This window comes from Hemitrygon akajei, chromosome 7, assembly GCF_048418815.1.
Source record: "Hemitrygon akajei chromosome 7, sHemAka1.3, whole genome shotgun sequence".
Lineage (NCBI taxonomy): Eukaryota > Metazoa > Chordata > Chondrichthyes > Myliobatiformes > Dasyatidae > Hemitrygon > Hemitrygon akajei.
In genome coordinates, this window is record NC_133130.1 from 91,528,014 (window position 1) to 91,816,371 (window position 288,358).

At 45.7% G+C, this 288,358-nt stretch overlaps 5 protein-coding genes across 13 annotated transcripts in view; 4 read left to right on the top strand and 1 right to left on the bottom strand.

Annotated features, from left to right (window-relative positions):
- Window positions 1-34,738: 34,738 nt before the first annotated feature.
- Window positions 34,739-126,901, top strand: LOC140730666 (serine/threonine-protein phosphatase 2A 65 kDa regulatory subunit A beta isoform-like). The gene is made up of 22 exons (XM_073051416.1): window positions 34,739-34,932; window positions 37,737-37,847; window positions 58,944-59,058; window positions 59,497-59,660; window positions 64,608-64,726; window positions 65,381-65,439; window positions 68,254-68,327; window positions 68,858-68,948; window positions 69,040-69,140; window positions 74,674-74,906; window positions 76,642-76,789; window positions 81,863-82,018; window positions 86,769-86,883; window positions 90,422-90,492; window positions 91,570-91,704; window positions 96,277-96,450; window positions 108,915-108,975; window positions 111,035-111,189; window positions 119,346-119,488; window positions 121,707-121,798; window positions 123,207-123,267; window positions 125,884-126,901. Exons 1-21 carry the CDS (start codon window positions 34,843-34,845, stop codon window positions 123,221-123,223), a joined length of 2,424 nt encoding a protein of 807 aa, XP_072907517.1. The 5' UTR covers window positions 34,739-34,842; the 3' UTR covers window positions 123,224-123,267; window positions 125,884-126,901.
- A 257-nt stretch (window positions 126,902-127,158) lies between these two features.
- Window positions 127,159-149,410, top strand: bud23 (BUD23 rRNA methyltransferase and ribosome maturation factor). 3 transcript variants are annotated; one of them, XM_073051417.1, is made up of 12 exons: window positions 127,159-127,341; window positions 127,943-127,980; window positions 131,117-131,212; window positions 133,156-133,238; window positions 136,449-136,545; window positions 137,283-137,379; window positions 137,899-137,949; window positions 139,553-139,638; window positions 140,173-140,218; window positions 143,224-143,282; window positions 147,972-148,061; window positions 148,815-149,410. In XM_073051417.1, exons 1-12 carry the CDS (start codon window positions 127,294-127,296, stop codon window positions 148,867-148,869), a joined length of 846 nt encoding a protein of 281 aa, XP_072907518.1. In that variant the 5' UTR covers window positions 127,159-127,293; the 3' UTR covers window positions 148,870-149,410. The 3 variants fall into 3 exon arrangements, with proteins under 3 accessions (XP_072907518.1, XP_072907520.1, XP_072907519.1); XM_073051418.1 differs by lacking the exon at window positions 127,159-127,341 and adding an exon at window positions 127,424-127,475; XM_073051419.1 differs by lacking the exon at window positions 131,117-131,212.
- Window positions 149,411-151,103: 1,693 nt separating this feature from the next.
- rnaset2 (ribonuclease T2) lies at window positions 151,104-185,813 on the bottom strand. Of its 7 annotated transcripts, none has more exons than XM_073051424.1 (12): window positions 185,689-185,803; window positions 181,709-181,955; window positions 180,667-180,841; window positions 173,111-173,218; window positions 167,711-167,771; window positions 162,081-162,142; window positions 160,307-160,364; window positions 157,309-157,373; window positions 154,696-154,809; window positions 153,776-153,821; window positions 153,604-153,678; window positions 151,104-152,754 (listed from the first exon to the last, which is right to left on the bottom strand). In XM_073051424.1, exons 4-12 carry the CDS (start codon window positions 173,200-173,202, stop codon window positions 152,566-152,568), a joined length of 762 nt encoding a protein of 253 aa, XP_072907525.1. In that variant the 5' UTR covers window positions 173,203-173,218; window positions 180,667-180,841; window positions 181,709-181,955; window positions 185,689-185,803; the 3' UTR covers window positions 151,104-152,565. The 7 variants fall into 7 exon arrangements, with proteins under 7 accessions (XP_072907525.1, XP_072907521.1, XP_072907522.1 ...); XM_073051420.1 differs by having other exon boundaries at window positions 180,626-180,841; XM_073051421.1 differs by lacking the exon at window positions 185,689-185,803 and adding an exon at window positions 182,872-182,975 and having other exon boundaries at window positions 180,626-180,841.
- Window positions 185,814-185,847: 34 nt separating this feature from the next.
- Window positions 185,848-199,182, top strand: LOC140730670 (cytochrome c oxidase subunit 7A2, mitochondrial-like). The gene is made up of 4 exons (XM_073051427.1): window positions 185,848-186,002; window positions 191,273-191,362; window positions 198,042-198,126; window positions 198,973-199,182. Exons 1-4 carry the CDS (start codon window positions 185,973-185,975, stop codon window positions 199,026-199,028), a joined length of 261 nt encoding a protein of 86 aa, XP_072907528.1. The 5' UTR covers window positions 185,848-185,972; the 3' UTR covers window positions 199,029-199,182.
- Window positions 199,183-230,902: 31,720 nt separating this feature from the next.
- Window positions 230,903-288,358, top strand: part of LOC140730671 (nesprin-1-like) — a 626,730-nt gene continuing 569,274 nt past the window's right edge. Inside the window, 1 exon segment of the mRNA XM_073051428.1 lies at window positions 230,903-231,043. Within this exon segment, the coding sequence (XP_072907529.1) occupies window positions 230,977-231,043 (67 nt within the window). The 5' untranslated portion in view covers window positions 230,903-230,976.

Sequence of the window (288,358 nt, forward strand, 5' to 3'; positions counted from 1 at the left end):
TTCTTCCTCCTGACATCCAGCGCCCTCTCACCCACTTCGCAATACACTATCCACTTCCTCCTCCTGACATCCACCTCTCTCTTCCACTTCCCAGTACACTGTTCACTTCTTCCTCCTAACATCCACCTCTCTCTTCCACTTCCCAATACACTGTCCACTTCTTCCTCCTGACATCCACCTCCCTCTCTTCCACTTCCCAATACACTATCCACTTCTTCCTCCTGACATCCACCTCCCTCTATTCCATTTCCCAATACACTATACACTTCTTCCTCCTGACATCCACCTCCCTCTCTTCCACTTCCCAATACACTATCCACTTCTTCCTCCTGACTTCCACGTCCCTCCATTCCACTTCCCAATACACTATCCACTTCTTCCTCCGGACATCCACCTCTCTCTCTGCCACTTCCCTATACACTGTCCACTTCTTCATCCTGACATCCACCTCCCTCTCTCCCACTTCCCAATACACTATCCACTTCTTCCTCCTGACATCCACCTCCATCTCTTCCACTTCATACTACACTATCCACTTCTTCCTCCTCACATCCACCTCCCTCTATCCCACTTCCCAATACACTGTCCAGTTCTTCCTCCTGACATCCACCTCCCTGTCTCCCAATTCCCAATACACTATCCACTTCTTCCTCCTGACATCCACCTCCCTGTCTTCCACTTCCAATACACTGTCCACTTCTTCCTCCTGACATCCACCTTCCTCTCTCCCACTTCCCAATACACTATCCACTTCTTCCTCCTGACATCCACCTCTCTCTCTGCCACTTCCCAATACACTGTCCACTTCTTCGTCCTGACATCCACCTCTCTCTCTCCCACTTCCCAATACACTATCCACTTCTTTCTCCTGACATCCACCTCCCTCTCTTCCACTTCCCAATACACTATCCACTTCTTTCTTCTGACATCCACCTCCCTCTCTTCCACTTCCCAATACTCTGTCCACTTCTTCCTCCTGACATCCACCTCCCTCTCTCCCACTTCCCAATACACTATCCACTTCTACCTCCTGACATCCACCTCCCTCTCTCCCACTTCCCAATACACTGTGCACTTCTTCCTCCTGACATCCACCTCCCTCTCTCGCACTTCCCAATACACTATCCACTCCTTTCTGCTGACATCCACCTCCCTCTATTCCACTTCCCAATACACTATCCACTTCTTCCTCCTGACATCCACCTCCCTCTCTTCCACTTCCGAATACACTATCCACTTCTTCCTACTGACATCCACCTCACTCTCTCGCACTTCCCAATACACTATCCACTTCTTCCTCCTGACATCCACCTCCCTCTCTCCCTCTTCCAATACACTTTCCACTTCTTCCACCTGACATCCACCTTCCTCTCTCCCACTTCCCAATACACTATCCACTTCTTCCTCCTGACATCCACCTCTCTCTCTACCACTTCCCAATACACTGTCCACTTCTTCCTCCTGACATCCACCTCCCACTCTTCCACTTCCCACTACTCTGTCGACTTCTTCCTCCTGACATCCACCTCCCTCTCTCCCACTTCCTAATACACTATTCACTTTTCCTCCTTACATCCACCTCCCTCTATCCCACTTCCCAATACACTGTCCACTTTTTCCTCCTGGCATCCACCTCCCTCTCTCCCACTTCCTAATTCACGATTCACTTCTTCCTCCTGACATCCACCTTCCTCTCTCCCACTTCCCAATACACTGTCCACTTCTTTCTCCTGACATCCACCTCTCTCTTCCACTTCCCAATACACTGTCCACTTCTTCCTCCTGACATCCACCTCTCTCTCTTCCACTTCCCAATACACTGTCCACTTCTTCCTCCTGACATCCACCTCTCTCTCTGCCACTTCCCAATACACTGTCCACTTCTTCCTCCTGACATCCACCTCCCTCTGACCCACTTCCCAATACACTATCCACTTCCACCTCCTGACATCCACCTCGCTCTCTCCCACTCCTCAAAACACTATCCACTTCTTTTTCCTGACATCCACCTCCCTCTCTCCCACTTCCAATACACTTTCCACTTCTTCCTCCTGACATCCACCTCCCTCTCTCCCTCTTCCAATACACTGTCCACTTCTTCCTCCTGACATCCACCTCTCTTTCTGCCACTTCCCAATACACTATCCACTTCCTCCTCCAGATATCCACCTCCCTCTCTCCCACTTCCCAATACACTATCCACTTCTTTCTCCTGACATCCATCTCCCTCTCTTTCACTTCCCAATACACTATCCACTTGTTTCTTCTGACATCCACCTCCCTCTCTTCCACTTCCCAAAACACTGTCCACTTCTTCCTCCTGACATGTACCTCTCTCTCTGCCACTTCCCAATACACTGTCCACTTCTTCCTCCTGACATCCACCTCCCTCTCACCCACTTCCCAATACACTATCCACTTCCACCTCCTGACATCCACCTCCCTCTCTCCCACTTCCAATACACTATCCACTTCCTCCTCCTGACATCCACCTCCCTCTCTCCCACTTCCAATACACTTTCCACTTCTTCCTCCTGACATCCACCTCCCTCTCTCCCACTTCCAATACACTGTCCACTTCTTCCTCCTGACATCCACCTCTCTCTCTGCCACTTCCCAATACACTATCCACTTCCTCCTCCTGATATCCACCTCCCTCTCTCCCACTTCCCAAAACACTGTCCACTTCTTCCTCCTGACATCCACCTCTCTCTCTGCCACTTCCCAATAAACTGTCCACTTCTTCCTCCTGACATCCAGCGCCCTCTCACCCACTTCGCAATACACTATCCACTTCCTCCTCCTGACATCCACCTCTCTCTTCCACTTCCCAGTACACTGTTCACTTCTTCCTCCTAACATCCACCTCTCTCTTCCACTTCCCAATACACTGTCCACTTCTTCCTCCTGACATCCACCTCCCTCTCTTCCACTTCCCAATACACTATCCACTTCTTCCTCCTGACATCCACCTCCCTCTATTCCATTTCCCAATACACTATACACTTCTTCCTCCTGACATCCACCTCCCTCTCTTCCACTTCCCAATACACTATCCACTTCTTCCTCCTGACTTCCACGTCCCTCTCTTCCACTTCCCAATACACTATCCACTTCTTCCTCCGGACATCCACCTCTCTCTCTGCCACTTCCCTATACACTGTCCACTTCTTCATCCTGACATCCACCTCCCTCTCTCCCACTTCCCAATACACTATCCACTTCTTCCTCCTGACATCCACCTCCATCTCTTCCACTTCATACTACACTATCCACTTCTTCCTCCTCACATCCACCTCCCTCTATCCCACTTCCCAATACACTGTCCAGTTCTTCCTCCTGACATCCACCTCCCTGTCTCCCAATTCCCAATACACTATCCACTTCTTCCTCCTGACATCCACCTCCCTGTCTTCCACTTCCAATACACTGTCCACTTCTTCCTCCTGACATCCACCTTCCTCTCTCCCACTTCCCAATACACTATCCACTTCTTCCTCCTGACATCCACCTCTCTCTCTGCCACTTCCCAATACACTGTCCACTTCTTCGTCCTGACATCCACCTCTCTCTCTCCCACTTCCCAATACACTATCCACTTCTTTCTCCTGACATCCACCTCCCTCTCTTCCACTTCCCAATACACTATCCACTTCTTTCTTCTGACATCCACCTCCCTCTCTTCCACTTCCCAATACTCTGTCCACTTCTTCCTCCTGACATCCACCTCCCTCTCTCCCACTTCCCAATACACTATCCACTTCTACCTCCTGACATCCACCTCCCTCTCTCCCACTTCCCAATACACTGTGCACTTCTTCCTCCTGCCATCCGCCTCCCTCTCTCCCACTTCCCAATACACTATCCACTTCTTCCTCCTGACATCCACCTCCCTCTCTCGCACTTCCCAATACACTATCCACTCCTTTCTGCTGACATCCACCTCCCTCTATTCCACTTCCCAATACACTATCCACTTCTTCCTCCTGACATCCACCTCCCTCTCTTCCACTTCCGAATACACTATCCACTTCTTCCTACTGACATCCACCTCACTCTCTCGCACTTCCCAATACACTATCCACTTCTTCCTCCTGACATCCACCTCCCTCTCTCCCTCTTCCAATACACTTTCCACTTCTTCCACCTGACATCCACCTTCCTCTCTCCCACTTCCCAATACACTATCCACTTCTTCCTCCTGACATCCACCTCTCTCTCTACCACTTCCCAATACACTGTCCACTTCTTCCTCCTGACATCCACCTCCCACTCTTCCACTTCCCACTACTCTGTCGACTTCTTCCTCCTGACATCCACCTCCCTCTCTCCCACTTCCTAATACACTATTCACTTTTCCTCCTTACATCCACCTCCCTCTATCCCACTTCCCAATACACTGTCCACTTTTTCCTCCTGGCATCCACCTCCCTCTCTCCCACTTCCTAATTCACGATTCACTTCTTCCTCCTGACATCCACCTTCCTCTCTCCCACTTCCCAATACACTGTCCACTTCTTTCTCCTGACATCCACCTCTCTCTTCCACTTCCCAATACACTGTCCACTTCTTCCTCCTGACATCCACCTCCCTCTCTTCCACTTCCCAATACACTATCCACTTCTTCCTCCTGACATCCACCTCCCTCTATCCCACTTCCCAATACACTGTCCTGTTCTTCCTCCTGACATCCACCTCTCTCTCTTCCACTTCCCAATACACTGTCCACTTCTTCCTCCTGACATCCACCTCCCTCTCTTCCACTTCCCAATACACTATCCACTTCTTCCTCCTGACATCCACCTCCCTCTCTTCCACTTCCCAATTCACTATCCATTTCTTCCTCCTGACATCCACCTCCCTCTCTTCCACTTCCCAATACACTGTCCACTTCTTCCTCCTGACATCCACCTCCCTCTGACCCACTTCCCAATACACTATCCACTTCCACCTCCTGACATCCACCTCGCTCTCTCCCACTCCTCAAAACACTATCCACTTCTTTTTCCTGACATCCACCTCCCTCTCTCCCACTTCCAATACACTTTCCACTTCTTCCTCCTGACATCCACCTCCCTCTCTCCCTCTTCCAATACACTGTCCACTTCTTCCTCCTGACATCCACCTCTCTTTCTGCCACTTCCCAATACACTATCCACTTCCTCCTCCTGATATCCACCTCCCTCTCTCCCACTTCCCAATACACTATCCACTTCTTTCTCCTGACATCCATCTCCCTCACTTTCACTTCCCAATACACTATCTACTTGTTTCTTCTGACATCCACCTCCCTCTCTTCCACTTCCCAAAACACTGTCCACTTCTTCCTCCTGACATGTACCTCTCTCTCTGCCACTTCCCAATACACTGTCCACTTCTTCCTCCTGACATCCACCTCCCTCTCACCCACTTCCCAATACACTATCCACTTCCACCTCCTGACATCCACCTCCCTCTCTCCCACTTCCAATACACTATCCACTTCTTTCTCCTGACATCCACCTCCCTCTCTCCCACTTCCAATACACTGTCCACTTCTTCCTCCTGACATCCACCTCTCTCTCTGCCACTTCCCAATACACTATCCACTTCCTCCTCCTGATATCCACCTCCCTCTCTCCCACTTCCCAATACACTATCCACTTCTTTCTCCTGACATCCATCTCCCTCTCTTTCACTTCCCAATACACTATCCACTTGTTTCTTCTGACATCCACCTCCCTCTCTTCCACTTCCCAAAACACTGTCCACTTCTTCCTCCTGACAACCATCTCTCTCTCTGCCACTTCACAATATACTGTCCACTTCTTCCTCCTGCCATCCACCTCCCTCTCTCCCACTTCCCAATACTCTGTCCACTTCTTCCTCCTGACATCCACCTCCCTCTGTCCCACTTCCCAATACACTATCCACTTCCTCGTCCTGACATCCACCTCTCTCTTCCACTTCCCAGTACACTGTCCACTTCTTCCTCCTAACATCCACCTCTCTCTTCCACTTCCCAATACACTGTCCACTTCTTCCTCCTGACATCCACCTCCCTCTCTTCCACTTCCCAATACACTATCCACTTCTTCCTCCTGACATCCACCTCCCTCTATTCCATTTCCCAATACACTATACACTTCTTCCTCCTGACATCCACCTCCCTCTCTTCCACTTCCCAATACACTATCCACTTCTTCCTCCTGACTTCCACGTCCCTCTCTTCCACTTCCCAATACACTATCCACTTCTTCCTCCGGACATCCACCTCTCTCTCTGCCACTTCCCTATACACTGTCCACTTCTTCATCCTGACATCCACCTCCCTCTCTCCCACTTCCCAATACACTATCCACTTCTTCCTCCTGACATCCACCTCCATCTCTTCCACTTCATACTACACTATCCACTTCTTCCTCCTCACATCCACCTCCCTCTATCCCACTTCCCAATACACTATCCACTTCTTCCTCCTGACATCCACCTCCCTGTCTTCCACTTCCAATACACTGTCCACTTCTTCCTCCTGACATCCACCTTCCTCTCTCCCACTTCCCAATACACTATCCACTTCTTCCTCCTGACATCCACCTCTCTCTCTGCCACTTCCCAATACACTGTCCACTTCTTCCTCCTGACATCCACCTCTCTCTCTCCCACTTCCCAATACACTATCCACTTCTTTCTCCTGACATCCACCTCCCTCGCTTCCACTTCCCAATACACTATCCACTTCTTTCTTCTGACATCCACCTCCCTCTCTTCCACTTCCCAATACTCTGTCCACTTCTTCCTCCTGACATCCACCTCCCTCTCTCCCACTTCCCAATACACTATCCACTTCTACCTCCTGACATCCACCTCCCTCTCTCCCACTTCCCAATACACTGTGCACTTCTTCCTCCTGCCATCCGCCTCCCTCTCTCCCACTTCCCAATACACTATCCACTTCTTCCTCCTGACATCCACCTCCCTCTCTCGCACTTCCCAATACACTATCCACTCCTTTCTGCTGACATCCACCTCCCTCTATTCCACTTCCCAATACACTATCCACTTCTTCCTCCTGACATCCACCTCCCTCTCTTCCACTTCCGAATACACTATCCACTTCTTCCTACTGACATCCACCTCACTCTCTCGCACTTCCCAATACACTATCCACTTCTTCCTCCTGACATCCACCTCCCTCTCTCCCTCTTCCAATACACTTTCCACTTCTTCCACCTGACATCCACCTTCCTCTCTCCCACTTCCCAATACACTATCCACTTCTTCCTCCTGACATCCACCTCTCTCTCTACCACTTCCCAATACACTGTCCACTTCTTCCTCCTGACATCCACCTCCCACTCTTCCACTTCCCACTACTCTGTCGACTTCTTCCTCCTGACATCCACCTCCCTCTCTCCCACTTCCTAATACACTATTCACTTTTCCTCCTTACATCCACCTCCCTCTATCCCACTTCCCAATACACTGTCCAGTTCTTCCTCCTGACATCCACCTCTCTCTCTTCCACTTCCCAATACACTGTCCACTTCTTCCTCCTGACATCCACCTCCCTCTCTTCCACTTCCCAATGCACTATCCACTTCTTCCTCCTGACATCCACCTCCCTCTCTTCCACTTCCCAATTCACTATCCATTTCTTCCTCCTGACATCCACCTCCCTCTCTTCCACTTCCCAATACACTGTCCACTTCTTCCTCCTGACATCCAACTCCCTCTCCTCCACTTCCCAATCAACTATGCACTTCTTTCTCCTGACATCCACCTCCCACTCTTCCACTTCCCACTACTCTTTCGACTTCTTCCTCCTGACATCCACCTCCCTCTCTCCCACTTCCTAATACACTATTCACTTTTCCTCCTTACATCCACCTCCCTCTATCCCACTTCCCAATACACTGTCCACTTTTTCCTCCTGGCATCCAACTCCCTCTCTCCCACTTCCTAATACACGATCCACTTCTTCCTCCTGACATCCACCTTCCTCTCTCCCACTTCCCAATACACTGTCCACTTCTTTCTCCTGACATCCACCTCTCTCTTCCACTTCCGAATACACTGTCCACTTCTTCCTCCTGACATCCACCTCCCTCTCTCCCACTTCCCAATACGCTATCCACTTCTTGCTCCTGACAACCACCTGCCTCTCTTCCACTTCCCAATACACTATCCACTTCTTCCTCCTGACATCCACCTCCCTCTCTTCCACTTCCCAATACACTATCCACTTCTTCCTCCTGACATCCACCTCCCTCTCTTCCACTTCCCAATACACTATCCACTTCTTCCTCCTGACATCCACCTCCCTCTCTTCCACTTCCCAATACACTATCCACTTCTTCCTCCTGACATCCACCTCCCTCTCTCCCACTTCCAATACACTGTCCACTTCTTCTTCCTGACATCCACCTTCCTCTCTCCCACTTCCCAATACACTATCCTCTTCCTCCTCCTGACATCCACCTCCCTCTCTCCCACTTCCCAATACACTATCCACTTCTTTCTTCTGACATCCACCTCCCTCTCTTCCACTTCCGAATACACTATCCACTTCTTCCTACTGACATCCACCTCACTCTCTCGCACTTCCCAATACACTATCCACTTCTTCCTCCTGACATCCACCTCCCTCTCTCCCTCTTCCAATACACTTTCCACTTCTTCCACCTGACATCCACCTTCCTCTCTCCCACTTCCCAATACACTATCCACTTCTTCCTCCTGACATCCACCTCTCTCTCTACCACTTCCCAATACACTGTCCACTTCTTCCTCCTGACATCCACCTCCCACTCTTCCACTTCCCACTACTCTGTCGACTTCTTCCTCCTGACATCCACCTCCCTCTCTCCCACTTCCTAATACACTATTCACTTTTCCTCCTTACATCCACCTCCCTCTATCCCACTTCCCAATACACTGTCCAGTTCTTCCTCCTGACATCCACCTCTCTCTCTTCCACTTCCCAATACACTGTCCACCTCTTCCTCCTGACATCCACCTCCCTCTCTTCCACTTCCCAATACACTATCCACTTCTTCCTCCTGACATCCACCTCCCTCTCTTCCACTTCCCAATTCACTATCCATTTCTTCCTCCTGACATCCACCTCCCTCTCTTCCACTTCCCAATACACTGTCCACTTCTTCCTCCTGACATCCAACTCCCTCTCCTCCACTTCCCAATCAACTATGCACTTCTTTCTCCTGACATCCACCTCCCACTCTTCCACTTCCCACTACTCTTTCGACTTCTTCCTCCTGACATCCACCTCCCTCTCTCCCACTTCCTAATACACTATTCACTTTTCCTCCTTACATCCACCTCCCTCTATCCCACTTCCCAATACACTGTCCACTTTTTCCTCCTGGCATCCACCTCCCTCTCTCCCACTTCCTAATACACGATCCACTTCTTCCTCCTGACATCCACCTCTCTCTTCCACTTCCGAATACACTGTCCACTTCTTCCTCCTGACATCCACCTCCCTCTCTCCCACTTCCCAATACGCTATCCACTTCTTGCTCCTGACAACCACCTGCCTCTCTTCCACTTCCCAATACACTATCCACTTCTTCCTCCTGACATCCACCTCCCTCTCTTCCACTTCCCAATACACTATCCACTTCTTCCTCCTGACATCCACCTCCCTCTCTTCCACTTCCCAATACACTATCCACTTCTTCCTCCTGACATCCACCTCCCTCTCTTCCACTTCCCAATACACTATCCACTTCTTCCTCCTGACATCCACCTCCCTCTCTCCCACTTCCAATACACTGTCCACTTCTTCTTCCTGACATCCACCTTCCTCTCTCCCACTTCCCAATACACTATCCTCTTCCTCCTCCTGACATCCACCTCCCTCTCTCCCACTTCCCAATACACTATCCACTTCTTTCTTCTGACATCCACCTCCCTCTCTTCCACTTCCCAATACACTGTCCACTTCTTCCTCCTGACATCCACCTCCCTCTCTTCCACTTCCCAATACACTATCCACTTCTTCCTCCTGACATCCACCTCCCTCTATCCCACTTCCCAATACACTGTCCAGTTCTTCCTCCTGGCATCCACCTCCCTCTCTCCCACTTCCCAATACACTATCCACTTCTTCCTCCTGACATCCACCTCCCTCTCTTCCACTTCCCAATACACTATCCACTTCTTCCTCCTGACATCCACCTGTCTCTCTTCCACTTCCCAATACACTGTCCACTTCTTCCTCCTGACATCCACCTCCCTCTCTTCCACTTCCCAATACACTATCCACTTCTTCCTCCTGACATCCACCTCCCTCTGTTCCACTTCCCAATACACTGTCCACTTCTTCCTCCAGACATCCAACTCCCTCCCTCACACTTCCCAATACACTGTCCACTTCTTCCTCCTGACGTCCACCTCCCTCTGTTCTACTTCCCAATACACGATCCACTTCTTCCTCCTGACATCCACCTCTCTCTCTTCCACTTCCCAATACACTATAAACCTCTTCCTCCAGACATCCACCTCCCTCTCCTCCACTTCCCAATCAACTATGCACTTCTTCCTCCTGACATCCACCTCCCTCTCTTCCACTTCCCACTACTCTGTCGACTTCTTCCTCCTGACATCCACCTCCCTCTCTTCCACTTCCCAATACACTATTCACTTCTTCCTCCTTACATCCACCTCCCTCTATCCCACTTCCCAATACACTGTCCACTTTTTCCTCCTGGCATCCACCTCCCTCTCTCCCACTTCCTAATACACGATCCACTTCTTCCTCCTGACATCCACCTTCCTCTCTCCCACTTCCCAATACACTGTCCACTTCTTTCTCCTGACATCCACCTCTCTCTTCCACTTCACAATACACTGTCCACTTCTTCCTCCTGACATCCACCTCCCTCTCTCCCACTTCCCAATACGCTATCCACTTCTTGCTCCTGACATCCACCTCCCTCTCTTCCACTTCCCAATACACTATCCACTTCTTCCTCCTGACATCCACCTCCCTCTCTTCCACTTCCCAATACACTATCCACTTCTTCCTCCTGACATCCACCTCCCTCTCTTCCATTTCCCAATACACTATCCACTTCATCCTCCTGACATCCACCTCCCTCTCTTCCACTTCCCAATACACTATCCACTTCTTCCTCCTGACATCCACCTCTCTCTCTGCCACTTCCCAATACACTGTCCACTTCTTCCTCCTGACATCCACCTCTCTCTCTACCACTTCCCAATACACTATCCACTTATTTCTCCTGACATCCACCTCCCTCTCTTCCACTTCCCAATACACTATCCACTTCTTCCTCCTGACATCCACATCCCTCGATCCCACTTCCCAATACACTCTCCACTTCTTCCTCCTGACATCCACCTTCCTCTCTCCCACTTCCCAATACACTATCCACTTCTTCCTCCTGACATCCACCTCCCTCTCTCCCACTTCCAATACACTGTCCACTTCTTCCTCCAGACATCCAAATCCCTCCCTCACACTTCCCAATACACTGTCCACTTCTTCCTCCTGACGTCCACCTCCCTCTGTTCTACTTCCCAATACACGATCCACTTCTTGCTCCTGACATCCACCTCCCTCTCTTCCACTTCCCAATACACTATCCACTTCTTCCTCCTGACATCCACCTCCCTCTCTTCCACTTCCCAATACACTATCCACTTCTTCCTCCTGACATCCACCTCCCTCTCTTCCATTTCCCAATACACTATCCACTTCATCCTCCTGACATCCACCTCCCTCTCTTCCACTTCCCAATACACTATCCACTTCTTCCTCCTGACATCCACCTCCCTCTATCCCACTTCCCAATACACTGTCCAGTTCTTCCTCCTGGCATCCACCTCACTCTATCCCACTTCCCAATACACTATCCACTTCTTCCTCCTGACATCCACCTCCCTCTCTTCCACTTCCCAATACACTATCCACTTCTTCCTCCTGACATCCACCTGTCTCTCTTCCACTTCCCAATATACTGTCCACTTCTTCCTCCTGGCATCCACCTCCCTCTCTCCCACTTCCCAATACACTATCCACTTCTTCCTCCTGACATCCACCTCCCTCTCTTCCACTTCCCAATACACTATCCACTTCTTCCTCCTGACATCCACCTGTCTCTCTTCCACTTCCCAATACACTGTCCACTTCTTCCTCCTGACATCCACCTCCCTCTCTTCCACTTCCCAATACACTATCCACTTCTTCCTCCTGACATCCTCCTCCCTCTGTTCCACTTCCCAATACACTGTCCACTTCTTCCTCCAGACATCCAACTCCCTCCCTCACACTTCCCAATACACTGTCCACTTCTTCCTCCTGACGTCCACCTCCCTCTGTTCTACTTCCCAATACACGATCCACTTCTTGCTCCTGACATCCACCTCCCTCTCTTCCACTTCCCAATACACTATCCACTTCTTCCTCCTGACATCCACCTCCCTCTCTTCCACTTCCTAATACACTATCCACTTCTTCCTCCTGACATCCACCTCCCTCTCTTCCATTTCCCAATACACTATCCACTTCATCCTCCTGACATCCACCTCCCTCTCTTCCACTTCCCAATACACTATCCACTTCTTCCTCCTGACATCCACCTCCCTCTATCCCACTTCCCAATACACTGTCCAGTTCTTCCTCCTGGCATCCACCTCCCTCTCTCCCACTTCCCAATACACTATCCACTTCTTCCTCCTGACATCCACCTCCCTCTCTTCCACTTCCCAATACACTATCCACTTCTTCCTCCTGACATCCACCTGTCTCTCTTCCACTTCCCAATACACTGTCCACTTCTTCCTCCTGACATCCACCTCCCTCTCTTCCACTTCCCAATACACTATCCACTTCTTCCTCCTGACATCCACCTCCCTCTGTTCCACTTCCCAATACACTGTCCACTTCTTCCTCCAGACATCCAACTCCCTCCCTCACACTTCCCAATACACTGTCCACTTCTTCCTCCTGACGTCCACCTCCCTCTGTTCTACTTCCCAATACACGATCCACTTCTTCCTCCTGACATCCACCTCTCTCTCTTCCACTTCCCAATACACTATAAACCTCTTCCTCCAGACATCCACCTCCCTCTCCTCCACTTCCCAATCAACTATGCACTTCTTCCTCCTGACATCCACCTCCCTCTCTTCCACTTCCCACTACTCTGTCGACTTCTTCCTCCTGACATCCACCTCCCTCTCTTCCACTTCCCAATACACTATTCACTTCTTCCTCCTTACATCCACCTCCCTCTATCCCACTTCCCAATACACTGTCCACTTTTTCCTCCTGGCATCCACCTCCCTCTCTCCCACTTCCTAATCCACGATCCACTTCTTCCTTCTGACATCCACCTTCCTCTCTCCCACTTCCCAATACACTGTCCACTTCTTTCTCCTGACATCCACCTCTCTCTTCCACTTCACAATACACTGTCCACTTCTTCCTCCTGACATCCACCTCCCTCTCTCCCACTTCCCAATACGCTATCCACTTCTTGCTCCTGACATCCACCTCCCTCTCTTCCACTTCCCAATACACTATCCACTTCTTCCTCCTGACATCCACCTCCCTCTCTTCCACTTCCCAATACACTATCCACTTCTTCCTCCTGACATCCACCTCCCTCTCTTCCATTTCCCAATACACTATCCACTTCATCCTCCTGACATCCACCTCCCTCTCTTCCACTTCCCAATACACTATCCACTTCTTCCTCCTGACATCCACCTCTCTCTCTGCCACTTCCCAATACACTGTCCACTTCTTCCTCCTGACATCCACCTCTCTCTCTACCACTTCCCAATACACTATCCACTTATTTCTCCTGACATCCACCTCCCTCTCTTCCACTTCCCAATACACTATCCACTTCTTCCTCCTGACATCCACATCCCTCTATCCCACTTCCCAATACACTCTCCACTTCTTCCTCCTGACATCCACCTTCCTCTCTCCCACTTCCCAATACACTATCCACTTCTTCCTCCTGACATCCACCTCCCTCTGTTCCACTTCCCAATACACTGTCCACTTCTTCCTCCAGACATCCAACTCCCTCCCTCACACTTCCCAATACACTGTCCACTTCTTCCTCCTGACGTCCACCTCCCTCTGTTCTACTTCCCAATACACGATCCACTTCTTCCTCCTGACATCCACCTCTCTCTCTTCCACTTCCCAATACACTATAAACCTCTTCCTCCAGACATCCACCTCCCTCTCCTCCACTTCCCAATCAACTATGCACTTCTTCCTCCTGACATCCACCTCCCTCTCTTCCACTTCCCAATACACTATTCACTTCTTCCTCCTTACATCCACCTCCCTCTATCCCACTTCCCAATACACTGTCCACTTTTTCCTCCTGGCATCCACCTCCCTCTCTCCCACTTCCTAATACACGATCCACTTCTTCCTCCTGACATCCACCTTCCTCTCTCCCACTTCCCAATACACTGTCCACTTCTTTCTCCTGACATCCACCTCTCTCTTCCACTTCACAATACACTGTCCACTTCTTCCTCCTGACATCCACCTCCCTCTCTCCCACTTCCCAATACGCTATCCACTTCTTGCTCCTGACATCCACCTCCCTCTCTTCCACTTCCCAATACACTATCCACTTCTTCCTCCTGACATCCACCTCCCTCTCTTCCACTTCCCAATACACTATCCACTTCTTCCTCCTGACATCCACCTCCCTCTCTTCCATTTCCCAATACACTATCCACTTCATCCTCCTGACATCCACCTCCCTCTCTTCCACTTCCCAATACACTATCCACTTCTTCCTCCTGACATCCACCTCTCTCTCTGCCACTTCCCAATACACTGTCCACTTCTTCCTCCTGACATCCACCTCTCTCTCTACCACTTCCCAATACACTATCCACTTATTTCTCCTGACATCCACCTCCCTCTCTTCCACTTCCCAATACACTATCCACTTCTTCCTCCTGACATCCACATCCCTCTATCCCACTTCCCAATACACTCTCCACTTCTTCCTCCTGACATCCACCTCCCTCTCTCCCACTTCCAATACACTGTCCACTTCTTCTTCCTGACATCCACATCCCTCTATCCCACTTCCCAATACACTATCCACTTCTTCCTCCTGACATCCACCTCCCTCTCTTCCACTTCCCAATACACTATCCACTTCTTCCTCCTGACATCCACCTCTCTCTCTTCCACTTCACAATACACTCTCCACTTCTTCCTCCTGACATCCACCATCCTCTCTCCCACTTCCCAATACACTATCCACTTCTTCCTCCTGACATCCACCTCCCTCTCTCCCACTTCCAATACACTGTCCACTTCTTCTTCCTGACATCTACCTTCCTCTCTCCCACTTCCCAATACACTATCCACTTCTTCCTCCTGACATCCACCTCCCTCTCTTCCACTTCCCAATACACTATCCACTTCTTCCTCCTGACATCCACCTCTCTCTCTTCCACTTCCCAATACACTGTCCACTTCTTCCTCCTGACATCCACCTCCCTCTCTTCCACTTCCCAATACACTATCCACTTCTTCCTCCTGACATCCACCTCCCTCTCTTCCACTTCCCAATTCACTATCCATTTCTTCCTCCTGACATCCACCTCCCTCTCTTCCACTTCCGAATACACTATCCACTTCTTCCTCCTGACATCCACCTCCCTCTCTTCCACTTCCCAATACACTGTCCACTTCTTCCTCCTGACATCCAACTCCCTCCCTCCCACTTCCCAATACACTGTCCACTTCTTCCTCCTGACATCCACCTCCCTCTGTTCTACTTCCCAATACGCTATCCACTTCTTCCTCCTGACATCCACCTCCCTCTCTTCCACTTCCCAATACACTATCCACTTCTTCCTCCTGACATCCACCTCCCTATCTTCCACTTCCCAATACACTATCCACTTCTTCCTCCTGACATCCACCTCCCTCTCTTCCATTTCCCAATACACTATCCACTTCATCCTCCTGACATCCACCTCCCTCTCTTCCACTTCCCAATACACTGTCCACTTCTTCCTCCTGACATCCACCTCTCTCTCTGCCACTTCCCAATACACTGTCCACTTCTTCCTCCTGACATCCACCTCTCTCTCTACCACTTCCCAATACACTATCCACTTATTTCTCCTGACATCCACCTCCCTCTCTTCCACTTCCCAATACACTATCCACTTCTTCCTCCTGACATCCACATCCCTCTATCCCACTTCCCAATACACTCTCCACTTCTTCCTCCTGACATCCACCTTCATCTCTCCCACTTCCCAATACACTATCCACTTCTTCCTCCTGACATCCACCTCCCTCTCTCCCACTTCCAATACACTGTCCACTTCTTCTTCCTGACATCCACCTTCCTCTCTCCCACTTCCCAATACACTATCCACTTCTTCCTCCTGACATCCACCTCCCTCTCTTCCACTTCCCAATACACTATCCACTTCTTCCTCCTGACATCCACCTCTCTCTCTTCCACTTCCCAATACACTATCCACTTCTTCCTCCTGACATCCACCTCCCTCTCTTCCACTTCCCAATTCACTATCCATTTCTTCCTCCTGACATCCACCTCCCTCTCTTCCACTTCCGAATACACTATCCACTTCTTCCTCCTGACATCCACCTCCCTCTCTTCCACTTCCCAATACACTGTCCACTTCTTCCTCCTGACATCCAACTCCCTCCCTCCCACTTCCCAATACACTGTCCACTTCTTCCTCCTGACATCCACCTCCCTCTCTTCCACTTCCCAATACACTATAAACCTCTTCCTCCATACATCCACCTCCCTCTCCTCCACTTCCCAATCAACTATGCACTTCTTTCTCCTGACATCCACCTCCCTCTCTTCCACTTCCCACTACTCTGTCGACTTCTTCCTCCTGACATCCACCTCCCTCTCTCCCACTTCCCAATACACTATTCACTTCTTCCTCCTTACATCCACCTCCCTCTATCCCACTTCCCAATACACTGTCCACTTTTTCCTCCTGGCATCCACCTCCCTCTCTCCCACTTCCTAATACACGATCCACTTCTTCCTCCTGACATCCACCTTCCTCTCTCCCACTTCCCAATACACTGTCCACTTCTTCCTCCTGACATCCACCTGTCTCTCTTCCACTTCCCAATACACTGTCCACTTCTTCCTCCTGACATCCACCTCCCTCTCTTCCACTTCCCAATACACTATCCACTTCTTCCTCCTGACATCCACCTCCCTCTCTTCCACTTCCCAATTCACTATCCATTTCTTCCTCCTGACATCCACCTCCCTCTCTTCCACTTCCTAATACACGATCCACTTCTTCCTCCTGACATCCACCTCCCTCTCTCCTACTTCCTAATACACGATCCACTTATTCCTCCTGACATCCACCTCCCTCTATCCCACTTCCCAATACACTATCCACTTATTTCTCCTGACATCCACCTCCCTCTCTTCCACTTCCCAATACACTATCCACTTCTTCCTCCTGACATCCACATCCCTCTATCCCACTTCCCAATACACTCTCCACTTCTTCCTCCTGACATCCACCTTCCTCTCTCCCACTTCCCAATACACTATCCACTTCCTCCTCCTTACATCCACCTCCCTCTCTCCCACTTCCAATACACTGTCCACTTCTTCTTCCTGACATCCACCTTCCTCTCTCCCACTTCCCAATACACTATCCACTTCTTCCTCCTGACATCCACCTCCCTCTCTTCCACTTCCCAATACAATATCCACTTCTTCCTCCTGACATCCACCTCTCTCTCTTCCACTTCCCAATACACTGTCCACTTCTTGCTCCTGACATCCACCTCCCTCTCTTCCACTTCCCAATACACTATCCACTTCTTCCTCCTGACATCCACCTCCCTCTCTTCCACTTCCCAATTCACTATCCATTTCTTCCTCCTGACATCCACCTCCCTCTCTTCCACTTCCCAATACACTATCCACTTCTTCCTCCTGACATCCACCTCCCTCTCCTCCACTTCCCAATACACTGTCCACTTCTTCCTCCTGACATCCAACTCCCTCCCTCCCACTTCCCAATACACTGTCCACTTCTTCCTCCTGACATCCACCTCCCTCTGTTCTACTTCCCAATACACGATCCACTTCTTCCTCCTGACATCCACCTCTCTCTCTTCCACTTCCCAATACACTATCCACTTCTTCCTCCTGACATCCACCTCCCTCTATCCCACTTCCCAATACACTGTCCAGTTCTTCCTCCTGACATCCACCTCCCTCTCTCCCACTTCCCAATACACTATCCACTTCTTCCTCCTGACATCCACCTCCCTCTCTTCCACTTCCCAATACACTATCCACTTCTTCCTCCTGACATCCACCTCCCTCTGTTCCACTTCCCAATACACTGTCCACTTCTTCCTCCAGACATCCAACTCCCTCCCTCACACTTCCCAATACACTGTCCACTTCTTCCTCCTGACGTCCACCTCCCTCTGTTCTACTTCCCAATACACGATCCACTTCTTCCTCCTGACATCCACCTCTCTCTCTTCCACTTCCCAATACACTATAAACCTCTTCCTCCAGACATCCACCTCCCTCTCCTCCACTTCCCAATCAACTATGCACTTCTTCCTCCTGACATCCACCTCCCTCTCTTCCACTTCCCACTACTCTGTCGACTTCTTCCTCCTGACATCCACCTCCCTCTCTTCCACTTCCCAATACACTATTCACTTCTTCCTCCTTACATCCACCTCCCTCTATCCCACTTCCCAATACACTGTCCACTTTTTCCTCCTGGCATCCACCTCCCTCTCTCCCACTTCCTAATACACGATCCACTTCTTCCTCCTGACATCCACCTTCCTCTCTCCCACTTCCCAATACACTGTCCACTTCTTTCTCCTGACATCCACCTCTCTCTTCCACTTCACAATACACTGTCCACTTCTTCCTCCTGACATCCACCTCCCTCTCTCCCACTTCCCAATACACTATCCACTTCTTCCTCCTGACATCCACCTCCCTCTCTTCCATTTCCCAATACACTATCCACTTCATCCTCCTGACATCCACCTCCCTCTCTTCCACTTCCCAATACACTATCCACTTCTTCCTCCTGACATCCACCTCTCTCTCTGCCACTTCCCAATACACTGTCCACTTCTTCCTCCTGACATCCACCTCTCTCTCTACCACTTCCCAATACACTATCCACTTATTTCTCCTGACATCCACCTCCCTCTCTTCCACTTCCCAATACACTATCCACTTCTTCCTCCTGACATCCACATCCCTCTATCCCACTTCCCAATACACTCTCCACTTCTTCCTCCTGACATCCACCTTCCTCTCTCCCACTTCCCAATTCACTATCCACTTCTTCCTCCTGACATCCACCTCCCTCTGTTCCACTTCCCAATACACTGTCCACTTCTTCCTCCAGACATCCAACTCCCTCCCTCACACTTCCCAATACACTGTCCACTTCTTCCTCCTGACTTCCACCTCCCTCTGTTCTACTTCCCAATACACGATCCACTTCTTCCTCCTGACATCCACCTCTCTCTCTTCCACTTCCCAATACACTATAAACCTCTTCCTCCAGACATCCACCTCCCTCTCCTCCACTTCCCAATCAACTATGCACTTCTTCCTCCTGACATCCACCTCCCTCTCTTCCACTTCCCACTACTCTGTCGACTTCTTCCTCCTGACATCCACCTCCCTCTCTTCCACTTCCCAATACACTATTCACTTCTTCCTCCTTACATCCACCTCCCTCTATCCCACTTCCCAATACACTGTCCACTTTTTCCTCCTGGCATCCACCTCCCTCTCTCCCACTTCCTAATACACGATCCACTTCTTCCTCCTGACATCCACCTTCCTCTCTCCCACTTCCCAATACACTGTCCACTTCTTTCTCCTGACATCCACCTCTCTCTTCCACTTCACAATACACTGTCCACTTCTTCCTCCTGACATCCACCTCCCTCTCTCCCACTTCCCAATACGCTATCCACTTCTTGCTCCTGACATCCACCTCCCTCTCTTCCACTTCCCAATACACTATCCACTTCTTCCTCCTGACATCCACCTCCCTCTCTTCCACTTCCCAATACACTATCCACTTCTTCCTCCTGACATCCACCTCCCTCTCTTCCATTTCCCAATACACTATCCACTTCATCCTCCTGACATCCACCTCCCTCTCTTCCACTTCCCAATACACTATCCACTTCTTCCTCCTGACATCCACCTCTCTCTCTGCCACTTCCCAATACACTGTCCACTTCTTCCTCCTGACATCCACCTCTCTCTCTACCACTTCCCAATACACTATCCACTTATTTCTCCTGACATCCACCTCCCTCTCTTCCACTTCCCAATACACTATCCACTTCTTCCTCCTGACATCCACATCCCTCTATCCCACTTCCCAATACACTCTCCACTTCTTCCTCCTGACATCCACCTTCCTCTCTCCCACTTCCCAATACACTATCCACTTCTTCCTCCTGACATCCACCTCCCTCTCTCCCACTTCCAATACACTGTCCACTTCTTCTTCCTGACATCCACCTTCCTCTCTCCCACTTCCCAATACACTATCCACTTCTTCCTCCTGACATCCACCTCCCTCTCTTCCACTTCCCAATACACTATCCACTTCTTCCTCCTGACATCCACCTCTCTCTCTTCCACTTCACAATACACTCTCCACTTCTTCCTCCTGACATCCACCATCCTCTCTCCCACTTCCCAATACACTATCCACTTCTTCCTCCTGACATCCACCTCCCTCTCTCCCACTTCCAATACACTGTCCACTTCTTCTTCCTGACATCTACCTTCCTCTCTCCCACTTCCCAATACACTATCCACTTCTTCCTCCTGACATCCACCTCCCTCTCTTCCACTTCCCAATACACTATCCACTTCTTCCTCCTGACATCCACCTCTCTCTCTTCCACTTCCCAATACACTGTCCACTTCTTCCTCCTGACATCCACCTCCCTCTCTTCCACTTCCCAATACACTATCCACTTCTTCCTCCTGACATCCACCTCCCTCTCTTCCACTTCCCAATTCACTATCCATTTCTTCCTCCTGACATCCACCTCCCTCTCTTCCACTTCCGAATACACTATCCACTTCTTCCTCCTGACATCCACCTCCCTCTCTTCCACTTCCCAATACACTGTCCACTTCTTCCTCCTGACATCCAACTCCCTCCCTCCCACTTCCCAATACACTGTCCACTTCTTCCTCCTGACATCCACCTCCCTCTGTTCTACTTCCCAATACACGATCCACTTCTTCCTCCTGACATCCACCTCTCTCTCTTCCACTTCCCAATACACTATAAACCTCTTCCTCCAGACATCCACCTCCCTCTCCTCCACTTCCCAATCAACTATGCACTTCTTCCTCCTGACATCCACCTCCCTCTCTTCCACTTCCCACTACTCTGTCGACTTCTTCCTCCTGACATCCACCTCCCTCTCTTCCACTTCCCAATACACTATTCACTTCTTCCTCCTTACATCCACCTCCCTCTATCCCACTTCCCAATACACTGTCCACTTTTTCCTCCTGGCATCCACCTCCCTCTCTCCCACTTCCTAATACACGATCCACTTCTTCCTCCTGACATCCACCTTCCTCTCTCCCACTTCCCAATACACTGTCCACTTCTTTCTCCTGACATCCACCTCTCTCTTCCACTTCACAATACACTGTCCACTTCTTCCTCCTGACATCCACCTCCCTCTCTCCCACTTCCCAATACGCTATCCACTTCTTGCTCCTGACATCCACCTCCCTCTCTTACACTTCCCAATACACTATCCACTTCTTCCTCCTGACATCCACCTCCCTCTCTTCCACTTCCCAATACACTATCCACTTCTTCCTCCTGACATCCACCTCCCTCTCTTCCATTTCCCAATACACTATCCACTTCATCCTCCTGACATCCACCTCCCTCTCTTCCACTTCCCAATACACTATCCACTTCTTCCTCCTGACATCCACCTCTCTCTCTGCCACTTCCCAATACACTGTCCACTTCTTCCTCCTGACATCCACCTCTCTCTCTACCACTTCCCAATACACTATCCACTTATTTCTCCTGACATCCACCTCCCTCTCTTCCACTTCCCAATACACTATCCACTTCTTCCTCCTGACATCCACATCCCTCTATCCCACTTCCCAATACACTCTCCACTTCTTCCTCCTGACATCCACCTTCCTCTCTCCCACTTCCCAATACACTATCCACTTCTTCCTCCTGACATCCACCTCCCTCTCTCCCACTTCCAATACACTGTCCACTTCTTCTTCCTGACATCCACCTTCCTCTCTCCCACTTCCCAATACACTATCCACTTCTTCCTCCTGACATCCACCTCCCTCTCTTCCACTTCCCAATACACTATCCACTTCTTCCTCCTGACATCCACCTCTCTCTCTTCCACTTCACAATACACTCTCCACTTCTTCCTCCTGACATCCACCATCCTCTCTCCCACTTCCCAATACACTATCCACTTCTTCCTCCTGACATCCACCTCCCTCTCTCCCACTTCCAATACACTGTCCACTTCTTCTTCCTGACATCTACCTTCCTCTCTCCCACTTCCCAATACACTATCCACTTCTTCCTCCTGACATCCACCTCCCTCTCTTCCACTTCCCAATACACTATCCACTTCTTCCTCCTGACATCCACCTCTCTCTCTTCCACTTCCCAATACACTGTCCACTTCTTCCTCCTGACATCCACCTCCCTCTCTTCCACTTCCCAATACACTATCCACTTCTTCCTCCTGACATCCACCTCCCTCTCTTCCACTTCCCAATTCACTATCCATTTCTTCCTCCTGACATCCACCTCCCTCTCTTCCACTTCCGAATACACTATCCACTTCTTCCTCCTGACATCCACCTCCCTCTCTTCCACTTCCCAATACACTGTCCACTTCTTCCTCCTGACATCCAACTCCCTCCCTCCCACTTCCCAATACACTGTCCACTTCTTCCTCCTGACATCCACCTCCCTCTGTTCTACTTCCCAATACACGATCCACTTCTTCCTCCTGACATCCACCTCTCTCTCTTCCACTTCCCAATACACTATAAACCTCTTCCTCCAGACATCCACCTCCCTCTCCTCCACTTCCCAATCAACTATGCACTTCTTTCTCCTGACATCCACCTCCCTCTCTTCCACTTCCCACTACTCTGTCGACTTCTTCCTCCTGACATCCACCTCCCTCTCTCCCACTTCCCAATACACTATTCACTTCTTCCTCCTTACATCCACCTCCCTCTATCCCACTTCCCAATACACTGTCCACTTTTTCCTCCTGGCATCCTCCTCCCTCTCTCCCACTTCCCAATACACAGTCCACTTCTTTCTCCTGACATCCACCTCTCTCTTCCACTTCCCAATACACTGTCCACTTCTTCCTCCTGACATCCACCTCCCTCTCTCCCACTTCCCAATACGCTATCCACTTCTTCCTCCTGACATCCACCTCCCTCTCTTCCACTTCCCAATACACTATCCACTTCTTCCTCCTGACATCCACCTCCCTATCTTCCACTTCCCAATACACTATCCACTTCTTCCTCCTGACATCCACCTCCCTCTCTTCCATTTCCCAATACACTATCCACTTCATCCTCCTGACATCCACCTCCCTCTCTTCCACTTCCCAATACACTGTCCACTTCTTCCTCCTGACATCCACCTCTCTCTCTGCCACTTCCCAATACACTGTCCACTTCTTCCTCCTGACATCCACCTCTCTCTCTACCACTTCCCAATACACTATCCACTTATTTCTCCTGACATCCACCTCCCTCTCTTCCACTTCCCAATACACTATCCACGTCTTCCTCCTGACATCCACATCCCTCTATCCCACTTCCCAATACACTCTCCACTTCTTCCTCCTGACATCCACCTTCATCTCTCCCACTTCCCAATACACTATCCACTTCTTCCTCCTGACATCCACCTCCCTCTCTCCCACTTCCAATACACTGTCCACTTCTTCTTCCTGACATCCACCTTCCTCTCTCCCACTTCCCAATACACTATCCACTTCTTCCTCCTGACATCCACCTCCCTCTCTTCCACTTCCCAATACACTATCCACTTCTTCCTCCTGACATCCACCTCTCTCTCTTCCACTTCCCAATACACTATCCACTTCTTCCTCCTGACATCCACCTCCCTCTCTTCCACTTCCCAATTCACTATCCATTTCTTCCTCCTGACATCCACCTCCCTCTCTTCCACTTCCGAATACACTATCCACTTCTTCCTCCTGACATCCACCTCCCTCTCTTCCACTTCCCAATACACTGTCCACTTCTTCCTCCTGACATCCAACTCCCTCCCTCCCACTTCCCAATACACTGTCCACTTCTTCCTCCTGACATCCACCTCCCTCTCTTCCACTTCCCAATACACTATAAACCTCTTCCTCCATACATCCACCTCCCTCTCCTCCACTTCCCAATCAACTATGCACTTCTTTCTCCTGACATCCACCTCCCTCTCTTCCACTTCCCAATACACTATCCACTTCTTCCTCCTGACATCCACCTCCCTCTCTTCCACTTCCCAATTCACTATCCATTTCTTCCTCCTGACATCCACCTCCCTCTCTTCCACTTCCTAATACACGATCCACTTCTTCCTCCTGACATCCACCTCCCTCTCTCCTACTTCCTAATACACGATCCACTTATTCCTCCTGACATCCACCTCCCTCTATCCCACTTCCCAATACACTATCCACTTATTTCTCCTGACATCCACCTCCCTCTCTTCCACTTCCCAATACACTATCCACTTCTTCCTCCTGACATCCACATCCCTCTATCCCACTTCCCAATACACTCTCCACTTCTTCCTCCTGACATCCACCTTCCTCTCTCCCACTTCCCAATACACTATCCACTTCTTCCTCCTTACATCCACCTCCCTCTCTCCCACTTCCAATACACTGTCCACTTCTTCTTCCTGACATCCACCTTCCTCTCTCCCACTTCCCAATACACTATCCACTTCTTCCTCCTGACATCCACCTCCCTCACTTCCACTTCCCAATACAATATCCACTTCTTCCTCCTGACATCCACCTCTCTCTCTTCCACTTCCCAATACACTGTCCACTTCTTGCTCCTGACATCCACCTCCCTCTCTTCCACTTCCCAATACACTATCCACTTCTTCCTCCTGACATCCACCTCCCTCTCTTCCACTTCCCAATTCACTATCCATTTCTTCCTCCTGACATCCACCTCCCTCTCTTCCACTTCCCAATACACTATCCACTTCTTCCTCCTGACATCCACCTCCCTCTCTTCCACTTCCCAATACACTGTCCACTTCTTCCTCCTGACATCCAACTCCCTCCCTCCCACTTCCCAATACACTGTCCACTTCTTCCTCCTGACATCCACCTCCCTCTGTTCTACTTCCCAATACACGATCCACTTCTTCCTCCTGACATCCACCTCTCTCTCTTCCACTTCCCAATGCACTATCCACTTCTTCCTCCTGACATCCACCTCCCTCTATCCCACTTCCCAATACACTGTCCAGTTCTTCCTCCTGACATCCACCTCCCTCTCTCCCACTTCCCAATACACTATCCACTTCTTCCTCCTGACATCCACCTCCCTCTCTTCCACTTCCCAATACACTATCCACTTCTTCCTCCTGACATCCACCTCTCTCTCTTCCACTTCCCAATACACTGTCCACTTCTTCCTCCTGACATCCACCTCCCTCTCTTCCACTTCCCAATACACTATCCACTTCTTCCTCCTGACATCCACCTCCCTCTCTTCCACTTCCCAATACACTGTCCACTTCTTTCTCCTGACATCCACCTCCCTCTGTTCTACTTCCCAATACACTATCCACTTCTTCCTCCTGACATCCACCTCCCTCTCTTCCACTTCCCAATACACTATCCACTTCTTCCTCCTGACATCCACCTCTCTCTCTTCCACTTCCCAATACACTGTCCACTTCTTCCTCCTGACATCCACCTCCCTCTCTTCCACTTCCCAATACACTATCCACTTCTTCCTCCTGACATCCACCTCCCTCTCTTCCACTTCCCAATACACTGTCCACTTCTTTCTCCTGACATCCACCTCCCTCTGTTCTACTTCCCAATACACGATCCACTTCTTCCTCCTGACATCCACCTCTCTCTCTTCCACTTCCCAATACACTATAAACCTCTTCCTCCAGACATCCACCTCCCTCTCCTCCACTTCCCAATCAACTATGCACTTCTTCCTCCTGACATCCACCTCCCTCTCTTCCACTTCCCACTACTCTGTCGACTTCTTCCTCCTGACATCCACCTCCCTCTCTCCCACTTCCCAATACACTATCCACTTCTTCCTCCTGACATCCACCTCCCTCTCTCCCACTTCCAATACACTGTCCACTTCTTCCTCCTGACATCCACCTCCCTCTCTCCCACTTCCCAATACACTATCCACTTCTTCCTCCTGACAACCACCTCCCTCTCTCCCACTTCCCAATACACTATCCACTTCTTCCTCCTGACATCCACCTCCCTCTCTCCCACTTCCCAATACACTATCCACTTCTTCCTCCTTACATCCACCTCCCTCTATCCCACTTCCCAATACACTGTCCACTTTTTCCTCCTGGCATCCACCTCCCTCTCTCCCACTTCCTAATACACTATCCACTTCTTCCTCCTGACATCCACCATCCTCTCTCCCACTTCCCAATACACTGTCCACTTCTTTCTCCTGACATCCACCTCTCTCTTCCACTTCCCAATACACTGTCCACTTCTTCCTCCTGACATCCACCTCCCTCTCTCCCACTTCCCAATACGCTATCCACTTCTTGCTCCTGACATCCACCTCCCTCTCTTCCACTTCCCAATACACTATCCACTTCGTCCTCCTGACATCCACCTCCCTCTCTTCCACTTCCGAATACACTATCCACTTCTTCCTCCTGACATCCACCTCCCTCTCTTCCACTTCCCAATACACTATCCACTTCTTCCTCCTGACATCCACCTCCCTCTCTTCCACTTCCCAATACACTGTCCACTTCTTCCTCCTGACATCCACCTCCCTCTCTTCCACTTCCCAATGCACTATCCAATTCTTCCTCCTGACATCCACCTCCCTCTCTTCCAGTTCCCAATACACTATCCACTTCATCCTCCTGACATCCACCTCCCTCTCTGCCACTTCCCAATACACTGTCCACTTATTCCTCCTGACATCCACCTCTCTCTCTACCACTTCCCAATACACTATCCACTTCTTTCTCCTGACATCCACCTCCCTCTCTTCCACTTCCCAATACACTGTCCACTTCTTCCTCCTGACATCCACCTCCCTGTCTCCCACTTCCCAATACACTGTCCACTTCTTCCTCCTGACATCCACCTCCTACTCTTCCACTTCCCAATACACTATCCACTTCTTCCTGCTGACATCCACCTCCCTCTCTTCCACCTCCTAATACACTATCCACTTCTTCCTCCTGACATCCACCTCTCTCTGTTCCACTTCTGAATGCACTATCTGCATCTTCCTCCTGACATCCACCTCCCTCTGTTCCATTTCCCAATGCGCTATCCACTTCTTCCTCCTGACATCCACCTCCCTCTCTTCCACTTCCCAATAAACTATCCACTTCTTCCTCCTGACATCCACCTCCCTCTCTTCCACTTCCCAATACACTATCCCCTTCTTCCTTCCCTGACGGTTCTCATGTGGGCAAGGAAGATTAGTGTTAATGGCCAAAAAGGTGTGTCATGCACTTGGTGGACCAAAGAGCTCGTCTCCGTGCTACACAACTCCATGAGCTCGTTCTGCAAACCATTTCATCTGTGTATCAGAGAAACCAGGGGATTCCACACCACCCCAGCTCTCCTGGAAACTGCGCCCAGAACAAACCTGAATAATTGGTTTATTCTTTATGAACTGTCTCATTGTAACACTTTTATTTTAAAATATGCTCACCCTGCTTTCCCTTCACAATCTGCCTTCCCTTTCTCTCCTGGCGACCTTGACTCTTTGGTTGCAATTGACTCCTGATGTAAGTTCAGTCACTGTGTTATTATGGCATGGGACCAGGCCCATCGGCCCATCAAACCCCCATATACACTCGTACATTTGTTACTATTCACACATAGTCCCAGTAATCCTTCCATTATTACCTATTTAGAGAAGCTGCACTGTAACGTCCTTTTGAGCCGAATGAGCCCGTGCCATGCGACCAATTAACCTACTGACCCACGCGTCTCTGGAACGTGGGTGGAAACCCAGATGGTCAAAGGGAGAACGTAGAAACTCCTCACAGACAGCACCATAATTGAACTTGCTTTGCCCCTCTCTCCACTCACCTAGGTAAGATCCCGGGAACTTGCACAGTGACCTCTGAGATATTGCAGAAGGCACAGTAACCTAAGGAAAAGGCCTGATGGAAATCTGTGTGGTCACAGGACAACGTGCAAACTCCACACCTGACTGAACCAGGGTCACAGGTGTTCTGGGGCACCAGCTCTATTACCTGTGCCACTGTGCCAGCTCCAGGTAAGTTCGGTCCAAATGTACCATGATACCTTTGACCCACCCGCTACCTGAGACAGTACTCATCAGATAAAAGACTGGAGCGTAAACTCAAGCCCAGTCCACCCACTCCACCACCATCTTTATAAGCCAAAGGCACCCTCACTAAGACCATAAGACCAAAAGAAACAGGTGCAGAATTAGACAATCGGACCATCAAGTCTCCTATGCTGTTCCGTCTTGGTCAGCACTAGTCACCAGCAGCCAGTCAGAAAGGCTCCCTTTATTCCCACTCTTTGCCTCCACCCAGTCAGTCAATCTTCTATCCGTGCTAGTAACTTTCCTGTAATACCATGGGCTCTTTATTTTGTTAAGGAACCCCACGTGCTGCACCTTCTCAAAGGTCTTCAGAAAATCCAAGTAAACGACATCCACTGGTTCTCCCTCGTCTCTCTTATCTGTTGGTTCCTCAAAGAACTCCAACAGATTTGTCAGGCAAGGTTTTCCCCTCAGGAAACCATGCTGACTTTGGGCCTATTTTATCATGTGCCTCTAAGTACGCCAAAACCTCATCTTTAATAATGGACTCCAACATCTTCCCATCCACTGAAGTCAGGCTAACTGTGATTTCTTTGCTGCTGCCTCCCTCCCTTCTTGAAGAGTGGAGTGACATTTGCAATTTTCCTGTCCTGTGGAACCATTGCAAAATCTAGTGATCCTTGAAATATCATTACTGATGCCTCCAGCAACCTCTTTCAGAACCCTGGGGTGTAGCCCACCCGGTCCAGGTGACTTATCTACCTTCAGACCTTTCAGCTTCCCAAGCACCTTCTCCTTAATGATAGCAACTACACTCACTTCTGCTCCCTGACACTCTTGGATTTCTGGCATTACCGCTGGTGTCTTCCAAAGTAAAGACTGACGCAAAATACGCCTAATTAGCCAGCGTGGCTATGTGTGTGGCAGGTTGTGCCTTATCAACTTCATTCAGTTTTTTGACAAGGTGACAAGAGAGATTGATGAGGGTAGAGCAGTAGATGTCGTCCACATGGATTTTAGTAAGGTGTTTGACAAAGGTCCTCACAGGAAGCTAATCCAGAAGATTAAGATTAAGATGCATGGGATCTGTGGGAAATTGGCTGTTTGGATTCAGAACTGGATTGCACATAGAAGACAGAGGGTAGTGGTAGAAGGGACTTAATTGAGTTGATGGTTAGCGTAGTTCTGCAGGGAACTGTGCTGGGACCTCTGATATCTGTAATGTATATAAATGACCTGGATGAAAATGTAGATAGGTGGCTTAGTAAAGTTGCGGATGATAGCAAGATCGGTGGAGCTGTGGATCATGTAGAAGACCGGCAAGGAATACTGCACAATGTGTCAGACAATGTTGCAGACATGGGCTGAGAAATGGCAGGAGGAGTTTAACCCAGATAAATGTGAGGTGTTGCACCTTGGTAGGGAAAATGTAAAGAGACAGAACACCGTTAAGGTCAAGGTCCTTAACAGTACTGATGAGCAGAGAGTACTGACAGGAGGGGCAGTGGACAGTGGGAGACAGGTAAGGAGGAGGAGCATGAGCAGGAGGTGAGGAGAAGAGAAGGAGTAAGAGGGAAACCAGAATGCAGATAAAGAGTTAACGTTCTAGGCAGAGAGTCAAGAGTGCAGTAAAGTACCTTCAGAATGTAGACCTGGCAGATCCTGTCCTCCCCAGGCTGAATATCTCTGATGTTCTGGGTCAAAAAGATGCCTCGCCCCTGACATTCAGAATCTGGCTTGCAGATGAAGGTCTTGGGTTTCCTGGCTCTACAGTAGGGCACAAAATCATGATATCTGCAGCGAGAAGCACTCACTAGTACTGAGAGAAGAACCTATACAGAAGGTCTTTAAGTTCAAGGTTGAGCCCAAGTTTAATTCTCTTCGGGCCGTACACATGTATGCGGCTAAATGAAACAGCATTTCCCTGGGGCCAAAGTTGCAAAGCACAAGCACACAGAGACACACATAGTACATATAGTTACGATAGGACATACAGTCACCAAAAATTATAGCACAGGCCTGAAGTTTGATGAGGTGCTTGGAATGTTGGCCTGGAGCCATGTTTCCACAGGAACAAGTACGCAGCGGTTCCTCAACTTGCCCCGGTTCAGCAGACGAGGGCAAATCAGCTTGTTTCGTGCTGCGTCCACCGCAAGCAATCAAGCTTGTATTCCACAGAGTGGACACTAGAGGGCAGCACCGACAGGAGCAACCAGCCACCCCAGACTAGCACGCCTGCTGCACCCCTGTTCTCTTCCACACAGCCTTTGGCATCTCATCACCTGGCTGGCTGTAGCAGGCAACCCCACGGCACGAGGCCCGGTCCGCACAACAACCAAGGCCACGCAGACCCTCTCCAATGAGCCCAACTTGCAGTAGTTGAAATCACCAATGTCCAACGGGGTCTTGCGATCACAAGAAAAATGTCTAAGGTGCACATTTGCACTGTTTGTTGGACCAAACGCACCCGCCATCTTATCGGAGGGATGCATGTCTGTGGTGTCTTTCACAAGCACGGAGTATCCAACAACACCTCACAGCTGTTGAAGTCCTCCTGACAGACCGTAACTATGGTCGTATAGGATACGAAGCATTTGGTACAAGAACACCAAGATCCCAGTTGATGCTCTGTTCCCAGTCACAAATGGCTTGTCGTGGAGCAGACTTGATGAGCCGAATGACCTAGACCTGCCTGTATGTCCTACGGTCTCAGGATCATCACCTTGTCCTGCTGGAGAGGCTGGTGTCTTCCTGAGATCCCGAGAGCCATGTTGCCTGGTGCTTAGCTCCTGGTAGGGCCGCACATGGTGGGGGAAGGGGGGGCGTTTCTGGACCAAGAGTGACCCAACCAAGACCTTAGCGCTGAAGTTGCTGGAAGATGGTGACGCATTTCAACCGCGGCGAAGGCGGAAGGAGGCTGCCCCGACCCCGACCTCTCACAGTGGCTTTAGCCACGGATCAACCCCACCCCCCATGTTAAATGAAATCACGCACAGACATTCTCCATTAGGGGAATAAACCCTTGGGAGAACATCGTACTCAACTTGAGCGATCGCTACTGTCCACTGTGGTTTATGTTTCTGTAAACTCTCCGTCAAGCAGACTTGCTGATTTCACCAGTGCAAGTTCAGATTCATAGAAATGTCACAGGTACAACCTATCCTCGTTATATGCAGGGGATACGTTCCTCGCAGTCGACGAATAATGTGAATAATTATTTACATGGAGAAAATAGGGATGCGTTCCAGAGGGCTTCCTAAATATGTTTTATCTGTAATTTATTCACATTTTCATACCAATACAACACAAAAGCAGTACCACGAGGCAACATTCGTATTATTTTTCATCAGTTTAAGATAATATTCCATGTAATAAATCATAGAAAGTTAACATACTAGGTTATACAGTACACACCAACAGTGGCAGGTGTGTTGGCTCCGGGAGATGAGTGGTTGTTGTGGTGTAGGTCAGCTTTACATGGATAAGGTGGATGGTTGTGGTCGTCAGGATCATATCAAGCACAGCAAGGGGCGAAGGAAGAGTTACAGAACTCTCAGAACTGCCGGCAGCAGGAGATGACACTGGTTTGAAGAAAGTGGTGAGGGTTGTTTGCTTGGCAGCATTTTGTTTTTCAGCATAAATTTGCTCGTAGGGAAGAAGGGTTGACAGCAGGGAATGACTGAAATGCTGACTCCGTTCTAAACTTGGGTCCATGTCCATCGCCATTTGTGCCTTGTGTTCCAACTTCCACTATTCCCTCACTGCTGGTAAACTCCCGGGATTTTCAAAATCGTCTGTTGCTTGCAGCATCCGAGAGAGTTTGCCGTAAAAAATATGCCCTGAAGGTGGGTCACACCTTGATCAAGTGGTTGAATCAGCGATGTTGTGTCAGGCGGCAGGAAACGCACTGTTACGTTAGGAGGAATGCTGTCCAAATGTTTCGGATGGGCTAGCGCATTGTCAAGCAACAAAAGAACTTTAAAGGCAAGATTCTGTTCCCTGCAGTAGTGTCCCAGAACTGTGTTACCTTAAGCGGATGCCACGCTGTTTATAATTTCCAACTTTTTTTCAAGTGTTAACGCGCTCGGCTGATGGCCAAGGACCATGACATCGGACGCTTAGGAGGAATAGTTAAATATTTCAAGCACAAAATCACTGCGCCGTAGGTAAAACCAACAAAAGTTTAAGAGTGCAAAATCACGCATCCATAGCTTGCCAAAACCAATGCGAGACTTGCGGGAGTGAGACTGTGAGGCGTGCACACGTGACTTGTATTGGCGGGAAAGCGGTGCTCCTCACATAACTGTGAGTTTTGGACGCATATAAGGAGACGTTGGTAGAAATAGGTTCCTCACCTGTGAATCCGCATTGTCTGAAGACACATATAACGAGGATAGGGTGTACTTCAAAACATACAGTGAAATGTGTCATTCGCGTTGGCAAAACTAAGGATGTGCAGGGACAAGTATTGACACGCATTCTGGCAAAAATGGGTGAGATTTGACAGGTTAAACTCTGCTTTAAGATCATCTTGAAACAAACTGGCTTTGGGGCATAAAATGATGATAAACATCACACCAACTCTATGCATTTAATTATAAAACCTTATTTTTTCACAGACCACAATTCAGATCAGATCAGGTTCATTTATTTATCGGAGGTGCACCGAAATATACAGTGAAATATGCCACTTGTGTTAACAGACAACAATCACCTAAATGTGCTGGGGGGGGGGGTGGGGGGCAGCACGTTCCGGTGCCAACGTAGTGTACCCATGATGTTCAGCAGAGCAACACAAGCAACAAAACATGGCAAATTTGGAGCATTCTGTGCAGTTTTGGTCGCCTACAAACATACATGAAAGTCGTAAGGAAGGTGGAAAGACTACAGAGAAAATTTACAATGATGCTGCCGGGTCCGGAAAAAGATTGGAGGAGTTACCAGGAACGGTTCAATAGGCCAGGAAGATTGAGATCAGATTTGATAGAGGTACACAAAATTATGAGGGGTAGAGAGAGGGTAAAAGCAAGCAGGCTAGGTGGGAGTACAACTGGAGGTCACAGGTTAAAGGTGAAAGCTTAAATATTTAAGTGGAACCTGAGGGGAAACTTCTTCACTCGGAGTGGTGAGAGTGTGGAACGAGCTGCCAGCGCAAGTGGTGCTTGCGAGTTCCATTTCAATGCTTAAGAGAAGTTTGGATAGGCACATGGATGGTAGGGGTATGGAGGGCTAAGGTCTGGGTGCAGCCTAGTCCCATCGGTTTGGCATGGACTAGATGGGCCAAAGGGCCTTTTTCTATGTTGTACTTCTCTTTGACTCTCTCACTCACCCATCCACTCACATTCAGACAGGCCTCCAGTCCTTGGCCCCAGACTCTCAGACCCGCAGTCATCAGTAACTTGGCCCTGAAGTGGGATTTCACAATATTCTGCACATGTTCTTTACACTACACAGAACACACCAGAAGAACAAGCCCATCCGCCCACAATGTGTGTGCTAGATCTCTTTTGCCTCTACATTTCCTGGCTATTCATGAGCCTGTCTTAAAGTCTATCCTGTCTGCTTCCGACACTACGCCTGGCAGCCCTGTCCAACGCTCCTCACACTCCTTGTAAAAACTTTGTCCTGGACATTCCCTTTAAACTTTCCCCTCCTCTGGTATTTTGCGTTTCTACCTAGTTCTGACTGTGTACCTATCTCTGCCTCTCTAAATTTCATAAACTTTCCTGAGCCTCCTGCACTCCAGATAAAATAACCCAATCTTGTCCGACGTTTATAAACTTCCCTCGGACTCCTTTACCCCAGATAAAATAACCCAATCTTGTCTAACGTTGATAAACATCCCTTGGCTTCCTGCATTCCCGGGGGTAAAAAATCCCAATCTTGTCCGACGTTTATAAACTTCCCTCAGCCTCCTGCAACCCAGATAAAATAAGCCAATCTTGGCCGACGTTTATAAACTTCCCTCGGACTCCTTTACCCCAGATAAAATATCCCAATCTTGTCCGATGTTTATAAACTTCCCTCGGACTCCAGCACTCCCAGAAAAAAGCCCAAACTTGTCCAACCTCAATGTAGAGACTAAAGGGATTTATACTCTCTCAGTTAGGCAGCATCCTAGCCAACCTTTTCTGCATCCTCTCTCAAGTGAGTTTCAGTCCAGAGGGCGCAGCCTCAGAATAGAGGGATGTCCATTTTCAACAGATATGAGAAGGAATTTCTTCAGCTAGTCTCACAGGGATTCCCATCCTGCGGTCCACGGATCCCTTGGTTAACGGTAGGGGTCAATGGCATAAAACAGGTTGGTAACTCCTGAACGGGAGAGTGGTGAATCAGTGGAGTTCATTGTCACAGACAGCTGTGGAGGCCACGCCTGTGTCTTATGGTCTAGTTACCCATCCTCAAAATCCAACCAGATGCTCCACGCCTGTGTAAGTACGTCCCTGGACCACCTCCTCCAATATAGGAACAGCTAGTCTAGAAGCGTAGGATGCAAAGATCAGCCTGGGCTCCAAAGACTTACAATGTGGCCGGGAAGGGAGTGAAGAATGGACTTTGGAGAACTAAAAGGGCCACGAGAAGGACTTGGCGAGTTGAATTCAGAGAAAAAAACTTGAAGAACAGGAGGATGGCCAGAGTGAGGGTCTGGGCCGGCCAGAGCTAAATGAGGCAACATGTTTGGAGTCGGGGGACTTTGGGGGAGATCCGCAATGAATACTTTGCTTCAGTAACCACCTGTGAGAGGGACCTTGATGTTTGTGAGGGCAGTGATATGCTACAACGTCAACACTGAGAAAGAGGATGTTCTGGAACTTTTGAAAAGCACTAGGATAGATAAGTCCCTGGGGCCAGCTGGGATATATCCCAAGGTTATTTACGGGAAGCATGGGAAGAGATTGCTGCACCTTCAATGACGATCTGGGCATCTTCGCTGGCCAGTCCTCACCAGAGGAAGTACCAGATGATTGGAAGGGGACAAATGTTATTTCCTTGCTCGAGAGAGAGAAGGGATGACCCTGGGAATTATAGACCAGTGAGTTTTACTTCACCAGTGGGCAAATTGTAGGAGAAGATTCTTACAGACAGGATTTACAAGAAGCATAGTCTGATTCGGGAGAGTCAGCATGGCTCTGTGAGGGGCTTGTCGTGCCTTGAGCCTGACCCAATCCTTTGAGGATGTGCAAAGCACGATGAAGGAATTTTGGTAAGGCACCTGGTAGGATCACTCAGCATCATGGAAACACCTGGACAAGGAAGACGACATGGACAACTGTGAAGGACTTTCATTCAACAAAAGTAACGATTCATCAAGGCTATACTCACCGCGATCCACCAGCCACGTCATGCACAAGGAGTTCAAGTTGTCAACAAAGAAGTCCACTCCCTAAACAGGTTTTGACAAAAAATGTTGATAAATAACCCCTCAAATTTCTAGCATTGTTACAGTATTCCTGCTATGTTAGCCTGTTTTCGAATTGCCATAACAAGTGGCTCAATGGCCAGAATAAACAGGAGGTCTTGTTCCCCGTTGGAGTTTAAAAGGCGCCGAAAAAAGCCCATTAGTTAAAATTTCAGCCTGTGGGTTAGAATAAAGAAGCTGTATCCACCTTAGAAAATTTCCCCCTATTCCAGATCTTTCTAAAACTTTAGATACTGCCACTCCACTCTGTCAAAGGCTTTCTCGGCATCCAGTGACAGAATAGCACTATCAGAGCTTCCAGATTTTTCATAAAGTATATTAAGCACTCTTCGAATGTTGTGGAAGCCCTGCCTTCCCTTACCAAATCCATTTTGGTCAGGGTGGACCATTTTTGGCAAGAGTGGCTCCAGCCTCCTAGCTCATACCTTACAGAGAATTTTGAGATCATTGTTCAGAAGTGAGATTGGTCTATAAGATCCACATGGGGACAGTGGTTTTCCAGGCTTTAACAGTAGTGTAATTGCTGCCATATTAAGGGGGGGGGGGAAGGGATCCAGTGTCAAATGACTCCTGATACACATCAAGCAGAGGTGGTATTAGTTTAGTCTTAAAGATTTTATATATTTCTATCGGAATCCCATCGGGCCCGGGAGTTTTCCCTCCCTTCATGTAAGTTATAGCTTCAGACAATTCCTTCACCTCTAAGTTCAACTCCAGCGAGGTCAAGGACATTTCATCCAGGGGTATAAATTCTAATAAGTCGAGAAATTCCTTTTGTACTTGTGGAGCTGAATCTGAATACTCTGAGCTATACAGATTTTGGTAAAATCTCAAAAAGATATTGTTTATTTCATTTGGGTCAGCAGTTGTCACCCCCTCATCTGATTATATGGAGCTTATTGCCCTTTCTATTTGTATCTGTTTGATGTGCCAGGCCGAAGGTTCACGTATTATCAAAGCAAGTATCCATGTACAACTCTGAAATTTGTCTCCCCAGATAGCCACGAAACAAAGAAAGAACATGAAAGTCATTCAGACAGAAACGTGAAACCTACACCACCCCCACATCCTGATCATCAGATCCCCCAAAACCACCCTTCCCTCCACACAGAAAATGGAACAGCAACATCGACTCCGCCAACCCACCTCCTGTCCCTCTCCCTGCCCCCTTCCCACTCTCAGTCCACATCAGAGACCCATATCAGAATCAGGTTTATCATCACTCACAGCTGTCATGAAATATGATTTTTTTTGGTGGCAGCAGCACAGTGCAATATATAAGAATTACAGCAGGACCGTGCAAACCTCAGACACCCGAGCTATATTCACGAGCCTAAGACTTTTGCGCAGTACCGTACATTATGGTCACACCAGCACTATGCCAGAAATTTGAGTGTCAGTTAGCAAAAGTGCTTTTATTAAGGAGAAGGTGCTGGGGAAGCTGAGAGCTTTGAAGGTAGTCAAGTCACTGGACCAGATGGGCCACACCGTAGGGTTCTGAAAGATGCAGCTGTAGAGATTGGGGATTCCTCAGCCTTGGACGGCAGCCTGCCTAGGAGAAGGAAAACCCTGATTTTAAACCTCTGCTGCCTTGCAGCTATGCCCACCCATGGGAAAGGCTTTGGGAGTAAACCCCTAAGGCAGTTTGATGTTGTTTACAGCTTCACTGTGGCAACCTCCACGGAACCGGCGGGGGATCACGCGGCTGGACAGCGTCAGCATTGTGCAGAGCAGCTTCCAGCGTGTCGGCCGTCTCGATCGCCGAGCGTAAGGTAAGATCGGCATTTTCCAGCAGCCGCTGGCGCACGAACACTGACCTGATCCCTGTAACAAAGACGTCTCGTACGAGGAGTTCCGCATGCTGTTCCGCCGTGAGAGATTTGCAGTCGCAAGTTCGCACGAGTGTCTGTAGGGCTCGGAGAAACTCGGCGCTCAACTCTCCAGCCCGCTATCATCGCGTAACTAAGCGATGTCTTGCGTAGACGGTGTCCAGTGCCCCTTGGTAGGTCGGCAGGTCCCTGATAAGTGAGTAAACTTTCGGGGTGACCCTCGAGAGGAGAATTCTGTGCATAACAGCGGGTTCAGTTGCACTAACCTCCTCCAAGTATGAGTGGAAGCATGCAAGCCAGAGTTCAAAGGCAAGAGCTGCTTCAGGGTCTTGGGGGTCCAAATCCAATTTTTCCGGATGTAAAATACTTTCCATGTTTTAAAACTTCCAGTCAATAAAATTGATGCACCATCAATAACTCTCTGAGACGTGAGGCAAGATATCGGCTTTTATTGACTGGAAGAAAGAACAAGCAGTAGTTGACCACCATACTACACCCTGGAGACTGAGGGCCGGGCTCAGGCCTCAATCGCCTTTGTACCGGGGTCTGTGGGAGGAGCCACAGTCAGTGGGAGGGACCACAGGAGCAGTCAGCAGGGGCGTGTCCAGACAGGTACATGTAGTTCACCACACTGGTGCCAAGCTGTATTGGCACTCGCCCTTCCCTTCGACCACATCAGTGACGTGGAGAGGGGGAGCCTGCTGCACGGGCAAGAGCGAGTCCTTCAAACCTCCCTGCCCAGGAGAGGACACAGTCCACCAGAGACACAAACCTATCATCTCCTGGGATCAAAGGGTGCCCACTACCAGAAATGTACGGCCATGCACTTTGGTAGCGGGAATAAAGGCATATACTGTACTGTTTTCCAAATGGGGAGAAAATTCAGAAGTCAGAGGTGCAAAGGCACTTGGGAGACCTCGTGCAGAGTTCACTAAACGTTATCTTGCAGGCTAAGTTGGCGGTAAGGAAGGGAAGTGGAATGTTGGCATTCATTTTGAGAGGACTAGAAAAAATATAAGGGTAATGCTGAGGCTCTGTAAGCATTGGTCAGAACGCAGTTGGGGGTATAGTGAGCAGTTTTGAGCCCTTTATCTAAGATGTGCCGCTATTCGAGAGGGTTCACGAGAATGATCCTGGGAATGAAACATACAAGAGGAGTGCTTGATGGCTCCGGGTCTGTCCTCAATGGAGTTCAGAAGGGAAGGAAGAGGGGTGAATTTCATTGAAACTTACTCGAATATTAAAAGGTCTGGAACAGAGAGGATGTTTCCTATGACCAGAGGGTGCAGCCTCGGAATAGAGGGACGTCCATTTAGAACAGAGCTGAGAAGAAATTTCTTCAGCAAGAGGCCGGTGGATCTGTGGAATCCATTACCGCTGATGGCTGTGGAGGACGAGTCATTGGGTATATTTAACGTGAAGGCTGACAGGTTCTTGATTGGTCGGGGTGTTAAAGGTTACAGGGGAGAAGGCAGGAGCATGGGGCCGAGAGGGTAATAAACCAGCCATGATGGAAAGGCGAAGCAGACATGATGGGCTGAGTGGCCTAATTCTGTTCCTCAGTCTTAATTGTCCGTTCACTCTGCCTGAGTGCTGGCCAGCTCCTCGGGAGGGCCATGGAAGGAAACAACGGCCATTTTGCGAAAAGCTGCATTTCACAAAAAAAAACTTAAATTTCTGCGTTTGAGAAATCTTTCTGCACCTTTGGCACAAATACAGGAAAAAATACTAATGACTATTAAATTATCCAACAGTTCAAATCATCATTCGGCAGGCTTTTTCCTTGATTTCATTTCAAACTAACAAATAATTCAAGGCTTGAATTAACAGCCGACAATTTGAAGATGTACACTTGGAATCTGCCATTTGTGCCTGGAAAATCGAGGCATTTCCGACATTCGGGGAATCTTTTGAGGTGTAGCACATGAAGGGAATGATTTTAATTATAAACACGAGCAAGTCTGCAGACGCTGGAAATCCACAGCAACTTACACAAAACGCTGGAGGAACTCAGCAGCTCAGGCAGTGTCTATGGGAATGAATAAACAGTCGGTTTTTCAGGCCGAGGCCTTTTATCGGGACTGTAAAGGGAGGGGAAGACGCCAGAATAAAAAGGTGAGGAGAGGGGAAGGAGGCCAGATGGAAGGTGATAGGTGAAGACAGGTGGGTGGGAAAGGCCAAGGGCTAGAGGAGAAAGAATCTGAGAGAGGAGAGGAGAGTGGACCACAGGAGAGATGGAAGAAGGTGGGGACCCAGGGAGAAGTAATAGGCAGGTGAGAAGTAAAAGGGGAGGGGGGAGATTTTTTTAATTTTTAAAAATAATTTTAATTCTGTAAAAATAGTGAAAGAATGCAAATTTCTATATTAATTAAAAAATCCAAAATTTGCACATGCAACATTTTTGTTTAAGTTCATACCAAAATAAATAAGGAACTTGATAGATGGAAAAATAACAGTTCCATCACACCATTAAGCAATTCACCTTTCATCCAATATGCACGAAGATTACAAACTAGCTCACATCACTGCTTCTGAAGAATGCACTGCACATTTGCTCTTATCTAAAGCTCTCAAACTAAAAGAACAGTTAGAGAGACTCCAGTGGAAGAAGCAGGTGTTATTCCGTTCATGATTCATAAGAACATAAGAAATAGGAGCAGGAGTAGGCCATTTGGCCCATCGAGCCTGCCTCGCCATTCAATAAGATCATGGCTGATCTGTCCGTAAACTCAGCTCCATCTACCTGCCTTTTCCCCAGAACCTTTAATTCCCCTACTATGTAAAAGACTATCTACCTGTATCTTAAATATATTTAGTGAAGAGGCCTCAACTGCTTCCCTGGGCAGAGAATTCCACAGATTCACCACTCTCTGGGAAAAACAGTTTCTCCTCACTTTTTACATTTTGTGTCAGGGATTTTGATGATGGAATCGATGGCTTCGAGGCTAAGATAGTGAACGATGTGAAGATCGGTGGAGGGGCAGGTAGTATTGAGGAAGCAGAGAGGTGCAGAAGAATTTAGAGTTTAGGAGGTGGCAGATGGAAAACAGTGTTGGGAAGTGTATGGTCATGCACTTTGGTAGAAAGCTTAAAAGCATAGACAATTTTATGACTGGAGAGAAAACTCAAAAAACGCTGGAGACAGGAGCTAAGTTTCATGGTTCTTTAGTAGTGGAAAACGAACGCAGAACACACATACATATCAATACGCGCCTAATAGCGCATGCAATGACGTGTTACTACAACATAAAGTAATCCCCATTTTATAAAGTAGGCTATACTTCTTCTTCGTCTTCCTCCTCCTTCTTGAGTTTTTACGACAGTTGGCATCCACACTGTTGCATTACTGCCATCTTCAGGATTTATTGTCCCTCATTGTCCATTCACTTGACTGCCTAAATCCATCTTTTCAGTCCCGTCGCCCTTAAAAAAACTAAACAACCATTTCCTCCCCGATCACTCTCCCCACATTCCAATAAACCTTTAACACTGTTCTCTACCAGTCCTATTTTGCGTAATTGTTGTAGCATTTCTTGTCTTTCCTGTGCAAATTTCCTGCATTTGAAATAAGGATATGCTCTACTGTTTCAGTCTCCTGACATAGATCGCAAAAACCTGTCGGATGTTTATTTATGATGGCCAGAGTACCATTAAGGTTGCTGTGCCCAATTCTCAGTCTACTTATAATTACTTGCTCCTTCCACTTTACTCCCCTACTCCTTCCCATATCTACTCTGTTCTGAATTGAATGTTCCTTCTTCCTTTTATTGCTCTATCCCAATGCTGCTGCCACTGTTGATTTATCCTTCCCCACACTATGCTCTTCCTCTCTAATTTTGATAGTTTAATATTGACCTCTACAGATCCTTTTTTGTCTGCTGCTTTTGCCAGCTTATCTGCTGTCTCATTTCCCATAATACCCGAATGTGCTGGAACCCACATGAATGCGATAATTTTGCTTTGTCTAGCCAGTCTTGAATTTGCAAACAGGATTTCATACAATAGATCCTGGTGTCCTCTAGCTGTACCCACCTTAATGCTTGCAAGGGCCAATACAGAATCGCTACATTTTACAATGTTATTTGTTACTGCAGTCACATTTCCATCCACCAGAACTGGTTACCTCCACTCTCTCCTGTCCCCTCCCATCCTTTTTATCATCCCCCACACCTCTCCTACTTGGGTTGTGTTTCCAATTGAATCACAATACTTCTTCCAGTGTGTCCTTTTAGCATGTCTTATTGTCCTCCTTACTACTGCCTGAGCTTGTTTGTACTGAATCATGTTGGAAGTTATGAGTTCTCTTAACCAATTTAAAAGCCTTATTTCTATTTCTCACTGCTTCCTTACAATTATCATCCCACCATGTTATTACTCTCCTCTTTGTCCCTCCTTTACTTATAGGAATGGATTCTAATGCAGCTGATGTTATACCTTGTTTTAATATGCTGTCAAGTGTTTCTATGTCCATCTCATCATTGACCCGACTTAGATATCTATCACTTTTTTCCAGAAACTTCTCCCAATTGGCTTTCTCAATGTGGTGAACTACATATACCTGTCTGGACACGCCCCCCTGCTGACTGCTCCTGTGGCCCCTCCCACTGACCGTGGCTCCTCCCACAGACCCCGGTATAAAGGTGATTGGGGCCTGAGCCCTGCCCTCAGTCTCCAGGATGTAGTATGATGGTCAATTGCTGCTTGTTCTTTCTTCCAGTCAATAAAAGCCGATATCTCGCCTCACGTCTCAGAGAGTTATTGATGGTGCATCACTCAAGGATCCATTTCCCACCTATATTCTCTGTGACTCATGAGGCAGAAATATTTATCTTGCACCAGATTGGGTAATGATCATTCCCTACAGTTCCTTCTTGGTACACTAACCACTCACATACTGATGCAATAGAGTTTGATACTAATGTAAGATCAAGCACAGATTCTTTACCTGTATTAACATCAATTCTAGTACTACTGCCATCATTTGGGCAGACGAAATACTTCTCATCTAGCAACTCCTCTATTACTTGACCATTGATGTCTGTTCTGTCACTCACCCATAATACATTATGTCCAGTAAAATCACCACACCAAACAATGTCACTACTATTCTGCCCTTCTATCTCCTCAAGCTTGTTTAACTCCAGTCTTTTGCATGGATTATAATAATTCACAATCACAAACTCTTTCCTTTCAGCACATACTTTCACTACCACATACTCTTGTTCACTTCGTATACCCAGTATTCTATAAGGAATACCTAGCTTTACATAAGTTGCACATCCTCCTCCTCCCCCCTTACTGCCTCATAACCATATAAGACAAATTCTAAATTAGGTTTTAACCAGGTCTCCTGGATACACACAACATCTGGCTTTTCTCTCCTACTAGCTATAAACTGCTTGAAATCTTGTCCATTACCAATCAGGCTTCTTGCATTCCATTGAAGAAGTAACATTATTAGTAATGTCAACCCACACATACTGTCTCTTGACTTGACTGTACCCTCAGTTCATCATTTACCTCTTCCCAGTTTAATCCTATCATACTGTCACATACCCTGTGACTGGGTTACCAAACCAACAGAAATGGAATGATACGTTGGAGTCTGGTGGTGCTGTAACTAAGAGTGTTTGTTAGTAAACTAAATAATACAGGAGAATAAAATGCAAATATACATTTAAAACAGGTTAGCAATGATATATATAGAAGTGTGGAAATATAAATCAAAACCAAGCTCTATCGAAGTCTAGGGGTAAATGAATAGTCTTAAGATGATGCAGAGTTCAGTTCAGTTTAGTTTAAGTTGAGGTAGTTGCTGTGGTACCATATGTGTGTGTGTGTGTGTGTGTGTGTGTGTGTGTGTGTGTGAGAGAGAGAGAGAGAGAGAGAGAGAGATATATATATGAACAGTTGCAGCAGGCAAACCTTCCATTATCTTCTTGTCCTGTTGTGCTGTTGTGGTCACCGACTGTGACCCCTCCTTTCCCGGCCAGATCATTCTTCAGTGATGAGCCTGTCACCCAGGCGAGGGTGGACACACACACAAGCCCCCACCGGTCTGCCTTCACACACTGTGAGCCTCTGATCGATTCCTCCGAATTGATCCACCAAACCCCCATCTTCCTGTGAGTGCACAATGCTCTTTCAGTGTCCCTTGGTGTGTCTGCCTGTGTCTAAGCAGACCTGCTTTTTATCTCCCCTGACAGGGTACCAGCCATCCATCAACTGTCCATCACCTGGCATCGCTTTGCTGTCTCAGCAGGAATGCTCACAAGCAGGCAAAGTGTCCTTGGAGCAAAAGTAAATAATCATCCATGGAGCCATAACTTTAAATCTTTGTCTCTCTCTCTCTCTCACATCTGCTCTGGATGCAGCCCCCTTCTTCTTCTCTCTCTTTCATTAGCTGCACAAACAGTGTCCAAAAGCCAGACTCATTCTCCCAACATTTTAAAGTGGTTGTCTACAGAAAATACGAACCCTAGGGGTACATAACAATACCCAAATGGTGCTCTGCAGCTTTCACAATAATCTGAATCCTTTCAGTTTTAGATTTGATCTCATAAGTTGCATTTATCACTCCTGCTATAAAGATCACCAATTTCTTCTTCTCTATCCATGCATTCTTATCTTGCCTTTCTTTAGCTGCCACTTGCTCTTTGCTACATCCTCCCTCATTCATTTTCTTCTGTCCTGCCAATTTGACTGCCTCAGCATATGAGACTTTTTCCTTCACCCTTCTCTGCTGCACCTCCACCTCTTTTTTCACCACTTCACATCCCCAGTACGCTACACTATGGTTACCTCCACAATTACAGCACTGTGGTCCCACTCCCTCTCCACATTTTCCGTATTCACGTTCCCCACCACACCTTGCACATCTTCTCTTTCCTTTGTACACTTTGGCCACATGCCCAAACTCCTGGCAGAAATGCCTCATAGGTTTTGGTATATATTCTCTTGCATTGTATCTCAGAAATCCAAAGTATAACTCCTTTGGAGGCACCTTATCCTCAAATCCTACCAGAACAGTTTCAGTCTCCCTTTTCCCTGCTCCCCTTGTCATTCTTTTCACACTCTTCACTGAACTATTCCTCACCCTTAAGTTCTCCACTAGCTCCTTCATATTAACACTGAGGGAACCCTGGAGATCACCCCCTTGCAACCATTGATCCTTTGTGCTCCAACTCTTACAACCCTGGACACTTTGACTTTCCCAACATTGGTCACCTTCATTGCCTTCTCCATCTTCTCCCCACCTCTTCCCACTCAAACTCCGTGCTGCTTCTGTCACCATCAGTCTCCCTCCCTGCCATCCTATCAGGGTTTGCAAGGAACCATGCACGAATATCGTTCTGGGCCAATACAGGCCGTCGGTTGATATTCACACAGGATGTCCCCCACAACACCCCAGCTCCCACCTTTCCCAGCAGTTCCAACGCCCACCAGCGAGGCTCCTGGATCGGAATTCTCTAAGTGGTACAGTAAATAAGCCAAAGAAGCCACTAAAATGCTGACTAAGAGCAGTGCCGTCGGCCGCCTGGCTGGGCTCCAACAAAGTAGGCTATACGGTACAAAGAGAGAGTGGAAGAAGGTTTTCAAAGACGTCAGCGGCAGATCTCGTTGCAAGTATGGAGAGCAGTTTCTTCACTCCTTTCTATGATAAGGCAAGCACTAGATAAGAAGGAAAACGTGCAGATTAGATATTAAAAGGAGACAAAACGTGAACGCTTCTGAAGGTAATCAGAACGTGCATCTAGCTGTAAGCTATGACAACAACTTGTGGGAATTCTAGTGATGGAGTATGTCATTTCTAAAATATTGCCAGTGAATTCATATAATTACCAACTGTTGCTTTAAGACCTATTTGGGCAGATGGGACTCGTCATCTCATCTAGAAGGAAAACTCTGATCTCAAACCTCCGCTGCCTTGCGGCTGTACCCACTCACAGGGAAGGCTTCAGGAGTAAACCCGGAGCTGGAGCCTCTAAGGCAGTCCTATGTTGAGTTCAACGCTGACTGACAACTCCTGCGGCGCTCCTGGTACCAAACTGTATCTGCCATTCCTTTGGATGCGTGGGGAGGGGGAGTTTGCTACATGGGGCAACAGCTTGCTCTCCGTATCGTACTGTCCAGGCTTGCGTATCTAGACAGCTAGGACGCAACGTACATGGTCAACTCTGACCAGCGGAGGCCTCAGTCACTTTAAGACCTACCAGGTTCTGCTAGCTGCTTGATTTTGAAGTAGGAAACATCTTACCTGCACTTCTCTGTACTGACACACTGAATATTGAATAGAGTGGAAACATTATCCACAAGCCCAATACAGAAACACAGGGAGCAGCAGGAGGCCATCGAGCCTGTATTGACTACAGCAATCACAAAAGTCTTGCTCTTGCCTCGTAACCCTTGCTGTCCCATGGTAGATTCTGCTTTCACCACTCCCACTCTCCTCACATCGCCCTTGTCATTTTCAGCCAAAATGTTAACATCCGTGCCCTTGGACCTTAAACCACTCAATAATGCAGCTCATTTCTCACCCAACAATTAATTTAGCAGAAACCGTGAACCAGATTTTCTGTGTTACTTAAGACACAACACCTCAAAATCATTCAACTGAAAACTGACCACATACTCTCATTCCTTCAGTGATTTTTTACATCAAGTTTTCTAAAACGCTACATACCAAATGAATTCATTTAATTGTAATAATGGGAGGAGTAACTGAGGCCTCCATCCTACAGAGTCAACCATGGATGTTGTGTCCTAGCTGTCTAGATATGCAAACCTGAGCAGTACGATATGGAGAGCAAGCTATTGCCCTTGCAGCAGGCTCCCCTCTCCACGCAGCTGATGAATCCAAAGAGACCAATACAGTTTGGCACCAGCAGCATCACAGCAGTTGCCAGTCAATGTTGAACTTAATGTAGGACTGCCTTAGGGACTCCAGCTCTGGATTTTCCTTCACGAGTGGGTATAGCTGCAAGGCAGCGGATGTTTGAGATCAGACTTTTCCTTCTCCTAGATGAGCTGCCAACTACAGCCGATGAGCCCCATCTGACTGAGGGCGACTTAGAACAAAGGCATCAGCTACCCCTGGTGGTTAGGACGTGAGGTTGAGGGACAAACTTTGACCACAATAGCAGTGAGCTCCCAGAGGATCACAAGCTTGTCATAGGGTTTGGAGGCTTGCCTGCCTCAATGACCCAGAAAACTATGCTGGTCGGACAGGATTGGGTTTTATCTGGAGTGCATGAGGCTCAGGGCTTTATGCTTTGGCCCTTGGTAGGGTCACCCATGCCAAACAGGTCAAAGAGTAGAGGGCAAACTAAAGGTGGTCCACTGGTCCTCCAGGTTCAGGGGCTCAGCTCAGGGCTAACAACCCTGACTGGTCAAACAAAACGGTTCCGGAAACATCAATGAAGAATCTTTCTACCTCTGAGTGCAACGGTATTCCTGGGCTCCACCCAGGATTTGCGTGATTGACAGGAGTGAAAACTGAGGAAGCTCCTGACAAGATGAGGGGGGCCCTGAACACTGCCAGAGATGGAGGGGCTTCATTACTGCCCTAAACACCAGCGGGGCAACAGGATGTACAGACAATGGTAGAGAATTATTGAACGGTAGCACTAGATTTTAACACCCATTCTTAAACCCTAAAAATCACCTAATAGAAACACAGAACTCTTTACTGAGGATTCTACTCAAAACTCTGGATTGGTTCTTAAAATATTCAGCCTACAGAAACAGGAGGGCAAGTAAGAGACATAGAGCTGAGCATGAAATTCTCAGCTCTATATCAGGGTTTATAATTCTGAACAATTAGCAAATCCCTCTAACTGGAAACAGTTACAAATATCACAGCACTGTTCCAGCTCTTCGAATAATCCTCTTGCTGGCTCCCAGTTGTACTTTCAGAGTTTTGAATCCATAATTTGTCTTTTATCCCCTTTACTGAACCTGCTGAGGACCGCATGTTTTCCCCCTGACCCTCACTAGTTACACGTGCAGATTACAAGGCACACATCTTTCGTTTAAAGAGCCTTTTCCACCATCAGTGCACCTACAGCAGGAACCCAGCAGACACCCCTCTTGTCTTGTGCTCATCTTCAGAGACCCAGCGACAAACTCTGGGACAATGCAGGCCAGACTGCTTGAAGGGAGAATGCTTATGCTCATACCGAGCCGGGTGCAAAGCTGCAACTTACCAGTCATGGCTTCCTGCGCAAAGTATTTTACATCCATATCTTGGTCCTGACTCAATTTCCCCAATATTGGTTTGACCTCATTCTGTAAAGTGCTGTGATTTAAAAGCAACTTTTAGTACCTGTGACCTTCAAAACAAGACAGCAACACATTCACTTAAATCCAAAACTACACTGGGTATTACCCAGATTAAAATCTCCTGTTTCTGCCTCTCACGCAGGCTCCCACTACCACAACTGATCGTTTACTGGCCAGATATGGGTAAGAGCTCAACCAGCAGACTACGGTCAGAAACTGCAGCTCAGCTCATTTGGGTTAGTGGATGGAAAAGGAGAATAATTTGGATGCCCCATGTTTACGCCGTTGAAGAGAGGGGCACTGAATGCATAAACTTCCTTTTAATGCAACCCATCTGCCTGACTTGCCGAGTTCCTCCAGCATTTTGTGTGAGTGTTGAAGTATTTAAGACACTGTTAGACAGGAAATGAATGTGTGGAGAATGGAGGATATCGGCCATGTGCGGGCAAAAGGTGATGGTTTAATTATAAAGTCTGCAGATGTTGGAAATCCAGAGCAACATGTACCAAATGCTGGAGGACCTCAGCAGGTCAGGTAGCACCTATGGAAGTGAATAAACGGTTGATGCTTTGGGCCCAGACCCCTCGTCGGGACTGAAAAGGAAGATTTAGTTTGGCACAACATTGTGTTCTACAGGTTCAATGAGCGAGACATAGGGGTGTGGAGTTAGTGTGGCTAAGTGGGTTTACTATAGCAAGGAGTGATTGTCAGTATAGATGCAGTGGACAAGAGGGCATGTTTCTATACAGTACAACTGACTATTTCCAGAACCCAAGCTTTGCTTGAAACACCCTCCACCTCCCTCAGCCAACTTTTAATCCACGTTGCCAGAAGTTTTAACAATAAGGACCAGCCTCCCGTGCAGGATGTATTAGGGAAGATCGGAGGAGTAAACTTTTCATGCAGGAGTTGGTATCTGGAATGAGCTGCCAAAGGAGGTGGTGGTGGTGCAGGCAGCAACAAAAACCTAGACAGTCACTTGATAAACCTCTGGTTAGGTCACATTTGGAGTACTGAATTCAGATCTGGTCAACCTTTAAAGAGTGTGGAGGCTTTGGAGAAGATACAGAAGACATTTACCAGGATGTTTCCTGTGATAGCTCTCTGGTTGTTCACATTTGGAGTACTGAATTCAGCTGTAAAGGGTGTTGAAGCTTTGGAGAAGGTACAGAGGATGTTTACCAGGACGTTGCCTGTGATAAGGTGTAAAGGTAATAAGGAAGAAGGGCTAAAGTGCGTGTACTACAATGCAAGAAGCATCAGGAACAAAGGTGATGAACTGAGATCTTGGATACATACATGGAATTATGATGGAGTGGCCTTGGCTTGGCCGGCACCAGGGCAGGAATAGATTCTCAATATTCCTGGATTTCAGTGCTTTAAAAGGGATGGGGGTGAGGGAGGAGCAGTGCCTCCAACCGCCTTTATACAGGGGTCTGTGGGAGGAGCCACAGGAGCAGTCAGCAGAGGGGCGTGTCCAGACAGGTAAACATAGTTTACCATATTCACCTCCCCTTTGTTTTAAAAGAGAGTCCCCACGGGGCGAAGTTTCTGACAAGTATATTTACAGGTCCAGTCTATCAGGCGGTCGAGTCTGTCGCTGCGAACTACGTAGCACCGGTGGTGATTGCACCAGTGACGGTGGTTGTGCTGGTTCCAGCCTGACTTGAGGTGCCAGCCCGTTAGGCATCAGTAACCCCTCATGCGTGTGCGTGGCGCCCGGTATGGGAGTGTCGTGAGGAGTCTGTGTAGGGCTTTGTGTGCGCGGTGTCTTGTGGGTATATGCATCAGTGGGTAACGGGGTTCATAGTCACTGTGGAGTGTTCGGGGTCGGGGTCTGGTGCTCCTGCGGGTGCCAGGTCACGGATGGAGACCGTGTCCTCCCGCCCATCAGGTAAGACCACGTAGGCATACTGGGGGTTCGCATGTAGAAGGTGAACCCTCTCAACCACTGGGGAGTATTTATTGCTCCTCACATGTTTCTGGAGCAATACTGGCCCTGGGGACGTCAGCCAAGCCGGTAGGGTGGTTCCAGTGGCAGACTTCCTGGGAAAAGAAAAGAGTCGCTCATGAGGGGTGGCATTGGTGGACGTGCATAACAGGGAGCGGATGGAGTGGAGTGCCTCGGGGAGGACCTCCTGCCAGTGAGAGACCGGCAATCCCTTTGACCTAAGGGCTAAGAGTGTGGCCTTCCACACACTGGCATTCTCCCTCTCCACCTGTCCATTTCCCCGGGGATTATAGCTCGTGGTCCTACTAGTTGCAATACCCCTAGCCAGCAGGTATTGGCGCAGCTCATCACACATAAACGAGGACCCTCTATCACTGTGGATATAGCAGGGATATCCGAACAGAGTGAAGAGCTGGCGCAGGGCTTTTATGACGGACGTGGCAGTGGTATTGGGGCAGGGTATGGCAAAGGGGAACCGCAAGTACTCATCGACCATGTTGAGAAAGTAGACATTGCGGTTGGTGGAGGGAAGGGGGCCCTTAAAGTTGACACTCAGTCGCTCAAAGAGGCGAGTGGCCTTGATAAGTTGTGCCTTTTCAGGACGGTAGAAGTGCGGTTTGCACTCAGCACAGACTCGACAGTCCCTGGTCATCATCCTGATTTCCTCAAGCGAGTAAGGCAGGTTCCGGGCTTTCACAAAATGGTAAAATCGGGTGACCCCTGCGTGGAGGGTGTATAGCCAGTCAAGCTGCACGCTGGCACACGCTCCCCATGATAGGGCATCAGGGGGCTCACTGAGCCTTCCAGGCCGGTACAGGATGTCATAGTTGTAGGTGGAGAGTTCTATTCTCCACCTCAAAATTTTATCATTTTTGATTTTGCCCTGCTGTTGGTTGCTGAACATGAACACAACTGAGCGCTGGTCGGTCAGCAAGGTGAACCTTTTGCCGGCGAGATAGTGCCTCCAGTGCCTAATAGCTTCCACTATGGCCTGGGCTTCTTTCTCCACCGTGGAGTGCCGAATTTCAGGGCCCTGAAAGTTACGAGAGAAGAATGCTACCGGCCTTCCTGCCTGATTGAGGGTAGCAGCCAGCGCAAAGTTGGAGGCATCACTCTCTACTTGGAAGGGAATGGTCTCGTCCACCACATGAATCGTTGCTTTGGCTGAAGGCCGCGCAGGCCTCGGCTGAGAGGGGAAATATGGTGGACGACCAGGGGGCGGGCCTTGTCTGCGTAATGAGGGACCCATTGGACATAATAGGAAAAGAAGCCCAGGCACCGTTTGAGGGCTCTGAGGGTGGTGGGAAGAGGGAGTTCCAACAGGGGGTGCATACGGTCGGGGTCAGGGCCAATGACCCCATTCTCCACAACATACCCAAGGATAGCAAGTCGGGTGGTTCCGAACACACACTTGTCCCTGTTATAGGTAAGGTAAGGTTAAGAGCTTTGGCCGCTTGGAAAAATCATTGGAGGTTGGTGTCGTGATCCTGCCATTCATGACCGCAGATGGTGATGTTATCCAGCCAGATATGGGAACGTGGCCTTCAGTTGGCACTGGTCCACCATCCGGTCCATTTCCCTCTGGAAGACAGAGACACCATTTGTGACGCCGAAGGGGACGCGCAGGAAGTGATAGAGCCTGCCGCCCGCCTCAAAGGCAGTGTAGGGCGGCCCTCTGGGTGGATGAGGAGCTGATGGTAAGCGGATTTCAGGTCTATGGTCGAGTACACCTTGTACTGAGCTATCTGATTGACCATATCCGCGATGCGGGGTAGAGGGTACGCGTCAAGCTGCGTGAACCTATTGATGGTCTGGCTATAGTCCACGACCATCCTATTTTTCTGCCCAGTCCGAACAACGACCACCTGGGCCCTCCAAGGACTTGTGCTTGGCTCAATGATCTCCTCCCTGAGCAGCCGCTGCACCTCTGACTGAATGAAGGCCCTGTCCCCCGCGCTGTACCTCCTGCTTTTAGTTGCCACAGGTTTACAGTCGGGGGTCAGGTTGGTGAACAGCGGTGGGGGAGGCATCTTGAGGGTGGGGAGGCTGCAAGTGGTTTCAGTAGCGCGGCTGTTGGCATGGTGCTGGGTGGGATGTGTGGGTGGGTGTGTGTGTGGTCAGTAGCGAAGTCCCACAAAACTGAGGATTTCTGACAGTGATTGGTGGGAGGGGCCCGTCATACTCCATTGTCACACTTTTCAGGTGGCTCTGGAAGTCGAGCCCCAATAGCACAGGGGCACACAGTTGAGGCATGACCAGTAGCGCAAATTCCCGATATTCTGTGCCTTGCACCATCAATGTCGCTACACAACCCACCCAGATGTCTGTGGAATGTGATCCAGAAGCCATGGTGTCCCTCTGGCTTACAGGCCGTGTCACGAGTCCGCAGCGTTGCACCATGTCTGGGTGAATAAAACTCTCAGTGCTGCCCGTGTCAAACAGGCAGCTAGTCCTGTGCCCCTCCACCAGGATGTCCATCACTGACCTTGCAAGCTGGTGTGGAGCGCTTTGGTCGAGGGTTACGGAGGCCAGAGTTGCATCGCCATCTTGGTGCCCGGTAAGCACCCGTGGGTCGGAGGCGGGGTGAGGTGGCGCCGACAAAGATGGCGACCCCCATGACTCGCATGCGCGCTGCTTGACCCCGCTCACGGTTTGGACTTACAGGCCATGGCGAAGTGGCCCTTCGTTCCGCAGCTGCAGCAGGTAGCTTCTCGGGCCGGGCAGCATTTTCGGGGGTGCTTTTCAAGTCCACAGAAGTAACATTGCGCAGACTTGCGACTGGCAGCAGCCGTGTTCGATTCGCCGGCGGGTTGCAGGGACTTCACGGATTCGCGACTGGCAGCAGCCAAGGTCAATTCGCCGGCGGGTTGAGGGGTCTGTGGCGTCCACGTGGCCGGTGGGAGATCGCGCGCCTGGACAGCGTCAGCATCGTGTAGAGCGCCCTCCAGCGTGTCGGCCAGCTCGATCGCCAAAAGTAAGGTAAGATTGACGTGTTCCAGCAGCTGCTGGCGCACGTACACTGACCTAATCCCCGTAACGAAGGCGTCTCGTACCAGGAGCTCCGCATGCTGTTCCGCCGTCAGTCCCCTGCAGTCGCAGGCCTGCATGAGTGTCTGTAGGGCCCGGACAAACTCAGCGCTCGACTCTCTGGCCTGCTGCCGCCGTGTCGCTAAGTGATGTCTTGCATAGATGGTGTTCACTGGCCGCAGGTATTGTCTTTTGAGGGTGTCCAGTGCCCCTTGGTAGGTCGGCAGGTCCCTGATCAGGGAGTAGACCCGTGGACTGACCCTGGAGAGGAGAACTCTGTGCATCGTGGCAGGCTCGATCACACGAATCTCCTCCAGGTACGATTCGAAGCATGCAAGCCAGAGTTCAAAAACAATGCCGGTTTCCGGAGATTGAGGGTCAATATCCAATCTGTCGGGTCGTAAAATGCTCTCCATGTTTTAAAATTGATGCTAATAAAATTGATACACCATCAATAACTCTCGATGGAAGGCGAACGATAGGCTTTTATTAGCAGCAAAACAGAGCACAGCATCTCGGAGACTGAGGGGGGATACTAGATCTAGTATTAGGTAACGAACCGGGTCAGGTCACAGATCTCTCAGTGGGTGAGCATCTGGGGGACAATGACCACTACTCCCTGGCCTTTAACATTATCATGGAAAAGGATAGACTCAGAGAGGACAGGAAAATTTTTAATTGGGGAAGGGCAAATTATGACGCTATAAGGCTAGAACTTGCCGGTGTGAACTGGGATGATGTTTTTGCAGGGAAATGTACTATGGACATGTGGTCGATGTTTAGGGATCTCTTGCAGGATGTTAGCGATAAATTTGTCCTGGTGAGGGAGATAAAGAATGGTAGGGTGAAGGAACCATGGGTGGCAAGAGGTGGAGAATCTAGTCAGATGGAGAAAGGCAGCATACGTGAGGTTTAGGAAGCAAGGATCAGATGAGTCTCTTGAGGAATATAGGGTAGCAAGAAAGGAGCTTAAGAAGGGGTTGAGCAGAGCAAGAGGGGGCATGAGAAGGCCTTGGCGAGTAGGGTAAAGGAAAACCCCAAGGCATTCTTCAATTATGTGAAGAACAATAAGTTGACAGGAGTAAAGATAGGCCCAATTAGAGATAAAGGTGGGAAGATGTGCCTGGAGGTTATGGAAGTGAGCGAGGTCCTCAATGAATACTCTCTTCGGTAATCACCAATGAGAGGGAACTTGATGACGGTGAGGACAATATGAGTGAGGTTGATGTTCTGGAGCATGTTGATATTAAGGGAAAGGAGGTGTTGGAGTTGTTAAAATACATTAGGATGGGTAAGTCCCCGGAGCCTGATGGAATATTCCCCAGGCTGCTCCACGAGGCAAGGGAAGAGATTGCTGAGCCTCTGGCTAGGATCTTTATGTCCTCGTTGTCCACAGGAATGGTACCAGAGGACTAGAGGGAGGCGAATGTTATCCCCTTGTTCAAAAAAGGTAGTAGAGATAGTCCGGGTAATTATAGACCAGTGAGCCTTGCATCTGTGGTGGGAAAGCTGTTGGAAAAGATTCTTAGAGATAGAATCTATGGTCATTTAGAGAATCATGGTCTAATCAGGGACAGCCAGCATGGTTTTGTGAAGGGCAGATAGTGTCTAACAAGCCTGATAGAGTTCTTTGAGGAGGTGACCAGGCATATAGATGAGGGTAGTGTAGTTGATGTGATCTACATGGATTTTAGTAAGGCATTTGACAGGTTCCACATGGTAGACTTATTCAGAAAGTCAGAAGGCATGGGATCCAGGGAAGTTTGGCCAGGTGGATTCAGAATTGGCTTGCCTGCAGAAAGCAGAGGGTCGTGGTGGAGGGAGTACATTCAGATTGGAGGGTTGTGACTAGTGGTGTCCCACAAGGATCTGTTCTGGGACCTCTACGTTTTGTGATCTTTATTAACGACCTGGATGCGGGGGTAGAAGGGTGGGTTGGCAAGTTTACAGATGACACAAAGGTTGGTGGTGTTGTGGATAGTGTAGAGGATTGTCAAAGATTACAGAGAGACATTGATAGAATGCAGAAGTGGGCTGAGAAGTGGCAGATGGAGTTCAGCCCGGAGAAGTGTGAGGTGGTACACTTTGGAAGGACAAACTCCAAGGCAGAGTACAACATAAATGGCAGGATTCTTGGTAGTGTGGAGGAGCAGAGGGATCTGGGGGTACATGTCCACAGATCCCTGAAAGTTGCCTCACAGGTAGATAGGGTAGTTAAGAAAGCTTATGGAGTAGATAGATAGATAGATAGATAGATACTTTATTCATCCCCATGGGGAAATTCAACTTTTTTCCAATGTCCCATACACTTGTTGTAGCAAAACTAATTACATACAATACTTAACTCAGTAAAAAATATGATATGCATCTAAATCACTATCTCAAAAAGCATTAATAATAGCTTTTAAAAAGTTCTTAAGTCCTGGCGGTAGAATTGTAAAGCCTAATGGCATTGGGGAGTATTGACCTTTTCATCCTGTCTGAGGAGCATTGCATCGATAGTAATCTGTCGCTGAAACTGCTTCTCTGTCTCTGGATGGTGCTATGTAGAGGATGTTCAGAGTTATCCATAATTGACCGTAGCCTACTCAGCGCCCTTCGCTCAGCTACCGATGTTAAACTCTCCAGTACTTTGCCCACGACAGAGCCCGCCTTCCTTACCAGCTTATTAAGACGTGAGGCGTCCCTCTTCTTAATGCTTCCTCCCCAACATGCCACCACAAAGAAGAGGGCGCTCTCCACAACTGACCTATAGAACATCTTCAGCATCTTACTACAGACATTGAATGACGCCAACCTTCTAAGGAAGTACAGTCGACTCTGTGCCTTCCTGCACAAGGCATCTGTGTTAGCAGTCCAGTCTAGCTTCTCGTCTAACTGTACTCCCAGATACTTGTAGGTCTTAACCTGCTCCACATATTCTCCATTAATGATCACTGGCTCCATATGAGGCCTAGATCTCCTAAAGTCCACCACCATCTCCTTGGTCTTGGTGATATTGAGACGCAGGTAGTTTGAGTTGCACCATATCACAAAGTCCTGTATCAGTTTCCTATACTCCTCCTCCTGTCCATTCCTGACACACCCCACTATGGCCGTGTCATCAGCGAACTTCTGCACATGGCAGGACTCCGAGTTATATTGGAAGTCTGATGTGTACAGGGTGAACAGGACCGGAGAGAGTACGGTTCCCTGCGGCGCTCCTGTGCTGCTGACCACCGTGTCAGACCTACAGTCTCCCAACCGCACATACTGAGGTCTATCTGTCAAGTAGTCCACTATCCAATCCACCATGTGAGAGTCTACTCCCATCTCCGTTAGTTTGTGCCTTAAGATCTTGGGCTGGATGGTGTTAAAGGCACTAGAGAAGTCAAGGAATGTAATCCTCACAGCACAACTGACCCCATCAAGGTGAGAGAGTGATTTGTGCAGCAAATACGTGATAGCATCCTCCACTCCCACCTTCTCCTTATATGCAAACTGAAGAGGATCCTGGGCGTGCCTGGTTTGTGGCCTCAGATTCTGTATTATCAGCCGCTCCATGGTCTTCATCACGTGCGACGTCAAGGCAACAGGTCTGAAGTCATTCAACTCCTTTGGTTGTGGTTTCTTCGGTACCGGGACAATACAGGATGTTTTCCACTGTCTGGGTACTCTTCTCTGCTCCAGGCTCATGTTGAAGATGCGCTGTAGTGGTTCTCCCAGCTCAGTCGCACAGGCCCTCAGTAATCGTGGGGAAACTCCATCCGGTCCAGCCGCCTTGCTGGTACAGATCTTCCTCAGTTGACCTTCCACCTGTGCAGCCGTAATCCTGGGCGTGGGCAAGGTCTCCTGTGAGTGGCTATTTTCCTGTGAGGGAAGTAAGCCTGGTGTGGATTTCTGCTGTGAGGATGAGATTGAGTTGTCGAACCTGTTGAAGAAGTTGTTCAGCTGGTTCGCTTTCTCCACATCTCCACTTATGTTCGCCCCCCGCTTTGCACCGCATCCAGTGATGATCTTCATCCCATCCCACACCTCCTTCATGCTTTTTTCTGCAGCTTTTGTTCTAGCTTCCTCCTATACTGCTCCTTTGCCCCCCTTATCTGTACTCTGAGTTCCTTCTGAACTCTTTTAAGCTCCAACCGATCACCATCTTTAAAGGCCCTCTTCTTCTGGTTTAGGAGGCCTTTGATGTGACTAGTGATCCAGGGCTTATTATTGGGATAGCAGCGAACAGTTCTAACAGGGACAACTGCATCCACACAAAAGTTAATATAGTCCGTTGTGCATTCAGTGACCTCCTCAACGCCCCCACAGAGCCCCCCTTGCATTACATCCCAGTTAGTAGTACCGAAGCAGTCTCTCAGGCTTTCATAAGTTGAGGGATAGAGTTTAAGAGTCGCAGGGTAATGATGCAGCTCTATAAAACTCTGGTTAGGCCACACTTGGAGTACTGTGTCCAGTTCTGGTTGCCTCACTATAGGAAGGATGTGGAAGCATTGGAAAGGGTACAGAGGAGATTTACCAGGATGCTGCCTGGTTTAGAGAGTATGCATTATGATCAGAGATTAAGGGAGCTAGGGCTTTACTCTTTGGAGAGAAGGAGGATGAGAGGAGACATGATAGAGGTACACAAGATATTAAGAGGAACAGATAGAGTGGACAGCCAGCGCCTCTTCCCCAGGGCACCACTGCTCAATACAAGAGGACATGGCTTTATGGTAAGGGGTGGAAAGTTCAAGGGGGATATTAGAGGAAGTTTTTTTACTCAGAGAGTGGTTGGTGCATGGAATGCACTGCCTGAGTCAGTGGTGGAGGCAGATACACTAATGAAATTTAAGAGACTACTAGACAGGTATATGGAGGAATTAAAGGTGGAGAGTTATATGGGAGGCAGGGTTTGAGGGTTGGCACAACATTGTGAGCAGAAGGGCCTGTACTCTGCTGTATTGTTTTAAGCTTTATGTTCTATCAATCTCTGGTTGGTCACATTTGGAGTACTGAATTCAGCTCTGGTCTCGCCTTTAAAGGGTCTGAAGAAAGTACAGAAGACATGCTGGCTGGTACTGCAGATGTTACCGGAGAGGTTGCTAAATTGGGATTGCTTTCTCCAGAGTGGTGGAGTCTGAGGGAAGAACGGATAGCATTTTTTAAAATTGCGGAAAAAAACAAAAACAAATTCTGATGACATCACAATGGCCGACATCACAATGGCTGATGACATCACAATGGCTGATGACATCACCGTGGCTTTAAATCAAAATCACTAGAATTTGGTGGCAGTACCGATTTGGAGTACTTGGAGAATTTGGAGAATTACAGAAGAGATAACTTCGGGAAAAAATGGGTTTGGTATCGAGCAGATGCTTCCCCAGGAACAATGAGTTGGAAAGATCTCAGGTAATTCTTTTTTTTTAATATATTTTTATTGAAGGAATTACACAATACAGAATACATAATGGATTACATTTTAAGGCAGAGATTGACAGGTATCTGAGTAACCAGAGCATCAAAGGTTATGGTGAGAAGGCGGGGGAGTGGGACAAAATGGGAGAACGGATCAGTTCATGATAAAATGGCACAGCATACTCAATGGGCCGAATGGCCAACTTCTGCTCCTTTGTCTTATGGTATAATGGGACGCATTCAAAGGGCAGGGAGGGGGAAATCCAACAGATGGATGTACAGAATTTAAGTTGCTGGATGTTAAGTTTCCTGCCCATCTAATCTTTATTTTATCAAATCAGAAAGTACTAACGGCTAAAGAACTAATCTATTACCATTCCCTTGCCCTTGTGCAGTCTGCTTCATCAAAAAGAGTTGTGCCTGCATCAAGCAGGAACTCCAGCCCGAGTTCACTGTCATACCGTGGATCCTGCAGCTCGTCTGGTGACTCTGCTTTTGTGACACCCTCAGGTATGAAGTTTCTAACAATTATGTGTGAGCTATGTAGTGAGGACGGAGGTGTAGGGGCAGGTCTTCCAACGTGGGTGGGATAGTTTCTCTCGGAGGGTGACAAACGCCACAAGCCTCAACCCGGTGCCCTGATCCTGATACAGGACACCCCCCCAACCTCTCTCGGCTGGCATTGGTGTGTAGTGCATATGGCAGTCGGGGGTCCGCAAAAGCCAGGGTCAGCAACTCTTTCAGCGATTGAAAAGCCTCCTCACAGTTTGCATCCCCCCCCCCCCGCCCCCGTCCAAAGGGCTCTGACGGTTTTAGATATTCTCCCACCTCCCAAGTAAATTTTTAGCTGATTTCTCCCTGCCAGGGTATACACTTTGAATGATAAATGATTGGTTGAATTGGAAGCTACTACCTATTATAACTTTGATTTGATTGCATCCCTAATAGATTCCCATTCTGATCAGAGTCAATATGATCTCGAGAGCAGGATTCATGCATTGAAAGATGATCTGAGGGAACATAAAGCTGTTGTAAAACAATTGAAGGAAGAGCATAAGCTTCGGAAGCAGAGAATGAAGGCACAGCAGGCCATTCTCAATAACCAACTAGGGGTAAGATTATCGTCGTACCTTCTTACCTTGACTGCCATGACAGTCGTTGATTAGGGCAATAAGAAAGTTGTATGTATACTACTCCAAAATCAATTTGCTATCCACAATATTCATTGTTTAATTTGGAAAACTGATGAAATTAAGTATATGGTTATTCAAAGGACTTGATGTAGCTTTATTCTTTTTCTTTCTGTTCCATTGCTGGAAAATCCTTTATATGAGAACTCATTCTTAAGGCCCTTTGCATTGCTGTATTGCTTGTAACTTTCAAAAGTCTTTGAAAAGTATGTAGCATTCAACCGTACATTAAGTTGTCTTTCCCCAATTGCTGCTATTCTCCTGCTTTGTATCTGCTATGTTAAAGCAGCATGAGGCAATGCTTTATGAAAGTTTGGAGAATTGTTGCAGTCTTCACAATTTAGTCTGAGTTTTTATGGTGTAAAACTAAAATTTGATTTATTAAGTTGAAAATGCTTTTGCTGATGTGTTGAGTTTGTAGCCGCTGCCTTCGTATGCTGATGGAAAGCTGGTTCCGATCTTCTGTGATATATCTGATTTTTGGACTGTACTTTATATTGGTTTCCTTCAGTTTGTTGGTGTTTTCTTAATTGTGGCTGGTTGCTGGGTGGGTGATGTCACTGTTCTGAGGGGGTTGGGGATTGTTATTGTTTTTCTCTGTGAGTCAGAGATCGTCAGTGTTCTTTTCTTGTGCTGATGGTGGGGCAGAGTTGGTGCCTTTTCTTTCATCAACTGCCATGGTCTCTCTGTATTTATTAAGCGGCCTGGTCGAGGGAAGTGCCTGGTGTGAAAAGTGCTAGTCTTTGGCTCGAGAGTCTTTGGCGAGGAGACTACGCCAGGCACAATTGCAGAGGGTGAAGACATGACCGCTAAGCTGATTCAGTGTGCTACGTGCATGATGTGGGAGGTCAGGGACACTGATGGTGCCCCCGGCTGCTACAGCTGTGGAAAGTGTGTCCAGATTCAGCTTCTGAAGGAGCATGTTGTAGCACTGAACAAAGAACTGGATGACCTCAGGTTTATCTGCGAAAACGAGGGTTTTCTGGACAGGACCTACAGTGAGGTTGTTACACCGAGGATACCGGAAGAGAGAAGAGATGATGAGGAAGGAAAGGATGTTTGAAGTACAGGAACCCCCAGGGGATGTACCTCTCGTAAACAGGTTCACCCTCTTGGAAGCTGTCAGGACAGAAGATACTGCCAGTCTGAGAGGCGGACAGGTCTGCGAGCCGAAAATTGGTGCAGAAGCAGAGCCGAGGAGTCAGACATCAGGAAGAGCCGTGGTAGTAGGGGAGTCCATAGTAAGAGGTATGGAAAGGGGTTTCTGTGGCAACAGGTGAGATTTAAGGATGGTGTGTTGCCTCCCTGGTGCTAGGATCCAGGACATCACGGACCGATTGCAGGGGATCCTCAAGGGTGAAGGTGAACAGCTGGAAGTGGTAGTGCATGTCAGCACAAATGACATCGGGAAGAAGAGGAAGGACATTCTGCAGCGGGACTTCAGAGAACTCTGAAGAAGTCTGAAAAGCAGGACTTCCAGGGTGGTTATCTCTGGTTTGCTTCCAGTTCCTCGTGCTGGAGAGGGCAGGAACAGGGAGTTCTTGGATCTGAATGTGTGGCTGAGGAACTGGTGCAGGAAGCAAGGATTTACATTCTTGGACCACTGGGATCTGTTTTGGGGTAGGGATGAATTGTACAAAAGGGACGGGTTGCACCTTAATAGGCGGGGGACCAGCATTGTGGCAGACAGGTTTGCCATTGCAACACGGATGTGTTTAAACTAAGTAGTGGGGGGGAGGGGATGAACTGGAAATATAAGGATGGAGTTAAAGGGAAAGTGAAAATAAGAAAAGTTAAAAAGGACAACAGAATCAATGGAGTAGAAAGCTCAAGAAGAGGTCATACAGTATGGCCAAGTGAAATAGGAATTGATATGAAAGGAGAGGGAAGTAACGAATTGAAAGTATTATATATGAATGCACGAAGTATAAGGAATAAAGTATATGAGCTTGAGGCTCAGTTGGAAATTGGCAAGTACGATGTTGTGGGAATAACTAAGACATGGCTTCAAGCAGGCAGGGCCTGGGAAATGAATATTCAAGGATATACATCTTATTGAAAGGACAGACTGACTGGCAGAGGGGGTGGGGTGGCTCTGTTGGTGAGGAATGATATTCAGTCCCTTGCGAGGGGGGACATAGAATCTGGGGATGTAGAGTCAGTATGGATAGAACTGAGAAATTCTAAGGGTAGAAAGACCCTAATGGGAGTTATCTACAGGCCCTCCAAACAGCAGTCTGGATGTAGGGTGTAAGTTGAATGAAGAGTTAAAATTGTCATGTCGCAAAGGTAATGATACAGTTGTCATGGGGGATTTCAACATGCAGGTAGACTGGGAGAATCAAAATGGTACTGGACCCCAAGAAAGGGAGTTTGTGGAGTGCCTCCGAGATGGATTCTTAGAACAGCTGGTACTGGAGCCTACCAGGGAGAAGGCAATTCTAGATTTAGTGTTGTGCAGTGAACCGGATTTGATCAAGGATCTCAAGGTAAAGGAACCATTAGGAGGTAGTGACCATAATAAGATATGTTTTAACCTACAATTTGAGAAGGAGAAGGGAAAATCGGATGTGTCAGTATTACAGTTGAACAAGGGGAACTATGGAGCTATGAGGGAGGAGCTGGCCAAAGTTCAATGGAACAATACCCTAGCAGGGAAGACAGTGGAACAAAAATGGCAGGTATTTCTGGGAATAATGCAGAAGGTGCAGGATCGGTTCATTCCAAAGAGGAAGAAAGATCCTAAGGGGAGTAAGGGGTGGCCATGGCTGACAAGGGAAGTAAAGGGCAGTATAAAAATAAAAGAGAAGTATAACATAGCAAAGATGAGCGGGAAACCGGAGGACTGGGAAGCTTTTAAGGAGCAACAGAAGATAACAAAAAAGGCAATACGTCAAGAAAAAATGAGGTACAAAGGTAAACTAGCCAAGAATATAAAGGAGGATAGTAAAAGCTTCTTTAGGTATGTGAATAGCAAAAAAAAAATTGTTAAGACCAAAATTGGGCCATTGAAGACAGAAACAGGTGAATTTATTATGGGGAACAAGGAAATGGCAGATGAGTTGAACAGGTACTTTGGATCTGTCTTCGTTAGGGAAGACACAAACAATCTCCCAGATGTAATAGTGGCCAAAGGAACTAGGGTAAAGGATGAACTGAAGGAAATTTATATTAGGCAAGAAACAGTGTTGGATAGACTGTTGAGTCTGAAGGCTGATAAGTCCCCGGGACCTGATGGTCGCATCCCAGCGTACTTAAAGAGGTGGCTCTAGAAATCATGGACGCATTGGTAATCATTTTCCAATGTTCTATAGATTCAGGAACAGTTCCTGCTGATTGGAGGGTGGCTAATGTTATCCCACTTTTCAAGAAAGGAGGGAGAGAGAAAGCAGGGAATTATAGACTAGTTAGCCTAACGTCAGTGGTGGGAAAGATGCTGGAGTCAATTATAAAAGAGGGAATTACAACACATTTGGATAGCAGTAGAAGGATCAGTCTGAGTCAGCATGGATTTATGAAGGGAAAATCATGCTTGACTAATCTTCTGGAATTTTTTGAGGATGTAACTATGAAAATGGACAAGGGAGAGCCAGTGGATGTAGTGTACCTGGACTTCCAGAAAGCTTTTGATAAGGTCCCACATAGGAGATTAGTGGGCAAAATTAGGGCACATGGTATTGGGGGCAGAGTACTGACATGGATAGAAAATTGGCTGGCTGACAGGAAAGAGTAGTGATTAACGGGTCCCTTTTGGAATGGCAGGCTGTGACCAGTGGAGTACCACAAGGTTCGGTGCTGGGACCGCAGCTGTTTACAATATATATTAATGATTTAGATGAAGGGATTAGAAGTAACATTAGCAAATTTGCTGATGACACAAAGCTGGGTGGCAGTGTGAAATGTCAGGAGGATGTTATGAGAATGCAGGGTGACTTGGGACAGGTTGGGTGAGTGGGCAAATGTACGGCAGATGCAGTTTAATGTGGATAAATGTGAGATTATTCACTTTGGTGGCAAGAACAGGAAGGCAGATTACTATCTAAATGGAGTCAAGTTAGGAAAAGGGGAAGTACAACGAGATCTAGGTGTTCTTGTACATCAGTCAATGAAAGCAAGCATGCAGGTACAGCAGGCAGTGAAGAAAGCTAATGGCATGCTGGCTTTTATAACAAGAGGAATTGAGTATAGGAGTAAAGAGGTCCTTCTGCAGCTGTACAGGGCCCTGGTGAGACCCCACCTGGAGTATTGTGTGCAGTTTTGGTCTCCAAATTTGAGGAAGGACATTCTTGCTATTGAGGGAGTGCAGCGTAGGTTCACAAGGTTAATTCCCGGAATGGTGGGACTGTCATATGTTGAAAGATTGGAGCGACTGGGCTTGTATACACTGGAATTTAGAAGGATGAGAGGGGATCTGATTGAAACATATAAGATTATTAAGGGATTGGACACACTGGAGGCAGGAAGCATGTTCCCGCTGATGGGTGAGTCCAGAACTAGAGGCCACAGTTTAAGAATAAGGGGTAGGCCATTTAGAACAGAGATGCAGAAAAACTTTTTCACCCAGAGAGTGGTGGATATGTGGAATGCTCTGTCCCAGAAGGCAGTGGAGGCCAAGTCTCTGGAGGCATTCAAGAGAAAGTTAGATAGAGCTCTTATAGATAGTGGGGTCAAGGGATATGGGGAGAGGGCAGGAACGGGGTACTGATTGTGTATGATCAGCCATGATCACAGTGAATGGAGGTGCTGGCTAGAAGGGCCAAATGGCCTACTCCTGCACCTACTGTCTATTGTCTATTTCAGGCTATCTGGAGAAGACAGCTATCAGAGTTGTCAAAGTATGAACATTTAACCTTTCTCTTGTATTACCAGCACAATGCCGAGTTAATTAGGAAGGCTGAAGAAGAGCTAAACAAAGAAGTGTCCAGTTCCACCAAGCCTTCCTCCACTGCTGCTGAGAGGCCCAGGGCTAGACCACTTTCTTTACAAAGGTAATGTCACTAGACAATACAGCCTTAGTTGGAAAGAGACTTTTCAGAATATTAGTAGTATCACTGTTTTATAAATTAAACATAATGGGATGCCTTCTCCCCTATTGAAAGTACTTTTTAAAGATTAGGTTGCACTTGACTGTTCTTCAATTATTTAGCCGACTTCTTTAAAGAGTAGTATTTTCTACTAAGGAGATGGAGCACGGAACAATGTCAGTGACTTTTGAAATATTATTTCAGTAATTCTGTTTCTCTCTTTTTAGATACTGCTTGACCTGCTGAATATTTCTGTCATTCTCTTTGGACTTCCAGTATCTGTGATATTTGGATTTCTGTTTTCAAAAAGTTTACCTAAATTTCTAGCAGGTTTTCTTTCAATAGCTGATTGTTCCATCCAGTGACATAATTCATTCTATTTTGCAGTTTAATGATAATCTGTAAAATTTGCTGTGCTGCTGAGACTGTGGGATTTGGCTCAGAAGTTTTGTGAGTAGCTTGCTGTAACATGCACAGAATCGGGCAGAATTTGTGAAAAGAAAAGCAGTCTACAGTGTTGATCTGCGATCCTTTGTCACTGCAAAATTCTAAGGACAATATGATATTTATCTGCCAAGCTCTTAAGCTCAAAATTTGATTTTTGCTTTTTGTTTTCAGGACTGAATCTGCAAAGAGCAGGAAATCTAAAATGTCACTGAGCTGCATTGCTAAGCAGGGTAGGTCTGCATATCAAAACATTCTGTCTGTAAACACCTGAGATGACACATTCCAAAAAAAAACTTGATGAAAGAAAGTCTTTTTAAGTTGAAAGTTTACAAGTATAAACACTTTTAAAAATTAGTTGAACGACTAAATTATGTTTCTAAAAATAGAACCTACCTGCCTATTTCCTAAGCCAAACTCGTAGAACCATAAAAATAAATATGATGGGAATTATAACTATGATGGGAATTGTATCTGTGATGGTCTAGAAAAGAGCTATCCATTCTAATTCCACATCCTACCTCAGGCTCTGTAGACCGGTTGATCACAGCTCTTCAGATATTCATTTACTTTTTTAATATGAGGGGAATTTATGCCTTTGAAGTATTCCAGATCCCTCTACCACCCTCTGAGTGAAAATACTTTTAATACTGCTAGCAGTTACTATGCATCTCAGTTTTTTTTTAATCCCCCTGTTCAGGAAATAAGTCCTTCTCATTTCTGCCATTTAATCCTCCCAATTTTATACACCTCAAGACTAGAAAACAACCCAAACTTATCCAATCTTTCCTCCATCCATAGCTACAATTTTCCAGGCTTAACTATATCTCTTGTAAGACCTACCTGGAGTCAAAGAATCCAGGCTATTCGTATGGTATGGTACTGAAAGGATTACTCTACCAATAGAGATGCAATGGTAATCGGAAGCCTGTCTGGTTTTATCAATCTAACAAATAATGTAGTCTTAATTTTTAAAAGAAATAGGAAGTGTTCTTCCTCGTGTTCGGGCCAGTGTTTTTCTGGCAACTGACATTTAGAACATTATCTAGTCTGTAATCTCTCCATCACTTTCAGATGCCTGGCCCAGATCACTTTATTTTCACTATGGATTTAGTGTTTATACATTTCCATCCCCCTCTAGGAAGTCCTTAAAGTTCTGCTTCTTTCTAGACAACAGACCTTATCAGTTCCCTTTCATCGCCATCTTTCCTCATCTGGTAGAACTAGTTCTTACTCTCAAGTTTGACTTAGGTTCCTCCCACTTTCTCCAAACAAAAGGTGTAGCCTCGGACAGTTGCATGGGCCCCAATTAAGCATGCCTTTTCAGCAGTTATATGGGACAGTCCATATTTCAAGCCTTCACTCGTAATGCCTTGGCTTCCTGTATATGGCGAGTATGCAGTAGCTTCATTTTGTGGACAGTTGTAACAGTGAATCAGATGCCCGATATGTTGACTCCACCTGCTCTTCTTGCTGATCTCCAGGGTCCCGAGCATGTCCAGCAAAGTCAGATTAAACCTCTCAGGCTGGGGATCACCCAGTAGGTGATAGGGCATGGTCCTCAATTTCTCAACTCCCAGCATGCCCAGTAACTCATAGATGAGTCTACTCTCAAAGTCCCGTCCCTGGTCACTATGTATCCACCTGGGAAGGCCATAATGCACGAAATACTTCTCCCATAACACTTTTGCAACTGTAGTCACCTTCTGGTCCTTGGTAGGAAAAGCCTGAGCATATCTAGAGTGGTGATCCGTGACTAAGACATTCGCCGTGTTGTTGACATCGGGTTCTATGGCCAGGAAATCCATACGCATCAGGTCCAGGGGCCCTGCACTCTGCAAGTGTGATAAAGGAGCTGCCTGCACAGGCAGTGTCTTCCACCGTGTGCAGCGAATGCACGACTTGTAGTATTCTTCACCCTCCGACTTCATCCGGGGCCAGTAAAACCGGTCTCTGAGCAATCCATAGGTCTTTTCCACCCCCAAATGTCCAGAATCATCATGACGTGACCACAACGCAATCTTCCAATACTTCTCCGGCAGGACCGGCTGCCAACGCCAAGGTCGGTCTGGGGGTGACATGAGCCGGCATAAAATTTGGTTCTTTAACTTCAATCGAGGCCATTCTCTCAGTGATGGAGGAACCGAAGCGTGTTTCGTCTTTTCCACCTGTGCCGTATCCCCCTTTTCAACCGCGTACCAGATAGTGCCAATGCCCGGGTCATCTCACTCAGTAACTGCCACTTCTCCAGAACTCAATTCTGGCAGCTCTTGGTCCTCAGAGCAGTCAGGTTACAGTAAACTGGGGGTAGGGCGTCATCAGAAGCCCCCAATTGATCCGCCGCTCAATTCTGCCTCTCCTTTTCCTCAGCCTTTACGGTGATAGCAAACTGACACATGGCCTTCACCCCAGGGGCGGGAACGCTCTCCCACTCCTCGTCCCTCTCCAGTCCCTCATGCATCCGTCAGGACAAAGTGTCCGCATCAACGTTCCGGCTCCCCGGCCGGTACTTCAGGCTGACAAGGCCGCTAACCACCGATGGCCTGTGGCATCCAGTTTCGCCGAGGTCAGGATGCGAGTGAGTGGGTTGTTGTCCGCCCGCCCCGGAGAGACAGTCACTCAGCTTACCCACCACCACCCATTTCAACGCCAGGTATTCCAACTTGTGGCGGGGATATTTTCTCTCAGAGGGCGACAAACTCTGGCTGACAAACGCCACAGGCCTCAAACCAATGCCCTGATCCTGATACAGGACGCACCCAACCCCTCTAGGCTGGCATCGGTGTGCAGTGCATACAGCCGTCGGGGGTCCACAAAAGCCAGGGTCAGCAACTCCTTCAGCGATTGAAAAGCCTCCTCACATTTTGCATCCCCCCCCCCCCACCCCGCCGTCCAGAGGGCTCTGACAGGTTTAGATATTCTCCCACCTCCCAAGTAAATTTTTAGTTGATTTCTCCCTGCCGAGGTATATATTTTGAATGATAAATGATTGGTTGAATTGGAAGCTACAACCTATTATAACTTTGATTTGATTGCATCCCTAACAGAGAGAGAATTACCTATGAACTTGCAGAGGGAGACATTGAAGGCAATGGAGGCCAGTCTTATGAGAAAACTTAACGTAAGATTATCGTCGTACCTTCTTGCCCTGCCAGCCTTTGATTAGGACAATCAACTGCACCAACGAATCGTGCCTGTACCAGATAGTCCTCTGTATAATATGGGACTATTTGATGCCGTAGTAACACGTTATTGAGCTTGCGCTATTAGGCGCGTATTGATCTGTATATATGTGTTCAGTTCGGGTCCCGTAAGTTTTTAAAAAAACTGTTAACTTAGTTCCCGTCTCTAGCATTTTTATTTATAGTTTTGTTGTGTAACCCGGCCACATACACAGCAAGAAATGGATTGAATCGCTAAATGATGAGATCCAATCTTTCTGTCACAATAACCTCACCCTGCTCTAGAAATAATGCTTACTGCTATGGGTTTCTGTTCTGTTAGCCATTGTCTGCATTTAATTGTCACAAGGGCCACTTAGTTGTGTATTTTTGATTTTGGCATATTTTAAAGCAAAAATGTCTTTTTCCCCCCAGAATTGTGTTCAGGGTTAGATGACATTGTTCAATTTCATTTCTTTCCTTTCCCCAGTTACAGTGCAACATCATCAAGCAGCTCTCCACAATTGCCTTGACCTTGGGGGTTGAGCGTACCCGGAGTGAGCTGCTCCCAATTCTGACTGGTAGGTACAAAGCTGCGCCTGGCCAGGCTGCCTCGGTTTGAACAATCGCCTGTCAGAATCATCTTGCCACTGATTTCTTGTCTCAATGCAGAGACCTCTTACGAAGAAGAGGAGGTGCTGCTGGCATTGGCAGAGCAACTAGGGAGCTTCATGGTGTTCGTTGGTGGACCGGAGTACGTTCACTGTTTGCTGGTAAGAGCGGATGTACATTTGCAAAACACTGCACAGGATGGTCATGTGGTTATTGTCATTCAGGCGATATTACCGTCTTACTAAAGGTTAATTTCCAGAAGCTGATTCTCAAAGCAGCAGGGTTCCACAGGCACTGATAAAGTAAATGACTTAATAATTAGTCATAGAAAAGTTCAGCATGTTCCCCTTAAACATTTCACCTTTCACCCTTAACCCATGACCTCTAGCTGCAGTCTCATCCAACCTCGGTGGACAATGACTGCTTGCATTTACCCTGTCTAACCCCCTCATAATCTTGTATCCCTCTGTCACATCTCTTTGCAATCTTCTAGGTTCCAAGTTATAAAGTCTTAACATATTCAATCTTTCCATATAACTCAGGTCCTCCAGACCCGGCAATGTTTTCTTTGTTATGATAGGTTGCTTGAATGAGGGGTAAATGGACACATACAGAACCCTCTCTGCGTTTATTGTTTGCAATAAAATTTTCGTAGCAGATGAGGCTTTGTGCCACCCCAACATACTTGTAAGCACGAGAAAGTCTGCCGGCGCTGGAGATCCACAGCAATGCTGGAGGAAATCAGCAGCTCAGGCAGCGTCTATGGAAAAGAGTAAGCTGTCGAGGTTTCGGGCTGAGACCCTTCTTCAGGACCTGGTTGAAATATTGGAGGGGTGTATCATCGAGCATCGCTACAGTGAAGTGTAGTTACTCTACCCCTGATCGAGGTTCACCCGCGCAATCTTTTGGAAAACGTACACGGACTGATACCGTCCCCCGAACACTGAAACCTCTGCTCAGTATTTATCAAAAATACGTTCAACATGAGCCAAACCGGGGGAAACAAAGCACAGATTTTAATGCTTAGATGCAATGGTCCTATGCATTAAATATTTATTTAAAATAACATACTTGTATTGTTCTTAAATACTCATAATGGGGAACAAGATTCTGAAATTAAATAATGAGGGCCTCAGGCTATTACAGGGCATGGTTCAAATTAAAATGATTTTCAGTGATCAGTTCATCATAGGACAATTCAGAATTAAAATAATGAAATGAATTTATTAAACCACCAAAGTAGACTGTAATGCTCGATCCGTGAGGTTTAACCAGGATGCTGCCTGGTTTAGAGGAAATGCTACAACTTTATTAGACTCTGGGCAGACCACGTCTGGAGTATTGCATGCAGTTCTGGTTGTCCCACTATAGGAAAGATGTTGGGGCTTTGGGGACGATGCAGAAGAGGTTCACCAGAATGCTGCCTGGTTTGGAGGACATGCAATCATGAGAGCTGGATAAATTTGTGTTGTTTTCTCTGCAGCGTTGAGGTTAAGGGGAGATCTGATAGGGGTTTGCAAGATTATGACAGGCAGCGGCATAGGCATAGATAAAATAGATAGGAATATCTGTTTCCCAGGATTGAAATGTCTAAAACCGGAGGCATGCATTGAAGGTGAGACGGAGTAGGTTCAAGGGGGAATGTGAGGGGTAAATTTTTTTACCATCAGAGTGGTGGATGCCTGGAATACATCGACTGGTATGATAAATACATTAGAGGCTTTTAAGAGACTTTTGGATAGGCACATGGGTATGAGAAAGATGGAGGGAGATGGACATTGTATAGGTAGGAGGGATTCGTTTTTGATTTTCTTTTGAGCTGGTTCTTGTGGGTCACAGGGCCTGATCCTGTGCTGCACTGTTCCATGTTCTACTCTATTATTCCAAATTAGACATTCCAGCATTCAGTATGTAGAGTGTGTACCTTCTTTTTGTATTGTTAATCTGATCACTCCTTTCAAAAATGTTCTCTATTTCTGTAAAATTACCTGCGAGTACAGGCAGAGAATCCTTAAAGCATTTATATAACCATATAACAATTACAGCCCGGAAACAGGCCATCTCAGCCCTTTTAGTCCATGCCCAACGCTTACTCTCACCTTGTCCCACCGACCTGCACTCAGCCCATAACCCTCCATTCCTTTCCTGTCCATATACTTATCCAATTTTTTTTAAATGACAATATCGAACCTGCCTCTACCACTTCTACTGGAAGCTCGTTCCACACAGCTACCACTCTATGAGTAAAGAAGTTACCCCTCGTGTTACCCCTAAACTTTTGCCCCTTAACTCTCAACTCATGTCCTCTTGTTTGAATCTCCCCTACTCTCAATGGTAAAAGCCTTTCCACATCAACTCAATCTATCCCCCTCATAATTTTAAATACCTCTATCAAGTCCCCCCTCAACCTTCTACGCTCCAAAGAATAAAGACCTAACTTGTTCAATCTTTCTCTGTAACTTAAGTGCTGAAACCCAGGTAACATTCTAGTAAATCTTCTCTGTACTCTCTCTATTTTGTTGACATCTTTCTTATAATTTGGGGACCAGAACTGTACACAATACTCCAAATTTGGCCTCACCAATGCCTTGTACAATTTTAACATTACATCAATACTCAATACACCTATACTCAATGCTCTAATTTATAAAGGCCAGCATACCAAAAGCTTTCTTCACCACCTTATCCACATGAGATTCCACCTTCAGGGAACTATACACCATTATTCCTAGATCACTCTGTTCTACTGCATTCTTCAATGCCCTACCATTTACCGTGTATGTCTTATTTTGATTATTCTTACCAAAATGTAGCACCTCTCACTTATCAGCATTAAACTCCATCTGCCATCTTGCAGCCCACTCTTCTAACTGGCCTAAATGTCTCTGCAGGCTTTGAAAACCTACTTCATTATCCATGCCACCTATCTTAGTATCATCTGCATACTTACTAATGCAATTTACCACCCCATCATCCAGATCATTAATGTATGTGACAAACAACATTGGACCCAGTACAGATCCCTGAGGTACACCACTAGTCACCAGCCTCCAACCAGACCAACAGTTATCCACCACTACTCTCTGGCATCTCCCATCCAGCCATTGTTGAAGCCATTTTATTACTTCAATATTAATACCTAACGATTGAACCTTCCTAACTAACCTTCCGTGTGGAACCTTGTCAAAGGCCTTACTGAAGTCCACATAGACAACATCCACTGCTTTACCCTCGTCAACTTTCCTCGTAACCTCTTCAAAAAATTCAGTAAGATTTGTCAAACATGACCTTCCACGCACAAATCCATGTTGACTATTCCTAATCAGAACCTGTCTATCCAGATAACTATATATACCATCTCTAAGAATACTTCCCATTAACTTACCCACCACTGACGTCAAACTTACAGGCCGATAATTGCTCGGTTTACTCTTAGAACCCTTTTTAAACAATGGAACCATATGAGCAAGACGCCAATCCTCTGGCACCTTCTTTCACTGCTCTATCACTCTGGGTCCCATCCCCCTTGCAAATTAGTTTAAACCCTCCCGAACCATGCTAGCAAACCTGCCAGCAAGGATATTGCTCCCCCTCGAGTTCAGGTGCAACCCAGCCGATCTGTACAGGTCCCAGCTTCCCCAGAAGAGATCCCAATGATCCAAAACTCTAATACCCTGCCCCCATTAAATGACCTCCATTTCTCTATTACATCCTTCCCTAAAACAAATTGTCCCAATCCACTCCTTCTAAATCCTTTTGCATCTCCTCAAAGTTAGCCTTTCTCCAGTCAATAATCTCAACCCTGGGTCCAGTCCTATCCTTCTCTATAATTATATTGAAACTAATGGTATTGTGATCACTGGACCCAAAGTGCTCCCCAACACATCCCTCCGTCACTTGACCTATCTCATTCCCTAACAGGAGATCCAACACTGCCCCTTCTCTAGTTGGTACCTCTATGTATTGCTGCAAAAAACTATCCTGCACACATTTTACAAACTCCAAACCATCCAGGCCTTTTACAGAATGGGCTTTCCAATCTATGTGTGGAAAATTAAAATCTCCCACAACCACAGCCTTGTGCTTACTACAAATATCTGCTGTCTCCTTACAAATTTGCTCCTCCAATTCTTGCTCCCTATTATGTAAGGAATCCCAATTCGCTCATGGAATTCATGTGTGGGTGGGTGAGGGCTGCATATAAAATACCACAAACTTTTTTAGCAGTGTTTCTTGAAGAACGCTGAGATGGCGTGGCTTTGTATTACAGAAAATAGCAATTCAGAAATGTTTTCTAGGAGCCCCTGTGATGCTGGGGTCGCCCATGCCTGCAATTCTAAACTGAATCATGGGCACAGTTGTTATTTGAATAGTTCCATAAGCCCATAAGATATAGATGCAGAATTAGGCTATATGGCCCATTGAGCCTTCTCCGCTGATCCATTTTCCCCTCTCAGCCCCAGTCTCCTGTCTTCTCCCTGTATCCTTTCATGCCCTGATTAATCAAGAGTCTATCAATCTCTTTCTTTCAATCATGGCTGATCCTTTTTTCCCCTCCTCTGCCCCACTCCCCAGTCTTCTCCCCGTAACCTTTGATGCCATATCCAATCAAGAACCTATCAATCTCTGCCTTAAATACACCTAATGACTTGACCTCTACAGCCACCTGCGGCACAGAATTCCACATATTCACCACCCTCTGGCTAAAGAAATTCCTCATCATCTTCACTCTGAAAGGATATCCCTCTATTCTGGGGCTTTGTCCTCTAGCCTTAGACTCCCCCACCATAGGAAACATCCTCTCCACATCCACTCCATACAGACCTTCCAACATTTGATAGATTTCAATGAGGTCTCTTCTCATTCTTCTGAACTCCAGCGAGTACAGGCCCAGAGCCATCAAGCGCTCCTCACGGGACAAACCTTTCATTCCCAGTATTATTTTTGTGAACCTCCTTTAAACCCTTTTCCAATGTCAGCACATCCTTTCTTTGATGAGGGGCCCAAAGCTCCTCACAACACTCTAAATGAGGCCTCACCAACACCTTATAAAGCCTGAACATTACATCCCTGCTTTTCTATTCTAGTCCTCTCGAAATGAATGCTAACATTGCATGTGCCTTCCTCAGCCTGCAAGTTTACCTTTAGTGAATGCTGCATGAGGACTCCCAAGTCCCTTTGCACCTCGGATTCTTGAATTTTCTCCCAATTTAGAAAGTAGTTTACACTTTTATTTCTTCTAACAAAGTGGATGACCATGGATTTCCCTCAGATTTTGGCAAAATTATTATGGCAGGTAGCTTCATATTTATTTGCATACTAAAACCTCATAGGATTAACAATTATTGGTACTTAATTTGAAGACGGAATAGTAATTGTTGATAATTAGGAACGTGTTGGTGTAATTTCCTTTTATTTAACATTCGTGCAGTGTTTTCTGGTTAGGAACCTTGGGAATTTCTGTGATTGAGAAAATATGTGCTTTGATTTATACAGTGTTTGATAGTTAGTGTTTTGTCCTCCAACATGGCTCTATATCGTTCTGCCTTTAAATGTTTCTCTGTCTCATTTTCTTTAATTCCTAATTCTCAGCAATTTAAGAATTTATCTTAAAGATTGTTTCTAAATATTGTGTTTCTTAGAAGTAGAGTCAAAAGAACATGCGTTTCAGTCTAATTCTTTCCCACTAATCAGCCTCCCTTGGAGAACCTCGCAGCGATGGAATACACCACAGTGCAAGATAAAGCCGTCGATTCACTGCTAGCCATCTCCCACGAGCATTCTCCTGCAGAACTAGAAGTCCACTTTCTGCCGCTGGTCAAGCACCTGACTTGTGGCGACCGGTTTACATCCAGGACTTTGGCATGCAGTCTTTTCAGTGTCTGCTACCCTCAGGTATCCAGCTCTGCAAAGGCCAAGCTGCGTCAGTAAGTACTTTCTTCCCTTGGAATGCTGCAGCTGTACATGATAGAAGTTAGCTAGGAGTGTTACAGTGTTATTGTAGAAAATCTACATCCTGTAGTATCACTCATTATGTACCGTGTCATATGGCATGGGCGATCGTGGGCCTTTTCCGTGGATATGATTGCTCTTGGCGAAGTTTTCTACAGAAGTGGTTTGCCATCGCCTTCTTTCTGGGCAGCGTATGTCTTTACAAGATGGGTGACAGCCCATTATCAATACTCCCCAGAGACTGTCTGCCTGGTGTCAGTGTCAGGAATTGAGATCTGCACCAGCTGCTCATACAACCATCCACCACCTGCTCCCACAGCTTCACGTGACCCTGATTGGGGGGGTGGGGGCTAAGCAGGTGCTACACCTTGCCCAAGGGTAACCTGCAGGCTAGTGGAGTGCCTTTCACCTCCTTTGGCAAGGACGTATTTCCTTCCTGCCACCCAATTTCAATATAATTTGGTTTTATTGGAGATAACATGCTACCACCATGGTGGACTTGTTTTAACTGAGTGGTAGAAGCTTCTAGTTTAGAGAATAATCAGTCCCAAAATAGCTCAGAAAATGCGGTATTTTTGTTTTTAGTGCGTTAAACTGAAGGTTTTTTGTATGTTTTTAGTGAGAAAAGCCGAGGTGCACCATATTTGAGTGGTGCTCATCACTTACTCTCGGCTGCGTGGTTGAAATGACCTTGCCGTTTTACAAAGGAGCACTTTTTTTGAGTGTAGTGTCTTGTCAAGCCTGTTGCTATGCTTCAGGGCCATTTTGATTAATGTGGCGTGCAGAGGATTTCACTGGTTCAAAAACGAACCTGTTCAGAGGTGTTTGAGTTTTGTTGGATGAGATGGTTGCTTTGGTAACTGTGTGCACCTGTAGTCCACAACCAATCGCTCTGTTCTGCTCCAAGTGAAGGAGACCCACATCTGGGGTTCATTTCAAGCAGCTTTACTCCCTGAATTAAAACTTTATGTGATGTCATTTGTGTAAACTTTCAGATACAGTAAATTGTTTCAGAAAAACAGAGGGCTGTATGGTAGGGAAATTGTAGGCAGTTTCTAGAGTATTGATACTCTACCACATGGTTGGCACAGCATTATGGGCTGAAGGGTCTGTAATGTGCTGTAAGTTGCTATGTTCTATTGCTATCTTGAAGTATTTCTCAGGATAAAAACTGAATACCGTAAATATTGGATTTTTGGGTGATGTGGTGGAGATGCGTCTCTACCAAAGGAGAGGTGTAAGGCGCTCCTTCCTTCTGCTGGTCTGCAGGCCACCCAGCAACCCCACCCCGATCAGGGTCAGGTGAGGCTGTGGGAGCAGGTGGTGGATGGCCGCATGAGCAGCCGGTGCACATCACAAGTCCTGGTTATGCAATCCCTGATGCCAGGCAGACAAACTCTGAAGAGTATTGATAATGGGCTGGGAGTCACCCATCTTGTAAAGACACATGCTGCCCAGAAAACAGCAATGGCAAACCACTTCTGTAGAAAACTTTGCTAAGAACAATTATGGTCATGGAAAGACTGTGACCACCCACGTCGTATGACAGCGCATAATGATGATGGGTTTAGCAAAATATTTTAGTAGCTTCTGATTTAGAAACATTAATTGAAGAAAAGTCAATTTTCAGTGCTTGTATTTCTGTTTGCGAATTGTTAAGTTCTGCATCAATGAGTGACTGCTTCTACGTGACCTTTTTTTTTTCTGTAGACATTTTGGCAGCTTGTGCTCAGACAGCACACCAATGGTCCGCCAGGCAGCAGCATCGAAGTTGGGTGAATTCGCCAAGGTCCTGGAGCTGGAGTTTCTGAGAAGCGACCTTATACCCCTCTTCACTTCCCTGGCTTCTGATGAGCAGGTATGTTGCTGTAGAGCCTACACTGGTGTGGCAGTGGCAGGTGGGATACCCCGGCTCTCGCAGCAGAACCAGAGAAGGTGCTTGACGAATGAGTTCCCCCCATCTGTGTTGGGTCTTGCCATGTCGAGGAGGCCACGGCAAGAAGAATGAGTGGGCAAGGGAGTGGCGAACCCTGTGGAACGTTGAGGGGTGGGGTGGGGAAAGGAGCGGTGTGATTAGTGGCAGGGGTCCCTTGCAGATAGCGGAGGTTTCAGATTAATGGTAGGATTCTATTGCGGGTGGCGGGGGCTATAGACAGTGATGCACTGGAAAGGCTTGTGGGGTGGTAGGTGAGGACAAGCGGTGGGAACGTAGATAAGGGAAGTGTCGATTATAGTGGAAGGGGAAACCCTATTTTCTAGGAAGAAAAGACGTAGGCCTGGTGATCTTATTCCCCATGGCTTGTTATGATTTATTTTGCTGAAGCTGGAGCTGTAACCTTTGCTTTACGTCACATGTGTATCAATTGCTTGTACTGAAGAGCCTCTGTATCCCACGTGTCAAGGCAGTTTCTGAAATAATGGAGAGTACTTGGCTCATTCCAGTAACAGGCTGTCATTCAGCTCACTGGAGCAATTGCATGATTTCCACCCCCCACCCCCGACTACCGCTTGCATTTGACTGTATGGATGAGCTGGAGGTGGGAAAGATTAGTAAGGCTGGTTTGTCCGTAACGAAGAACTGAGTTGCATGCAGTTACATGCAGTTAATGTGTCTATGTACTCAATACGCTGTGCCTTGTTAATGCCACTTCCTGCTCAAAGTTTCTATTGTTGTAGTCTGCATCATCTGTTTACCTTTGTAACCGGGGTTCACAACCCTCTTTTACGCCATCGACCCCCTACCATCAAACGAGGGACCCCAGGTTGGGAGCCCCTGCTTTATAAAGTTCCCTTGTCCACAGCAGATGGAAGCAGTGCCTGTTAATCTATCGACATAATTACACCATTCCAGTCCTTCAGCTGGAGATGCTCTTCCAAGAAGATGGTTATCTTGAGGCATTTGCCTGAAGAGCGAACCGTTTGATCAGTGTGTATCAATTCATATTCCTCCTACCTAAAGTATCCATGAGCAAAAGGCTTGATGCACTCCACAGTATCCTTGTGTACTAAGAAGCCAGAGTCGTACAGAAATGGTACGCTGAAGGGGAGCTGGGATGGACACTTTGACCCTCCCCTAGCTTCTGGTTAGCGGTTGGACGTAGGGTCCTTGGCGTTGAGCAATCTTCTCTTCCGATTACTGTCCAGTGACTCCTGGAAGTAAACCTCCACATCTGTAGCCAAGGAGATGTTCACACTTGCCCCAGAATCAAACCCTGCCAGTGATGTCTAGCATATCAAAACAAGGATGCAATGTTCACATTTTATAAGGCTTCACTTGGAATATTGAGGGCAGTTTTGGGCCCCTTATCTAAGAAACGGTGTGCCAAGACTGGAGTGGGTTCAAAGGAGGGTCACGAAAATGATTCCCAGGGTTGAAAGGCTTGTTGTATGAGGAGCGTTTGATGGCTCTGTGACAGTACCCACTTGAATTCAGAAGAATGAAGGGGAGGATCTCATTGTAACCTATCAAATACTGAAAGGCCTGTAGAGTGGATGTGGGGAGGACGTTCTCTAGGGTGGGAGAGCCTAAGACCAGAGGAAACAATCTCAAAATAGAGGTTTTGTGGCGACCCACTTTCTGCGCAGGTGAACCGGCTCACAAGCAGCCAGCGCGCAGGGGGAGACTTTGGTAATGCACCTCTGACGTCATTTCCGGTCGGAGAGGGCGGGCGCTAGGGATTAAATGCCGGCGCCGCAAAGTTTGAATAAACTAGTCTCGAAACGACTTACCGACTGCGTGTCGTTATTTCAGCGCTGTGTGTAGCTACAGTTTGTCCATTTTGAATGGAGGTGAGGAAGGATTTCTTTAGCCAGAGAATCTGAGGAAGTCATTGTCATAGAGGCCAAGTCATTGGGTATATTCAGGGCATGAGAAGTGACCTGGTGGCAGTGTATAAGATGATGAGAGGCATTGATCGTGTGGATAGCCAGAGGCTTTTTCCCAGGGCTGAAATGGCTACCGTGAGGGGGTATTGTTTTAAGGTGCTTGGAAGTAGGTATAAGGGGGATGTCAGAGGTAAGCTTTTCACGTAGAGAGTGGTGGGTGTGTGGAATGCCCTGTCAGCGATGGTGGTAGAGACGGATACAGTAGGGTTTTTTAAGAGACTCTTAGATAGGTACATGGAGCTTAGAAAAATAGAGGGCTATGAGGTAGGGAAATTCTAGGCAGTTTCTCAAGAAGGTTACTTGGTTAGCACAACTTTGGGGCTGAATGGCTATAGATTTCTATGTTTCTGTGAAGGGATATGGGGAGAAGACAGGAGATTGGGCTGAGGGGGAAATGGATCAACCACGATGAAATGGTAGAGCAGACTCGATGGGCCAAATGGCCTAATTAAGCTCCTAAATCCTGTGGTGAAAAGTGACCACTTGGGTGATTAGCTTGGAGATTCAGCCCTACTCAGCAGAGAGTGGTGCTTCAAGAGCAGGAGAAAGAAAATTGGTTTGTCAATAAAATTTTTGCTCTGTCATGACATTTGCTAATATACTAATCCAAGGAATGCTTTCATCAAGGGTGTTTTTGCATGCTGATACTTAAAGGGTTGACGGTGGATATGCAATGGCAATCATTTAAAGATCGCATGGATAAACTACAACAATTGTTCATCCCAGTTTGGCAAAAGAATAAACCAGGGAAGGTAGTGCACCCGTGGCTGACAAAGGAAATTAGGGATAGTATCAAGTCCAAAGAAGAAACATATACATTAGCAAAAAAAAAGCGGCACACCTGCGGACTGGGAGAAATTCAGAGACCAGCAGAGGAGGACAAAGGGCTTAATTAGGAAAGGGAAAAAAGATTATGAGAGAAAGCTGGCAGGGTACATAAAAACTGACTGTAAAAGCTTTTATAGATACGTGAAAAGAAAAAGATTGGTCAAGACAAATGTAGGTCCTTTACAGTCAGAAACAGGTGAATTGATCATAGGGAACAAAGACATGGCAGACCAATTGAATAACTACTTTGGCTCTGTCTTCGCTAAGGAGGACATAAATAATCTTCCGGAAATAGTAAGGGACCGAGGGTCTAGTGAGATGGAGGAACTGAGGGAAATACATGTTAGTAGGGAAGTGGTGTTAGGTAAATTGAAGGGATTAAAGGCAGATAAATCCCCAGGGCCAGATGGTCTGCATCCTAGAGTGCTTAAGGAATTAGCCCAAGAAATAGTGGATGCACTAGTGATAATTTTTCAAAACTCCTTAGATTCTGGATTAGTTCTTGAGGATTGGAGGGTGGCTAATGTAACCCCACTTTTTAAAAAAGGAGGGAGAGAGAAACCGGGGAATTATAGACCGGTTAGTCTGACATCGGTGGTGGGGAAAATGTTAGAGTCGGTTATCAAAGATGTGATAACAGCACATTTGGAAAGAGGTGAAATCATCGGACAAAGTCAGCATGGATTTGTGAAAGGAAAATCATGTCTGACGAATCTTATAGAATTTTTTGAAGATGTAACTAGTAGAGTGGATAGGGGAGAGCCAGTGGATGTGGTATATTTAGATTTTAAAAAGGCTTTTGATAAGGTCCCACACAGGAGACTAGTGTGCAAACTTAAAGCACACGGTATTGGGGGTATGGTATTGATGTTGATAGAGAATTGGTTGGCAGACAGGAAGCAAAGAGTGGGAGTAAACAGGACTTTTTCAGAATGGCAGGCAGTGACTAGTGGGGTACCGCAAGGCTCAGTGCTGGGACCCCAGTTGTTTACAATATATATTAATGATTTAGACGAGGGAATTAAATGCAGCATCTCCAAGTTTGCGGATGACACGAAGCTGGGCGGCAGTGTTAGCTGTGAGGAGGATGCTAAGAGGATGCAGGGCGACTTGGATAGGTTAGGTGAGTGGGCAAATTCATGGCAGATGCAACTTAATGTGGATAAATGTGAGGTTATCCACTTTGGTTGCAAGAACAGGAAAACAGATTATTATCTGAACGGTGGTCGATTAAGAAAAGGGGAGGTGCAACGAGACCTGGGTGTCATTGTACACCAGTCATTGAAGGTGGGCATGCAGGTACAGCAGGCGGTGAAAAAGGCAAATGGTATGTTGGCATTCGTAGCAAAAGGATTTGAGTACAGGAGCAGGGAGGTCCTACTGCAGTTGTACAAGGCCTTGGTGAGACCGCACCTAGAATATTGTGTGCAGTTTTGGTCCCCTAATCTGAGGAAAGACATTCTTGCCATAGAGGGAGTACAGAGAAGGTTCACCAGATTGATTCCTGGGATGGCAGGACTTTCATATGAAGAAAGACTGGATCGACTAGGCTTACACTCACTGGAATTTAGATTGAGGGGGGGATCTTATTGAAACATATAAAATTCTAAAGGGATTGGACAGGCTAGATGCAGGAAGATTGTTTCCAATGTTGGGGAAGTCCAGAACAAGGGGTCACAGTTTAAGGATAAAGGGGAAGCCTTTTAGGACTGCGATGAGGAAAAACTTCTTCACACAGAGAGTGGTGAATCTGTGGAATTCTCTGCCACAGGAAACAGTTGGGGCCAGTTCATTGGCTATATTTAAGAGGAAGTTAGATATGGCCCTTGTGGCTAAAGGGATCGGGGGTATGGAGAGAAAGCAGGTACAGGGTTCTGAGTTGGATGATCAGCCATGATCATACCGAATGGTGGTGCAGGCTCGAAGGGCCGAATGGCCTACTCCTGCACCTATTTTCTATGTTTCTATGTTTCATATCCCCATTACAGTTCTTGTATCCTGGGAAGACTCCAGCGCACATTGCAAAGTAACAAAACCTGTTGCTACTTTCTAGGTGAGCTGAACGTATATCATCTGGGAAACAATTGTTATATTGCCAGTATTTATTTTTATAATTTTTTTTGATGAGATTAGTTCTTCCTAATGTTAACTTCAGTAAATTAATTTTGTTTTTTAATTAAGAACTAGCTCAAACCCCATTTGAACATCTTTTTCACAGGATTCGGTGAGGATATTGACAGTTGAAGCTTGTGTGAGCATAGCTCAGCTGCTGCCCCAGGAGGACCTGGAAGCAATGGTGATGCCTACCCTCCGGCAGGCAGTGGAGGATGAATCCTGGCATGTTCGCTATATAGTGGCAGACAAATTTTCTGAAGTATGTGTTATTGTTAAATCAGAAAGTGCATCTCTTTGGTGTGATGATATGGTATATTTATATTTTAAAACTAGTCTTTAAGTTTTCTGTTCCAGCTCGAACCCCTTCTGATTCTGTCAAAAGTCATGAAAACACGATTAGTTCCTCTAACATAGTTTAAAAAATTGTTAAATCAAACACCTGCGTATTTTTAATATAAAAAGCTGTTTGACTGACATGCCAAAAGGTGCTGAGATTTTTTCCCCAGATTCATTTAATTAGCCTGTTTTTAAACATGGATCTGAAATAGAACAAAGTTGGTCTGAATTGAGCTGAGATCTTTTTCAGTGTATCTGAAGGATAATCCTGTGACAGGTTTAGAACCAATTTGCTGGCATAGTACCAGGGATCTGGGGATTCAGCACGTGCACAGGTGGATGACACTGATATTTTTTGCTTTTGACTGGAGGAAGTTAAGGGGAACTTCAGTTCTGTTTAAAAATGAGCCAAAAGGTCAAAAAGCCAGTGGTAAGCTTAAACAAATTTTCAAAAAGGCCTGAGGAGTAATGGGACTAAAGGGATACAGTCACATGGGCTTTTGCAGCAGCTATCTTTTGGTTGTCCAAACATATCCCTGTACACACCTCCACCTTCCTCTCCCCGGCATCTCCCAGAGCTGCTCCATGCACTCGTGCGGAGCCCAGCATTCTCATCACCTTCGCCACTGACTTTTACCCTGCCGCAGAGTTACCTGGATTTACAAATTTATTCTGACACTTCGCTTCCTTTTCTGAATCTCCAACATTGATATCTTCTGCAAGCTCACTAACTCCTTCAACTATCTCCTCCAAGAAGGATGCTAGTTCCTTACTTTCACCTCATCCCAGAATCAGGTTTAATATCACTGGCATACGTTGTGAAATTTGGTTGTTTTACGCCAGCAGTACATTGCAGTAGATAATGTATAAAAATTACTATATATATTAAATATGTAGATATTTAAAAATTACTGAGGTAGTGTCCATGGGTTCATTGTGCATTCAGAATTCTGATAACAAAGGGGAAGAAGCTGTTCTTGAAATATTGAGTGTGCCACCTGTACCCCCACCTTGATGGTAGCAATGAGAAGAGGGCATATCTTGGGTGATGGGGCCCTTAATAGATGCCCTCTTTTTGATGCATTGCCTTTTGAAGGCTTCTGGATGCCAGAGAGGCTAATGCCTGTGATGGAAATGGCTGATTTTATATTGTCTTGCAGCCTTTTCTGATCCTGTGTAGTCTTCCCTCCATACTAGACAGCGATGCAACCAGGTAGAACGTTCTCCGTGGTACACCTCCAGAAATTTGAGAGTATCAAATTTCCTCAAACTCCTAAGGAAATGTAGCCACTTTTGTGCATTTTTTGTAATTGCATCGATATGTTGGGCCCAGGACAGGTCTTCAGAGATGTTGACACTCAGGAACTTGAAACTACTCACCCTTTCCACAATCCCCTTGATTAGGACTGATGTGTGTTCCCTTGACTTCCCCTTCCTGACGTCCACAATCAATTCCTTGGTCTTACAGTCATTATGGTAACTTTTGTGATATAGTACATTAATTAAATGCTGCTTATAACTTTTGATGGACTGGACCTTTCTGGTTCCTTCCCACTGCTGACTTAACACAGACCGGGTATGGTGTAGGGAGTTTGTGATTCAGCTGCACCTTCCTGTGGTCAACAATCAGTTTCCTTGGTCTTACTGACAAGTGCCAGATTGTTGTTGCCACACCACTCAACCAGCTGATCTATCTCACTCCTCTTCGGCTCCTTATTACTATCTGAAATTCTCCCAACAATGGTTGTGTCTTTGGCAGATTTATAACCCTGAAGAACAGTCTCGGCCAGAAACATCGACTGTTTATTTCATTCCCATAGTTGCCAACTGGCCTGCTGAGTTCCTCCAGCATTTTGTGATTGTTACTCTAGATTTCCAGCATCTTCAGAATCTCCTGTGTGTTTATAGTTTTTGAACCAGATGGTCTTTGTTCTCAGTGTAAAACCTTGTTGCCACAGACTTCCCTCCTGGTGCTCTGGTTTCCTCCTACAGTCCAAAAGCATTCCGGTTAGTAGGTTAAAGGGTCATTGTAGATTGTTGCACGAGTTGGTGGGTTACTGGTGGTGCAGTTTGAAGGGCCGGAACAGCTTGTTCTGTGCTGTGTCTCCAATTAAATCTATTCCCTTTAGTCCTAGACTTCCGTAGCCTGGGAAAACACTCAGATCAACTGAAATCTCTGTGCTCTTCTCACCGCAGTGTAAACCAAATCTTCAAAAGTAAAATATACAAATGAATATCAACAATGCATATATACAGATAATACACGTTAGCAATACTAAACCTAAAAATGTGGGTATAATAATAATCAATAATAAACAAGCTCTATCATTGTCTAGGGGATAAAGAATTATTATGGGAAAGTATAAAGTTCAGTTCAGTTCATGTAGGCTGAGGTAGTTGTTGGATCTTTTGTTGTAACCATTGGAGGGAGGGAGGGAGAGAGAGAGAGAGAGAGAGAGCGAGCAAACAGTGACAGCTATTGTCTTGCAAACCTTCCTTTACGATCCTGATCCGTCGATATGTTGTTGTGGCCATTCAGGTATGACCCCTCTGTCCTTTAGCTAGACCGTTCTTCTATGGTGGACTCGTCACCCAGGCAAGGGTGGACACACACACAAGCCCCCCACCGGCCTCGCTATAAACACTGTGAGTTAAAATTGACCGATCCTTCGTTGGGTCTCCGATGCCCACACTTTTCTCATGGGTTCCAACACTTAAACAGTGCTCACTAGTATGTCTGTTGGTGCGTCTCCTGGTGTGTCTGAGGGGTGTCTCCCCAGACCTCACTTTTATCCCTACTCACGGGGTCTCAGGTTTTGAATGGCTTAGTCCATCAAACCTGCCCACTCCGGCTGTCCACTGAGGAATTTTAATAAACAGAATAGTACCAAGTAAACAGCCCTCTCCGGAGCCGTGAGTCTTACAGGAGTCATAATATGGTCTCTCTCCCCCGGTGTTATCAGTAGCAGATGTTCCAGTCCCAGTATGTTTTTGTTCCATCTCTTTCTCTCTCATTAACACGTGGAAACAGTAACAGTTTGTGATTCTCCCAGGGGAGGGGGACATGGGCAACCTTGCACCCTTCTGCCCATCAGAGCTGTTCATCCTTTGTAACATACCAAACAAGACAAGAATAGACTCCAAAGAATCATCAGGGCTGCAGAAAGGATTATTGGTGTGAAACTGCCCTCGATCCAGGACTTATATGCACCTAGAGTCAGGAAGTGAGCAAGCAGCATTATTGTAGACCCATCACACCCTGGACATCACCTGTTCCAACTCCTTCCTTCTGGTAGGTGCTTTAGATCACTGTCTGCCAGGACAAATAGGTACAAGAACAGTTTCCGTATGCCATCAGTCTTATGAACACTTGAATTTTAGTCTATTATAAATCAAATCCACCTGTACATTCAATGAGGGGTACCTCATTGTATATAGTTTATGATTATTTGCACTATTGTTTTTGTTTGCTTTTAATTCTGTACAGAGAGAGCTCAGGGAAACCGGCATCAAATTCCCTGTGTGTGTCCTCATACTTGGCGATAATAAAGGATTCTGATTCTGATTCTGGTCATTGGTTGTGGGAATATCTCAATCAAATAAGTGTAGTTATTCCCTGTTGTTCATGCTTGAGGGGTAGTAACTGTTCTGGAACCTGGTGGTGGGGGTCCTGAGGCTCCTGTACCTTCTACCTGATGGTTGAGGGGTAGTAACTGTTCTGGAACCTGGTGGTGGGGGTCCTGAGGCTCCTGTACCTTCTACCTGATGGTTGAGGGGTAATATTTGTCCCTGAACCTGGTGGTGGGGGTCCTGTGGCTCCTGTACCTTCTACCTGATGGTTGAGGGGTAGTAACTGTTCTGGAACCTGGTGGTGGGGGTCCTGAGGCTCCTGTACCTTCTACCTGATGGTTGAGGGGTAGTAACTGTTCTGGAACCTGGTGGTGGGGGTCCTGAGGCTCCTGTACCTTCTACCTGATGGTTGAGGGGTAGTAACTGTTCTGGAACCTGGTGGTGGGGGTCCTGAGGCTCCTGTACCTTCTACCTGATGGTTGAGGGGTAGTAACTGTTCTGGAACCTGGTGGTGGGGGTCCTGAGGCTCCTGTACCTTCTACCTGATGGTTGAGGGGTAGTAACTGTTCTGGAACCTGGTGGTGGGGGTCTTGTGGCTCCTGTACCTTCTACCTGATGGTTGAGGGGTAGTAACTGTTCTGGAACCTGGTGGTGGGGGTCCTGTGGCTCCTGTACCTTCTACCTGATGGTTGAGGGGTAGTAACTGTTCTGGAACCTGGTGGTGGGGGTCCTGTGGCTCCTGTACCTTCTTCCTGATGGTTGAGGGGTAATATTTGTCCCTGAACCTGGTGGTGGGGGTCCTGAGGCTCCTGTACCTTCTACCTGATGGTTGAGGGGTAATATTTGTCCCTGAACCTGGTGGTGGGGTCCTGTGGCTCCTGTACCTTCTACCTGATGGTTGAGGGGTAATATTTGTCCCTGAACCTGGTGGTGGGGTCCTGTGGCTCCTGTACCTCCTACCTGATGGCAGCAGCGAGACGAGAGCATGGAAAGAAAGATAGTGTTGTCTTTGTGATTCCTCTGTTCACGTGCTAATGTACAGATTGCTGCTATTGAAACCCGCTCTATCTTTGTTACTCATTTAGTTCCTCTTGCCTTTAAAGCTTCAGAAAACCATGGGTCCTGAAATCACGGTAAATGATCTGGTTCCTGCTTTCCAAATCTTGTTGAAAGATTGTGAGGCTGAAGTGCGAGCAGCTGGGGCCAACAACATTAAAGGTTGGTTGCGAATTCTTGTTCTTGTCTTTGCCATCTAGTTTAAGATGTTGTTGCTGAAGCACAGTGACTACTTTCTGGCAGCATAAACAACTATCAATTACTTTATTAATAGACTCTTGTTCTGGGCAATGATACCGCAATCTCTGCCTGTAACTCTCCTAGCGGAGACGAGCCTCTGACCCAGCTGTACAACCTGGCATTTTGCGGTGCAGTCCTGAACATTATTTGCTTCCTTTTCTTGTTTGCACAATTTGTCTTTTTTTCCTGCGCATTGTGTGATTGACAGTTTTCTTTGTTTAATGGGTTTTGTTGGGTTCCTTTGCTTTGTGGCTGCCAGTAAGGAGACAAATGTCAAGATTGTGTATAGGATGCGTGCTGGTTGCACATTTTGTCCGATGGTGATGGGGAAACCTGTGCGGGAGAGTTTTTAAAATGGAAAAGCCTCTGCCTGGAGCAGTTCCACTCTGTTGGCCTCAGAAGTCCGGGTCAGGTGATGTGAACAAGCGTCAGAAGGAAGTGGGGTCTTTCTGTTTGCAGTGGATGACCAGGACGTCTTCTGTGCCTTTTCATGCCCCTCGCTCTCCACGGAGCGTTGCAGAGCTGCCTTTCGGGCCATTGGGTTTTACTGTAGATCTCAGTCCGCTGAGGCTGACTTTGAGTGCTAGGACTGGTATGTCCCATCTCACCCGAGTATGAGACTGCTGTCACGTGCAAACGGCTGCTTGCAGCCACAGGTGAGAGATGAGTGTCCGGTGGGAAGCAAAGCTGAGTGAGCTGCCCTGGAATGGGCACGACAAGCCCCTTCCCTGGACACCCCTGAACTTTGAACTCCTGTGAAAGATGTAAACAAGTTTGAAAGAATGCAGGAAGTTAACACGGATGTTGCCAGGTCTGGAGGACCTGTGTTATAAGGAAAGAATGAATAGGTTAGGACTGCATTCTTTAGAATGCAGAAGATTGAGAGGAGATTTGATGGAGGTATAATATTACGGGAGGGGTGGTACAGATGGAGTAAATGCAAGCAGGTTTTTTCCACTGAGGTTGGGTTGGACTACAACCAGAGGTCATGGGTCAAGGGTGAAAAGTAACAAGTTTAAGGGGAACATGAGGGGAAATTCCTTCACACAGAGGGTCATGAGAGTGGAATGAGCTGCCAGCACAAGTGGTCCATGAAATTTTGATTTCAATATTTAAGAGAAGTTTGGATAGTAGGGGAATGGGGGGTGGGTTATGGTCCTGGTGTAGGCCGATGGGAGTAGACAGTTTGAATTGTTCAGCATGGACTAGAGAGGCCAAAGGGCCTTTTCTGTGCTGTGCTTTTCTATGACACTATTTAATGTTATACCACATAGCCAGGTGACACATCTCCAAGTGAGAACAGCGTGCCTCCCCTTTGACATCCTGATCTGATCCCAGAACTAGATACACCTATCCTCGTTATATGCGGGGGATACGTTCCTTGCAGTCGATGCGTAGTGTGAAAACGCATAATGTGAATAATTATTTAAATGGAGTAAACAGGGATGTGTTCCAGAGGGCTTCCTAAATATGCTTTATCTGTAATTTATTCACATTTTCATACCAATACGATAGAAAAGCAGTACCAGAAGGCAACATTCGTATTATATTTCATCAGTTTAAGGTAATAGTCCATGTAACAAATCATAGAAAGTTAACATACTAGAGTGTACAGTACTCACCAACAGTGGCAGGTGTGTTGGCTCTGGGAGATGAGTGGTTGTTGTGGTGTCGGTCAGCTTTACATGGATGAGGTGGATGGTTGTGGGTTGTCAGGATCATATCAAGCGCAGCAAGGAGTGAAGGAAGAGTTACAGAACTCTCAGAACTGCCGGCAGCAGGAGATGACACTGGTTTGAAGAAAGTGGTGAGGGTTGTTTGCTTGGCAGCATTTTGTTTTTCAGCATAAATTTGCTCGTAGGGAAGAAGGGTTGATAGCAGGAAAGGACTGAGATGCTGATTCTGTTCTAAACTTGGGTCCATGTCCATCGCCATTCATGCCAAGTGTTCCAACTTCCACCATTCCCTCACTGCTGGTAAACTCCCGGGAATTTCAAAATCGTCTGTTGCTAGCAGCATCCGAGAGATAGTTCACCGTAAAAATAAAAACGCCTTGAATGTGGATCACACCTTGGTCGAGTGGTTGAATCAGCGATATTGGCAAGAAACGCACTGTTATGTTAAGATGAATGCTGTCCAAATGTTAAGGATGGGCTGGCGCATTGTCAAGCAACAAAAGAACTTTAAAGGCAAATTCTGTTCCCAGCAGTAGTGTCCCAGAGTTGTGTTACCTTCACCTAATGCTGCCCTGTTTATAATTTCCAACTTTTTTTCAAGTGTTAAAGCGGTTCTCTGCTGCTTGGCTGATGGCCCAGGAATTGACATCGGATGCTTAAGAGGCATAGTTAAATACTTAAAGCACAAAATCACTACACCATAGGTAGAAACTGAAAAGTTTAAGAGCGCAAGATCGCACATCCACACCTTGCCAAAACCGATGCAAGACTAGCGGGAGTGAGACTGTGAGGTGTGAAGGGTCTCGGCCCGAAACGTCGACAGTGCTTCTCCTTATAGGTGCTGCCTGGCCTGCTGTGTTCCACCAGCATTTTGTGTGTGTTGTTTGAGTTACATCTGGCGTTTCAGATTGCGGTAGTTTAGTCATGGATCATGCCTTCATGCAAAGTGGAGCTGGCTGGGATAAGTATCACAGCATCAGTCGCCTTGGCCTGGCCAGTTTCCATAAATCAAATGTTTCAAATAAATTGTGATGTGCCTGCCAAAGTTCTTTGCCAGTCATCTTCAGTAGCTGGTACTTTAATGCCAACTCACTGAGTTAATTTGCACCAGAACAACTTGGCCGACACTACAGAGGAGGAGTGGGCCAATTTGATAGCTCTGAACATCTATTTATTATTACAGCACGGAGTAGGCCCTCCGAGCCATGCCACCCAGCTTCCCCCGATTCAATCCTCGCCTAATCATGGGACAATTTACAATGATCAGTTAACCTACCAACTGGAATGGGGGATGAAATGAGCACTTGAAGGAAACCCATGCTGTCACGGGGAGAACGTACAAATGTGCCAGAATTTAACCTGTGCCATCTGACTCTTGATGTTTACGCTGTAGATACTGGCCTTGCTTTTTCTCGTGCGACTTAAATTGTGCTTCAGAATGTATGTTTTCTCTTGCCACTATCTTCTGAAAAGATCCAAATATGTAGGCAGATGCTTTTCAGCAATTGCTTAATCTGTTAAACTTTATTGATTTATCATTGTCGTGAGAGTGTGGAACAAGCTGCCAGCGCAAGTGGTGCATGCAAGCTTGATTTCAATGTTTGGGAGAAGTTTAGATAGATACATAGATGGTAGTGGTATTGAGGGCTATGGTCCAGATGCAGGTCAATGGGAGTAGGCAATTTAAATGGATCAGCACAGAATAGATGGGCTGAATGGCTTTTCTCTGACTCCATTGTTTTGTTTGAGAATAACTCTTTCACGTGCAGTACTCTATCTTGCAGATTTTTGTGAAAACTTGCCAGAAGATTGCAGAGAGACTGTCATAATGAGTCACATCTTACCGTATGTGAAGGTAATATGACTTCTCAAATTCTTGGCTGGTTATACAGTTTATCTAAAATTAACATAACAACTCATCTCATTCACTTCAGGAAAAAGTCCCTCAGTATTTCGGGTGGGCCTGAAGTGAGGATTCAGGCACCTTTTAATTCAGGTTTTATCACTGTGAGCTGCTTGTCACTGGAAAATCTCAATATCCAAGCATGAGTCACATCTTGTCCCCTCCCCCTCTCCTGCCCCCTCCCCCTCTCCCGCCTCCCTCCCCTTCCCCCTCTCCCCTCTCCTGCCCCTGCCCCACTCTCCCACCCCCTTCTCCCCTCTCCTGCCCCCTCCCCCTCTCCCGCCTCCCTCCCCTTCCCCCTCTCCCCTCTCCTGCCCCTGCCCCACTCTCCCACCCCCTTCTCCCCTCTCCCGCCCCCTCCCCCTCTCCTGCCTCCCTCCCCTTCCCCCTCTCCCGCCCCCCCCTCCCCCTCTCCCGAAGGGTTGAGTCCTGCCGAAGGGTTTTGGCCAGAAACGTCGACTGTCCTTTTCTCCATAGGCGCTGCCTGGCCTGCTGAGTTCCTCCACCATCTTTTTTTTTTAACATGGTGTTGGCTGCCTGGAGTGATGGTAGAGGCAGATACATTGGGGACTTTTAATGACGTTTAGATAAACACACAAATGTCGGGAAAACAGAAGAATATGGACATTGTGCAGATTAGATTGCCCACTTGATTAGGAATTTAAGTATAACATTGTGGGTTGAAGGGCCGGTTCTGTTCCATGATCTATATGTATCTCAAACTGTAAAAGAAATTGTTTAAGAATGATCCATGACTGACCAGGTGGATCATAAGAACATGGAGCAGGATGGCAACATGACTGAGATACCTAATCACAAACAAGAGAAAATCTGCAGATGCGGGAAATCCGAGCAACTCACACAAAGTGCTGGAGGGACTCAGCAGGCCAGGCAGCATTATGGAGAAAAGTACGGTGGACGTTTCTGTAGGTGCTGCCTCGCCTGTTGATTTCCTCCAGCATGTTGTGCGCGTCGACTGAGATATCTGTCTATGTTTTCATTTGATCATTTTATGGTTTTCTTTTCCAGGAACGTTTGTCCGACACCAATCAACAGATGAAGTCAGCTCTGGCCTCTGTTATTGCGGGCTTGTCCACCATCCTGGGCAAGGACGCAACTGTTGAGCACCTGCTTCCCCTGATCTTGGCTCAGCTCAAAGATAAGGTAATTTTATCATGAAGTGCAAACTTTAACATAATTCTTGTGTGACCTGTGGACATCGTGGATATTTTTTGAATAGCCTACCGAAATCAGGCAAATACCATTGGAGAGCTGTCTTCTGTGTGCTGTTTGAAAGCTGGTGTCAGGTCAAGAGTGGTGATGAAAGGTCGCTTATTGTTCATTAGGCGATCGGAAAGCTGGTTGCCATCTCTGGAACTTGTACACTCAGGCATCTGCTGAAGGTGACGAGCAGTCCATGCTCCACCACGAGATACAGGTATCTGGATAAGTGTGCCAGAACGGGACGTGTTGCAATCTAGACTGATGTGTCCAGGCTTTTGCTCTCACTGATATTGATTCCTGGAAATGACAGCAGTTGGCCCATGTTCATCTTTCCTGTTGACAAACATTGTAACTGCCGTTTGCTTGGAGCTGTGTGGTGATGTCCAGCATTCTAAAATGTTATAATCACAGATTCTGCAGATGCTGGCAATCCAGAGCAACACACACACACCATGCTGGAGGAACTCAGCAGGTCAGGCAGCATCTATGGAGGGGAATGAACCCTTGGGCCGAGACCCTTCGTCGGGACTGGGAGGGAAGGAGGAGGGCGCCAGAATAGGAAGGTTGGGGGGATAGTTGTACAAGCTGGCAGGTGATAGGTAGACCAGGTGATGGGAAATGTTGCTGTGTAGGGGAGGGGGCGTTGAAGGGCGGTGATTAGTGGGAGAGGTAAAGGGCTGGAGAGGAAGGAAACTGGTAGGAGAGGAGAGTGGACCATGGGAGAAAGGGAAGGAGGAGGGACACCAGGGGGAGGTGATGGGTGGGAGAGGTAAAGGGCTGGACAGGAAGGAATCTGATAGAGGAGAGTGGACCATGGGAGAAAGGAAAAGAGGAGAGGACCCAGGGGGAGGTGATAGGCAGATTACCAAGAGAAGAGGGAAGCCAGAATGTAAAACGTTATTCAGTGAGTAACATTTCTAAGGCCACTTCCTTAGGCCAGTTAATTTAACATCTGTAGTCGGGAAAATGTTTGAAGCTGTCATTAAGGAAGAAATAGCGAAACATTTAGAAAGGAGTGGTTCCATTAGTCAGACACAGCATGGATTCAGAAAGGGCAGGTCCTGTTTCACAAACATGCTGGAGTTCTTTGAGGACATAATGAGTGCAGTGGACAGAAGGGGAACAGATGGATGTCGTATACTTGGATTTCCAGAAGGCATTCAATAAGGTGCCTCACAAGAGACTTATAAATGAGATACGGATGCGTGGAGTCGGATGAAGTGTATTGGCATGGATAGTGGATTGGTTAACCAATAGAAGGCAGAGAGTTGGTATAAATGGGTGTTTCTCGGGTTGGCAGTTAGTGGTGAGTGGGGTGCCGCAGGGGTCAGTGCTGGGCCCACAGCTGTTTACCATTTACATTGATGATTTGGAGGAGGGGACTGAGCGTAGCGTAGCAAAATTTGCTGATGACCCATAAACTGAGTGGAAAAGGAAATTGCACAGTGGATGTGGAGAGTCTGCAGAGATATAGATAGATTAAATGAGTGGGCCATGGTCTGGCAGATGGAATACAACGTTGGTAAATGAGAGATCATCCACTTCAGAAGGGACAATAGAAGAGCAGATGATTATTTAAATGGCGAAAAGTGCTTGTGTTTGAATCGCAAATAGTTGGCTTGTAGGTACAACAGGTTAATAAGGCAAACAGAATGTTTGCCTTCATTGCTGGAGGGATTGAATTTAAGAGCAGGGAGGTCATGCTACAACTATACAGGGAACTGGTGAGGCCACACCTGGAGTACTGTGTGCAGTTCTGGTCTCCATACTTGAGGAAGGATATATTGGCTTTGGAGGCAGTGCAGAGGAGGTTCACCAGATTAATTCCAGAGATGAAAGGGTTAATTAATCTATGAGGGGAGATTGAGTTGTTTGGGACTGTACTCTCTGGAATTCAGAAGAATGAGAGGATATCTTATGGAAACATATAAAATTTTGAAAGGGCTAGATAAGATAGAAGTAGGAAAGTTGTTTCCATTGGTAGTTGAGACTAGACCCAGGGGGGCATTGCCTCAAGATTCAGGGGAGAAGATTTAGGATGGAGATGAGGAGAAACTGTTTTTCCCAGAGAGTGGTGAATCTGTGGAATTCTCTGCCCAGGGAAGCAGTTGAGGCCTCTTCACTAAATATATTTAAGATACAGTTAGATAGCATTTTACATAGTAGGGGAATTAAAGGTTATGGGGAAAAGGCAGGTAGATGGAGCTGAGTTTACAGACAGATCAGCCATGATCTTATTGAATGGCGGGGCAGGATCAAATGGGCCTACTCCTGCTCCTATTTTTTATGTTCTTATGAATCATGAATGGAATAACAACAGAGTCTCTTGAACTGTTCTTTTAGTTTGAGAGCTTTAGATATGAGCAAATGTGCAGTGTGTTCTTTCGAAGCAGTGATGTGAGCTAGTTTGTAATCTTAGTGCATATTGGATTAAAGGTGAATTGCTTAATGGTGTGATGGAACTGTTATTTTTCCATCTATTAAATTCCTTATTTATTTTGGCGTGAACTTAAACAAAAATGTTGCATGTGCAAATTTTGGATTTTTTAATTCATGTGGAAATTTGCATTATTTCATAGAACCATAGAACATGACAGCACAGAAACAGGCCTTTTGGCCCTTCTTGGCTGTGCGGAACCATTTTTCTGCCTAGTCCCACTGACCTGCACCTGGACCATATCCCTCCATACACCTCTCATCCATGTACCTGTCCAAGTTTTTCTTAAATGTTAACAGTGAGCCCGTATTTACCACTTCATCTGGCAGCTCATTCCACGCTCCCACCACTCTCTGTGTGAAGAAGCACCCCCCAATGTTCCCTTTAAACTTTTCCCCCTTCATCCTTAATCCATGTTCTCTGGTTTTTTTCTCCCCCAGCCTCAGTGGAAAAAGCCTGCTTGCATTCACTCTATCTATACCCATCATAATTTTATATGCCTCTATTAAATCTCCCCTCATTCTTCTATGCTCCAGGGAATAAAGTCCTAACCTATTCAACCTTTCTCTGTAACTCAGTTTCTCAAGTCCCGGCAACATCCTTGTAAACCTTCTCTGCACTCTTTCAACCTTATTAATATCCTTCCTGTAATTCGGTGACCAAAACTGCATACAATACTCCAAATTTGGCCTCACCAATGCCTTATACAACCTCAACATAACATTCCAACTCTTATACTCAATACTTTGATTTATAAAGGCCAATGTACGAAAAGCTCTCTTTACTGCCCTATCTACCTGTGACTCCACTTTTAGGGAATTTTGTATCTGTATTCCCAGATCCCTCTGTTATACTGCACTCATCAGTGCCCTACCATTTACCTTGTATGTTCTACCTTCATTTTTCCTTCCAAAGTGCAATACCTCCCACTTGTCTGTATTAAACTGCATCTGCCATTTTCAGCCCATTTTTCCAGCTGGTCCAAATCCCTCTGCAAGCTTTGAAAACCTTCCTCACTGTCCACTACACCTCCAATCTTTGTATCCGCAAAAAAAAATCAAATTTCATGACAGCTGTGAGTGATGATAAACCTGATTCTGATATGGGTCTGTGATGTGGACTGAGAGTGGGAAGGGGGCAGGGAGAGGGGCATTGTGTCCCTGTCTTCCTTCTTTTGGTGAACGTCGGTGATAGCGTAGGATGATATCCTGGTTCTGCATTTGTGTTAATGGACTGTGGACTTTTTCAGACTTACGGTTTTTATATTCTGTGTTTTTTTAATTGCCTGTTTTCATTTTGTTGTGCGAGGGGAAGGTGTTTGGGGAAAAATACTCTGTTAGTTTTTCGTGCGGGGGGGTCGATGTTGCTGTTCCATTTTGTGTGCGGAGGGAGGTGTGGTTTTGGGGGATCTGATGATCGGGATGCCATTCTTTTTTTGTACCCAGGGAGGGGTGTAAGTTTCACGTTTCTGTCTGAATGACTTTCATGTTCTTTCTTTGCTTCATGCCTATCTGGAGAAGTCAAATTTCAGAGTTGTAAATGGATACATGCTTTAATAATAAACAAACCTTTGACTCTTTGGTTGGGAAAAGGGGGAAGGGATCGGGAAGCACCAGAGAGACATTCTGTAATGGTCAATAAACTAATTGTTTGGAATCAAATGGCCTTGCCTGGGTTCTCAGGGCTGGGTGTGTCTGCACCTGTGCCACCCCCTCCTACCCCTGGCACTCCTTCTCTGCCACCTGTCCCACACCCCTCCCGGGGGTGCTCCACCCTCGTCATTCCCAACATCCTGTGCTCCCGCCAGATTTACAAACTTGCGCTCTGCTGCACGTTGACAAGTAATGTCCTGTGCAAAAGTCTTCGGCACCCTGGCTACACGTGCATGTGTCTAAGTACTGTAAGTGTGAAAGTGGCATTCGTATTTCTTTTGTGGGGATAATATTTCATAAATGTCCAAGATGATACTTTGAAAGGAGAGAGTCTGGGGAGTACCAGAGTGTCTGTCAGACAGCATTCGCAGTATGAACGTTTTTCACCTTTGCTGTACTCAGAAAATTGCCTTTCCTTTCTAGTGCCCTGAGATCCGTCTGAACATCATCTCCAATCTGGACTGTGTGAATGAAGTGATTGGAATTCACCAGTTATCAGAGTCTCTGCTGCCGGCCATTGTGGAATTAGCAGAAGATTCCAAATGGAGAGTGCGCCTGGCAATAATGGAGTACATGCCTCTGCTTGCAGGGCTGCTGGTGAGTGTTTTATCTAAAGTGTTTTATCGTCTATTAGCAGTGCTTCCATATGGATGATTTTCAGAATGGAAATGATTGCCCGTATCAAATTGATACTTTAGTTTAAAGACAGAAATAACTTGGAACATCTTCTTTCCTTTTGCACCAGAAGCAAACGTGTGATAGTAACAATTATACTTGCAGCCCACTGACATGGGTAGTCTTACTTTAGACCCAGGGCTCCCAACCTTTTTTTTAATTGACCATTAACCAAGCTGTCTGCGGACCCCGGGGTGGGAACCCCTGGTTTCGACCATCAGGTTTAGACCCGTTTAAGGACTGCGGACTTTTTCAGACTTACAGTTTTTATATTCTGTTTTTTTAATTGCCTGTTTCTTTTCATTTTGTTGTGTGAGGGGGTTAAATGTTCTGTTGGTTTTTTGTGCAGGAGGTGGGTTGGGGGGGGTCGATGTTGTCGTTCCATTTTCTGTGTGGAGGGAAGGGTGGTTTTGGGGGATCTGATGATCAGGATGTGGGGGTGGTGTAGGTTTCACGTTTCTGTCTGAATGACTTTCATGTTCTTTCTTTGTTTCGTGGCTATCTGGGGAGACAAATTTCAGAGTTGTACATGGATACCTGCTTTGATAATACGCGAACCTTCGGCCTGGCACATCAAACAGATACAAATAGAAAGGGCAATAAGCTCCATATAATCAGATGAGGGGGTGACAACTGCTGACCCAAATGAAATAAACAATATCTTTTTGAGATTTTACCAAAATCTGTATAGCTCAGAGTATTCAGATTCAGCTCCACAAGTACAAAAGGAATTTCTCGACTTATTATAATTTATACCCCTGGATGAAATGTCCTTGACCTCGCTGGAGTTTAACTTAGAGGCGAAGGAATTGTCTGAAGCTATAACTAACATGAAGGGAGGGAAAACTCCCGGGCCCGATGGGATTCCGATAGAAATATATAAAATCTTTAAGACTAAACTAATACCACCTCTGCTTGATGTGTATCAGGAGTCATTTGACACTGGATCCCTTCCCCCCCCCCCCCCTTAATATGGCAGCAACTACACTACTGTTAAAGCCTGGAAAACCACTGTCCCCATGTGGATCTTATAGACCAATCTCACTTCTGAACAATGATCTCAAAATTCTCTGTAAGGTATGAGCTAGGAGGCTGGAGCCACTCTTGCCAAAAATGGTCCACCCTGACCAAAATGGATTTGGTAAGGGAAGGCAGGGCTTCCACAACATTCGAAGAGTGCTTAATATACTTTATGAAAAATCTGGAAGCTCTGATAGTGCTATTCTGTCACTGGATGCCGAGAAAGCCTTTGACAGAGTGGAGTGGCAGTATCTAAAGTTTTAGAAAGATCTGGAATAGGGGGGAAATTTCTATGTTGGATACAGCTGCTTTATTCTAACAAACAGACTGAAATTTTTAATAACGGGCTTTCTTTGGCACCTTTTAAACTCCAACGGACTGTCCCCTATATCCCCTATCTCCCCTCCTGTTTATTCTGGCCATTGAGCCACTTGCTATGGCAACTTGAAAACAGGCTAATATAGCAGGAATAACTATAGGAGATATAGAACATCGCGGATGACGTAATTTTGTTTTGCTCCAACTTGAAACAAACATTATCTGCCTTAATTGACCTGAGAAGTACTTTTGCAGGCTATAAAATAAACAACAACAGATCTGCAATATTATTCATGGATAAAGATGAGAGACTCAGTCCCCCACTTCAAACTCCGTTATATGGTGTCAGAACAGGGTTTCACCTATTTGGATGTTAAAATTACTCCTACTATTGATAAAATTATCCCAACTAATTATAACCCTCTCGCAGACTCAGTTATTCAACTTATAAACAGATGAACAAAATTGCCCATATCTTTGAATGAATGCATAAACATTCTAAAAATGTCAATTTTACAGAAGTTCCTGTACCTTTTCCGATCTATTCCACTTTCTCCTCCATCTTTCTTTTATTTATTAAAGAAATTTTTTTCTAATTTCATCTGGAGTAATAACTCTGAATTATATTGGAATAACTTCCAATATAACTCGGAGTCCTGCCATGTGCAGAAGTTTGCTGACGACACGGCCATAGTGGGGTGTATCAGGAATGGACAGGAGGAGGAGTATAGGAAACTGATACAGGACTTTGTGATATGGTGCAACTCAAACTACCTGCGTCTCAATATCACCAAGACCAAGGAGATGGTGGTGGACTTTAGGAGACCTAGGCCTCATATGGAGCCAGTGATCATTAATGGAGAATGTGTGGAGCAGGTTAAGACCTACAAGTATCTGGGAGTACAGTTAGACGAGAAGCTAGACTGGACTGCCAACACAGATGCCTTGTGCAGGAAGGCACAGAGTAGACTGTACTTCATTAGAAGGTTGGCGTCATTCAATGTCTGTAGTGAGATGCTGAAGATGTTCTATAGGTCAGTTGTGGAGAGCGCCCTCTTCTTTGTGGTGGCGTGTTGGGGAGGCAGCATTAAGAAGAGGGACGCCTCACGTCTTAATAAGCTGGTAAGGAAGGCGGGCTCTGTCGTGGGCAAAGTACTGGAGAGTATAACATCGGTAGCTGAGCGAAGGGCGCTGAGTAGGCTACGGTCAATTATGGAAAACCCTGAACATCCTCTACATAGCACCATCCAGAGACAGAGAAGCAGTTTCAGCGACAGGTTGCTATCGATGCAATGCTCCTCAGACAGGATGAAGAGGTCAATACTCCCGAATGCCATTAGGCTTTACAATTCAACTGCCAGGAGTAAGATATGTTAAAGTGCCGGGGTTGATTGTATTTAATGTATTTAAGTAAACTACTTAAGAACTTTTTAAAAGCTATTATTAATGCTTTTTGAGAGAGTGATTTAGATGCATATCATATTTTTACTGAGTTAAGTATTGTATGTAATTAGTTTTGCTACAACAAGTGTATGGGACATTGGAAAAAATGTTGCATTTCCCCATGGGGATGAATAAAGTATCTATCTATCTATCTATCTATCTATCTAGACGTCCAAGACTCAGGCTTTCCCTGTTGTATCTGCCGTATGATAGAGGTGGCTGACAGCTACCAAATCTTATATGGTATTTCTGGGCGGCCCAAATTAGAGCAGGAATGTTTTACTTTGTTAAGGATCACTCCCCTACTTGGGTCTCAATGGAATCCCAGTCGATCAATATCCCTCTAGAACGACATATAGCCATATAACAATTACAGCACAGAAACAGGCCATCACGGCCCTTCTAGTCCGTGCCGAACACTTACTCTTACCTAGTCCCCCCGACCTGCACTCAGCACATAACCTTCCATTCCTTTCCTGTCCATACACCTATCCAATTTTACTTTAAATGATAATACCAATCCTACCTCTACCACTTCTACTGGAAGCTCGTTCCACACAGTTACCACTCTGAGTAAAGAAATTCCCCCTCGTATTACCCCTAAACTTTTGCCCCCTAACTCTCAACTCGTGTCCTCTTGTTTGAATCTCCCCACGCGCAATGGAAAAAGCCTATCCACGTCAACTCTATCTATCCCCCTCATAATTTTAAATATCTCTATCGTCCCCCCTCAATCTTCTATGCTCCAAAGAATAAAGACCTAACTTGTTCAACCTTTCTCCATAACTTAGGTGCTGAAACCCAGGTAACATTATAGTAAATCTACTCTGTACTCTCTCTATTTTGTTGACATCTTTCCTATAATTCAGTGACCAAAACTGTACACAATACTGCAAATTCGGCCTTACCAATGCCTTGTACAATTTTAACATTACATCCCAACTCCTATACTCAATGCTCTGATTTATAAAGGCCAGCATGCCAAAAGCTTTCTTCACCACCCTATCCACATGAGATTCCACCTTCAGGGAACTATGCACTATTATTCCTAGATCTCTCTGTTCTACTGCATTCTTCAATGCCCTACCATTTACCATGTATGTCCTATTTGGATTATTCCTACCAAAATGTAGCACCTCATACTTATCAGCATTAAACTCCATCTGCCATCTTTCAGCCCACTCTTCTAACTGGCCTAAATCTCTCTGCAAGCTTTGAAAAACTACTTCATTATCCACAATGCCACCTATCTTAGTATAATCTGCATACTTACTAATCCAATTTACCACCTCATCATCCAGATCATTAATGTATATGACAAACAACATTGGACCCAGTACAGATCCCTGAGGTACACCACTAGTCACCGGCCTCCAACCTGACTAACAGTTATCCACCACTACTCTCTGGCATCTCCCATCCAGCCACTGTTGAATCCATTTTACTATTTCAATATTAATACCTAACAATTGATAGATAGATAGATAGATACTTTATTCATTCCCATGGGGAAATTCAACTTTTTTCCAATGTCCCATACACTTGTTGTAGCAAAACTAATAACATACAATACTTAACTCAGTAAAAAATATGATATGCATCTAAATCACTATCTCAAAAAGCATTAATAATAGCTTTTAAAAAGTTCTTAAGTCCTGGCGGTTGAATTGTAAAGCCTAATGGCATTGGGGAGTATTGACCTCTTCATCCTGTCTGAGGAGCATTGCATCGATAGTAACCTGTCGCTGAAACTGCTTCTCTGTCTCTGGATGGTGCTATGTAGAGGATGTTCAGAGTTTTCCATAATTGACCGTAGCCTACTCAGCGCCCTTCGCTCAGCTACCGATGTTAAACTCTCCAGTACTTTGCCCACGACAGAGCCCGCCTTCCTTACCAGCTTATTAAGACGTGAGGCGTCCCTCTTCTTAATGCTTCCTCCCCAACACGCCACCACAAAGAAGAGGGTGCTCTCCACAACTGACCTATAGAACATCTTCAGCATCTCACTACAGACATTGAATGACGCCAACCTTCTAAGGAAGTACAGTCGACTGTGCCTTCCTGCACAAGGCATCTGTGTTGGCAGTCCAGTCTAGCTTCTCGTCTAACTGTACTCCCAGATACTTGTAGGTCTTAACCTGCTCCACACATTCTCCATTAATGATCACTGGCTCCATATGAGGCCTAGATCTCCTAAAGTCCACCACCATCTCCTTGTTCTTGGTGATATTGAGACGCAGGTAGTTTGAGTTGCACCATATCATAAAGTCCTGTATCAGTTTCCTATACTCCTCCTCCTGTCCATTCCTGACACACCCCACTATGGCCGTGTCACCAGCGAACTTCTGCACATGGCAGGACTCCGAGTTATATTGGAAGTCTGATGTGTACAGGGTGAACAGGACCGGAGAGAGTACGGTTCCCTGCGGCGCTCCTGTGCTGCTGACCACAGTGTCAGACCTACAGTCTCCCAACCGCACATACTGAGGTCTATCTGTCAAGTAGTCCACTATCCAATCCACCATGTGAGAGTCTACTCCCATCTCCGTTAGTTTGTGCCTTAAGATCTTGGGCTGGATGGTGTTAAAGGCACTAGAGAAGTCAAGGAATGTAATCCTCACAGCACAACTGGCCCCATCTAGGTGAGAGAGTGATTTGTGCAGCAAATACATGAACCTTCCTAACTAATCTTACTGAAGTCCATATAGACAACATCCACTGCTTTACCCTCATCAACTTCCCTAGTAACCTTTTCAAAAAATTTAATAAGATTTGTCAAACATGACCTTCCACACACAATTCCACGTTGACTGTTCCTAATCAGACCCTGTCTATCCAGATAATTATATATACCATCTCTAAGAATACTTTCCATTAATTTACCCACCACTGACATCAAACTTACAGGCCTATAATTGCTAGGTTCACTCCTAGAACCCTCATTAAACAATGGAACAAGCAATACGCCAGTCCTCCGAAACCATCCCCATTTCTAATGACATTTGAAATATTTCTGTCAGAGCCCCTGCTATTTCTACACTAACTTCCCTCAAGGTCCTAGGGAATATCCTGTCAGGACCTGGAGATTTATCCACTTTTATATTCCTTAAAAGTGCCAGTACTTCCTCCTCTTTAATCATCATAGTTTCCATAACTTCCCTACTTGTTTCCCTTACCTTACACAATTCAATATCCTTCTCCTTAGTGAATACTGAAGAAAAGAAATTGTTCAAAATCTCCCCTATCTCTTTTGGCTCCACACATAGCTCTCCACTCTGATTCTCTAAGGGGCCAATTTTATCCCTCACTATCCTTTTGCTATTAATATAACTGTAAAAACCCTTTGGACTTATTTTCACCTTACTTGCCAAAGCAACCTCGTATCTTTTAGCTTTTCTAATTTCTTTCTTAAGATTCTTCTTACATTCTGTAGTCACGCACAACGCGCTACTAAAGAAACACACAGAGGCAGAGAGAGCTGAACTCAGAATGCCTTTACTGATTCAAAATCGTGCACTTAAATCTCCCCTCCCATGGGCCCCTGCGACCTGATGTCAGACTGTCCCTGGAGGGTCCGCCCCGAGAGGGTAGTTACAAACGCGCTGCCGCGTGTCTGCCCGCAGCTCCCGATGGCAGTTCAAGTCTCACGTGTGTGGGCTGCCACAGTTCTTTATATTCCCTGAGCACCTCATTTACTCCATGCTGCCTATATTTATTGTAGCTCTCTTTCTTTTTCTGAACCAAGTTTCCAATATCCCTTGAAAACCATGGATCTCTCAAACTTTTAACCTTTCCTTTCAATCTAACCATCTGTACCATCAAAATTTCACATTTAAATGACCTGCATTTCTCTATTACATCCTTCCCATAAAACAAATTGTCCCAATCCACTCCTTCTAAATCCTTTCGCATCTCCTCAAAGTTAGCCTTTCTCCAATCAAAAATCTCAACCCTGGGTGTAGTCATATCCTTCTCCATAATTATATTGAAACTAATGGCATTATGATCACTGGACCCGAAGTGCTCCCCAACACATACTTCTGTCACCTGACCTATCTTCATTCCCTAACAGGAGATCCAACACTGCCCCTTCTCTAGTTGGTACCTCTATGTATTGCTGCAAAAAACTATCCTGCACACATTTTACAAACTCCAAACCATCCAGCCCTTTTACAGTATGGGGTTCTCAGTCTATGTGCAGAAAATTAAAATCTCCCACAATCACAACCCTGTGCTTACTACAAATATCCACTATCTCCTTACAAATTTGCTCCTCCAATTCTCGCTCCCCATTAGGTAGTCTATAATACACCCCTATAAGTGTTACTACACCTTTCCCATTCCTCAGTTCCACCCAAATACTCTCCCTAGATGAGCCTTCTAATCTATCCTGTTAGAGCACCGCTGTAATATTTGCTCTGACAAGGAATGCAACACCTCCCCCTCTTATCCCTCTGATTCTATCACACCTGAGGCAATGAAATCCAGGAATATTTAGTTGCCAATCACACCCCTCCTGCAACCATGTTTCACTAATAGCTACAACATCATATTTCCAGGTATCAATCCATGCTCTAAGCTCATCCACCTTTCTTACAATGCTCCTAGCATTAAAATAAATGCATTTAAGAAATTCTCCGCCTCTTCCTCTCTGTTTATCTCTAATGGTGCAAACAACTTTACTATCTTCTTTTTCTTCCTTCTCCCATACATCTGTTCCTACACTCTGGTTCCCCTCCCCCCTTGTATCTAGTTTAAATCCACTGGAGCCTCTCTAGCAAACCTACCTGCAAGAATATTTGGCCCCCTCCAGTTCAGATGTAAACTGTCCCGCTGGAACAGGTCCCACCTTCCCTGGAAAACTGCCCAATTATCAATAAATCTGAAGCCCTCCCTCCTGCACCATGTCTTCAGCCACGTGTTGATCTGCGCTATCTTACTATTTCTAAACCCACCTGCACGTGGCACTGGTAGCAATCCTGAGATTGCTATCCTGGAGGTCCTGTCCTTTAACTTGGCACCTAGCTCCCTAAACTCACCTTTCAGGACCTCCTCACTTTTCCTACCCATGTCATTGGTCCCTACGTGGACCATGACATCTGGCTGCTCACCCTCCCTCTTGAGAATACTGAGAACGCGATCCGAGATACCGCGGACTCTGGCACCAGGGAGGCAACAGACCATCCGGGATTCTGGATCTCTTCCACTGAACCTCCTATCTGTCCCCCTAACTATTGAATCCCCTATCACTACTGCTCTCCTCTTTTCCCTCCTTCCCTTCTGAGCTGAGGGTCCAGTCTCGGTGCCAGAGACACAACCACTGCAACTTGTCCCTGGTAGGTCGTCTCCACCAACAGTATCCAAAACGGTATACTTATTGTTGATGGGAATGGTCACAGGGGTGCTCTGCTCATTCTGTCTAATCCCCTTCCCTCTCCTGACAGTCACCTAGCTACCTGTCTCCTGATCTCCCTGTAACTCCTGTTTATTTCTGCCTCTGCCTCCCGAATGATCCAAAGTTCATCCAGCTCCAGCTCCAGTTCCCTAACACGGTTTGTCAGGAGCTGCAGCTGGATGCACCTTTTGCAGGTGTAGTCATCAGGGACAACAGTGCTCGCCCTGACTTCCCATATACTGCAAACGGAGCACTCAACTGCCCTAACTGCTGCCTCCATTACCTACTCCTAAGGTAATTAAATTAATTAAAGAAGCTTACCCGGCCTTACCTCACTTGGAGTGAAGCTCGTACTCAGCTTCTGCTCGCTTTTTAAAATTCTCCCGCTGATCTCACGCGCTTGCACAGTTGTGCCCCGTTCAAACCTCTCCTCTGCCTGTTCACGCCGAAGCCTGTTGAGCCAAAGCCATCCCACTCTGCCTCAGTCCACTCCGATGATGGCCGCTGTATATGGCGGTCTTTTTTTTTAACCTTTGGCGCGCTTATGTTATGCGCCTCTAGCCTCTACCCCGATCAGTTAAAAAAAATGGCTTCTCTCTGAGATGCCTTTACTTCTTCCCTCTCCACCTCTTGCTTCGATCTAAAAGCATATGTGTTCAGCAGATAAGAAAAAACTGGTCAAACAAACTAAAAGCCCTTTCTTAAAAAATACAATAATGGTTTGGCACGATGCTTTTGCGTATATGGGAGATGCATCACAGTATCCCAGTTTACTCCTGTCTTTGGTAATGATAGCTCCAGCCCGGGAGAGCAGACCCTGGCTTTAAAACTTGGTCGACCCGAGGCATAGCTAAGGTGTCTGATCTTTATAATGGCAATACGTTTATTTATATCATTTGAAGAACTCAAGGCCACATACGGAATTCCAACAAAACACTTTTTTAAATACCTTCAGTTGCCAAATTTTATTATGTCCAGGCAAGGTTACAGTTTGAAGCTGCTTCCTTTACCTACCCTAGAAGACATTATTGATTTATTAATGAATTTGAAATAATTGTAATATATTTCAGCATATAAGCTGATGCTTAATGATTTTTAAAAGTAATATCCTAAAGAGGTTTGAGGAGGGACAAGGAAAGAGTAGAATTTGCCGTTTACCCACAAAAGCAGATTCATTCATTTATTAGTGAAGAAATGTTCAGGATATCTTATTTGCTAAGTAAATGATTGTGTTTGGGGACATTGGAAATTATCTGAAGCTAGGGGCCATGTGTCTATATTATACAACTTGTTTGCAAGTAAATGCAAAGAGTCATCAAAAAACATACAAGCATGGAGAACTGATTTTCATGAGAATCTGTCAGAAAAAGAGTGGTCAGAAGCTTGTTCCTTAGTTCAAACCCAATGAGTGAACACTCATTCTAAATTACTACAATACAAATGGATAACCAGACAGTACTTTACTCTGGTCAGGTTGAATCACTTTAACCCCGACATTCCGACACATGCATTAAATGTAATCACCAAAAGGGTGTCTGTTCCATTGTATGTGGGAGTGTCCCCAGATAATCTGCATTTGGAAGAAGGTGCTAGATTTGATCTGTCAAATTATTGGAAAAAAGGTGCCCCTTGATCCTAAATTATGTATTCTGAACATTTATCCAAAGGACTTTGTAACCTTCAAAAATGTAAGGTCACTGCTTAATACTTGTTGTTTGGAAGCCAAATGCTGCATAGCCTATTCATGGAAGTGATGCACCATCAATAACTCTCGGAGGCAGGAAGTGAATGATAGGCTTTTATTAGCAGCAAAAAGGGACCCCACTACATCTCGGAGACTGAGGGAGGAGCAGTGCCCCAATCGCCTTTATACAGGGGTCTGTGGGAGGAGCCACAGGAGCAGTCAGCAGAGGGGCGTGTCCAGACAGGTATACATAGTTTACCACAGGAAGAAACCAACAACCAGTGGACTTCCACAATGGCTGAAAGGAATGACTTCTTATCTTGCACGAGAAAAGATAAGCTACATCACAAAAAACAAACTCGGTAAATTTTGGGAAATTTGGGACATTTTCTTCAAGTTTCTGGGGAACAATTCTTAGGATGATGAAAGTAACGAATTGAATTGTGTGCTTTTTCCTTAATGGCGGGGTGTTGGCTTTTTTGTGTATGTTTTTTTTTCTTTTTATTTCTTACGTATTTTATTTTTCCCTTTTCTTTAACTTTGTTGCACTTTCAAACCTATGGATGATCTAATGTGTTTTCTTTTCATTCTGAAAAAGCAATGAAGAGATGTTTGAAAAAATAAATGAACCTTTGAATCTTTGATTGGGAAAAGGGGAAGGGAGAGGGAAGCACCAGAGAGACATTCTGTAATATTCAATAAACCAATTGTTTGGAATCAAATGACCTTGAGAGCAGAATTAGTCTATTCGGCCCATTGAGTCTGCTCCAACATTCCAGCATGGCTGATCTATGATCCCTCTCAACCCCATATCCTTTCACGCCCTGATTAATTAAGACCCTGTCAGACTCCATTTTAATTATACCGAATGTCTTGGCCTCCACGGTCATCCGTGGAAGTGAGTTCTGCAGATTCGCCACCTCATCTCTGTTTCTGCCAGGCGCTCCGATTTCCTCCCCCATTCCAAAGAGGTGCTGGTTGTAAACTGGTTATTGTAGATTACCCCTCTGTGTCGTTAACTAGTAGAAGTAGTGAGGTCGTGTTTGTGGGTTCAGTGTCCACTCAAAAATCAGATGGCAGAGGGAAGGAAGCTGTTCCTGAATCACTGAGTGGGTACCTTCAGGCTTCTGTATCTCCTTTCTGGTAGTAGCAATGAGAAGGTGTTGGGGGTGCTTAACGATGGGCACTGCCTTTCTGAGGCACCGATCCTTGAAGATGTCCTGGATAATACGGAGGCTGGAGCACATGATGGAGCTGACTAATTTTACAACTCTCTGTAGCTCACTTAAGCTCTGCTGTATCATGTCGGATTTTGTATATATTAAGGAAGCAAATCACTCTCAGTTTTGGTGTGAAAACACAAAGTAGATTTTCTTAGCTAGAAACTAACTATGTTCCTGTTGCGCTGTGTTCCCATGCTTTATGGTTAATCATAAAACTATTTAGAGAATATTTACACCTTTGTGGTTAAAGAGTTCTTGAGGTCTGAGTAAGAGTCACGGACAGAGCACGTGGTTGGACGACACAGCCACACGGTTACCCTGGGAATTTTTAGTTGTGCTGGACATGAAGCAAAGTAACCTGAGAATTATGCAATTATGCACCGTGGGAAAAGGCTAACTTGCTCCCAGTGATTGAATGTAGAAAGTAGAATGTATTAACCAGATGGAAGACGTGAATGTAGAATGGTGCACTGTCATGTCGAAGAGAGATACTGCACTGGTCAGGAGTGTGGGATCTGTAATCTAAATAATCCAGTACATGTAGTAGCGTGCATAATTACGTTTAAATCGTGAAGTTGAAATAGCCTCCTGCTATGGATCTGGCAGCATAGGATTCATTGGGTTATTTATTTAAAGATACAGTGCGGAATAAGACGCTTCCTGCCCTTCAAACTGTGCTGCACAGCAATCCCTGATCCAACCCTAGCCTAAACAGGGGACAGATAACAGTGATGAATTAACCTACTAACTAGTGCGTCTTTGGATTGTGAGAGGAAACCAGAGCATCCGGAGGAAACCCATGCATTCCACAGGGAAAACGTACTGGCTCCTTACAGGTGACATCAGACTTGAACTCCAACACCTCCCCTCCACCCCCAAGCTGTAATAGTGTCATGCCAACTGCTGCACTACCGATAGTAGTTAGTAACATTCTTACTGTCTTCATTAAACTATTGGACACTTTTAAGTTTTTTCCTATTTTTCATGGATCATAGTCTTGGTATTGTATTGGCACAAAGAAATTCAAGGATATTCAAAATACTAGATGCAAGTACCTTAGATAGGGTATCTTTTGTATAGCCTTCTGCCACGGCACGATCTAGTTTTGTGCAGTTTATTAGAGCACGTTGCCAGTCTTTCCTGTGTGACCCCTTCGCCATTGGCTCAAAGGAGTTAGCAAACCGTACGGGTAAGTAGCGAGAGGTGAAGACAGCTAGAATGTAAATGTCGCAAGTTGGCATGTTCTACTAGAAATTCGAGGGGTTATTTTATCAACATTCTTTTTTTGTTAAAACCCATTTAGGGAGTGGACTTCTTTAATGACAACTTGAACTCCTTGTGCATGACGTGGCTGGTGGATCGCGGTGAGTATAGCCTTGATGAATCGTTACTTTTGTTGAATGAAAGTCCTTCAAAGTTGTCCATGTCGTCTTCCTTGTCCAGGTGCTTCCATGATGCTGAGTGATCCTACCAGGTGCCTTACCAAAAATCCTTCATCGTGCTTTGCACATCCTCAAAGGATTGGGTCAGGCTCAAGGCACGACATGCCCCTCACAGAGCCAGGCTGACTCTCCCGAATCAGACTATGCTTCTTGTAAATCCTGTCTGTAAGAATCTTCTCCTACAATTTGCCCACTGGTGAAGTAAAACTCACTGGTCTATAATTCCCAGGGTCATCCCTTCTCTCTCTCTTGAGCAAGGAAATAACATTTGTCCCCTTCCAATCATCTGGTACTTCCTCTGGTGAGGACTGGCCAGCGACGATGCCCAGATCGTCACTGAAGGTGCAGCAATCTCTTCCCATGCTTCCCGTAAGTAACCTTGGGGTATATCCCAGCTGGCCCCGGGGACTTATCTATCCTAGTGCTTTTCAAAAGTTCCAGAACATCCTCTTTCTCAATGTTGACATGTTGTAGCATATCACTGCCTTCACAAACATCAAGGTCCCTCTCACTGGTGATTACTGAAGCAAAGTATTCATTGCGGATCTTCCCCAAAGTCCCCCGACTCCAAACACATTGCCTCATTTAGCTCTGGCCGGCCCAGACCCTCACTCTGGCCATCCTCCTGTTCTTCAAGTTTTTTTTCTCTGAATTCAACTCGCCAAGTCCTTCTCGTGGCCCTTCTAGTTCTCCAAAGTCCATTCTTCACTCCCTTCCCCGCCACATTGTAACTCTTTGGAGCCCAGGCTGATCTTTGCATCCTACGCTTCTAGACTAGCTGTTCCGCGTCTCTTGTCGGGCATGGTTCCTTCACCCTTCTGTTCTTTCCCCGCCTCAGTGGGGCAAACCTCTGCAGAGCCCCATCCAAGTGAAGCCCTAAACAACTTCCACATTTCAATTGTGCGTTTCTGAGTGCATTCATCCCAGCTTGTACTCCCAGGTTCCTGCCCAATACCATCATAATCTTAACACCCCCCCCCCCCCAATTATTACTGTTGCAAGCAATCTTGTAGTACACTTGTACACATGGCAACAAGAAACAGACTCGACTTTAACACATACGTTTATTTATTTAATTATTCAAGAAATGCATGGCCCAGGCCCAATGAGCCGCAGCACCCAGCAACCGGTCGATTTAACCCTCGCCTGATCACAGGAGAGTTTACAATGACCAATGTGCCTACTAACCAGGATGTCTCCAGACTCTGTGGGGTGTGGGGGGGGAATCTGAGCACCCGGGGTAGACCCCCGATCCACTCCGGTTAGTTGCCTCTTATTCCAAAGGCAGCGGAGCTGGGAATCTGAAATCGTAACTGACAATTCCGGAGACACTCAACAGAGTAGGCGAATGAATGGGCAGAAATGCACAGATACAGCTGTTTATCTCCCAACGTGATCTCATGCCAGCTCACCCACTCCTTTTTCCCCCCTCTACATATGAGTTCTTAACCCTGCCTGCATCTCCAGAAGCCACATGTTACTTCTGCACTGCCTCCCTGGTTTGCTTCCTGCCTGGCAGTCAAAGCTATGAAATACTCAAGCTGGCTTTAAGGCAACATCGCGCAGGTCCTGTGTTTTTTGTAAATGATAGTTTTCTTCATTCTCTTGGTGTAAACGAGCTGTGGTATTTAATTGATGCCAGAAGCCTCTCCTAAGACTTGGGCCACTCAGGAATACCCTGTATGTCACCCATCGTAATGTCTCTCAGCCATTAAAATGGGAGCTTTGAAGCTTCTGTACTGTCGTTAGTCAAGATGTAGTTTATACTTGCAGCTGTTTGCAATCAATATTCACACTCCTTATCATTTTTATAAATGAATGGCAGATGAGGATTCCTTCCCTGTGCAAGTAATTTCCCAAAACCGATCGGGCTGATTTTTCTTTAAACTTTGTATTTTATCAGCAAGCTACTTATTTGAAAATCAAGTAGTAACGGCAATTAGATCAGATCATTTCTTGACCTGTGAATGCTGTCTTGTAGTATACGCTATTCGCGAGGCCGCGACCATCAACTTGGCCAAGTTGGTGGAGAAGTTTGGCAAAGACTGGGCAGAATCCACCATTGTGCCGAAAATACTTGCCATGGCCAGTGCGCCCAACTACCATCACAGAATGACCATCCTGTTCTGCATTAACGTGAGTATAGCTTTGACAATACTTCCATTAAACTTCACAAGCTGCTAAAATATTTCATGACTAAAACATACAGTTAGAACACACGCTTAAGAATAAAGTATTTAACAAAAATATTATGGATTTGTTTAAAATGTTCTTTGTTCTTTGTGAATGTTTAGATTCTGCAAAAAATCAACTAACAACACTTAATTCTTCATTTAATTTCTCAACTTTGCCCAAGCTGATCCTTCCAATATCGACATCTGCTTGATACGAGGTTCTGTGCTTGCATTATTTGCTGAGGTGTTTCATGTTTAATCTGCAAGGTGTCTGGAGTAAAAATTGACTTGAGGGCTAGACTTGTTATGATTTTGTGGAGCAGATTTCCTAACCATCCCTGTGGAAATTGACTGATGGTGTTAGCTGAAAGACAACTGATCTAATGACCTGTTGACCCACCTGATGGCTTACAGCTTTCAAGTTTTATTTCACAAGGGTCTGTTTCTGCGCTGCAGTGGACTATGGCTCTGTCTTTTGCTCAGAGATCTGAATACCCTGAAATGGACATTATATATTATCTGGCTGAGGGAATTTTAAGTTTTTTGACGCAACTAGTTTCAATTTACAAGTGTACTTAAAGGACCCCACAGTATTCAGTTTTGCAAGTTGCAGAGTTGACTTCTTTCCCTGGTTTTATTTGATGGGCCTGGGCGTTGCTGGAGTTTGGACAAGGTGAGGGGGAGATTCAATCGAAATGCTTAGATAGAGTGGATATGGAAAGGATGGTTTATATATTGGAGGAGTCTAGGACCGGAGGGCACAGCCTTTGGAATAGAGTGATATCCGTCTAGAGCGAAGATGAAGCATTTCTTTAGCCAGAGGGTGGTGAGTCTATGGAATTCATCGCCACAGGCAGCGATGGAGGCCAAGTCATTGGGTTTTTTTTTTAAAGTGGAGCTCCATAGGTTCTGGAGGGTGTCAAGAGGTCTGCACGACCTGGCGTTTTTGCAGTATCCTCAAGGATTTGGCAAGCTGGACTCTCAAGAATGCAGGTGTGGCCACCGCAGCCATTGCTGGAGAGGACTTCAGGTTGTATTGAAGTGGCCTGAGAGTGGGAAATGAACCGGTGTTGAGTTGATTTAAGCACCGAGCCAGGTTAAAAAATTTAAAGAGTCAAGGGCTAAAGACTCACTTCTCCATGAAGTCTTACTCACCTCCACACTGAACTGACTCCCTGGCTGTGGCCTGCAGCCATCAGGGCCCTGGACCAGCTACAGATCTGAAGTGGCTCCCTGGCTGTGGCCTGCAGCCATCGGGGCCCTGGACCAGTTACAGATCTGAACTGACTCCCTGGCTGTGGCCTGCAGCCATCGGGGCCCTGGACCAGCTACAGATCTGAAGTGGCTCCCTGGCTGTGGCCTGCAGCCATCAGGGCCCTGGACCAGTTACAGATCTGAACTGACTCCCTGGCTGTGGCCTGCAGCCATCGGGGCCCTGGACCAGTTACAGATCTGAACTGACTCCCTGGCTGTGGCCTGCAGCCATCGGGGCCCTGGACCAGCTACAGATCTGAAGTGGCTCCCTGGCTGTGGACTTAATTTCAATGACTCTGCGGTTCATGTTCTGTGGCTTACTTGTTTGCTATTTTTTGCACGATTTGTCTTTTTGTGCACATTGCGTGTCTGACAGTCTTCGCTGCGTGGGATTCCTTTTCCATGGATTCTATTGTGTTTCTTTATGGCTGCCTGCAAGAAGACGAATCTCTCACTGCTCCCCCTCAGTGATGTCTGCTTCCCTTCAACGGGAGTTAGTGAAACCTTCTCTCACTCTGTGATATCTGCTCAGCTCTTTACTTCATCCCTTTCCCCTCCCGGTTTCACCTATCACCTTGTATTTCTTCCTCCACTCACCCCCCTCCTTTAAAATCTACTCATCTTTATTCTCCAGTCCTACCAAAGGGTCTCGGCTGGAAATGTCAGCTGTACTCTTTTCCATAGATGCTGCCTGGCCTTCAGAGTTCTGCCTGCATTTTGTGTGTGTTCCAAGGATCCTAGTAGTTTAAAATCCTCAATTGTCACAGAACAGGTGCTAGGTAACTGGAGCCCAGCGGTACGGTACCTTTCTTCAACGAAGGCAGCAACTGGTAACTACAGAGCTGTGAATCTAACATCAGTGGTAGAAAGGTTGTTGTAAAAGGTCCCAAGGGACAGGGTTCATCTGCACTTGGGCAGAGCTTCATCAGAAATGGTCAGCATTCTGTTAGCCAACGAGTTTTTCGGAGTTACCAATGTACTAGTGCAGTTGGTGTAATCTACGGGGACTTCAGTAAATCCTTCGACAAGATCCCCAAAGGAGTAAGAGACCAAGGGATCCAAAACAACTTCACAAATTGGGTTCAAAGTTGATTTGGTGATCAGCTGTTGGTGGGGTGTTGCTTTTGTGGTTACCTCGTGGTGTACCACAGGAATCTGCACTGGAACTCTCCTGTAAATGATTTGGATGTGACTAGAAGTTTAGCAGACGACATAAATATGTGAGCTTTGTTTTGCGGTGTTTGTGCTAATGATGGTGCCCTGATTAGTTGGCAAACTAGGCAGAAGAATTGTACCCAGAACATAGAATGTTAAAAGCACAGTACAGTGCTGTGCTGATCTTTTAACCTACTCTAAGATCAATCTAACCCTTCCCTCCTACGTAGCCCTCCATTTTTCTATCATCTGTGTGCCTATGTAAGAGTTTGTTAGATGTCCTAATGTATCTGCCTCTACCATCACGCCTTTGTGGGGCATTCCACATACCCACACACTGTGTGTGTGTGTGTGTGTGTGTGTGTGTGTGTGTGTGTGTGTGTGTGTGTGTGTGTGTGTGTGTGTGTGTGTGTGTGTGTGTGTGTGTGTGTGTGTGTGTGTGTGTGTGTGTGTGTGTGTGTGTGTGTGTGTGTGTGTGTGTGTGTAATAAAAATCTTACCTCTATAGCTTCCTCCAATCACCTTAAAATTATGCCTCTAGTATTCCACCCTGGGAAAAGGTCTCTGGCTGTCCACTCTATCTATACCTCTTATCATCTTCCACTCTATCCACACCTCTCATCCTCCTTCACTCCAAAGAGATAAAGCCCCAACTCACTCAACCTTTCCTCGTAAGACATGCTCTGTAACGCAGGCAGCAAGTCTCCTCTGCGTCCCCTCTAGATCTTCTCCATGCTTCCTATGACAAGGCTACCAGAACTGGATGCCAGTATGGTCTGACCAGAGTTTTGTAGAGCTGCAACATTACCTTGCACTCTTGAATTCTATCCCCTGACTTACTAGACCCTCCCCCCCCACCCCCGCATCGTTGGTGGGGGCAGGGGGTCTAAAGCCCCCGAGGTTAAAAGTGAGAGAGAAAGATGCTAAAAAGGGACGTAAAGAGCAAGATTTTCACAAGTGGGCATGTGAGTGGAGCTGAAAGAGAAATCTCTAGAGGTGGGTACAGTTACGTTGATAGGAAAGGCCCAGGCCCATTCTTCCACCCCTCACCCCATGCGCACCCTCGCTTCTCTCTCCTGTCTGGTTTCTCCCCGAACCTGTGACCACCTCCATTATTTATCAGAGTCCAGCCCTTGTTCCTGCTGTCAGTCCCCACCTTCACGCTCTCCCTACCTGGTTCCATCTCCCTCTCAATGTTATTCCCTCTTACCCGCCCCCGTCGTCCTCCGCCTGCCACTGCCTCTGCTCCGCCTTCGCTCCTCTCCTGCCATCGGTGCACCAGTCACCTCAGACTCACTATTCCACTGTATACTGGCCATCTCGCCCTCCCCCCACAGTCCCGATGCAGGGTTTTGATCCAGTCCGCTTTCCTCCCACAAATCTACTCATTTCAGCTTGTTTGTCGCTCGAGATTCCAGCATCAGCAGTCACTTGGAATGGTCTCCCTCCACTCAAAGCCTTCCCCCTGTCCCTGAAGCATCCATAACCCAGCACATTGTGCTGCTAGTCCAGCCCATCGTCAACCATGTTTCTATACTTACAGGAGTATAATCCCTGTACTGATCACTGGCCAGCTCACCTGAGTTCTCTTAAAACCAGAATATAATATAAATGGTAAGACGCTCAGCAGTGTCGAGGATCTGAGAGATCTTGGGGTCCATGTCCATAGGACACTCAAAGCCACTGCGCAGGTTGATAGTGTTGTTAAGAAGGGGTGCATGGTGTGTTGGCCTTCATCAACTGTGGGATTCAGTTCAAAAGCTGTGAGGTAATGTTACAGCTATATAAGACCTCAGTCAGACTCCACTTGGGGTACTGTGTTCAGTTCTGCTCACTACAGAGAGAGTGCCGAGGAGATTTACAAGCATGAAGCCTGGATGAGAATAGGTTGAGTGAACTTGGCCTTTTCTCCTTGGAGCGACGGAGGATGAGAGGTGACCTGATAGAGGTGTACAAAATAATGAGAGGCATTGATCGTGTGGATAGTCAGAGGCTTTTTCCCAAGGCTGAAATGGCTAGAATGAGGGGGCATATTTTTAAGGTGCTTGGAAGTAGGTACAAGGGGATGTCAGGGGTAAGTTGTTCACACAGAGAGTGGTAGGTGGATGGAATGCACTGCCAGTGGCATTGGTGGAAGCGGATACAATGGGGTCTTTTAAGAGCCTGTTAGGTACATGGAGCTTAGAAAACTAGAGGGCCATGCGCTGGGGAAATTCTAAGCAGTTTCTAGAGTAGGTTACGTGGTCGGCACAACATTGTGGGCTGAAAGGCTTGTAATGTGCTGTGAATTTCTATGTTCAAAAACAGACGCGATTAAACCTCCCAGCCCTCTCGTGATTCCCCACCCATTTCTGTCTGCTCTGCCCACTGGCGCTGCTTGTTTAGTTAGTCTGACGTAGAATTCTGACTCAACCACCACTACATGAGTGTTCTCTGTCCCACCCCTGATGCCTCACTAGCTTAAACTCTCCCAAAGTGCTTGAGCAAGGGTATGGATAAAATGGACGCACAGAGGCGGTGTCCAATAGTGCAAGAGTCTGCGACCAGAGGGCACAGCCTCAGAATAGAAGGACGTCCCTTTACAGCAGAGGTGAGGAGGAATTTCTTTAGCCAGAGGGTGGTGAATCTGTGGAATTCATTGCCACAGATGGCTTTGGAGGCCAAGTCATTGAGTATATTTAAAGTGGAAGTTGATAGATTCGTGATTAGTTAAAGGCGTGAAAGATTACAGGAGAGGGCAGGAGAATGGGGTTGAGAGGAAAAATAAATGAGCCATGATGGGATGGTAGAGGGGACTCATAGAAACACAGAAAACCTACAGCACAATACAGGCCCTTCAGCCCACAAAACTGTGTCAAACATGTCCTTACTTTAGAACTACCTCGGCTTACCCATAGCCCTCTATTTTTTTATGCTCCACGTACCTATCCAAAAGTCTCTTAAAATACCCTATCGTATCCGCCTCCACCATTGATGCTGGCAGTCCATTCCATGCACTCACCTCTCTGAGTAAAAAAACTTACCCCTGACATTTCTGTACCTACTCCCAGCACCTTAAACCTGTGCCCTCTTGTGGCAACCATTTCAGCCCTGGGAAAAAAGCCTCTGACTATCCACATGATCAATGCCTCTCATCATCTTCTACACCTCTATCAGGTCACTTCTCATTCTCCATCGCTCCAAGGAGAAAAGGCCGAGTTCACTCAACCTATTCTCATAAGACATGCTCCCCAATCCAGGCAACATCCTTGTAAATCTCCTCTGCACCCTTTCTATGGTATCCACATCCTTCCTGTAGTGAGGCGACCAGAATTGAGCACAGTACTCCAAGTGGGGTCTGACCAGGGTCCTATGTAGCCGTAACATTACCTCTCTGCTCTTAAATTCAATCCCATGATTGATGAAGGCTAATGCACCATATGGCGCCTTAACCACGGAGTCAACCTGTATAGCAGCTTTGAGCGTCCTATGGACTCAGACCGCAAGATCCCTCTGATCCTCCACACTGCCAAGAGTCTTACTATTAATGCTATATTCTGCCATCATATTTGACCTACATTAATATATAACCATATAACAATTACAGCACGGAAACAGGCCATCTCGGCCCTTCCAGTCCATGCCGACGCTTACACTCACCTAGTCCCACTGGCCCGCACTCAGCCCATAACCCTCCATTCCTTTCCTGTCCATATACCTATCCCACTTTACTTTAAATGACAATATCGAACCTGCCTCTATCACTTCTACTGGAAACTCATTTCACACAGCTACCACTCTCTGAGTAAAGAAATTCCCCCTCGTGTTGCCCTTAAACTTTTGCCCCCTAACTCTCAACTCATGTCCTCTTGTTTGAATCTCCCCTACTCTCAATGAAAAAAGCCTATCCAGGTCAACTCGATCTATCCCCCCAATTATTTTAAATACCTCTATCAAGTCCCCCCTCAACCTTCGACGCTCCAAAGAATAAAGACCTAACTTGTTCAGCCTTTCCCTGTAACTTAGGTGCTGAAACCCAGGTAACATTCTAGTAAATCTTCTCTGTACTCTATTTTGTTGATATCTTTCCTATAATTCGGTGACCAGAACTATACACAATACTCCAAATTTGGCCTTATCAATGCCTTGTACAATTTTAACATCACATCCCAACTCCTATACTCAGTGCTGTGATTTATAAAGGCCATCATACCAAAAGCTTTCTTCACCACCCTATCCACATGAGATTCCACCTTCAGGGAACTATGCACCATTATTCCTAGATCACTCTGTTCTACTGCATTCTTCAATGCCCTACCATTTACCATGTATGTCCTATTTGGATTATTCCTACCAAAATGTAGCACTTCACACATCAGCATTAAACTCTATCTGCCATCGTTCAGTCCACTCTTCTAACTGGCCTAAATCTCTCTGCAAGCTTTGAAAACCTACTTCATTACCCACAACCTTTGTATAATCTGCATACTTACTAATCCAATTTACCACCCCATCATCCAGATCATTAATGTATATGACATACAACATTGGAGCGAATACAGATCCCTGAGGCACACCACTAGTCACTGGCCTCCAACCTGACAAACAGTTATCCACCACTACTCTCTGGCATCTCCCATCCAGCCACTGTTGAATGCATTTTACTACTTCAATATTAATACCTAACGATTGAACCTTCCTAACTAACCTTCTGTGCGGAACCTTGTCAAAGGCCTTACTGAAGTCCATATAGACAACATCCACTGCTTTACCCTTGTCAACTTTCCTCATAACTTCGTCAAAAAATTTATTAAGATTTGTCAAACATGACCTTCCACACACAAGTCCATGTTGACTGTTTCTAATCAGACCCTGTCTATCCAGATAATTATATATACCATCTCTAAGAATACTTTCCATTAATTTACCCACCACTGACATCAAACTTACAAGCCTATAATTGCTAGGTTTACTCTTAGAACCCTTTTTACCAATGGAACCACATGAGCAATATGCCAATCCTTCGGCACCATCCCTTTTTCTAATGACATTTGAAATATTTCTGTCAGAGCCTCTTCTATTTCTACACTAACTTCCCTCAAGGTCCTAGGGAATATCCTGTCAGGACCTGGAGATTTATCCACTTTTATACTCCTTAAAAGCACCAGTACTTCCTCCTCTTTAATCGTCATAGTTTCCATAACTTCCCTACTTGTTTCCCTTACCTTACACAATTCAATATCCTTCTCCTTAGTAAATGCTATATTAATGCTATATTCTGCCATCATATTTGACTCGATAGCCTAATTCTGCTCTTGCGTCTTATAGTGTTGGTCCCCTCTTGGCTCGGGTCACCTTGCCGTGGGAGGGATCCCAGTGATGCAAACACCTAATGCTGTCTGCGCTGCACCCACTCCTTGTCTAGACATTTCAGCCATCCTGCCTTCCTGTTTCTAAACTCGCTAGTACGTGGCAGAAAGGGTAGTCCAGCGATTACAATATACCACTACTTCATCTTTACAATTTTCTGTTGACCTGTAAATCTCCTTTGCAGGACCTCATCTCTCTCCTTGCTGATTATCATTGGTGCCAGCGTGGACTGTGCCTTTTTATCATGGAGCAAGATACGTTCTGAGCATCGCACAAATCAGATCGGTGATCTTTTCTTCAGTCTTGCTTAGTGAAGGTCGGGGCTGTGAATGAACGTTTGCATTTTCTGCTTTTTTTTTAGGTGTTGTCTGAACCCTGTGGCCAAGAAATCACCACAAGGCACATGCTACCGATGGTTCTCCAGATGGCAGGCGATAAGGTGGCAAATATTCGCTTCAACGTGGCTAAAACGTTGAAGAAAATAGGACCGGTTTTGGATGCCGAGTAAGTTTTTGAGTTGGGGCTTATAACGCGGCCTGTGGAGAATGTTTCGTCTCCGGTTTGGAACGGAAGTTGAGACGCCGCTGTGGTGGCATTTAGCAATAGCGTCGCACCGTCTTTTGTCCCCACAGGTCCATTCCGGCCAAGACCTCCCATCTCTGTCAGTCCCGTCGTCCCAGGTTCTGAACCTGGGATTCACGGACCCCTGGCTTAATGGTCCATGGCACCAAAATGGTTGTGAACCCCTGACTAAACCTTTCCTGCCCACGTACCTGCCTCAACCAGTTCTTCTGGCAGCTCATTCCATGTACTGCGTGGGGGAGGGGTGCAAATGTAACCATCAGGCCTCTCCCTCAACCCCCTTGGGTATTTGCTTCACTTTCCTGCTTGACCTGGATCTTTAAACGATCTTCTTCATTGTCCAGAGATTAAGACCATAAGACACAGGAGCAGAAATAGGCCATTCGGCCCATCAATACTGCACGGCCATTCAATTAATACCCCTCAACCCCACTCGCCTGCCTTCTCCCTGTTTTTTTTTTTAAAGAGAAAAGGACATCCTTGCCAGGAATATTTAGTGGCCCGTTTCTACTGTCCGACTTCCTTGTTTAAGGTCTCTCCGCTGCCTTTGTATTCCAAGGACTTCATTGTACTACAGCTTTCCCAAGCCAGGCGTAAAATTCCTTTTTGTAAGATTGACCTTGCGTACTCTCTCATTACCCACGCTGCCTGAGGAACTCCAGTCAGCTGGCCTTTAAAAGGGTCCAACATGTCAGAGGTGTTGCTTTCCCTTCGAGCAGCTGCTGCCCAGTTTATCTTCTCCTGTTCCTGCCTAATACTGTTACAATTAGCCCTTCTGCACCTCAGCACCTTCTCCCAAGGATGTTTTAATCCGTAACTATCTTAAAACTGAGGGAATTACAATTATGGTTGAAAATTTGATCATCTGGCCTGGCTCATTTCCTTGGAAGCTGTATTATGTCGCCATTCCAGCTTGGAGTGTCTGCATACTGTCTGGTGTAACCCTCCTAGATGCAGTTATCAATTTTGACCCATTGAAGCTGCTGGTGCTCAGGAAATTCCATTCAGTACTGGGGAAGTTGAAATCAGCCACTCAGTAACCCTATTTTTAAGTCTTTCCGTGATTGGGGTTGAGGGGGATAATAAATTGGCTGTGATGGAATGGCAGAGTAGACGCGATGGGGTGAATGGCCTTTCTGCTCCTGTGTCGCATGGTCGTATCTGCCTGTATATCTGTTCCCCAGCTCCCAGTGGCCTTTTGGGAGCCTAGCACAGTAATTAAACCATTTTGTTTGTGTGTCATGCGATATATGTCGCCTGCATGGACTTCAGTGAGACCTTTGACAGGGTCCTGCACGGGAGGCTGGTCCTTATTGTTAAAACTTCTGGCAACGTGGATTAAAAGTTGGCTGAGGGAGGTGGAGGGTGTTTCAAGCAAAGCTTGGGTTCTGGAAATAGTCAGTTGTACTGTATAGAAACATGCCCTCTTGTCCACTGCATCTATACTGACAATCACTCCTTGCTATAGTAAACCCACTTAGCCACACTAACTCCACACCCCTATGTCTCGCTCATTGAACCTGTAGAACACAATGTTGTGCCAAACTAAATCTTCCTTTTCAGTCCCGACGAGGGGTCTGGGCCCAAAGCATCAACCGTTTATTCACTTCCATAGGTGCTACCTGACCTGCTGAGGTCTTCCAGCATTTGGTACATGTTGCTCTGGATTTCCAACATCTGCAGACTTTATAATTAAACCATCACCTTTTGCCTGCACATGGCGGATATCCTCCATTCTCCACACATTCTTTTCCTGTCTAACAGTGTCTTAAATACTTCAACACTCACACAAAATGCTGGAGGAACTCGGCAAGTCAGGCAGATGGGTTGCATTAAAAGGAAGTTTATGCATTCAGTGCCCCTCTCTTCAACGGCGTAAACATGGGGCATCCAAATTATTCTCCTTTTCCATCCACTAACCCAAATGAGCTGAGCTGCAGTTTCTGACCGTAGTCTGCTGGTTGAGCTCTTACCCATATCTGGCCAGTAAACGATCAGTTGTGGTAGTGGGAGCCTGCGTGAGAGGCAGAAACAGGAGATTTTAATCTGGGTAATACCCAGTGTAGTTTTGGATTTAAGTGAATGCGTTGCTGTCTTGTTTTGAAGGTCACAGGTACTAAAAGTTGCTTTTAAATCACAGCACTTTACAGAATGAGGTCAAACCAATATTGGAGAAATTGAGTCAGGACCAAGATATGGACGTAAAATACTTTGCGCAGGAAGCCATGACTGGTAAGTTGCAGCTTTGCACCCGGCTCGGTATGAGCATAAACATTCTCCCTTCAAGCAGTCTGGCCTGCATTGTCCCAGAGTTTGTCGCTGGGTCTCTGAAGATGAGCACAAGACAAGAGGGGTGTCTGCTGGGTTCCTGCTGTAGGTGCACTGATGGTGGAAAAGGCTCTTTAAACGAAAGATGTGTGCCTTGTAATCTGCACGTGTAACTAGTGAGGGTCAGGGGGAAAACATGCGGTCCTCAGCAGGTTCAGTAAAGGGGATAAAAGACAAATTATGGATTCAAAACTCTGAAAGTACAACTGGGAGCCAGCAAGAGGATTATTCGAAGAGCTGGAACAGTGCTGTGATATTTGTAACTGTTTCCAGTTGGAGGGATTTGCTAATTGTTCAGAATTATAAACCCTGATATAGAGCTGAGAATTTCATGCTCAGCTCTATGTCTCTTACTTGCCCTCCTGTTTCTGTAGGCTGAATATTTTAAGAACCAATCCAGAGTTTTGAGTAGAATCCTCAGTAAAGAGTTCTGTGTTTCTATTAGGTGATTTTTAGGGTTTAAGAATGGGTGTTAAAATCTAGTGCTACCATTCAATAATTCTCTACCATTGTCTGTACATCCTGTTGCCCCGCTGGTGTTTAGGGCAGTAATGAAGCCCCTCCATCTCTGGCAGTGTTCAGGGCCCCCCTCATCTTGTCAGGAGCTTCCTCAGTTTTCACTCCTGTCAATCACGCAAATCCTGGGTGGAGCCCAGGAATACCGTTGCACTCAGAGGTAGAAAGATTTTTCATTGCTGTTTCCAGAACCGTTTTGTTTGACCAGTCAGGGTTGTTAGCCCTGAGCTGAGCCCCTGAACCTGGAGGACCAGTGGACCACCTTTGGTTTGCCCTCTACTCTTTGACCTGTTTGGCATGGGTGACCCTACCAAGGGCCAAAGCATAAAGCCCTGAGCCTCATGCACTCCAGATAAAACCCAATCCTGTCCACCCTAGGTGTATAAGATGATGAGAGGCATTGATCGTGCGGATAGTCAGAGGCTTTTTCCCAGGACTGAAATGGCTATCGTTGGGGAGCATAGTTTTAAGGTGCTTGGATCATAGTCCTGGTATTGTATTGGCACAAAGAAATTAATTCAAGGATATTCAAAATACTAGATGCAAGTACTTTAGATAGGGTATCTTTTGTATAGCCTTCTGCCACGGCACGATCTAGTTTTGTGCAGTTTATTAGAGCACGTTGCCAGTCTTTCCTGTGTGACCCCTTCGCCATTGGCTCAAAGGAGTTAGCAAACCATACGGGTAAGTAGCGTAAGATGAAGACAGCTAGAATGTAAATGTCGCGTTGGCATGTTCTGCTAGAAATTCGAGGGGTTATCTCATCAACATTCTTTTTTTGTTTAAACCTGTTTAGGGAATGGACTTCTTTAATGACAACTTGAACTCCTTGTGCATGATGTGGCTAGTGGATCATGGTGAGTATAGCTTTGATGAATCGTTACTATTGTTGAACAGAAGTCCTTCAAAGTTGTCCATGTCGTCTTCCTTGTCCAGGTGTTTCCATGATGCTGAGTGATCCTACCAGGTGCCTTACCAAAAATCCTTCATCGTGCTTTGCACATCCTCAAAGGATTGGGTCAGGCTCAAGGCACGACATGCCCCTCACAGAGCCATGCTGACTCTCCCGAATCAGACTATGCTTCTTGTAAATCCTGTCTGTAAGAATCTTCTCCTACAATTTGCCCACTGGTGAAGTAAAACTCACTGGTCTATAATTCCCAGGGTCATCCGTTCTCTCTCTCTTGAGCAAGGAAATAACATTTGTCCCCTTCCAATCATCTGGTACTTCCTCCGGTGAGGACTGGCCAGCGACGATGCCCAGATCGTCACTGAAGGTGCAGCAATCTCTTCCCATGCTTCCACTTCTTGCCGTACATTAAGGAACTTGTCTCTGACACCAATCAACACATGAAGTCAGCTCTGGCCTCTGTTATTGTGGGCTTGTCCACCATCCTGGGCAAGGACGCAACTGTTGAGCACCTGCTTCCCCTGATCTTGGCTCAGCTCAAAGATAAGGTAATTTTATCATGAAGTGCAAACTTTAACATAATTCTTGTGTGACCTGTGGACATCGTGGATATTTTTTGAATAGCCTACCGAAATCAGGCAAATACCATCGGAGAGCTGTCTTCTGTGTGCTGTTTGAAAGCTGGTGTCAAGTCAAGAGTGGTGATGAAAGGTCGCTTATTGTTCATTAGGCGATCGGAAAGCTGGTTGCCATCTCTGGAACTTGTACACTCAGGCATCTGCTGAAGGTGACGAGCAGTCCATGCTCCACCACGAGATACAGGTATCTGGATAAGTGTGCCAGAACAGGATGTGTTGCAATCTAGACTGATGTGTCTAGGCTTTTGCTCTCGCTGATACTGATTCCTGGAAATGACAGCAGTTGGCCCATGTTCATCTTTCCTGTTGACAAACATTTTTAACTGCCGTTTGCTTGGAGCTGTGTGGTGATGTCCAACATGAACATTGCAACACAGACAAAAGTGGACAGAACCTCACAGGAATCTTCAAGTTGGAGATTTAGTCCTGCTCAGTGACGAGCAGATTGCCCGCAACTGCTGGCCAATGGCCAGAATGAGGAGTACCATGCATGGTAATTTTCAGGCTTATCGTCAAACTGGTATAGTCCGGAAGTGATGAGATCTCGTCATGCTAAATACTGTGCCATGGGTTCAACTGCAAGTGGCACCCTGGCTGTGGGAATATGTCGACGGGCATATGACTGAGCATGTACGTTCATTATGGGATTTGCTGTTCTGAATTCAGACTTTGCCTCTTCTCTCGCCAAATCTGGTAAGTTTGGTGTCGAGAAGTATTTGTCGTCAGCCCTTTCATTCTTGAGTTCGTTGCAAGGTTGCAAGCATAAATTGTCTTCCTCATAAAATGGGACATTAGCAAATGAGTATGGAGAGGAAGATTGGGGGACCGCTTTGTCGAGCACCTACAACAGACAGGATGTCCCGGGTGCCACCCACTTCAACTCTGCTTCACATTCCCATTCGGATATGTCCATACATGGCCTCCTCTACTGCCATGATGAGGCCAAACTCAGGTTGGAGGAGCAACACCTCATATACCGTCTGGGTAGTCTCCTGCCCCTTGGTATGAACATCAAATTCTCCAACTTCCGGTAATTCCCTCCCTCTCCCTCCCCCCATCCCAGTTTCACTCTGCCTCCTCTTCCAACTGCCTATCACCTCTCTTATGATTCTGCCTCCTCCTACTACACAGTACTTCCTCCTTACATTCCTTCTTCACCTTTTCTGCCTATCCCCTCCCCCAGCCCTTGATCTTTCCTCTGATTGGTTTTTCACCTGGCACCTTCCACCCTCCCCGCACCTTCTTTATAGGGCCCCTGCCCCCTCACTCTGCAGTCCTGACAAAGGGTCTCGGCCCGAAACGTTGACTGCTCATTTCCACGGATGCTGCCCGACCTGCTGAGTTCATCCAGCTTGTTTGTACATGTTTACAGTAGCCATGTAGTCCAGCAACCAGCACAACTTTGCGATGTGGGAGAAACAGGATCATCTGCGGTCACAAGAGATAAACTGCAGTCTTCAAACAGAACCAGAGGTCAGAATTGGACACAGTTTGCTGAAGCTACAGGACTGCTGCACTACCTGCAGTATGACTGAGCCACTCTCAAGCCTGGTTTCATTAAACCTACGACATTTGCATGCTGAGAACAATGCTCTTAATTCCTTACTAGCTGCAAAATAGGCATCACCCTTTTTAAAAAAAACCTATAAAGGAAGTTAGCAAAATGGCCATCACTTTGTTATTTTAATCACCCTGAAGGTGCAACAAGCTGACGGCCAACACATTTCTGTTGTATTTTACCATAGATTTCCCTATGGTGAATATAATTTACCACAAGAGACACAGCTTTTCTGTGTCACCAGTCTTCTACAAAGTTAACTGTCTAGAGTTTTGATTGTTAATCCTTCAAATTGACGATTGAAATGCAACTTTTCATTCTTCAGGTGTCTTGGCCTGAAACATAGACTGTCCATTTCCCTCCACAGATGCTGTCTGACCAGCTGAATTCGTCCAGCATCTTGTCTTTTGCACCCCAACAGCTGCAGTTTCCTGGGTGTCCAACTTTGAAGAAAAAGTTTCACGTTTTCATATTCTGTTGAAAAATTTTTGTTTACTAGATCAAAAAGTACCAGAGATTTGAGGGACGACGCCCTGGTACTTTGCTGAGTTGGAGGTGGAAGGTAATGCAGAAACCTTCGTCAATAAGTCTTATCTCTGTTGGAAATGTTATGTCAGGATATCATTAGCAAACCACCCAGGGCAGGGCACCGCGGACTGGTTTAATATTGACAATATTCTTGCGGACCGGCCGATGGGGGGGGTGGGGTGGGGTGGTGGGGGTGTTAATCACGACTGGAATATAGGTGATAAGTCAACTATGAGTCACTTATAAGTGGCTAATACACTCAATTTTGCTTCTAAAAGGGTTTATCAAACGAATTTAATATTAAACACACCGCATATTTTCCTCGCATGAATATAGTGATGTCAATTATAACTCACTTATACCTTTGTAAGTCAATAGCATCATAACATTTTAAGTAACGTTTGGATATTAAACACAGCGCATATTTTCCTCGTATGAACATATAAAATCATTGCTACACACCAGTGAGATGACAAGGTAAGGGCCAGAGGACCTCGTACCGGGGCCGCGGCAGTCGCAGTCCGGAGAGAGTAACCAACAAAAGTTTGGCTCGAGGGATAGCTTTCAGTAGATTGTAGCTAGGCAGCGAGCCCGAACTGGGTCGACTGCGAATATTTTAGCATAGGGTTCCCCACCAACACTCGGTGTGCTGAACAGGTTCAGAGGTGGCGCCCATCTGTCCGCGCTCCGGGCCGGTAGCAACGGCGCTTCCCGCTGGCCAGTTACCAAGGCCAACCAGTGACCCCTGGCGCAAGGGTTAGGCGTCTGATGATCTCACGTAGGTGATGACCGCGCATGTGTTCAAATTCTACAGTGGCCGTGACAGGGAATGAGGAAAGATGCAGCTGACTCATATCGTTTCCTCGCGGCCCGGTTGTTGGGGACCCCTGACCCAGGGAACCGGGTGTGGGGGGTGGGGGGGGGGAAATGCCATGGCTCATTTATACTGTGTGCCTATGAATCTGCTTCAAGTTTTTCATTATACTTGTGGAAATAACAATAAATTTTACTTTGACTTTGCAACCAATCAATCAATGTATCAAAAACGATCCTTCATAGAAGGAAGAGCATATCACTGTAAATATCAACTATTGGCGACAGTCGTGGAAGAAGGGTAAAGTGAACCAGCTGAGTCACCCGTCTGCCCAAGCCCCGATTCCTTTACAAAGATGAAGTTCGTCGCGCAGTGAAGATGTAAAGGCGCGGCGCGGGATGATGACGTTGTGGAGAGGGTATTCACGTGTTCACCATGGCGTGTCGTGTCGGGAGGCCAGAGCACCGGGCGCCCCCTGAAGTGGTAATGGAGAGGGCAGCGTTGGGGCGGAGGAAGAGAGGGGATCGCGGATTGGGGGCGGTGGAAGGGGGAGAGGAGAGGGGATGACCGTCTTCCAGTATAGTGAGGGCAGCAGCTGTTTGCCCTGGTATTGTCAGGTTAATGGTTTTCTTCTTCCTCTCACCGGCATGAGCGATAATACCACCCCTCCGGGCAGGTTCATCATTCTGCACACTCCAGTGGTGTCTGTGCTGTTGCTGCAGGCAAGCTTTGCGTTGTAGCTGTACTGTACCTCACCGTACTTGTGCAGGTGATGTAAGACAGTTGAATGTGAGAGATTTGCTAACCCCCCCCCCCCCCCCAATACCATTAGTGTAAGGCCAATTATTCTGAAAGCTGCTGCTTTCAAGTGCTGGGCCATCGTGCATTTAAGGATTTCTCGGATACACCCTCTCACTTTGCATAAATGAGTGCCACAGTGTTCAGAATCTATGACTTGTCAACTTTCCTGCCAGGACCGCATGTTGTTTCTCAGAGATGATGTGCTCTTTTGCTGATTTGCCTGGGATCTACTGAGGACCATTTAAGCAACTGCCACAGTTGATGGGTTTACATTTTTTTTCAGTTTTACAATGTGGATGAAGCGAGGAAGTATACACAGAAGTAAGTATTCTGTTGTCATGTTTGTGCTCTTTCATTATCTTCGGTGTGTAATAAAGACCAAGTTTTTGTTGCATGCTTTATGTTTATTGGTATTTAAGAATCATCTTTATTAAGGTTGTTAGAGTTTCTCAGCAAAATGATTTGTACATCAGACTTGTTGATCACATTGGCCTGATTCCTGGCCCACACTGAAGTAACTGATGGAGGCAGATTGGTGTTGGCACGTCCCACATTCTCTGGTTTGGGAGGGGACATGCAGTACCGTGCAAAAGCCTTAGACATGTGTATATAACTGGAGTGCCAAGACTTTTGCACAGTACTGTATTTGTAAACATGGAGCAGAGAGCGAGTTTGTAAGTCTGGTGGGAGCAATGGATGTTGGGAATGGCGAGGGTGGAATGCTACGTGAAGGGTGTGGGATAGGTGGCAGAGAAGGAGCGCCAGAGCTGGGGGAAGTTTCAGGTGCAGCCACACCCAGCCCTGAGACACCAGGCAAAGTCATTTGATGCCAGTCATTACAGAATGTCTCTCTGGTGCTTCCCCTCCCTCCCCTTCTCCCAACAATGACTCCCCTCTCTCTCTCTCTCTGCCCCCTTTCCACTCTCAGTCCACAATGGAGACCCATATCAGAATCAGTTTATCATCGCTCATGTATGTCATGAAATTTTTTTTGGTGGCAGGAGTACAGTGCATTTCATAAAATTACTACAGTACAATGCAAAAGTCCTAGGCACAATAGCCCCCCCCGCCCCCCCAAGAGATTTGCTCAGTACTGTTTCTAGATCCTACTTCCAAATGGAAGGATGTGTGATGCAAGTTTGACTGTGATATCCTATTTGCACAGTCTTCGGGCTTCTTCACACGTCTTGGGGATTGAGGTGGGCAAAGGGTATTTGGGGAGTGCTTACGGTCCAGTGACCACAATTCCATTAGTTTTAAACTGCAGAACAGATCCACAGTTTAATGTCCAAAGATGAAGCAGAGTGAACTTTGTGGAAATTGAGCTGGGTTTGATTGGATGATTCTCGTTAAAGGCAATTGCAAGTGGTCTAGTTTTTCAGGGCAGCATGTTCCTGTCAGGCACCGTGTTCAGGGAGCCAAGGCTGACACACGAGATGATGAGGGACTGGTGAGGAAAAAGAAAGAAGTCTCCATTGTGTTTGGGGTGAATACCATAGTCAATATTAAAAGTTTAAGACCAGACTGAAGAGGGAAATTAGGAAGGCAAAAAGAGGATATGAGATGGTTTTGGCAGAATGGGTTAAAGTTTATCTCAAGAGGTTTGTCATTTAGCACCAGATCCTTTTTCTTGAGCTATATTTGACAGTAACACTAGGCCACCTTAAAGACCATGAGGTCTACCTATGTGTGGAGAGGAGGAAGTCAAGGTTTTGTCTGTTTCTCCCAGGTGTTTACCAAGGAGAATGTCACGAATGCCAGAGAAGTGAGTGTAGTAAGTAGTGAGGAGTTGGATCATGTGCACATTACAAGGAAAGGCACATTTGCAGCCTTGAAGCACATTGAAGTGGGAAAATCCCCAGTTCTTACAGGAGGCCAGGGAAGAAATTATGGAGGTCCTTGTAGAAATAATTGCTTCATTGTAAGATACTGGCAAAGTTTTTGAAGGCCGGAAAGTGGCTAATGTTATTCCATTGTTAAAGGATAGGCCAGGGAGCCATCGGTTGGTGAAACTGACCTCATTTGTAGAGAAGTTTCTGGAGGGAATTCTGAGGGATAAGATCTACCATCACTTAGATAGTCAAGACCTAATCAGGATAGTCAGCGTGGTTTTTGAGGTTATCTGGACAAATCTTTTGCAATTTTTTGATGAGGTAACTGAAGGGACAGTTGAAGTTAAGACACTGGATGCTGTCTCTTTGGACTTTAATAGGAGCTTTGACAAGGCTGCATGGCAGACAGATCTGGAACGTTAAGTTGCATGGGATTCACTGGGAGTTAGCGATGTGAATTCAGGGCTCGATGATGGGAAGCAGAAGGTGATGGTTGAAGGTCAAGTGGGAGTGCACAGTTCACTGAAAGTGGCTATGCAGGTGGACAGGGTGCTGAAGAAAACATCTAGCATTCTGGTCTTCATCAGTCAGGACAATGGGTTAAGGAGAAAGGACATTATGTTACACTAATATAAGCCAATTGGTGAGACTCTACTTCATGTATTGTGTTCAGTTTGGTCAGCCTGTTATAAAAAAGACATCGTCAAGTTGGAGAGGGTGCAGAAGAGATCTAGGTGGCCTGAGTCATATTAAAATGCTGAATCTATATTCCTTGGATTGCAGAAGAACAAGAAGTGACCACATAGAAATTTATAAAATAATGAGGGGTGTCAATAAGCTGGAGGGTCATAGTCTCCTCCCCATGACTGGGGAGTCTGAGAGTACAGTGCACTGATACGAGTGAAGAGGGGGGAAATTGAGGAGACTTGAGGGTAGTGAATACCTGGAATGAGCTGCCAGAGGGAGAGGTCAAGGTAAGTAATATTGCAGCATTTAAGAGGCATTTGGATAGGTATATGGAGGGTAGGGGCTTGGGTGTTTATTTGTTTATATAATTATTGAGATACAGCGCTGAATCTCCTTATAACCCTTCGAGCCACACTGCCCACCAGTCCCCATTTTAACCACTACCTGATCACCGGGCAGTTTACAATGACCAATTAGTCTATTAACTGGTGCGTCTTTGCACTGTGGGAGGAAACCCGAGCACATGGAAAAAACCCATGCATTCCACGGCAAGGATGTACAGATGACGTTGGAATTGAACCCCAGTCTCCGAAGCCCCAAGCTGTAATCGTGTCACATGAACCGCTGCACTACAGTTGAGGGCTGAATGTGGGTAACTGGGACTGGCAGGGAGGATGCTGTGGTCAGCATGGACGAGGTGACTTTGACTCTTCCTGGTCATGGTCAAGAGTCAGCTATGACTCTTCCTGGTCACGTGGTGGTTATAACATTAAGATGCTAATCAGTGGTGACATTCCAGCAGTAAACTGGTACCAGTCTGTAAGGAATGTTGCTTTCTTGTTTAAACTCTTAACGGGATCATTGGTGTCCATTAAGGGTTGAAACCAGCCCCACCCTCATTGCCACTTAATAAACTTGTGGTTTCTTCCCTTCTGCAGCACTCGTATGATTGAAATCCAGGCACAGATGTCAGAGAGAGCGGTTGAACTACTGAATTTACCACAGGATCAACCTTGCTTCCTCTTAGATGTTGGGTATGAAATTTTCATGCAGTCATTGAAAGTACGGTAGAGTCTGACTGGTTAGTTGCCCATGCTTTACTCTAGGTATTGCCTTGTGCATTTTCACAGATTGCATTCAGAATCTGCTTCTGAGGCTCATTCGTCACTGGAGATCTGGGAGTAGTGGTGCATGAGTTGCTGAATATAGTTGCCCAATAGTTTCCTCATCACCTGTCAACAGGTGAAAAAAAATGGATGTTCATATGGAATAAAATGTTTATTGTGAGTTTTTCTTGGTGAATAGTTTTTCAAGTTGAGTGCATTAGATACTGGCTTTGCCTCTTGTAGGACTGGGTTTGATTTCAGCCCAAGATGCATGAATGGACTCAATCCAGTTACTATAGTGTGGAGACCGTTCTGCCCATCGAGTGTGCTCCGCCATTCCTTCAAGGCCGATCCCGGATGCCACTCAACCCCACACACCTGCCTTCTCACAAATAGGAGCAGAATTAGGCCATTCATCATCTAAGTCCGTGCTGGTGAGGAGGGGCGATCTGGAACACTGGTGATCCCTTCACTCTGATTCTTGTGCGTCACTGCTGTGGGATGGCTGGAAAAAACGATGAGATGTGGATACCTGGAGTGAAATCCAGGGTGATCCCCATTATGAGTACATTCCGAAGCTGATGTGGGGGAGTGTGAAGTCGGAATTAGTAAATATTAATGTCACTTGCACTCCCAAACAGAATAAACAATTCATAATGAAAACCAGCTGCTGAACGTTCACAGTTGAATTTGTGATCATTTTGTGAGGAAAGATCATTTTGGAAATGTTTGTCATTTTAGTCCTTAAATTATAGCCCTCTGATATTGTGTAACAATCTGCACGTGTGCGCATCTTTAGAGTGACAGAAATCCAAGAGTTCCATGTCTTGTCCAAGACTGGGTCAGAGATGTGGTGCCCAGGTGCTTGTTATCTCTCAAAAGATGATGGCATTGAGAATAACATCAGCAAGTTTGCTGATGATACTAAGCTGGGTGGCAGTGTGACATGTGATGAGGATGTTAGGAGAACTCAGGGTGACTTGGATAGGCTGGGTGAGTGGACAGATACTTGGCAGATGATGTTTAATGTGAATAAGTGTGAGGTTATCCACTTTGGGAGTAAGAACAGGAAGGCAGATTATTATCTGAACGGTGTAGAGTTAGGTAAGGGAGAAATACAAAGAGATCTAGGAGTCCTTGTTCATCAGTCACTGAAGGTGAATGAGCAAGTGCAGCAGGCAGTGAAGAAGGCTAATGGAATGTTGGCCTTTATTACAAAGGGAATTGAGTACAAGAGCAAGGAAATCCTCTTGTATTTGTACAGGGCCCTGGTGAGACCACACCTGGAGTACTGTGTACAGTTTTGGTCTCCAGGGTTAAGGAAGGACATCCTGGCTGTAGAGGAAGTGCAGCGTAGATTCACGAGGTTAATTCCTGGGATGTCCGGACTGTCTTACGCAGAGAGGGTAGAGAGACTGGGCTTGTACACGCTGGAATTAAGGAGATTGAGAGGGGATCTGATTGCAACATATAAGATTATTAAGGGATTGGACAAGATAGAGGCAGGAAATATGTTCCAGACGCTGGGAGAGTCCAGTACCAGAGGGCATGGTTTGAGAATAAGGGGTAGGTCATTTAGGACAGAGTTAAGGAAAAACTACTTCTCCCAGAGAGTTGTGGGGGTCTGGAATGCACTGCCTCGGAAGGTAGTGGAGGTCAATTCTCTGGATGCTTTCAAGAAGGAGCTAGATAGGTATCTTATGGATAGGGGAATCAAGGGATATGGGGACAAGGCAGGAACCGGGTATTGATAGTAGATGATCAGCCATGATCTCAAAATGGCGGTGCAGGCTCGAAGGGCCGAATGGTCTACTTCTGCACCTATTGTCTATTGAAAGTGGCTGATGCAGCCATTTCTGTTTGTTTCCCAGGTGTGGATCAGGACTCAGTGGGGATTACCTTTCTGAAGAAGGACATCAGTGGGTTGGTGTCGATATCAGTTCAGCCATGCTAGGTAGGTGACACGACAGTATTACGCAGCTTGATTGCGGTGAGGCTTTGTGCCACCCATTGCTGTGCTTTCTCTTTTGTCTATTTCTAAGCAGACAGAACCTCCTCCATTTCTACGTTTGGTCTGGTCTCTTGTTGGGCAGATGTCAATTCCACAGTCAGATTTTGGAAAACATCTGTATAATGATAAGCTGGGTTTATGTTCATGTTTTCTGCTGTTGACCATGTGTTGAGCTTACACTATCGTAGTGTATGGGGGTACCTGATGCGGACACTTACTCTAACATCAACTTCTGTGAGAATATTTAAATGTGCTAACGCTAAACTACCTTAAAGGCACATGACAGCAGGTTCCACATTTTTAGCCACTTCAGAGCATGAATCTTTATTTCTTGAAGTGCCTTTTCCTTTGCCCCTTGATTCTGGAGGTGTGGTGTGTTTTTCAGAGCTGGAAGGCTAGCTAATTGTGTAGCGGAGCCCCATTTTAACGATTGCCTGCTGCAAAGTAAGAAAATCCTGAGGCTCTGCCCTTTAGGTTGTATAAGTTGGTTCCATTTTATCTGGTAAGCCTGATGCTCTGAAACTGTCCTTGTTGTTTAAAGGAAGTTAGATTATGAGTTGTTACAGATGGGAAGTTTTCTGAAGGTGATTAGACTCTAAGCATTGGGAAGCAGCTTGTCTTTTTTTTCCTGAGTTCTAATAAAAACTCAAAATTCTGGAAATACTCAGCAGGTCAGGTCACATCTGTGGGAGGAGAAACAGAGTTTAATCTTTATGTCAAAGACCCATAGTCAGAACTGGAGAGTAGAGAAGAAGTTTGTTCAGCTGCAGGGTGGGTAGGGAGAATGGGACGTCTCTGACCGTGGAGGTAAGCTGTAAACAAATGATGAATGGGAGCAGGTAGAGAGTGAGAACATTGACACAAGATGCAGGAACTGTGAAATGCAGAGCAAGAAGACATGCCCAGCAGGTCAGGTTGGGATTGTTCTCCACTCGCAGAGAGAGAAAGACAACAGCTGAGCCAAATATCACAGATGGATGATTGATACAGACCGAGAAGTCAAGTGTCCAACAGTAGTAGGGATGACTGTTGAGTTGAGAAGGTTGTACCATGCTAGACTGAAGATGCTGCTTGCTTAAATTGGATTCTACAATATATTGAATTTTATATTTTGGGATAATTTGATTTATTGATATCAGTCATTTATGATATTAGCACAGCTCCTCTTTTTTTTCTTTTCAATTTTCTAGAATTGGGGGGGATGTACCCAGACTAATCTGCCAGGCATACCTTCCTGCTCTGTGTGTCACAGCTCCTGACTGTCTGACGGCTCTCATTCACCTTTTGTCCAGATAAATTGTTTGTCTTCATAGTCACCCCAGTTTTACCCCATATGAAGTCAACCCGTCCCACCCCCCGGAACTTAATGAGCTTTTCCTGGCATTCCTCGTTCTGGTGCATTGACTCTGATTCTCTTTCTGCATATGGTACCCACCCTACCAAGTATGAAGGGTCTCTACTCAAAACTTCGACTGTCCATTTCCCTCCATGGAGACTGCCTGATCCGCTGAGTTCCTCCAGCTCCTTTGTGTCTTGCTTTCAATACCTATAGCTTCTGTTTCTATTTTATATTTCCTGCATATAAAATTCTTTTAAAATTTTCTTTAATTTTGAGTTCTGTACCCAGCTTTATCAGCCATTTAAATTTTAGAATTTGCTACTGGGACGTGTACCAGAAATAGCCAGGTGTACAGGTCTCTTTTAAAAATATAAAAGTTATGAATAAGGGTATAAAATTGGCTCATGTTGGTTGAGGACATTGAGAGGGTGATAACCAAAATGAATGCAAAAATCAAAATTTAAAAACTGTGTTGCAGGTAATGATGTTGTTATGTACCCTGTAATGGGTTAAAAGAACCAGCAGAAATGGAACAAAATTGGGGGTCTGGTTTTGCTGTTAACAAAACACTATTTTATTAGTAACTACGTAATATAATAATATAAAACCAGATAAATCAAACAGGTTAGCAGAGTTTATGCATATATAAATGTGGAAATATAAAACCCCAAACTTCTTCAAGCTTAGGTGGTAAGTGATACAGTCTTATGATGGTATAGAAACGAAGTCAGTTCAGTCCGTGATATTGAGTTGAGTAGAATTGAGGAGAGTGTGAGAGAGGTGATTTGTTATCCAAGTAAGCCGATGCCGTCGATCTTCCCATTGTCTTCCGAAAGCCTTTTAAGGTCACTAACTATGACCACGCCAAAGGGTGCCATCTTCACGCAGTAAAGCTATCAACCCAGGCAAATGTTAAACACACTGATAGCTCTCCACAGGTCACCCTTTTCCACACAGCGAGCAAAACCCACCCTTTCGTGGGCACTCGAAGCTCATCCAGTGTGTCTGTGTGTCAGAAAAGCCAGCTGACCTTGTATATACCCAAACATGCTGAACACCAGCTGTCCATTACATAGCTCCGCCCTTCCATCACCATAGCGACTCGAGAGCTGCTCAGTGCCTCTCTGAATCAGTGGCACACACTCTCTCTTTTTAAAGGCACAGTCCATAATGAATAAACCTTAGGATCTCGTCACAATGTTAATAAAAAACCAAAATAAACTTATTCAATATTTTTAATTGATATCAAAGGTTAATAACCCTGGAGACTGATAGGAATGAATTGGTGTATTGCAAGTTGTAAGCAGGTACATTTCTTTAGTTCAGAATGCATATTACTACTTCAAAGATTGAACAGGCTTGTGGCATTAGACTCTGTTTAATGTTTAAGTGGTTGAGAAGTGAGCATAAGTTGAGATTTCACAGGATGAGATGTTAAGGATGTGGTTCATGAAAAGGTTAGCAGATTTAGACAGGAAGGAGTGGGAAAACTGGGAAATGGTTACTGGATTAGACTGAGAAAACATGCAGAGCTTTAGAGGACTGAATGACCTACTGTATTTCTGTGCCTCCATTCCGGATGCTTGCATGGGAGGATTATTATGTAGGGAACTTCTTTTAATGCTTCAATTTTAGGAGGGTTAAGGGACCAGTCTGAAAACTAATTCAAATAATCTGTTATTTTTGTGATGATCAATCACGTACTTGAAAATGGCCAGAAGTGATAAGGCTCCCAGTCTGCTACTCTTAAGTTCTGCGTTGCCCTTTCCCCTTTACATGACCATAGATTTTTTTTTCCCCCTTTTTCCTGATAGATGTTGCACTGGAGAGAGAGGTAGAAGGTGATCTTATTCTAGGAGACATGGGTGCGGGTGTGCCATTCCGGCCCGGCAGCTTTGATGGCTGCATCAGGTAAAAGCTTTCATTGCCTCTAGTCGTATAGGAGTCCTCTTTCAGTTAAGTCTCTTTTATCCCAATAATGCCAACTTCCTTCCTTGTAGAGTCTTGTAAAATTTTTAAGGAACTCGTGGTAACAATTTGAGACAAATTTTGTTCCTCAGCACTGAAGGATATTAAGATGCGACCAAAAGCATTGTCAAAGAGCTTAAGGCTCGGGCAGTGAAAGATGTGGCTTCCATTAGAACAGCAGTGAAAAATAAAGCTGTGGGTTAAGCTGGCTGGACTGGGGAAGAATTTTGGGGGAGTTTTGGAGTTGGATGTGGATGAAATAATGGTGGGTTTGTAAAAGAGTAGGAGTTCATAGCCACCAGACAAAATCTGGTCAGCAAACATAGAGAAGCAGATTATTTTTGATTTTCTACTATGTAACTTCTGTTTACACACACGCATTTTGTTACACATCACCCAGACATCAAGTTTGAACAAAGCTCTCAGCTGTCTTGTAAGGCAGCAGTTCTAACATCAAACTTATAGCAATTATGTTCATTTTTCCAGCTTCTCTGCCCTCATTTGACATCATGCCAGTTATCCAAAACATCCCTCAGTGATAGTGTGCATTGGGTTAACTCTCATTTAATCGGAAGCCAAACACTCAATCATAAATATCTGATGGAGAACTGGTAAACTTAAAAGAAAACTGAAGGTAGCAGCAATGACTTTGATGATTTTCTTTTTCTTTCTCTCTTTAGTATTTCTGCTCTTCAGTGGTTGTGCAATGCAGATAAGAAGAGTCATAACCCTCCAAAACGGCTCTACAGATTCTTCAGTTCTCTCTATGCCTGTCTGGTAAGCTTCGGTATGCAAAGCAGTTATAATCCAGGTGTGTAACACACGAGATGCTGGAGGAGCTCAACAGGCCAGGCAGCATCTATGGAAAAGAGTACAGTCGACGTTTTGGTCCGAGACCCTTTGGCAGGACTGGAGAAAAGGAGATGAGGAGTAGATTTAAAAGGTGGAGGAAGGGGAGAGAGAAACACAAGGTGATAAGTGAAACTGGGAGGTGGGGGTGAAGTAAAGAGCTGGGAAGTTGATTGGTAAAAGAGATACAGGGCTGAAGAAGGGGGAGGAGTCATGAAAAGACCATGATCACTCACGTCATACGACAAGGTACAGAACGAATGAGTGGGCTCTAGCTTGGAAGGGTCTGTGATCTTTGACGGAAATGATGTAGTTGGGGTTTCGTGTGTAGCCTTTTGGAGTGTCTCCCTTGTTACCTCTTGGATATACTGTTATTTACTCTGATCAAAGTGGGAACCAATTATGTTCTATTTTATAATCAGTTTTCTGAACTCATTTGTTTAACAGGTGCGAGGAGCTAGAGCTGTGTTTCAGTTTTATCCTGAGAATTCTGAGCAGGTTGGTTGTTAAAGCATTCAAACAATGGCACTTAACACTCAACATATGGCGTGTGTATGTCCCACACTCTGGAACTATTTTCCCCAGTTCATTGTGCAGAGAATCACGTTGATATCTTTGTGATAATTCAGCATGCCACAGACATTGTAATCCATTTATGTTTTGTGACTGATGCTTTTAAGTGACCATTGACGGTGTGTGAACTCATCAAGATTTAATCATTACAGCATATGCTTGGCTTAACATTTGCAAGACATTCTATTAGATTACTGTCATTTTGGTGCCGTGGTGTTTAGTTGTCTTCTGTTCGGAAGAGTGGTTACCCCGGCTGGCTTTATGGACGGTAACACTGCTCCTTGCCCACCTGTCTAAATGGTCAAAACAACAGAGCTGTTAAACTACAGAAGAGCATCACTCAAAGCAATAAGCAGAGTACATACTTTCTTCAAATTGCCTTGAGCATAAGAATATTGGCAACAGGTTCAGTAAAAACTTCCAAAAGGAAATTGTATAGAGGTGAGAGAAGACCCATGTTTGCAGGGATAAAGTGAAGGAACCACTGGAGTAGGCCAGCTGGGTTGTTCCTTCAATGAGAAATGGTACCTGCATGAAGTATAATTTAGGTATGTCTGTTTCCCTCATTTTTTTTCGCCCCTTCCCTTTCTATAACACAGCTTGCACCCCCAGTACTCAGAGAAAGAATTGAACTACAACCTAAAACTTAGAATGGCGCCTAGCAAATTGGGTGTTTTATCTTATTGCCTTTTGAGTCCAGGGTACTTTTGTGTGCATTTTAAGCACCTCATCATCACAAGGTAGTTAGTTTACCTTTTGCTATGTCCTCTTAAGTGTTTGTAGATTGTGTCTGATGACACAAGCAACAACTGTCACCGATATACAATAATAATTCATGTCAAATCCAAATTTTATTTGACTGTCAGAAGCTTAAAAGTTGGGAAAGCATAGAAACAGGCCCTTCAGTCCTCTGAGTCTGTGTCAATTCTTATCCACCCATCTAAAATCCACACATAGTACCACGTTTGAGATTAAACCCGGCTCTCTGGCTTTGCAAGGCGGTAACTCTAGTAGCTGTCTATCCTTGTTCGTGCATTAATTGGCTGAGCCATGTGGACAGCTAAGTCCAGATCCAATGAGAACTCTGTTCTGTGTTAGCTAATCTGATATGGACCAGCAATTCTATGATTCTGAATTGGGAGGATTGCACTAGAAATTGCCATCTTGAAGTCTGCATTACAAGTGTATGTGCGTGGTGAAGGAGCGCAGTTGGATTGAAGAAAATCAAATAATAGAAAAAATGAACTAAAAACAGAAAATGCTGGAAGCAGTCAATTAGTCAGGCTGTATCTGTAGAAAGTGACACAGTTAACCTTTCAGGTCTAGGACTGTTTGCACTGGATCTGAAGGATTAGCTACTTTTCCACAGATGCTGCCTGATCTGTTGAGTGTTTCCAGCAGTTGAACGCAGTCCGCAGTGATTTCCCTGTGCAGTTGACATGCCTGAAAAGACTTGCTGATTAGCCAACTGTATATAAAAAAAAATAATTGCTGCATGTTAATGTTGGCATTTTTTAAAAATCCCTAGATGGAGTTGATCACAGCCCAGGCGATGAAGGCTGGTTTCACAGGTGGTGTGGTAGTGGATTACCCCAACAGCAACAAAGCAAAAAAGTGAGTATCAGAGACTTGGACTTGCTAGTGGGACAATGATAGTCAGGGGAACCACTGCAGCTGATATTGTATTCTTGTTCTGTCGTCATTTGTTTCCTTAACAGTTTAACCCTTGGTATACTGCTGTCAGCATATTTTCCACAGTTGAAAGGGAACAAATAGATCTGACTAAACTTACTGCTTGCTATAGTGTGCTTGACATTTGATATTTGTGAGGTAGCATTGCCAGGTAGACATAAGCTGTTTGTCTCTCATCTTTTGTTGTGAATAACTGCATGGGAGTGTTTTCCTTGCCCGTTATCTCGTTGGTTTTGAATAAAAGGTTGAGCCACGTGGACAGCTGAGCTCCGGATCTCATCATTTAAGTCAGATGGTTTGGTGGAAATTAAGGAGAATATTTGTGTTTATTCTGTGCTCAGTGACTGCACTTTAAAACGCATTTTTTTTCCCACTTTGTAGCACTTCAGAATGTCTTGCGAATTTGATAAAATGCTGTACATAAACAAATGTTCTTTTTGCAACTTTTTCTCTTAGATTCTTCTTGTGTCTGTTTGCAGGAGTGTCTGGAAAGCTGCCGAAGGTAACTATTCTATCAGATTTTATTGGGGTTTTAGGGAACTGGTCAAGTTTCATTTTGATAAAAGTCACATACGTGGTTACACAAAGCAGCTTATCGAAAAATAATACCTTAGGACTTCACTCTGAATGCCCGATTACATCCATGATATCTGCAGAATTGGAATTGAAAACATGGTGCCCACAAATACCCCAAGATAGTGCAGTGCTGCATATTCGGCCTCAAAGTTTGTCAGATAGCAAAGGAAGTTGTGCTTCAGTATCTTTTATACGGAGCTTGGGGCGGCACGGTAGCATAATGGTTAGCATTACGCTTAATGGTACCAGCAACCCAGTTTAAGTTCCTGCCGCTGTCTGGAAGGAGCATGTACATGTTCCCCATGACTGCATGGGTTTCTTCTGGGTCCTCCGGTTTTCTCCTACCGTCCACAGATGTACCAGTTGGTAGGTTAATTGGTCATTGTGAATTGTCCCTTGATTAGGCTAGGGTTAAATTTTGGGTTGCAGGGCAGCGTGGGCCAAAGGGGCCTATTCTGAACTGTAACCCATTGAATAAATAAAATATAGTTAAATTAACACAGGTGATCATTGGCCTAGCCCTCCCCAGGGGCAGTATTTTGAAACCCCATTTTATTGGCACCCTTGGCATTGTTGCTGACTTGTCTGTATCTGTGTACTTTTCCAGTAGGAACAACCTTTATGTTGTTTATAAGCTTGGAATTGCTGAGCACCTTTGTTATCTTTCTTTCCCCTTCTTCTGTATCCCAGTCTATTAAGCGTAAGTTACTTGTTCGCAAGAAATCAAACCGGGATTTCAGAAATACTACAGTGGCGGGTGCTCACCACCTTGTTCTCACTCTGTAACAACTCTAGTTGGGGTACATCATTTGAATTTAAAATAAATATTCGGATATCTAAACCCAAGGTATTTTATAAAAATGCTGGAAGGTGTTTCCTGACTTGAATCTGTCAAAAAAAAACCAAGGCTGTGAGCTTGTGCATCCCAGTCAAAGCAGAAATATACCACGTGAAGACACTAATGGTCAAATACCATATGTAATCCACATTAAAACTCTGCCACGGGCTTTCCCAAGCCTGTCTACAAAAGAAAGAGGGTTGGGCATGGGGCTTGCAACCCCATCCGGTAAAAACACCGTGCTACAGAAGCTCCAAAGACTTCATCCCCAGGAGAGGATGGAGCAAGAAGATGTGCTACACCTGGGGACAACTTGAAAGATTAGCCCAGGATAGAGGACTCTGGCAAGCTGCTTTTGGCAGCCCTTGCCCTAGTAGAGGGTGATGTGCCATTCGGTCATCTCTGGGATTTGAGTTTAAATTTAGCCCAATCTGATGAAGGCATGGACAAGAGCTGTTATTAACTGCTGAAAGAACAAACTCAACAAGGAGGTGGTACCTGACAGCAGCCTGGCTCCATGCGGTGTGGAGAATTGGGGTGCCCACCAGGTGATTATCATAACCAAGCACACTTGATAAGCTCCTGGATAAGTTGGTGGCAAGTTAATCAGTTACACTTGTTTGGTGGAAGGGAAGGCCATGCTGAGTCTTTCCAAGTTGAAGCAGTGTATTGAGACAGCAATGCACAAAATTCTGGAGGGGCCCAGCAAGTCAGGCAGCATCTGTGGAAGAGAGTACCGTAAATATTTTGGGCTGAGATCCTTCATCAGGTCTTGGCCCAAAGTATTGACGGTTTCTTCCCTACTGTAGATGCTGCCTGATCTGCTGAGTTCCTCCAGCATTATGGTTGTATTGCCCAAGATTTCCAGCATCTGCACAACCTCTTGCATTATTGAGTCAGAGCACTGGTATCTTGACTGTTGTTGCTGAAAATTGTTCTTTCCCATTTGTGATGTCAGTCAAGTTGAACACAGTTGATGTGCATACCCCACCACCGGCTCTCTCATCCATCTGGCTGAACTTGTTCTCACCCCAAACAACTTCTCTTTTAATTCTACTCACTTCCTCCACATCAAAGTTGGAGCCATGGGCACACATAGGTGCCAGCTATGCCTGTCTTTTCATTGTCTGTGTAGAACAGTCCCTGTTTCCACCTTGTACCACTCCCCAAATCTTACCCCGTTGGTGCTGCTTCCCTAGCTCCTGCAGAGCATCAGTCTTGTCATCTTTGCCACTACTTCTACCATATTCTCAAATTCACATGGACTGTTTCTTAAACTGCTCTTTTCTGTATCTTTCTCTCTCTACCTCAGGAGTCATTTTTACTGGTATTTACTGTCCCCACTCCCCCCTTCTGAACCTCCTCTGGCCCATCCCATTTTCATTCCCTTCAGATATTCACTATGAGTGGGTTTATTAACGATAGACCCACCAACTCACTCAGCCACCTAAATTACTCCTTTTCTCACTCTGTTCCTTGGAAGAATGCCATGCCTTTCCCCTTGTTTCTTCATCTCTGCTACATTTGCTCTTAAGACAAAGCCTTCCATTCTAGGAAATTTGAATTGACCTCCTTTTTCAGGAATTGTGGCTTCCCTTTCTACTGTGGTTGACAGAGCCCTCTTTCACATCTGCTCTGTTTCGTAGATTTTTGCTCCCTTTCTAGTGCCCTACAGACAGACCAGAGATTAACTAGTCCTCACCTCTCACCCTACTAGCCTCTGCATTTGGACTGTTCTTCGTCATTTCTGCTAGCAGCACTGAGGTCCCACTGAGCCACACCTTCCCCACCCTACCTCTTTCTACCTTCTACAAGGACTGCTCCCTCTAACTCCCTCATCTGCTCATACCTCCCCGCTGACCCCTCCCTAGCCCTCAGCACTTTTCCCCTACCATTGTAAGAGCTGAAGTACTGTCTCTGCACCACCTCCCTCGGTATCATCCATGGCCTAAACGGTCCTTCGAGGGGAGGCAAAGGTTCACGTGGACCTCCTCCAACCTTGTCTGTTGTCTTTGGACTTCTGTATGAAATGGACATGGATTCCCGTGATAATCACGCTGAGTTTGTATTTTGTTCTCTCATTTCATGTTTAGGGCCTTGGAGCGGAGCAGGAAGAGGACATGAAGAGCCACGTGCAGTTTACAAATGCCAGGTATGATCTTTACACTTGCGGGAGATCGTTGATGCATAATAGTCAGCATCACTAAATCCACTCAGGTGTTAACGTATTGAATGACCTGTCCTGGGCCCAGAACGTAGATAGAATCATAAAGATAAGGAAAGCATGTCAGCTTCTTTACTTTCTTTGGAGGTTAAGGAGGTTCAACATGTTACCAAACACTAACCTTCTACAGAGTTACTGTTGAAAGGATCCTGACTGGTTACATCTGATACAGCAATGCAAATGAGGGGAGCGTAACAAACTGCACAGAATAAGAGGGCTCAGCTCAATCCCCCCCTTTCCCGCGCCTCTCCCCTTCCCCCACCATTGGTTTTGCCTACCTGAGGTGCTGCCTTAAGAAGACTGCATCTACAATCAAAGATCCCCACCTTCTGAACCATGCCATCCTCTCACAGCTGCCATTGAGCGGGAGGTATAGGAGTCTGAAGTCCCATTCTACTTGATTCAAGACAACTACTTCCCTTCAACAATTCAGCTTTTGAACAAAGCTGCACAGCTCTAATAACTACCTCGGTGACAGTGCTTCGACAGCTTTTCACAATGGAGTTTTGAAAAACTAACCGTTTTTTTTGGTAAAAATTGTGTATAATTTGTGTTTCTGTTCTGAATACATTATTTGATCCACTATCCCTGTGACCCTGCTGTAGCTAAGATTTTCATTACTTCTGTGCATGTGTATGCTTGTGAAAATCACGGTAAACTCGACTAAGAGATTGAGAAGGAATATTGACTTTGAGTACTGACGTGGAGCTTAAGGTGATTGAGGTGGGTAGAGAGTCGGAGGTGACTAGCTTAGACATGTTTAAGGAGGGACTAGATTGGTACATGGTGTAAAGATGTGACGTGTTGTAAGATACAGCTTAAAAAGTACAGTAAAAAACAAACTGTTGGAAGAACTCAAGCTGAGCAGCATCTATGGGGATGGGGTAAGGAGGAATTGTTGATGTTTCAGGTGGAGACCCTGCCTCAGGACTGTTTTGGAGAGGGAAGTTAGCCAGTTTAAAGAGAAGGGGTTCCAGTGTCTGCAGGTTCTTGTGTGACCATTAAACAAATAGGTGTTTAATAGTCTTAGTACATATAAAAGCTTATGTCAGAATGTGTATCACTACCTCAGTATAACAGAATAATAGTTTAATCGTAGGGTTTTGTTGAAATAGTTACACTGTATTAACTCAGTGTGGACATTGCAGTAGGTTGAGAAGCAAAGCACGATAGTTGAGTCGAGCCACATTTATTGTCATGTTGCAGGTCTGGTGAGGGGCAGGAACAGTGAAAAACTTGCAACAGCATCGCAGGCACGTAGGTTCAGACAACACACAGAACATCAAATACACGAGCGAAGAGAGAAAAAGAATGCAAAACAAGACATTAGTGTGTGTAAAGAGAAAGAGAGAGAGAAAGTCTGTGGTTGTCAAGAGGCGGTCAGTAGTGTTCCATTGCCGAGGAAGGATTAGGATTGTGCAGGTTGTTTCAAGAAACTGATGGTTACAGGAAAGTGGCTATTCCTAAACTTACACACACAAAGTGCTGGAGGAACTCAGAAGGTCAGGCAGCATCTGTGGAAATGAATAAACAGTCGACGTTTGAGGCTAAGACCCTTCTTCAGAACTCCCTAAAATTGATTGTGTGTGACTTTGGGCTTGTGTACCCACTACCAGACAGCATCAGAAATGATGTGAATTGCAAAGGCAGGCCCTGAAAACAGGAAAACATTTAAAACTTGCAGACTGTGGAAGAGAATGCACTGACACTTGAAACAACATATCACCAGCTAAAGTGTATTAACTGACCACAAGGAATGTGCTGATAAAGAATGGTACCAAATAACCATTAAGTTAGGATGTGGAGAACAAGGGAGGGATTAAAGGCCTTATTATTGGAGCCAGGGGTTTGTGGCAAAGGCTGAGCCTGGTTATGTTGCTGAACATGTCTGGGAAAGTGGGAACCTGGAAAACAAGAAATGGGAGAGAGATGCACGATCGAATGAGGAGATGGACCAGGAGACTGTACGTTACTATGTAAGATCAAAGGGAAGAATGCATTTAAATTTAATAGGGAAAGAGGCAATAGGACATAGCAGGAGGAAGAGAAGCTGCACTAAGATCATTCTGCGCGTGCGCCTCCTAGATAGGAGGGGCACACTGTGGTCATTGTAGTTACTAATTGTAGCTCAATCAATAAATCTTGCTCATTTCCGATAGACCTGTACCCATAGTGGAAAATTCTAGTCACAGATCAGTTTAATTGAACATTGGAACTAAGAAAACCTATATTTGCAAAGCTCTAGACTTGTGGCTTTCCAATTATTTGCAAGGTGTGGGGCAATTCTGAACCAGTCACGTAATTGACCTTTTAAACTAAATTTCTGATGAAAAACCAGTTCCTTTTGGACACCAAGCACATCCCTGATTTCCTAATCACTGTAATAACAGAATATTGCATGATCCTGTGTGAGTTTCACTTTAACTAAAGCCTGGCAGCAACATGATGTTGCATTTCGCAGATGATATGAAGTTCATGTGACTTTTCTGTGGCTCTTCATGTGCCCAAGATTACAGCCTAGTCAGCTAAGTCAGTCTGTCGTATGTGCTGTGTAAACTTGTCACTCTGATTTGAAATACCGAGGAAGAAGATAAAGAGTTTTGCTTCTCTACATACAGGGATTCACTGCTAGACAGAATGGGAGAGAGCAGAGTCTGTGTATTTAATTATTACTGGAATACTTTGACGTATTTAAAAGCTGTATTTTAAAAAGAATTACAATAAATTTATACAACACACACAAAATGCAGGCCAGGCAGCATTCATAAGGAGAAGCACTGACGACGTTTCAGGCCGAGACCCTTCGTCAGGACTGACTGAAGGGAAAGATACTAAGAGATTATCTCGGCGTCTCGACCCAAAACGTCGACAGTGCTTCTCCTTATAGATGCTGCCTGGCCTGCTGCGTTCCACCAACATTTTGTGTGAGTTGTTTGAATTTCCAGCATCTGCAGATTTCCTCATGTTTGCACAGTAAATTTATAGATCATTTTGAAGCAACTCATGCATGCATGTAATGATTACTGCTTGTAGGTATCTCACATTAAGGCAAGAGGGTTGCAGTCTCTGTCTTTCACTGAGAAACCAATAATAATTGAGGAATGTCGTTGTGACAGCTGAAAGCTGCTGGCTGCTGCATTTTCCTGCCTCTTACAACTTGTGAGTTTGCTGCATAAATAAAATGTGATGCTCCCTTGCAGATTCCCTAGCTTAGGAGGAAATCGTCGGCATGCAAACTACATGGAATATGCCTGTCCCCACCACCTTTGGTGATGGGCGGGGCAATAAGCAGCCTTCATAGTGTAAATCGGTCCTCAGATCATGTGAAGAAACTCTTTCCAAACAAATGGAGCCCCGGATCAGAGGGTCACAGTTTGTTTTCAAGGAGTGGCTGTAACACCAGCTCCCAGATCTCCAGTGACGTATGGACAGTAATAATAGGGGTGGGGTGGTCTCTTCCCTCATCACTGTCGATAATCCCTGTAGGAAGCTCTTAACTGAGATAGGTTTGTGTACATTTATCGGGTGATCCACTGATACTCCATCATGAAGCACATCGTTTCAGACAGACTTACACCCCACACAGAAATTTGACGTGGCTGCCTGTGGTTGGCAGCTTTGTTAAAGGCAGATTTCATCCTTTTGATGGCCCATGTACAAGGAAAAGCCATGTGGACAAATCAGTGAAGAAGAGTCACCTGTCAGACTATTCCAGCATGAATCAGTACCTTCACGGAAGGGATTGAACAGGTAGTTGTTTTAGTGGGTTCCAGACTCTGAATATCCTGGGCTGATCCCACACCTCAGTGTCTTGCTCAGACAGGAAGGGAATACCCTTGGAACAGGAAGGTGTGTGATCGGGAGGGAAGAAGTAACCTGTTTCACAATCCTTACCGTAGTCCATTGATTTCTACTGGAAGGCTGATTGATGCATAGTTAATCTACAGGTGGATTGCAGTGCGATCTGCTGCAATAACCAGCAGATGAGGCTGTTGTCCAGATAGCAAGGCTCATAGTTCATGTGAATTCAGTGTGCTGGGACACTGCACACGTCCCCCATGATTAATTTTTGTGGATGGGAGGAAAAATCTAGGAAACCAAGGAGGCATTGCAGAGGGATCTTGAATTAGATACTGGTTGTATCCAGTGGTGACAAACTCATTTCTAATTTGAACATCCATTATAAGACTGTAAGACAAATGAAGTTAGCCTTGTAGAGGATTGGATTTATCCGCCAACACCTTAATGTTCCAACCCGCTTTCAGCAGCTTGAGTTAAAGGTCAGCAGTATGGCTGACAGCTGGCAGGAGCTAGAGAACCAATGGCAGCCACTGCTGCTGCTGATGGAGGAGGGGGGAACATGGTCTTTCATATTTCCATTGTCATCACATTTGGGACATGTTTGCCTTGAGCTCCCTTCTTCAGGACTTGCAGACTTAGTTCACGAACACTTGATTGGAGGAATATATTAGGGAAGGCATAAACCTAGTCCTTGGAGAGAAAATGGGCAACAAGCGGACAGCTGATAAGTAACCATGCTTTTAAAACAACCTCTAAAGGAGTTCACTCAAGACTTGGCTTGATTCCAATAATTTTGAAGAAAGTCTTCTTCTGCAGGTTGAGATTTAAGAACATGAAGGGGAAATCTGTGAAGGGAAGCAGGGACTGGATTCTGGAGAAGAAGGAGCGGCGAAGGCGTCAAGGAAGGTGAGGGGCTTGTGGGCCGAGCCATTTCTGCGAGTAATGAGAATCACAGTGAAAACTTATCCCTGGCCTGTTTAGTGTGTGGAACCAGTAAGTAATCTTCGTATGTCTCCGACCCTTGTGCCTGCACTGACTGTGCATGGTTCTGTTCGTTGCTGCAAGCAGGTTGCTCTATCACACAGTGAAACTGCGTCAGTGTTTTTTTTCCTGCCACTGCCTTGGTATGGATTTCAAAATTGAACATCATCGGTATATGTGTGCGTGTTTCAGCATTGTTATGTGCCCTGAGATACAGTGCAAAGGCAAATAAAAATTCTTCCCATTGAAGCACAAGCATTCAAAATCCCTTTTGAGCAAATTTTTTTTTTATCCTGTTTGTTGCTGTCCAGAGGAGGCAGTGAGATATGATGGAATAGGTTTCTTCCACAGAGGAGAATGGAAGTTACCTTTATCTGTTGGAGTTGGCAGCTCCCAAGAGTCATGGGAGTAGATATGAGCTTGTCCTGTTTTTTTTCTTTGAATCAATTAAAGTAGAGCAAAGTATGAGGCTGTTTGTTCAGCCAGCCATATTTGTGTAAGTGTCATTTGTATTTGGCACTCCATTCTAATGCTTTTCATGTACTTTTAACTTCTACACTATTTCAATTCTTATGTTGGAAAGATAGTGAAATGTATTTTTTCCACGCAGTGAAGAACCAGTTTAAAGATCTCTAAGGTGTGGTGACTTTTAACTGCTTTTTCCTTTTCCCTCTGCAGGACAGTTCGAAGTGACACCAAATACACTGGAAGGAAGAGGAAGGCTCGATTTTAGGAAGGCAGTGGCCGAGAGTTTAATTTGGTTACAGCTTGCAGAACCCTACAAGATGTTCACTCGACATGTACCTCTAGTGGTTAATAACCACGCCAACCCTTTTACCAGGGAGTGGCTTCTCCATTTTGCAGATCTCAAAAAGGGACTGACTAGCTTTGCGAATAATGAACAGTTTGAACGAAGCCTGCTCCCTCTTTCACCTCGGTGCCTTTTGATGGAGAGGGTCTCAGAATGGTTCAGTATCCCAAACTGTCCAGATCTTGCCTGGATATCAAAAGGCTGAGCACATTGAAGCCTGCACCACATCACACTATTGATCCTGATCTTGCACAAGGAAAAGTATTACTATCTTCCAACTCTCAATGATGAAGATAGATTTTATTTCCCAGTGATAAACCTCATTAAATTATGGGATGTCGGCCAACATCAATCTTTAAAAAAACGTACTTTATTGATTGCTTGTAGTTATAAGATGAATGTTTTAATCTGATTTATGAAATCTCTGAATTAAATATTGTTTTTTGTCCAAGACCAAGTAAAATACTGTACAGTACTTTATTTTCCCAGTCCCGATTCATGTACCTGTAATATTCCTGTCGTTAATGGGACATTGCTTAAAGGGCAGGAATAACAGCGCAGCGATGCTGTGTCATTCAGAGTTCAGTTAAATGATAGCTGTGAGTAAAGTTAAAATATTAGAATTATCAAATGGATTGAACTTGTGCAATTATCTCTGAACAGTTGGGAGAATAGATAGCAAATGGTCAGGCACACATTGCTGAAAAATAAGCAACAATAAAAGGAGGTTCTGACTTTTCTGATATTGTACCGTGTGAAAGATAACAGACGGAAAATTTAATGCATCCAGGAAGACATCTTAGGAAATACATAGCATTCTCCAATAGGAGAAGTGGCACCTCTAGTAACACTAGGGATCAAAGATTAGTTCATTCCTTAAAAAAAAAGGATTGTGAAAGGGTCTAGCAGTGGGGAGGCATTCTGGTGGTGGTGATTATATCCTGAATCCATTGTCAGAAGTTCTCAGTTTATGAAGGGGGCAACTTTACTAAGGTGCAGAGGCGAGCACTAGAGTGCGATGCAAAATATTGGATTAAAATGAGGAAGTGAGTTTGACAGTTGAAAGCAGTTTGATGGTCAGCTTCAGTGTCCACCAGGATAGAATTACAGGGTCTGAGCATTATTTTCCAATCTTGTGAGCGTGGCCCTAGACTAGTGCTAAAGTTGTATTGTTTCTAAGGGTGGGAGGGGAGGACAGAACAAGTGAAGGCGGGACAGCCCAGCCCTCAGTACTGGATACTTCTTGCAGAGCAGCTTTTATTATCATTTGTAAAGATGTACATCATGCAAGGACATTCATCGGGGATTTGAGGGGCAGCCCTGTCAGCTAACCTGATTAGAATTTTGGACAAGGTGATGAAGATTATTTAATGCAAAAATTGGCATTGTGGCTGATCGTGGGGAAGGAAATTAACTGCGTCAGAGAAGTGGCCAGGAAAATGAAAAATGGAATTCAATCTGGAGAAAGTGAAAAATTGTTTGGGATACGGTATGAATAAAAGGACACCCTGAATAATATGTACCATTCTAAATGATTAAAACTGCTCCCCATGCATCTTTAATGTATATACCAACACCTGTCATACTCGGTACAACCTTTTTAAAATAAAACACCTACAAATCCTACCATTATGTGGAGAGGATTAGAAAGTAATGCTCAGACCCCCCCCCCCCCCCGTGTTAAAAGCCTGGGAAACATTTTATGGACAGCTTAACAATCCACCTTAGCTGCTTCATTTTCATCACCTTATGCCTTAGTAAAATTGCCTTTTCCCAAAATGAGAACTCTTTGCCTTTTTTCTCCCCTAAAGTCCAACTAGCTTATACAGCTGCCAGACTATTATCTTTGATATCCCTTGGGGGAAGGCTCACAAGGCTAGGTTTATTGAAGGGTGGAAAAGTATAGGGATCATAAGTATGTGTCTGCAGATCTCTAAAGTAGCAAGAAAGGTAGTGAAGATGAAAGGATACTTTAGTTGTTAAACTGATTGTGCAGAACCACACTTTAGGTGAAAATCTTTCCTCATCTCTGTCTGACTGTCCATTGGACTCTTGCATAAAGAGGCATGTTCTTGTGCCTGAGGATGAGTGCTGGACTGAGGGATTGTGAAACTGCCCCTCATTAATGATCATTTCAAAATAATCACAAATTAAAGTTTGATTGTAACTTTTTAATTATTTACTCATTTACATTTTTGAACATTTTATGAAATATTAATTCAAAAATAAAAATGCATCAGAATTATCAAAAGCTAGAAACTGCATTAGTGACATTTGCTGCCAGCATTTCTCACAACCTCTTCTTGGCTTTGGGATTGATTTAATCATTCAGCAGAAAATCTTAAATAGCAGTAAACCTTGAGTTCAAACATCAAAGAGTAAAAACCCTACACCACTGATCAGAGGTCAATGCAGTCAGAGAGACTGAAGTACTGTACATAAACAATCAGAAGGAAACATTCTGCAATCTGATGTTTCCTTTCTTCCAAAACAAAAGAAAACTTGACCAACAGTTAGAGACCTCTCCTTATAATGGAAGTTCTGTCAAATGGTCCACGACCCACCAATTGTGAAAAAGCTAAACCAAGAGCTTTCTCCCAAAGAATCAGAGCTATCTATGCAATAAGTACTCACTATGCAAGTTGTTCCTCACATTCCTTCCCATCTTTGGTTCTCCACTTTAAATCTCTGGCTACACACACAAAATGCTGGTGGAACGCAGCAGGTCAGGCAGCATCTATAGGGAGAAGTGCTGTCGACGTTTCGGGCTGAGACCCTTCATCAGGACTAACTGAAAGGAAAGATAGTAAGAGATTTGAAAGTAGGAGGGGGAGGGGAAAATGCAAAATGATAGAAGACCAGAGGGGGTGGGGTGAAGCTGAATGGCAAATGGCAAAAGGTGAATGGCAAAAGGGCTACAGAACTAGAGAAGGGAAAGGATCATGGGACGGGAGGCCTAGGGGGAGGGGAGCACCAGAGGGAGATGGAGAACAGGCAGAGTGATGGGCAGAAAGAGAAAAAAAAGGAGGGGGGGAAGCTAAATATATCGGATGGGGTAAGAAGGGGAGGAGGGGCATTAATGGAAATTAAATCTCTGGCAGCTGGCTTTTGGCAATGGGAACAGAGTTATTACTCGTTTACTCAGTATACCTCCAATAATGTGTAAATCCACTTCAAGAACCTCAGTTTTCCATTGTCACTCTTCCATGGAACCAGTCTAGTACTTGCCCTTTACCACATCTCCAGCACTCCATTCCCCACCTAAAATACTGTGATACAGAGACCTTACCAGTGTTTCAATTAACACATGGTGCCATCCAAATGATTCAACACATCATGTCCTGACAAAATAAACTGGCCAGACAATAAAGCAAACATGGGAGAAAAGCTATGTTGGCAGTATTAACATTAAGCTACAATCTCTTAAAAATCTTTAAAAGCAGTATTAAAATGCTGAATGCTTTTATTTGAAGACACTGACCAACTAGTTAAAATTGGACAGTGTAGTAAAGCTAAGAGCTGTGCCAAATTTTAATATACTTTGTAGTATATTAAATATCTCCTCAGGTGACCAGAAGCACACTGCTGGCACTAAACTTGCCATTTTCCTACATACATTCAATGCAAGTGTTCTATGGGAGGATAACGGATTTGCTTGTTAGGGTCACATATACCAAGTTGTGAATACATATTCTGTTGTTCCTCCTCGGAGACAAGTGGACTGGGTGCAGTCTTTGTGCAATTCAGCAGCTGAAATTCTTTGGTGAAACAGAATTCAATCTGGCCCAGCGTTTGAACTGACACTCCCTGTGGTTGGGGAAGTAGAGTGAAAAAAGAAAAGGAAGTTAAACTATTGAATTACAAGCTCATACCTTCCTAGATATAGGAAATTCACTATAGTGAAGTATTTTTAAAATCAGAACTTTTATCATTTCTAGTCAATTTTTTTTTCAAACAAGGAATTACAGGTCTAAGTCCTTAGAGCTTAAATCACTGTTTAACCTTAATTCCCAGATATGGAGAGATTAATGATTGCTGTATACTGATGATTCCAGCATAATCTCTTGGCAATCCTATCAACAGAAGTGACCTATTGCTTCTGGTACAGGAATAACCTCTCAACACAAACTGGTTTTATTGTTCTGGGTGGACAAGGTGTAAATGCAGACTTGTATTAGACCATAAGACACAGGAGAAGAATTAAGCCATTTGGTCCATTAAGTCTGCTCCACCATTCCATTAAGGCTGATGTATTATCCCTCTCAAACTCACTCTCCTGCCTTCTCCCTATAACTTTAGAAGCCCTTACAAATCGAGAACCTATCCACCTCCGCTGTAAATATATCCAATGACTTGGTCTCCACAGCTGGGTGTGGCAATGGATTTCGCAGATTCGCCACCCTCTTGTGAAAGAAATCCCTCCTCAACTCCGTTCTCAGGGGACGTCTGTCTATTCTGATACTGTGCTCTGTGATCCTAGGCTGCCCCACTTCCTCTTCGTGTTCACTTCATCTAGGTATTCTGTTTTAAACAGTAGCATGATAGAAGTATGAAAAGTACAATGTTTTAAATTGAAAGCTTGGTTTAATTATAATTTCTTCCAATCCAGGTTTTGTTCAGAACTGTATGAATCACAAGGATACAGGAATGTATTACCTGGGGTGGAAACATGCACTGAATCTTTGGTGTTACCCCATACACTCTCACAAGGGCATCTTCTATGTCCTCCATCTAAAATTGAGAATTTTACAGTAACAGTTATAGCATAGTAATCACAGCATCGTAGGAAAACAAGGTGCTTAAGTTTGAAACGGGAGTGAGGTCTTACCATATAATACTTGGACGATGGCAATATATTAGACTTCTCAAGTACACTAAATAAAGTTTCAAAGATAAGTTAATCACTGGAAATTAAGATCCTGAATTGAAATAAATATCACATTACAGAAGACAGCAATTGATCAGAGATCATTAGAGATGGACAGAGCACAACAGACAAAGATTAGGCTGACATGTTGGCGCTGCTGCCTGACAGCTCCAGCGCCCCAGGCTGAATCCTGACCTCCGGCGGTCTGCATGTGGAGTTCTCCGTGTTCATCCCATATGGATCTCTGGTTTCCTCCCACATTCCAACGACGGTTACCATAAATTATCCTCTCTGTTGGTTTGTGGTAGGATCAGGGTGAAGTTGATACACAAGAGAGTAAAGGTTACAGGGGATAAGTAGAATATAGATTTACTTGGATGAACACATTTGCACTGAGAACCAGCATTAACTGATGGGGCTGTATGATCTCTTATGTAGAAGAAGGTTTATCATAGAGCTCAGGTATAATCAAAAGCAAAAGGAGTGAATGTTAGTGTAGATAAAGAAATGGGTTAAAGTAGACATGAATGCTTTGATTTGGGAATTTTTAAAAGCACAAATTAAATACAAAAAATGGTAGCAGTACGTCTCCTGGCATACACCTCAAACAGAAAGCCTTTGAACACAGAACAGTACAGACGCTTTGTTTTTCAAATGTTCTAGCACATCCTCTTAACATCAACCTGTCCCAGCACATCAGTCTGTTTTACACAGACCTCACAATCACCGAGGCCCCTCTCACTGCTGAATACTGAAGCAAAGAATACTTGGAATAAGGAGTGGACGTCGGAGGATTGAGTAAAAACATTGTTAGATTACCCCCGCCCCAATGGGACAGAGTGAGATGAGGAGGATGTGCTACTAAGCAGGAGACAAGCTACCTGTTCAGGTCCAGATTTTTGAACAGTTCCAGGGCTTTACTGAAGTACTTCTTTTGGGAGTCCAAGGCTTCCAGTGTTGCCGCGCAGGTCCCGTGTTTTTGCCACTCGTGCTTCCTGAGAAAGAGACACCCGAAATGTCAGGCTGATTCCACAGACAGAAGACCATCCCTGTCAGTCCCATCCTTCCAGGCTGGGTTTTACTTCATGACGACGAGAGGTTTTCTCACACTTACTCATCCTATACAAATATCAGGTTGCATGTTTCCCCTTTTAAGATTAATGTTACTCATTGCATTTACATCGAAACAGACAGTGAAACACATTGCTTTGTGTCAACGTCCAACATAGTCCGCGATGTGCTGGGGAAAGGTCACGAGCATCGCCGTGCTCTCAGCGCCAACATAGCGTACCCGAAGGGTGCCATGGTAGCCTAGCGGTTAGCATGACACCATTACAGCTCAGGGCATCAAAGTTCAATTCCGACATCATCAGTAAGGAGGCTGTATGTCCAGTTAGCAGGTTAATTGGTCATTGTAAATTGTCCTGTGATTAGGCTAGGATTAATTCGAGGGTTGGTGGGCGGTCCAGCTCAAAGGGCTGGAAGGGCTTATTCTGTCCTGTATCTCTAAATAAATAATAAACTTACCTACCAACCCACATGTCCTTGTGACATAACACACACAATGCTGGAGGAACTCAGCAGGTCAGGTAGCATTTCAAATTTCTTTGGACTGTGGGAGGAAACCAGAGCATCCGGAGGAAACCCACACGGTCACTGGAAGGAAGTACAAACTCCTTACAGACAGGAGCGGGATTTGAACCCCGTCCTTGCAGCTGGCACTGTGAAGTGTTATGTTAACTGCTAGACAACCATGCGGCCCCCTCTGGTGCCATCCCACCCACTATACTACCATGCTACAATTCCTCAAAACACACTGCTTTTTCTGGATTCCTATCACGCCCAATAACCACTTCCACTTCAAAAGATTAAAACTAGGAGTGGGCAGCCATTCGATCCCTTTCTGCCTGATGTCATTCAAATAAGGTTGAAGCTGATCTTTTACCTCAGTGCCATCTTTCTGCACTAACCACAAATCCCCCGACTCCCTTAAAAATCAAGTAACTTTGAGGCAGAAAATCTTATCCTTTCTCCAGAAAGATTGTTTATTCTGACTTCTTTAACTGATTACAAATCATAATAAATTTATGTATTTTTGTTAGTTACTTAGCCTAGCCTGACCTTGTCCACCCATCTCCTAACCTTTTAACTGTATTTCTGTAGAGTCTTGAAGTTTTGTGTTATGGACATTATTACTGTAACTAGGCATAAATATCAAGCTCCTAGCATTATTTTTCCCATTTTACGCTTCAACCATGTGGGGGAGGTAGAAATTTTAAGCATTTAAAAACTGAAACTGCTACAAGTACTCAGGTTGAGCAGCATCTGTGGAGGTAGAAACCAAGTTACCATTTTACACCAATGACTGATCATTGAATTCCTACCCAACCATCAGCAGCCATTTATACTGATCCCATGCCATTCTACCCCCATTCCCATCAAGTCAACCCCAAATTCTACCACTCACTCACACACTAAGGGCAATTAACCTACAACTTGTCCTGCAGTTGTGAGTTGGGTGCAGGAACCCTGCCAACTGCCCCTCAGAAATATGGGACACTAAATTTAAAACCCTCCTGTCCCCAACCCTACCCCTTTTCCTGCCCTGACTGAGAAAACCACCTCAGCATGGCTGGCAGATCTGAAGCACGGCCTTCCTTTTCCATACTGTTCAATAGCATTCAGGCTGTTGGAATATCTCTCGAAGGCAGCAGAGGTGCATCTGCATCAGTTCCTTGCTTATTTAACTTTGGTTCATTTGAGAGTATGGTACCTCCTGCAGTTGAAATCAAGCTGGTTACGCAGCCTAATTTGGTGGGACTAGGGATGTCTGTTTAATGGTTAAAAGATTAATTGCTGCTTGTGTGGAGTTCGCATGTTCTCCACATTTCCCTGGTCACATCACCGAGATGGAAACACAAGGGACTGCAGCAATACAGAAATTGCTGTAGGAGCTCAACAGGATTGGAGGGACAGACCTTCGATGTCTCAGGCCAAGATGGAACTGAAACGTTGGGTGTCTATTTCTCTCAATGGCTGCTACCTGACCTGCTGGGTTCCTCCAGCATTGTGTGTGTTATGTCACAAAGACATGTGGGTTGGTAGGTTAAACGGTCACTGTGAATTGACCCCCACTGGAGGTGGGAGATTCTGCGACCAGTCGATTGAAACGTGAAGCAAATAAAGTGTAAATCCATGTGTGACAGCCGGTGGGTGCTACGCTGGATCACCCTGACTCTACGGCAGATCGTGCTGACTGGGCTCTGATTTTCAAGTCTGATTTCAGTGGCTCCCAGGTGCGGGGATGCTTAGGGCTCTATGTGAATGGAACTCCATGCACCACACACCTGTCCGAGCAGGTAGACTGGAATCCAAATGGACACTGAAATCAGCAAGGTGATACCTCCAAAGTGCAGTACTCTTCGGGACTGCGTTGCCAACATGAGCAATTGAGCTGTGAACAATGAGAGCCAGGTGATCATCACAGGACCTACCAGAGACGAGTACTGTTGGGATTAATCACATCAGGCCACCACTGCTTCAAGTCAGATAAAATATCCTGCAAACAAACAGAAACGTAAAGCACTTTAACTGCCAAGGGACGCAGTGCAACAACGTAAATAAGAGTCCAACCAGTGAGGTGTTAATCTGATCTTGTGCTTTAGAACAGCTCATCATTCGGAATCCATAAAGCTGGATTGCCATTGTCTGAAAGACAAGGCTTGAATCACCTCCTAATGTACAACATAGAACAGCACAGCACACAAACAGACCCTTTGGCCCGAGACGGTGTGCCGAATCAATTAAATTAGTAATCACAAACAAGAGAAAATCTGCAGATGCTGGAAATCCAAGCAACACACACAAAATGCCAGAGGAACTCAGCAGGCCAGGCAGCATCTATGGAATGAGCACAGATTCCATTTTGGGTCGAGACCCTTCCTCAGGACTGGAAAGAAAGATGAGGAGTCAGAGTTAGAAGGGGAGGAAGAACCACAAGGTGATGGGTGAAACCGGGGTGGGGGGGAAGGGTGAAGTAAAGACTGGAAAGCTGATTGGTGAAAGAGATACAGGGCTGGCAAAGGGGGAATCTGATAGGAGACAATAGAAGGCCATGGAAGAAAGAAAAGGGGGAGGAGCACCAGAGGGAGTTGATAGGCAGACGAAGAGATAAGGTGAGAGCAGGGAATGGGGAATGGTGAAGCGTGGGGGAGGCATTACTGAAGTTCGAGAAATCGATGTTCATGCCATCAGGTTGGAGGCTACCCAGACGGAATACAAAGTGTTATTCCTCCAACCTGAGTGTGGCCTCATTGCGACAGTAGAGGCGGCTATGGATACAGATATCGGAATGGGAAGAGGAATTAAAACGAGTGGCCACTGGGAGATTGTGCTTCTTCTGGCGGACAGAGTGTAGGTGCTCGGTGAAGCGGTCTCCCAATCTACCTTGGGTCTCACCGATATACAGGAGGCCACACCGGGAGCACCAGATTGTATATAGGAGCCCAACGTACTCACAGGTGAAGTATCGCCTCTCCTTCTATTTTCCCTCTTATTCATGTGTCTATCAGAATGTCTCTTAAAAGTCTTTAATGCTCCTGCCTCTACACATTCCAGACACCTACCACTCTCTGTGTAAAAACTTCCCCCTCACAACTCCTTTGCAATTATCCCCTCTCATCTTAAATGCATGCCTTCTGGTATTAGATGGTTCACCCCTGTCTTCTCTGTCTATGCCTTTCATAATCTTATGAACCTCTAACAGATCTCCCCTCAGCCTCTGCCACTCCAGAGAAAACAACCAGAGATTGTCCAACCTCTTGTTCTAGCACATGTCCTCTAATCCAGGCAGCAACCTGGTGCAGAAGAGGTTTACCCTCTCCAAAGCCTCAACATCCTTCCTAAAATGAGGCCAACAGAACTGTACGCAGTACTCAGACACAGCCCAACTAGAGCTTTATAAAGCTGCAACATTACTTCCTGAATTTTGAAACCAGTGCCTCGACTAATAAAAGCAAGCTTGCCAAATGCAGCCTTATCTACCCTATCAACACGTGTACCCTCCTCCAGGGAGCTATGAACCTGGACTCCACCAGCCCTCTGCACATCAATACTGTTAAGGGCAAGACCTTTACGTTCTCTTTGCATTTGACCTACCAAGGCGCAACACTTCACACTTGGCAGGGTTAAACTCCATCTGCTATTCCTCTGTCCATATCTCTAACTAATCTATAGTCCGTGTATTCTTTGCCCATCTTTGATACTATCAACAGCATCTCCAATCTTCATATCATCTGCAGACTGACTGATCCACCCATCTACATTTTCATCCAGGTCATTTATACACATCACAAACAGCAGAGGCCTCAAGTTTACAGCGATCCAACGCCAGTTACTTCCAAGGAAAAGCAATCGAGAAAAGCAGAACCATGGGCCTGTTTCACATCAATGAATTCCAAATAACTGAAACCTTAGTCCTGACCAACGTCGTATGTTCATCACCAGTGTTTCACTTGGATGGTGACATCAAGCACTAGGGATAGAAATGAGCGCATAAAGTAGCAGAGAAAAGACCAATTCTTCGTGCATCACAGCAGGAGTCCAGTTCAGGCCCCCCTTAACCCTGGCTGAATCACGGCCTGGTAGGGGAACACCGATGCCTTTGAACAGAAAATCCTACTAAAGGTAGTGGATTCGGCCCAGCACATCACAGAAAAAAGCCCTCACATCTACATGACATGCTGCTGTAGGAAAGCAGCATCCATCATCAGGGACCCCCACCACACAGGCCGTGCTTTTTTCTTGCTGCTCCCATCTGGTAGGCAGTATAAGTACCAAAGGACTCACACCACCAGGTTCAAGAACAGTTGCCACCCCTCAGCCATCAGGCTCTTGAACAAAGGACATAACTACACTCACTTGCCCATCCATTGAGATGTTCCCACAACCAATGATCTCACTTTAAGAACTTTTTATCTCACTATCTCATGTTCTTGTTATTTATTGTTATTTATTTATACTTGCATTTGCAGTTTGTTGTCTCCTGCATTGATCCTGTTAGTTACTATTCTACAGATTTGCTGAGTATGCCCACAGGAAATGAATCTCAGGGCTGTATATAGTGACATATATGTACTTCGATAATAAAGTTTACTTTGAACTATAAATGCAACATCAATTCAAGTAAAAATCATTCCTCATCACCTCTGCTGCCAATTACAGATCCAATATTAAAACTAATAATAATTTGGGGGAATTTCTATTTAATGTTTTAACTTGCAGTTCCCTGCTCCAGAGCTGTAACCTAATCAAGGTCGTGTGAATACCATATAAAATAGATTTAACATACCTGTTAAACCTGCAGTACTTTAACCAAAACAATAAACCCTCCCTGATATTTCAATGAGCACATCATACTGAACCAAGTAAGTGCTGTCACACGTAAATGAACAGACGAAGGGCCTACCGACTAATCCCACCGTGTATACCCACCTGCACATTTTTGATGTTGAAATGCCAGGAATTATTGCACATCTGGTTTGCTTTAGGCCTGTTTGGATAAAAAAAAACACACACACACATTTGTTTTCTGTTGTCCACTTTGAGATTGTTTTAGCACAGGATGTGGAAACCATAGAGAGAGTGCAGAGGAGATTTACAAGGATGTTGCCCGGATTGGGAAGCATGCCTTATGAGAATAGGTTGAGTGAACTCGGCCTTTTCTCCTTGGAGCGACAGAAGATGAGAGGTGACCTGATAGAGGTGTATAAGATTATGAGAAGCATTGACCGTGTGGATAGTCAGAGGCTTTTTCCCAGGGGTGAAATGGCTAGCACAAGCGGGCACAGTTTTAAGGTGCTTGAAAGTAGGTACAGAGGAGATGTCAGGGGTAAATTTTTTGTTTTTTTTTTACACAGAGAGTGGAGAGTGCGTGGAATGAGCTGCCAGCGACGGTGGTGGAGACGGATATGATAGGGCCTTTTAAGAGACTCCTGGATAGGTACATGGAGCTGAGGAAAATAGAGAGCTATGGGTAATCCTAGGTAATTTCTAAAGTACATGTTCAGCACAGCATTGTGGGGCAAAAGGCCTGTATTATGCTGTAGGTTTTCTATATTTCTAAATAAAATCAAAGTGATGAAAAAACAGCAAGTAAAGGCAACATATACGCTCTGAGGGATAGATTAACATTTCAGTCTCAGTGAAAGGGCTTTCCATGAAGCGTCTGCGTTTCTCCTCCCAAGAGAACAAGATGGGAGAATGGGGGAGGGGGGCAGTGGCGAGCTCCCAGCCAGTGGAAAGGAATGAAATTTTGTTTGGAAGGAACAGAGGGAGAACGGGAGGGAGAAGAAGAGGGGTTCCGAGATAAAGACAGAAAAGCAGCAATTGATATTGCACTTTAGCATACATTGGAATATCAAAGAAAACCAAATACCAAGAAAACAAAAGTTTATTTTGGATGTTAGGGAGAGGGAGAAAAATCAGGAAGTTGGCAATGAAGTAAAGGTTTGGCTGTGATCTTATTAAATAGAACAGAAGACACTGGTGTTTCTATGTCCTTAGCAGCATTCCTGAGTGTCTAGAGAGCTGCTGGGGGCCATATTTCAGCTCAGCCTCACTGTCAGGCACGGTATCTCCTGGCATTAGGCAAATAAGCTCTGACAGAATATTGGCCAATATTTCCTGGTCACCTGACACCCGTGGGATCTTACTGTCCACGAACTGACCCAGGAATCAACTACTATTCATTGTCATCATTATGTGCTGTGTCACATGATGTATGCAATCATGGTCTGTCCATGACTATGATGGTTCTTGGTAATATTTTCTACAGAAGTGGTTTGCCGATGTCGTCTTCTGAGCAGAGACTTTGCAAGGTGAGTGACCCCAGCCGTTATCGCTACTCTTCAGAGATTGACTGCCTGGCATCAGTGGTTACAGAACCAGGACTTGTGATACGCACCGGCTGTACACACGACCATTCACCACCTGTTCCTATGGCTTCACATGATCTTGATCGGGGGGGGGGGGGGGGGGGGGGCAGTGCTAAGCAGGTGCTACACCTTGCCCAATGGTGACCTGTTGGCTAGCGGAGAGGACAACCTTAAACCTCCTTTGGTAGAGACGTAGCTCCAACACACCACCATCAACTGTTATTAGACCCCCCACCTTCCAAAATAGTTGGCTGGGAGTTGCATTGACATTGGACTAGGAATTAGGCAGATCACACTGTTTTATAGGATCATTGATGGAAGTATCTACTCACCAGAGTCCATGAACAGTCCAATAGTTAATGCTAGGAGGAACTTTGCATTCTTCACTTGTCATCTAGAGCAGAAAAAGACAATGACTGCTTACAAAATTACAACCAGATCAATATTAATGTGATGTGACATGCCATTACTTGATGGTGATGTTACCACACCCTATACATCCATTCACATAAAATACCATAGACGCAATCCTTGCAATTGTAACTATCAAAACGGGAAATGTGTTAATTTGTCCTTGGGCAAAGCTCTCAGTAAGACCATACAAAGCAGAAAAGGTTATTGTGGTGACCTCCTTACCTAAGATGGCCAGGCCTTCAGGTGTTATTCAGCCAGACTAAAGTGAACTTGCCAGATCACATCTGAAAGCTGGAGGAACAGTTGGCAGTGTTCAGCCAAATGTCCCACTATGACAATGCACCTCTCTGTTAATGACAAAGATTCTTGACAATGTCCTGAATCAATCAGGCTGTTCCTTCTTCCTGCTGACATCCACCTCCCTCTCTTCCACTTCCCAATACACTATCCATTTCTTCCTCCTGACATCCACCTCCCTCTCTTCCACTTCCCAATACACTATCCACTTCTTCCTCCTGACATCCACCTCCCTCTCTCCCACTTCCCAATACACTGTCCACTTCTTCCTCCTGACATCCACCTCCCTCTCTCCCACTTCCAATACACTGTCCACTTCTTCCTCCTGACATCCACCTCCCTCTCTCCCACTTCCAATACACTGTCCACTTCTTCCTCCTGACATCCACCTCCCTCTCTCCCACTTCCCAATACACTGTCCACTTCTTCCTCCTGACATCCACCTCCCTCTCTCCCACTTCCCAATACACTATCCACTTCTTCCTCCTGACATTCACCTCCCTCTCTTCCACTTCCCAATACACTATCCACTTCTTCCTCCTGACATCCACCTCCCTCTCTCCCACTTCCCAATACACTATCCACTTCTTCCTCCTGACATCCACCTCCCTCTCTTCCACTTCCCAATACACTATCCACTTCTTCCTCCTGACATCCACCTCCCTCTCTCCCACTTCCCAATACACTATCCACTTCTTCCTCCTGACATTCACCTCCCTCTCTTCCACTTCCCAATACACTATCCACTTCTTCCTCCTGACATCCACCTCCCTCTCTTCCACTTCCCAATACACTATCCACTTCTTCCTCCTGACATCCACCTCCCTCTCTCCCACTTCCCAATACACTGTCCACTTCTTCCTCCTGACATCCACCTACCTCTCTCCCACTTCCCAATACACTATCCACTTCTTCCTCCTGACATCCACCTCCCTCTCTTCCACTTCCCAATACACTATCCACTTCTTCCTCCTGACATCCACCTCCCTCTCTCCCACTTCCCAATACACTAACCACTTCTTCCTCCTGACATTCACCTCCCTCTCTTCCACTTCCCAATACACTATCCACTTCTTCCTCCTGACATCCACCTCTCTCTCTCCCACTTCCCAATACACTGTCCACTTCTTCCTCCTGACATCCACCTCCCTCTCTTCCACTTCCGAATACACTGTCCCCTTCTTCCTTCCCTGACGGTTCTCATGTGGGCAAGGAAGATTAGTGTTAATGGCCAAAAAGGTGTGTCATGCACTTGGTGGACCAAAGAGCTCGTCTCCGTGCTACACAACTCCATGAGCTCGTTCTGCAAACTATTTCATCTGTGTATCAGAGAAACCAGGGGATTCCACACCACCCCAGCTCTCCTGGAAACTGCACCCAGAACAAACCTGAATAATTGGTTTATTCTTTATGAACTGTCTCATTGTAACACTTTTATTTTAAAATGTGCTCACCCTGCTTTCCCTTCACAATCTGCCTTCCCTTTCTCTCCTGGCGACCTTGACTCTTTGGTTCCAATTGTCTCCTGATGTAAGTTCAGTCACTGTGTTATTATGGCATGGGACCAGGCCCATCGGCCCATCAAACCCCCATATACACTCATACATTTGTTACTATTCACACATAGTCCCAGTAATCCTTCCATTATTACCTATTTAGAGAAGCTGCACTGTAACGTCCTTTTGAGCCGAATGAGCCGGTGCCATGCGACCAATTAACCTACTGACCCACGCGTCTCTGGAACGTGGGTGGAAACCCAGATGGTCAAAGGGAGAACGTACAAACTCCTCACAGACAGCACCATAATTGAACTTGCTTTGCCCCTCTCTCCACTCACCTAGGTAAGATCCCGGGAACTTGCACAGTGACCTCTGAGATATTGCAGAAGGCACAGTAACCTAAGGAAAAGGCCTGATGGAAATCTGTGTGGTCACAGGACAACGTGCAAACTCCACACCTGACTGAACCAGGGTCACAGGTGTTCTGGGGCACCAGCTCTATTACCTGTGCCACTGTGCCAGCTCCAGGTAAGTTTGGTCCAAATGTACCATGATACCTTTGACCCACCTGCTACCTGAGACAGTACTCATCAGATAACAGACTGGAGCATAAACTCAAGCGCAGTCCACCCACTCCACCACCATCTTTATAAACCAAAGGCACCCTCACTAAGACCATAAGACCAAAAGAAACAGGTGCAGAATTAGACAATCGGACCATCAAGTCTCCTATGCTGTTCCGTCTTGGTCAGCACTAGTCACCAGCAGCCAGTCAGAAAGGCTCCCTTTATTCCCACTCTTTGCCTCCACCCAGTCAGTCAATCTTCTATCCGTGCTAGTAACTTTCCTGTAATACCATGGGCTCTTTATTTTGTTAAGGAACCCCACGTGCTGCACCTTCTCAAAGGTCTTCAGAAAATCCAAGTAAACGACATCCACTGGTTCTCCCTCGTCTCTCTTATCTGTTGGTTCCTCAAAGAACTCCAACAGATTTGTCAGGCAAGGTTTTCCCCTCAGGAAACCATGCTGACTTTGGGCCTATTTTATCATGTGCCTCCAAGTACGCCAAAACCTCATCTTTAATAATGGACTCCAACATCTTCCCATCCACTGAAGTCAGGCTAACTGTGATTTCTTTGCTGCTGCCTCCCTCCCTTCTTGAAGAGTGGAGTGACATTTGCAATTTTCCTGTCCTGTGGAACCATTGCAAAATCTAGTGATCCTTGAAATATCATTACTGATGCCTCCAGCAACCTCTTTCAGAACCCTGGGGTGTAGCCCACCCGGTCCAGGTGACTTATCTACCGTCAGACCTTTCAGCTTCCCAAGCACCTTCTCCTTAATGATAGCAACTACACTCACTTCTGCTCCCTGACACTCTTGGATTTCTGGCATTACCGCTGGTGTCTTCCAAAGTAAAGACTGATGCAAAATACGCCTAATTAGCCAGCGTGGCTATGTGTGTGGCAGGTTGTGCCTTATCAACTTCATTCAGTTTTTTACCAAGGTGACAAGAGAGATTGATGAGGGTAGAGCAGTAGATGTCGTCCACATGGATTTTAGTAAGGTGTTTGACAAAGGTCCTCACAGGAAGCTAATCCAGAAGATTAAGATTAAGATGCATGGGATCTGTGGGAAATTGGCTGTTTGGATTCAGAACTGGATTGCACATAGAAGACAGAGGGTAGTGGTAGAAGGGACTTAATTGAGTTGATGGTTAGCGTAGTTCTGCAGGGAACTGTGCTGGGACCTCTGATATCTGTAATGTATATAAATGACCTGGATGAAAATGTAGATAGGTGGCTTAGTAAAGTTGCGGATGATAGCAAGATCGGTGGAGCTGTGGATCATGTAGAAGACCGGCAAGGAATACTGCACAATGTGTCAGACAATGTTGCAGACATGGGCTGAGAAATGGCAGGAGGAGTTTAACCCAGATAAATGTGAGGTGTTGCACCTTGGTAGGGAAAATGCAAAGAGACAGAACACCGTTAAGGTCAAGGTCCTTAACAGTACTGATGAGCAGAGAGATCCTGGGATCCAAGCTCATAGCTCCTTGAAAGTGACTACACACATCGATAAGGTGGTTAAGAAGGCTATGGTATGCTTGCTTTTATTAGTCAAGGCATTGAGTTCAAAAGTCAGGAGGTTATATTGCAACTTTATAAAACTCTGGTTAGGCCAAATCTGGAGTATTGGGTACAGGTCTGGTCACCCCACTACAGGGAGGATGTTGGGGCTCTACCAGGATGCTGCCTGGTTTACAGGGCATGTGCTATCACAAGAGGCTGCATAAACTTGTTTTTTTTTTCTGGAGCGCAGGAGGCTGGGGGAGATCTGACAGAGGCTTACAAGATTATGAGATGCACAGACAGGGTGGACGGAGAGTATCCCTTTCCCAGGGTTGAAATGTCTAATACCGGGGGGCATGCATCGAAGGTGAGAGGGGGTAGGCTCAAGGGAGATGTGAGGGGTAAGTTTCTTTTCACCCAGGGAGTAGTGGATGCCTGGAACGCACTGCCTGGTTTGCTGGTAGATGTTAATATATTAGAAGTTCCGAAGAGACATTGGGATAGGCACATGGATGTAAGAAAGATGGAAGGATTCAGACTTGGTGAAGGCAGAAGGGATTAGTGTTTGGGTATTTTTGATTTGTTTTTTAGCAAATTGTGGGGCAAATAGCCTGTTCCTATTGAGGTACTCTTCTATGTTCAAAGTTCAGCTGCCGTTTCTTTGTCCCCCATTACTAACTCTCCAGTTTTCCAGCAGTCCAATATTCAACCCTTTACTCTCCTTTACTCCTTATATATTTGAAAAATGCTTTTTGTATCCTCTTTTATATTATTGGCTAGCTTACCTTCATCTTTTCTCTCCCTATAGCTTTTTAGTTGACTTCAGCTGGTTTTTAAAAGCTTCCCAGTTTTCTAATTTCTGGCTATTTTTTGCTATTTTATATGCCCTCTCTTTTGCTTTTATGCTGCCTTTTACTTCCCCTGTCAGCCACGGTTGCCTCATCCTCCCTTTAGAATACTTCTTCATCCTTGCGATTTATCTGTGCTGCACGTTCCAACTGCCCCCAGAAACTCCAGCCATTGCTGTACTGCTGTCGTCCACACTCGAGTCCCCTTCCAATCAACGCTGGCCAGCTCCTCTCTCATGCCTCTGTAATTCCCCTTACTCCACTGTAATACTGATACAGCAGACTTCAGCTTCTCCTTCTCAAATTGCAGGGTGAATTTTATCATATTACGATCACTGCCTCCTGAGCTTCCTAATCAAATCTGTTTCATTGCACAACACACAACTAACCACAGCACAACTCCAAAGTGGGTCAAATAATGAAGACAGCTGGGGCACTCTGGCCTTGATGTCCCAACCAGCCACATACAGACCCAATGGGCGAAGGGGCCCACATCTGTGTTGCCTTAATCTACAGTGGCTGAACATCAGTGACTTTCATGTTTCATATCTTAACCTAAAGAGTAAACATTGGCACGAGTTTGAGTTGAGTCAGTAAACTTCAGTAAGAGGAAGCTTAAACAAGCTTAAACATGTCAGCTCAAAATCTTCCTGACTCACAAATAAGCTAATTTGATTTAAGCTGCTTCAGGGAAATATGAAGCAGTTAAGATAAATCACTGACATGGATAAAATAAAGTAAAAAGTACATTATTGATCACAGTTTGATTTTTCAGAGGACACTGCCATACAAAGGGAAGTTTAAAAAATCTATCTCTCACTTGCAGACTTACCAAACACACAGTCTGAGGCCACTCGTGAGACAATATGAGACTGTGCCATGGGTGCTTTGCACTGCAAAAGATCAGACACCACAATCAATGCAATAAACAGTATGCTGGAGGAACTTAGCAGGTCAAACAACGTCTATGGGGAGGGGGAGGTGTTGTCGATGTTTTGGGTCAACACAAAGCATCAGGATTAGTGCTTCATTTCATCACTTAATGTTCTACAACCCAACTTTTTCAGAGATCTGAACTTCATAAATAAGCAGAATTGTACAAAGTTAGTTACAAGAAAACATAAGCATGAGATTCTGCAGATGCTGGAAATCCAGAGCAACACACACAAACTGCTGGAGAACTGCAGGTCAAGCAGAATGTTACAGTCAATGTTTCGGGTCAAGAATCTTAATCATGTGTGTGTTGCTCTCGTGACAAATAAAGATTTCGGTGATCCCAGGTTTGATACTTGGTCAAGATGGAGTTGGTCAACTTATTCTCAGTCAGCAGTGCTATACTGACCTTCCTGGACGAGGAAGTAAGGGAGAAACAAGTCCATAAGATATAGGAGCAGAATTAGGCCACTTGGCCCATTGAGCTTGCTCCACCATTTCAACATGGCTGATCTTTTACGTTTGTTTCTCGTCTTGAATATGTTTTGATGTTTGGAGATGGTCTGGGTGTTTCAGTGCTCTGTACTCTCAGAGAGGATTCTGGGAGGCAGAGACAACATGAGCGAACCTCTCACCGGGCAGGCTGCAGGCTGCAAGTCGAGTCTGCCTGCCATTTCATCATGGTTTTTCTGCGTTTTGGATTTAGACTTTGGACTATGGATTCTTTTTTAGTTTTATAGCTTTTATATACTGTGTTGTTTCACCCGATCTTCTTGTCCTTTCTTGTGTGGTCTGGAGGCTTTTAAGAGGTCGACGTGCCTGATCTATTTTTTCGTTATTATTTTGTGCAGGAAGAGGTGTTTGGGGGGGGGGGGGGGGGGGAGGGTCGATGTGCCTGATCTATTTTATGCTCTTTTTTTGTGCAGGAAGTGGGATTTGGGGCGTGATAATCATGCCGTCTTTCTTTTCTTTCTTGGTTTCACGGCTACCCGGAAAATTGAAGAATTTCAGAGTTGTGTACCGTACTTTGATAATAAATGAACCTTTGAACCTTTGACCTAGCACAGACCCCTGTGGAACACCACTAGTCAAGGCAGCCACATGGCCTCCTGCCAATCAGCCATTGCTTTATCCATGCCAGAATCTTTCCTGTAATACCACGGGCTCATAACTTGTTAAGCAGCCTCATGTGTGGTACCTTGTCAAAGACCTCCTGAAAATCCAAGTACACAATAATCAACCAATTCTCCTTTGTCTATCCTGCTTGTTATTTCTTCAAAGAATTCCAACAGATTGGTCAGGCAAGATTTCCCCTTGAGGAAACCAAGCTGACTACGGCCTATTTTATCACGTGCCTCTGAATACACTGAGACCTCATCCCAATAATCAACTCCAACATCTCCCCAACCACTGAAGTCAGACGAACTGGTTATAGTTTCCTTTCTTCTGCCTCTCTCCTTTCTTGAGAAGTGGGATGACATTTGCAGTTTTCCAGTCTTCTGGAACCATTCCAGAATATAGTGATTCTTGAAAGATCATTACTAATGTCTCCATGATCTCTTCAACAACTCCTTTCTGAACCCTGGGGTGTACACCATCTGGTCCAGGTGACTTAACTACTTTCAAACCTTTTAGTTTCCCAAGAACTTTCTCTCTAGTTATGGTAACTTCACACACTTCTGATCCCTGACACTTGGAGCTTCCACCACACTGCTAGTGTCTTCCACAGTGAAGACTGATGCAAAATACTTGTTCAGTTCATCTGCTATTTTGTTGTCCCCCATTACTACCTCTCCAGCACCATTTTCCAGTGAACTGAATCCACTCTCACCTCTCTTTTACACTTTATTTATCCGAAGAAACTTTTGGTATCCTCTTCATTATTATTGGCTAGCTTACTTTCATATTCCATCTTTACCTTCTTAATGACATTTTAGTTGCCTTCTGTTGGTTTTTAAAAGCTTCCCAATCCTCTAACTTCCCGCTAATTTTGCTCACTAATATGCCTTCTCTTTGGCTTTTATGTTGGCTTTGACTTCTCTTGTTAGCCATGACTGTGCCATCTTTCCTTTACAGTACTTCGTCCTCTATGGGATGTACGTATCCTGTGCCTTCTGAATTGCTTCCAGAAATTCCAGCCATTGCTGCTCTGCCATCATCCCTGCCAGTGTTCTTTTCCAATCAATTCTGGCCAACTCCTGTCTCATGCCCTTTACTCCACTGTAATACTGATACATCTGACTTTAGCTTCTCCTTCTCAAATTTTAGGGTGAATTTGATCATATTATGATCACTTGCCCCAAGGGGTTCTTTTACCTTAAACTCTCTAATCTAGTCCATTGCACAACAGCCAATTGAGAATAGCTGATCCCCTAGTGGGCTCCACCACAAGCTGCTTTAAAAAGCCATCTCGTAGGCACTTTAAGAAGTTCCCCCTCTGGAATCCAGCATTTTCCCAATCTATCAACATATTGAAATCCCCTATGACTATTGTAACATTGCCCTTTTGGTATGCATTACCTATCTCCCATTGTAATTTGTAGACCACATCCTTACTACTGTTTGTGGGTCTGTATACAACTTCCATCAGGGTCTTTTTACTCTTCTTAGCTTGTCCAAAATGATTCAACACTTCTTTGTTGTCACCTTTATGTCACCTCTTTGTAACGATCTGATTTCATTTCTTACAATACCGCCCCCTCTGCCTTCCTTCCTATCCTTTTGGTACAGTCTATCCTTGAACATTAAGCTCCCAGCTATAGTCTTCTTTCAGCCATGATTCAGTGATGCCCACATCATACATGCCAACCTGTAACTATGCTACAAGTTCATCCACATTCCGTATACTGCGTGCATTCAAATATAACACCTTCAGTCCTGTACTCACCATTTTCCATTTTGTCCACCCTTTACTTTGCAACACATTCCCTTGACTGGAATTTGGCCCAATCAACAGCCTCTCCTCACTACACATTGCTTCTATTTGTAAACCAGCTACCTCATCTTCTGTCTTTCCTATGACGCGTCATGCATTGAAATATACTCAGCTCAGGGCACTAGTCGCACCTTTTGATTCCTAACTTTATCTGAGGTCTTACCAACATCTGCCTCCATAACCTTTCAACTAACTGTTCTGGCACTCTGGTTCCCAACCCCCTGCAACTCTCGTTTAAACCCCACTGCACATCATTAACAAACCTTCCCAATAGGATACTAGTCCCCCTCCAGTTCAGGTGCAAACCGTCCCTTCTGTACAGATCCCACCTTCCCTAGAAGAGAGCCCAATGATCCAAAGATCTTATGCCCTCCCTCCTACACCAACTCCTTAGCCATGTATTAAACTGTATACTGTAATCTTCCTAGTTCTAGCCTCACTAGCACGTGGCACGGGTAGCAATCCTGAGATCACAACCTTGGAAGGCACCTAACTCCCTGAACTCCCTATGCAGAACTTTATCAATATTTGTTTCTGTTCCTGATTCAACACGTCTTCAAGACTGCACGGACGGGATAAGGTCAAACGTTCCTCCTTTCATAGGCAATTTGCCAGTTGACAACAATTGGACCCACTGTTCAAATACAGCCTGCTTTCAGTGAGTTGCTGGCCTTACTCAATGTACAGAACCCTGCCTTTAAGAAAGGAGAAGTGAAGAGAAAATATTAGAAGTACAAAGACCAACTTTTCCAAAGAGAAGGAACCTGAAATTACTGTACATGATAATGACTATGCAAATATCATTGGTTTGCTCAACACACAGGAGGATATTTCTAGTTTGATATGCCCATCTTGTTTCCGCATCTCTGCATTAGTGATAGAGATCTATTTGAAACACGTGTCATTTGTGCCAATAACCAATGCAGTCCAAGGATGTGCTGGGGGTAGCCTGCAAGTGTTGTCAGGCTTCTGGCCCCAACGCGGCTCACTAACCCTCAACCCACGTCATTGGAAAGTGGAGGGAAATGGAAGACCTCAGAGGAAACATACACAGTCACGGAGAGAAGGTATAAACTGTGTACATACTTTCAAAACATGGGTTGCTAAACCACCAAAACAAATCGAAGGTAGCTTTCAAGTAACTCAGATATCACTTTGGAAAAAGAGGCCTCTCTGCCCATCAAATTGTTGCTAGCTCTTTGGGGAAGTTATCCACTCAGCTCTTTCCTTGTGGTCCTGCAAGGTTTTAATGTCCAAATATGCAGATAATTCTTCGTAAGGAGTTATTGTTGACTCTGCTGGCAGCTGGCACATTCCAGCAGACTGTGTCAAAAAAGAATGGCCTAGTATAGAGTTGTGCAATACAAGATCAGGCCCCTTGGCTCACCACGATCATCCAATGATCTTATCTTCTGACCACTAACCAGTGGAAATGTTATATCCCTATTTACTGTTTCAAACCGGAAGACTTCATGAATTTGCTCAACTTTTGCCTTCTTCAGCATCTCAAGTTCTACATTCTGGATTGTTTTACAGTCCCTCTCTACAGCAGCTCCCCCCACCCCTAAAACCTGCTGCCCAGCAGCAAGGGTTCTGCACCAGCTGGCTTGAAGTGTGTTTTACCAAGGGTTTGCCAGAACTTTCTCAATTTTATGCAGTATTGTGCAACAGTCTCAAGCACATATAGATTATAAAGCTAAGAGTGCCTCAGATATCTACACAGCACTGTCAACGTGCAGGGGAGAGCAAGTTTGTAAATCTGGCGAGAGCAAAGGATGTTGGGGACGGTGAGGGTGGAGTGCCGTGAGAGGGGTGTGGGACAAGTGGCAGAGAAGGAGTGCCGGGGAGGGAGGGGTGGGATGGTGTGGGTGCAGACACACCCAGCCCTGAGACACCAGGCAGGGTCATTTGATTCTAAACAATTGGTTTATTGATCATTACAGAATGCCTCTCTAGTGCTCCCCTCTCCCTTCCCCTTTTCCCGAGCACAATTGTCCTCTCCCCGCCTCCTCCCCCACTCTCAGTCCACAATTTATCATCATTCTCATATATCCTGAAATTTGTTATTTTTTTTGAGGCAGAACACTGCAATACTACAGTAATGTGCAAGTCTTCAGCATCCTAGGTATATATACGTGCCCAGTATTTGCATGTACTGTATGCTGTACCTGGAGTTATATAGTCACCAAAATCTATTTGCCCTGCCAATGGCATGCACGTTTCTTTAAACCTCTCCATTTAGCTAACACAAACTTTTCAAGCACCCACTTCCTGTTGTAAGAAAGAAATTGAACTGTGGTTATTTGCTGCAACTTCAGGGCAGGTTGAAGCAGCACTTTTGACCACACTTCCCCCGTCACATACCAGTCAGAAGTTTCAGAAAGAATAAAGGCAACAAGCAGAGGCAGAAACATCTGGGCAACAGTCAGGTCCCTCAAGCCCACACGAAAAGCCATTTCACGTCAACTAGATCTGCAAGAAGAAGATATAATGAGGAGGTTAATGAGGTCTCAGGTGCTTCGGGCACAGAAGTAACTTAACTTCCTTTCCAACGTGCTTTGCTCCTTCACGAAATATGGAGCCATTGTAATTTTCAGCAAGGGCACCATGATAGCCTTGTTTTCTGATCCTCGGTGAGAAACCCAGCTCAAAGCTCACAAACTGCAACTTATTAAATATTGTCTTGCAAGCTCAAGTTGATTCAATAGTACCCTTGAGATGATAGGGGCCCTCTGTTCTTTCTCAGTGTACAATTCCGATCACGCGCAACCAAATATTTGATTTGCATTAAAGTCTGCCTCTTATTGGCTCATCAGGCCGGTGAAGCCACTGAGAGTACAAAACTCCCACCCCACCCCCCCAGACAGGACGCTAGTCTATCGCGAGGTTAACCCCCAGCATTTTGCCGGTACCCATTTTCAGCTGGGTGGACTGGAGCAATGTGTGGTTAAGTGCCTTGCTCAAGGACACAACACACTGCCTCGGCTGGGGCTCGAACTCACAACCTTCAGATCGCTAGTCCAAAGCCTTAACCACTTGGCCTCATATTAGAGTCTCTATATTTTTCCTAGTACGCGTTGTAGTAAGAGTCTTCGATGGGTAGTCTATGGGTAGTCAAAGCATCAATGGGACCAGTCTGCCATCCATCAAGGGTATATACACCGATAACTGCTGGAAAAAGGCCAGCAATATCATGAAGCATCCCTGCTTATGAACTATTTGTCCCAGTCCCATCAGGGAAGAGGCTATGCACTAGCCACACCAAGACCACCAACCTCAAAAACAATTACTTTCCCCCAAACCGTCAGGCTGTTCAACACCTCCACCCATTAACCCATCCTCCCCACCCCCACTACACACACATCACCTCGCAGCACTGTACGTACAATCAGTCTCTGTATAAGTTTAAAGTTAAAAGTAACTTTGCTATCAAAGTACATATATGTCACCAAATACTACCCTGGCATTAATTTTCTTGTGGGCATTCTCAATAAATTTAGAAAGAAGAATTTGTTTCTTTAGAGAATTTAGACTCCTGTACCTCCTTCTTGATGGCAACAGCAAGAAGAGATGATAGCCCGGATGATGGGGGGAGGGAGAGGTGATCCTTAATGATGGATGAATGCCACTTTCCTGCAACAGTGCTGCTTGTACATGTGCTCAGTGGTGGGGATGGCTTTACCCGTGATGGACTGGGCTGTGTCCGTTACCTTCTGTACCCCTTAAGGGCATTGATGTTTCCATACCAGGCCACAAAGCAACACTCTCTATCGTATTGTCAAAGTTCTAAATGACATGCCAAATCTTTGCAAACTTGTAAATAAGTAGAGGCGCTGTTGTGCCTTCTTTGTAATAGTAATTACATGCTGGACACATGACAGATTCTTTGAAACAATAACACCAAGGAATTTGAAGTTACTGACTCTCTCCAGCTCTGATCCCCTGATGAGGTCTGGCTCATGGATCTCTGGGTTCCTCCTCCTGAAGTCAATAATTAGCTCTTTGGTCTTACTGACATACAGTGAGAGATTGTTGTGACACCACCCTCCTATATGCTGATTCATCTCCTCCTTTGATTGGGCCAACGACTGTGGTGTTGCCATCGAACTTAAAAATGACACTGGAGCTGTACTTCGCCTTGAAGTCATCAGTATAGAGTGATTAGAGCAGGGGGCTAAGCACACGGCCTTGTGGTGCTTCTGTGCTGAAGGAGATTGTGCAGGAGATGTTGTTGCCGATCCGAACTGACTGGGGGTCTGCAAGTGAGGAGATCGAGGGTCCAGTTGCACACGGAGGTATTGAGGACGAGGTCTTGAAGCTTATTGATTAGAATTGAGGGATGATAAGTGTTGAATGCAGAGATGCAGACAAGGAAGAGCATCCTGATATACGCATCTTCACTGTTCAGATGTTCGAAGGCTGAGTGAAGAGCCAGTGGAATGGCACCATTGTATATATAAGTTACTTGTATATTGTGTTTTCTAGGATTGCTTTTATATTGCTATTTGTTGTGTTTTGATGCTGCATCATTACACAACAATCATTTTGCTCGCCTTTGCACTCATACACTGAAGAATAACAATGAACAATCTTAAATCGTGAATTCAGTGACTGTGGCTCACTCTTGCATCCAAGTCAAAAGCCCACTCGGACAGATGAGTCCCTTGGCAGAAGTCCAGGCTGAAACGCCTTTCCAATACCATCAGAGATGACCTTTTACATGAAGTATCAAACTGCGGTGTTACTCGAGTGGCTGAGAAAAGAAATCCTGTGCTACTTTCTTCCAATGAAGAACAGAAAAGTTATCTTGGAACCCTGATCAAAATTTATTCTCCCCAACTACTTTCATTATTGTTGTACTGTTTGTGTGAGAGGAAAATGATTATACGTAAGTAACATTTCAGGAAGTATCTCTTTAGTTATAAAGTGCCTTGACACACTCAAAGAGGGCAGAAAAGGAGCATAAACACATGACCATATATCATCTGTATAACCGGGGAACCGATGACATGAATCCAACACAAACACGAGAGAATCTGCAGATGCTGGAAGTCCAAGCAACAGGCACAAAATGCTGGAGGAACTCAGCAGGCCAGGCAGCATTGATAGAAAGAAGTACAGTCAATCAGAGCCTGGACAGCAAGACCTGCCAATTAACTTCGATCCTTACATCAGTCCTTCGTTATTGACCTACATTTCCCAACAGGGTTTCAGTGGGTAGAATCCGTCTCCAGACAACTTCCCTACTTCTCTCAATTACATCCTGGTACCTTTCTCCTCTGGCCAGGAGAGGAGATTGTGTTTGATGTCTCATCCGTAAGATGGCACCAACCCCCTGCAGTGCAGCTCTCTGCTAGCACTGCCCCGGAGTAGCAGTTTCAATTCTGCGGTCAAGAGGCAAGAACATAGAATAGCACGGAGTAGGCCAAATGTGCACAACCCCCACCACATACCAACCGGTTCCCAAGCCAATTCCAGCATTCAGTAAGATCGTGGCTGATCTCAGCTCCAATTTCTTCTCTGTTACCATAACCTCAATTCCTCTGTGGACTAGAACTATATCCATTTCGACCTTTAACATTCTCAGTGACAATCTCCACAACTTCATTGGATAAAAATTCCTGAGAAGGAAAGTGATCCTTCATCCCAAAGCCAGTTCTCCATCTCCCAACCACAGAAAATATGCATACAGTATCTCACCCTGTCGAGGTCCCTCTGAAACCTTCAATATTTCAAGAAGACCATCTCTCATTCTTCTGAACTCCAATGTGTTTAGACCCAATCTGCTTCACTTTCCCTCACAAGATGACCCTTCACCCTTGCTAACAACCTAGTGAGCTTCTCTGACCTGCCTCAGGTGCAAGTCTATCCCTCCTTAAATTGGGAGACAGGAATATTATGCAAAAGTTCAAGTCTGGTCTTACCAATGCCCTGTACAACAGTGACAAGACTTCCCTTCTCTTGTGTTCCATTCTCTTTTCCAATTAAAGAAACAGGAACACTTGCTATTTTTACCTCACTGCCTGGCAGACGTACAAGAAGAAATGGAAGTACAAGTTAATTATTGAGAGATCTGTTTCTCACAGCATCAAATACAAAATTATATTTTACCACACTGAGCTTTCCTGTTTGAATTAACATTGGCCTTCGTCAAACGAATATCACAAGTGCAACTTGCATTTTTTTTTATCCGAAGGCACATCACGCCAAAAAGTCACAAGAGACTGCAGGTGCTGGAGCTGAAGCAAAAAAAAATTCAGCAGGTCCTGAAATGTCTATCTTCCGCTACATATGCTTCCTGAACCACTGACTCCCTCCAGCATTTTGTTTGTTACACTCATGAAAAATTTTGAAATAATCACTGTGGTCACAAAAGCAAGAATCTGCATTATGTTGTAATCCCTCAAACAGTAGAGCTGACTCCTCACATCAACAATTCTGTCCTGGTAAGAATTCTGGACAAAATATACAAAACACAGTCTTGAAACCACTGTCCATTGATACTGTGGGGTAATATAATTAGTGAAAATGTACCTAATTCACAACCACCGATGTTGAGTTGGGGTTCACTTTAACATGCTAGTCTGACATAATTACGTGCAGTCTTTTACCGTGATTGGTGTTCAGTGTTTGGATTACACTGGATGAGGCATTATGCTTTTTTCTTAAACACAAAACCCCTCACACCATTTTATCTGTGGTAATTTACAGTACTATTCTCGGCCCCAAAATAATTTAATTCATTTTTTGTTTTCAATACTGTTTGGATCAATAACTTACGCAACGTGCTACCCTTTGGATCTAAGTCTTGGAACGCCCTGCCCAACCTTTAGCAGAAAGAATGCAGAGGATCAACTCGGCGAATTGCCACCACTTACATCAGCAGCACTTTCAACCTGAAAATAAGAGGCAAAAATCTAATTCACACTTACAGCAACTGACATGTCCACTCAGGGTAATTTTGTAAATTAAGCTGACTAGCCCAAACTCACTTGATGTCAAGTATTGCAACAAACAGTCACGCATCCACATGGACAGTTGAAAGATGACATCATCTGACCAAAGAGAAAGCCAGCATTCCCCCCCCCAAAAAAAAAGCACATCTCATCAAAGCAAGCTGATAGAAACACACACACACATCTTTAATACTGATTTTTTTTAAAAATCACAATAAACTCACCAAAACAAACCAGAAAAGTATGAGAAACACTCAGCTAGGCAGGCAGCACATGCAGAAGGGGAAGAAAAGTTTACATTTTAGATCCAAGCTTCTTCATAAGAATTGAAAAATAATAGAAAAATTTGTTAGTTTTAGAAGGTGAGAGGGAAGAATCGTGGTGGGGCGAAGCCAGGGTTGCAGTGGGGATAGTTGGAGCTAGAGGCAGTTATTAAGGAAAATCATGGCTGTGGAAGTGAAATTTGGTCAGTTCCTTGATGAAGTCAAGGGAATCACTGAGGACAACAGAAGTCCTGACAGAGAGCATAAAGTTGCCTCCTTTCCTTGTGGAGTGACGTTTAAAATTTTGCAGTCCTCTGGAACCATGGCAGAAATCAGGTGACTCTTGCAATATCATGACCAATGCATCTGCTGTCTCTTCAGCAACCTCTCTCAGAACTCTGGGATGTAGTTCATCTGGTCCAGGTGATTTATCCACCTTAAGACCTTTGAGTTTGCTTTGCACTTCCTTCTTTGTAATAGCAATGGCACCCACTCCTGCTCCTTGACACTCGCAGACCTCTGGCACACCGCTAGTGTCTTCCACAGTGAAGACTGATGCAAAATACATTAAGTTCATCTACCATTTTTTTGTCCCCCATTACTACCTCACCAGCATATAATTTTCCAGTGGTCCAATAACAGCTCTTACCTCCCTTTTACTCTTTATATAACTGAAAAAACTTTTAGTATCCTATTTTATATTATTGTCTAGTCTGCCTTCATATTTAATCTTTTCTTATGGCTTTTTAGTAGCCTTTTTTTTTGGATTTTAAAAGCTTCCCAATCATTCAACTTCCCACTCACCTTTGCTACCTTATATGTCCTTTCTGTGGCTTTTATGCAGTCCTTAACTTCCCTTGTCAGCCACAGTTACCCACCCCTGCCATTTGAGAACTTCTTCCTCTGTGGGACATATCTATCCTATGCCTTGTGAATTATTCCCAGAAACTTCAGCCACCTCATTCTGCCATCATCCTCGCCAGTATCCTCCTCCAATCCCCCTGGGCAAGCTCCTCTCTCATGCTTCTGTAATCCGGAATAAACCACTGTGATACTGATACACCTGACTTGTGCTTCCCTCTCTCAAATTTCAGTATGAATTCAATCATATTATGATCACTGCCTCCTAAGGGTTCCTTTACATTAAGCTCCTAAATAAAATATGGATTTTTACACAACACCCAATCTAAGATAGCCTTTCCCTGAGTAGGCCCAAGCACGAGCTGCTCTAAAAAGTCATCTCACAGGCATTCAACAAATCCCCTCTCTTGCGATCCGACACCAACCTGATTTTCCAAATCCCCTTGCATATTGAAGTCCCCCATTACAATTGTGATATTACCCTTATTGCATGCCCTTTCCAGCTTCCTTTGCAATCTCAACCCCACATCTTGGCTACTATGTGGAGGTCTATATGTGATTCCCATAATTTTTTTACCCTTACAGTTTCTTAACTCCCCCCAGAGTCCACATTCTCTGACCCTATGTCACCTCTTTCTAAAGATATAGTTCATCTCTCACCAACAGAGCCGCACCACCGTCTATGCCTTCCTGCCTGTCCTCTCAATACAAAGTATACCCTTCGATGTTAAAGTTCCCAACTACGACCTTCTTTCAGCCATGACGCAGTGATGCCCACAACGTCATTCCGACCAATCTTTAATTGCGACTCGAGTTTGTCCACCTTATTTCGAATGCTACGTGCATTTCAATACAGCACCTTCAGTCCTGCATTCATTGCCCTTTTGAAAGTTGCCTCTGTGGTACAATCTAGCTCTTTGCTCTTTCTGCATTTGTACCCAATCGTTGGCTGGTCCTTCATATTGCACCCATCATCTACTTGTAAACCTGCGGGGCTCATCCTCGGCTCTATCATCGCCCTGCCATATTAGTTCAAACCGCTCCCGACAGCTCTAGCAAACCTGCCCGCCAGGATTTTGGTCCCCCTCGGATTCAAGTGCAACTCGTCCATTTTGTACAGGTCACACCTGCCCCAGAAGAGGTCCCAATGATCCAGAAGTCTGAATCGCTGTCCCCTGCTCTAATTCTTCGGCCACGCATTTATCCTCCACCTCATTCTATTCCTATCCTCACTGTTGCGTGGCACAGACAGTAATCCCGAAATTACTACACCTGAGGTCCTGCTTCTCAGCTTCCTCCCTAACCCTATTGTGTTTTCAGAACCTCCTCCCGTTTTTTCCAACTATGTCATCGGTACAATACCAATATGTACCGCGACCTCCGGCTGCTCACCTTCCCTTTTCAGGATATCGTGGACGCGATCAGAAAGATCGCGGACTCTGGCTCCTGGGAAGCAAACTGCCGGCCGTGTTTCTTTCTCGCGTCCACAGAATCGCCTGTCGAGTCCCCTGTCACTGCTGCCCTCTTTCCCTGCTTTCCCTACCCTTCCGAGCCACAGGGCAGACTCCGTGCCAGAGGCGCGGCCGCTGCTGCTCCCCGCAGGTAGCTGGTTTTCATCGCCGAGCCTGTTCTCCCGGCACAGACCCCGAGGCTCCCAACCCCGATCGGGTCAGTGTAAACCCGGGAGCGAGCCACCGTACTCCGCTCCCGGATCTCCACGCTCCTGCTTCGGGATCCTACAGCGCTCCCGGATTCCCCACCCCTCTCCCGGCTTCAGAGCAAGCGCCGAGGTAACTCACTCAGCCAGCCGGTCCCGTCACGACGGAAAGCTGATCCGTACCTCATGCCGGGACGAGTCGCCGAGGGAGGAGCTGATTCCGCCAGCTCGGTGGGAGGGACGGAAATGTGAGCTTTCAGTCAATCTGGGAGGGACGGAGATTTCAGTTAACGCGACTCGGTGAGGCTCTCACCCCGGCACCTCATCGTGATTTGAGTCTCCGGCTCAACGCAAGAACCTGGAGAGAGAAGGGAACAGACACTGTCAGTGGGAGAAACAGCGAATAAAGCTCTCCCCCAATTAGGAGAAAAAGTGAATTGACCTTCTTTGTGTTGAGATAGCTACCTTGCCATTAACCGGTCACACTCAATAGTTTATTGTGCATTGGTCTTATAATTACATTTGCTGTGATTTTTATGCTGCATCGGATCCGGAGTAACAAGTAACAATCCGGTTTTGGATTGACGTGTGATCTCGGGTCGGTTCTGCACAACCAACCTCTTCCCCTCCACCATCAGATTTCTGAATGGACAACGATCGCGAGCTCACCATTTACTTGCTTTCTTCTTACACTGCATACATAGCACATAATTATAAAATGCATATGAATTACTATATAGTAACTTAGGTGTATTTTTATAATTATGTTTTGCAATGTACTTCTGCCACAAAACAACACATTTCACAACGTAGGCCGGTGATATTAAACCCCATTCCGATTCTGAATCGAAATGGAAATTTGCTGCTGTTCTGCCTGGAGTTGTTCGCAATGAAATAGGGTCCTTGCAAAACCTCCGGTTCTGAGGTAGTTGCCTCTCTGCCCCTCATCAGAATACTTGCGGCCATTTCTCTCAAAATGGTGGCTTATTGCAGAAGTATATGTGGGTCCAGTCACATCCAAAAAGAATCCTGTGTTGGGTGATTATTTGTTCCCTGTTGTCGCAGAGATTTGTTTAGTGAAGAGGCATTGTCAATTAACCAGTTCTGTTCTAGGTGGGCGATAACAACCAAGCAAGACCCCAGAAGAGGCAAAACAGTCATGACTTGATAATCTGTGCTACTGGCTGAGGGGTAAATGTTTACCTGTGCATCGGTGATAATTTACCTTGTTGTTTTTGTCCATGGCGCTCATTAAGCAGAGTTTTACATCTCACGTAAACAACAGCTTCCCAGGCGGTGTGATGCTCACTCTGCCCTGCCTCTCCCAGGGCTGTACTCTCTTTGTCTAACCTAACAGGCAGGGGGCTGCAAATCAGGCAGACAACGGTAGGATTTCACGACGCCTGCCGGTGATTCCGATTGCTCCGCAACACCCACAGAGTGCTGAAGGAACTCAGCGAGTCAGGCAGCACCTGTGGAGGCAAATAATCGATCAACGTTTAGGGCCAGGACCCTCCCTCAGGGCTCAGTTCCCCTCTGTAGATGCTGCCCAACATTCCAAATCCCTCCAGCATTTTGTTGTTCTGGACCGCCAGCATCTTCCGAATCTCTGGCAGGTGAGGATGCCTTGCAGGCTCCGTGGAGAGAGAAGGGACATGGTATTGGGAGAATTGTATGGATAGACAATTACTTGATTTGGGTCATATATTGAGATAGAATGGTAAAGCTTTCTATTCCATACATCGAGGTAGTACTGGGGAGGAGGAACGGAATGGAGAATATACTGTTACAGAGAAAGTGCAGTGCAGCTAGATAACTCCGTGCAGGGCCACAGTGAGGTAAATTGAGAGAGCAAGAATTCATCTTCATTACATAAGATGTCTAATCAAAAGTTTTATAACAGGATTTAAACACGAGATTCTGCAGATGCTGGAAATGTTGAGCAGCATACAAAGTGCTGGAGGAACTCAGCAAGTCAGGCGGTATCTATGGAGGAGGGTAAACAATCGATGATCCGGGCCAAGGCCTTTCGTACGTTGTATAAGTTGTCCTCGATCCTGGTGGTATGTGTGCTCTGGCTTTGGTATCTCCTTCCTGATGGAAGGGAGTGTGTGCAAGTGTGAATGATCGAGGTGGGAGGGGATCTTGCTTTCTCACTGGGAGGGAGGCTGGTTTGCAGAATGGACTGGGCTGCGTTTGTCACTCTGCGATTTATTGTGGTCTTGGGCAGAGCAGTTTCCATACTGTGCGGCGACGCACTTGGATAGGATGCCTTCGCTGGTGCATCTGCAAAATCTGGTCAGGGACACATTGAAGTTCTCTAGCTTTCTGAGGAGGTAGAGACACTGCTGTGCTTTCTTGGCCACGTGGCAGGACCAGGATACTTACGCCAAGGAACCTGAAGCTCTCAGCCCTCTCCAGCTCAGCACCATTGATATATGCAGGTCTGTGTATTTCACCCCACTTCTCGAAGGGTTAACTCTTTTGATTTGCTGACATTGAGGGAGAGGATTGAAGACTGGTTAGCACAAGACAAAACACAGAATGAAAAGGTCCTTTTAGGCTGGAAGGATACAACTAATGGAGTTGCCCAAGGATCAGTTCTCAACCCTCAACTATTTATGATTTGTATCAATGATCAGGAGAAAGGGGCAGAGCATTAGGTATCTGACTTTACTAATGACATGGAGATAGGTGAAAGGGCAGGTTGCTGTGAGGGCAACTGATTAACTGAGTGTGTGGGTAATAAACCTTGAAAATGGCATTGAATGTGAGAAAATCTGAAGCCATGCGTTTTGAAAAGAGGAATTTAAAGACGCACTTATTTACGTGGCTAAAAATTGTAGAAGTACAAGGGGATGTTGGCAGGCAGGTTCAATAAGTGGTTGGACAAGCAAATATCATATTGCCCTTTATTGTCACATGGGGTTGGGGTTTAGAAAAAGATGTGTTATAATTAAACAGATATGAGGAGAGAATTAATTTTTCTATTATTGATATTTGATTCCTCCATCGTGTGGATAGAAAAGTAGTTTCCGAAATGGATTGCTACTTCTGTTTGTTCCAGCTAAATGTAAACTAATTGGTCAGTCTAGTTCTGTGTTGTGTTGTAGACATCGTAGGATTTTCCACCCTCACCTTGGGCTTAAGAAACTGACAAGCTGGAGGGATAAAGAGACTGCCTTATAACGGTGGGAAATGCATTTTACTGTAAAACGTGGTGTCTCCGTTTTTAAATTGTGTCCAGACTAAATAGATGAGAAGGTACCACTGGGAACCACAGAAAAATAAGGGGGTTGCAAGTGTATAAATGGTGCAGGGGTAATCTGCTTTAGGTTGAAGTCATAACCAAGGGAGGGAGGAAGAGAGAGAGGAAGTGTGGGAGAGGGAAGGGGGGGGGGGGGAGAGAGAGACACACACACACACACACATCTGGGGTTTCCTCCAGCACCGTGTAGATCAGCCCATGCAATGGTTGATATGTGATCCCTGTGTTTTATCCTTGAGTGTTTTTTGAAGTGAATATGTATATTTTGCATCACTCCAATAAAAGTTTTTGTAAGCTTTTAACATGTGCATCGTACCTCCTTTGCAAATACCCTTGTTGCCGAATCAGAAGGAACAAGGATTGAATTTTAAAATAGTTGCATTACAACAGAGTGCTGATGAAGCCACAATTGGAGTATAGTTCCGGTTCGCCTTGGGTAAGAAAGAATATGTTGGGATGAGAGGCTAGTCCTATCACAAAAAACTAAAGAAATGAGGTCAATAATTTTTGGAGTTCTGTAAAATGAGGGGAGATCTTATTGGAAATGTTCAAGGTCATGGTAGATGTTATAATGCTTCCATTAGTCAAGTTAAGGGAATACAATCACAAAATTAAAAGTATCTCTTTAAAACTGAGGTGCATAGGAAATTCTTGCAGAGAGGTGAAACTCTGGAATTCTCTACAGCAGTGTTGTGGAGGAAGGGTCATTGTTTTTCTTAAAAGTGGAACTAGTTGCATTTTTGAAAGATACGGGAATTGAAGGCGATAAGGAACTAGCACAGAAGAGGACATGAGGCCTGGGCCGTTCAGCCATGATCATATTGAATGGTGGTGGAGGTTTGAGGGACTGTGTAGCCTACTTCTGCTATTTTATTGTGTTTTTAATTTTTCAGTTCTGACCAAAGACAATCATTCTGAAACATTAACTCAGTCTCTCCCTCTCAAATTTTCTGTTGCCTTCCTTCTAGTACTGTCCAATACAACAATGTTCTGAGCACAAGGGATTCTGCCGATGTTGAGCAACACACACAAAATACTGCAGGCACTCAGCAAGTCAGGCAGCATCTATGGAGAGGAGTAGTCAATGGTTTGGGCTAGACCCTTCATCAGTACTAATGAAGTTCCTCTCCATGGATGCTGCCTAACTTGCTGTGTTTCTCCAGCATTTTGTGTTCATTGTTTAACAAAGAGTTTCTGTTTTTTTTTCAACAGTCCTGCTAAAATATAATTGTTCAGAAACATTACTTCCTTCTCTGTATTAGCTGACTGAACAATTGGATACCTTAGCCATGTTCTGATCTATTTTTTAATCAGAATGATAAGATGCGTTTACACAGTGACTTTAAAGTAGCGAGACATTCTGAAGCTTTTCAGAAAGCGTTGCTAAGTAATACTTGTCAATGGCAAGTAATCAGTAAAACAAGCTTATAATGTGTTTGGGTTCTTCAGTGTAGAAGAGGCCACACGGTGAACATTGAGTACTGTACAGTCTACAGACTCTTGAACGGACTTCCTGTATGTCAATAGATAAACTCAAGACCTCCCATCCCACCTCATTCGCAGCTCTTGCACTCCACTCGCTCTGTAACCACAACATTCTGTTCCGCTCCAAACGAAGCGTCTCACCTCATTCATTGTCGTTCTTTTTTTTTATCTCCTTGTATGTTATGTTATTTTATGTTTTTTCTGTGAATGTCGTACATGACCATTTATGTGTCTTTGATGCTGCAGCAAGTAACTTCCGCGCGCGTACCTGTGCCAATGACAACAAACGTGAGTTTGTCCATTTCCCTCCAGAAATGCTGCCCGACCCGCTGGATTCCTCCAGCATCTTGTGTGGTCGCAGTCAATGCTGCATTCTGTTTTCTTTAACTGCCTCCATGTAAGTATGGATCGCAAAACAGAAGGTTGTTCCCCTCTGGATCTCAGTACTGTACCTGTGACAATAACGAACCAGAAGCAATACGCAATGTTTCCGCTGGCGTGACCGTTTGGGTCCCTGGATGAGCCACCGGGACATCTTCCGGGAAACGGACAGTGCCCCCGGGGAACTCTACCTCCACCAATGGGCATCGCGGGTAGGATTACGTCACGCCACCCCCTCTTCGGCGCGGCAGAGGTCACATGGTCGTCCAGCTGATCTGGGTGCCGATCCCACGTGACACCGCCTTCCTCCGCTCGGTGCATTCTGGTTACTCGGTGTGTCCTTCCTTGTGGCGACATGAGCGGCCTGGCGATGCGCGGCCTGCGGGTAAGGAGGGAGGGGAGCCTGCGGCTCGGCCGCAGAGGGGAAGGGAAAAGGGAAGGGGAAGGGGAAACTTGGAGGAGGAGCAGCAGGGAGGAAGACCCGGGCTCAGCAAGGAACGGGGAGGGGGGGGGGGGGAAGGAGGAAGTGGAAAGGTCAGTCGGAAGACCTTGACGAGAAGTAATGGGTGGGGAGCTGGGGCGAAGGTATTGGTGTGGAAGGTGGGCCAAGGCTGCTGGTATGGGTGTAGATTACCAGCTTAGCCGCAGTATGTGTTTCCCAATATCGATATCCGGAGACAGGCTGGGACCCCAGACCACCAGGTGAGAAGGACGTCCAGCCAGAAATTATCACCCAGCAGCAGTCAAGTTAACACGAGTGAATCTGCAGATGCTGGAAATAAATAAAAAACACAAAATGCTGGCAGAACTCAGCAGGCCAGACAGCATCTATGGGAGGAGGTAATAACGACATTTCGGGCCGAAACCCTTCATCAGGAGTGAAGTAACATGGGATGGTCGAGGGGGGATAAGAAGTGGGGGGAGGGATGAAGTAGAGAGCTGGGAAGTGATAGGCTGGAGGGAAATGGGCTGGGGGAAGGTGGAGAATTATGGGAAATAAAAGAGAAAGAAAGGTAGGGCTGGGGGAGAGAGAGAAAGAGAACCAGACTAAAATAATAGATAGGGATGGGGATAAGGGTGGGGGGCAGGGGTATCAACGGAGGTCAGTGAGTTGGATTTTCATGCTGGCAGGAAGGAGGCTACCTAGGCGGGAGATAAGGTATTGTTCCATTGGCCTGCATGTGGCCTCATCTTAGCGGTAGAGAAGGCCATGGACAGACATGTCGGAGTGGTGGCTACCTAGGCGGGAGATGCTATTCCTTTCTCTCAATTCCTCCGCCGCATCTGCTCTCAGGATGAGGCATTTCATTCTAGGACAAAGGAGATGTCTTCCTTTTTTAAAGAAAGGGGCTTCCCTTTGACCACTATCAACTCTGCCCTCCCTCGCGTCGCCCGTATTTCACGCACCTCTCCCCTCACCCCATCCCCCCGACAGCCCACCAGGGATAGAGTCCCCCTGGTCCTCACCTATCACCCTACCAGCCTACAGATCCAACGCATAATCCTCCGTAACTTCCGCCATCTCCTACGTGATCCCACCACCAACCACATCTTCCCCTCCCCCCCACTCTCAGCTTTCCGCAGGGATCGCTCCCTATGTGACTCCCTTGTCCATTCATCCCCCCCCCCCCATCCCTCCCCACGGACCTCCCTCCGGGCACTTATCCCTGCAAATGGAAGAAGTGCTACACCAGCCCCCACACTTCTTCCCTCACCACCATCCCAGGCCCCAGACAGTCCTTTCAGGTGAGGCACCACTTCACCTGCGAGTCAACTGGGGTGATATACTGTATCTGGTGCTCCCGATGTGGCCATTTATACATTGGAGAGACCCGCCGCAGACTGGGAGACCGTTTCGCTGAACACTGGCGCTCGGTCCTCCAGCAGTGGCAGGATCTCCCTGTGGCCACACACTTCAATTCCACAGATCACTCCCACTCCGACATGTCTGTCCATGGCCTCCTCTACCGTCAAGATGAGGCCACACGCAGGTCGATGGAGCAATACCTTATTTCCCGCCTAGGTAGCCTCCTTCCTGCCAGCATGAACATCCAACTCACTGACCTCCGTTGATACCCCTGCCCCCCACCCTTACCCCCATCCCTATCTATTATTTTAGTCTGGTTCTCTTTCTCTCTCTTCCCCCCCCCCTCACTATAATCTCTCCCCCCAGCCCTACCTTTCTTTCTCTTTTATTTCCCATAATTCTCCACCTTCCCCCAGCCCATTTCCCTCCAGCCTATCACTTCCCAGCTCTCTACTTCATCCCTCCCCCCACTTCTTATCCCCCCTCAACCATCCCATGTTACTTCACTCCTGATGAAGGGTTTCTGCCCGAAACGTCGTCACTACCTCCTCCCATAGATGCTGTCTGGCCTGCTGAGTTCTGCCAGCATTTTGTGTTTTTTATTTAGCAGTCAAGTTAAAACGTTCTGGCACAGTAAATAGAATAACGTTTAAATGTATTCTGTTTGCAATAGATTAGGGCATGGACATGTAGTTTTTAAGATAAAAAAACTAAAATATCATCAAAACATGTATTTAATATGCATAGCAATTTTGAAGTGCATTACAGGTCAAATGAAACCCCGTAGATTAAAAACTCATTTTAGAGCATTAGAGCAGCATGGTATGGTGTTTAAAATAACCTTTGAGTCTTGCTGAGCAAAGTAGCATTTTTTTTAACGCTAGAATTATTCACAAGAAGAGCAAGGTATCACTGAAACTAGTTGGTGAAATTTTGTGATGTACAGGCTCCAGAGTTTGTCTTCAGCTTTCAGGCTCATTGTGAGCATTGAGTTTTACCATTTTTACAGTTGGAGTCCAGGCCAGTTCTCCTGTGGGGGCCGAGACAGTGGCTTATCAATATCCATTACTTCCTGGTTACTTTATGCTTGTTTGATGTTTGAACTTGTAATGCTATATGTTCTGGTGGTGCTTTTGTTCATTTTATGTTCACTATTTAGTTTCTATATGAAAAAAAAACTAAAGCTTTCTGAGCATTGAGACTCACCTGGTCTGTCTGCTGAGTTTGAAAGTCTTTCCCTTTCTCCTTGCCTTTTACTGCATTCATTACATTGAAATACTGATGTGCACAATGAGATGGAGCAAAAACCTTATAAACTTGTATAACTTTATGAAAGATGGTTGGATGTTTAGTTTTGAATAGATGGTGGTATTTTTGGGCATGTTATAAATAATGTGTGGATGACCTTACTCCGTGCAGACTTGATGGAATGAATGGCCTCCAGTGCAAGCCAAATGACAAACTCTCTAGGCTGAGTATCACTTCCACCCTAAATACACTTGCTACAGTCTCCTTTGCCCCATACAAAGTACACTAATTAACAACAGTATCTGACCTTTGCCATCGTAAAAGGAAAGAGCAGCAGGTATATGGAATGGCACCATCCTGACTTGCAAGTTTATCCCAATTGCTGAGTTTAAATATGAGAAGACAAAGCAGCAGAAGCAAGCCACCCAGTCCCCCAAGTCTGCCTCAGCATGAAGGGCAGGGCCGAACAGTCCTGTGCAGGTTCCCCACAACCTCAGTTCTGATCTTGCAAAACTTTATTTACCACCTCCAGTCATCTGACTTCCAAGTCTTTGAGGAAGAGAATTCCAGAGAGTCACCACCTTTTGTGGAAAATCTCTTGAGTGCAGCAATTTTAAATTGCTCTTTTTTCTTGTAACTGTGACCCCATGTTTGAAAGTTTGTGGGGAGGGGGGGGCTGTTTAGTATTTTTGGTACAGTTTCTATCCTCAGGCACATGGGTTACACTTTTGTGTAACTTGCTGACCTCCCTCTGATCCCTTATTTGCCTGTTCTGCAACATACTGCTTCCACTTCACAATAGAGGCTTGCTGCGCGCACCCCACCCTGTTAGTGGAGCACCCACATCGTACTAGGGAGGTCAGGTCTCAATGATTTTGCTTCCCTTGTTGGAGGTTTCCGTCTCCACCGACTCCCAATAGCAGGCTAGTAGGTATCTTTCATTGGGTGTTCATCATTCATCTGCGTCAGGTGGGATGTGGGACCAAAACCCTAGGGGAGTATTCACCCCCATTCTGTCTTTGCCATAAACCCCATACAGCAGTGTTCTGATCTTCGGATGTAGCTCAAAGAACAATCCAGGTAAACGAGGAGACAGGCACAGGACCTGAGCCACTGTTTCCTTGGCAGCCTCGAACACCTGTTGTTCTGGACACCACTCGAAAGTTGCTTTCTTCCTCATGACTGTATATAAGGGTCATAACAAAGTGATTAGGTGTGGTATGTGCTGCCTCCAGGAGCCCAAAAGCAACCTTTGGGTCCCTTGCTTATTGATGGGGGTGGTCATTTCTGTTATCGTTGTTCCATACCTGGTCTGGGATTCCTTGATGTCCCGAGACCCCCTGGATACCCGGAAACAGGACTGTCTGGCTTGGCCACTTTATTTTCTATGGATTCATCACCCATCCTCAGCCCCTCGTGTGGCTTACCAGTGTGTCCAGGGCTTCAGTTACCCCTTCCTTGGTGGATCCTCTTAGCATGATGTCATGGATATGTGTACTACTTGTGTATCAGGCGAGAGAGTACATGCATCAAGGGCTCGCGGTATCAGTCCGTGACATGATAGGGCTATGCACGTACCTGTGAAGCAGTCTGGTAAAAGTGTACTGTCTGCCTTCCCAAGTGAAGACAGATTTGTCCTCTGAATTTGACGGGGGAATGGAAAAGAATGTTAACCAGATCTATTATAGCATACCAGTTCCTGTCTCCCAGCTTTCCACTAAGGTCACTATGCAGCAGGTCATGGAAGGACAAATTTATGTAACTGAGGATATTCAACTGTCATCCTCCAGCTATTGTCTGATTTCTTCACTGGCCAGAAAGGGCTGTTAAACTGAGGTTACTTGCCTGATCCACCTTGTTTTAACAGTTGTTGTCAGTACTGTTTCACACAAACCATGACACTCAGAGGTGGTGTTAAAAGAGGCTCCCACTTCTCTAGTTGCTATTAAAATGACAAATGGGAACTATCCCAATTTAGTCGACAATTCTGTCTGTAGAAGTTCATTTCAGTTGTATTTTCAGGTAACATGCTTAGCTATCAGTACTTGGGCTTCCATTGGCCAACCCTCCTCAATAGCCAATCGGGCTGTCATTTCCCATGTTTTATTGTATTTCCTGATGCACCTGAGGTCAGGGTTTCCGGGTATGTTCAGTACCCATGACCAGCCCTCCGCTGCACTCTCCTTAGACTCATGAAACATTTTTAATGCTTCCCAGAATGCCATTTATCTTCGCAACTATACGGCAGCCATTGGCCAGCTTTTTGTGATTTATGCATAGTGACATCTAAATCCTTCTGTACCTGTTTGCAATCTCTTGCCGTTATACAATTGTTCACCTTTGGATTTCTCGTACTGGAGTGCATGACATCGCACTTTCCCACATTAAACTCAATTTGACAAGGTTTTGCAAACTCACCCGACCTAGTTGTCCTTCCAAATAACATTGTATGCTGTCCTGCCTATTTTTGTATTGCTGATGAATCTTCATAGTTTGTACTCCACTCACTCCTGGGTCATTAAAGCAGGTAGTAAGTAACTGAGGGACTGGAGGTCACCCTTGAGGCTCTTTGTACTTGAGTGTTTGTTGTTTTTCTTCAGGCCTTCCAGCAGCTTTCACGGCGAACCTTCAGCACCACAGCTTGCAGAGGGTTGGAGAATAGGGTTCCTGAGAAGCAGAAACTTTTCCAGGTAAGCAGTATGTGTGTGATAAGGATGGGCTCTTTGGGAACTCTGAGCCCTGCCTTTCGGTTTCAGTTATGTTGCCAATAATTGTTAGTTTTTCCAGGTTGTGCGCATATTGTCGAAGGTGGTATGGGAGTGGATCTTGAGGATTAATGCACCATCCTGTGATTGAGCCAGCAAATGTTCAGCACCTTGATTATTACTTGAAAACTATTATGTTGGAATAGAATCTGCTGATCAAACCGTTCTGTATGAATTATGAAACATGAAAAGACATTCTGGTAATCACATGGTACAATGGTCATTAAGTTATTTAGTAAATAGTTAAAACTGATAATTCTAGATGGGAGGTAAGGTATATCCCAGCAAAGTGTTGGGAACCATAGGTCTGAATCCTCTCTTGCATGAATGCTGCACTTTTTTAATGACACATTTTCAGTTAGTTGTTCTTTAAAGTGCTGAATTGTCCATTTCTACCAGCGACCATAGTGAAGGTTCAGGCATTCTTGTGACCTGATCTCCCTTGCTGTTCCACGCTCGGACTTGGATTTCAGAATGAGGCCAATGGAAAATCCCTACAGATTAGTTGGTCTCAAGTTACTGTGGCCCATAATTGCACATTTTACCAGGATGATATCTTTTTTTAAGTTGTCACTTTATATGCAAATCTGTGAATGGAACTGCATCCAAAAATTGAGATTGTGGTTTCATCAATAAAAGTAATTTAAAATTTTGTAAATATTTTAATCATGAAACATACTTGATAAATGGTTTCCAACTTGAGGGTGTAGCTTGAAAATCATTTTGAGGTAGTTAAAACACATAGGAGAAAGCAATCCTGCAATGAAGCAAAAAAGAAAGGGAAGAGAGATTATGAAAGTAAATTAGAAGAATTCAGAAGAATGAGCATGGACCTTACAGAAACATGAAATTTAGATAGATAAAATAGAGGCAGGAGATTTGTTTCTGCTGCAAGTGAGACTAGAACTAGGGCAGGCATGGGCAAACTACGGCCCGTTAAGCTTTTTAATCCGGCCTGCAGAACTTGATGAAATTATATTAATAAACCTTGTTAACACCTCAGATCCATCCTGAGAATCGCCACAACAAAACTAAATCCAGACTTTGATGCGCTGGCTCAAAAGGGAGACCAACAACACTGTTCCCACTGAAATTAAAAATAAGTTTCTTCGTTGTGTCATGTAAAAAATGCATTTGAAAATATTTTTTTCAATAAGCCTTACATGTTACATGTCATTTCTGTTAAGTGATGGACATGAGTAGTGCGCAGGTGCACGTACGTTCTCAAAATAAAAAATGCGCTCCAGATCAAATAACGCGATCCGCATACTGGCGCGCTGTCACTGTTCTGTCCTTGTGCTGGTCGTTGTTGAGTTTTGGCACAGGGGACAATTGAATAAGAAGGAGCAGGACAAGTAGACCTGCATCTCCTACCGTTTTTGAAATAAAGACAGTCAGGAGGAGAGTGATGATGATAATATCTTGAAGGATAACAGAATTTTCAGTGCTTTAAAATAATAACTGTTACTATTAAAAAAAGCTGTATTTTATTCATTTAATTTTCAGTGTTTTAAAAGTCATTTCAATAAATAGCTAAATACCATGGGACTTCAAAGACAGATATTTTGTTGTAATGCATTTGTTCATTTTCAATTGAAATTAAAGCACATGTTTTCTACATATCCCATGATATTTTATTTTCTCTTATGAGGTGTATTACCAAAACATTCCATCCATCTGCTCCTGGTCCGGCCCCCCTGTCAAATTTTAGAACCCTTTGTGGCCCACAAGTCAAAAAGTTTGCCCACCCCTGAACTAGGGGATATAACCTCAGGATTTGCAGAAATAGATTTAGAATGGAGTTGAAGAGAAACTCGTTTTCCCAGAGAGTAATAAATCTGTAGAATTCTTTACCTGGGGAAGCAGTAGAAGCTACCTCATTGAATATATTTAGGATCCAGTGAGAGAGAGTTTTTTGTACAGCAGGGTAATTAAGGGTTATTAGAGTGGGGGGAGGAAGGCAGGTGGGTGGAGCTGAGTCCATGGCCAGGACAGCCGTGATCTTTTTGAATTGCAAAGGGTCAGATGTGGGTATTCCTGCTCCTATTTCTTATGTTCTTGTAGCTTACCACAGGAACTAGATACAGATTAGTTGGAGAACAGGTTTTTACCTAATTTCTGTAAGGATAATTGCAAACTAGAAATGGTTGAAGTAAACAAAAATTAAATCCAATTAGTGTACGCTTGGGTATTGCAGCTTTTAAGCTTCAATATGTTTAACTCGTATACTTGACCTTAAACTTATTTACAGCCTATCCGTTCTTCCAAAGTGAATTCTTGATTTATCTCCTACTTTTTGTGAAGAATTGAATTGGTTTTGGGCTTCAAACAGACATTGTTGGCTGGAACTACGGTCAGTAGTTAAGGTGTGGATTTGTTGCTTGACTTTGGCTGCATGTCCATGAGTAGTATTGGTAGTTGACTAACCAACGGCACTGACGTGCTCTTCAGCGTTGCCATGTGCCAACTAAGGGCTAGCAAAATTCTCTTCAGTTCCCCGCAGTGAAGAGTATTCCCCCTTTCTGGACTATGTTCAACTATCTCTAAATTCATAAGTGTCGATCACTTCAGAGAGTTAGTAAAACAGAATTTGATTTAATGCATTTTAACCCTTTAATGCCTCACGCAGCGGCATAGTCTGCTTCTAACCCCTTTTGTGCAGTTATCCTGCCAATTAACCTTTGCTTTCCAGTGCTCGTCTCCATTGGGCATTTTGTGACAAAGATCACTAATCCTAATCCAGAAAAAACAGTTCTGTAAATTCAAAGCTCAGGGTAAATTTATTATCAAAGTACATGTATGTCAATATATACAAGCCTGAGATTCATTTTCTTGTGGGTATTCACAGTAAGTGCAAGAAACACAATAGAATCAAAGAATGATCACCCCAACCAATGTGCAAAAGACAACACTGTGCAAATACAAAAAGAAATAATAATAACTAAGCAATAAATATCAATAACATGAGATGAAGAGTTCTTGTGGGAACAGTTCAGTGATGGGCAGTGAAGTTATCCCCACTGGTTCATGAGCTTGAAGACTGAGGAGTAATAACTGTTCCTGAACCTGGTGGGGTGGGTTCTGGGGCTCCTGTACCTTTCTTCTGATGGCAGCAGATCCCAGGGATGTGTAGAATTGCATTTTTGTTTCATTCCAATGAGAAAAGTCAGATCTCATCAAGTTGCCAGGCACAGAGTTGATATCACAATATTTGTGTCCTGTTGGAGCCTCGGCCCAATGGTAGGGATTTACCCTCATCCTGGAATATAACTGTTTATTTGATCCTTCTGTACAGAGGATATTGATAGTGTTTCCTGCAAGTGCACCACACAATCTAGTTTGAGTAAGGGAGTTCACGTAGAGGTACAGTGACAGAGTTAAGAGAAGTTTGAATAGTGCTTGGAGGAAATTGTGCAAGTTATTCTGGTTTTGGAGGCGGTTGGATGTTTCCCAACAAAAGCATGTTATTTCTCACGTATGATCAGATGGTTAAGGTCTTTTGTCTTGGACTGGATTTGCAAGAGGGAGGTTTATGCAATACTGTTGAGACCATAGAGCATGTAAAATGCTAATCTAAAAATGTTAAATATTTGTTCCACTAAATTGCAGATGTGTTCAATATTTATTCCAGTACCAGTCAGAATTAACTAACTGGCAGGGTATGCTCTGGCCTCTTTCTGGATTCTGGGGCTCTCCTAGTTGGCAAGCACATTAAAACAAGGGGTAATATTTTCTCCAGGGAGAGACTGTTGCAATGAGGAATAAGAAAAGGGTGTGTCAGATTTTGAATTGTAAGGATGACTAAAGGCGTGACAAATATTTTGGAACATCAAGTGCAAGAGGGTTTCATAAGGCTTTTGTTTCTGAAAATTGTTTTAAACCATTTTTTCTTCAGTCAGAAATATCCATTTTCTGCAGCTAACCGTATCATATTGCTTTGCATACACTAATTTCTTCAAATATTTGCCATAACACTACCCTTAATTAAACTAGTAGACTATAGACTCAACCCATTTGTTCATGAACACCATTTTATAACTCCTTTCTTGAAAAATTGTTTTAAATATTAATGTGAGATTTGTGTAAAGTTGGTTTTCTGTTAATGGGGTTAACCATGCAACTCTACATATAGATCATGGCTGGATCCTAATGACCTTTGAACAAAGGGATCTAGGGGTGGAAGTCCATAGCCCCTTGAAAGTGACAACATAAGTGGATAAGGTGGTTAAAATCTTGTGGCAGGGTTATCTTCATTGGTTGAGGCATTGGGTGTAAAAGGTCAGGAAGCATGTTGGGGTGTGTATAACTTTGGTGTGCCAAAGAGCCGTGACTGTGTTGTGCAATTGTATGTTTTAAGCAAATGGCATTGCTGGCAATTCTTGGGTTGTGTGAACTCTGTTCTTCAGCTGACGATGCAATATGAAAAACAACAATAAAGATCAGGAACCAAGTCCATCACATGCCTTGTGATTTCTGATAGTGAGAAGAAGCAGTTCCTCCAGGGATGAAGATTCACTCTGAATGCTCCATGCTTTTCTGTTCCTCTACTGTAGTGCACAAGACTATTCTGCAATAAAAACAGAAAATGACCGAGTTGTCAGGTGGAAAAATAAGGCTAACATTTTATGCTGTGGAGCTTCATGTAATCCTACACTCTGTATGCAGGGATATTCTCCAAGGGAACTATAACATGACAGTCTGAAATGGGGGAGGTAGTTTGGGGAGGTATAGACTGCATGGTTAAATTTGGTCCTCAAATTATTGTGAGGAGAGAGTCCAGAAGTGTGTTTAGGAGAATTGGAGTGGGATTAGGCCAGGTGATTAAATCTGGGGAGAGGATAGGAAAGCGGAACTAGTGATGTGGTATAGGGAGCATGGAGCTGGCTTGCCACCACCACAAATGCAATAACAAGTGACCTTGCCTGTGATGTCTGTGTCACAGGCCACTCACCTTCCTCAATCCATCCAGATTAGCCCAAATTACAGTTGATTTAATCTGGATTATTGTGGAAAATGAGTGGCGGTTTTTTTCAGCTAATCATATTGGATTGACTTTCAGGAAGAGATAATTGAGGTCAGGTCATGGAGAAGAACAGGATGCCCTCCAAAGACTGCCTGATGGATTATTTGGTCTTATTTAAAAGGGCTTCATATTTAATTTGGATGTAGCAGAAACTCTGCGGTGTCTTGTTTCTAAACCTTGGCTGCTTTACGCTTCGTTGCTTTAAGAATGAGTTTGTTTTTCTGATTGAATTGTTTGTTATAATGGCAGGCTTCAAGGCTTACGGATACAGAGCGATGAGTATGCTCGTGTTACAGTGGTTACACTGCAGGCAAAGCTGAGTGGATGGTTTGAAGCAGTTCCTGTTCAATATTGTCCTGAGCAAATGCAAAACGGGGGTGGGGGGGGTGGAGAGTGTATTTGGAGCTGAAAGCCCCTTGGTTAGAATAGAGCTGATCTGTGGTTACTCTTATTTTCATATCTTTATTAATCTTACCACTCTAAAATCTGATCTGCCTCACTCTTCAACCTTCTACCAGCATCAATGGCCTCTGAATTTTCCATTGGGAACATCTTTGCAAATTTCCTCATCCTTCTCTGCTCCAGGCTCCTTGGGGATGAAAGCCAACATTCTTGGCCCGAAAGGTTGACCATTTACTCTTTTCCATAGATGCTGCTTGGCCTGCTGAGCTCCTCCAGCATTTTGTGTGTGTTGCATCTGCAGATCTTTGGTGATTCCATTAATCTTCGTGCTTTAATCTGATTGCATTGGCTTTTCTGTACTGACATCAAAATCCTTTGTTTCCTTAGCTTCTGTGCCAACCTCTCTCTCCCACACTGTCCTCATTGTAACAATGCATGCCTTCATGGAAACATAGAAAACCTACTGCAGAATACAGGCCCTTCGGCCCACAATGCTGTGCCAAACATCTACTTATTTTAGAAATTACCTAGGGTTACCCATAGCCCTCTGTTTTACTAAGCTCCATGTACTCACCGCTCATTTCGTTTTTAAAAAAAAAAACAGCTTTCCCCTGACATCTCCTCTGTACCTGCTTCCAAGCACCTTAAAACTTTGTCCTCTTGTGCTAGTCATTTCAGCCCTGGGAAAAAGCCTCTGACTATCCACACAATCAATGCCTCTCATTATCTTATACCCTTCTATCAGGTCCCCTCTCATCCTCTGTTGCTCCAAGGGAAAAAAGGCCAAGTTCACTCAACCTGTTCTCATAGGGAATGCTCCCCGATCCAGGCAACATCCTTGTAAATCTCCTCTGCACCCTTTCTATAGTTTCCATATCCTTCCTGTAGTCAGACAACCAGAACTGAGCACAGTACTCCAAGTGGAGTCTGACCATGGTCCAAATCTGTAACATTACCTCTCAGCTCGTAAACTCAGTCCCACAGTTGAAGAAGGCCAGTGCACCGTATGCCTTCTTAACCACAGAGTCAACCTGCATAGCAGCTTTGAACATCCTATGGACTTGGACTTTGAGTCACTTCTATTAAAACCAGCAAATGGCAGCATTGGGTTTGGGTTGTTGGGTCTTTCTGTGCAAGTTGCATTGGGGAGTTTTGATTCCCATTTTTTTTTTGTTACAGGCAGACAATGGGATCCCAGTTCACTTGAAAGGAGGAACTGGAGATGCTGTGCTCTACAGGCTAACCATGGCACTCACGGCTGGAGGTGAGGCTCATGTACTTTTTTAATCTCTGGATTCTCAACAGGTAAAGTCATGGGTCCCTGTTTACCTCAACAGGTAAAGTCACGAGAGCAGGAATGAGCTGTTTGGTTTTGGAGCCACACAGTTGCACCCCTGCCTGGCATTCAGTGGCTGGGCAGTTTTGTTTTTCTGTACAGCCACAGAATGCCAAACAGCGTTGCAAATGCGTGGTTTGGTTCAAGGATGAACAGCCAACTTGCTACTGTTCCAGAGATTGTGGATCCTGTGACCCAGTGATGACCCATAACTTGGGGATGAGATTACCTGTGGTGGAGTGGGAGATGAAGATGACTGGCTATTAACTGTTGTTTGGTAAAAGCCAATTGTAAAATTCATCTCAAAAGAAAACAAATAATTAATTTGACCCAGGTTCAGAGATATGTACCTGAAACTAAGTAGGCTATGATTTTTTTAACCTGGGATGTTTAGTTTTCAGATGCTAATGAGGAAAGGAAGTAGGAATAGTTACTTATGAAATTAGTGTGCCCAGACTTGGAGGTGGAATATGGAGCACCATATATGTTGGGTTGGGTGTATTTTGTCTCTGGGTTGTCACTGAGTGGGATTGACGTTTCATTAGCAGGGTGGTGAGATACTAATCTCTGGCTTACTCATCCAGAACCCAGTACCCAACCCCAAGTGGAGGACCAGTTGGACATTAGAGTAATGTTCTAGTGGGAAGGTGGTGAGGGGAGGTGTATTCTTCAAATCTTGGCAGAAGACTGCATATGCTAAATTGAGCAGGAGTGGTTATTGTATGTCTAATGGTAAATGCTGAAATGTGACTTTTTTTTATTCCCTTATGTCAGGTGCGCTTTATGTTGTCTACCAACTGTTCAACATTGCCCTGCCTAAGAAGAAGTAACATTCGTTCGCAAACACATTTTATTGTACAACCCTGTCTAACTATGTATACTGTAACTCTTCAGGGATCTGATCTTGTGAATGGCTGTTCATGGTTTATGGGAACAGTAACTTATTTGACATGGCTTATATAACAAATAAAGTGATTAATTACACACTTGTTTGTCACAATTTCATTTGAATTTCTAAATCTCTGTTAAAGTGCCTAAGTTAACCATAGTGTGAGTTCAGTTTGTTTTTTTTATCTTAAAGCTTGTGTATTAATGGTTGTATGTCCGGCTGGCTGCATGGCAGTCAGAAAAGGTTGCTGTTATTCACGTGCGCAGTGCGTTCTACTGGCACTTGTTACCCTTAACCAGATGAAAGATTTGAGAGATTAGTGAACCAGGCAAGATTTGAAGACAATCTGATAGCTCTGTGCTCACATTGCTGTTGCTAACTCCTGATTTTGACTTCAAATCCAGCAACGGCATCTGGGAAGTGGGGGTGGGGGGAATCTAAATATGGTCTCACCCTCTGGTTATTGAGTCACACAAAATGGAAGCAGGCTCTTTGGCCTACCTTGTCAGCATTGACTATCAGAAACCCATTTACACCAATACTACGTTAATCCAGTTCCCACAACCCCACACTCTCATCAGTTCCCTGAGACTGCCACTGACTTGTGCACCAATGGCAATTGGCCACTGACCCGTTGACTTAGCCGTACACCTCGGGGTTATGGGAGGAAACTGGAGCACCAGGAGGAAAACCAGGCAGTCAGGGACAACGCAAGCCACACAAATATCGCCAGAGTACATCAAGCAACTTTTATTTTTCTCTCTCAGGAAACAGAAAAACCGGGAGAGTAGGATTGAATACAGCATGAAGAGGCGACTCGACTAGCTGTTTGATAATTGTAACAGAGGCACATTACCCTTTAAGTATTGACTGAAGCTGATTAAGCAGCAAGCGACGCAGGAAATAATTTCATTTAATATCACAATGCAGCATTTGCTGATTCCCTTTCTGTTTGATCAGCATCTTGCCATTTACGGTTGTAATGTATACAGTGATTAACTCAGCAGAGGTAATGAGCTGGTGTCTAGATTGATGGTATTTATGATGGTCCAGGCACTGGGGGAACAGGTATCAGGTAAATCCCTTTGACAAAGCCATGCTGACTATTCCTAATCATACTATGCCTCTCCAAATGTTCATAAATTGTGCCTCTCATGATCTTCTCCATCAACTTACCAACCACTCACTGGTCTATTATTTCCTGGGCTACCTCTACTCCCTTTTTTGAATAATGGAACAACATCTACAACCCTCCAATCCTCCAGAACCTCTCCAATCCCCATTGATGATGCAAAGATCATTGCCAGAGGCTCAGCAATCTCCTCCCTCGCATCTCACAGTAGCCTGGGGTACATCTCGTCTGGTCCCGGTGACTTATACAACTTGATGCTTTCCAAAAGCTCCAGCACATCCTCTTTCTTAATGTCTACATGCTCAAGCTTTTCAGTCTGCTGTAAGTCATTCCTACATTCGCCAAGATCCTTTTCCGTAGTGAATACTGAAGCAACGTATTCATCAAGTACCTCTGCTGTCTCCCAGTTCCGTACACACTTTTCCACTGTCACACTTGATTGGTCCTACTCGCTTATGTCTTACCTTATTGCTCTTGGTATACTTGTAGAATGCCTTGGTGTTTTCTTTAATCCTGCTTGCTAAGGTCTTCTCACAGCCCCTTCTGGCTCTCCTAATTTTATTCTTGAGCTCCTTCCTGCTAGCCTTATAATTTTCTAGATCTTCATCATTACCTTGTTTTTTGAACCTTTCGTAAGCTTTTCTTGACTAAATTTTCAACAGCCTTTGTACACGATGGTTCCTGTACCCTACCATCCTTTCCCTGTCTTATTGGAACGCATCTATGCAGAACGCCACACAAATATCCCCTGAACATTTGCCACATTTCTTCTGTACATTTCCCCGACAACATCTGTTCCCAATTTATGCTTCCAAGTTCTTGCCTGATAGCCCCTTACTCCAATTAAACATTTGCCTGACTTATGTCTGTTCCTATCCCTCTCCAACGCTATGGTAAAGGAGATAGAATTGTGATCACTATCTCCAAAATGATCTCCCACTGAGAGACCTGACACCTGACCAGGTTCATTTCCCAATACCAGATCAAGTACAGACTCTCCTCTTGTAGGCTTACCTACATACAGTATAGTGTCAGGAAACCTTCCTGAACACACCTAACAAACTCCACCCTATCTAAACCCCTTGTTCTAGGGAGCTGCCAATCAATATTAGGAAATTAAAATCTCACACCACAATGACCCTGTCGTCCTTTCTGTCTCCCTATCTGCTCCTCGATGTCCCTGTTACTATTGGGTGGTCTATAATAAAACACCCAGTAGGGTTATTAACCCCTTCCTGTACCTAACCTCCACCCAAATTATTATTTGTTTTTCTCTTCTATATTACGTATTGCATTGAACTGCTGCTGCTAAGTTAACAGATTTCATGTCACATGCAGGTGATAATAAACCTGATTCTGATGCTGAGAATAGAAAAGTAGATGTTTAAACATATATAATAATGGCCCAGTGATCGATGTTCATTGTTACCATGCAGCTACAGGAAGTAATTAGGATGCAAATAGTTTATCAACTTGCATTATGAAGAGGATGGAGTATAAAAATGTCTTGTAATAACTCCAAAGCATTGGTGAGGCTATGTTTGGAGAGTTCCCTATAGATTTGTTGTTCTTATTTAGGAGGGATATAGCAAGAATGCAGCTCAAAGAAAGTTCAGAAGGTTAATCCCTGGGACAAAAGGGAGATGTTGAAATGTTTGGCTCTAGACTTGATAGTGTTAATGAGAATGAGAGGTGACCTTATCTAAATATACCATTTCTGAAAGAAGTTGATAGGTCAGTGCAAGGAGTGTTTTTCCAACATGACAAATCTAGAACTGTAGTTTCAGAAGAAGGCATTGAGTTATTGAAGGCAGTATGTTCATTACTGTGGTAGTTCTTTGGCTCATAGGAACAAGGAGATTCAAGAGAGTGGAGCTGAGGGCAGTATCAGATCTACCATGAATGACAGAGCAGGCTTAAGGGGCCTATTCATAATCCTATCTTTTATTTTGTTCATCAAATTCAAAGCTGAATTTATTGACGCATGTAGATGTATGCATTGGTGCAATAAAACACTTTCTTGGAGCAGCTTCACAAGCACAAAGCATCATATGCACAACATTCCCAAGAAAAGCATAAACTATACATCTTTTTTACAAGAAACAGCATAATTTGAACAAAGAAGTACCTAAGTCCACAATTACACGAACCCGAGGCAGTCTACTTGTCTTCTACACTGCAGATGCTCTGGTCAAATCAACATATACAAACAAGCTGAAAACAGGCCAGAAACGTTGACTGCTCGTCTCAATGGATGCTGCCCAACCTGCTGAGTTCCTCCAGCTTGTTTGTATGTGTTTACTTGTCTTCTCACTACTGAGGTCTTGGGGTGTTCTGGGTCGAGGTTAATTTGTGAGACACCAGTAATCAGTCATTGGAAAGAATTCTGTTTCCTTAGACAGGCCTTTCAGGTATTTGTAAATATTCTATAATCTTTCATCTTTCCGGTTCAACTTCCATTATTTGGAACTATGATGTCCAGATATCCAAGAAATCATATTTCTTGACATTGCTGGCTTAAAGAACAACAGTGAACCACTCAGCTCTGGGTCCGACTTGACATTCACTTGGAACATAGCAGATCTGCATCGTAATTCTCCCTATATTCCCCATCTCCTTATTGTCCGTAATCATTGATTTTCTTAATGAACAGTATATGAATATTAGGACTGAAATGTTAATTTGGACCAAACCTTCAGTTGTACAGCTGCTACCAATTAGCACTTTTAGTAAATAATCTTTACAGGGAAAGGGGTGCAGTCACAGCGTCATACAGCACAGAGAGCGGTCCTTCAACACACTACATCCCTGCCAATCTTCTTGTCATTGTGCGTTGTACCATTTTGTCAACGTTATGTCCTTAATCCTCTTATGTGCTGCCAATTCAAGCCTGTCCCTTATGTGATTGTAACTGAGGCCAACATGTTGCATTTTGCATGCCTGTATCCTCCGGGGCTCTCTTGCACGGTGTGGGACATACTCAGCCAGCATGCCTGTATCCCCCAGGGCTCTCTTGCACGGTGTGGGACATACTCGGCCAGCATGCCTGTATCCCCCGGGGCTCTCTTGCACGGTGTGGGACATACACAGCCAGCATGCCTGTATCCCCCGGGGCTCTCTTGCACGGTGTGGGACATACTCGGCCAGGATGCCCGTATCCCCCGGGGCTCTCTTGCACGGTGTGGGACATACACAGCCAGCATGCCTGTATCCCCCAGGGCTCTCTTGCACGGTGTGGGACATACTCAGCCAGCATGCCTGTATCCCCCGGGGCTCTCTTGCACGGTGTGGGACATAGCCAGCCAGCATGCCTGTATCCTCCGGGGCTCTCTTGCACGGTGTGGGACATACTCAGCCAGCATGCCTGTATCCCCCGGGGCTCTCTTGCACGGTGTGGGACATACACGGCCAGCATGCCTGTATCCCCCGGGGCTCTCTTGCACGGTGTGGGACATACTCAGCCAGCATGCCTGTATCCCCCGGGGCTCTCTTGCACGGTGTGGGACATACACGGCCAGCATGCCTGTATCCCCCGGGGCTCTCTTGCACGGTGTGGGACATACTCGGCCAGCTTCCTGTATCCCCCAGGGCTCTCTTGCACGGTGTGGGTCATACTCAGCCAGCATGCCGGTATCCCCCGGGGCTCTCTTGCACGGTGTGGGACATACTCGGCCAGCATGCCTGTATCCCCCGGGGCTCTCTTGCACGGTGTGGGACATACTCGGCCAGCATGCCTGTATCCCCCGGGGCTCTCTTGCACGGTGTGGGACATACTCGGCCAGCATGCCTGTATCCTCCGGGGCTCTCTTGCACGGTGTGGGACATACTCGGCCAGCATGCCCGTATCCCCCGGGGCTCTCTTGCACGGCGTGGGACATACTCGGCCAGCATGCCCGTATCCCCCGGGGCTCTCTTGCACGGTGTGCGACATACTCGGCCAGCATGCCCGTATCCCCCGGGGCTCTCTTGCACGGCGTGGGACATACTCGGCCAGCATGCCCGTATCCCCCGGGGCTCTCTTGCACGGTGTGGGACATACTCGGCCAGCATGCCCGTATCCCCCGGGGCTCTCTTGCACGGCGTGGGTCATACTCGGCCAGCATGCCTGTATCCCCCGGGGCTCTCTTGCACGGTGTGGGACATACACAGCCAGCATGCCTGTATCCCCCAGGGCTCTCTTGCATGGTGTGGGACATACACAGCCAGCATGCCTGTATCCCCCAGGGCTCTCTTGCACGGTGTGGGACATAGCCAGCATGCCTGTATCCCCCGAGGCTCTCTTGCACGGTGTGGGACATACACAGCCAGCATGCCTGTATCCCCCGGGGCTCTCTTGCACGGAGTGGGTCATAGCCAGCATGCCTGTATCCCCCAGGGCTCTCTTGCACGGTGTGGGACATACTCAGCCAGCATGCCTGTATCCCCCAGGGCTCTCTTGCACGGTGTGGGACATACTCAGCCAGCATGCCTGTATCCCCCAGGGCTCTCTTGCACGGTGTGGGACATACTCAGCCAGCATGCCTGTATCCCCCGGGGCTCTCTTGCACGGTGTGGGACATACTCAGCCAGCATGCCTGTATCCCCCGGGGCTCTCTTGCACGGTGTGGGACATACTCGGCCAGCATGCCTGTATCCCCCAGGGCTCTCTTGCACGGTGTGGGACATACTCAGCCAGCATGCCTGTATCCCCCGGGGCTCTCTTGCACGGTGTGGGTCATACTCGGCCAGCATGCCTGTATCCCCCCAGGGCTCTCTTGCACGGTGTGGGACATAGCCAGCATGCCTGTATCCCCCAGGGCTCTCTTGCACGGTGTGGGTCATACTCGGCCAGCATGCCTGTATCCCCCCAGGGCTCTCTTGCACGGTGTGGGACATAGCCAGCATGCCTGTATCCCCCGAGGCTCTCTTGCACGGTGTGGGACATACACAGCCAGCATGCCTGTATCCCCCGGGGCTCTCTTGCACGGTGTGGGTCATAGCCAGCATGCCTGTATCCCCCCGGGCTCTCTTGCACGGTGTGGGACATACTCAGCCAGCATGCCTGTATCCCCCAGGGCTCTCTTGCACGGTGTGGGTCATACTCGGCCAGCATGCCTGTATCCCCCCAGGGCTCTCTTGCACGGTGTGGGACATAGCCAGCATGCCTGTATCCCCCGAGGCTCTCTTGCACGGTGTGGGACATACACAGCCAGCATGCCTGTATCCCCCCAGGGCTCTCTTGCACGGTGTGGGTCATAGCCAGCATGCCTGTATCCCCCCGGGCTCTCTTGCACGGTGTGGGTCATACACAGCCAGCATGCCTGTATCCCCCGGGGCTCTCTTGCACGGTGTGGGTCATACTCGGCCAGCATGCCTGTATCCCCCGGGGCTCTCTTGCACGGTGTGGGACATACACGGCCAGCATGCCTGTATCCCCCGGGGCTCTCTTGCACGGTGTGGGACATACACGGCCAGCATGCCTGTATCCCCCGGGGCTCTCTTGCACGGTGTGGGACATACTCGGCCAGCATGCCTGTATCCCCCGGGGCTCTCTTGCACGGTGTGGGACATACTCGGCCAGCATGCCTGTATCCCCCGGGGCTCTCTTGCACGGTGTGGGACATACTCGGCCAGCATGCCTGTATCCCCCGGGGCTCTCTTGCACGGTGTGGGACATACTCAGCCAGCATGCCTGTATCCCCCGGGGCTCTCTTGCACGGTGTGGGACATAGCCAGCCAGCATGCCTGTATCCCCCGGGGCTCTCTTGCACGGTGTGGGACATAGCCAGCCAGCATGCCTGTATCCCCCGGGGCTCTCTTGCACGGTGTGGGTCATACACAGCCAGCATGCCTGTATCCCCCAGGGCTCTCTTGCACGGTGTGGGACATACTCAGCCAGCATGCCCGTATCCCCCAGGGCTCTCTTGCACGGTGTGGGACATACTCGGCCAGCATGCCCGTATCCCCCGGGGCTCTCTTGCACGGCGTGGGACATACTCAGCCAGCATGCCTGTATCCCCCCAGGGCTCTCTTGCACGGTGTGGGACATACACAGCCAGCATGCCTGTATCCCCCGGGGTTCTCTTGCACGGTGTGGGACATACTCGGCCAGCATGCCTGTATCCCCCAGGGCTCTCTTGCACGGTGTGGGACATACACAGCCAGCATGCCTGTATCCCCCAGGGCTCTCTTGCACGGTGTGGGACATACTCAGCCAGCATGCCTGTATCCCCCGGGGCTCTCTTGCACGGTGTGGGACATACTCGGCCAGCATGCCTGTATCCCCCGGGGCTCTCTTGCACGGTGTGGGTCATACACAGCCAGCATGCCTGTATCCCCCAGGGCTCTCTTGCACGGTGTGGGACATACTCAGCCAGCATGCCTGTATCCCCCGGGGCTCTCTTGCACGGTGTGGGACATAGCCAGCATGCCTGTATCCCCCGGGGCTCTCTTGCACGGTGTGGGACATACTCGGCCAGCATGCCCGTATCCCCCAGGGCTCTCTTGCACGGTGTGGGACATACTCGGCCAGCATGCCTGTATCCCCCGGGGCTCTCTTGCACGGTGTGGGTCATACACAGCCAGCATGCCTGTATCCCCCAGGGCTCTCTTGCACGGTGTGGGACATACTCAGCCAGCATGCCTGTATCCCCCAGGGCTCTCTTGCACGGTGTGGGACATAGCCAGCATGCCCGTATCCCCCGGGGCTCTCTTGCACGGTGTGGGACATACTCGGCCAGCATGCCTGTATCCCCCGGGGCTCTCTTGCACGGTGTGGGATATACTCAGCCAGCATGCCTGTATCCCCCGGGGCTCTCTTGCACGGTGTGGGACATACACAGCCAGCATGCCTGTATCCCCCGGGGCTCTCTTGCACGGCGTGGGTCATACTCGGCCAGCATGCCCGTATCCCCCGGGGCTCTCTTGCACGGTGTGGGACATACACAGCCAGCATGCCCGTATCCCCCGGGGCTCTCTTGCACGGTGTGGGATATACTCAGCCAGCATGCCCGTATCCCCCGGGGCTCTCTTGCACGGTGTGGGATATACTCAGCCAGCATGCCTGTATCCCCCGGGGCTCTCTTGCACGGTGTGGGTCATACACAGCCAGCATGCCCGTATCCCCCGGGGCTCTCTTGCACGGCGTGGGTCATACTCGGCCAGCATGCCCGTATCCCCCGGGGCTCTCTTGCACGGCGTGGGTCATACTCGGCCAGCATGCCCGTATCCCCCGGGGCTCTCTTGCACGGCGTGGGTCATACTCGGCCAGCATGCCCGTATCCCCCGGGGCTCTCTTGCACGGCGTGGGACATACTCGGCCAGCATGCCCGTATCCCCCGGGGCTCTCTTGCACGGCGTGGGACATACTCGGCCAGCATGCCCGTATCCCCCGGGGCTCTCTTGCACGGCGTGGGACATACTCGGCCAGCATGCCCGTATCCCCCGGGGCTCTCTTGCACGGTGTGGGACATACTCAGCCAGCATGCCCGTATCCCCCGGGGCTCTCTTGCACGGTGTGGGACATACTCAGCCAGCATGCCTGTATCCCCCCGGGCTCTCTTGCACGGTGTGGGACATACTCGGCCAGCATGCCCGTATCCCCCGGGGCTCTCTTGCACTGTGTGGGTCATACTCGGCCAGCATGCCCGTATCCCCCGGGGCTCTCTTGCACGGTGTGGGACATACTCAGCCAGCATGCCTGTATCCCCCCGGGCTCTCTTGCACGGTGTGGGACATACTCAGCCAGCATGCCCGTATCCCCCGGGGCTCTCTTGCACGGTGTGGGACATACTCAGCCAGCATGCCTGTATCCCCCCGGGCTCTCTTGCACGGTGTGGGACATACTCGGCCAGCATGCCCGTATCCCCCGGGGCTCTCTTGCACTGTGTGGGTCATACTCGGCCAGCATGCCCGTATCCCCCGGGGCTCTCTTGCACGGTGTGGGACATACTCAGCCAGCATGCCTGTATCCCCCCGGGCTCTCTTGCACGGTGTGGGACATACTCAGCCAGCATGCCCGTATCCCCCGGGGCTCTCTTGCACGGTGTGGGACATACTCAGCCAGCATGCCCGTATCCCCCGGGGCTCTCTTGCACGGTGTGGGTCATAGCCAGCATGCCTGTATCCCCCCGGGGCTCTCTTGCACGGTGTGGGACATACTCAGCCAGCATGCCTGTATCCCCCCGGGGCTCTCTTGCACGGTGTGGGACATACTCAGCCAGCATGCCCGTATCCCCCGGGGCTCTCTTGCACGGTGTGGGTCATAGCCAGCCAGCATGCCTGTATCCCCCGGGGCTCTCTTGCACGGTGTGGGACATACTCGGCCAGCATGCCTGTATCCCCCGGGGCTCTCTTGCACGGCGTGGGTCATACTCGGCCAGCATGCCTGTATCCCCCGGGGCTCTCTTGCACGGTGTGGGTCATAGCCAGCCAGCATGCCTGTATCCCCCGGGGCTCTCTTGCACGGTGTGGGTCATAGCCAGCCAGCATGCCTGTATCCCCCGGGGCTCTCTTGCACGGCGTGGGACATACTCGGCCAGCATGCCCGTATCCCCCGGGGCTCTCTTGCACGGCGTGGGACATAGCCAGCATGCCTTTGCAAGCTCCTAAGGAGAAATGATTTGTTATGGCAGTATTGACCGAGGAATAAAAAACTAACCAGGACAGTAGCTGCTGTCTGCAGGAGTTTGTACGTTCTCCCCGTGTCCACATGGGTTTCCTCTGGGTGCTCCAGTTTTCTCCCACAGTCCAAAGACTTCCCAGTTGGTAGTGTTACGAATGTGCCACAACTCTGAGGGGCCGAAGGGTACAAAGTAGCCCCCTCCTTTTTGAGAATCGCAAGATCGCTATTAATTTGGATCTGGGACCCAGGAAATAAGAGAGAGACGTCCAGAATACACAGGGTTTGGAATGTGTCCTGGCCTCAGCAAGACAAAGCCACGGATAACGGCCATTGTCTCTTGGAGACGGAATTGTGTATTGAGTACTGTACTATTCATTGAAGTCCTCAGGGGACGACCAGAGTGGGCTGGTTGAGGGATTGCATCATCCCAACCTGATTGACATCTGAGACCCCGTGAGTAAGGATAAAAGAGGGTCTGGGGAACAACCCCTTTAGATGCACCAGGAGAAACGCTGGAAATCCCGTGACAGCATTTAATAGCGACAGTCGGTGGGGCTCGCGTGCGTCCTTTTCCCTTGCCTGGGAATTGGCGGGCTCGCCACAGAAGAACGGCTTTGGCTAAAGGAGAGGCCACACCTACAGAACTCTCAAAGGTTCGAAATCATAAAAGGAAAAGACGGCAAGTTTCTAAAAATCTCTCTCTTGACTCCAACCAAAGGCTGCAGCCTGAATGAACTGAGTGACTTTTATATTTCCATCGGACAATACATTAACCCCTAGACAACGATAGAGCTATTTCTTATTGATTATTATTATACCCGCACTTTTAGATTTAGTATTGACGACGTATATTATCTGTATGTTTGCATTGATATTATTTTTGTGTATTTTTACTAATAAATACTGTTAAAAATAGTACCATCAGACTTCAACGGACCTCTCTATCTTTGCAGGTAAGTGACCCAGTTACGGGGTTCGAAACAACTTGGGACCTCGTCTCGAGATTTGATACCAAATTGGGGAGCTAGTGAATCGGGCTTGTAAGTCCAAACTTGGATCTGGTTGCGCAGGTAGCCAGACGGGAAACCAGCAAAGATGGACGTGGAGGAATTTATAGAAAACCCGACTCTGGAGGCGCTAGAGGCGGCCACAAAGTCGGACCTGATAAATATTGCGAAAGGATTAAATCTCGCAGAGGTGAGGTTGTCAATGAAAAAGCGGGAGGTGCGGAGGGCCATAACTCAGTATTATATTGTGAAGAACGTGTTTTCAGTTGAGGTATTGGAAAATATCCCTGAAAAGGCACCAGCTAGTGGGACGGCTCAGTTAGAGTTGGAGAAATTAAGGTTGGAACATGAAATTAAGTTAAAGCAGCTGGAAGCAGCTGAAAAAGAGAGGGAGAGAGCTGAGAAAGAAAAGGAAAGAGCTGAGAAGGAGAGGGAGGTGGAGAAACAGAGGCAACATGACTTGGATATGGAGAAGTTAAGGCAAGAGCGAAGAGTTCAAGGGTCAGTCCGAGAGGAGCAGTTTAATGTTAGTCGGGAGTTTAGGTTAGTACCTCCGTTCGAGGAAACGGATGTTGATAGTTATTTCTTGCATTTTGAAAAGGTGGCAGTGAATCAGAAGTGGCCCAAAGAGCAGTGGGTGGCGTTGTTACAAAGTGTGTTAAAAGGGAAGACACAACGGGCATATGCGGCGTTGTCCATGGAGGAGGAAGAGTCGGAGAATTATGAGAAAGTAAAGGAGGCCATTCTTCGGACCTACGAATTGGTACCTGAAGCCTATAGACAAAAGTTCAGAAATTTAAAGAAAGGGTTGAATCAGACGTATGCAGAGTTTGCCTATGAGAAGGGTGTGCTCTTGGATCGCTGGTGTGCAGCAGAAATAGTGGAAGAAGATTTTTGGCGTTTCAGGGAGTTAATTCTGATTGAGGAATTTAAAGGTTGTGTTTCGGAAGATATCCGGATGTATTTGAATGAGAAGCCGAATAAGTCCATCTCCGAATTTGCTAGGTTCGCAGATGAATATGCCCTAACCCACAAGACAAAGTTTTCCTCGAATAAAAGTTACCAGAGAGACCGTGGGAACGGTAGAGAAAGCCCGCTGACTGAGGCAGAGATTCCGCCGGGAGCTAGTGGTAAAATTAAGGAGGAGGAAAGGCAAGACAGCAGGAGAGGTCCTGGCTTGTGGAAAGGTGGGTCATATTGCATCTAAGTGCCTTGCTCCGAGGAAGGAGACAGGAAAATGGAAAGCAGCAGTCCCTACAGGATGTGCTGTGGTGATCAGTAAATCGACGAGAAAGCTCCAGGTAGACAGAATACGACAGGGGCCTGAGAAATGTATTTCAGAAGAAACCGTGTCTGTGAGAGAGGGAGACACACCAGTTCCAGTGCGGATCTGGAGAGACACGGGAGCTGAACTGTCATTGATTAGCAGTAAGGTACTGGATTTTGGTCGCAAGACTGCAGAGGTGGCTTTGAGAGGAATAGGAAAAGGGACGGAAGTGGTGCCCTTGCACAGGATCATTATAAATTGTGAGCTGGTATCTGAACCAGTTGAAATGGGGGTGCGATCAGAATTCCCGAGAACTGATGTGGACGTCCTTCTTGGTAACAATTTAGCCGGTGGTAAGATTTGGTCAGCCATGAAGCTGACGAGCCAGCTTGTAAGTGTGGAGGTCCCGCCCCTAGATTCCAAGATCTATCCCGCATGCGTGATCACTCGCAGCATGTCGAGAAAGGCAGCTGAGAACGAGACCAGTTTAAATCCAGCCAGTATCGATTTGACCGAGACGTTTTTACCGACCCTGTACCAAGAGGGTTTAGAGGGTGGTAAAACAGAGAATAGGAAAGTGAAAGAGAGTAAGGGAGAGGAGGTAGTCCTGCCCTTAGCCAGGAGGAAATTTATAGAGGCACGAAGTAAAGATGAGAAACAGATAAGGCTGTTAAAAGGTCCAGAGTTGGACATGGATGATCTGTCTGGTTTGGCAGAACTGTTTGAAGAAGTTGAAAATTCTAAAGGTGTTCCCGATAATGAAATGAGGGCAGTCCTAGATGAAAAGGATGCTATTACCTTGAAGAAGTCTGCTGGGTTGGCAGATGAGGTTGTTTCAGCCCGCGGGGTTGAGTTTACTCCGGAAGGGAGTTGCCCAGAGAGTAGCTGGGAGGATCTGGGGAATTTAGAATTTGAAAAGGGTACGGGTATTGAATGCCTGGAAGAGGCAAATGTCCCGTTTGAGTGTGTCCAAGATGTGGATGCACGTGGTACTGAACCTAGTAATGGAGCTCAGAAAAAGTCTGAGGTATTTGATTCAGTTGAAAAGGAATGCAGTCCTTGTGGGTCAGATGGACTTGGTTCAGTGAAGAAAGGGTTAACCTTGGTAATAGTGGGAAGTGAGAATTCCCAATTGTTTGTGCTCGAAAGTGTGTTAAAAGTTAGTGAGGAGATAAAAGGTGGTGAGGTGAATATTATTATTGAAGGAAAAGGGAAAAGTGTAATTCCAAAGTTGAATGAAGAAATTTTAAAGTCTGGATTGATGTCAGAAGCAGCAACCAGACTACAGAGACAATGGCTTGGTAACGCGGTGCCTGCGAATCAATTACAGGTTGAGTTGGAATGTAAAGGTGCCCCACACGCTATTGTTATTCAAGAGGGTGGTGTGAAAAAGCAGAATTTGAAATGCTGTTTGAACAAAGGGGGATCGCTTTCAGATCTTAAATTGAGAACTAATAGCATGAAGGGTCCTGAAGAGAAAACTAGCAACTTGCTTAAAATTAAAGAATTGTGTGGAGTTTCGGAAAAAGGTCTAAGTTTGGAACACTTTGTTGATAAAATAACTCCTATGAAAGACGCAGGCGAAAGCCTATTCCACACTGGTGCACAAGCTCACCACATGGGAGTTAACTGGAAAAGGGGCGAGGGTTGATGGGATGCCATTTTAACTAACAGGATCCGGGTTTAAGGGATTTCGACAAAGCATGTGAATAATAAAGATAACCCCCATGGAAGATCGACTGTTAAGTTTGAAAGTAACATAAAGATTAGTATTTGCATGAACTTTTGTAGTATACACGTAAGCTAAGATCACAACTCTTTAGTTTTTGTTTGCTGAAGGAAAGAAATAAAAATAGGTGGTTATTAAATTGAAGTCTGATGCTACAAAACTTTAGTAAGGTACAAGATGTTAAGATATTAAAGGAAGTGACAATGTAATCGTTAACTGTTTAGATGCTGAATTGAATGTATAACTATTACTCTGTAGTGAAAAAAAACCTTTTGTATTGTGTTAGATTCTAAAATCCTGTAAGACTCTGTATTAATTCATTTTTACCGATGGTAAAAAGGCTTTGAAGGAAGGGGGTGTTACGAATGTGCCACAACTCTGAGGGGCTGAAGGGTACAAAGTAGCCCCCTCCTTTTTGAGAATCGCAAGATCGCTATTAATTTGGGTCTGGGACCCAGGAAATGAGAGAGAGAGATGTCCAGAATACACCAGGTTTGGAATGTGTCCTGGCCTCAGCAAGACGGAACCACTGATAACGGCCATTGTCTCCTGGAGACGGAATTGTGTATTGAGTACTGTACTATTCATTGAAGCCCCTCAGGAGATGATCAGAGTGGGCTGATTGAGGGATTGCATCATCCCAACCTGATTGACATCTGAGACCCCGTGAGTAAGGATAAAAGAGGGTCTGGGGAACAACCCCTTTGGACGCACCGGGAGAAACGCTAGAAATCCCGTGACAGCGTTTAATAGCGACAGTCGGTGGGGCTCGCGTGCGTCCTTTTCCCTTGCCCGGGAATTGGCGGGCTCGCCACGGAAGAACGGCTTTGGCTAAAGAAGAGGCCACACCAACGGAACTCTCGAAGGTTCGATATCATAAAAGGAAAAGACAGCAAGTTCTAAAAATCTCTCTCTTGACTCCAACCAAAGGCTGCAGCCTGAATGAACTGAGTGACTTTTATATTTCCATCGGACAATACATTATCCCCTAGACAACGATAGAGCTATTTCTTATTGATTATTATTATACCCGCACTTTTAGATTTAGTATTGACAACGTATATTATCTGTATGTTTGCATTGATATTATTTTTTGTATTTTTACTAATAAATACTGTTAAAAATAGTATCATCAGACTTCAACGGACCTCTCTATCTTTGCTGGTAAGTGATCCAGTTACGGGGTTCGTAACAGTAGGTTAATGGGTCATTGTAAATTGTCCCATGATTAGGCTAGAGTTAACTTGGGGATTGCTGTGCGGCATTGTTCAAAGGGCCAGAAGGGCCTGTTCTGTGCCGTATCTCAACAGAGAAATAAATTCCCAGTTAATCTGAAGTTGTTTCACTCATCTGAGCAGGCAGTTGGGGCCTTGGTTGAATGTGTTATCCAGGGTCTCACACACACTCCTCAGTGCTGCACACGTGCGTCCGCATAGATTCAGAAAGTTCAAAGTAAATTTATTATTAAAATATATAAGTGTCACTATATACAACCCCGAGATTCATCTTATTGAGTACGCCTGCAAGAAATCGCAATTAGAATAATAACCATAATAGAATCGGTGAGAGATCACACCAGCTTTCGTGTTCAACCAACATGCGGCAATCTGTGCAAATCCAAAAAGGGAATAATATTAATAAATAAATATCGAGAACATGAGATGAAGAGTCCTTGAAACTGAGTCCACAGGTTGTGGGAATATTTCAGTGATGGGGCTAGTGAAGTTGAGTGGGGTTATCCCCCTTGGTTCAAGAGCCTGATGGTTGAGGGATAACAACTGTTCTTGAACCTGGTGGTGGGAGTCCTGAGGCTGCTGTACCTCCTTCCTGATGGCAGCAGTGAGACGAGAGCATGGCCTGGGTGTGGGGATCCCTGATGATGGATGTTGCTTTCCTTTTCCTGAAGTCAATAGTCAGTTTTAATTCTTGGTAATATTGAGTAAGGTTGTTGTTGTGGCACCAATCAGCCAGATTTTTCATTTCCCTCCTATATGCTGATTCATCACTAACTTTGATTCGGCCTACGACAGTGGTGTCATCAGCAAACTTAAATGTGGCATTGGAGCCGTGCTTAGCCTCACACTCATAAAGTGAGTAGAGCAGAGTAAAGTGATTAGAACAGGGGGCTAAGCACACAGCCTTGTGGTACACCTGTGCTGATGGAGATTGTGGAGGAGATGGTGTTCCCAATCCAAACTGACTGGGGACTGCAAGAGATGAAATCGAGGATCCAATTGCACAGGGAGGTCTTGAGGCTGTTGATTAGTTTTGAGGGGATAATGGCATTGAATGCTGAGCTGTAGTCAATGAAGAGCATCCTGGCGTATGCACCTTTGCTGTCCAGATGTTCCAGGGTTGAGTAAAGAGCCAATGAAATGGCATCTACTGTGGAACTGTTGCTCCAGTAGGCAAGTTCCAGCAGATCCAAGTCACTTCTCAGATAGGAGTTGCTGTTTCATCATCAACCTCTCAAAGCACTTCATCACTGTAGACGTAAGTGCTACTGGATGATAGTCATTGAGGCAGGAGATCACATTCTTCTGAAACACCAACATAAGTGAAGTCTAATTGAAGCAGGTGGGTCCCTCAGATTGCCAAAGCGAGAGGTTAAAGATCCAGCCAGATGATTAGCTCAGGTCTTTAGAAATTGGCCATGTACCCTGTCTGGGCCGGATACTTTTTGTAGTTTCATCCTCTGGAAGGCCGCCCGCTCGTTGGCCTCAGAGACTAAAATCACAGGATCATCGGGGTCTGTGGGAGTTTGTGACGTTTCTTCTACGTTTTGACTGTCAAAGTGAGCATAGGAGGCACTGAGCTCATCTCAAAGCAAAGCCCTGTTGTCACCTATAGTGCTTGATTTTACTTTATCAGAGTTGATAGTATTCAAGCCCCGCCATAACGATCAAGTATCCTTCATTGTTTCAAGTTTAGTCCAAAACTGCCACTTTGCCCGTGAGATGACTTTCCGGAGATCGTACCTGGACCTATGGTAACTTTCTTGGGCACCAGACTTAAATGTCTCTGACCTGGCCCTCAGCAGATTGCGGATATCATGGTTCATCCACAGCTTCTGGTTGGGGAAGACTGAATGATTTTGTGGGGACACAGTCGTCCACAACTGTTAATAAAGTCATGACAACTGAAGTGCATTCATTCAGATCACAGATGAGTCCTTGAGCACGGTCCAGTCCACTGACTCATAGCCACTCCTCAAGCCTTTCACAACCACCTCTTTGTTGTCCTAATTTCTTGAGCCTTGCTCTTTAGCCTCTGCCTGTGTGCAGGTAGAAGGACAGCCCAGTGATCAGATAGCCTGAAGTGCAGTCTGGGCATGGAACCTTCTTTCTTTGAAAGCAGGTAGATCAACAATTTATTTAATGCGTAGGAGGATGTGGAATTAATCTCAAGAAGTACCCTCAAATGCTTTAAGTACCATAATTGACTTGTTTGTGGCAACCCTGCGTGACGAAGTTGAAAATGTAAGTTCCCTTATGGAATCTCCCAATTATTGAGTGTGGCACAGGGTATGGTAGAGGTTTCTCTGTCCACTATTTAGGATGAACAGAACAGGTTCTACAGCACACCAGAGGACGGATCACTCTGCAGCTGTTACCTTGTTGTTTTTGAGGTCATGTTTTAGTACAAGAATTAGCAACTGCATTTCCCATATTACAACAGTGAGTACACAGAGTGATTCATGACTATGAAGTTCTTTAAAACATTCCAAACTGTCATTGTTTCCTGAGGGGTATATATATGTGAAAGGATGTAATATTGAAAGGCTTGTTGAATTTGGGTTTAATGTCTCAGCGACTGTAAGTTGTTCGAGAACAATCTTTCGGGAAGTGGAAAGTTCACAACTACCTGGGAGTTGTGATCATGAAATGCAGTTGCACTAGCACACCTGGAGGTGGCAGTATCTGAACACTGTTCGCTTTTGTCATACCGGTCACGCCCTTAGACAAGCTGCTGTGATTAAACTTTGATCAATGAGATGCATGATTGTTGGGGTGGTCATACTGGGATTCCACATCACTCTGAGAGCTGATCATGTGAATGTAGAAGATTGGAGCTATCTGTCGGGGGCTCCAGAATGCTGAGTTTCCCACCATAATGTTGAAATAAGTTATTGGAGCGGGACTCCAGCACCCTTCTCTGTATTTTGGGTCCCATTTTTGTGATGGGTTAAAGTCAATTGTTTTATGTGGAGTGAAAAGAATTGGGTCTACTACCACTGTCAGCTCCCTGAAAGAGGCATATAATTCATTCTACATGCCCCAACCCTATAAAATTTCCTTTCCATCTTATTTACTCCTTTTAAAACTCATTGCAGATCAAGGCAACACCACTGAATAAAATAATCTTATCTCTCCCCTGTATTTTTTTTGTCAAAGTAACTTTAAAAAATGCTGGAAATTTGATCTGCTGAGTATTTACAGTTTTTTTGTTTTCATTTTCAGTTCAATTCCTCTGGTCATTAACTGTCTTTCCAGCAGATGTGTTCTTACAGTTTTCTCTATCAAAAATCTAAATAAGTTATAACCTCTTATTAAACTTCCCTTCCTCAAGGAGGGTAATGCTAGCTTGTTCAGCTGCTACATATCTTCTCAGGTAGAGGGGTGACTTGTTTCCATTCCAGTTTGTGGGCTCTGATGTGGCAACTGAAGGAAACTTTTCAAACTAATAAACACAGAGAAAGTTTTTAAAATGCCCTGATTTTAAAGTTAGAGGGTTTACCATTAGTTGAATATTCTCTTGAGGGTTTAGATTTATAACTTTTGTTTTTGGGTGAGGAAGATTGTTGGAAGTACAAGCAGGTGGCCCACTTTAAGTGAGAGAAGCAGGGAAACAGTGGTGTATTTTACTACCAGCCAGTTTGAAAAATTATAAAATTAACAGCGTCAAGATTTGGAAGGTTATGTGAAGTTGGGCAGTGTGTGTAAATTAGAATAGGAAATTAAGAGCCCTGGCATGGGCTGAGAGAAAGAAAGAAAGGCAAAGAATGATAAAAACAAGAAAGAGACAGGAAAGTAATTTTTCCTGCATTTTTATTACTGAAATCTCCACCAACTGGTTATTAAAGGAATTACATATTTCAGTTATATAGAGGCATTAACAGTGCTGTAACGTTTGGTTGGCAGCAGTAAGCATTACCTGTGCCACTGAAAGGTTATATGTGAAAAATATCTCTGCTGAGCTTAGATTTTGTCTATTGTGCAAAAACTGGAATTCTGTAACTTTCCATACATTCAAGCAGAAAGAACACGTTTGATCTTAAAACAGTTATGGCAGAGCAATACAAGAGGAGAACAATCTTCATAGACTGGCTTTAAGCGCCTTTTGTCTGTAGTTGGTATATCGTTACACCATTAATCGTTCAGCAAAATCCTGCACAAAATATTTGTAGGAGACTAACCATTTTCCCTTCAAGATAGCACTCGACACATTGTATCCTTGATCAGCTTTACACTCCAGATACTTCCTATCAATAAGGTTACTTCCTCTAGTTCAAAGTAAATTTATTATCAAGGTACACAAACGTCACCATTAACAATCCTGAGATTCATTTTCTTGCAGGCTTACTCAAGAAATCCGATAACCATAATAGAATCAATGAAAAACTGAACCAGCCAGGTGGACAACCAATGTGCAAAGACAAAAAAAGGAAAAAAGAAATAACAATAATAATAATAAATTAGCAATAAGTATTGCTATAAGATGAACAGTCATTGAAAGTGAGTCCATAGGTTGTGGGAACAGGTAGGGCAAGTAAAGATGAGTGATGGTTCAAGGTCTGAGGTTAGGGGGTACTAATTGTTCCTGAACTGGTGGTGTGAGTCCTGAGGCTCCTGGAACTTCTTCCTGATGGCAGCAGTGAGCAGAGAGCATGGTCTGGGTTGTTGTGGGCCTCTGATGACGGGTGCTGCTTTCCTGAGGCAGTGCTTCACATAGATGTACTCAATGTTGGGAAGGGTTTACGGTGTTGGACTGGACCGTATCCACTACTTTTTGTAAGAATTTAAAGCTGCTGATCTTCTGATGAGGATTGGCTCCCATTTCCTCCTCCTGAAGTCAATAATCTTGCTGAGAGTGAGCGAGAGGCTGTTGTTATGGCATCGCTCAATCTCTCTCCTATATGCTGCTACATCAGCACCGGGTACCGCAGCTTCACACCACAGCAGAGTGGGCTCCTGGTGACATCAGGCCAATAAAATCCCTGCCTCTGTGCATGTGACGTGATGTGAACGCTTTCTTCAGAGTACAGCCTAATGTTGGGCGTGATGGAGAGTTATGGTTTAATAATTATATTGGCATATCATTGGACAAGATGCCCGATGAAATAAATACTGAAGTAGAGTAACATTGTGCAAAGAGAGAAGTAAATTGGAGGACGGTTGTCATGAATTGTTAGCCTATAGCTTGAGAGGGCACAGTCAAAACATGGGCAGAGGGATCAATCAGCTATGGTATAATAAGCTTTCAAAAGTTCTTGAAGTGATCCAGAAATAAATGGAATAAATAACAAAATGCTAGAAGTTCTCAGCAGGCCAGGCAGCAGCTGGAGATGGAAGTCAACAGTCAACGTTTCTTTTCTTTATTTACTGTGGGATCGTCAGGAACACAAGGAGTGAGGCAACAAGGATTCTTGTGAATCTTCGGGAGCACGGAGAGTGGAATCACCGGCAGTGAGTTCATTGCACAAAAAAGGGAGTGGGGTATCATGTGCAGAGAGAAAAGGTGTACTGGGCATCCCAGATAATCAGAGAATGGGATAAGCCTGGTGTGTGAGGGAGTCACCGGATGCAAAGGGGAGAGATTACCGGATAAATAGGAAGCGAGTGGGATCACATGATTCACAGGGCGTGAGTGACATCACTAAGGCATGGAGTAGGCAAGCATTGGATATACAGAGTGGGATCACTGGGACTTGGAGTGGGTCTGGGCAGTGGTACACAGGGTGTGGGTGGGATCACTGGGACACAGGGAGCAGAGTAACTGGGGGAGACGGAGTCACTGGGACACAGGGAGCAGAGTAACCAGGGGTGACGGAGTCACTGGGACAGGGAGCAGAGTGACCGGGGGTGACTGAGTCACTGGGACACAGGGAACTGGGACAGAGAGCAGAGTAACTGGGGTTGACGGAGTCACTGGGACACAGGGAGCAGAGTAATCGGGGGTGACGGAGTCACTGGGACACAGGGAGCAGAGTAACTGTGGGTGACGGAGTCACTGGGACACAGGGAGCGGGGTAAACATGGGGTGATGGGTCATTCCTCCAAGATGACCACAACCATGTCGTGGTTTGGAGGTTTCTGTTCCTCAATGACCTGGAGAGGTGTGCTGGCTGGTGTCAGGGCCTTATGTTTTGGCTCTCTTGGTCGGGTCAGAAATGACAAACAGGTCAAAGGGTGGAGGCCCCACTAACAGTAGTCTACATATACTCCAGGTTCAGGGGTTCAGCTCAGGGTTAACAACTCTGACTGGTAAAACAAGATCGCTATGGAAACAGCAATGAAGAATTCTTCTACATCTGAATGTGATGATGTAGAACCCTTCATTGCTGTTTCTTTAACAATCTTGTTTTCCCCGTCTGAGCCTCCACCCGGGAGCTGCGTGACTGATATCCAAGAGGAAGCTACTGACAAGCCCTGAACTCCGACGGAGATGGAGGATCTTCATTGCTGCCCTGAACGTCAGCAGTGTAACAAGCAGTAAGTAAATAACCAGGTGACAGGGACACAGCAGTGACGTAAGCAGGGTCTCATGGGCCAGGACAGGGACAAGAGATCCCAGGTCCCCCTCCGGCACCACTGGCTCCTCCCAGTTGCCAAGGAGAGGATTGTAACAACCTGCTACCAGCTGACGTGCCCACACACCTCAACCCACTGGCACGTACCTGGTTCCACCCCGAGGATGGAGGGGGGAGCTCTGTACATCACATTCTCCGGTGGATTTGGGGACAGCAAGAGCGGAAAGACCCACTCCCCCCTTCAGATCCAGCACGTCCAGGATCAGAACCTTCCAGAGCCCCAGAACAGCCCGAGTTATCCAGGGATTTACCATGCTTGTGGAGCCTGATCCACCAATCTATTGCGAAGAGATCTCTGCTGTCTCTATCTACTCTTGTTCCGTACACCTCCATCCTTACAGTGAAAATTTGGCAAGTTGGTTGCCGGGGTGATGGTGGAGATCGTGTTACTGGAGAGGCAATGGCTGCAGGAGCTCAAGCTGGTTGTCCAGTTTCCTTTTTTCCATTACCCCTGGAATTGTTAAGTGCTTTCCAATTGCCCTCCAGAGCAGCCTGCTGTGTGGTCAACTACTGGTCAGCCTCCATCTTTGATTCACAATGACTTGCTTCATGTAAGCAGTATTCAAGTAATGAAGCTGTTTGTTTCTGACGAAGGAGAAACCACTCTACGACTAACTTAGGTAAATCATCCCCTTTGTGCGTCTGAGTTTGTCTATCCATGGCTTTGTGATCTTGTGATCGCGGCAGCTGGTTAAATATAGAGACCATGATTTAATTTGGAGATACAACACAGTAACAAGCCGTTCCAGCTCAACGACTCCATCCTGCCCAGTTACACCCGTCTGACCTACTAACCGGTTCATCTTGGAATGTGGGAGGAATCCAGAGAACCCAGAGGTCACAGAGGGAACGTACAAACTCCTCTGTGACTTTTATTGCAAGAGGTTGGGTGTGGGTGAATAAGGGGTTAGGGTAATTGTACGGTGTTCGGGTGAGTTTTTGTGCACTTTAGGTCTCAGTATCGAATAAAGCTTATACTTCCAACTTAGATCTGCTAGACTGATTTCTGGGAACAAGGCTGAAAACAAATTTGTGTAGGGTCAGTGTAAAGCTAGAGACTGGAAGAATATTTTATTGAAGCATGTAAAATTCTAAATGGGAGTCATGGAGACAGAGACAAGTACAGCACAGAAACAGGCCCTTCAGCCCATCTAGTCCATGCCAAACCATTTAAACTGCCTATTCCCATCGACCTGCACTGGGACCGTAACCCTCCATACCCCTACCATCCATGTACCTATCCAAACTTCTCTTAAACGTTGAAATCGAGTTCACACGCACCACTTGTGTTGGCAGCTCATTCCACACTCCCATGATCCTCTGACTGAAGAAATTTCCCTTCATGTTCCCCCTAAACTTCTCACCTTTTGCCCTTAATTTGTGACCTCTGGTTGTTGTCCCACCCAACCTCAGTGGGGGAAGCCTATCTATACCCCTCATGAGACTGAGAAGGCAGTAGAAGGCTTTCTTTTTCCCTTAAAACTGAGAAGAAGGAACTAGGGGACAAACACAAGAGGTGTTGGCCAGTTAGAGCTGTGACAAGCAGAATTTAATCATACTCTGATGATGGATTTTTCTGTTGCAGTGAGTTATGAATACTTTGCTATGGCGTACATTCAAATCTGAGATCAACGAATTAGTACAGGCAAGGGTAGAGATTAGTCAGAATGTGGATTTAACAGAGAGGAGCAGCTCTGATTTTATGGAAAGGCCAGAGTGCCTGTCAGGTCTCCTCCTGCTCCTGGATCTGTGAAGATGCTCGGTCAGAAAGGCACGGTAACGTAGCAGTTAACACAGCGCTTTGCAGTGCAGGCAACACAGGTTCGATTCCCACCGCTGTCAGTAAGGGAATTCCCACCGGACGCTCCAGTTTCCTCCCACAGACCAAAGCCGTACCAGTAGGTTAATCTGTCATTATAAATCATCCTGTGATTAGGCTAGAATTAAATCAGGGGAATGCTGGGTGACGTAGCTCGACACATGAACATGGGGATGGGGGGGGGGGGGTGGATATGCTGGGAGATGGGAATAGTTTAGAATGGTGTCATGATTGGCGTAGATATCACAGGCTGAAGGGCCTGTTCCTGTGCTATACTCTCCTGTGGTCCATGTTCTAAGACATGCAGGCCGCGGATTACTGGGTCAGGGGAGCTGCCAGCCTCTCGTTGAGCTATCCAGCTCCCTGTTTGTTTCCAGCTATGCTGTTGAGAGCAACAAATCTCCTGGTTTTTACTCAGGCAAACAGTTTCTTCAGGCCTTATGAGCCCCACTGAAGTCTGCAGTTGCAACCTGGAGTGTCAGACTGAAATGAACCTGCGCCCTGGTTCGGCCTGATAATTGGGGAAGGGGGGGTATTGGTTTGGAGGTACAGAGTGTAGAAACCTTCTTAAACCACAGAAGTGAATAACGTTGTATAATTAAAAACACGAAATGCTGGCAGAACTCAGCAGGCCAGACGGCATCTATGGGAGGAGGTAGTGACGACATTTCAGACCGAAACCCTTCATCAGGAGAGATGTTGTATAATTGTTTTGGTCTTTTTTTGACAGTTGTGATGCAGGTATCAGTCTGGAACATTCCCTCTCGACAGATGATTTTATTTTAAAGCCCTTTGCCATCAGAGTCCACTATCTGCTTTTGTAACAGTGTGATCAGCCCCTAATAACCGAATCATCAGCTGAACCAGGTTAAAATATGATTAGCGTAGGATTAATGTAAATGGATGTTTGGTGTAGACTCAATAGACAAAAGGACCCATCTCTTTGCTTGCTTATCTCCATGACATGAACTACTGTTAAGTCCAGAGAGAACTTTTGAGAAGTTCTTGAGTAGACTGGAACTTCATTATTGTTGGCAAGCCTATCCATTCCGATTTCTTTCCAACAGTTTTCCCAATCCATAAATGTCTTTGCCATGTTAAGGACTCACAGAGACTCTGTCTGTTTTATGGAAATAGGTGGTATAAATATCTAGCCTGATTTCTTCCGACAGAATATGCTTTTAATGAACCTAAAACAACATAGCACAGGAACAAGCCTGTTACTCCGCAATGTCTGCTCTGACAAACATGACGAATTAAATTAGTTCTCTTTTGTCTATACATGATCACTAGATACAAAGTGTTTCCCTACACAAACTTCTGTCACCTGCCCCGTCTCATGATCAAGTATCGCACACTCTCTCTCATTGGGACTTCTACCTACTGATTACGGAAACTTTCCCGAACACATTTGATAGGTTCTTTCCCATCCAGCCCTTTTACAGTATGGGATTCCCAGTCAGTATGTGCAAAGTTAAAAACACCTGCTATAACAACCTTATGTTTCTTGCAACAGTCTGCGATCTCTACAAATTTGTTCCTCTAAATCCAATGAACTGTAATATAGCCCCATCAAAGTGGTCATACCTTTCTTCTTTCTCAGTTCCATTCATAACGCCACACTAGACAAATTCTCCAGTCTGTCCTGACTGAGCAGTGCCACAACATTTTTTCTGACTAGTATCATATTCATGTGTCTATGAGCCTCTTAAACCCACGATCATACCACACTCATTCCAGGCACCTACCTCTCTCTGTATAAAAACAAAACCTTGTCCTCCACACTTCCTTTAAACATTCCGACTCTCGCTCTTGTGTTTCTATGCTGGGAATACGATTCCGACTGTATACTGTGTCTATTCCTCTCACAGTCCTGTACACTTCTGTAAGGTCTCCCCTCAGCCCCCGACGTTCCAGAGAAAAGAACACAAGTTTGTCCAATCTCTCCTTACTGTTCGCATCTTCTAATCCAGGCAGCATCTCAGCAAACCTCTCCTGCACCCACGTCCTTCCCGTAATGGAGTGACTGAAAATGCACACAATACTCCGGGTGTGGCCTCACCATTTATCTTGCTCATGGGCTGTTGGCAGTGCTTAGGAGCGACCTTCGAGACTCCTTTGAAAACTGACCAGTAGCCCTGTATGGGGTATTTGGAAGCTGCATTGCTGGTTCCCATTTTGAAATCCCAGACAGAATTTCAGATTCTGATTTATTTATCACACGTACATCGAGACACCGAGACACACAGAGAAGTGGTTTGTTTGCATTAACGACCAACACGCCCAAGAAAGCCGCACGTTCTGGCGCCACCACGCTTGGCGGAACAACACTGAACACAACAAATCAGAAACACGCCAAGTGACAAAGCACAGCCCCCCACCCCCGGGGCAGGCCTCTGGTGGTCTTGTGGATTCACCTTCCCCAGTGGACTCTCAGAGCTTCGCAGGTTCCGGTTGTTGTTTCAGATGCTTGTTGTCACATTGGGGCTGGTCTGGCTGCTCGTCCATGCTAGGATTTGACGGGGCTGCCAGAAAGGGGTGACGAGTTCATAAAGTACTCCTCTTTCTTCCTTCAAAAGCTGGAAAAGTTGTTTTCAACTGAGTTCGGAACCTAGCCCTGAGCCAAGTGTTATGGAGGGTGGATGAAGAGGTGGGGTAGCATGTAGAAGGTGGAGAGCTTTGTTTTCACAGCTAATGCAGTGAAAACACATTTCATTTTCTCAACTTCCTCAGTTTGCAAATCGAAGAGGCAATAAAGCACTGTCCATAGAACTGTATTACCTGCATGGAGCCAAGCAGAGTCAGAGCCATACAGTGTTTAAACAAACCCTTCAGCCATCATTTCTGCTCCAGCCATTAAACATGCATTTATCCAAATTCCAAACAACTCCCCTCCCCAATTTTCCTGCCACCCATCTTCACTGGTGGCAAATTTACCAACCAACTGCACCACCATAACAACCATCTACAGAGCCAACTATGCCACACTAACATCTGTGCAGGGAGCCAATTAGTCTTTGAGCCATCGAGAAAAAGGTCCCGCCGAAGGGTCTCGGCCCAAAACATCGACTGTACTCTTTTCCATAGATGCTGCCTGGCCTGCTGAGTTCCACCAGCACCTTGGGTGTGTTGCTTCGATCTCCAGCACCTGCAGACCTTCTCTGGTTTCAGAAAAAGGTTCCGTCAGCCTTCTGCGTCCATGTCAATCATCGAAGACTGAACTACACACACCACACGAAATTCGCTCCTGATGCTTCTGGCATTCGCCGACAGAGGCAAATTTACAATAACCAAAGAACACAGCAACTAACTGTGTCTCACTGACCACCATCTGTGGACAGCCTGAGCTGGGAAGTAGAGTAGAGTAACCTTGCTGCTTGTGTCCCACCTCCAACTTCCATCTGCTCACCCATCCCTTCCTTTGACTGCTGATGCAGCAGCAACTGGATTTGAACTAACTGTCCTTTTCCAATCCTAACTCATCTTGTCCCTCTATATCTCTGTACTTGTTTCAATCCCACTGGGCTTTGAGGTCCTCCAGTCCACCACCGGAATATCTTTGTTCTTCTACTATCCTGATCCTAAGCTCAGACATTCCCTCCCACAACATTCCTCACCCCCTCAACCCAGCTTAAATTTATTTCTCTAAAGCCTGCTCTTTCATCAACGTTATGGTTATTTGGTTCAATGTATGTTGATCTTCAGAAGATTAAGTCAGCAAATTGTTTTTGTAGGATACCGATGCTATGTTAATTCAAATGGGAAAAGTGCAAACAGAACCCCAGATGCCAGACGTCTAAAATATAAACAAAACAGGGTTGGAATGCTTGGCTGGTCAAATGACGGGGGCACAGTTTCAAAGATTAGGGGCTGATCTTTTAAACCCAGGGCATGTAGAATATTCTTCTCAGAGGATGGGGAATCTTGAATCCTTTGCCCCAGAGAAATATAGAAGCTGGTTCATCAGAGAACTTATGACGGTGATGGATACATTTTTGAAAGACTGGGAACGATGGGGGCCGGGTTGAGGCCTGGGGTAACTGAGTCAGAGTTATGCAGCTCAGAAACAGACCCTTTGGCACAGCTTGCCCACACTGACCAGGGTGCCTGAATAGACGAGTCCCATTTGCCTGTGTTTGGCCCACATCCATCTATAAAGCTTTCCTATCCATGATAAACACTGCAGTTGTACCCACCTCTACAGCTCCCTCTAGCAGGTCATTCATTCAGTCCATCAGCCTTGGTGTGAAAAGGTAGCCCATCATGTCTCTTTAAATCTTTCCACTCTCACTTTAAATGATTTCCCTCTAGTTTTAGACCCCCCTCCCAACTGTAACCATTCACTCCATCTACACCATTCAGAATTTTATAAGCATATATAGAAACATAGAAAACCTACAGCACAATACAGGCCCTTCGGCCCACAATACTGTGCTGAACATGTACTTACTTTAGAAATTATCTAGGGTTACCTATAGCAATGCAATGCTCCTCAGACAGGATGAAGAGGTCAATACTCCCCAATGCCATTAGGCTTTACAATTCTACCTCCAGGACTTAAGAACTTTTTAAAAGCTATTAATGCTTTTTGAGACGGTGATTTAGATGCATATCATTTTTTTTTACTGAGTTAAGTATTGTATGTAATTAGTTTTGCTACAGCAAGTGTATGGGACATTGGAAAAAAAGTTGAATTTCCCCATGGGGATGAATAAAGTATCTATCTATCTATCTATCTATCTATCTATCTATCTATCTAGCCCTCTATTTTTCTAAGCTCCATGTACTTATCCTGGAGTCTCTTAAAAGACCCTGTTGTATCCGCCTCCACCACCGTTGCCAGCAGCTCATTCCACGCACTCACCACTCTCTGTGTAAAAACCTACCCCCGACATCTCCTCTGTACCTACTTCCAAGCACTTTAAACCTGTGCCCTCTTGTGTTAGCTATTTCAGCCCAGGGAAAAAGCCTCTGACTATCCACATGATCAATGCCTCTCATCATCTTATACACCTCTATCAGGTCACCTCTCATCCTCCGTCGCTCCAAGGAGAAAAGCCCAAGTTCACTCAACTCAATGTAAGGCCACCCCTCAAACTCACAGCCTCCTACACTGCAGGGGAAAATATGTCCCAGCTTATGTGGCCTGTCCTTATAATTCAAGCCCCCAGTCCGAGGAACTTACACGTGACCCTTTTCTGCACCCTTCCTATAGCTGGGCAACTACAGTGGCCCATGATATTCCAACTAAGATCAGCTATTATTATAGTGAACGGCAGAGCAGGCTTCCTGCTGCTGTCTTCTTGTGTTATAAACTCATTGAGTCATAGGGTTCTAGCTTTGCTGCTACTTATGTGTGGGATGGGGGAGGTGGGGGGCTTTGAGGTTCTAACATTCATTCTGTGGGGCACTCCTCTTTTCCCGGATGTTTGTGAAGAAGAATAATTTCAGGATGTATATTGTATACATTTCTCTGACATTAAATGTACCTATTGAAACCTGTCGGTCTATTGAAAAGCACAGCATAGTAAAAGGCCCTTCGGCCCAACTAATCTGTGTTGAACCATTTAAACTGCCTATTCCCACTGACCTGCATCTGAACCATAGCCTTCCATACCCCTCCCACCCATGTGCCTGTCCAAGCTTCTCTTAAACACCGAAATTGAGCTCGCAAGCACTACTTGCACTGGCAGCACATTCCACACTCTCACCACCCTCTGAGTGAAGAAGTTTCCTGTCATGTTCCCCTTAAACTTTTCACCTTTCACCCTTAGCCCATGACCTCTAGCTGTAGTCCCACCCAACATCAGTGGAAAGAGCCAGCTTGCATTTACCCTGTCTATACTCCTCATAATTTTGTATGCCTCTATCAAATCCACCCTCAATCTTCCATGCTCCAAAGAACAAAGTTCTAATCTATTCAATCTTTCTTTATAACTCAGAGCCTCCTGTCCTGGCAATATGCTTGTAAACTTTATCTGTACTCTTTCAGTCATATTTACATCCCTCCTGTACATAGGTGACCAAAACTGCACACAATACTCCAAATTAGACCTCACCAATGTCTTATACAATTTCAACATAACATGCCATCTCCCGTACTCTATACATTGATTTACGAAGGACAATGTTCAAAAGGCTTTCTGTATGACCCTATCTACCTGTGGCGTCACTTTCAATGAATTATGGACCCGTATTCCCAGATCCCTTTCTGCTACCACACTCCTAAGTGCCCCACCATTCACTGTGTAAAACCTACCCTGTTGAAGTACAACACCTTGCACTTGTCTACATTAAACTCCATCTGCCATTTTTCAGCCCATTTTTCCATCTGGTCCACCACTGCAAGCTCTGATGGTCTTTCTTTGCTGTCCACTGCATCCCCAATCTTGGTGTCATCGGCAAATTTGCTGATTCAGTTAACCACAACATCATCCAGATCATTGATATAGATGACAAACAAAAATAGACCCAGCACTAATCCCTGTGGCACAACACTAGTCACAGGCTTTTAGTCAGAGAGGCAACCATCTGCTACCACTCTCTGGCCTCACCCACAAAGCCAAAGTCTGATCCAATTTAGTACCTGGTCTTGAATACCAAGCAACTGAACCTTCTTGACCAATCTCCCATATGGGACCTCGTCAAATGCCTTGCTAAAGTCCATGTAGGCAACAACCACTGCTTTGCCTTCATCAACTTTCTTGGTAACTTCCTCGAAAAAAACCTCTATTAGATTGGTTAGACATGACATACCACACAGAAAGCCAAGCTGACTATCCCTAATCAGTCCATGTTTATCCAAATACTCATATATCCAGCCCCTTACCTTTCAATAACTTTCCCACTACTGATACCAGGCTCATTGGCCTATAATTTCCTGATTGATTTTTAGAGGCTTTCTTAAACAGTGGAGCTACACTGACTGTACCTCACCTGTTGCTGAGAACGATTTAAATATCTCTGCTGTATTTGCAATTTCTGTACTTGCCTCCCACAGGGTCTGAGGGAACACCTGATCGGGCCCTGGGGATTTACCACCATAATTTGCCTCAAGACAGTAAACATCTCCTTCTCTGTAATCTGTATGGGTGCTTTGCCTCACTTCTATAGTCTCTGTGTCCAGCTCCTGACTAAATGTAAATGCAATAATTCCATTTAATATCTCCCGCGTTTCTTTAGGCTCCATGCATAGATTACCATTCTGATCTTCCAGCGGAGGAATATTTTACCTTGCAGTCAATTTGCTCTTAAAATATCTAATGAATTCCTCAAGATTCTGCCTCACTTTGCCCGCTAGGGCAACCTCATGTCTTCTTTTAGCCCTCCTGATTTCTGCTTAAGTGTTCTCTTGTATTTCTTATACTCGATAAACACCTCGTTTGTTCCTACCTGCCTACACATTTCGTTTCTTAACCAGTGCCTCAATATCTCCTGAAAATCAATGTTCCATAAACCTGATATCTTTACCCTTTATTCTGCCAGGAACATGCAAGCTTTGTCCTCCCAAAATTTCACTTTCAAAGGCCTCCCGGTTACTGGAACCAGATCCTTTCCGATACCATCAAAATTGACCTTTCTCCAATTTGGAATCTCATCCCGCTGACCAGACCTCCTTTTTCCATATTTACTTAGAAACTTATTTGTTAATCGAGGCACAGAGCAGGACTGGGCCTTTTGGCCCCTCTAACCCAGTTGCCCAACAGCCACCGATTTAATCCTAGCCTAATCACAGAACAGTTTACAATGTCCATTTAACCTGCCAACCTTTCCAGTTACAGTACTGGAGCACCCGGAGGAAACGGGTACAGTCACGGGGAGAACATACAAACTCCTTACAGGCAGCGGTGGGAATTGAACCCGAGTTGCTGCTACTGTAAAGCACTGTGCTAACCACTTAAGGCTCATCTGTACAAATACTTGGATTGCCAGCAGGTTGAAAGTTAAATACCTTTAGTGTAGGTAGGCATAACGGTTGGCCCGAACGGCCTTTGGCCCGTCAGCATCAATGGACAGAGTAACAACAGTTCACACAGTTCGATGTTTTTTCCCACATTACAATTTAAAATTATGGTGGTTGACATTTGTAACCGAATCCTGCTTTATGCGCACCAGTTCACGCGGGCGGGGTTTTCGCCAACTCTAACCCTGACCGGCTCCATCACAGAAGCCGTGGACCGTTCGCCTCACAGGCGCTTAGCCCGGGCTACCTGGAAGTGCGTTTTAGCGCCGGCTGCCGCCTCACGATGTCTGTGCCGATCTATCACAGCGGATAATCGGCCGGCTATGCTTTTAATCGTTTTAAGAAGGCCAAGATTTGCATTAAATCCCATCGTTTCCTCCCAGGGAGCCCGAGGTCACTTGAGAGCTGCCGTTGTTGAGAAAGGAAGTTGGAAGCGCCGACGCTGGGCGCGCATTGGGCGTGGGAGCGCAGTGACTCAGCCTGGTTCAGTCCAGTGATGCCGAGAGAGGCTCGGCGACGCTCCCTCTCGACCCACTGCAACATTCACTGCCACCGAAAGGATGGCGACCTCTCGCCACTACGGGAGGTCTCCGCAGGACATTGCCAACGTGATGCAGAAATTGCAAGGTGGGGTTTAGTCATTTTTTTGGTGCAGTTATACTTCTTCTCGCGCCCTCGCGGTGTAATGCTATCCGGTGGCGTGAGTGCTTTTGACTGTTTTTAAAGGGATTTGTTCACGTTATTGCAGCTAGCAAGTTATATTTTTGTATGCCGAGTTATGCTTTAATTTAGGCAAATTTTGTGGCGGGCTGCTGAATCAGGAACGGAACAGCCTCAGCTTTCCGAGACACCTGGCACTTGGCTGACATTGGCGGTAGCAGGTGAAACCTCTGAGAGACTGACAGTGCGCCGATTGAGGGCCGAGTGTAGGTTCAGGAGGGGTGCAGAGGTTGTATAGTGCAGAAAGCCACAGGTCGATCGTCCCGATTGTGCACACGCAGGACGCAGCCTCAATTAAGGTCAAAGCCTGGCGATGGATGGAGAGTCAGCAGGTTGTACAGTGCCGACTTGGCGGGCTGCAGATCTGCACGATCCACGCTCTCCCTGGACTGTTGGTCGCTAGGGATGCTAACGCGAACACCACACACACACACACAGAGAAAAAAAAACGGCTGCGCTCTGAACTCACTAGCGAGTTTGGAAAGATTTCTTTTACTTGTTTACGTTTGTTTCCAAGGAGTTAGTAGTCACTTTCAGTCAACGCAGGCTGGCTCAAATGAAACTCCGCTCCTTAAACTTGACAGCGCTGCTGGTGCATTTGGCGGTTCCTGCCGCCACGAAAGGGCAACTTTTTAAACATTGTCAGTGTTTAAAAGTTACCCTTTTCCCGGAGAGGAGTAAAAAAATCATTGCATCTGCCACTCCCGGACGGACATTGGATTCCCTGACCAAGTTTTCCCGGAAATGTGTTGACTTCGGGGCGAACTGGGCAAGAGTCGGACAGTGGCATCAGAACTGGTCTGATGCAGGAGAGCGTTGCGGTTAGTTTTAAGTGGCCATGAGCCAGCTTAAACCCATTAGATCCTGGGACATTGAGTATGGGGGAGAAAGAGGCGGGCCTGGGTGGGTTGTGGAACACACCTTCTTATTTACGTTAAAGAAAGTACCGGGGAAGGCGGAAACACGGTTATATTAATGTTTTGAAGTATTCCTGTGGGGGGGTGTTCCTGCCACGCTTCGCTTGCCCTATGATTCTGCTCATCTTCACTTTTCCTCACCCCCTCGGAGCGAGGGGTTATTCTGAGGATACTTCATCACAAATGCCTCTATCAGCCAAATTGAAACAGTCACGTGTTTGTACGTTACCTTGTTGGTGGCCATTCATCCCGTCGAGTCTGTGCCTGTACTCTGATAACCCATCGTCCCCATCCCTCCCACTTACTTTCCGGCGATTGACACATGACAGATCTGAAACCTTTGTGGAAGTTTTTAAAGTGGAAAAGCTGTTGCACTGTGGGGGCAGTTTCACTCTCTCCACCTCAGAAGTCTGATTGCAGTGGTACCAGGAGTTGTCACAACTGGGGTCTTCCTTGATTGGAGTGGGAGACCATGACTGCTTCTGTGCTCTCAATGAAGTGTTGCAGAACTCCCCTTCCCTGGCCGTCGGATCTCACAGCTCCCCGATTCTTTCACTAACCACCTACACAATAGGGTCACCTTACAGTTACCAGCTGACCTAACAAGCTGCACGTGTTTGGGAGGTAACTGGAGCATGTGGGAGAGTCACAGAGAGAAGGTGGAACTCTCGCACAGAGGGTCAGTAGTTAAGCCTTGTCTCTGGAGCTATGATGGCTGTACCACCTGCACTGGCACTCCACTGCCCTGTGTGAGGTCCGTTCACCTGCACCAGTTTTGCTTTTACGCAATACATGCACACACTCACACCTAACGTGCTGCACACACACTGCCTACACACACTCACTTAATCAATACAGACTTTCTCTGGACGTAGGCCGATCCAGCTTCTGTGCACAGAGCCTGCACTCACACCCAATGTTCTTAATGTCCAGACTAGGAAGTGCATTGTGTAATCTTGGGGTTTAAAATGAGCTTTGTACTTTCACAATACCACGGCACCTACTCTCCATTTACTCCCCTCATTTGGGGCACCTAATAGAGTTGAGTTCACCCCACTCTTCTTTGGGGTACAGGCAGGCTCTTTGACTACCTCACTGAGCAGCATTTTGCATCTTGGGTTCACTTGTGCAGCTTCTCATCAACCAGGAACCAGGAGAGCCAGCCAGGAATCCGAGCTTTGGGAACGAATCCTGGCTCGTATCCACACAAGCTATTGTATTTGTCTATGATCTCCTCTGGCGAGGGGAGGGGAAACATGATTGTATCTTTTTGTTTTACCTATCCCCCTTAACGCTGGAGTACATTGTTATTTAATTGCTGAAACCGTTAGGCGAAGCTGACAGCTGAAGTTAAACCAGCATTAATCACTTTATTATTTGTCATTGTGTCAGGACAGTTGGAAATGTTAATACCCTAAACTTCCTCTTAATGAGATGCACATTTGCACTAGAAGGAAGGGCCAATAGTAACTGGAATTCCCTAAAGCTCCCTCGCCTGAGAACGACTCGGTGCTGTGTCTAAATGACTTCAGGCCATCTCTGTGCCTGAAAGAGGCCTCAGGGTTATTGGGTTATACCTACTCCCCAGTACTTACTGATTTGATCACTTGGACACTGATCCTGTCTCTGCACTGTGTATGGTAGCACAGCTGTGTTTTGGTGCTGGCATTGGTGATTTGCAGAAGTGACTTCATTGCTCAATGCCCGTTTTGTCAGTTGCTTTTCCTCCTCCTTTCCTTCCTCTGGTTTGAGGACTTCCTCACCCTCGATATCATCAACTCATTCTCTAGCCACTGAAAGCAAAACCATTCCTGCAGGAACTTGTCTCATAATGCCACAAGACTTCTCCAGCTCACATAATACACAAGGCCGTTTTGCTGCCTGTTAATATAATCTAATGGATGGAGACAGCCTGCACTCGGGAAGAATGCACATGATCAGAGTACGTCCAATGTAGGCAGTTTAGTAAATGGTAGGGCAGCTATGAAACAAAGATATCATTATTACAGTGGAGAATTAAGAAAGAGAAAGATGACTACTTTGACAGGACATTTTTATGACCTCAGGATCTCTCAAGGACCTTGGCAGCAGCAGGATACTTTTGGAATGCAGCCACTGTTGTTTTCAGGCAATGATGCAACCATTTTGTGCTCAGCTAGTTCCTACAGACAGCAATATGGACCAGCCATCTCTTCTGTTTAACAACGTTGACCATCGGGGTAGATATTTGACAGTGTATCTGCTCCCTGATATTCTTCAGAACACTGGGATCTTTGGATGGTACCTCCAACAATGTGACATTTCCCTTTCTGCTCCCACTCTCCGTCCCGTGGTTTCATAAGAATATAACACAAGTTGTCCACCTGGCCCTACATGCTTGATCCATCACTTAATAACACCACGACTGATCTTTTCACTCCAGAGGCACTTTCCAGCATTAACCTCATCTCCTTTACTTTTCAAAATTGAAAGGTTATCTTTATTTGTCACAAGTATATTGAAGATAAAACAGTGAAGTGCGACATTTGTCTGGACGACTAACACAGGATGTGTTGGGGACAGCCTGCAAGTGTCTCCATACTTCTGACACCTTAATAACCCCAACCTGTATGTCTTTGAATGTGGGAAGAAACAGATCGAGGAATTAATCCTCGCCTATACAGGAGCATATGGTCACAGGGAGAACGTACAAAATCCTTAAAGACAGCAGTAGGAATTGAACCCCAATAGGTGATCACTAGCACCGTAAACCATTGGTTGAACTGCTATGCTACCGTGTCACCGAGTCTGCCGCCACCTTAAGTAATTCCCACCCTTTCCCAGCTCCCCTCTTGGGCGATGAGAGAGAGAGAGAGATATGACATCACAAAACAAAAACCCCTTTGCTGGAAATCTAATATATAAAAATCAGAAAATGTTAAGAATACTCAGCAGGTCAGTCTGCATCTGCTGGAGGAAAGTCAGATTTAGTGTTTCAGGTTGAAGGCCCATTTTAAGAATGGGAAAGGAGAGAAAAGAAGCTTGTAAAGCTTAGGGAATGTGAGGCATGGAGACGTCTCTGCTGGGGTAAAACTGGGGTGACTTCAGGGATAAAACTGTAAACAAGGTTTTCCGGTCAATCAGTGAATGGGAGGAGCTAGAGAGCGCAGAGACTGATACATTTCTGGATATGAAGGGAATCAAGGGACATAGAATTAGTGCAGGCAAGTGGGTAAAAGATTAACCTTTCTTTCAAACTGAATGGGAGAAATACGAGGTTGAACAGCCTCCACCTGTACAGGCCCGGATTAACTCCTCAATCTGCTGCCCACAACCTCAAAGTTGTGTATGTGTGATATATGGTGAGCTACAACTGAAATATCAAGATAACAAAAAAATCATCATTACAATCCTACAGAGGAAGTTAGGAAAACATCTAATACTGGTATCATAAATATCAAAAGAGCAGCATTGAGAGGGACTGAAGAGAAATTGTTGTAATCAGTGTCCCAATCTAGATAGCCATCCGTCTGGGAGAGAGATGAGATAACAATCTTTTTTTTGGAAATTTTTCAGATTCTTTCAAAATTTGGAAATTTACCAGATGATTTTTGTTTAATGTGCTGCTGGTACTTGTGACTTTTCTAAGGATTTATTTGCCAGTTATAATCAAAATCAGGTTTATTCTCACTGACATATGTCATGAAATTTGTTCTTTTGCAAAGGCATTCTACGCATAAAATGTATTCTAAATTACAATAGGATGTATATTTTAAACAACTAACCATATAACCATCGTCCAGCACGGAAACAGGCCATCTCGGCCCTTCTAGCTGCTGGCCTGCCTTCTTCATATTTGCATTAATAATGTTGTGCCCAGGGTAGATCTTCAGAGATGTTGACTCCTGAGAACTTGAAACTACTCACTCCTTCAACTGTGGACTGTCCGATGAGCTCTGGTGTGTGTTCCCTCAAATTCTCCCTCCTGAAGGCCACAATCAGTTCCTTGGTCTTACTGATGTTGAGTGCAAGGTTTGATGTTGTGACACCACTCAGCCAGCCAATCTATGTCACTCCTGTACACCACCTTCGTACCATCCGAAATTCGGCCAACAGTAGTTGTGTCATTGGCGAATTTATAGATGGTGTTTGTGCCAGGTTACAAAAGTTTATTTAACTGGAGTCGTAGATGGGGATCTCAGTTGGCAGGGGTAAACTGGGCCAAAAGATCTGTTTCCATGCTGTGTTACTCTGAGTCGCATGCAGCCCAGACCAGATATATTCCCTTTCATGAGGTCCAGTCTGTCAGTCAGAGTTTACAACACTGGCAAGTTACTGTTTAGGTTATCTGCAGCTCACAAGTGACCAATTGCGGAGTCCAGTCTCTCAATTTGGCTAGGTCCAGACCAGAGGTCAATTGAAGAGTGGTACAAATGATACGCCTGACCCAATAAAATGAAAAAGGATAATGATTGGCTAAGTGTTGTAAAAAATCATCGGAAACAATAATAAGAGTTATATGATCCACCACTTAGGTAAAGGTCGATCAGGGAGAAGTAAGCATTTGGTCGTGCTGACCCATTTGAATAATTAAAGGAGAAATACTGACCATGTTAATCTGTGGCATATGGATAATTGACTTATTTTTAATGTCCAGTGAGCATTTATGAAGCTGCTACACTGGACACATGCAAAGGTGTTTGTGTGTGTGTGTGTGTTAGAAAATCTGCAGATACTGGAAACTTGGCAGGTCAGGCAGCATTAATGGGGGGGGGAATAAAGATAAACAGTTGAGGTTTTGAGCTGAGACCCTTCATTAGGATTGGAGAAAGAAGGGGGAAGGAGTCAAACTAAGAAGGTGGGGGAGAGGAGGGAGTAGTACAAGGTAGCAGGTTATTGCTGAAACTGGAGTGAAGTAAAGAGCCGGGAAGTAGATTTTGTGAACGAGATAAAGGTCTGGAGGGGGGGGGGGGGAGAAAGCTGATAGGAGAGGACAGAAGACCATAGAAGAAAGGGAAGGGGGAAGGATGTGATGGGCAGGTAAGGAGATAAGGTAAGAGAGAGCAACAGGAATGGGGAATGGTGAAGGGGGGGGGGGGTTGTGCAATAACTGGAAGTTTGAGAAATCGATGCTCATGCCATCAGGTCGGAGGCTACCCAGATGGCACCTCCAACCGGAGTGTGGCCTCATTGTGACGGTAGAGCAGGCTATGGACTAACATACGGGAATGGGAGGTGGAATTGAAATGGGTGGCCACCAGGAATACCCACTTTTTGTGCCAGATAGGGCGAAGTGGCTCAACAAGGTTGTCTCCCAATCTACGTTGGGTCTCAGTGTTGATTGGTAGAGAGCTTCAGCAAAATGACCAGAGGGTATTATAAGTGTGAACGGTGCAATTGGCAGGAGTCCCAAGGAACGTCCTTTCGCTGTAAGGTCAAAAACAGTTTCATTCAGGTTATTGATGGAGAAGTTTGTGGCCTGCTATGGAAAAGGCACAGTGTCCACATTAGTCCGCGATGGGACAGTTGCAAATCCTGCTGCAACACAACGTGTCCTGAAACCTACTCATGATGTTTAGTAAAACAACATAGGTTTAAGGGAATTGTTAATGAGGCTTTCAGCATTTTGAAAGGCTTCGGAAAGATAAACAGCAAACGGTTATTTGCACTGGCTGCTGAATTGTTAACAGCAGTCCATTAAAGGATATTAGTCATAGTACATGGAAACTGGGTCTTTAGCCCATCATGTTCGCATGGGCCACCAAACACTCGTTTATCCAGATTTGTGCACCTCTCTTTTTATTCTTCTCAGACTCCCAGATTGTGCCTCTTACCTACACACCAGAGCCAATTTTCAGTGGCCAATTAACCTACTCGTCTTTGCGACGCCTCAGGAACCTGGAGCAACTGAAAGCAATGCAGAAGGCCACGGGAAAACATGTAATTGTACAACAGACAGCACCTAATGTCAGGATTGCACCGGGATTGTTGGAACTATGAGTCAGCAGCTTTACCATCTGTACTACCGGGCCACCAACTGAGCCACAGTTGGCAACGTGACACAATCTTTGTCAAGAACGACTGGCAGATTGAAATTGCGGCTTTCAAATTTTCGGAGTGTCTCAGGCAGTCAGTGTAAAGTTCAAAGCAAAGGAGACATTTACACTGTAGAAAGATTTATAATTAGACGGTAAAGTGGGCCATCAGTATTAGAATCCATTCATTAAAACAAAATGGAAGTTGAGCCAGGTCTGCCAAGCGAGAGTAGTTTTCTATTCTCTCTCTGTGCCCAGAGAAGTCACTAGATTGGATTCATAAGCTGAGATTGTACTGGCTCAGGAAAACAAATATTGAGCATTCTAGGCGTCACATATACCTTTCACTTGGAATGTGTTGTGGAGAATCTTACCTAAACATGCAGTGAACATTCTTGCCATTTACTGTCTCTAATCCACAGTTACACACCTCAAAGGAAGCTTGCTCAATTGTTGACAAGGCATACAAATCCTGATGAGAATCTTTTGGTTTTATTGAACCAAACTTTGTCAGAGGCTGCAGCACCTAAAGTCATAATCAAATCATTTCTATATCCCAATGTGGCAGAACTCAATAAATCAATCCATGGACAGAAAATAACAGATACTACATCAATTAATATTTAAATACTTAATTAATCGATGCCAGTCAAGTATTAGCAGCAATATAATTCCTCACTTCAATTATAACTTTTTCTCTCATAGCTGAGGAGTGGAATTAGAAGGAATATTGCCCTGTGCTCCACGAACACCCAGACATGAGCAGAGTCTTAAACCGGTTTCCAGCTGGTATTGTTTAAGGGAGGAAATTAGTCTGGACAGACAAGTAACCAGAAAGTTGTAGACTTGCATTGTGCAGGCACCAACAATGTTTCAATCAACATTTTCTGGCAGTTAAGGATTGTTCCCACTTCCAGCTGTTTTCCTCTGTTGATCTGAAAGTCTCCTTTGCCCTGTGTTCATGAACTGCCGAGTCCACCGTGCATTGCTGTCAGCCAACGTGAGCACATATTCACACTCAAACCTTAGACACTGATGCCTGTCAACAAAGTTAAATTTAGCACTTCTTGCCGGAAGATATGATCAAAGCACAAGCAAATTAAAGAATTACCCACCTACCTCTGTAAGCCCTTTTGACTTCAAGCAAGGCTTCTTTCAGGATCAAGGTGTCTGCAGTTACTCTGCCTCAGAAGAAGACCAGTAGAAGTAACTGGCACTTGGATGGCATCTTTCAAATAGACAGCTTTGAAATATTGTCAAAGGAAAGTGAGATAGAAGACTTGTGGATTCCAAGGCCCTGCACCATATATGTTATTGATACTGTAGTAGTAAATGAAAAAACCACACTGAGCTGAAATAGCAGGCAGTTTGCTCCAGGAGACCACTCAAAGCTGATCTACCTGAGCGCAAATTTAGTCCAGCCTTTTCATTCTCAGTTGTCAAGATTACACAGTAAAACTAGGTTTTGGTAACAGAATGGTGGTTACAGAAAGGTTTAATTAACAGACTCGGTTTTGATTGCAGAATAAAATAATTATCCATGAGTCTAGTGTAGTTAACGTAAATCCAATTTTCTGTTACCACAATGAGTGCATGCTAAAACATAACGAATGAGGTCCCTGAGACTTGGGTGTCATCACTGCTGTACGCAATGGCTCCACTGTTAGGCTTTGACTGTGATTCCCTGTTACCACATGAGCACAATCCACATCCCTGTTTCCTCATTATAGCCCTCACTACTTTCTACTCTGCTACAGATATTAATGGAAGGGTCTCTTTTAGACAGGACAACACTGTTCTACAAAATAGTGCACTTGCATGTTTTCCTTGCAGTTCTTTTGAGGTTGGTGCGTGGAATGCACTGCCTGAGTCAGTGGTGGAGGCAGATACACTAGTGAAATTTAACAGACTACTAGACAGGTATATGGAGGAATTTAAGGTGGGGGGTTATATGGGAGGCAGGGTTTGAGGGTCGGCACAACATTGTGGGCCAAAGGGCCTGTAATGTGCTGTACTGTTCTATGTTCTATATACTTCCGAGGGCTCCAAATTAACCTCTGAACTGAATGCCTGCTCGGCCAACAAAGCACTGAGCGGGGGGAGGGCAGCATCCACCATTAAGGCCCCTCGCCACCCAGGACATGCTCTCTTCACTACCATCAGAGAGGAGGTAAGGAGGCGGAAGACACACACTCAGCATTTTAGGAACAGCTTCTTCCCCTCTGCCATCAGATGATGAACCCATGAGCGCTACCTCACTACTTACGCTCTCCTTTTGCACAATTTATTTAACTTATATTCTATATTTCTTATTATCACTTATAGTATATTTTATACACTTCCCTGTAGTGCTGCCCCAAAACAACAAGTTTCATGACATACTCCAGGGATAATGACCCTGATTCTGCCCGGATCGTTACTCGTACTGTACTTTTGGGAATCTGAGTGTGTTAGCGTGGACAACATTAACTTCCCAGCTTTAATGACCCTTCAGAAAGTGCTGGTGATCTGTCTTCTTGCAGCCTTTCTGATGAAGGTTCCCCCGCAGTGCTGCTGGGTAGGGAGTTCGAGGAGTTGGATAGAGTGATGTTGAAGGGCCGACAGTAGGTTTCCAAGTTAGGATAACGTGCGACTTGGATCCACGGCCTTCTGATTCAATGCCGGAAGGTGATTGGCAGAATCAGGATTGGCAGCCATTCGATTGCGTGGCAGGTCCCAGTTCCCTGGCTGCCTTTTGTGTCTGAGGCCTGTGTCGGGCCACTTGCTTGAGGCAAGGAATGACTCGGCAGGGGTAGGGGGTGTGGAAATGGAAGGGGCAGGCAGGTGTGAGGTTCATGTGGCCTGTGCTTGCCTTGCTATTGTAGAGTTGTGTGAGGCCTACAGGCACATTGTTTAGGTTGGTTTGACAAGGTTGAAACACATCGTTGACTCTGGGCTATCGGCACCATCTTTTACATAAAATGAAATACTTTCATATTTTCCTTACATCATAATTTGGGAGGTTACGATGGCTTGGTAACGTATATTGAGAGGTGGTGCAGTTAGTCGAGCTCCTGCAATGTGGTTTCAATTCTGACCTCCAATGCTGACTGTGTAGTGTTTGTATAGTGTGCTCACCCTGTCACTTTGTGGGTTTCCTCTGGGTGCTCTGGTTTCCTCCCACAATCCCAAAGGTGTGCGGGTTGGTAGGTAAATTGCCCTTAGAATGTCGGTGTGGAATCCGGGGGAAATGCCCCTAAGTGTGTGGATGAATGTCAGAAGAGGGATAAAATGGGTTAGTGCAGGATTAGTTTCAAAATGCCTGCTCGATGTTCCGGTGCAGACGCAGTTGTCCATAGAACCTGTTGTGCAGTGACTCACCAAAGCTGCATACATCTCTACCCACATGATAGGTTCTGCCACCGAGCTGCTTCTCTTTTTGATACGGCACCCACAGTGTAGACACTTTCAGGAAATAGAAACTGCAAACAGAAGTGAGGGTTTGCACGTCTGACTACGAGCACGGCATTACTGGTTTCTGTTGCCGTGTCTCATTGGCTGTTTCAGAACAGATGCAGAACATCAGAGTGAAGAGTTGGAGTGGGGCTTTGGAACAGTTCAACATGGGCTCATGCACTCTGCCCTCAAGAACATGCCAACTTACTGCTAAAGGGTTTGGGGACCAGACTGACTGTTAGAAATGTAATTTGTTACATTGTCTGGGGCTGAGGAGGAAGATTCCCAGTCCTTAGTAAATTTCTCAAGGCAAAGAAAACTTGTGGTTCCCAAGTAACTTTACCAGTGTCAGGACTTCCTAAGGCACTTTACAGTGACTGACATCTCGATATAGAAATTGTGATATCACATTCGGAGACATCTGTTTATGTTCAGCAAGATCCCACTGAGTAATTCAGTGATGTTAGATGATAAATATTAGCAGGGACACCACAGAGAGCTCCCTTACTCTTTTTCCAAAGGCTCCATTGGCTTTTCTTTACACCTTTAGAGGCTTTGACAATCCTGTGGTTCTCACTGGATGGTCAGCTTTTTATTCTCAGCTCTGCAGAATTAGACTGCTAATTTCCCTTATAGTTTAATCTTACCTTGCTCCCAAGGGCTTCACTACATTAACATCTTCTCCAGGCTGGGACACCCAAGCCTCTTCAGTCCCCTGTTCTTCTCTAGTCAAGCATCAAGGGATTCTGAACTGGAATGTCTCCATGTGCATCCATGATCAGGCCGGAGAGAGTAGGAGGAGCTGATTTATAGGGCTCAGCTTAAAGGGTTAGGAACAGGGAGCAGGTGTGGCTTATAAACTAATAACACAGTGCTTTCAAAATTCCAGCAATGCACAGTGGATCAACTACCTGTGGTGGACAGTTTATAATCCTTCTGTGAACTGTACACCCTGTGGTCTGACCTAAGAAATGAACTGGTTTTACATTGAGCATATATTCTGTGATTTTGATCACGTATTTCAATAATTCAGTTTGTTGATTCCTGCTGCACAGTGGTTGAACATGATTCCTATGATATGTCGTTAGTTTCTGGAGGTGGTGATGTTCTTAGCTGTAGGGTGATGGAGGTACGCTGAGTCTGGCTAGGCCAGGAACCACTCTTGGGACCACCTTGATATCAATGTTCCTATATCCTGACATTATATAATGGCAAACTTATCATACCAAACTTCTGCTGACACTATTAAAACTGACCGTCTTGAGTTGCAGTGTATCAGAATGTATTTCATAATTAAAGCTATATGGGGTTTACCACATTAACTGATAACCTAAGCACAGTGCTGTTGTGGCCGAGTAAAACTGGATTGCAGCTCTGGCCGGTATTCATTGGACCACCCCTACGCATGCTGAGAAATTGGGCAAAGTTCCTCACACTCCTTGTGCTGATTTGTCCGAATCTCTCCAGCATCTCCTACGCCAAGTGGCAAGTAGTTTTTCTTCGGACCACCCATTCATTTCAAATGCAATGACACATCAGTTTACAGTGACTGCGACCAGAAATTGTAGCAACAAATAATGCACAGGAGTTTTAATAATGTCAGGCTGCAGGAAACGCATTGAAATGGAGTAACCAAAAAAAAACAACCCTGGAAACACAAAACAGTTGAATTGGATGGAATTTCAGGTATTTGAACCATAGGCCCTAAATGGACAGGGAAGTCAGACTGCAAGGGAACAAAGGGCATGGTTCTCTGAACTTTCTAGCATGTGGTTTGGGCTGCAAATATGATAAGATAGATGATGAGCTGTAGCAGGACGTGTGATAAACGCATATGTCGAGGAGAAGGTTAAAGATGCAGTGAGACAGGAGTTTCTTTCGCAATATTCTTTTAAGGAGTTTTGCTTTGAGTGGCAGGCCACAAGAGTAACCACACAGAATATATTTCATTTCTGGACAGAAAGGCCCTTCCTCTTAGGCTTAGTTCCACAACCCTCTTTAGTCTCGCTGTGTTCGGTCTTGTCATTTCCCCATAGTGAGTTGGCAGGGCACTTGAACACCAGCCTCAAGTCGGTCCTGTAATTCAATACCATCATGGCTGACCTGTTCCAGGGCTCTTCTGAACCAGTTGCACATAGCCTCAATTCTCTGATCTTTCATAGTTCATTTGCATCCCCTTTAAGCATTCCCTATCATTTAGCCTCCACAGCTCTCCAGGATCAAGAATTCCTGAGGTTCCTTTCCCTCTCCAAGAAGAACTTCCCATCACTTGAGTTTGAAATGGTGGCCTCCCATTATTGTTACCATGTCCCCTTATTCGAGATTCTCCCACAAGTGGAACCATCTTGACATGTACTTGACCAAGCTCCCAAAGGGTCTTGTACATTCAATAAGAACATACCTTATTCTTCTAAACTCAAGAATGTAGATAACATGTCCTCAGCTAGTCATGATAAGAATTAGTCTGGTGAATTTTGACCAGACTGCCTCAAAGCCAATGCGTCCTTCCTTAAATAAGCAGACCACAATTATGCATGGTATTTCAGATGTGGCCTCATCAGTGCTCTACAACTGTAACAATACTTCCCTATTTCTAAATGCCAACCCTCTTGCCATAAAGGCTCACGTGGTTTTATCCCTTCTTACTACTGGCTACACCTGCTTGCTAAATTTTTGTGCTTTTTGCAAAAGAACATCTTTGAGTTTCACTCACCCATTCAGGCCATTACCTGCCTGATGTTCCTTACCAAAGTGCACAAGCTCACACCTTCCCACATTTAGCCAAGTTTTTGCCCACTCACTCACTCACTCACCCGTTGTGAAGACCTACTATGCTCCGCAACATGCCCTCCTACCTATTTTGGGTTGATCAGTAACCTTGGATGCTTGGCACAACATCTACACCTCCACGTTATTCATATAAGTCGTAAACATTTGGGGCAAAGAGGCACTGTACTAAATGAGCATTTGAATCACTAAGACGTCAATTAAGTGCTGATTAGCGGGATGAATACAGCTGGTTCCCTAACAGTTGTGAAAGGTAGGGTGGCTGTAAGACCTTGTTTCTGTGCTGTGTGACTTCATGACTCTGACTAACTCCACTAGGATGAAGGTACAGGAGCCTCAGGACTCTCACCACCAGTTTCAGGAACAATATTACCCCTCAACCATCAGACTCTTGAACTAGAGGGGATAACTTTACTTAACTTCACTTGCCCCACCATTGAAATGTTCCCACAACCTATGGACTCACTTTCAAGGACTCTTCATCTCATGTTCTCGATATTTATTATTAGTTTTTGTATTTGCACAGTTTGTTGTCTTTTGCACACTAGTTGAGTGCACAAGCCACTGCTGTCTTTCATTAATTTTATTATGGTTATTATTCTGTTATTGATTTATTGAGTATGCCTGCAAGAAAATGAATCTCAGGGTTGTATATGGTGACATAGATGTGCTTTGATTATGCATTTTGAACTTAGTTACACCTTCCAGCCTGTATTTATTCTGACTCTTGTCTTCTTTGCGATAATTAATTTTTCACTCCTTCCCCGAGTAACCACCTCGTATGTGGCATCTCGTCAAATTCCTTCTGAAAATCCAAATACAATTCATCTACAGGTTCCCTGCTGCTTTCAGAGCTCTAACAGATTTATCAAACAGGATTTAACTTTCATAAAATCACATTGATTTATTTTGATTAAATTAAGATTCACTGAATAACTAGCTGTTTCTTCCTTGGAGTCCAGTGTCTTGCCAACAGCAGATATTGGGCAACAGGCTTATACCGGTAGTTACCTGCTTTTGACTTACTCCCTTCCTCTGGTTGTCTTCCTTTCCGCTGAAATTCTGAGTTATCAAAAAAATCTTAACCAACTGCTTCAGTACCTTTGCAGACAATTTATTTTGAAAAAAAAAATTGCAGTCCATGAACCTGGCAATTTTTCTATCTTTAGTCCAGTTATTTTTCCTAATGTTTCATCCTTGTGGGCGTGATGGTTAAAAGTTCTTCCATTGTGTTTGAAGCTCGCCTATCAGAAATATTGGGGATTTTTGCAGGATTCCTCACTGTACTGACTGTACCTTATCTGCCATTTGCTAGTTTCCTGTTATTAGTTTACAAGTCTCACTCTATAGACTGACAGTAGAGGAACTGTGCGGCCTCTGTTGTTGCGTGGGCCAGGCCCTCGTCCTGCAGGGTCGCCTGTTGCAGCTGCCCAGTGGAGGAGACCCTGAAGAGCGGCAGGCTTCCACGCCAGGTTGAGGGCTGGCCTCGCCCATCAGTGCTGCCCCCTTGTGTTTGCTCGGTGGATTGCGTTTGCCTGCGGCTGCACTAGCGCACGATGATCGGACTGCTGCGCGCTGGTTTTTGCAGAAACGTGGCTCCAGGACAATATCCCATGCACCATCAGTCTGCGGGACATGACTCTCGGGGACCTGGGCTGTATTTTTGTATGTCTGTATGTTTGCTGTTGTATACGCTATATGTGCTTTGTGCTGTGTATGATTGTTGGTACTGTGTTTTGTATCTTGGCCCCTGAGTAATGCTGTTTGGTTTGACTGTATTCATGGGTGTTCATGTATGGTTGAATGACAAGTAAACTTGAACTTGATTCTTACTCCAGCTACTCTCCTCCATTTTACTTTTCCGTAACAGCCCTTGCTGTTTGATGTGATGTAACTTGCCAGACCTTTCCCACAATCAGTCTTCTCTCTCTCTCTCTCCCTCTCTCTCTCTCTCTCTCTCTCTCTCTCCCTCTCTCTCTCATAATTTCTCTTGCTACTGGTTCCTGCCAAATTCCCTGATCCTCCAGTCTACCACAAGCCCTCGCCACTTTATTATGTTCTACTCTTTGACTTAATAATATTTTTGTTCACCTTTGTTCATGGGTGTTTCGTTCTTTTTCCTGGCATGCCACTTCCTATTTGGGAGAAATTTATGCTGAGCATTGTGCAGAAGCTGTCTAAATATCTGCCAATGTTCATTCATTAATCCATTCCTCTGCCTGTTTACTGAGTTCACTCTATTTTCATGTTATTGTGATTGCCCTTTTTACATTGTTATAGAGCCCGGGTGTTAGCCCTCAAGCTGTGTCTGGAATTCTGTAATGTTGTACTCACTGCCTGCCAGGGGATCACGGACCACAGCTTTTATTAACCCTGCCTCATTACACAGACCCACTGCATATGCACATTTGGCCATTCGACTGCCAACTCTGGGGGCTTCATCACATGACCCTCTCAAGATCCCATCAGTGCGTCCTTTCTTCCCACGCCACTTGGAAAGCAAGCGGCGCTTAATTGCTCCACAGCTATTGTCCTCCAATGTCTTCCGTTCTCACTGTCAATGTTACAGGCACAAAATGCTGGAGGGACTCAACAGGACAGGCAGCATCTATGGAAATGAGTAAACAGTCGACGTTTCAGGCTGAGACCCTTCCTCAGGATTGGAAACAGAGGGGGAAGACGCTGTGCCTAAACACCAAAAGTATTCAATGAAAATGGTGGATAACATGCACTGTCATTCAAATTAGCTCCTTCCCCTGGGGTTGTTTGTGGCAGCTTACCGGAGAGGAGATCCTGGCCGGTTTTGAAGGTTGAATCCTTTTGGATGTGGGAGTCATGAGATTCAAAGGCGGAGTGGAGTTTATTGTCAGAGGCACAATTACATGTAGGTACGGGTGCAATAAAACTTACAGCAGCATCACAGATACCGAGCATCGGATAAGCAGTGAACAGATTAGAACAGCATAAAATATGCAGAACTTTTACAAGAAAGAACACAATTACTGTAGAATAAAATAAAAGCGAAGTCCGTTGTAGTGCCAAGTGGGGACGGTGTTTCTGTATGGAGGTGGTAATTGTGCAGCTTGGCTCAAGAGCAGAATAATTGAAAGAAAGTAATTGCTCCTGAACGTGGAGGTGCGGGACTTCAGGATTCTGTACCTCCCACCCGAGGTAGCCACGTGCCGATGGTGAGGATCTAATATGCTGATTTTGCCAATGGTGCTGTTCCGATCTTTGATTTCTACCTGATTTACAAATCATCCACAACAGCACAGTTCCTTTCTCAACAGATAAAGGCGCAGCATTTCGACCTGAAAATTCAAGCCCCCCCCCCCCCCCCACCACAGAGGCTGCTTGACCCGCTGAGTTGACCAGCAGATTGTTTGTTGCTCCAGGTTCCAGCATTGTAGCCCTTTGTGTCCCCTTTCCTCTCTGAGTCACTGCTGTCAGCCACTACTGAAATAACTTCGAATAGCTGAGGTGAGATCAGGAGCTGCCGACAGCCCGATGTTATACAGAACTTTCTGCACTGGAGTGGAAAGTTGTCCAACCTGTATTGATACAAGGAAGCCAACTTTTTCCACAAAATCTACAGTGGTCATTGGGGAGTGGCTGGGGATCAGCAAGCCAGCCACCACTCCTCCGAATCTTACTCTGCAGTTCGGAGATGTCCGGTAACCAGAGAGAAGTTTTGTGGCGGCTGCGGATGAAGACCGAAGGCAAGAACTTGATTCCCTCCTCTACTTGTTGCCTTCTCTGTCTACCCAGTCCCAGGACCCTCCTGATGTTGGGACCAGGGTCCTTGAGCCCTTCTTGTTAGTGGCCGTTGGTCCTCTGGACCATCCATTGTCAGGCTTCAGGCTGACCAATTACTAGCTCTGGCACCTAAGACCATTCAGGTCCAGTTGGCCTCTCTTCCAGGTGTGTGAAGTTCCAGGTCCCTTTTCTGCTCTGGGTCCAGGCGAACTTTATTAGATGGCACAGGTCTTTAACACGGCACAGGTACAATCCTGGTGCGGACAGGTCTGCGACTGTACAGCTCAGGTGTTTAGTATTTGTGAGCACAGCTCTACCACTGAGAAGCGCTGGTGTAAGCTGCGGGTCGAAAACTGTAACGTGTACACAGTTGGTGGGCACAGATCTGTCACTGCATAATGCTGGGGTACAGGATTGGTTGATACAAGCCTGTTGCCTATGAACATTAATGTAAGGACCCTGTGGGGATAGGACCATTACTGTATGATGTGTACAGGACTGGTGGGCACAGGGACATCACTGTACGATGTGTACGGTACTGGTGACCAAGGCATTTATTTGTAGACGTGAACAATTATTGCCTGACGCTGATGCTGTAAAGGGCAGACGTTTTGTGGATGGACATGGAAAATGTGTCCAACTTCCTGATATAGAGTTAGGTGAGTGAGAAGTGTTTATTCTCTGAGATCAAAGTATGATCAGATAGATTTTTTGAAACACTGCTCTTCTTTTATAATTTTTCTGATTGCTTTTGTGGTCTGGATGTTTACAGACCTTGAGGACTGGCTTGCATTCAAGTCCAAGTTCCGGAATGGGTAACTGTCAGATTTCTGTATTATGTTTCTTTTTTTTTTAACTTTAACTTACCATTTCATAACATCCACAGATTAAAAGATACAAGGTACATTTACTATCAAGTTATGTACGCAGTATACAACCTAGAGATCCATCATCCCACAGACAGCCATGAAACAAAGGAAACCATGGAACCCCTTCAAAGAAAAACATCAATCCTGCCCCAACATGCACAAAATAACAATTTGTGCGAAGAGCGAATAGCCAAATATAGAACATAAAATCGAAAGAGTCCAGGCATATTCAGTTCAGTTCAATCTAACGCTGTGTTGTTCGTTATCTGCAGGCCTCCATGATTAAAATCGCCCAAAATAGCAACAAAAAAATGGAGCGACCAGAAATCAGAAACACATCATAATAGGATCTGCAGAGTCCAATCCACAAAATGTGTTCATTAATCCTTTCCCGAGAATCAGGACTCCAGCACAATCCTCTGATACAGGAGTCTTTGAGTCTGTACTGTGCTCTGGACCTTCAGTAATGGAGAGGGCCTTGCTGTGCCCCCCTCCACAAACTGTCCTGTGTTGTTGGAGTACATTGTTGGTAACCCCAGGCATTCCCTCTCTCGCTGTCGTGTCTCATCTGTTGTGTGAAATTGACATTCCTTCCCCTTGAGGCACCAGTCGATCGCAGAGTAGCTCTCAGAAGTTGAAGTAGCCCAGAACTATGTTAAGTAAGGTCCTATTTGTAAGGGCGTGTTGGGACAAGTTTACTTATCAAGGCTTTATTTTTGCACTCACTTTAATTAAAATCAGTTGGAGACCCAAATAACTTCTTACAACTGAACTGTAAAACAAATAGAAACACATTCTTTTATTTGGCCCTCGCATTTTTCATTCTTGACAGGAACATTTGAAGGCACTGGGTGGGGATATTTCTGTTTTGTGCAGAGCTTGGCAACAGAAGAAAGAAGGGACAGAATTTATTTTTTTAAAACTTGACTCGAAGGAGGAAGTAAGTGGAATCCCCTTCTTGTTGGGAGGACTGCAGTTCTGATAAAGGGCCTCAGACCTGATAGATTAACGCTGTTACTTTTTCAGCAGGCGTGATGATTGTTTCCAGTCTTTTCTGTTTTCGTTACAGATCAAGAGAGGGTAAAAGGGAGGAGTCCAGGTGAACTGGGAATTCTGCGGGTGGGAGAAAGGGTTGGCAGTCTGGGATGGTGATTCCTGGTCAAGCTTGTGTTTCGTTGGCCTTGGACCATTTAGAAGGGGATCTGGGCCGATGAAATTGAAGAATAGTCCATTTCCTTTCCATAGATACTGCCTGACCTGCTGAGGTGTTCCAGTGTTTTATTTCGGTGCTTCAGGAAGGTGGACCACATGTTGGTGAGATGGGGGCACCAGGCCTGCACATGAGTGACATCAGGGTCTGTTTCCCGGGGGGAGTCTTCTTATTTGACTCCAAGCTAAGAATGGCTGGAGGTCTGGGTGAAGATGTTTGTCCCACGGATTGCAGTAAAGAAGCTTGGAGTGAGTGGAAGGTTTTTAACTGCATGGGCGGGCCAGTTGTAACCATGAACAACCAATGGTAGCCTGTCCCATGCTGAGGTTTGGCTGGAAGTCAATGGCTCTCATCGCTTTAGCAAAGGCTGCTTTCCCTGTGCTGTGGCTTGCCTGTGTCTTCCTCACACTGACTCTGCGAGAAAGGGTGAGAAAGACAAGCTGGCTGTGAAAGAAAATGAAGAGCAACAGGCTGTAGATGCTGTGGTTAACGCAATGCAGTTACAGCTTGGGGTGTCACCAGTTCGGAATTCAATTGTGGCATCCTCTGGAAGAAAATTTGTATATTTTTCTGTGTGTGTGTGTGTGTGTGTGTGTGTGTGTGTGTGTGTGTGTGTGTGTGTGTGTGTGTGTGTGTGTGTGTGTGTGTGTGTGTGTGTGTGTGTGTGTGTGTGTGTGTGTGTTCTCCCACAGTCCAAAGACATACTGGGCGGTAGTTTAATTGGTCATTGTGAATTGTCCTTTGGTGTGTTGCTGGGCAGCAAATTGGACCAGAAGGGCCTTTTCTGCAATGTATCGCCAAATAAATAAATAAACTTAATCAGAAACGGGTCAGGCAGCATCTGCAGAAAGGGAAACAGAGTTAATGTTTCAGGCCAAAAAGCCCTGCATCAGAACTGAGAGAGAGAGAAAGCAAGTTGGGTTTAAGTTGAACTATTCATATCTGTCACTCCTATCGTCCCACCACTCTCTTCCTCACCACTGAATTAGCAGAGAACACGGGGGAGTAGTTGTGTGCGCGAAACCATGCAGATATTAGTTTAAAAACGAAGGGCAGATGAAACTAGGGACGGAGAACAGACGTGCTGGGAAAATCCTCGCTGGAAATATCACCCATTTCATCTGTGAGGGTGAAGATCCGTTTCAGCTATTCTTTAAACACTACGCTGGCGAGCGACTTCAAAGGCTCCCCCGTTGGCGGCTCTGACTGTGCATCCCCCCGGCCTGATTTGTATGATCGGACTCGCTGCTCCTGATGCAAATACTGTGTGGTGGGAAGTCACCTGCAGTCCCAGACGGAGGAATTAGCATACGTTACTGGGGACGGTCGAAGCCGACAACCTTGCCGTTTTTCTTCCATTTTCAGTTACGGATGGTTAGGAACAGACAGCTTCCCTTGTTTTGTATTTGCGGCAGCTTTTTTTTTCCTGCTTGACAGGAAGTGCTGAGAGAAACGCAGGCCGTGCAGACACTAGGGTGGGTTTAGATGAAGAGACATTCGGGGAGAGTCCAGAGTGTACTGCTGGAAAGGACGGTGGAAGCAGGTTCGATTGCCGGTTTCAAAAAGGAAGTAGATATTTGCTCCAAAGTAAAAACACGCCGTACAGGGGAGCGGCGCTAATTGGACAGCTCGGAGGCGGTGCGGACACAGTGGGCCGAATGGCCTCATTCTGTGCCGTGTGACTGCTGAGTTCACAGTGGATTCTATTTTGAACCCTGGAAGCTTTCAATAAAATCTGCGTCACGGGAAGAAAGTAATTTAACGTTACGTGACTGACATTGATAAATAGGAAGGGATGATGCACATGTCTGAAGAACACGTGTGTCGTTTAGAATCTGCACACTGAAATTCTCGGGTCTCGGGGTGAAAGCTTTTCTCCTTTTTCGCGTCAAATTCTTTATAAAGAGGCAACTCTTTTATGACTTAGTTTTGGTACTGAGCGTCCAGGAGTGACGTGACTTGCATTCAGAATTCTCTCTCAGGAAAGGACATGGGTTTGCTTACACAGTGTAGATTTTACTTACCACCACCGGGTTTTTAGGTAGAGCGACACCCCCGTGAGCTGCCATATTCACGCAGCAAATCACTGCTGCCAGTTGCTGCCCATGGTTTCAATGTGCAAAATAGAGGAAGCTGTGCTTGTAGAGTCGAGTGAGGGGTAAATGTTGGTCAGTGTGCTGTGAGAGTTCTTTCCTATGCCGGTCTGAAGCAGTGCCAGGGATCAGCTGAGAGAGAGCCCAATATACTCTGATACTGCAGCTCTTTGCAAAGGGGGTATGTTTGGCACAGCTCTTTTGAAAGAGGTGGCGATATGTTGTTATCAAAGGAAGTGTCAGGTGCTCCTGAAGGTCACCCTTGGGCAAGGTGTGGCTCCCGCTTAGAACACCCCCCCCCCCTCAATCAGGGTCACATCAAGCCATGGGAGCAGGTGGTGGATGGTTGTATGAGCACCTGGTTATGCTACCACTGACACCAGGCAGACAAACTTTGAATTGTATTGATAATGGCTGGGGTTACCCATCTTGTAAAGACGCTGCCCAGATGAAGGCAATGATCAGCCACTTCCGTAGAAGAATTTGCCAAGAACAGTCATGGTCATGGGAAGACCACGATCACCCACCTCATACGACACGGCACATAGTGAATGATCGAGCTATAGAAAGAGGGTACATTGGACACAGCTCTTTAGAAAGAGGATACGGCCAGTAGAGTCACTGCCTCACAGCCCCAGGGACCCTTGTTCAACGCTGTCTGTGTGGAGTTTGTCTGCTTTCCCGGTTATCTCATGGGATGCTCTGATCAGAATGTGGGAAGAATCAAAAATAAAACTAATGTAGGAGTAGTGTAAAATGGGTGGATTCTGTGGTCTGAAGAACCTGAATCTGTGTTGTATCGCTATCAGACTCTTATCTGGTTTTTCCCAGGGGAAACCAGTCCCACATGAAAGGTCTTGACCAAAAATGTCAACTTTGTTGCCTGACTCACTGAGTTCCCTGGGTAACTTGTGTGTTGCTCCAGACTACTGCTTTGTGTCTGCAAGTTCTTCTTGCTCCAGAAGGGCTAGCAAGCAGACCTGTGGGGCCAAACAGCCACCTCCTCAGAGATGTTTGAAGTACCGTGACCAGTGCTCCTGCTGCATCGAGCTTTTCTTCTTTAAGCTTAGCTAATGGCTAAGTGTGGTTTTGTGCCTCCAGCTTCCAATCCAGCGGTGGAGGCGGTGACACAGGATTCAGCCTGGACGGGCAATGAGGGAGGTGGGCAGACCTCCGCCAGCAGCTGCCGTATCCAACAGAGGCCGAGTGCTACTGGAGTGTGGTTTATCAGTTGTTACACCAAACGTAAAAGAGACCAGAATAGATTAATCATCAGCAAATCACCTGTGATAGTGTTGTGCTATAATAAGCCCACAGGACTGAGGCTTCTGCTGACTCTGTGATCACTGCATTATTAATTGTGCCTATGAATAATTTCAGTGTAAGTCAGGAAGAACCATTAACGCAGCAACAGGGGGAGAAAGAGGCTATTGTCCTGCAACGTCTCTTCTCAGAGATGCTCTGCCCCACTTTAACTCCCACCCTCCAAGAAAATGAAGGGTGGGAGATGCTGGTAACCTGTATGTATGATAGAAGTGTGTTTGGTGACAGAATCATTTGGTTTGCTGTGTCTCTTGATTGTTTCGCAGTTTGGGAACGAGCACCAGATGCTAAGGTTCTGCTCAGCAAGTTGCCTGCAGAGGCAGTGTCTGTCAGCGAGGCTGTTTCCTCGCGTGGAGCTAAAATTGGGCACGATTAACTAAGCGGTTAACAAAGCTCTCTCACATCGGCTCCCTGCTTCCCTCCCATTGAGATATGTCTTTCATTCTTGGTAATGATATGGCAGTTGTGCCATTTTCTGCCTGTGGTTAAGGGACACGCAATGGGGTTTCTAAGTAAGGATGTGGGACACTGGTGTCGAGTGGCCCCTCCTCTCTGGTAAATGAGATCATCAGTGCACTGTACATACTTCCTCTCCAGGAGCCAGTAAGTAAACACGAGGGCAACAATGATGTTGGACAGTAGGTTTGTGATGGACAGGCCCAGATAAGGCGTAAATCCACAAACTTTACTCACAGGTGTTTGGAAGAATGAAGTGGGGGGGGGGGGGGGAACCTCATTGAAAACTATCGAATATGGAAAGGCCTCAATAGAATGGATGTGGCGAGAATGTTGCCTATAGTGAGGAGGTGTTGGACCAGCCTCAGATGGAAGGACGTCCCTTTAGAACAGAGATGAGGAGGAATATATTCAGCCAGAGGGTGGTGAATCTGTGGAATTCATTGCCACAGACAGCTGTGGAGGCCAAGTCATTGGGTATGTCTAAAGCAGAGCTTGATTAGTTCTTGATTACTAAGGGGGGGTCAAAGGTTATGGGGGAAATGCAGGAGTTTGGGGTTGAAGAAGATAATAAATCACCCATGATGGAATGGTGGAGCAGACTTGATGGTCGGAATGACCTAATTCTGCTCCTACATCTTATGACCTCATGGTCTAAGTGGATGATAAAAGAAATGCATTGTGACTGAGGGTCTTGGTTAAACAGAATGATATGAGAATTACCTGGAATCCTGAAGCACGGAAATGGATCATTTGGCCCGAAAGCCTACAACAGAGTTCATGCTCCCACTTTGCCTCGTCCTCCCCTATCAACACCTACTGTTGCATTTGAGGCGTGAGCGACTGCACCCGCTGGGACCTGGAGCAAAAATCAGGAATTCAGCAGGTTGAGCAGCATCAGTGGGGGCAGGGGGATGGTAGGCATTTGATAATTTGTTTATTATTCTCATTTGTACCAAGATACTTTGAAAAGCTTTTGTTTGCCAGACAAATCATTCCATACATCAGTACAACTGTTTCGTACAAAATGTAAATCAATGAAAGAATGCAGAATATAATGAGAAATTATGGTGAGAGATAGAAAAATAAACTGTAAGGGCTATGGTGAGGTAGACTAAGAGATCAGATATCTTTCCTTATTGTCCAAGAGGTCCATTTAAGAGTCTTGTAACAGCAGGATTGAAGCTGTTCTTGAGCCTGGTAGAAGATGCTTTCAAGGTTTTGTATATTTTTGTCCAGTGCTGGGGGGTGGTGTGGATGAGAAGAGGGAATGACTGGGTTTGGAAGGGGCCGTTGACTCTGTTCCCTATTTTCCTGAGGTAGCTTGAAGAGTAGAAGTGACAGAATCAATGGAGGGAAGGCTGGTTTTCATGCCAGATTGGCTCTGTTCACAACTCTCCACAATTCCTTGCAGTCTTAAGCAGAGCAGATAGGATGCATTACGTGGCACATCTATAGAAACCTATTTATTTATTTACTGAGATACAGTGCAGAATAGGCCCTTCCAACCACGCCGGCCAGCGATTTCCCCAATTTAATCCGGGCCTAATCACTGTACAATTGACAATGACCAACTAACAATAGACAATAGACAATAGGTGCAGAAGTAGACCATTCGGCCCTTCGAGCCTGCACCGCCATTTTGAGATCATGGCTGATCATCTACTATCAATACCCGGTTCCTGACTTGTCCCCATATCCCTTGATTCCCCTATCCATAAGATACCTATCTAGCTCCTTCTTGAAAGAATCCAGAGAATTGACCTCCACTGCCTTCCGAGACCCCCACAACTCTCTGGGAGTTTTTCCTTAACTCTGTCCTAAATGACCTACCCCTTATTCTCAAACCATGCCCTCTGGTACTGGACTCTTCCAGCATCTGGAACATATTTCCTGCCTCTATCTTGTCCAATTCCTTAATAATCTTATATGTTGCAATCAGATTCCCTCTCAATCTCCTTAATTCCAGCGTGTACAAGCCCAGTCTCTCTAACCTCTCTGCATAAGACAGTCCTGACATCCCAGGAATTAACCTGGTGAATCTACGCTGCACTTCCTCTACAGCCAGGATGTCCTTCCTTAACCCTGGAGACCAAAACTGTACACAATATTCCAGGTGTGGTCTCACCAGGGCTCTGTACAAATGCAAGAGGATTTCCTTGCTCTTGTACTCAATTCCCTTTGTAATAAAGGCCAACATTCCATTAGCCTTCTTCACTGCCTGCTGCACTTGCTCATTCACCTTCAGTGACTGATGAACAAGGACTCCTAGATCTCTTTGTATTTCTCCCTTACCTAACTTTACACCGTTCAGATAATAATCTGCCTTCCTGTTCTTACTCCCAAAGTGGATAACCTCACACTTATTCACATTAAACGTCATCTAACCAGAGCACCCGGAAAAAAACCCATGTGGTCACGGGGATAACATACAAACTCCTTACAGGCAGCAGTGGGAATTGAACCTGGGACTCCTATACTGTAAAGTGTTGTGCTACACTACTGTGCTGCCCAATTGGTTTGGGGGGGGGGGGCAAGCAGACCATGTTGAAGTGCTTTGGCTTTCTAAGAAAATAGAAGTGTGCTTTCTTGACCAGAGCCACCATGTGTCTGGAGCAGGACAAATTGTTGGTAATACTTACATCTAGGGAGGTGAAACTTTTAACTACCCCCACCTCAGTTGACCCAAAACATTGACCAACTCTTTATCTCTATTGCTACTGTCTGATCCACTGAGTTCTTCCAACATTCACTGTTGCCTTTCCCCTGAATACTGTATTTAGTTTCCCCAGTCTCCTGACTTCTCCCGTATCCCTTCATGCCCTTACTAATCAAGAATCTATCAACCTCTGCCTTAAATATACCCAATGACTTGTCCTCCACAGCCGCCTGTGGCAATGAATTCCACAGGTTCACCAATCTCTGGCTAAAGAAATTCCTCTTCATCTCTGTTCTAAATGAATGTCTCTCTATTTTGAGGCTGTGTCCTCTGGTCTTAGACTCCCTGACCATAGAAAACATCCTCTCCACATCCACTCTATTGAGGTCTTTCTACATTCAATAGGTTTTAATGAGACTCCCTTCTCATTCTTCTGAATTCCAGTGAATACAGACCCAGAGCCATCAAATGTTCCTCATATGATGCCTTTCAACCCTAGAATCATCTTTGTGAACCTCCTTTGAACCCTCTCCAACGTCAGCCCATCCTTCCTTAGATAAGAGGACCAACACTGCTCACAGTACTCAAGGTGAGGCCTCACCAGTGCCTTATAAAGCCTCAGCATCACATCCTTGCTTTTATATTCTAGTCCTCTCAAAATGAATGCTCACATTGTGTTTGTCTTCCTTACCACTGACTCAACCTGCAAATTAACAAAAGATCTGCTGGCATTGGAGAAAGTCCCGAAGAGGTTCATGAGAATAGAATGATCCCAGGATTGAATAGGTTAGCATATGAGGAGTGTTTGATAGCTCTGGGTCTGTACTTGCTGCAGTTTAGAAGAATGAGAACAGGTCTCATTGAAACTTATTGAATATTGAAAGGCCTAGATAGAGTGGATGTGGAGAGGATGTTTCCATTAGTGAGGGAGCTAGGATCAGAGGGCGCAGTCTCAGAAAAGAGGAACATTCATTTAGAATAGAGATGAGGAGGAATTTCTTTAGCCAGAGGATAGTGAATTTGTGGAATCCATTGCCACAGGTGGCTCTGGAGGACAAGTTGCTGGGTAGATTTAAAGTGGAGGTTGATAGGTTTTTGATTAGTCAGGGCCTCAGAGATTATGGGGTAAAGGCAGGAGAATGGGGTTGAGAGGGTTTAATAAATCAGCCGTGATGGAATGGTGGAGGAGATTTTATGGGCCAAATGGCTTAATTCTGCTTCTATGTCTTATGATCTTACCCCTGGCAGCTGCCATTTCAGGCACCTACCCATCTCTTTATGTAATAAAAAACTTGCTGCCCGGTGCGCCTCCGAAGGACTTTCCTCCTCTCACCTTAAATGCACGTCCTCCAGTCCCTGACGTTTCTACTTAGCATGCCCAAGGAAATTATTCTGACTCTCCATTCTATCTATATCTCTCTTAACTTTATAAGCTTCTATAAAATCTCCCCACAGCCTCTGATATTCCAGAGAAAACGATCTAAGTTTGTCCAACCTCTCCTTATAGCTCACACGCTCTAACCCAGGCAGCATCCTGGTAAACCTCTCGTGCGCCTTTTGCAAAGTCTCCACGTCCTTGCTGTAACGGGGCAACCAGAACTGAACACAATACTCCAAATGCGGCCGAACAGGAGTTGTATACGACATTATACTTGGAGTCCTATTCAATAAAGGCAAGCATGCCACACACCTTCTTTACCACTCTATCAACTAGCGTGGCCACGTAAACCCAAAGATGCATAGGAATTTGGGGATACCTCTTCTATCCATATACGTTATGGTTATTATAGCCAGGCATGGTAATGGGGATAAGCTCCCAATAAGTTTAAATGCTCCCAGTGGTGTGCAACTCAAATAGCCTCTGACAACCAAGTCCAGCTCCTGGCCATCATGCGTGGTTTAGCTACTAAGCCCACCAGAGCTGGTTCTACTGACAGGAGAAGAGCAAAGGCAGGTTGCTGGTGCCTTAAAACCAGTCACTTCGGGCAGATGGGGCTCATCAGCCGTGGTTGGCAGCTCATCTGGGAGAAAAACCTTGCAGCTGTACCCACTCATGGAGAAGGCTTCAGGAGTAAACCCTGAGGGAAAAATCCAGAGTGGAGTCCCTAAGGCAGTCCTACATTGAGTTCAATGCTGACTGGCAACTCCTGTGATGCTGCTGGTGCCAAACTGTGTCGGTCTCTGCCCTTCCTTTGCGTTTATCAGATGCACGGAGAGTAGGAGCTTGCTACATGGGCAACGGCTTGCTCTCCATACTGTACTGCCCAGGCCTGTGTATCTAGGCAGCTAGGATGCAATATCCATGGTTGACCCTGACCAATGGAGGCCCCCACCTGTCCACACCTCTACATCAACCTTCGGCAGCATAGTGATCAACCTGCACATCTTTGGGAAGTGGGAGGAAACTGAATCACCCAAAGAAAATCCATGTGCTCATCAGGGGACTGTGCAAACTCCATACTGACAGCACCAGAGGTCAGGATTGATCCTGGGTCACTGATCCCGTGAGGCAATAGCTCTACGAATGACAGAAATATGTAGTCCATAAGGAAGGTATGAGAGAATTATAGATGAACAGATTAGGGCAATAAGGTATAGGAGCAGAATTAGACCATTTGGCCCATCGAGTCTGCTCCACCATTTCATCATGGCTGATCCAATTTTCCTCTCAGTGCCAATCTCCTGCCTCTTCCCCTTTGCCTTAAATATACGTAAAGATTTGGCCTGCACAGCTGCCTGTGGCAAAGAATTCCACAGATTCACCACTTACTAGCTAAAGAAATTCCTCCTCATCTCCCTTCTGAGGCTGTGTCCTCTGGTCTTAGACTCACCCACCATTGGAAACATCCTCTCCACATCCACTCTGTCAAGGCCTTTCACCATTCGATAGGTTTCAGTGACGTCACCCTTAAGCTTCCATCTTAAAGACAGGAAGTGGTTGAAAAGGCATTGGGAAAATTTATTAGTTGAGGCATAGTTAGGTGAGAGTGGATAAATTCAAAGGAGATGTGCAAGGTAAGTTTTTTTTACGCAGAGTAGTGGGTGCTTGGAGTGCTCTGCCAGGGGTGGTAGTGGAGACAAATACAATAGAGGCATTTAAGTGGCTCTTAGATAGTAAGATGAATATGCAGAGAATGTAGGGGTATGCATATTGTGTAGGGATAAGGGGCTAGTTTAGTTAGGCATTTAATTACCAGTTTAATTAATTGCTGTTCATGTGCTTCATGTTCATGGCATATGTAAGAGCCCAGAGGTCACAGTGGAACTGCACACATGAGTTAAATCACAGAGTCAGTAGTGCTTACATTTCTGGTCACCACATTGCAGAAAACATGAGATTTCACTAGCAAGAATACGGAGGAAATTTGAGGGTTGTGCCAGGGCTGGAAGATTTTAGCTACAGTATGAGGAAAGATTGGATAACTTAGTCTTGTTTACTTTGAATAAAAGAGGGTGAGAAGATATTTAACTGAAGTCATTATAAGGGGGAAAGATAGACTAAGTAGAAAGGATCTATTTCCCTTAGCAGTGTTTAAAACTAGAGGGCATAGTTTTAAAGTTAATTGACAGAGGATGTAGGATGGACTTAAGAAAAAGATACTGTATTCACCCAAAGGCCCGTTGGCATAGAAACATTATCTGAAAGGTTGTTGGAGGCAGAAAAGCCCAGCAAATTTAAAAAGTACTTCAATGTGTACTCGATCTGCAGTGCCGGGACGTAGTGCTGGAACGTGGGATTAGGCTGGGCTGCTCTTTCTGACCAGTATAAACAGGATGGGCCAAATGGCCTCTTTCCGTTTCTGTGATTAGCATGGATTGTCTCGTGGTTGGGGAGTTATGTTATAAATTGAAATCGTCGTTCTTGTGAGTCTGATGAACAATCTGAAATCAATGTGGGCAAATACGTTCAGCCAGCGTGTTTTGGGCTCGAGGCCGTGAAACTGGTAATGGGTAATTGATTTATTATTGTCACATGTACTGAGATGCAGCAAAAAGGTTTTGTTTGTATGTCATCTAGACAGATCATTCCATGTATAAATACTCTGAGGTAGTACAATGGGGGGAAACAATGCAGAATACAGTTTTCGAGTTGCAAAGTACATTGTAGGTAGACAAGAGTCACGATGAGATAGACTGGAGTTCACCTTTATCATATTACAACTCTGTTCAGTCATTGAGAGAGAAGCTGTCCTTGAGCCTGGTGGTATCAGTTCGCAAGTGCTTGTATCTTCTGCCCAATGGAAGGGGAGAGAAGAGAGGATGCCTGGTGTGGGAGGGGTTTCTTGTTCACGTTGACTGCTTTTCCATGGTGGTGGGAAGTGTAGACAGAATCACTGAAGGGGAGGCTGGTTTATGTGGCCCCTAATTACATGTTCCCACCATTCAGGTACAAGCCTCACCACTACAGTCGAGAAGCTTACTGAGGCCAGGTGGGTGGTGGAGTGGGTGGGGCTGTTCGTTTCTCTCCCCCACCTTCCCAACTAAGCAGACGTGAGTGGATGTGCCCTGACGTTCGTAAGTGCAATTTTGGGCCTCTGTGGTGTGTAGGCGGGAGCGATCACTACTTTTCAGGCGAGATAATTGTAGCATGTTCTGAGTCAGATCACACAGTTATTTTGAGCAGCCTTTCTCTGCGTGATGAGAGAACCGATTACTGACCGTGAAGCCCTTGATTAACGAGAGGATGTGTATAAAGCACTGAGCTAAATCTCAGTGAACTTATTTACTCCGAGGTTCCAATTCTCATGCAGTACAGAAGCAGCCTATCATGTCTGCATCAATCGTTTTCATCAATCCCACACCAGCCCCATTTTATTCTCCCTGCAGTGGCTCCTCCCAGACTTTGTCACTCAGCTACAGACTAAGGGTAATTTAGACCAAGTATTTAACTTACCAACCTGGGAGCTGGGAGGAAACTAGAGATACCCACGCAGTCTCAGGGAGAACGTACAAACTCCACACAGGCAGTAACAGAGATTAGGATCGAACTTGGGTCACTGGAGATGAGAGACAGCAGCTCTACCAGCTACTCAGTTTTCCCCAGAGCTCCCTTGACATCAAACCAGAAAGAAGGTTCCTTAGATTATCCACGGCAGAGATCTCTGCTTGTGGGCCAATGAGCCACCTAGTTGGCCCTTCACTGGAAAGGCAGGACTGTAATGGGGATGCAACACGTGCCTCCCCCAGTTGGACTTTCTCTGCACACTTCTTCAGAGTGGTGCCTTATTCGTGGCCTTCCACTGAAGTTTAGCCCACTGAATGCTAACAATTCCTGTTCCGTTTTCTCTGGACTTTGGCCTGAAGGCAGTGTGATTCCAAGATGTGTGGTGCAGACCGGCTCACTGGAATTGTCAATGAAGATCAAAGAAACTTCAGGGTACTGGAAATCTGAAATAAAAATAGGAAGTGCCAGGAATACTCAGTAGGCCAGGCAGAATCCGCAGAGAAAGAAATGTGTTCATGTTTCAGGTCAAAGGTTCTTTCAAGGACCTCCAGTTCTCCTGCCATGTGTTCCCGGCACTTTTGTTTGTGTATTTCTATTCCCGATTTCCAGATTCTGTTGTTTCTTAAAAATTGATTTGAAGCACAGATGGGTTCTTTGTTCTGCCAGGTTTCTGACTGCTTTCAGGGGCTTGGATGAGATTTGAACGCATCCAGATATCAGCGTATGAAAAACAAAAGGTGTTGGAAATCTGACATAGAAAGGAAGACTGCTAGGGGCGCGTCAGGCAGCATCCTGGACGGTTTACGTCAGGCTGATGCTGAAACTCATTCCGAATCTCCTTTCGCAGAGGCTTCCTGACTTGATGAGTATCCCCACAGTTTCAGAGTGTGTGTTTTTTAAAAAAATTTCATAGAGCAAGACTTTTTGTTTGATTTCTGTATGTGATTCTTTATATGATTTTCACCTCCTCCCGTCAATTTTGCAAACCAAACAATTCTCTTGTCATTTTAAGTTCACCGCTCTCGGTTTTGCTCCTTGGGTTATGTCCGGTTTAAAATGGATCAGTGGTAGTGTAACCATAGCGACAGTGGATCGGCAGCCCTATTCCATCTGTCGCTGACTCTGTGTGGAGACATGCTGGGAGCCTTATTTCAAAGGTAGACCTGGTTTTACATGGTGGGGGAGAGTATTTCGGATGGAAAACAACATCCACAAATTGTTTAGGGTGGATGTATTGGATAGTTCATACTACCTTATTGGATCAAAGTCTGCCTAACTCTAAACTTCTCCAAGTGACTGATTAAATCTCTCTCTCTCTCTCTAGTTTAACTGTTTGCTGGCATTAGTCTCTTGTCACTGGTGTAGCGCTGTTAGTTTTAAACAACTTTCGCCCTGAGCTATGGGCACTGTTCGTTCTGCTTCAGTATTGACCGACCCTTACCACGCACAAAGGAAGTTTGGTACTTTAGCCTTTCATTTGCAGTTTCTATTTAGAGTCTGTAAAGAGCTGAGGGCAGGGGCAGAACTGAAGTATGTAACCAGCACCAGCTCGGGTATGACGGAGGACAAGGGCTTCCTTCTCCGCTGTCCTGATAAGCGTTTCACTTGCTTCCTGTAGCAATGCCAAGTGAGTTGATGATCTTATTCCCATCCATTCAACGGAAGATGGGTGGCTAAATACCTGTCCAGAAAGCATCCCCCGTGTGGCAAGGGGCAATAAAGTGCTCACTGACCGGGGAGAGGAGTCTCACTCTAACTTGATGCTCCCCGTTTACTCTCAGCCGACTCCACTCCCCCAGTTTACACCCCCCCCCCCATATCCCTGCTCAAATACCTCATATTTTCAAAATAACTGCTCAGACGGCCTCCTTCATGTGTGGCACACACAGCGACCCGACAAATAAGATAAACAAATAATTTGTTTTAGAGATGCTACTGGAGGGATAATTGTTGGCCTGGAGATGAGGAAAACTCTCCTGTTCCTCTTACAATGTTTGGTGCCTGACACGGCACCTTTGACGGTGTCGCACTGCCCCAGAGGAGTCCTAGGGCTGTCAGCTGAGTGCCAGGTTTCCCACAACCTCTGGTCTCCCATCCAAGTACTAACCAGACCTGGGCCTGCTTAGGTTCTGAAATCAGACGAGATCGGGCGTTTTCAGGCTAGTATGGCTATAGGCTCTACCTCCGGTCTCATTTGGGAGAACTCAGCTGTGACTGACACTTTTAACTCGAGGTACAATTTTAAAAATGTGTGTGGTCTGACACAGTGCCTGGAGAGGATTTAACCTGGTGTGAGTGACATTGGCAAGGCCTCATGTAGTTGCCAGCCATCTCTGACGTGAGGTGGCTGGGACTTTTAAATCTCTGTCGATATGGCTGTTATTAGAAGCTGATATTGATTGTTCATAACTGAATGTCTAGATGTGCCACTCTAGAAGTTGGGTTAGTTAATGTCGACATGGGTCTGGAGTCATATTCAGATCAGGAGGCCAAGAGAATCTGATTTGCTTTCTTAAAGGAACGAGTGGCTTTTTATGACAATGTGACTGTTTTCTTGACGACTTTTCCTGACTCAAAGTGCCCCAGTTAGATCTGAGTTGCAGCTTCCAGAGATATTAGTCCAGCAGCATAACTGACACACTCTCAGATTTCTTCAGCTGGCCTCTGCACTATCAATTCTGACCTACATCTGTCTGGTCATGTGAGGGGCAATAAGACTGATGGGATTGTTCTGTTGAGAGCTAGCACAGAGTCCATAGGCTGAGTGGCCTTCTGTGGTGTAATAGCAATCCTGTGCAGTAGCAATCCTGTTAGCTGCGTTCTAGATGCTTGTGTTTCTGAAATGCGACTTATGCCAAAAACTTTTGATTCATTTGGGAAACTTGAGATATGATTGAGAAATGTCTTCCTTCCCTTTGACTCTTCTGAATGAGGGAGAAGTTTGGAGGCTGGAAGTGATAGGTTGACTTTCGCATTTTTACCTCAGGCTCTTGCTAGAAGTCTGAGTTTCTTCAAAACGGCAGGGAAGACGCACCTTGTGGTCACAATTGAAGTGAGAGCTCTGGTGTGAGGTATTGGAGGCCCATTGGAAGCAGTGGAAGGGAGAAGATTGGGAAGAAAGGGAAGTGAAATGACCTGCACCATCACAAAGCAGCGACTTTATTTGTCACACGTACATGGAAACGTACAGTGAAATGCATTGTTGACCTCAATGACCAACACAGTCCAAGGATGTGCTGGGGCAGCCCGCAAGTGTTACTATGCTTCCGGTGCTAACGTAGAACTTGCTAACCCTATCCTGCATGTCGTTGGAATGTGGGAGGGAACCGGAGCACCCGGTCACGGGAAGAATGTAGAAACTTCTTAGACAGCAGCGGGAATTGAACCCTGATCTTACAGCCTGCACTGTAACTACTTGCTGCTGTGATTTACTCATCATCAGGTTCAATCAATCTAAATATTATTACCTAATGCAGCTGCTGTGCTGGAGATCCAGGGGTTCAGTCCTAACCTCGGGTGCTGTCTGAGAGGAGTTTCTCCCTATGACTGCGTTGGTTCCCTCAGCAACCAGCAGTTTCTTCCCACATCTCGGCTGTCGGTTAATTAGTGTCTGTAAATTGTCCAAAGTGTACAAATGAGTGGTAGACCCTGGGAGAGATGATGAGAACGTGGGAAGAATAGAAATTGGTATTGGTTTAAGATTAGCATAAATGGGCACTTAATGATTGGTTTGAACTCTGTGGGCTGAAGGCTGTCGTTATGTGACGTATGCCTCCTTGAATCTAACCAAGAGCTAAGGCCTCAGTATGTGCGGTTGGGAGACTGTAGGTCTGACACGGAGGTCAGCAGCACAGGGGCGCCGCAGGGAACCGTACTCTCTCCGGTCCTGTTCACCCTGTACACATCAGACTTCCAATATAACTCGGAGTCCTGCCATGTGCAGAAGTTCGCTGATGACACGGCCATAGTGGGGTATGTCAGGAATGGACAGGAGGAGGAGTATAGGAAACTGATACAGGACTTTGTGATATGGTGCAACTCAAACTACCTGCGTCTCAATATCACCAAGACCAAGGAGATGGTGGTGGACTTTAGGAGATCTAGGTCTCATATGGAGCCAGTGATCATTAATGGAGAATGTGTGGAGCAGGTTAAGACCTACAAGTATCTGGGAGTACAGTTAGACGAGAAGCTAGACTGGACTGCCAACACAGATGCCTTGTGCAGGAAGGCACAGAGTCGACTGTACTTCCTAAGAAGGTTGGCGTCATTCAATGTCTGTAGTGAGATGCTGAAGATGTTCTATAGGTCAGTTGTGGAGAGCGCCCTCTTCTTTGTGGTGGCGTGTTGGGGAGGAAGCATTAAGAAGAGGGACGCCTCACGTCTTAATAAGCTGGTAAGGAAGGCGGGCTCTGTCGTGGGCAAAGTACTGGAGAGTTTAACATCGGTAGCTGAGCGAAGGGCGCTGAGTAGGCTACGGTCAATTATGGATAACTCTGAACATCCTCTACATAGCACCATCCAGAGACAGAGAAGCAGTTTCAGCGACAGGTTACTATCGATGCAATGCTCCTCAGACAGGATGAAGAGGTCAATACTCCCCAATGCCATTAGGCTTTACAATTCTACCGCCAGGACTTAAGAACTTTTTAAAAGCTATTATTAATGCTTTTTGAGATAGTGATTTAGATGCATATCATATTCTTTACTGAATTAAGTATTGTATGTAATTAGTTTTGCTACAACAAGTGTATGGGACATTGGAAAAAAGTTGAATTTCCCCATGGGGATGAATAAAGTATCTATCTATCTATCTATCTATTGAATCCTTCCTCACATCTTCATCTGCGTTCACCTAAACAACATCTTCAGCCCTGGCTCAGCTTGTCCAATGTGAGTGATGGGCAAGTCTCTGGAAGTATGAAATGAAAATAACATATTACAAAGAATAATAAGGTAAACATGGATTTGTAATTGGAAAACCATGTTTGACAGATGGACTGGAGTTCTTTGAGGATGTGACAAGTGGAATACAAAGGGAAAACCAGCTGATGGGGTGGATTTTGCTTTTTAGTGGTTTTTCAGAAGAGGCTTGTCAAAAGATTATTGAACATGAAGTTGGGGGCAATGCACTGATACTGATTGGATAGAAAGTTAATACTGATCAGGTTGGCAGGCAGGAATTGGTAAGGTAACAGAGGGACTACTGTTTTGATCCCAACTCTTCAAAATCTCTGTCAATATCTTGGCTGACGGGTCCAAAGTTTGATGGTGTTAGATTTGGGACTGTGATGAGGCAGGAGGCTGAGTGAGGGATAAGAACAAGACAGATTCTGTACAAGATATCATGGAAAATTGGGAAGTTATCCACATGGGTACACAAAATAGAAAACTGGAAAATTGTTAAATGGGGTGGTTCAGGTGATGCCGAAGGTTAAACTTGGTGAAGGCCAGCATTGCAGATGCAACTGGTGATTAGGAAGACAAGTGATATGTTGGCGAATCTAAAAAAAAACTCCAGGTGTTAGAAAGCTAAAATGAATACAGGAAGTGCTGGGAAGGGTCAGCAGGTCCTGATGAAGATACTTTAAGGTGGCTTCCAAGTCTCAGAAGCATCTAGGAGAGTGGTCACTGTTGCCCAGTAGACAATCAGCATAGTGCTCCATCTGAGGGGTGGACTTTAAAACATTTTTTGCTCGGGTGACCAAAGCTATGCTGCCACTTTGGAGGTAAAGGTGAATTTTAGACTTTATAAATGTCCTGTTTTTGTTCCACTCTTCTTTAGATGCTGGGATTTCTTCTGAACCTCTACCTTTGGTCCTTTATTGCTTTGGACTCAGACTGCCGCTCGCTACAGTCGTGTCAGTCCAGCTTGTTACTCTGTTGGTCTGTTTCTCTATCTACTGTGGCCTCTGCAGGTGCTTCTGTAATCCACACCCTCAGCGCTAATACCTCACTGCCACTGCGCTGTAATACTCGGTGCCCCGTTGCCACGCTGTAATACCTGGCACACTGTGGAATCATGATGAGTTAGACATGAAAGAAGCTTCTACTGGCCCATGTTGTCAGCATGACTCTCAAAGGGAGTCTATATCATTCTCTTTAGATCATTGAGGTATATTCATCCAACATCACTGCAATATCCGTTCTAGAGTCATGACATTACCATTCACCACTGGGCACCTCTACCTCAGTCCCATGCTGTGGATCACACAACCATCTTGTGGTTTTCCGAGCAACATCTGCAACCTTTGCCAATTCTGCAGTCACATCTCCTTCCAAGAAGGTCTCACATTGAACTGTCTGGTTCTCCTTTCAGCCCAGCCTTCACATTCCCTGTCAGATGGAGCCCAGTCGCAAACCACCTGCATCAGAACAACACTGCCTGTCCCTCGAACAGCAGCCTGCCCTAGTGGAGAGAGCAACCGCTTTGAACTTGGGCCGTTCTTTCTCTCACCGCTCCAGGTTGTTGTAGTCACTGTTTTCCACAACTATCTCAGCAGAGGTGCAGGCTGTAATTTGTAAGTATGCTCCGCCATTGGCTGCAAGCTAGTGGCAGCATACGATGGGGTCCCATCCCGAGTGGCCAGTGTAACGCCAACTGTGGGTGATCCTGGGTTTCCCCATTGCCCAATACTTCAACATTTTCAAGCGCAGTCCGTCATTTAGAGTTGCTCTACCCACCCTATACCCACGGTCACCCGTGTATGGCCTTGGCAGCACCGTAGCGCAGTGGTTAGCACAATACTTACTGCACCAGTAGTGAGGTCGAGGTTCAATTCCTGGCACTGTCCATAAGGAGTTTGTACATTCTCTCCGTGACTGTGTGGGTTTCCTCCCGGTGCTACAGTGTCCTCCCACATTCTAAAGGTGTACGATTTGGGGGTTAGTAAGTTGTGGGCATGCTAGGTTGGCATCGGAAGCATGGTGACTCTTGTGGGCTGCCCCCAGCACATTCCGAGGGTGTTGATTATCGACGCAGACAATGCATTTCACTGCATGTTTTCATGTTTCGATGCATATGTGACAAATTTGGTTAATCTTATCTTAATCTTCTTATGGCCTATAACTATGATAACCCACTGGACCCATCTCTCCTTGCTGGGGACCCACTTGTTCAGATGTAGCCCACCTAACAACTGCAGATCCCTCCAGCATCTACGTCCAACTCTGTAGCTCAACAGAAACTGTTAGAGACCTTGCATGTCCTGCCCTGACATTGTTACAGTATCAGTGCTCATCCTTACAGTTACTTGACCTTTAATATGTTGACAATTGGCAAAATCAGGAATGCTGAAGAAGATCTATTGTCGGTCCTCTTCAGAATTCCTGTTTTGGCTTTCTTTACAAGATTCTACAGACTGTATGGTCCTATACCATTGTCCCTTGTACCCATGGTGATTGGAAACCACCATTTTTACTGTCTGTTTCGAATTCTGGTTGGCAAGCTAAGCCGATCGCGTATCCACGAGATGCTGGAGGAACTCAGCAAGCCAGGCGGCATCTGTGGAAAAAAGTAAACAGTCGACGTTTCGGGCCGAGACCCTTCATCCAAAATGAAATGAAATGTTGACAGTTTACTCTTTTCCATAGATGCCTGCTGAAATCCTCCAGCATCTGGTGCACGTTGCTTAGGATTTCCAGCGTCTGCAGGTTTCTTCAATTTGCGATGGAGTATCCCCTACTTCTTGTAGGCTTTTCCATTCATGGGCAACACTCCACTTCTGAAACACTTGGGCCAATCTGATGGGTTGTAACCGAAGTCTAGAAAGCATCACTTTGGGGTTGGGAGAATTCCTTCCTAATGCTCTTACTGCCTCTCCATGTTTTTCTTGGAGGCTTAATGCTGTTTTTCGGAACCTTTTGTTTGCCTTGCTGCGGCTCACCCACTTAGCATGGGTGATGTTAATCTGTTACTTTGACAGTGAGCCAGTAGAACGCTGTTGCTTCGAGTAGCGTGCTGGTATTAAGATGGAGGCAACTGTTAGGAACGAGGACAGGAGGAGCTGAGCCTTCTGGAGTCCCGTTGCTGTGGCAATGTATTTAAGAATAAAAGCATAATAGAGCTTAGGTGGGAGTTTCCTTGACGAATCACAGTTATCTGTTGAGGGCAAATAGCTTGCAGGAAACTATGGTTACTATGTGAAGACAGCTGAGGTGTCAAAATCAAAGTGATAATTAATTGGCTTCGGTAAGATTACGGAAAACACAAAAATTTGTGCAGAGCCACGGGTCTGATTTATCTTAAAATGCTGGAAAATTACAGGCTCTGAGCACTGCATCAATCAAAATAACCTGATGGCTTTGACAAGACTTGGGACTCAACTTCTTGCCTGTAGCGATGTTGCAGATCTCCCAGAAGTGACTATTAGCCAGCAGGAGGATAACCTTTGTTTCACTGAAGCTCCTGGCTCTGAGTGAAGAGATAGTTTGTGTACTGTCTCCTATGCCCGCCTGTGGTTAAAGGCTTCCCTTTAAGTATTGCTTGTTAAAGGAAATGACATAAATGATCAGACAACTTCCCCTCAACACCCACACCACACCCTTTTAGGCACGCAACTCTGGTGATGCAAAGCCTCTTTAAAGCATATTGTGCACCTTGCTTTCCAAAACTTTTAATGAAGATATTAGTCTTTAAAAATGTAAATTATTCTGCAGTAATTCTTAACAGCAGAATTCCTGTAAGAGCTGGTTGTCTCCACGTTAGACCACCACCTCAGTTGCCTGGCAGCAGACTGGAAGTGCGGAACCATTGATTCAGAGAGATGTGATTGAATGCAATCAAGGCTGCTAGTGAAATTCCATTCAGGTAATTAAATAAATTGAGAATGAAAACCCAAGGACAGTACTGGTGACTGGCAAACACACCTGATTCACTAATCGCTGTCAGGGAAGGGAATTTCCCATTCTTTCCTGCTTGCGACAGTGGACCCATCAGTGTGGTTGAAGGCTAGAAAATTTTACCATGTCTCGGTTGATTTGTCACAATTTATTTACAGATGCACCTTGGAGAGCATCCTGTCCAAATGCATCACAGCTTGGTATGGCAACTGCTCTGCATGAGGCCACAAGAAACTATAGAAATTATAGTTTCTATATGTTCACAACATAGGCAGTACACCATAAAAACCAGCTTTCCTCCATTGATTTCTTCTGCTCTTCCTGCTGCCTCATAGAAGTGGCCAGCATCATCAAGCACCCCTCCCACCCTGGTCATTCTCTCCACTCCTTTCTCCCACGTGGCAGGACATGCATGAAAGCAGGTACCACACTTACCACCAGACTCGAGGGCAGTTTCTTCCCCACTGTTTGATGATTTTTTGAATGGATCTCCTACAGCTCCCACACCACCTTATTCTAGCTTCTACCCCCTTCTTTTCCAATTCTGTTGAAGGGCTTTGGTCCATAATGTTGACAGTTTTTTCCCCCTCATAGATGCTGTTTGACTTGCTGAGTTCCTCCAACAAGTTGTATCTGTTGCTCAAGATTTCCAGCATCTGCAGAGTTTTGTGTCTGTCATCTTGCGTCTCTTTCTAGACACCAATTCTTGATTTCCCAATCTACCTTGTCGTGGCCCTTGCACATTATTTAGATAGATAGATATATAGATACTTTAAGTTGTTTTTTACTCTATCTTGATACATGAGTCTACAATAAACTAACTCCAATTCCAAGCCTCTGGTCTGCCTGGGCACTTCAGGAGCGAATGGGCTGGGTGAAAATGTCCACCTTTCCTGAGGGAAGTGAAACACCTTCCATTGCTTGGTCACAGTTTGTATCTTTTTTAATATTTGAACAGCCTGCTCTGCTATGCTTTCCAACGGCCAGATGTTAACAGTAAGCACAAGAAATTCTGCAGATGCTGTATTTCAAAGCCACACAATACTGAACAATGCGTTAATTTTGCATCATGTCAGACTTCACACACAGAGCATTTTAAACAATTCCGGTCGCCATGCTGTAACGGATACAAAGGCACCTCAGATGGGTACAAGAAGATTTACAGTCAGTGGCCGAGCTCTTTTGTTGAATTCTTTACTTCGAACGGGTTTCACGGCACAGGGATCCATTCCCCTTCAGGCATTGCTGTGCTCTTGCAGCACAAGTAGAAAGCCTGGATTGGAACATCCTCAGGCTTCCTGCATGTGGTAGCTGTTTTCATGATCCATAACGTTGGACCTTGCTACTCATTGGCATAGTTGAGGTAAATGGATCTAATGTGAAGACAGATAAGTGTGTGAGGGAGGAAGAACTAGAAAGCATTTCTGATAGGGTTAAACAAAGGTTAGAAGCATGGTCTTGTGGAGCACCGACAGCAGCAGTGACTAGTTGAGTCAAAAGGTCTGCTTCTTGTGAATGCAGTTCCTCGCTGGGGGACTTTAGTTTTCTATTTATAGAATTAACATTTCCAGAGCAAAGCTGTTTGCTCCACTGGGGAACAAATATTGCAAAGGTCACATGAAACACAAAAGACTGGAAAGACTCAGCAGGTCAGGCAGCATCTATGGATTGGAATTAACGGTCTATGTTTCGGACCTAGACCCTTCATCAGGACTGATGAAAAATCTCGAACGTTGACTGCTATAGATGCTGCCTGACCTGCTGAGTTCTTCTGGAATTTTGCGTTTGTTCCTCGGAATTACCAGCATCTTGTGTTTAAAGGTTACACTGGGATGGTCAGAAGCCATTCAGAGGGATGCAGCTACTTTTGGGCATTGTATTTCGGGAAGGTGATCTTGATCACGGGGAATCACTGGAATAAACTGGAAAGAGGATGTAAGCAGGATAGGTGAATGAGCAAGAAGTTGGCGGATGAAGTATGATGTCAGAAAATGTGAGGTTATCCACATGGGAGGAGGAATAAAAAAAGCAAATTATATTGAGACTACAAAATGTTGCAGTGCAAGGCAGTTTGGGAGTCCCTTGAAAAGGCTAGATGGCTGTTATTGTAAGGGATAAAAAACGAGGAAAGGATCTAGTTCCGGTGAGACTGCATCTACTGTCCAGTTTTCTTTGGTTCTCAGACCTGAGGAGGGATGGGCTTGTATTGGAATCAGTACAGAGAGGGAACCCTGTGTCAAGTCCAGGCATGGAGGAACTGATGTTTGAAGAGAGACCGACCAATCTGGACGGCATGGTAGCATAGTGGTTAGTGCAATTGCTTTACAGCGCCAGTGATACGTAACTTATCGGGGTTTGATTCACACCGCTATCTGTAAGGAGTTTGTGCATTCTCCCCAGGACTGTGTGTGTTTCTTCCTGGTGCTCAGGTTTCCTCCCATATTCCAAAGAGGCATGGCTATGGTTACTGAGTTGCAGGCGTTCTATATGGGTGCATTGTGACACTATGTAGGCTGTACAAGCACAATCCCCACTGACTTGATTTGAAGCGACACAACGCATTTCACTGTTTGTTTTGGTGTTTTGAGGTTGGTGGAACAAATGAAAGTTGATCTTTATTAGAAGGATGGGAGAAATGCCAAAGATAATGTGAAAGATTCTACGTGTGATTGACGGGGTGTGTGCTGAGGTAGTGTCCTCCCCATTGAGATTATCCAGAACTTGTGGGCATTGTTTCTGAGTAAAAGGCCTGAACACCACCAGAGATGGAGGAGCTTCATTGCTGCCTTAAATGCCAGCGGGGTAACGGGCAGTGAATAAGTGGTGCTGAACAAAGGACGCAAGTTGGCGAGGGCAACTTTCATCCTTTGTTCTCCAGTGGGAGAATTGATCCAGAAAAGGTTCTGTACTCCGGCAGTATGGTGGCAAGCCAAAAAGTCTTCCCATTCCCACATGATTAGCTTGGTTGAGTTAGCAACACTTTCCATGACGTTGACTTCACAGGTCAGCTTTAGGAAAAGGCCAAAGATCTTTGAGTTCTAGATTGTTGTTAGCTCTTAAAAGTAGCACCGATAGCAAAGCTCCTTCAATAGATCCTCTTGCTTAGAAAGTGAAACAGCAGTCACCAGTTTAACGTGCTGCATGGTCACTTGCTATTTGTTAAAGTTCTCAGCAGAACTTTGCTGAATGATATCAGTGTAATATGAACAAAAGGCTATTGAAAGTGTCTTAACATATTACAGTAGAAAGGGTATGTTATTCTGTAACACTGTGGAAAAAGTGACACATAATCTCCTGCCATTTATTCTTAGTTTCTTATTCATTTACCCATTTAAATCATAGTCGCACTGAGGGAGTTGTCACAGATAGCTTTACTTTGGGCCAAATTATAACACGAAGCAGTCCACTGACACAGTTAATGGAGCAGAAACGAGGCCAACTCTTCCAGTCTCCAGTCGTTTTGTTAACATCTCTCACTTTCACAGTAGTTTTGGATGGAAGCAGAATAGAGGAAGTGATGACAGGATACGTAAATGTTCAGCACATTAGTGAAAATAGCCCCTGGATACTAATCACCCAATAATGGCTAACTTGATGAGGAGTACCCGGGAGTCATCCCCTGCTACACTGAATTTTGGATGAAACATTGCTATTCAAGTGAATGTAAAAGATCCCATGAAGAAGGACATTCTTCTTGGTGTCCTGATCAATATTTATCCCACAACCAGCCCTAAAATGGCACCGAGGCTCATTATCAGGAGGACTGCAGTTAACTGTTTGCACCACGTTTGGTACAGTATTACTCTTCAGAACTAGATCAGTAGTTGTGGTTGACTTTGGGATTTCATTAGAATCATATAATAAATAGAGAGATACAATGCAGAAATGCACCCTTTGGCCCATTGAGTCTGTGCTGGCCATCAATCACCCATTGAAACTAAGCCACATAAATCTGTTTTTAGTTTTGCTCTCCTCATATTCTCATCAACCCCTTCCAGATTCTGAAGCTCACCTGTGTGCCGGGGGAAATTTACGGTGACAAATTCAACTCTCAACCCGCGTGTCTTTGGGATGTGAGAGGAAATGCGTGCAAACTCCACATTGACAGCAGCCAAAGTCAGGATTGAACCTGGAACTGTGAGGCAGCAGCTCTGATGGCTATGCTGTTGTTCTGCCTATCCTCTCCATGGGTCTGTAAGAGTTACTATATAAATGCAGCTTTTTGTGCGAGCACAGGGAGATCCCAAGAGAGTGTTGCTGTTGATGAAAGTTTTCCTCTGTCTTCTGCCTTCTTGTTCCCCTGTCCTTCCCGCTCCCCCCCCCCCCCTCCCCAACCCTTTGTCAGTCTCTGCTGGCCTACTGCCCTAGGACTCCCTTTGCTGGTTGCCTGTCAATGTTACTCTTGAAGATGAGCCAGCAACCATTTCTCTCCTTAGTAAGGATCTTATTTCCACTGCTCCCTCTCCTCTGATCCCCTTCTCCCACCCTCTACTGTGAGAATCTTAAATCTTGCACAGGCCCACCTCCTCCAGCTCCCATCCTCTGGTCTGCATTCTGCAGCATCTTGCATCATAAACGGATGTGGAAAGGGCACAAAGGATTGGTGCACGCCTGCCAGTGGTTCAAATTGCCTTTCGTCGCTGTAAATATCACTGTAAATATCTTGAATCTGAACCTTTGAATGTGTATGATTCACGGTCTGGAAGTGGTTGCCCCTAATTCCCTGCGTGTCACAACAGTGGTTTTGTTCATGCTGGGAAATCCTGGCACCCCTGAGAAAGCAGACCTGTCGGAAACCTGGAAAAGCTCCTTAGCAAAGGCTTGCCTAGTGCGTGCACCTCTTGTACTTCCTTCCCCCAAGCCGTGGACATAATAATGAGCCTAGTGGGGTTGTGATTAGTCCAGACGTTCTGTCCTTTGCTGCACGGTAAAAAGGGAGCTGGGTCCTCAACTGAGACTGCAAGTACAGTAGATGCTTGTTTTTAGCGTAGGAAAATAATCCCTTCACAGTCTGACTCTTGTCACTTAACTTGCTCCACCCTAAATCCCTCATCTCCACTATCCCCTTTGCTTTGTTTTCCCACCACCTTCTAAATCAGTGTCCCTCCTCCTCTGAGCCTGTTCCCAATCCTTTCCTTTACCTCCACCACACCTGGCCCCCACCTTTCCCTCATTTCCCTGCTCTGCCTTTTCCCTAACCGTAGTTTGTTTCTGGTTGACTGTCAGGATTACACTCAAAGACAAGACAGCAACCATCTCTCTGCTTAGTAAACTGTTGCCATTTTGGAATAAAATCTCTCTTAGTCCTCCGTCATCATCAGGGACCCCCACCACCCAGGCCATGCTCTCTTCTCGCTGCTGCCATCAGGAAGAAGGTTCAGGAGTTTCAGGACTCTCACCACCAGGCTCAGGAACAGTTATTACCCCTCAACCATCAGCCTCTTGAACCAAAGGGGATAAATTCACTCAACTTCTCTCGCCCCATCATTGAATGTTTCCACAACCCATGGACTCGCTTTCAAGGACTCTTCATCTCATGTTCTCAATACTTATTGGTTATTTATCTGTTGTTATTATTATTTCTTATTTTTGTATTTGCACAGTTTGTTATCTTCTGCACTCTGGTTGAATGTGCCAATTGGTCTGCTCTTTCATTGATCCTGTTACGGTTATTGTTCTATTGACTATGCCCCCAAGACAATAAATGTAAGCGTTGTATGTGGTGATATATATGTACTTTAATAATAAAATTCACTTTGAAATACCTTCCTGTCCTTCATGCAATAATTTTCTGTTAAATTGTAAATCTGTACATTTAGTTTGTGAAACACTGGGGATAAATCCTATGCTAAATAATAGATTCAGGAGGCCAGGCAGCATCTATGGAGAAGAGTGAATAGTCGACGTTTTGGGCCGAGACCCTTCCTCAGGAAGGGAGAAGGAGCCAGAGTGAGAAGGTGGGGGGGGGGGGGGGGTAGGAGGACGGAGTACAAAGTGGCAGGTGATGGGTGAAACCAGGAGACGGGGAAGTAAAGAGCTGGGAAATTGATAGGTGAAAGAGATACAGGGCTGGAGAAGGGAGAATCTGATAGGAGAGGACAGAAGATCATGGAAGAAAGGGAGGGGGAAGGAGATGATGGGCAGGTAAGGAGATCAGGTGTAAGAGGGAAACAGGAATGGGGAATTGTGAAGTGGGGGGGAGGAGTGCAATTACCAGAAGTTCAAGAAATCAATGTTCACGCCATCAGGTGGGAGGCTGATGAAGGGCCCTGTTGTGATGCAGGGTCTCGGCCGGAAACATTGGTGGTTTACTGTTTTCCACAGATGCTGCCTGACCTGCCGAGTTCCTCCAGCGTTTTGTGTGTGTTGCTTTGGATTTCCAGCATCCGTAGATTTTGTCATTTTTTAACATTATTGATTGCAGCTTTCCTTGCTTGAGGCACCATGATGGATAGATGGAGATGAACTATAAACCACCCATGTAATTAGTGACAGGTCAGGTGAAAAGTCTCCTCCTGTTCCCATTTTAAACCCATAGTACAGCCATTGAATATACTCACAAACGCAAAGAGCAAACAGACCACAGATGACTCTTTCAATCACTATTTGTGTCGAGTTAGTTTCTTGCGTGTAGTATTAAGGTGGGAGAGTGGCTGATTTGTATTCCAATCAGTACCTGTGGGTTACCACGACTAATTGATGCGGCAATCGCAGGGGTCTTGCTTTACACTCCTGGCTTCATGAGTTTCACCTACAACTTTGCTTTTGTGCGATGGATGTAAATGATGGATTTGACTTACTTCTGCTTTCAATATTCATGAAATCGATGCAGCATTCTTGTGTGGGAAAGCTCTGTGCTGATTCCTGAACCAGGAAGCTCACAGTGGAAGCTTGGCAGAATTACACGAAGGGTGAATTCTGGTGTGAACCTTGCCTGAGATGCTCTGTATGCTCGAGCGTTGCCTGTCACTGCAGCAGGAAACCCGTTCATTGTCAGTCCTCTGCAGTGTGTGTTCTAGCTCTGTGTGTGTGTGTGCATGTGTGTTCAACGTATGCTGAGAGTCTGCCTGCCAGAATGCATGATTGCTGCTGTAGCTTTTCATTCCGACTGCCATGAGTACAAGGGAAGGCAGCAATCAGCCCCTGTCCCCTGCTAATCTCGTCTCCCTGTCAACGGTGTACTGTTTGAGAGGATGCAGCAAGACCGTGTAAAAGAGCAGGAGCCGTACAGTCCAGGCACAGCCACGTAATCCATGAGTGGTCGGCATCACGGGACACACACCTTCCACAGGAGGTGGGAGGAAGGAGGAATCGCAATCTGCCTCTCAGTCTGGCACACTCTGCCGATTCGTCAAGCCCAACAGCACACTTGAACGGCAAAATCTGGGATCAGAAGGACACTGGGGGGGGGGGGGGGAACCGTTCCATTCCAAGATGCGTCACGAGTAATGGCTAGCTGCAAGACAGTCTCTGGGAAGAGGGTGACATCGCTGAACTTGGTGACTGGCTTCTTTCAGTATCTGCACGGTGAGTTGCCAGTGTGGCAGGCTGTTGACAATTGCAAAGAGATGCCACTTGTTTGATTGAAAGGTCCTGGTAGGAGCACGGCGTTACTATGCCCGATAATGCACAGCTGCGGTCCGTGCTCTGAGTGCTTTAGCAGAACTGCATGTTCTCTTTTCTGTTTTAATCCTAATCCATTTCCCTTTAAAATGCATGCACTGAAAGTAGGTGGTTAATTGTGCTTTCTGATCTGGGAGTGACGACAGGCCACTGAACTGCTGCAGAAGGCTTTGATTTATGTTAAGCGCAGTCCCTGTCATTACCCCACCTCTGTCTGATAGATGGAACGGTGCAAAATGCATTAGGAATCAGTGGCTCTGTGCACAAAACGTGCCTGAACAGCAGCCTTTCATGTCTCCTGTCAGCAGTGGTAGGGGCTTCACACCTGCTGCTAACAGCGACACTAACACGCGAACAATATGCGTGAAGACCCCGGAGGTGCTTTTCCCTGGTAACAGAGGCAGGGTCTTTACACCCGATTGTAACAGAAGCCACACTAATAACCTGCAAGAAGGTCAGGAGACGCTTTCAGTTACCCATCGTAATGCCAACATCGTCTTGGGGGGAGATGAGGCCGTGGTTTTTCAGGTCATACAGGAGGCCAGGAAGTTCTGTCAGGAACGAGGAAATCTGCAGATGCTGGAAATGAAAGCAACACAGGATGCAGGCCAGGCAGCATCTATGGAAAAGAGTAAACAGTCGACGTTTCAGCATTCAAATCTATTCCTCACAATCTTTTTCTTCAGTCCTGCCGAAGGGTCTCGGCCTGAAATGTGGACTGCACTTTTTTTCCATAGATTCTGCCTGGCCTGCTGAGTTCCTCCAGCGTCTTGTGCAGGAAATTCTGCTGAGTGTTCCCCACCCCCCCCCGTACTCGGTAATGGTACAGATGCAGCTGAATGGCTTGTTTTAAGTGTTTCTTGGGGTTCAGGTATTTGGTTGGTCTAAAACAAGGTTTCTCTGTCAATGCTGAGCTTGTCCTAAATTCTGTGGTCTGTGTTGCTCTGGCTTAGCCACGTACCATCCTCAAGTTCATCAAGTTATTGAATTCCCATCAAGGTTTATCCTTCTGTTAAGACCCCTTTGTGACCTGTCTCTGAATGCTTCACTGCTCCCAGGTACCTATGTTGCTCTATTTCTTCATTTACACTTGCCACTGTTTCATCCGTCCCACTACTGGTGACTGTGCTATGGCACTTGGCTCTGGACACCACTCTCTAAAGCTCTGGCACTTTTTCTTACCACATCAGAAGAGGCAATTTGGCCCAAGGAGCCTCAGAGCATTCCCATCTACCACTCTCTCAGAGTGACTACCAACTCTCTCTAACTACTTCTCTCCCACATTCAGCAAAACCACCTACCCTTCGGGGTAATTTACAGCTGGTCAGCTGCCATCAGACCTCAGCGATGTGGGAGGAAACCCACACGGTCAGAGAGACAACGCCTGAGTTCAGGACTAACTCTGCTGGAGTTGTGATACATTTCTCTAATTGTCGCTTCTTTGAATCAAAAACCAGCCTGAACAGGCTTTTGATCCCCTTGCCTTCTGCGTACAACAGGAAGAACCAATACCTCCGAGGGATAGTTAATGTATTTTTGCACTAGAGGCGCTGATTGCAGAGTTGGTGGGAAGGATGCACAGAGAGTGATCACGGCCTCTTAAATATCCAAAGTCGGGTAATGAGGCATTTGGAGGTCTGCCTCCATTCTGCTTCCAGGAACCTGTATGCTCATCTGCTCCTTTTCCATTCCAGTTGCTCCCCCCCATTCTGTCTGCTAAACCAGTGAGCCACAGCTGCCAGTAACTGGGCTAGGCTTTGAGGTGGAGAGACCCTTGTGCTTACTCCCCCAACCCAAGTCCCAGCTGGAGAGGTTCGTCGGTGGGGACGGTCACATCAAACCAGGATAGGCCTGCCTTTCAACTGTGCACGGCAGGTGTCTGATGCAAGCTGGAGTGGTGGCAGATGGTTGCCCTCCCCCTTGCCGAATCGGAAGGCAGCCTTCCAGAGTCCCGATGAGCACCTCAGCCCCGTGAGGTCCTTCTGTTTCCGCGTTGGCTGCCGGACCCGCTGAGTTCCTATTGCTCTACAAATAGAACGTTCGAAGCACTCAGCAGGTCAGGCAGCGCTTGTGGAAAGAGAAAAGGTTCACGATTCAGGCCCGAGACTCGTCATCAAAGCTGAGAAGCAGAGGAATGTCTCAGCCTGGATGGCAGAGAAAGTAGGGGAAGTCATTGGGTAGGACAGAGAGAATATTTCTGATAGGATGAAATACTGAGGGCATTTAAGATTCTTAATCCTTGCAGTATGTTGCTAATGTTGGATGGTCTGTGTGAAGTTGTGTGATTGACCGTATAGCATCCAAATCAGATTGACAGAGCTAGCATTAAAATGTCTTCTAGTTCACAGAACGCTGCTTCTGGTCTGTGAGGCACTGCGAAGCCAGGGGCCTCCACTTCCATCTTTCATCCACGTGGATTTCAAATATTTGAAGTAGATTCACTAATCCCAGCCCCTAACAAAGAGCCACTGTTACAAATAGGATTAGGAAATCCATTGCAAGAGTACATTCACTGGTCTGCCCTTCGACACAGCTACCCGTTACACTTCGTTAGCCTCACTCTGGTTCTGTTCATGGTTGGATTGCAGCGAGCATCCAATAGGAAGTCCGTGTTTTGTAATAAATTCTCTATTTTGTTTCGTACATCAGAGATTAGATTTTCATGGCAGTTTACATTTAATGTTCTTTTTAAAACCTTCTGTTTCCTTCGCATTTGATATGAATCATAGGAAACAGCCCTTGTCACGCCCGATTACAAGAGCTGCAATTGTTATTTGTTAATATTGGAAGTAATTTCTGCTCCCACCCGTTCATCTCCAATTTAGCCACTTCACTGTGATCTGGCCCCTTCCCAGCAGCTCCTTTGCTGGAGCTTGGGTGATGGGCTGAAACCTCTCGCGGCCTGAAATGTTAACCCTGTTTCTCTCTCCACGCGTGCTGTCTGACCCGCTGAGTACTTCCAGCATTTTGTAGTTCTATTGTAACCTCTCAGCCCCCTGCAGTTAATTTTCTTTTGACTTCCGTAACTTGCCACATAACCGTCTGAGGGCCCAATCCTTTTGCTATCTGTTGCTAAGCAACCACTCCGCCACAGAGCGCGAGTGAGATGCTGATGGAGACTCGGAGTGCTGCTGCGATATGTTTGGATGTGAAAATCATGACTGCTGCCTTATCTTTATTCTCCACATGCTTACAGAAGTCCCCACTCTGGTAGCAGGATACATTCCTACAGTAATAGCTGCCCTGTTACTGTAATGTATTCTGGATCTCTTATTTTTCTCCCTTCTGGTTGTACTGCTGTTTTATTACTATGGGGCTCACTTGCACTTCATATTTGTTTTTGCTTTGGTGTGATCATCCAATAACATTTTTCCCACTGCTCCCACTCCTCCCTTGTAATAATTTGTATGTGTTTTTAATACAGAGATTAGCCTTTAATAGCTGCTCAAGCTGAATCACATTATTTTTAATTCCCTCTTCTGTTTGTGGCATTTGCTGTAAATGGGGTGTATGTGGAAAGCTGATCCCTGGAGAGAATGGGTCTCCAAGAGAAATAGCCATGTCAGCTTGTAAAATCCATTTTGAGAATCAATCGTGCTCTTGCTTAATTTCAGTGGAGGCGGAACGAAAGAGCCAATCACTGGTGGGAATTTTTGTTGGTCATTTGAATATTATAATGAGACTGCCTGCTTTTTTTTTTAATAGCTGTTCTAATTTTAACCATTGGGTTTCTTGGGCCTTGGGGAAACCTGTCAGCTGAAAGCAGACAGAAAGGACTCAGTTCCTGAGCTAAAGTACTCACACAGAACTGCTCTTGGACTAGGAGGTCTCGGACTTCTTCCAGGGCCACATTGTCCTGTGATGGACTCTCCTAGTGGCAGTCTGCATTAGGTTTGTCAATGCCTCTATCTCGGATGAGGTATCTTCTGTTTAGATACAAAACTGGCTGATCCATTGGCATGATTTTACTGTTCCCGAATAATTTTCCTGAAGGGAGAATCTAACTGATGTACACCAAGTTTCTGTTTTGAGTAATTCAAGAACAATGATACTCGCCAGGATTTTGTAGACAGAGAAGTGGTGTGGTTCTCATCGTGAAGCCTTACCCCCCCCCCCAAAATGATACAGCCCAGCCCCAGTTTCTGGGAAATGAAGGGAGGAAAGAGCTAAGAGCTACACACAAAATGCTGGAGGAACTCAGCAGGTCAGGCAGCATCTATGGAGGGAAAGTGGACAAGATCCAGTCCATATTAAAGATTTCAATTCAAGTCCATTTTCCTCCACAGAGGCTGCCTGACCCTCTGAGTTAGAACACTGAACATAGACGTTCAGGCCCTTCGGCCCATGATGTTGTGCTGACGTATTAACAGACTCAAAGATCAGTCTAACCCTTCCCTCCTACATAACTCTCCGTTTTTCTTTCATCCACGTGCCTATCTAAGAGTCCTTCAAATCTCCCTTGAGTATCAGCCTCTGCTACTGCCCCCGACAATCAAATTTAACTCTGGCATTCCCACCCCATACTTTCCACCAATCACCTTAGGGTTATGCTCTTTCATATAGCCATTTCCACCCTGGGAAAAAAGGCACTTTATTAATGCCTCTTATCATCTTATACATCTCTATCAAGTCAACTTTCATTCTCCTTTGATACAAAGAGCAAAGTCCTAGCTCACTCAGCCTTTCCTCATAAGACATTTTGTCTAATCCAGGCAGCATCCTGGTGAATCTCTTCTACATCCTCTCTAAAGCTTCCATATCCCTATGTTGAGGTGCCCAGAACTGAACACAATACTCCAAGTGTGGTCTGACCAGAGGTTTATAGAGCTGCAGCGTAACTTTGCGGCTCCTGAACTCAGTGCCCCATCTGATGAAGGTCAACACACCTGTTCTCAGAGCCTCAATACCGGCTGCTTTTTGATATGCCAAGGACGTGGCCTGGAAGACGAGCACACCTTCAAGGATCCAGGATTTCATGGCCCTGGGGATGTGCTGATTCTAGGCCAGTGCCCCTGACTGAAGTGTCGCGGGAGAACACAGAACATCGGGAGCAGCGGGTTAGCTGTGTGTCCGGAGAGCTGAGCCCTGGGGCCGACTCTGTAGGCGCAGGGCTCGGGAAAAAGCGACGCGACAGACTGTTAACATCATAAATCAGCGAGTTGTTTGTTATGCCTCCCCTCTCGCTGTGAAACAGGGACACCTCTTTTCCCTTATTGGGAGGAGAGAGAGCCTGTGGTATGTTGAATGATCAGGTGAACGAGTAGTCTTTGGGTACTGCAAGTCTGTGTCTTTATCGATACTTTGCTGCATGCTTGAGTGCTCGGTGGGGGGCGCTGATGCTTTTTTGCTGGTGGGGGGGTCATTGCCTTGCTGCTGCTTGTGCGTGGGAGGGGGGAGTTGGGGGAGCTTTGGGGTTCTATCGTTTAACTGTCTTCATTCTTTGGGGTAGTCCTCTGTTTCTGTGAATGTTTGTGAAGAAAAAGAATTTCAGGATGTATATTGTATACATTTCTCTGACATTACCTGTACCTATTGAAACCTTTCACCTCCTTAACCACTCTATCAACTTGTGCGGCAACTTTGAGGGAACTGTGGAAATAGCCCCAAGATCCCACGGTTTGTCCACACTACTCAGAATCCAGCCAGTAACCCTGTGCTCTGCCTTCACACTTCCCCAGAGTGAGCTCCATCTGCCACTTCTCTGCATCTTATCACTGTCCTATCGTAACCTCCGACAGCCTTCTACACGATCCAAAACACCACTGACCTTCATGTCATTTGCAGACTTGTAACCAAACCCTTCCACTTCCTTATCCCAACCATTTAAAAAAATCACAAAGAGCGGGCGTCCCAGAACTGATTCCTGGAGAACATCATTGGTCATCACCTCCAGACAGAATTCTCTACTTCTTCTGCGAGCATCCTCAATCTTCTCTGGGCAAGTCAATTCCAAATCCACAGACCCAAGTTTCCAGACCTTCTGAATGAGCTTGTTGAACACCTTACTAAAATCCATATACGTCATATCCATTGATCTATCCTCACCAATTTGTTTTGTCATTACCTCAACAAATCCAATCAGACTCTTGAGGCATGATCTGCCCCTCACAAAACTCTGCTGATAATGCTTCTCCAATCGTTCGTAATTCTGCCTCAATGAATCTCCAAATGCTCGAAAATTCTGTTTCGATGAATCCTCTCCGATTGTTTGCTCACCACTGAGATAATTCCCAGGATTATCCCTATTACCATCCTTGAACAACAGAATAACATTTGCCACCCTCCAATCCTTTGGTGCTACACCTGTGGCCAGTCAGGGGTGCAAAGGTCATCACCAAAGATGCAGCGATCTCTTCCCTCACTTCCTGTAGTAGCTCGGGGTATTTCCTGTCTGGCCCAGGGGACTTGTCTCTCCCGAAGTTTCACAAACATTCCAGTACCTTCTCTTTCTTAGCATCAACATATCCTGTGTATTAACCTGTTCTACGCTGTCTTGCATTCAGCAAGGTCCCTCTCACTGGTGACTGCTGAAGCAAAGCATTCATTGAGGACCTCCCCTACCTCCTCTGACTCCAGAGCCAGACTCCGAGCTAGAGATCTGGTTGCTGTTGCTTTCTCCTGGTAGGTAGCCTGCCCAATAGTATCCAAAGTGGTATGCTACCTTGCGGGTGAGATCCCCACTTAAAGGAGTGTCACAATTAATTTCTACAGGATGTCTCTTCAGCATTTTGTGTGTTGCTCTAGTCCTGCTTACAAACTGTGCCTTGCTTGAGAAATACAACGTTGATGACTTCGTTTGGACATTTAGTCCCGACCCAACACCACTGGGTATCGCCACGTGACACTGTGAGGCAGTGTAACTGTCTCAGAGGTATAGAGAGCCATGTTCCGATCCCCAGAGCTGTCTGTGTGGAGTCTGTACGTACTCTCTTTTGACCTTGTGGGTTTCCACCCAGGTGCTCTGCTTTCTTCCCACATTCCAAAGGAAAAACAACCCACACATCTTTAGAAGGGGGTGTGGGAGTCAGCGAGAAAGAAGAGGTTGCAGGGAGTGGAGAAGGAGAATGAGATTGATGGGTTGCCTTGAAAGCAGTAGATACTTGATGGACCAAATGGCCTCTTTCTGTGTTGTAGGGAAGCTCAAAATTCAGTCCCATGCTCGGTATACTGCACTGACTTGAGGTTGGATACATTCAGTCTGGACCTTCCTCCCTTCCATCCAGATTCCAGCTTCTTTCCCACATTCCACAAGGTGATTCGGACTCTCCATCATGATCTCCACTATCTCAACCCATTCTAATTTATCCACCATGTTCTGCCTGTCAGTCTGCCCCAGGTTTCATCCTCACTTAAAGGAGAGTCACAATTAAATTCCACAGGATGTTCAAGAAAGCAGTCCTGGATCAGAATCAGAATCACTTTATTACCAGCACGTGAAACGCACCAAAATTGATTGTGGTTCAGTGCCAAGCATAAACCACCAGGACAATATCATAACAGACAACAAACACAATAGCAATTTACGAGATGCTAGTGCATTAAAACGACTCCCCTGTTTGCAGCTGAGCCTCTGAGTAGAGCTTGCCTCCAAATTACAATCTAGCCGGATATTTTAGGAGAGCGAGGGGCTGTTAGCGACGATGCATTCAAATTCTCATCAATTAGGCTTTCTGTGAAAATAATATTTTGGAATAATAGAAAGCTGTATGAGATGTGACCTATAAAGTATGACTTCAATCTGACCTTGTCTGCTCTGGAGCTTGGACATTCCTGTGTCTGTATGGCTTTACCATTGGTGCTCTAGTTTCCTCTCACATTCCAAAAATGTGTGGGTTGATGGGTTAATTCCCTAAATTCCCTAAATTCTAAATTGCTCCTAGGCAGCAGTTAGTGGTAGGATGTGGGGAGAGTTAAAGAGAAAAAAATGCGATTAGCACGGAATTAGTTTACATTTATTTATTTAATGAGATTCCAGCCCTTCAAACCATGCCTAATCACCATTGATCAATTAACCTATCAACCAGTACCCCTGGGAGGAAACTGGAGCACCCTCGCGGTCATGGGCAGAACATACAAACTCCTTATAGACAGCAGTGGGAATTGAACCCAGGTCACTGGTACGGTAATGTGCTGTGCTAACCACTACGCCTCCGTGCTGCCCCACGCTTGATGGTCAACATGAGCTGAATGGACTGAAGAGGCCATTTCTGTGATGTAGGTTTCAAGATCCTGGGTGTCATGATCTCTGAGGATACAACTTGGTCCCAACATATCGATGTAGTTATAAAGAAGGCAAGAGAGTGACTATATTAGGAGTTTGAAGAGATTTGTCATGTCAATAAATACACTCAAAAACTTCTATAAATGTACCATGGACAGCGTTCTGACAGGCTGCATCACTGTCTGGTATGGAGGGCTACTGCACAGGACTGAAAGAAGCTGCAGAAGGTTGTAAATCTAGTCAGCTCCATCTTGGGTACTAGCCTACAAAGTACCCAGGACATCTTTAGGAAGCGGCGTCTCAGAAAGGCAGTGTCCATTATTAAGGACCTCCAGCACCCAGGGCATGCCCTTTTCTCACTGTTACCATCAAGTAGGAGGTACAGAAGCCTGAAGGCACACACTCAGCGATTCAAGAACAGCTTCTTCCCCTCTGCCATCCGATTCCTAAATGCACATTGAAGCTTTGGTCACTACCTCACTTTGTTAATGTACAGTATTTCTGTTTTTGCACGTTTTTCTATTTGATATATGTATACTGTAATTGATTTATTCATTTATTATTATTTTTTCTCTGCTAGATTGAACTGCTGCTGCTAAGTTAACAAATTTCACATCACATGCCGGTGATAATAACCCTGATTCTGATTCTTTGAAGTCACCATTGCATGTTGGAGCAACATGTTGGCCAGTTTGTAATCCCAAAGGTCCAGAGATAATGTGAAACAAAATGACCAAATCAACTGTTTTAAATATTGGTCAAGGAATCATTATGGATCTTTTAAATACAGTGAGGAGGGGAGGCAGGGCCTTGGGCTGATGTCTCAGCTAAAAGCTGAGACTTCCTGACAGTTCAGCACTTCACCAGCACTGTTCTGTTATGTAGGTGAGGTCTAAGCCTGTTGCCTCTGAGTTAGAGGTGGGAGCAAGAGTACCAAGGGGCATTTAGCAATCAGAAAAAAAAAATGCTTGTTTTGGTCACTTAAGCGAGGAAAATTGATCAGCCAGTCCTCATTGGAGGGTCAGAGGTAGGGAGGGTTAGCAACTTTTAATTCCTAGGTGTTACCATTTCAGGGGACCTCTCTTGGGCCCAGCACGTAAGTGCAATTACGAAGAAAGCACGGCAGTGCCTCTACTTCCTTAGGTGTTTGCTGAGATTTGTCATGACCTCTAAAACTTTGACAAACTTCTACAGATGTTTAGTGGAGAATATATTGACTAGCTACATCACAGCCTGGAAAGGAATCACCAATGCCTTTGAAAAGAAAATCCTACAAAAAGTTGTGGATACAGCCCAATCCATTATGGGTAAACTCCTCCCAACTGTGAGAGCTATCTCAGGAAATCATGACCCAACCATCATCAGGGACCCCCACCACCAGGACATGCTCTCTTCTCACTAGAAAAAGGTGCAAGAACCTCAGAATTTGTACTGCTTAGGAACTACTTGCACTACCAACTTAGGAACTGTTACTACCCCTCAACTATTACACTCTTGAACGAAAGGTGATAACTTCGCTCAACGGCACTTGCCCCAATGTTGAAATGTTCCCACAACAAATGGACTCAGTCTCAAAATCATCTCATGTTCTCAATATTTATTGCTTATTCATTATTATTGTTCCTTCTTTTTCCATTTGCACAGTTTGAGGTCTTCTACACTTTGGGCAAATGCCATAGTTGGGCAGTTTTTCTTTGAATCTGTTATAGTTACTATTCTATAGATTTGCTGACTATGCCCACAGGAAAATGAATCTCAGGGTTGTCTATGGTGACATACATGTACTTTGAAAATGACATTTTCTTTGAAATTTGAATGTTGAGGTCTTTGCTCCCAAAAAGCTTCAGCGCTAGTATTTTTTTCTCTCTCATTGTCTTTCATAGACTCGTTAATTAGTCAACAATTAGTCCTGGGTAACCACAGGGATGTTATCAGGTGAACTTTAACTACTTGGATTTTGTATTTTCCTTGGTTGGCAGTTCTTTGGATTCTTTGTTTGTACATTTAACCAGTACTGAAGAACTAAGCTTGCAGTAGAGAACATGTCATGTTGTTTTGCACTTGAACTGTTTT

What these genes read in the sequence shown, in the direction of transcription:
- LOC140730666 (XM_073051416.1), top strand. Translation starts at nt 34,843, where the DNA reads ATGTCCATTTTCAACAGATATGAGAAGGAATTTCTTCAGCTAGTCTCA. An exon ending in GCAAAGGCCAAGCTGCGTCA is followed by an intron (nt 74,907 to 76,641) that starts GTAAGTACTTTC and finishes TTTTTTCTGTAG; the next exon opens with ACATTTTGGCAGCTTGTGCT. An exon ending in CCATCCTGTTCTGCATTAAC is followed by an intron (nt 111,190 to 119,345) that starts GTGAGTATAGCT and finishes CTTTTTTTTTAG; the next exon opens with GTGTTGTCTGAACCCTGTGG.
- bud23 (XM_073051417.1), top strand. Translation starts at nt 127,294, where the DNA reads ATGGCGTGTCGTGTCGGGAGGCCAGAGCACCGGGCGCCCCCTGAAGTG. An exon ending in ATCCTGAGAATTCTGAGCAG is followed by an intron (nt 137,950 to 139,552) that starts GTTGGTTGTTAA and finishes AAAAATCCCTAG; the next exon opens with ATGGAGTTGATCACAGCCCA. An exon ending in CGGCGAAGGCGTCAAGGAAG is followed by an intron (nt 148,062 to 148,814) that starts GTGAGGGGCTTG and finishes TTCCCTCTGCAG; the next exon opens with GACAGTTCGAAGTGACACCA.
- rnaset2 (XM_073051423.1), bottom strand. Translation starts at nt 173,202, where the DNA reads ATGGCTTTTCGTGTGGGCTTGAGGGACCTGACTGTTGCCCAGATGTTT. An exon ending in TCAACATCAAAAATGTGCAG is followed by an intron (nt 157,374 to 160,306) that starts GTGGGTATACAC and finishes GTTTGTTTGCAG; the next exon opens with GATATTTTATCTGACTTGAA. An exon ending in AGTGCATGTTTCCACCCCAG is followed by an intron (nt 152,755 to 153,603) that starts GTAATACATTCC and finishes CCCCAACCACAG; the next exon opens with GGAGTGTCAGTTCAAACGCT.
- LOC140730670 (XM_073051427.1), top strand. Translation starts at nt 185,973, where the DNA reads ATGAGCGGCCTGGCGATGCGCGGCCTGCGG. An exon ending in TGGCGATGCGCGGCCTGCGG is followed by an intron (nt 186,003 to 191,272) that starts GTAAGGAGGGAG and finishes GTTTTTCTTCAG; the next exon opens with GCCTTCCAGCAGCTTTCACG. An exon ending in AGAAGCAGAAACTTTTCCAG is followed by an intron (nt 191,363 to 198,041) that starts GTAAGCAGTATG and finishes TTTTTGTTACAG; the next exon opens with GCAGACAATGGGATCCCAGT.